The sequence below is a fragment of the Antennarius striatus genome, chromosome 8 (assembly GCF_040054535.1).
Source record: "Antennarius striatus isolate MH-2024 chromosome 8, ASM4005453v1, whole genome shotgun sequence".
Lineage (NCBI taxonomy): Eukaryota > Metazoa > Chordata > Actinopteri > Lophiiformes > Antennariidae > Antennarius > Antennarius striatus.
Genome location: NC_090783.1, coordinates 1,609,351 through 1,822,500, shown reverse-complemented (window position 1 = coordinate 1,822,500; position 213,150 = coordinate 1,609,351). Strand labels below are relative to the sequence as shown.

The following is a 213,150-nucleotide window of genomic DNA, read 5'->3' as shown; positions in this document are numbered from 1 at the left end:
TATGGTTATGGTTAAGGTAAGGGTTAGGGTCAGGGTTAGGGTTTATGGTTAGGGTTAGGGTTAGGGTTGAGGTTAGGGTTTATGGTTAGTATTAGGGTTGGGTTTAGGGTTGGGGTTAGGGTTGGGGTTAGGGTTGGGGTTGGGGTTGGGTTTAGGGTTATGGTTAAGGTTAGGGTTAGGGTCAGGGTTAGGGTTTATGGTTAGGCTTAGGGGTTAGGGTTAGGTTTAGGGTCAGGGTTAGGGTTAGGGTTGGGTTTAGGATTGGGGTTAGGGTTTATGGTTAGTATTAGGGTTGGGTTTAGGGTTAGGGTTTATGGTTAGTATTAGGGTTGGGTTTAGGGTTGGGGTTAGGGATTATGGTTATGGTTAAGGTAAGGGTTAGGGTCAGGGTTAGGGTTTATGGTTAGGGTTAGGGTTAGGGTTGGGGTTAGGGTTTATGGTTAGTATTAGGGTTGGGTTTAGGGTTGGGGTTAGGGTTGGGGTTAGGGTTGGGGTTGATGTTAGGGTTGGGTTTAGGGTTAGGGTTAGGGTTAGGGTTGGGGCTGGGGTTAGGGTTGGGGTTGGGGATTAGGGTTAATGTTAGGGTCAGGGTTAGGGTCAGGGTTAGGGTCAGTGTCAGGGTTAGGGTTAGGGTTGGGTTTAGGGTTGGGGTCTGGGTTAGGGTTAGGGTTTATGGTTAGTATTAGGGTTGGGTTTAGGGTTGGGGTTAGGGTTGGGGTTAGGGTTGGGGTTGATGTTAGGGTTGGGTTTAGGGTTAGGGTTAGGGTTAGGGTTGGGGCTGGGGTTAGGGTTGGGGTTGGGGATTAGGGTTAATGTTAGGGTCAGGGTTAGGGTCAGGGTTAGGGTCAGTGTCAGGGTTAGGGTTAGGGTTGGGTTTAGGGTTGGGGTCTGGGTTAGGGTTAGCCTTAGGGTTTATGGTTAGGGTTAGGGTTGGGGTTAGGGTTGGGGTTTGGGTTGGGGTTAGAGTTTAAGGTTTAGGGTTAGGGGGTTAGGGTTTAGGGACAATGTTAGGGTCAGGGTTAGGGTTAGGGTCAGGGTTAGGGTTGGGTTTAGGGTTGGGGTTGGGGTTAGGGTTAGGGGGATAGGGTTAGGGTTGGGTTTAGGGTTGGGGTTAGGGTTAATGTTAGGGTTAGGTTTTAGGGTTAGGGTGAAAGGTTTAGGGTTTGGGTTAGGGTTTATGGTTAGGGTTGGGGTTGACGTCCAGGTTAGGGTTAGGGTTGGGGTTGGGGTTGGGGTTAGGTTTTAGGGTTAGGATGAAAGGCTTAGGGTTAGGGTTTATGGTTAGGGTTGGGGTTAAGGTTAATGTTAGAGTTAAATTTTAGGATTGGAATTAGGATTAGGTTTTAGGGTTTCGGTTGGCGTTAGGGTTAGGGTTGGGGTTAGGTTTTAGGGTTAGGATGAAATGTTTAGGGTTTGGGTTAGGGTTATGGTTAGGGTTAGGGTTAGGGTTGGGGTTAGGGTTAGGGTTAATGTTAGGGTTAGGTTTTAGGGTTAGGATGAAAGGATTAGGGTTAGGGTTTATGGTTAGGGTTTAGGGTTGGGGTTAGGGTTTAGGGATAGGGTTGGGGTTAAGGTTAATGTTAGAGTTAAGTTTTAGGATTAGGATTAGGGTTTAGGGTTTAGGGTTTAGGGGTTGGGGTTAGGGTTGTAGTTAGGGCTTGGGTTAGGTGTTGGGTTACAGTTACAAACTGGTTGCAGTTGGGGGGTTTTCTTGACTCTTGATTCTGCTGTGTGACTTCTGTCTCCAGTTCTCTCCATGGCAACGACATCTCAGAGCTGCAGCAGGGAATTTTCAACGACGTGGCGTCTTTGTCTCACCTGTAAGCTCTCAAACATACATGTGGGCTGACAGAATGAGGTCTGTGTGTGTGTGTGTGTGTGTGTGTGTGTGTGTGTGTGTGTGTGTGTGTGTGTGTGTGTGTGTGTGTGTGTGTGTGTGTGTGTGTGTGTGTGTTAATGCATGTGTGTGTGTTAATGCATGCATGTGTGTGTATGTGGGTGACATCATCCTGAAATCAAATCATGTCCATCAGGATGCTGACTCAGCTGTAAAACAATCTCATGTCTGGTTCTGGCTGTTTGGGTTCCATGTGTGTATGGGTGTGTGTTTGCGTGTGTGTTGCTGCTGACTCTTCCTCCTCATCCTCCTCATCCTCCTCAGGGCGATCGGAGCCAACCCTCTGTACTGTGACTGTCGCCTTCTCTGGCTGTCCGACTGGGTGAAGAGCGGCTATAAGGAACCCGGCATTGCCCGCTGCACCGGCCCCCCAGGGATGGAGGGGAAGCTGCTGCTGACCACGCCTCCTGACAAGTTCCAGTGTCTGGGTACACACACACAAACCGACCGGAAGAAAAAACAAATTTCGACCGGTCAGTCGGTCTAAAAAAAATTTTCTACTGGTCGGTCAATCGGTTGGTCGGTCAGTTGGTCTTTAGGTCTATAAAAAATTTTTTTTTTTGCTCGGTCTGTTTACAAAAAAAAAAAAATTCCAGCTGGTCTGTCAGTTAGTGGGTCTACACACTTTTTTCAACCAGTCGGTCGGTTGGTTGTTCGCTCAGTCTAAAAAATAATATTTTTTTAGACCAACTAACCAACCAGAAACTTATTTTTTACCGACCAACCAAAAAAAAAATGTTTTGACCAACCAACAGAAAAAACATTTTTTAGACTGACCGACAAAAAAAACTTTGTTTGACCAACCTACTGACTGACCAAAAAAACTTTTTTTAGACCAACCAGCAGACCACAACAAAAAATTTTTGACTGACCGACTGACAGAAAAAAAAATTGTTAGAACGATCAGCCGACACCAAAAAAAAATGTTTTTTGACCGACCAACCGACGGAAAAAAAATTTTTTAGACTGACTGACCAAACCCCCAAAACTTTTTTTTGACCCACCTCCCAAAAAAAGTTTTCTAGACCAACAAGTCAACCAAAAAAAGACCTACCAACAGAAGAATCAAAAACATTTTTTTAGACCAACAGGCCAAAAAAAGAATTTTTTTTTTACCAACCGAGCGTTCGGTTAGTCGGTCGGTTCTTCTGTCGGTCAATTTTTTTTTTTAAGCCAGTCGGTCGGGTGGGTGCTTGGTTGGACTAAAAAAAAATTCTGTCAGTAGGTTGGTCGGTCGTTCATAAAATTTGGTCTAACGCCCTACCGGGTCTCTGCCCCCCAGGGCCGGTCGACCCGTCTGTCCAGGCTAAATGCAGCCCCTGTGTCGCCTCCCCCTGCCAGAACCAGGGCGTGTGCAGAGCCGACCACGCCCAGCTGTACACCTGTACCTGCAGGCCCGGCTTTACGGTGTGTGTGTGTTCGTCTTCTACTGAAGTTTAATTAAAATGTTGTAAAAACACAGCGCCTCAATCCATTTAAGCGTGTTTTAAGCCTGTCTGCGTGTTTTCTCTGATAACCCCCCCCCCCAGTGTTGTTGTCTGTGTTTGATCCGTTCTTCCTCCTTGTTTTTCTGATCTCAGGGTAAACACTGTGAGACGCCGGTTGATGCTTGTGTCAGTAATCCCTGCACCAACGGAGGAATCTGCCTGAGCGACGAGCAGACCCGAGGCTTCAGGTTTGTTTGTTTGTTTGTTTGTTTGTTGGTGTTAGCCTCTAAGCTAGTTTTGATGGCGCCGTTTCGTTCTTCCCGCCTGTGCAGCTGTGCGTGTGCGTTCGGGTTCCACGGGACGTTCTGCGAGGTGAACGTGGACGACTGTCAGGATCACGGATGCGAGAACGGCGCCACCTGTGTGGACGGAGTGGGGAACTACACCTGCTTGTGTCCTCTGAGCTACACGGGTGTGACACGGGCTGTCCTTCACGGCGCATGCAAAATACTTCACGCACACATTCATCATTATTAGCATCTTTAGCATGTAGCAGCTCTGAGCAGGACGTGTAATCCTCCTCTTCCTCCTCAGGTCTGTTCTGTGAGGAAGAGGAGGGTGTGTGTTCTCCGGGGAGGAACCCCTGTCAGCATCAGTCCACCTGCGTCGAGGCCCCGACCGGCCCCAGGTGACGACACACACTTCATCACCACCAGCGTCACGCCCCAGATGAGAATAAATGCACGTTCATGTGTGTGTGTGTGTTTCAGGTGTGTGTGTATTCCAGGCTGGGTGGGGCCAGACTGCAGCATAGATTATAATGAATGTGTCGACCACCGATGTCAGAACGGAGCGCAGTGTGTCGACCATCTGGACGGATACAGCTGCACCTGTCCCCAGGGATTCAGGTACGGGAACGCCGGGACAGCTGGGAATACTGGGAGCACCGGGGGCAATGGAGATAAAGTAGACCCTCGAGATACGAGTTGTTTGAGATACGAGTCGTCGCTCTGTCCACATTTTTGTTCAATAGACGAACAAAAATGCGAGGTACGAGTTGTGCTTCAGGAGACCTTCGCTAATTGGCGGATGGCTACAACATCAGTGAGACCGTACCTCGTTCTTTACCGCGTGTTGGCGGATGGATACGACATCAGTGAGACCGGGTCTCGTTCTCGTTGGTGGAGTACAGACGTAGCTCGTGTGTTCTCGAGATTTTAGTGTTTTTTTTCGATCTTCATCATTGTTCACGCAACTTATATATAATTAATTATACACAGGTAAAGTCTACGTGTCTATTGGTTGATACATTTTTTTTTTTTTAATTTAGGTCATTTAAAACGGATTAAACTTGCATCTCAAGGTACTTCTGTCCTGCAAGTCTGGACTATATCTCTGAAACAATCTCAACTTATCAAACTTAGCTTGGTGGGCGTGGTTCAGATTAAGTCAACCAATCAGAACGTGTTTTCACATCTGGATGACTTTGTGACATCATCATTTTCTACATTTTTAGTCACGTGTCCAGACGTTAAAATGACCGCTCTATCGTTTCCTGGCAGTGGTGGGTTTTGCGAGGTGGCCCTTCCTACCCCGTCGCCCTGCCAGCTGGCTCAGTGTCAGAACGGCGCCCCCTGTGTGGAGAAGGTGGGTACTGCAGTCTGTCAGTGTCTGCCGGGCTTCCAGGGTCAGAACTGCGAGCGGCTGGTCAGCGTCAACTTCATCGACAGAGATTCCTACGTTCAGCTGCAAGACGTCAAGAACTGGCCTCAAGCTAACATCACGCTGCAGGTGAGGACCCCAGAGACACACACACACACACACACACACACACACACATACACACACACACACACACACCGCTGTTTGTTTCAGGTTTCGACAGCAGAAGAAAACGGCATCTTGTTGTACAACGGAGACAACGAGCCAATCGCGGTGGAGCTTCATCAGGGTCACGTCAGGGTCACGTATGATCCCGGGAACCAGCCTGCCACTACGATCTACAGGTAACACACACACACACACACATACACACACGTTACAAAGGATGGGTGAAATTGTATTTTCACTTCTGTTTTCTTCAAACACATGCTAATTAAATCCTAGCGTGGAATATCTTGTATGTTTTTATAATTAGCTGCAGGAGCACAGTGGGAGGAGCTTAATTGTTCCGTACATAAATTTTTTTTTTAACAATATCATTCACAGGAAAATCCTGTTAAACATGTTCTTAGAAAACAAAGTTAAATGCAAACTAGTAGCGTCAACGGTAGCAGTGGCGTTAGCCTGTGTTAGCTCATTCCGGATCACAGGAGGTGTTTGGTTCGTCTACGTCTGACGGATGGCCATAAAATTCAAAAAGATTGAGTACCAGGGATGAAATGTGTCTGTGACGCGTTGGGAGCGTCCATCTGTCATCCGCCGGCTTCCTGCGCCGTAAATTTCACATGAGCCGTGTTCCACGCAGCGCCGAGACGGTGAATGATGGGCAGTTCCACACGGTGGAGCTGGTGACCTTTGACCGGATGCTGAACCTGTCAGTCGATGGAGGAGCGCCGACGACTCTGGACAGTCAGGGGCGGAGCCGGCTGGCGACGAGGGAGGCGCCGCTCTATGTAGGAGGTAAGAGAGACAGGAGGAACAGGAAGTCAAGAGGACGAGTGTTACGACTTGTTTCCTGTCTTCAGGTATGCCGGAGGAGGTGATGCCCTCCTCTCTGGGTCTGTCCTCCCAGAACCTGAACGCGTCCAGTTTCCACGGCTGCATCCGGAACCTGTACATCAACCACGAGCTGCAGGACTTCACCCGCAGCAACATGAAGCCGGGGGTGGTGCCGGGCTGCCGCGCCTGCCGCAAGCTCTACTGTCTGCATGGCGTCTGCCAGCCCAACGGCGCTCAGGTAGGAGGTTTCAGACGTCGACATTCTGGGTAAAAACAGGAGGCAGACTGGGACCCCACAGCACCCAACAGTACCCAACAGTACCCAAGAGTACCCAGTCCACAGACCAGGACCCAACAGTGCCCAACAGTATCCAACAGTACCCAAGAGTACCCAGTCCACAGACCAGGACCCAACAGTACCCAATGGTATCCAACAGTATCCAACAGTACCCAACACCCAGTCCAGAAACCAGCACCCAACAGCAGCCAGTCCCGAAACCAGCACCCAACAGCAGCCAGTCCCGAAACCAGCACCCAACAGCAGCCAGTCCAAAAATCAGAACCCAACAGTATCCAACCATACCCAACAGTACCCAATAGTACCCAGTCTAACAGTACCCAACACCCAGTCCAGAAACCAGCACCCAGTCCAGAAACCAGTACCCAACAGTACCTAGTCTATAGACCAGAACCCAAAAGTGGTCAACAGTACTCAACAGTACCCAGCACCCAGTCCAGAAACCAGCACCCAGTCCAGAAATCAGCACCCAAGTCCAGAAACCAGTACCCAACAGTGCCCAGTCAAGAAACCAGTACCCAACAGTACCCAGTCTAGAAACCAGCACCTAACAGTACCCAGTCTAGAAACCAGCACCCAACAGTACCCAGTCCACAAACCAATATCCAACAGCAACCAGAAGTAAAACCCAGCACCCAACAGTACCCAGTCCAACAGTACCTAGTCCAGAAACTAGTGTCCAACAGTACCCAGTCTAGAAACCAGCACCCAACAGTACCCAGTCTAACAGTACCCAGTCCAGAAACCAACACCTAACAACATCCAGTCCAAAGACGGTCAGACACGTCGTCAAACAGAACCTCCACCATAAACCTCTGACTTTTTCTGTCTCTCGGGTTTAAACTCTTCTGGTGTCGTTTTCTTCTGGCCGCTAACGGACGAGTTGAACCCTCTAACCCGCCGTCTCTCTCAGGGTCCTCAGTGTCTCTGCCAGCCGGGCTGGACGGGGCAACACTGTGACCAGCCAACGGCAGGAGGCTCCTCTGGTGCTGATGTTGTCACCGTGGCAACCGGTGTCGACCCTTGCGACGGCAACAAGTATGATTTCAAATCACGCGGCTAAAAATCGCCTCTGTTTGAGTTATCGATAAAGTTCTCCTCGCTGTTGTGTTGATGCAGGTGTGTGAAGGGTGTGTGTGTGGCGCTCAACCCTCAGACGTACCACTGCGACTGCCAGCCGGGATACCGCGGCGCCCTGTGTCACCAGCAGGAGGCGCCGGCGGAGCTGTGCCGGGGGCGACCGTGTTCGCACGGTCGGTGCGAGGAGGCCGAGGGCGGGGGGCGCTGCGTGTGCGAGGAGGGGTTCACCGGGGAGAGCTGTGATACAGGTGAGGAAGAGGAGGAGGAGGGGGATTTGAGGGAGGTTTCAGACACCGGCACTCTGGGTAAATGTCAGGAACACAGACGCCATCCTTCACTCTCTCTATAGGGGCAAACTATTTGGTAACCATGGCAACCATATGCTTATGTCAATGCAACTATTTCCTCTGACTGATGCGTTCAAAGCCGTTATAAATGTTTTAATATTAAAATTTTATGACTAAAGCAGGGAAATGTAGTTTTTGTTTGTTTTTTCATTTTAAATTTGCTGAGTTGACTCTTTCTGGCCCCGCCCACAGAGGCCCCCTGCCGAGGCGACCCGGTGAGAGACTTCCACCGGCTGCAGCGCGGCGCCACCCTGTGCCAGACGTCCAAGCCGTTCTCCTGGGTGGAGTGTCGTGGGCGGTGCCCGGGGGCGGTGCCCCAACCCGGCGCCGCCCCCGCCGTTAGCGCCTGCTGCGCGCCGCTGAGGGTCCGGCGCCGGCGGCTCACCTTCGAGTGCGACGACGGGACGTCGTTCACGCAGGACGTTGAAAAGCCTGTGGAGTGCGGCTGCAAGGAGTGTGTGTAGCGTGACACACACACACACACACACACACACACACACACACAAAAGCTAAAAGGTGCACACACACTGTAGGGATTTTCTGTTTTGTAACACAAGACGCTTCGTCCACTCAAGACGAAATCAAGGAGTACTCCTCTTCCTCTTCCTCTTCCTCTTCCTCTTCCTCCCCTGCAGCAGGTACAGCTATGCTCGTTAGCGGAAAGCTAATAAAGCTACTAATTTAAGCCCTGCAGGCTTTTAGCTCGATGCGTTCGAGCCCTCCTGTTAGCGTCAGCGGTGTAAAAACCATCAGAAGTGACGGGCAGGTGTTCCTGACGTGACAGGTGTGAACACCTGAACGCCTCCTGTCATCAGCCTCGGCTTTTAAAGGTATTAATAAACGCTAATCAGTGGAAACCGGAGCTCAAATCGGTGATGTGTGAATTTGAGGTGATATTTTTTAAAAAAAGATTCTTAACGATAGAAGGTTATAACTGTAAAAAAAAATCAACGTGTCAGTGAGTTAATTCTGGTTGTAAATATGCCTGGAGGTCAAAGGTTATCACGTTCCCTCCTCCCAGTTTAGACCTGATGGTTCGTTCTTGGAAACTTTAAAGTTAAAAAATTTAAAGTTTAAAAGTTTAAAATGTTCAGTTTTACAAGAAAAAATCAATAATAGTTGTGTTTAAGCTCCAGATTGTGGAGTTTTTCCACCACTAGGGGGCGGCAACATCATTATGTCATCAATTAGCTGTTTGTGAAGTTAGCTGAGGGCTAACGCCAATAGCCGACATGAACGTCCTCGTATAACGGTGCTCCGATTGGATGATATTTGTGGGTGGTTGAGTTAGCTGCTAAATGCTACAAGCTGCTAACTGCTAATGTCTGTCATATCCCAAGGGAGGGGCTACGGATGGGAACGTGAATCAAAAGTCCCCACAAAGCACACTAGTGTCATGTCGTGTGTGTTTGACGACCAGCTGCGTTTTTTGCGTGTTTCCTATATCAAAAGTCTCCTCTCCGATTTTTCCGATGAGCCAGTGAACGCATCGTAGAAAAACTCCTCACAGAAAATGTAGCTTTTTATATATTGATGACATGTTTATTTATATAGATGTGAACTAAAATGAAGCTGCGGAAAATTAATTTTTAACATGTTTTTACTGTTTTGTTTTTTTTTGTAGTCGAGTTCCTGAATCCGATTCAAACTGACGTCGTTTTTTAACTTTGAATCGTTATAATCGTCCACATTAACCTCCTAACAGATTGTAATATATATTCAAAGCGTCTAACTCTGGTTGATTTTGTCATAGTATTTTTTATATGTTGAGTCACTGTTTCGTGTAGATTCATGTTTTCAGTTGCCAAAAATTTTGTGGAATTTTACAACAACAAAAAAAAAAAGTTTTTTAGTGTTTTTGTTTTTTTCTCACCTCAGAACAATTAGTGCTTCTATTTCTTATTTATTTAAATAAAAATCTGTTTCTCCTCCATGGTTTTCCCTCCTTTCCTGTTCACCCTCGACACCCGGCTCTTGTTTCTCTCCTTGTTGCCGCCGTGACCTTTGACCTTACCGTGTCACGGCTGTCTCGCATCCGGGTTGAATCGATGTGCGATGACAGCTCCAGGAGAGACGGACGGTGGGGGGCGGGGGGAGCAGGGGGGGTGGTTACGAAGGGATGGAGGAAGATGGGGGACAAAGTAGGGAAGGATGGAGGGCGATGGTGGGGTGGGGGTGGGGGGGCTCTCGGAGACGGAAGCTGTTTAATGAAACGGTGATTTATGCGTCCCCCCGTAACCATAAACATAATATACACCCCCATCAGCTCTGACAGAGTCCCTCCCCCTCAACACACACACGCACACACACACACACACACACACACACACACACACACACACACACACACACACTTACAGTGCATCTCCCTACCTCCACCTCTGCCACCGGCCTCCCACCCCCGCCTTCAACCTTTCTACATCACCATCCTTACCCCCTTCCCCCTCCCTCTATCTTTAAAGGAGGATAAAATCATGGCAGCAGAACTTCCCAACCCCCCCATTCTAATAAAGCCTCTACATATTCTCACACCGACGATCAGCCGAGCACAAAGGATGAGAACACGCGAACAAAAAAAAAAAACCACCCGATGATTGTCGGCTGCTGGAGCGGAGATGATTGATCAGGGTGTTATTTTTTTTGGTACAAGAATATATGGTCAGACCCCGTGGAGAATTTAACCCGTTTACTTTGTGTCTGCGTTGTTTTGAGTCAAGGAAATAAAATCTGTCTCATCTCAGAGCGGAAATGAGAAAAGAAAAATAGACGCTAACTAGACGCGGCTCCCTGCAGATAAGTTCCGTTTGCAGACGGGCGAACGCTGGCCGTCAGTGGGCGGAGCTCAACCGGGTCCGTTTAGCCCCGCCCCCTCCATAAATAAAATAATACACACACAGACAGGAAGCAGGACGGCGTCCAACACTACTTACCGTTCTGACGTCGGTGTGGACAAAGTTGACCGTGTGAAGCGTGAAGCGTGAAGCTGCAATACTCCAGTCTGAACACAGGGGGCAGCGGCGTCCAGCCTGCAGGAAAACCACAGAAGAAGAAGAAGAAGAGTTGGATGGGTTCTAAGAGCTGCGATTGAGTCGGATCAAGTCAGCAGGAAAATGGTCAACTGGAGGAATGTTGTGAGTTGGTTTGATCAGATAAAAATAGTTTGTTTGTTTCAGTGCTTTATGCATTTGTTTATTTGATGTGTTTGTTTGCTGTTGTTTGTTAATTGTTTGTTTACCCCCGTCCCCCCCCCTCACGAACAACAGCTGAGCACACAAAGGCCTCCTGTAGGACTGGAGCGTGCAGTACCTTCGGCCACCAGCAGAGGGCAGCACATTAAAAATACCGACACACCGACCAGAAGCAGGAGGTTCAGGCGCAGCTGTCCTCTCCTCTTTTGTTCCACCTCTTCTTTCATTTCATCTCCTTTTCTTTCCTGTTATTTCTGTTATTTCTTTTCTTCTCCTCTTTCGTCATCTCCTCATCCCTCCATTCCTCCAGCTTCTCCTCTTCTCTCCTCCCTTCATTCTTCTTCACTTCCCTCTGTTTCTTCTCTCCTCCCTCAGCTTCCTTCTCTTCTTATTTCTTCATTTCTTCCTTCGTTTGTTTTCTTTTCTTCTTTCCTTTCTTTTTCCATCACTTCCTTTTGTTTCTTCTCTTCTTACATCTCCAATCATCTCTTCATCACTTCTTGTTTCATCTCCTCTACTCTTTATTCCTCCTTTCTCTCATTTCCTTTTCCTCCTCTTCTCTTCTCTTCTCATTCCTTTCTCTATTTCTCCTCTTCATCTTGTATTTTTTTGTTCCATCTCTTTTGTTATCTCTCTCTCTACCTGCTCTCATCCTTTGTTCTTTCTTTATTCTTCCTCTCTGCTCAATTTTTATTCAAACCATCTCTCTCCTCTCCTTCTTTTTTTGTCAGCTCTCTTCTCCACACCTCTTTGTTCATCATCTCCTCCCCTGTCTCCCGACTCTTCTTCAATGAACCCCCCCCCTCTCTTCGTCCTCTCTCCTCTTCCTCCCCCCACACACACACTTTCCCTCTCCTCCTCCTCACCTTTCTTTCACTTGTCTCTTGTTCTCCTTTGTTCACATTTCTCCTCCATCATCCTCCATCCTACTCCCAGGTCCTCTTCTTCTTCTTTGTTCACACCTCTCCTCCACTCCTCTATGGTCCTCCCCCCCCATCCACACACACACACACACACACACACACACACACACACACACACACACACACACACACACACACACACACACACACACACACACACACACACACACACACACACACACACACACACACACACACACACACACACACACACACACACACACACACACACACACACACACACACACTCCTCCTGTGCAGGTCTTTCTAGCCATAGAGCAGATGTCCTTTTATTGATATGATCATGCTTAGTGGTCTCCAGGTGCTCATTGGATCCACTGTGTAACCCAAACACACACACACACACACACACACACACACACACACACACACACACACACACACACGCCCTGCGGCTACTGCATCTCTTGCATACCGGGAGCTGCATGACAGGAAAGACGAGCAAAAAAGAGAAGGAATGAAAAGAGGAGGAGGAGGAAGAGGAGGAGGTCTGGATGAAGGTTAAAAAAAACTAAGAGTGATGAGGATGGAGGGAAGAAGAAGTGGAGACGAGTGACACAGATGGAGGAATGAACGGTGGGGGAGGGGGCAGGGGTTTGGAGCGCCGGAGGCAAACTGAATATTTGAGGCCGTTGCCAAAAGCAGGAGTGGAAACTACCAAGGTGACCTGGGAGGAGTCCCTGGAACGGGGGTGGGTGGGGTCGACCCCCCCATGGGGAGGGGTCTCCATCATTTTCATTTAGCGTTGACCTTGTTGAACGTTTTGCTCTGTTTCGGAGGTTTAGCATTAGCATCTGGAGAGCGTCGTATCGCTGACGACAGCCAATCAGACGTCCAATCAGACGAGGATCGATGGTCAGGGGGTCGGGTAGAAGTTTAGTCCGAACGACCAATCAGAGAAGCTGCAATCGTCGGATCCATCATCAGGATTTCCTGCTTGGAAAAGACAGAAAACGCAACGAATGTACCAGTTTTCTAAAAGTTTATTAGCTTTTATTTTTGAAAACATTTTATCTCATTTAAAAAGATAATTATTTCTTATTTAATTGTTATTCATTGTTATTGTTATTTTTTTTAAATTTTTATTCATTTGTATCTTATTTAATTATTTTTTAAAGATAATTATTTTATTTTATTGTTATTGTTATTTTGTAATTGTTATTAATTTGTATCGTATTTCATTATTATTTAATGATAAATAAATGATAAAGTTGTGTATCAGTTTAGAAATTACACCTTATTTAGCACAGAATAACAGGAAGTCATTAGTTTAAAACTAAATCAAACCACATGCGTGACATTAGTTATAAAAATTTTACTTTTTATAACAAATTGTATAACTATAAATTTTATTGATATTTCCGATGCCAAAACTCCCGGTCATGTTTGACCCCTTGACCTTTCCTCTCGGGCGTCTCATTGACCGATCGATGCCGTCGCCGACCACGTCGGATGCAGACTCTGAACCAATCTCATCCGACGGGAGATTATAAAAAACCAAAAAAAACAAAAAAACCAAAACACGTTTAAACGGTAAAACGTGACACATTTCAGAAAGTAGGTTGAGGCGAACGCCAGTCGACGGCGTGTCCGCAGCCAATCGCGGCTCAGACAGGCCTGGGGAGACGACCGCATGGGGCTGGGGCTGAGTCTTAATTGAATGGAAGCTGATGCGGTTCCATTAATCAGTAATGGGAAGCCTTGCTGGGCTCAGCCACCACACACCACAGCGGGGGGGCGGGGAGCCTCAGATGGGGGCCGCTGACATTTGCACAGCAGTCAGTATCTGAAGAACTGCCAGAGAGGAGCTGAGATGAGTTCTCGTCTCCGGAGTAAAGGCTTGGAAGAGGAGGTTTTTACTCCACTTGTTGGTTTCTTGAACGCGTCTGAGGGACACAATGAGGGCCATTAAAGCGTTTTACCACGACGAGGCTTCTCCTGCACTTTACCCCCATTATCCCACCCCGAAAGAAGAGCAGCACAGGCACTTAATACCAGGTTAAAACGCAAGAAATGAGAGATCTGCCCCTCTTAAACGTCAAATCAATCAAACCGAAAAGGGCAAAACCCAAAGTTTTTCTGGTTCCGGCATCAAAAATGACAACCCTAGTTTTTTTTATTAACTGTCTGAGATTGCTCAAGGGTAATGAGAAGGGAGTCAAACCACCAAACTTCTGATAAGCGCTCTTTCCTGGGCTGATTTTTGATGGCTAACAGACTAGCAGACGGCATTTTAACAGATAGATGTGGTCATATTCAACAGTGGCTGACTAATTATAACCAGGAGACATATATATGCTGACATCATGTCATTCTGGGTATGAGATGCCACCAAAATCCAACATGGACTTGAAATCCTGCAGCTGCTGATAAAAACATTTGTCGCTCGTGGCTATTCACACATCCTCCACAGGTTTCCAATTCATTCCCACCATTCGGAAACATCCATTCCCTACACTCTGCAAAAAAGCTCAAAATGCATGCATGCTCGCAAATACATGGATGCAGTGTTGAAAAAAAAAAAGCAATTTCAATATGTCTTTAATAAAGAAAGGATTCTGTGGAAAAAATGAGGTCAGGTCTCCTAAAAGAGAGCGGAACCTCCAAATATTCGACGTCTCCACTTCAAATTCAGTCCGACACACCGAGAGCAGCCCTGTATATATGTGCAAATGAGCAGAGCATGAAGCCACACACACACACACACACATACAGTATCTAAAGACGGAGTCCTCCAGGAGCCTTAGGCACAGTATGAGAAATAAATATTTGATAGGTGGATGACCTACTTCCTGCGCCCTGAAAAAGTTATTTGTCTTTTTCTGTCTCCATCCACTGCAGAGGCCTCTTCCCTCCAGCCCTGCAGCGGCGACTGCAAGATAGAGAGACACTCATTTAAAAAGAAAAAGACGAGAGAGAGGAGGAGGATTCAGAGAGAGTTGGCGAGCAGACTGAGAGGTGATGTGGAGCGAGGGTAAATGTCCAATTGGAGCTTCAGTTCCTCCGAGGCAGAGGCAGTCTGGAAACTTTATCTGATTGGTTGGATTCCACCTTAAAGCACCAGAAGCTGCAGGCCAAATAACGCTGACGTGCAGCGGCAGACAGTAAACTCGTGACATTAACGACTTATGCATATATTTTGTTAGGCGACAGTAAACAGAGAGCATTTATTGATCGCATATAAGGAGGGGGTGTTTGGAGCCACTCAGATGTGGAGCTGTCCTGAAGGATTACAGATCCATGTCGACGCCATCGGCATCGATTGGTTCCAATTAAACATCTCACCTGTGTTAAATTTGATCTTAATCAGTGGAGTGTCTCTAGTTACACCGATGACACACAGTTGTATATATCAGTTGAACTTGTTTGTCTTCCAGGCAATTAATGTCAACTTTGACTACATCGTATTCAGGAAGCATTAATCAAACTTTTTGGTGCAATTTAATCTGTAAAAAAAAATTACTTAAACTTTTGCCTTCAGTGTTTTTTCGACAGGAGAAACCACACATTTGTCACAAATGTGGGGTGGGGGGAGCCACAAATGACCGACTGATTTTATTTTCACAACAAAATTTATTAGAAGAATAGTGGTTTTGAAAAGAAGGTTCTAGCATCCAGTGAATACTACCTTACACAACATTACAGCTGAAATGTGTGGCAAAAATGGCAATTTTCTTTTTTTACCAAATTGAACATAACATAACCAGTAAAATATTTTACACATGCACAAAGACAGATCTAATCAGCGTCGCCTGACGTTCAATGCAAAATTAAGTTTAAAAAAAAAAAAGATTATCATCAAGTCAAATCATCATCTTTCATCTTTTGGTCAAAAAAACCCCCCAAACAAATCACAGAAATCAAACAGACAATTGATTATTCATCAGTCCAATTGGAAAAGTAGATTTTGCATTCAAGACAGGGAGTGAGAAAAAAAAATCAAATAGTGCAGTCAATCAAACTGAAAGAAATCATTGTGATCCTTGTTTAGTGCTCATTTACATGGACATCAAGAATATAAGCCTAGAAGAATAAGTCCAACTCACAAGGTACAAAATAAGAACAAAAACCAAAAAAAAAAAATTTTTTTGTACATAAATAAAACTACAATATGAGAAAAATATTTTTTAAATTATACAATTTTTTTTGTCAAACTGTAAACAGTAGGTATTGAAAAAATGAGGTCTACTGGGGTATCGGGAGAACCTGTGTAGGTTTGTGGGTGTGTTTGTGTGTTCGTGAGAGGTACAGTCCAGCAGGGACCAAATTGTGAAAGGGAGCGTGGGCGTCCTGAGCATCGGTACAGCGCCCCCTGGGGCCAGCTGGACTGAAGGAATGAGGTATATCGTCAAACCCAAAAACAAAATCTCAGCGTAAAAGAGGATAAAGCCCAGCAGGCCCTGCGGCGGGGGCCTCCCGCCACCCGCTAACGACGGAGGCCAGATTACAAAACTTTAGAAACCTCAGCAGGACAGAAATCAAGACTGAAGAAAAGATGAGGTTCCATTGTCCAAAAACCTCCGGAGAACACTTCTACCCAAATACCACAAACCGTTTCTAACCAATCCAGAGCTATGTCTACCACAACAAACTCAGATCATTACCAAAACCAACATGAGGAAAGTAGAAAGCAGTCTTAAGATTTCTTACAACATGAAATACATCTTATTTTTAAGAATCTTTATACAATCCTCAACAAAAGGTCACTGATTTGCTTCAAGAGGTACAAAATTAAGCACAATACACTCCCGTCTCTCCAGACCAGGCCAATAAATAACTGCTTTCTTAGTTCTTAGCGAAAAAAAGTCGTCTGAAATCCGCGCCATCGGCCAAGTTGTGCGCAAACCCAACGCAAACCCAATGCAACAGTACAGCAGAGGTTTTCGACCAATCACAGAAGACAAGAGCGGCTATCTAAAAAGTCAAAATGAGAAAAAACAGTTTCTGCTCGGGTTGGACTCGCCTTGTTCCTTTACAGCTCAGCTCCGCCATTTTCCTGGTTTCACTTGAGGTGAGAGAGGCTTGCTTAGTTTTCCCTGAAGTGTAAGACAAACCGAAAGGCAGATCTGTCACATTCCTCTGACGCAGAACTCCACCGGCGATGGAGAGAAGAAACGTAACACTTAAAACCAGACGTATACCTGAACATGGCGTCCTGTACCTTGGGCTTTTTTTAACCCACCCACTGGTTGTGTTGTGGAGACTTCTAAAGACATTATTTAAAAGCCCAACCACGGTTTTTGTGCACATGTACGACATATTTAAGAGGTTAGCTCGGTATTAGTCATTGTTGCTTTGTAGCCACGCGACGCCAGAGGGCTTGCGTCGACAATCGGAGTAAAAGCCATGGCAACTGACGCAAATCAGCGAACAAAAAAAAGTCCTGAACTTAGAAGGTCCAATATAAACTGGAAAGTAGGAGCTAAAGAGGTCAGCAATGTCATCGGTTAACAGAAGACAGCAAAAAAAAAAAACAACCTACGGTTGGGATGAACAGCTTCTGATCAGTTTGGATTTTTGGCAGTAAATTTTTGTACTCATTGGAACAGGATATTGAAAATCAGAGCTAAGGAAGATCACTGCTCGGCCTCCGTGTAGATTAAGTACCTGAATAAGAGTGAGAGCAGTGTTGCTGAGGGTCCCTGAGGGTATCTGGGTGAAGTCATGTGGGTCTGAAGAGGGTTGTCCTACAGACAACCAGGAAAACGTTCCGAGATGAGATTCTTCTTCAAACTACGCTGTTCCGTTGAATTAGCATAAGAGCACAGGTAGATTAGTTTCCCTACAAAATATCTCTGAGGATTAAAACACGGCCGAAGAACTGAGGAAAATCAACGAGAGTAAGCTTTTTCACAGTCGCACAGTTTTTCACACTCATACGCACTTTTTTTTTGTTTGTTACTTTACACGAGAAGAAAAATGATTGCAAAAGAGCTTTAGCCAAAAAACCACTACGAAAGCTGTTGCAGTGACAAACAAACACCTAAGGTGTTCCTTCTTCTCAGGAAAGGGAATTTTTTTTCTTGAAGGGGGGGGGGGGGGCGATATTCAAAAACATCGGAATCCGTCCTGAGGACAACATTCAAAGAAAACTGAATAAATAAAAAGAGAATTTTGGGTTCATCAGCCTCTTTAAATAAAAAGACCGATCAAAGTGGGGGGGTGGGGTATGTACACCAGCATGCAAAAATATCGAGTGGGTCAGCGTTCACGAAAACCCTTGTCGCCCCCCCCCCCCCCAGTAAAGTTGAAGCTTAGGCGCTTTCTGACGACTTCGTCACCAGGAGAACCCCTCCCTCCAGGAGAACCCCCCCCCCCAATCCCCTCCCTTCCCCGCTGCTTCCTTCATTTAAAACAGTCTGACATAAAAACAACCGTTCCTCCGCAGTGCCCTCAATGTACAGTTCCCCCCCCCCACACCTGTGAAAAAGACAGGTGGGGGGGGGCTCGTGGGTAAAGCAGTTCTATATACACAACTGTCCCAAAGACAGCTCCTACCCCCGCTCCGGGGGGGTGACTCTCACAATGAAATCACCTTCATAAATATACCGTTTTTACAGTGTCCGCTTAAGAAACAAAAAACCCCCCCAGCCCCGCCCCGCCCACGCCCCCCCCCCATCCCGCATGTTCACATAATCAGGCTCGAAAAAGACTACAACTACACTAGATCCTGGTTCCACTAGAGGTGATAACAGAAAACGCTCACGCTGCCCCCGCCCCTGCGCCCTATGCTACATCATGGGGAGATAAAAAGCAAGGACAGAGTAAGAAAACAACACCAAAAGCAATAGAGGGTGGGGGTGGGGTGGGGGGGGGTGATTTACCTAACATACTGCACTGGACCTCCGTTTAGTTTCCCTGAATCATTAACGGAAGAGGCTCATCCTCTTCCTCTTCAAGATAAAAGTATATGACATTAGAGATTTGTATATATATACATATGCATTTGTGTTGGTGTCTGTGTGGGGCTTGTATAGGTATATATATGTGCACATGTAGTATTTTTTTATTCTTAAATATGTATAGTTAAATTAGAGGTTAGTTGTGTTTGCGTTTTTTTACTGTTACATTCAGTTTTTAACAATGATATAGTCGATAAAAGAGGTACGCTAAAAAAGGAACGATGTGGTTTCATCTATTGGCTTCCTTCTTTCTGCAAACCCCGCTTTAAAAAATTACACCGGAATTGTTTTTTTTTTTTTGATGGAATTCCTTCTTTTTTTTTTCAAGGGTTTTGTTGGATTTTGACCGGAAAACGGCGTCTTTTCCGTCTTTAACTAGGCGATGTGAGATGGGTTGCGAAAGTTCAAGACCAATAATGGTCCAAAGAAAAACGTGGTAGGACCCCTGCTGGGCGCTACGCAAGAGGGCAAAACAAAGACGACGGACATACGGATGAGAGTGGATGGACGGGATCAGGAGGTTGTCAAGGTTATATGGATTTCTTTTCTGAGGTATTCTGTGTTGTAAAAAATTTTTTTTCATTATTCTTTACATTTTTGCACACCAAGAAACATCGAAATGGAAAACATTATCCAAGACCAAAAAAAAAAAAAAAAAAGAAAGAACAAACGCGTAACGCTACTTTCCCAAATGTGGATTCAGTCGAAGCGCTCCCCCCCCCCCAACTTTTCTTTTTTTTTTTTTTTAATACGAGCAGCTTTCCGAAATTTTGACATTCAGGAAGGCAACGGTCAAAGTCTTGCAAGATAAATCTCCAGAGGACCGACAAGGTGGAACGATAAGACAGCTCCAGCGCCAGCCTACCCCTGCTGAGAGATATTCATATTTACAATCCTTGCGGTTTATAAAGCACTGAAAAAGTATTTGGCTGAAAAGAATTTACAGAATCAGTCAAAAAATAATAAAAGAGGTTGTCTCAAAGACCCTATTAAGCGATGGCGTTCTGAGTTTGAGGTGTTGTGGAGAGTTTCTGTTATGGCAGTGGGAATCATCTGCATGACATTTAATCTTCTGTACCGCCAAACTTCCTGGCTTGAGGACTGAACTCCGATATCCGCTCACCAAGGGCCCGTCTGTCTGACCCGACTATCGATTATGCTCATGAAGCCAGCGTTTGCTCCTCAGCTCGACTATAAATACCACCGGCTGGTGCGGTTTATCTGCATGTCGTGTAGGATTCACTGTGCCGGCAGAGCAGATGAGGTTGAAATTCAAAAAAGACGGCAAGAAGAAGCTACAAGATTTAAAAAAAACTAAAAATTTAAACAAGCCCAGTCATGAGCCGATATTTTTCTTTTCTTGTTTTTCTGTTTTTTAAAACACAAAAGGGAAAAAGCGACGCCTGAGCCCATTACCCTGACACATCAAAACAAGAGATCAGAAACATCATACAACATTAACGGCCGAACCTTTAAAATATTGAGTCTCTTGTGTGGAGAGAGTTCATTAAGAATTCATGATGGCTGAAATATTAACTGGCTGCCAAACGGACGGTATGTCGGTAGTATGTTGTGTTTTTCCTGCAGAAGCACTTGTCGGTATTGCCGAGGTTAATGACCGGCCTTGTCGCTGAAATAGTCTCCATCGCAAGACGAGAGCAAAGCCTCTGTGAAAAGATGACAGACAAAGAAAAGGTGGAGGGTGATGGTGTACAGGGGCCCCCAGGGGGCCTCCCAGGAGGTGGCAGTGAGGTTTGTGATGGGAGGTGACAGACCTGGGGCCCCTTGGAACACCCCCATCTCTCTGGGATAAACAAGGAGACTGTCAGCCCGGCATTCCTAACGCTCCGTTGGCCAGGGATGCTGACAGGAGGGTAAATAGTTGGGGCCGGAGGTGAAGGGAGGGGTTTATGACTTCTCATCAAAGAAAGTGACAATAAAATCAGACGTTTACAAGGGTGTGGGATGGAATGCTGCGGCATCTCGGTACGTATACAACACGGCTGAGTGACAGCGCAATCAAGACCTGACATATTTCTGACAAGACCTCGCCATGATGTCTCCGCTGCTTCCAACCGCCATCAAAAACCTTCCAAACCAGCCGACCTGACCCTAAAAGTCTGTAAGCAAGGTCTTGAAAAGCTTCCAACTGACTACAGTCTTGTTGCATCAACATTGCTTGACTACTCAACGCACCTGCAAGGATTCCAACAGGAAAGACCGGGAAAGACAAGAGACGGACACTAAGCGTCTCAACATGGCGATGGGGCCTTCTAGCTACAAAATGACATCAAGTTTTCCAAACCCGACAAGCCAACATCAGCCCGGCGCTAGCACAGACACCAGCTGATCCATGCTATTGGCTCTATAGGGCCAGACACACCTGCACGTGGGAACAATGCGGCAAGATTGTCATGGCAACACACAAGGGCACCTTATGAATGCACTCCATTGCAGCGCATTGGGACCAGATCCTCGATAGAGGTTTTTATCGTCTAGTTGTCCACTTCAGTCCGGTCCGAACTGTCCCTAAGATTCCTATTATCTGTCCGCAGGTAGACCTCGGCATCTTTTTATTTTGTCATCAGTTGCAATGTGCAGAAAATCACTTGTGTAGAGCAAACATCCACATCGCCTTAACAGCTGCTGTTTAACTGCAACGTGGGGGTGGGGACACCGACCTTCAGAAACTTTTATCCTTCTGTCCTCGCACTCAAACCACTTCCTCACATCTATCTGTGCACCGCCGCCGGAAAGAAAGCTTTCCGATGAGGCGGAGGGGCGAGATGCACGGACGACAAAACCACACCGACAGACAAATCAGACGCAAAGTTCTTTAAGCAATCACTCTGTGACTTCACTCAAATGGATAAATTACACGTAAATCGTCAAATTCCTGATCCCGCTGATTAAAAACCACAAACGCAACATCGCTTATTTCTTGCAGCAACGTCAGATTGACGGTAACGAGTCAAACTCGCTGCTGCCACCACCAGGCGGCTGGTGATAGCGCCTCGTTTGAGCCTTAAATATAAATTTAAAATCTGATTCTTATCGTGAGCATTTTCTTATTTTGAAAGCATTTTGTGAAAACATCGCCAGTAAATACCGAAAGGTCAAATCGCGGCGTGCTGATCTGAGCTCTCGCCTCATCTGATGGGTATCACAACATCGTGTTTGGAGCTTTAAACAAACTTCCTGCCAAATTCCTCGTTCAGTAAACACAAAAGCAGGAAGCGAAGGTGTCTGCCGTGTTGATTGTGATGCGCCGACGTCGTTCCAGAGGCGTGTCTGGCCTTTAAGATCTGTACTCAACTCTGCTTTTAAAGCCGAGTAGCTACCGGGTGACGGCTTGTCACATCTTCACAAATGCTTTGACATTTACAACACTTGGCATCCCACGCCAACGACAAGGAGACGCACGTTTTCACTGATCTGTTAGCGGCGCCGTGACAAATATCTGGGGGAGAAAGTATGATAGAAGCAATGCAGGAAAGCAAGGAAAAGCAGTCCAGGTGGAGTAGAACTGCTGTTGGGGAAAGGGAAGTCTTTTTGAAAGACTTCTGAAAGACTATGTCGGTCCAGGATGGGGAACTCTACCCACAACTTAAAGCTAGTGGTAATCTCAACAGACTTCCTTAAAAATAACCTCATCAACTGGACGTAGCTTCCTTTTACCGTAAATCTGAGGGTTGGTAGAGGCAGAAAAAATGGACTCATTTCGTGCGTTAATGAACAGAACATGACAAGAAAAATGAAAGCTTTCCACAGAGGCAGTGCTGCGGCGTTGCCAGAATCAGGCAGCTGATGTTCCGCGTGCTTCAGACCAAACGCACCCACTTGCTTCTAAAACAGAAATGACTCCCGGCTTCATAATTATACATAAAACCAGCCCACACAAAGTGTGGCTACCTGACGACGAGGGAGAGTGTGTGTGTGTGCGTGTGTGTGTGTTGCTGGAGGTGCGTCGTGGCGGCGTTGCGGCGCGTGTGTGTGTGTGTATGTGTGTGTGTGCTTCCCGCTCTGCAACAACAGCATTGTGTAATAAGAATAAAAATGGAAAGGAGAAGAGGGCGTCATCGGCATATCGACATCAGCCACAAACTACGATTATTCAAAAAGACGACTTCAGTCGATTGGAATCGAAAAATCCTGAAACAAGCTGTACTAAAAATCCTGAAATCTCCCGCGTGTTTGTTTCTCGTGTACAATCAGCTGCTTTGGAGGTGGTCGGACCTGAGGTATAAGTGACAACCAGATATGCAGCACGACACCAGACGAAAACTGAAGACAGATATCGCTCTGCACAGAGAGGAGCATGGCAATCATATATGCATTGTGGGTTCCTTCTTTCTAATCCTGGTAGCCTGTGTCATCATCACACACCATCCTGAACACAATGGCACGTCATGTGGCATCTACTAAGTGAGGTTACAGTAGTTGCTGATCAACATTTGTTTCTTTCTCTTCCTTTTTTTTTTTGGAAAGTCTTTCACTCCAAAGAAGAAAGAGAATAATAAAAGAAAAACAACAACCTGAAAGCAAAAGAGAAATCCATCGGCTTACCTGAAGATGCAAAAAAACCAACAAAAAACAGTAAAATAAATACATATATATTCCTATGTATATAGCTTTTTCATTTTTATCATATAAAGGTACATTTTCCTGTGTGTGAGGTGTGGTGTTTTTGGAATGCAGTGTAAAAGATTTGGGATAGAATATTTTTCTTTTACAAGACAGCAGATAAAAAGAAGGTTAACTTGTCCACCTGTCCATTCTCCCCCTTTTGGGTCTCTCATTTCTCTTGAGTGTGAGAAAACAAACCCCCCCCCCCTCCCCCTGTCAAGTTTCAACCTGGAGTTGTGTTACGTCGAAAAATACGCAAAAACTAAACACGGCAAAAAAGAACAACAAAGTTCTTTCAGACCAGGGTGGGACTGACCTGACTTCTCGCCTCCAGGGTGAAACCAGACGACTGAACCCCAAAAATGTCTTTCAAAAAAGGTAAAAACGAGAGGTTTAGCATCCCCTCCTAACCCAAACCGACACCATCCAGAAAAAGCCATATTTTCACTGTTTGGGGGATGTTTTTTCTTTTTCTTTTCTATAAATCTGTTGCTTGTCAAATACCTTTAAAAGGGTTTTTTTTGTTACCTGAAAGAAGGTAGGGTGGCAAATATTGGTCAGTCAGACGCTTGAAGCATCTCCCTCCTCCCTCCCTTGTAAGACGGAGGCGACACAAAGAGAAGAAAAAAAAACAACAACAGATAATAAAAGAGGAAGAGGAATCAGCGGAGGGGGACTATATTTCCCAGAGTATCGGCTATCCTTTCGCTAGCTCCCAGGTAGAGTTTACACAAAAAGTACGAGGCACGGAAAGGAGTCATTAGTCTGAGGATGAGGTATAGCACTCACTCTTTGCTGAGCGAGTCGACATATTTCATATACTGTATATATACGTCTATAAATTACATCTATTACAGGTAGTTAAGTAAGTCTGCGCCATTTTTCCGACTGACAAATATTGCTGCCCCTCCCATTGGCTCGATCCTGAGATATTTACAGTACTGAAGGCTACTGTTAGCGCGCCGCGTCAGGAAAAACAACCGCATTCCAAAAGCAAAAGCAGCGTGAAGAGAAACGAAAAAAGGCAAAAAAGAATGGAACCAACAGTCTGTCAGAGTCAGTTTGTTTTTTTGTTTTCTGTGTGTGTGTGTCTGTGTGTGTGTGTGTGTGTGTGTGTTGGTTTTTTTTTTTTTGCAGATTTCTGTTCAGGTCGGGTTGTACGTTTTTGGGATGTTGCGTCAACTACATTCATTGTGTGTTTTGTTTTTTACGGTATGAGTTTGAGACAAGCCGTGAGACTCAGTTTGCAAGAAGGAGGACTTTTTTTCGGACAGGGGGAGCCGTTAACCACACGACTACAAACAAACAAACAAAAAAAAAAAAGAAAAATCATAAATAAATATAGCTTAAATGGCATGCACCTCAGTAGATAAGATCAGGCTGAATGAAAATGGGATGATTTTTAAATTTTTTAGCTCATTCCGGGTTCCAGGAAGTGGGCGGGGCTTTAGAAAACGCCAAATTCTGGGCGTCTGGGAGGAATTCAATCTAAGTGCTGCTGAAGGTTATCATGTAAACCTGTGCATGAAGTGCCAATTACACCATTTCTATACATACGTTCTTCTTTTTACACACAAATCCATGATTTACATGCATTACATGAAACAAGCTAACAGTGCCATATTTTCATTTTGTCGTTTTTGGGGTGTTTTTTGTTTTTTTTTGCAGATGGGTGGGGGGGGGGTCGATTAGAGCCGCTTTAGCGTATCTTGTTATCCCGTTGTTGGTGATCCTGTTTTCACTATCAGATCAGTGCATTGTCCTTCGCTGGGTCCAAACTCGACACGCTCAACAACCTTTTAGACACTTTGAATGCTCCGCATTGCCAAAGTGTTGGACGCATTTCATGCAAGATGACCCCCCCCACCCACCCCTCCGGATGTCAAATCGCTCCAAGGGGTTTCTCTAGAATTTTCCCATTGGCTAAAAAAGAGGGAAGATTCAGATTGTTGGCGACAGGTAGCGAATGATTTTAGCTCCATTGTGATTGATTCCTAACTGGGGATTAATTCATAATACGATCAATCAGCCGGATTTAAGGTGGTGCATGCCATTTTTGTAAGAATAATCAAAGGAGTAAACAAATCAAAATAAATAGAATGTACAATACATTTCAAAAAAAGGAGTGAATCATCATCATTTCATCGGAACAGAGGTACAGTTCTGTTAAAAATCTCACAAACTGGGTGAGCACCAGGCAGTGTTAGGAGCGATGAGCAACATTTACCACAGAGCCAAACCAACAAAAAACAACACCACAAAACAAAAACCTCTTCATTTTCCCGATGGAAAAACATTTTCTCCACCTGCGTCCTTCCGAAGGGTTTTTCTTTCTCCGAAAACGCGATGATAAACGTTTTCCCCAACCGACATTGGCGAGATGAAGAGAGAGAGAGAAAAAAAAACCAAAAACCAAGACAAAAATGACACAAACAAAAAAACTTGTTCAAGTTTTTCTTCTTCTTCTTCTTCTTCTTCTTCTTTTTTTTTAAAAACGGTGGAGGTAATCGAGCAGGAAAAAAAAAAAAGTCGTTTGGGTCCAAGCTGCAGCTTTTCTGAAAGTCGTCACACACTAAAGCTTTTTTTTTTTCTTGCCTCCTTCCTCGTCATCATCGCTCCATGCATAACCTCAAACAGCTTTCTTCCATTCTCTTTCTCTTATTTGTGAAAAGTGCTATTTCAGAAGTTAAGCGCCGTGAGTTCCATCCCCAAACCCAGCGTCAAGTGTTTCCTGTTCTTCATCGTGATTCGTTTCGCAGGTCTGTCCGCTGCGGCGCCGCCATAGCCATGTCACATGACCCCACTCCCCACCCCACCCCTCCCACAGACATAGCATTGGAGAGAGGCCTCCTATCCGTCTATAGGTCCAATAGGAAAAGACCGTTTTTGAAATCTGTCTCAGTCACCCTGAGTCAAAAATGAGGAGAAAAGAAATCACAGATTGGCTTTTACATCACCTGTCATAATAATTTATAATATATTAAATATGCCTTTCCCTCGCCTCTATCAACTACCCCCTCCCCACTGCATCTCACCCCACCCGCCATCCCCCATAATGGTTGCCCCTCTATAAATGCACGTCGTTGTAAATAAACTGCCTTTTAAAAAATGTCACCAAAGTATTTCATTTAAAAATCCGTCAGCTAAAAGCGGCTTCTGCTTAATTTGATTTTTAAAAAAAAGAAAAGAAATAAAATCAACAAAAATAAACAAAAACACCAGCAATGTGTTGTTGTTGTTGTTGTTGTTGTTGTTGTTGTTACCTAAGACTTGCTATAAGCCCTACATAAGAGCGAGAGGACAAACTGGATAGCAGCAGGGTTTCACATTCTGATCCTAAACGGCCTTCATCCGCTCGAGATGAGCTCGCTTCCATCGATTGGACGACGACCCTGAAGCGGGCGTGGTCAGCCCAGGATCAGCAGTGAGACACTGAATGGAGGTCCATGAGGTAGCATTCGCTGCAGGAACAGCTGATCCATAATCAGATCGCCCCCCCCTCTGGATCGTCCCTTGGCAAAAAAAAATAAAATAAAATAAAAAGTTTTTTTTTTTTTGTAGAGGTTCCTGGGTTCTGAATATGGATCAGCGTACTCAGGCGATGTGCACCTCTGACCCGATGCGAGGTTGCGACTGGGCTTCAGAGACAGACCATAATAAGTGCATGATGCGAGGGCAACAATGCCGAGGTAACCTGGTCTGTAAGCGCCAGACCCAAAGTGTAGTGCAAAAGAAAGCAAAAAAAAACCAACCAAAAAAAAAAAAAATCAAATGAAAAGATAGAGATAGAGGAAATGATGTCGATTATAGAAGTCAGTAGTGTCCACGAAACACACGAACATGCATCCCTGAATGACTTTGTGTGTCTTCTCTCATTCAAAAAGGACGGGTCAATGTTGCTTTCGTCCACACAGAGATTAGCAGAATATCTTGAGGAGGAAAGAAAAATGTTTGCAGTTTAAGCGTCGTGGCTACCTGGCGATAAGAGAACGGGCTTTTGATTCAGAATACCAACGGAACCCCAAAGAGTCGGCTTCGAATGGAATGGACAGTTCACTTACCGATTCTCAGCTAGTTCTCCGGTAAAGGGACTAATTTGTCAGGTTTAAGGAGTTAATTTTCAACCTCCCCCCCCCGCCCCCCGTTTGTTTGTTTGTTTGTTTGTTTGTTTGTTTTTCCTCCAAATTGGAATGGTCCAAAGTCCAAAACTGCGTTTATAAAGCAGCGAATGTTCAGGGTATCAAGTTCAGAGAAGAAGGGGAGTTTTGGGGGGGTTTTTTTGGGCTGAGGATTATCAGCATGCTTAAGAAAATTTCTTTAATTGTCATTTAACTCGTGTTTTTTAGCTGCATTTGTTGAGCCCCCTGTAGATAAACGCTAAACAAATGCTTAGGCAGCGTCGCTCGGACGACGCTTAAAAACCTTGTTTAGTTGATTAGATTCTTTCTCTCCGGTTTGTTTTTAAGAATCCTCCTCATGTAATCCCTGCGTTTGTGCTCACCCAGTTACTGCAAAGTAAATTGGCACAAATAAAGCCCCATCAGTTTTCAAATCACACGAGTCATTTGACTGAGGTTTACATGTGTAGGTCGTTTTTAGTCGATTGGTTTGAAATTGTCGTCAATCTCTTCTTTTACATTGTCCTTGAGCTCGGCCGCTGCCAGAGACTGGCCATCGTCTCGCGGGTTGGCGGTGGGCGTGTTCTCCGACTCGGCAGGAAACTCCTGGCCTCCTGCTTCCATCTTCATCATCAGCTTCAGCTTTTTCTTTGGGGGGTTCTTCAGGGTTCCCATGCGCTCCTTGACCTTGTACTCCAAGGTGCTGTGCGGGATGCCGTACATGTTCTGCGCCTTGGACACGCTCATCTTCCCGCTCATCACCACGGCTATGGCCTCTTCCAGGATCTCGCTGTTGTACTGGCGGTAACGGCCCCTCTTCTTCCTTGGCTGCTTGGAGTTGGGATCGCCTTCCACGTCGGAAGTAGAGAACGCCGGCCCAGAACTGGAGTGGTCCAAGTCAGAGCTCCAGTAGTCGGCTGCCCCGTCCAGCAGGCTTCCCAGACTTGCTCCACGGCGGTTCTGCTTGGGCAGGATGGCTCTCAGCTTCCGACTCAGGGTGTTCTCGCTACCCCCGACCCCCATGGCACCGTAGCTGTACAGGTCAGAAGCATGGGAGTCCCAGGACAGATCCATGCCCCTGACTTGGGGGATCTTTAGATCGACGGGAGGTGAGTGCCCCTGGTCTCTCTTGCCCTCGTTGTGGTGGTGTTGGGCCTTGGAGACCTGGTTGTGGTGGTGATGGTGGAGGGAACTCTTGAAAGAGAAGGCTCCATGGTGGTTGTGATGGTGATTCTCCAGGAATGTTGGCAGGTCTTTGAGGTCGCTGAGGGCCCCGCTCAGAGCTCCACTGGCCTGCTTGAGCTTCAGCAGGCTGTCGAGGTGGGCCTTGCTCCCCCAGAAAGAGGAAGAGCCCTTCTGGCCGAGCAAGGAGTGAGACTGCCCGTGATTGAGCAAGCCAGCCGACTCGAGATTAGCCAATGAGAGAGCAGCAGGCTGGCTCAGCAGGCGGTGCTTCTGGCTGAGGAGTTCTTCCTTGATGCGGAGCGAGCGGGCCAAGGGGGGCTTGAAGGAGTTGGAGTTGGCGAAGTTCTCCCTCAGTCCGTCCTGCAAGCTTCTCTGCAGCAGGCTGTCGTCCTCCTCCACCTCTGGCGGGGTCTGCTGCACTTTGAGGGAACGTCTGGAAGAAAGAAGAGACGACCTCGTCAAGACAATACGACTGGAGTCTAGTGACTAGATCATGCCTACATGGTCTAGTCACTAGACCATGAAGGCATCCGACAAACAGACTTCTGTCGAGGAAGACGGTATCGCTAAAATTAATCGAACAGCAGCGTCAATCATTTACGTAACCATCAGAGGCAAGAGGTGATTAAAAAGCAGGGGAACAGCCGTGGACGTACCCACACATACCTGCTTATACTTAGCTTCTCATTTCCTTATGACTAACCTGTGAATTTCACCCTTACATTCCTCGACATACACTATTCCTTCTTGCCAAGAAGCGCCGCTCGGCGAGCTCCTCGCGTTTCAGCATTTCAAATTTCTGAAAACCCATCAGTGCTGCTGAAACACATGCTTACATGCAAAGAGCCTCCACTTCAGATGCTGCAGCCAATGTTCCTGCTGCCAAGTAACTATAGCAACAGAGGAAAAGCTCTCTAAAAATGGTCCCTTAGGTTCATAATAACAGGAAATAGCTTGTCAAGTCAGCAGATTGCACTTGGGAGAAGAAAGTTCAGGGAAATACTGTGTTTCTCCACTGGAGACGTGTTTCTGGAGAGTTCCAGTGGAAGTGGCTGAGCGACGTGGGGAGTCCACAGCAGGAGCTTTAAGACAGATTACCACAGTGGGCGGTCTCGGGCAAGTTGAAAACAATACAGGGTTAATGAGAGGCTTTGGAGTCTACACTCTAATAGAGTGTTCTGTTACAGTAAGCATACAGTCATGAGGGAGAGCGAGCCAGACAATAATGGTGGATCTGAAGATTCAATGTGAGCAATTATTTGCAAGAAAAGAAAGGAGCGGAGAAATGCACCATGAGCGTTTCACAAATTGGACATATGATGTGTTCCCTGAAGACAATTTGTCTTCTTTGGCTGAACTAATTTCACAAAGACCAGTAGATCTTTCCTGCAGCTATTAATCCTTTGGTTAATGATGTAAATTTAAAATTAGGTTAAATAAATGCAGAGAAATCAATAAATAAACAACTACAGGATATCTTAATTCAAAAGTAATTCTGCTTCTTACGCTATACATCAGGGACAACCTGCTGAAGACAGAATTAAAACCTAATAGGAAAAAGAAAACCATGAAACCACAGTTTTAATGTCATGGATGAACCAATATGATTGGGTGACGTTCCATAGACTCCACCTTCTCTAAAATCAGGTCCAGTATGATTTACACAGCAAATCAGAACTAAACTGATCTAGCGGTGTTCTCCCAACAAGAAGGTCCGGCCCGTACTGGGTTCTACGGAGACTCGACAAGCACTGGTTTTGTTTTAACGTGCCAAACCCCCCCGAGGGGCCCCCTGGTTCCCGGTGGGCTCGCCCTCTGCCTTGACCGGTTGGGTCGAGACAAAGGTAAGATGAGAAAGAAAGGGAGAGGGGATATCTAGTTAATATTACATGACCTCATCATTAGAGACTCTCTCTGGGGCCCGGGGCCTCGGGGCATTTTGAACCTTGGGATCCTCGAGCATTAAGATCCTGCTGCTGACTTTTTGCTCCGAGTAGTTTTGTGGGAATATTCCTCGAAGCCTGGGTTTGGCCATTCGGTAGTTATGGGGCCTAGAAACAGATATCTAGTCTATCGATGGAAAAGGTTGCTATCACGTTGGCATGCCAAGGAAAACAGGACTATCTCTCGCTTATTCGCGCTTCAAGATGCAGGGCTTCACTACATTGCAGATTTTTAGTAGATACCGAACCTTCTTAACGGAGTTATGTTCAAGTCCACTACTAATTCTGACCCCAACAATCAGATGTAGCATGGAGGATCTGAAAGACTAACCAACCGGAGGAACTGAGCTAGGAATGTTGCTGACGAGAAAGTACAACTGGGAATCAAGAAAAATACTCCTTACGTATTCGCCCCGGTAATATTTCTCGTAGAACTTTAGTTAACCGTTATATTAAATCAGGACATGTCATTGGGCTTGACTTTCTGTCTTCCTAAGGGCCCTAGGCGTGGGTTTCTATGCCCACACTCCCTCGGCCAAACCGGCATTTGGGGCTCCTCTAGGTATCGAACTCCCACTAATCCATCGTTGACCTACAGATCAAACATATTCCTGGAAATGGCACCTGCGATTAGCGTCGATTGTTCACCCCCCCACCCCCCGCCCCCCTTGATGTCAGAATGACGGCTAATGATTCAAGCATGACTTCAAGGCAGAAAATACATTTATCAATAAACGATTGGGAAAGCTGAGGGTCGTCAATAAAGGCGCTGACACAGAGACGGAAAGGAGAAAAGTTGAAAACTCTCACTGATGCGGGGGAGGGGCACGGCGTGGGAGGAGTCTAACGTAACAACACCTGCGTGCGAACACGCGAAGCCTTTTCCGAGGGACTTGAGGTAGTTGGCGTATTGATCACGAGAAGAAAACCGATAATTAATAGAAGAAAGGTGGGAGGCGTTGGCAGAACTCGCTCCAGGACGACAACAGGAAGATCGAAGAACACGCCCCCAAAAAAAGTCTAAAGAGAGCGAATGAGGGCGGGGTCCCTCAAGGTCCGCCGGGCCCCGCTTCCAGGTCTAGTGGAGTCGATTATCTTAAGAGCGAACCTTTAAATCGTAAAGTGTTCGTAAATGAACGCTAACCTTATCTTATATCGTCTCCAGCTCGAGGGTGATGGGTTTTTACATTGGGGGGGCAATTTAATGTAATAGACGTTAAATAGTTTTAGACTTTAAAGCTGGATATCTGGAACATCTTTCAGAGGCGATCTGTGAGGTGTTTTGTTTCTGCAGCTGCTCGGCGGTGGATTCACCGTTCTGCTCATCTTTACTTCATGCATCTTTTATGAAACGGTTCAAGGATCTTCTGCTGCTTTCACCACGTTCTCCCGTTACCACGGTTTTTACAAGCTTTTACCAGCTGCTTTGCGGTTGTGCTGAAATCTGCCGTGTGCTGATGTGATGCGTTGTTCAGCAGCGGCGAGGATCAATACTGTGTTAAAGAAGAGATAATTAAAATGATCCTGAGAATTTCTGTGTATTGGCTCCTTTCATGTATGACTGTATATATGACTGTATATATGACTGTATGTATGACTGTATGTATGATAACTGTATGTATAACGACTATGTACAACGACTGTATGTATAACAACTGTATTTATAATGACAGTATGTATAATAATAGCATGTATAATGACTGTATGTATAATGACAGTATGTATAATGACAGTATGTATAATGACTGTATGTATAACAACTGTATTTATAATGACTGTATGTATAATGACAGTATAATGACGATGTATAACGATGTGTTCTGCATCCTCTTCTCTCACAGCGAATGTATAACGACTGTATGGAAATAACTATTTATAACAACTATATAACAACTGTATGTATAACGACTGTATGTATAATGACTTCATGTATAATAAGTGTATGTATATTAACTGTATGTATAATAACTGTATGTATAGTAAATGTATGTATTATAACTATGTATAATAACTTTAGGTATAATGACTGTATTTGTAACGAATGTACAACAACTGCATGGAAATAATTTTATGTATAACAACTCTATAACGACAGTATGCGTAATGTCTATGTATAACGACTGTATTGTGGCTGTATGAATAACTAACTCTAACTACCCCGCTGACCCCCCCAAACCTTCGTTTATCTAAATCTGAGCCGTCTCTCTGATTGATTAGCATGTTTTTAAGATCATACAACATGTTAGGTAGTGTGTGTGTGTGTGTGTAATTGTCTTTGTTGACACAGGTGTGATTTTATTGTGGTTGCCGTTTCCGCGGAAACAGACGGGTGTCATCAGCGTATCAACCCTCGCCTCTGTTCGCCGCCTCACCACCTCAGGCCGGATCAGTGTGAGGCTCACACACAGTCACACACACACACACAACGGCGTTGTTTTGGACACATGACTGGCCGCGGTCGCCAGCAGAGACCGCCCTACTAATCCTGTTGTCTTACCCTTTGACCCCAGGCGCGGGGGAGAAGCTGGGGTTGGTTTTGTGGTTTCCTGCGCTGTGGTTCTTCTTGGTGGAGAGGTCCAGGACGCCATCTGAGGGGAAAGCAGGAAATCACAACGTAATGCGGGGTCTTTGTTTTTTTTGTTTTTCATAAAGTCATCACAAGAACCTGGAACAACATCTACGTTCACCGACAAACACAACAGATTGTGTTTTTCTGCTGTAATCCCCCAGAATGCATCTGACCTTCTGACCCTTCTGACCCACACAACCCTATAGCGCTAATCTTCAGGATGTTTAAGCAGATGAAAAATAATACACGAGGTGATAATAATGTATGTGAGTCGTTAGCCAAAACACACTGACATCGCCCACAAATGGCTAGCTCAATGCTATTGTTAGCATCCAGCTAACAGGAAGCTGGATGCCAACAATACCATTAAGCTAGGCAATCGGGCTGCTGGTCGCCATGGTAACGGTTGATGCTGAAACGGATGCGGGTCTCACTCCAGGAGTGAGACGGGAACGAAACAAAAAGTGTGAGGCCCGTCGTGGAACACACTGTCTGGTGTGTGTGTGTGTGTGTGTGTGTAATCCAGCACGGAGGATAATCTGACCGTGTGTGTGTGTGTGTGTGTGTGTGTGTGTGTGTGTGTGTGTGTGTGTGTGAGATGTAGACGCATGGATCGTCATCACAAAAACGTCGGAGGCTTACACTCTAAGCGGATTCCAAAAGCCTGACATTAACGTTGGCGGCTGCCGGTCATCGAGGGTTGAAAAACGGCGTCGCTTCAGCCCCACGGCCTTCTGGGCGATCAAACGCCGACCCCCCCGCTGCTTCGGTTTGATTAAATGTAGATTTAGCCTGCGGCTACATTTCACAGCTCAGCACAGCGGCGGTCTCTCAGAACGCCGTTTGAGCATCGCGGACGGAAGACGGGTTTTTTGTTCTCTGATTGGTTGAAGTGGGCGTGGCTCTCACCTTGCTGGGCCGGCTCCGGGTCGTCCTGGTTCTTCTTGACAGAGAGGTCCAGCGGGCCGTCCTGGTCGGCCATGAGAAGCTTGCTGAGGACGGGGTTCTGTGCGGCGGAGGCGGCGGCCGTAGTTCCTCCTCCTCCTCCTCCTCCGCCGTTACTGGCGTCCGTCCCGTTGCTGCAGGCGGCGGCGGTGGAGGTGATGGCGGCGGAGGAGGCGGGGCTGAGGGCCGGCCCCGGGGTCGGGGACGGACAAGAGGAGGCAGATGACGGAGGGGAGCTGGGCGCGGGCGGGGGCCCGGGAGGGGAGCACGGGGCCGAGGCCAGAGACGCCGCTCTCGGCAGGCTTTGGTCCTTCATGACGCCGTTGGGCGGGGGCGAGTCGTCCTGAGTAGTTTTTGAGGTATATTCGGCAGCGAACTGGCGGATCATTCGCTGCATGATCTCACGAGCCACTAGAGGAATGTGAGGTTCTGAGAAACGTGTGAGGTCTGCAGGGGGGGGGGAGAAAAAACAGGAAGGAACGTCAGCCTCCCCGTCCTCTAGGAATCGGTTCTTTTATCCCATTTTATCCCACAAATGTAATCCTGGTGCTCTGCTGAAATAATCCAAAAATAATCCTGCCTATTGAGCATGAAAGCATCATGATATGAGCGCGTACAGCAGATTATTACCATGCTGGCCTCTGGTCCATGTCTGTAAATTGTTGATCTAGAGCGAGTGTCAAACTCAAGGCCCTGGGGCCAAATGTGGCCCTCCACATCATTTTATGTGGCCCCGCAAGAGCATAAAAGATCAGAAAGTCTAAAAATAAAGAGGTCAAAAGCAAAACTACACTGGAATTAAACCCATTTTAACTCTTGACAAAATCGTTTTGACCAAAGTTAACGTCCTAACTTGTGTCTGATGTTATTTTTCTTTATTGATTGATAGTTTGATCCTTGATTGATGGAGTTCTGTGGGTTTAATAAGCTGACGAATTAAAAGGAGTTATGTTAGAACAGAGAAACAAACAAACATGTTTTTTCTGTCTAACTGTAATGTTTGTAAGTTGAATAAGTCATAAAGTCAGTGTTTGTGATTTAGTGATTTAACATTTATTTTACAATTATTTTACATTTATGTTACATTACATTGAGTTACATTCATTAGTTATATCTGTCCCTTTAAAAACAGCCGTTATGCGGATTTTTAAAATTTCTTTAAGCAGCAACTATATAGTAATAATAATAATAATAATAATAATAATAATAATAATAATAATAATAACATGTGGCCTTCATTGGAAATGAGTTTGACCCCCCTTTTCTTTAGGTGAAGGATCGCCGATTTATCTTTAAAACGTGCTTTTTTTTTTAAAAGTCAACAACACTGTTCGTTTAAAATGATCATAAGAGAATTAACCAAAGAGAAAAATAATCGATAATTATCACTGAACCGGTTTGACACCGTATCAGCAGATTCACTGGTAGAATGAAGACCAGACTCGTCCAAATCAGTCCTTGACTTTTCTGGCGATGCTGCATTGAATTTATTCATCATTAGGTTACAAAACGTGTTTGTTGGACTGTGTTCTCGTGTCATTGGTCACCGGTTAATAAATAAAGCATAATAAAGTATGAACCAGAAGGACGTCGCAGCAATTAAATCCAGCCTGTTGACATTTTATCTGCATCCACCACAGAAACGTTTCGGTTCTGGAATCGTTTCCACGTAATTAATCTCTAAATATGAAGGGAAGTCAAAACAACATCCCAAACGTGGCGTCGTGGTTTGTTTTTTTTCCAGACACATGTCTGCCAAGATTCATGAAAATCTGTTGAGCAGTTTGAACGTAATCCTGACAGAACCACACATAAATAAACCAACAGATGCTGCGTTTTAAAACATAACCTGCTTTAAAGTCGAGACGAAAAGACGCATCCAAAGACGGTAAAATTTAAAAAAAAAACAAAAAAACAGGACGCCCCGTAAGGGGAGGAGCCAATTTTCCACCCGCCCACACCCAAATACCGGTGGCTGATCTCATTCGCCGGAGCAAAGCGGCGACGACGTCACGTTTGTTGTGAAGGCGTTAATCTGACGTTGTGCCAGATAAACCGGCGGCTCTTATCTCTTTAAGCAGCAACTATATTATTATAATTATTATTATTATAGTATAATAATATTATTATTATTATAGTATACTATAATACTATTATTATTATATATTATTATTACTATATTATAATATAATTATTATTATTATAATTATAATAATAATTTACTATAATAATAATTTATTATTATTATTATTATTATTATTATTATTATTACTTGGATATGTTCAGACCCTAAATCCTTCAAACAATACATCAGCCCCAAAATATAATCCCCCAGCTATACTGGAATAATCCAAAAATCATATACATTCTATACGCTTAATCCATCAGCAAGCAGCAGGTATGTCCAGGCAGCAGTTTTCCCAGAATGCATCATGGTTTTAGTTTTTTTTTTAAAATTTATTTCAAGTGAGTTTTGTCACTTTTTGATATTTAGCGAGCGCCGTTCCGCCAGAGGCACCGGTGATGGTTTGATCCCACCTGTGATCATTTCATTTAAAAAACAAATAAAATTAGAAATCAAAGTCTTTAAGGTGTGATTAAAGGCGGCGCGATGACGATCAAAACAGAAAACACGCGAGGAAATCAAAGAGAAGCGTCCGTCTTTGTGAAATAACGTCTCCTTTAATGGCGTTTAAATAAAAACACGAGGCGGGGCGGCGCCGAACGTGACCTCGTGACCGCTGGCGGCGACGGCCGACAAACAAACAAACCGTTTGATTCACATCTTCAAGGATTCCGGCGCGACTTTTGTGTAATTTGGTTTATTTAAAAAGAAAAAAAAATCTCCTGGGAACCCCACCCCAATCCAACCCCCCCACTTTGTTCACTCCGCTCGGAAGGAAATGCCTATTGTGTAACAGCGCCGACAGACGAGTGCCCCCCCCCCCCCACCCCCAAAACAAAGCAGAGTGATTTGGCAGCTGCGTTGTTTCCGTCAGCGAATCGGGGAATTCTGTCGGCTCCGAGAGAGGAAGTTTCACCAACCCCCCCCCCCCCCACAAGTATACACCCACCCCCCCACATTGATCGGATGCTGGTTCTGAACCGGTTCCTCCTGGAAGAGAACCGACGCTGGACTGATCCGGAAACAGCATCCAGTCGGCAGGGGGGGGTTGTGTTTGAACGCACTAACTGACAGCTAAGGGGTGTGTGTGTGTGTGTGTGTGTGTGTGTGTGTGTGTGTGTGTGTGTGTGTGTGTGTGTGTGTGTGTGTGTGTGTGTGTGTGTGTGTGTCAGCACCACTGGCGGCGGCGTTAGGGAAGCCAGATTGATCGGAACCAGGCATTGATTGGAAACACATCTGCTTCCTCCTGGAAAAAACACAAACGCCAGCGGAGCGGCGTCCGCTGTCCACCCCGCCTCCAGGCAGATTATACCCCCCCCCAGTTTGAAGGGAATTATGGGTAATATTCTGACCTTAAATGGGTGTTGATGTGAACCCTGTACCAAATTGCTCTGCCTTAAATGTACATTCGCAGCTTCTGATCAGATGCGGCGCTCGGCTCTACAACGGAACGCCACATCTACGGGGTTTCCCAAACCGCCTCTCAGGGTCATGATGGCGCCGTTAGCGTAGGTTGGAAAAAATGGGACAGCCTCTCTGACCCAGATATTATCCGATTTAGGGTCTACCTGGAGGGTAGAAACGTCTCTGTGCTAATTATAAAACTGAAAAACGTAGCGCGCGGCGTCCCTCAGGGCTCCGTCCTCGGCCCGCTTTGGAAATCCAAACTTCGCCATCCGATTCAGTGACGGCTGATAAAACGAAGGCCTAGCCCGGCGTGCTATCATTACGATGGAGAACATTTAACGTTAGCGTTAGCGCTCACCTTTTCTGTGGAACACAGCATTGAGGAAGTCTTGGGCCTGTCTCTCCAGCCGGTTGATCCGAGACTGCTCCTGCTTGAGCTCCTCCCTCTCCGACAGCACCTGGCTGCCTCCACCGTTCTCCACGCCGCGCTCCTGGAAACACACACACACACACACACACACACACACACACACACACACACACACACACAGACGACACGTTAAAGGTCCGCTCCATCGAAAAAACGACACCATCGTGTCGTTCTAGAGGTTTTATCCGCAAAGAGAATCCAGATACGGGAAAACCTCGGCTTACGTCGTTCTCGATTATACATCAGTTTTTTTTAAAATACGCGAAAAAATAAAAGTAAAGTTTGCATCACAAATACTGGAATCATTAAATTACTAATAAGCCATTAAAAACAACATGTTACCGTATAATAAATCAAAATAAAAACATATATCATATTATTATATGTTATTTTTATTATATTATAATATCATTATATTATTATAATAATAATATAATTATATTATTATTATTATTATTATTATTATTATTATATAACTATATTATTATTATTAACCCCGTGACCCACAATGAGGAAGAAGCAGCTGAAGACGGGACGTTTTTAGTTTGTTATAATAAAAAATAAAATTGAATTGTTTGTCAGCTTAAAATACATTCATCTTAACCAAATATTATTAAAATACATTCATTAATAAAGTTCAGAACAAAAGTACGTATGGTTAACCTTGAGATTAGTTAATTCAAACCAGATAATGACCCGCCCCCTCCCTAAAGGACCAAATATGATTGGTCAATCAGAAAAAGCGATTTTTTTTTTTCTTCTTCTTCTTCTGTTAAATGAAAAATGATGTTAAATAGAGTTTTTAAAACAGAGCAAACTTAAGTTTAAATGTTAAATATCTGGTTTTAGGGGCACGCCCTCCTCATCTGACAAATCAAGATGAACGCTGGGGAACAAATAAAGTGATGAAAAGAAACAGATGGAGGAGTGGAGGATGGACGACGACGTCTCCACTGGGGTGACGTGTTCAAACCGCTTCCTCAGGATATGCAAGCGATGGAGTCTGACGAGACAAAGAGAGATTATTATGAAAGAAACAACCGCTGAGAGGGTAATGAGTGTGTCGCCATTGTCTTCACAAGACTGTGTGTGTGTGTGTGTGTGTGTGTGTGTGTGTGTGTGTGTGTGTGTGTGTGCGCGCGGTGAGAAGCGAAGCCACAAACAGATGAGAGTGTGTGTTTTTAAGGCTTTCATTATCCCGTCCTCTCTTTATTCCACCACCACCACCACCCGCCCCCAACTCCCCCAGTTTGGCTCCAGATCAATGAATCAATGGTCGCCCCCTCCCCAACCCCCCCCCCCAGAAGCTCCTTTGGCATTTCAACAACAAGCCCCGGGTAATAACGGCGCCACGGCGAGCGCTTTCAAGGCCTCGCCGGCGACGGCGAGAGATGAAAACTGTTTCAGCGAGGAGACAAACGGGTGGCGACGACGGCGGATTATCCGACAAACGAATGAAATAATTAAGATACAAAAGACTCGCTTCTGCATCTACGCTTATTATATTACACGCATTACGCTGATGCTAGTCAGATATAGCGCGGCTTTATTAGCATGACAAGAAAGGGACAGATTTGGTGGCGATAGAGGGGGGGGGTGGGCGGGGGCGGAGTCAGGATGTTCTTAGGAGACAGATGGTGGACTTTGGAGGTCGGGCCGGGGTCAAGTTAAAAAACGAGCAACAGCCGAGGGAAGGATGCCCCCCCCGCCCCCCATCCCACCCCCCAGGAGCTTCCTCCCCCCTCCCACCCCCGCTCGTTAGCCCGGTCACATCCAGAAGTAAAGGATGGGCGGAAAACAAAGATTGGATTTACGATTTAAAGATAAAGTCAAGAACTGATTCTGTTTCATTCAAAAAGAATCGACCAATGAAAACACTCGCTGCAGCGTTGCCCTCGGCGACAGCGTTGCCCTCGGCGACAGCGTACTCCTGGGCCACGCCCTCCTGCGGATCCCGAGGCGTCAAAAATCCACGAGATTCCACATTTTAAGTTCCTATTCATAGACGTCGGATGCTAAGCTAACGCTGCTAACGCATGCTAACGCTGCTAGCGCAAAAGCTACTGTCCGATAGCATGAAACTGAGTGGTTTGTAATTCCTTTTTGTTTTCGGAGGACGTGTGGGGTGCAAAAGGGTCCAACCGGGGGCAGTTACCCACGAGACCCCTGCTCTTGCTGTCCCTGGTCTCTGATTGGTCGAGGCGGCCTGCGACGGGCGTGCGACCGGCATCCGATTGGCTCATTATCATTCCGCTCTGCTCACTTTTTAGCTGATGAGACCCGGAGGGGAGGCGCCGGAGTCTCGCTAATTTACACCCATGTCACCAGTCGACTCCGCCTTCACACACACACACACACACACACACACACACACACACACACACACACACACACACACACGCACACACACACACACCTCCAAATCGTTACATCCCGCTCCTTTCATAAGCTAAATTGGGTCAAGACCACAAGACGGACAACGAGCCAATCAGAGGAGGAGGAGGAGGAGATGGAAAGAAAAACACAAAAGGTGAGGACAAAAGTGATGAAATGGAGTTTATCTGGGGGGCGGGGGGGTGATGGGGGGGGGTTGGATAATTTGTGACAAAAGTAAACGGACGGAGATAAGTTTGAATTGAATCGTAGTGGAAAAAAATCTGGGCGTGTCTTTTATTTTTATCTTTTATTCTCCACATTGATTAATAAGTTATTTTGAGCCGTGGCTAAAAGGCTAAAGTTAAATATCACTAATTAACACTTTTACGTCTTTAACCTGAGTTAAATTAATCGCCGGTTTTTTCTCACATTCATCCACAAGTGTGGAGTTGTGGGTGTTTTTTTTAACTTTCTTTTCTCTGGTGAGAACGTCGACAGCAGATGTTCTGATGGCGCCTCTCCTTGGTCTTTGTCATTTATTCCGAGATGCTTGCCTCGGTCACATGACCACCTTCTTAAAGGGGCCACTCAGTCCGCAAACACAGAATACATTAGCGCTAAACTGAAACAAACATTGGTGTGACGTTACGAGGACGCTGCTAATAAAGTTGATACAAACTGGATTCACCTTCATTATTATATTTAGAATAAAACAGTTTTTTATCATTTTACTCAGGCGCACGCCGGGACGTCCTACCTTGACTTTCTCTCGTCTCAAGCAGCAGAAGAGACAGTTTTCATCGAAGGACCAGTCGGACACTTCCTCCGGCTCGCAGTCTGGAGGAGACAGAGATGGAAAAGTCAAGACTCCAATACCCACAATCCCTCAGCAACATCCCCGGAATAAAAAGCCCGGAAAGGACGGAACAATCAAAAAAGAGAACCCCTCGTTTCATTCCACGAGTCTTAAAAACCATCTTCAAACCAGCTGCTGACGAGGCGACGATGACTCAACGCATCTGCTTTTATTGAGAGCGACAGCTGACGGCCCGCGACCCCACGACCGAAACGGAAGCGATGACTAACTTCATATGTCAAAGAAAGCGGCGCAGAAAAAAAAAAAAAAAAACCCAACAACTCCTGTGACTGACAGCTGATTTTACTGCCTTATTGAACGTCTTCTTGCTTAAAGACCCCAAACGCTGCAGGAATACCTGTGTGTGAACCCGACTGCATCTGTTTGTGCCCTAAAGCTCTATTTGCAAAGAACTAATTACTCCTTTCCTGGACTGCGTTCTGTTAAACATGTTCAGCGGGATGAAGAAATTCACCGCCGTCTCCTGGTAATTCGGTTAGAGCACATCGAGAAGCATCCTGCCTTCAATCATCAGCGAGGTAAGTGGGCAAAGCCTCTGGCTCGAAAGGTATTTTTACCCCCGCCGCGGATCGGCGTCCGACACGTAGCTCCGTGTCGCGGATCTGAGCGCCGCCCGGGACTGATTTAGAAATTAATGAGTTTTATTTACTGACTTTTTCTATCAAATTTTAACCCGAGAAAAACCTTTACACGCTGTACACGCACTTCAATTCTCATGCCGATTGGTGAACCCGCCTCTTCAAATCCTGGGTCCATCAGCCACCACCACCAGTTTCTAGACATTCCAACACCTCCTGATGATCACATCTCATCTTACGCTTGTTACATATGTTCAATCCGACTCAAATGGAATTCAGGCGATCAACAATTGTTTGTCGGTATTGACATTAATCAATATGAATCCCTCACTGGCTGGATTCAGGTGATGCCAGCTGTCAGCTCAGGTTCACCGACATGAACATGGAGTCCACACAGGTTCCATGTAAATCTGACTCAAAATGAAGATGCACAATCATGAACGGACTCCCTCCTGACCCGAGAACAGCTGCCAACCAGATCAACCGTTTCCATGGTACCAAAAACCTTGGTTCAGTCTAAAATCACGTCGCCACGGCAATATAATGTACAGAGAGAAAGAGAGGGTGGGGGAGAGCGATGCAGCGGAGGAGAGGAGCGGCGTTACAGACAGGAGGAAGGGGAGAAGGTCAAGTCAGCAGTACAGAGAGAGAACTAAATCCAGACTGTCACATGGAACCAGTCGCACCAGAACCTGGTCTTTGTCCCGGGACAGAACAGAAGCCGGAGCTGACAGTGTTTCATCACGCTCCTCATCCTCATGATGGAACGTCCTGGGGCCGCCGCCGCCACCGCCGTGAACTTTAACCAGCGGCGTCATACAAACAACTGATTGATGATGTCATTGCCTCATCAGCATCACGCCCATTGAGGGTAATCAGACTAATAGTCTGACACCCTCCAGTGTGGAGGCGTCAGGAACAGCCAATCACCTTGTAGGACGTCCATCGCCGACCAGTAACTCGCCGGGGGGCCGGACCGGAGGCATGTTTTTACACTTAGCGGATTTCATCTCCACTTTCCTGCTGATCAACTCCCTCGTTTCTGAACCCTCCTCCACGATTTGGCTTCACCCCAAAACGTCTGCAGGGCGTGTCACCAAATGATGGACGGTGTTCACTTCGGAAGTAAAAGCAACTGCAGAGAGAAACTGTCAAGAGGCGCTCATTTAATTCCATGAGAGCGGCGGATAACGGCATGAACGAGCGCCGGGCAAACGAGCGCCAGGCAAACGAGCGCCAGGCAAACGAGCGCCAGGCGAACGAGCACTGGGCAACCAAGCACCGGCAAACGAGCACCAGCGAAAGAGCGCTGGGCAAACAAGTGCCAGGTGAATGAGCGCCAGGCGAACGAGCGCCGGGCGAACGAGCGCCGGGCGAATGAGCGCCGGGCGAACGTTAAACGGTGGGGAACTACTTGAAAATTAGTGAAACGGAAAAAGTTCTAGCGATGATGTCAAGTCAACTATTATTAATATAATTATACAATAATTAAAGAGGTGAGAGACAACATGAGATGAGGTAAGTTAGGATGAGAAAACAAATGAAATGAGAAACGTGATATGAGATGAGAAATCCAGCGACATAGATATTCAATGAGATAAAGATAAGGTAGAGATATGATAGACACGAGGTAGCAATGATGTAGAGATGGAATGAAATGGAGATAACGATGAGGTACAGTTGACATGGAAATGAGATAGAGACAAGGTTTAAATGAGATAGAGATGAGGTAGGGATGTGGTAGAGGTAAGATGAGACAGAGTTGAGATGGAGATGAGATAGAGTTTAAATAGAAATAAGATAGAGATAAGATAAATAGAGGTAAGATAGAGATGAGATGAGATAGAGATGAGATGAGACAACACATAAGATGAGAGATGAGATAAGAGGTGAGATATTAGATGAGATCAGGTTGAGATTAGGCAGAGGTAGAGATGAGGTAGAGATAAACATGAGGAAGAGATGAGATGAGATATAGATGAGATACAGATGATATATAGAGATCGGATTGGGTAGGATAAGGTGAAATAATATGAAATTATATTTTAAACGAGCTGGAATAATGAGATGATCTGATATGCTGCATGATAAAGTGACATATGATGAGATGAGATGAGAAAGTTAAACTAGTCAGATGAGGTAAAAGGATGTACCGAAGGATGAAATAAACTACTAAAAGAAGAAAACAGATGAAATGAGATCAAATAAATAAATAAAACTCCTTGATGAAGATGTAAAAGTGTGTAAAGCGTTTTTGTTCTCATGCAGCGTCAAATTATCTTAATTAAATTCTATTAAATTATCTTCGGCTCCATCAACATCAGAACATAAAAAATAAACAGAAATAAAAACAGAAATCAGGACGTCTTTAGGAGCGACAGGACGACTGGCGTCTGAAGCCCTTTCTCCTCCTCCAATCACATCCTGGCAACACATGCAACAGATAAACGCCAGTCTATTATCGGTTTCTGGCTCCGACAGAAAGGTCAAAGGTCGGCCGTGCCCCGGCCCTGTGGCTGTGTCACTTACGACATCCGTGTGAAGGCGCCAATTAGCTCGCGTCCCACTGCTAGCGTGACCCCCGCCCCCCCAGCGGTGGGAGTGTTTGTGGGTTTGAGACGTTGACGGCGTTCAGATGAAGCTTTGGATGTTTGTTCCGGTGTGTTTACAACACGTCTGTCCAACGGCAGCTCATTAACGTCACACTCAGAGAACCCGCTTACGTAGTGGGGCGTTGTGATCGATGGTCCGCTGCTCGTCTTCATCGGACGATGAAGAAAAACCTCAAAAAGAAGAAGAAGACCCGTCGTTGGGCGTCACCATGACGACACTTCTCGAGGACCTTCCCGCGTCCCGAGCCGTTCCCTAATGGTTGATGATGTCATAACTCGGAGACCTTTTCGTCGGGCGGCGACGGGCCGGGTTTCAAACGACTCAATCTGACGTTTGATTGGCTCACAGCTGCGGTGGGCGTAAACACACGAACACAACACGTCCAGCAGCTTTAATGAGGACTCCAGCAAAGACATGTGTTATCTTTAAACGCGTGCCACAGGGAATTCTGGGAACATACAGTGAAGCACTGATGTAGAAGGTTTCCTTTATTTGTGTCCGTGTGTGTGTGTGTGTGTGTGTGTGTGTGTGTGTGTGTTTAACCCACAGCCGCTCCGTAAACAGGAGGGAGTGAGTTTAATGCCCGAGTGGAAACGACAGCCGAGCCAGAACTATTCTAAAAATGCCTTAAGTCGGTGGGGGGAGGGGTCACATGACTCCAGGACGCCGCGGTGACCTGGTTTCTCAGAGGCGAGAGAGAGATCTGGATGTTTAGGTGAGGTCGGGCGTTCTGGTTTTATCCTCCCGCCTTCCATGTCTGAGTCCGTGTCGTTTCCTTCAAGGATGATGGAGACGACGGCCAATGAATCGCGCCATCCAGTTGGGTTTTTTTTTTTTTTTTTTAATGTAATCAAACACATTCCTCCATCAAGGCCAAACAACTTTATAATACAGCGAACACACACACACACACACACACACACACACACACACACACACACTCTCCCAGGTAGACGCTGTGTTTTCATGCCAACGTTTCCTGTTCAAAAGCGAAAAAAAAACTCCAGAAAAAAATCCACATTATCCATCCAGTTAAAACCAGTTTGGACGTTTGATCCGTGAAGTAATAATCAAATGTACGGGAATAAAAAAACCAACCAGACGGATGCTCGCCGTCGGATGAGAATCACAAACATCCAACCGGGGGAACCCCACGATGAATAAACGGCAAAAACGGGTCAAATAAAAGACGTCACGTTTTGTTCGTGTTTTCTTTATTTACTGAAAATCGACTCCGAACAAACGAGACGCGTTTGAAAAAAGCTTTATTGGTAATTGCAGACGTTGTTTACCTTGGAATAGGGTGATGTCTTTGACTAGTCCCGGCCCAAACAAGCCTTCCAAGATGCTTTCAAAGCCTAGGAGAGAAAAAAAAAAAGAAAAGACAAGAGATGCATGATTAATGCGTGATGTCATTTTTCCCACAGCAACAAACGACAGCTGAAATAATGCATGAATGGAAATAAGCCTGTGCTGTTTAAAAAAATGCAGCATTTTCACAAGGATGCGTTTTGTTGTTGTTGTTTTTGTGATGTTGAGTGGAGGCTTTGATGTCAGCGGAACAAAAAAAAAAAAAAAAAGGACAAAGACTTTTTCTTTCCGGAGGACGTATTTTGTGGTTGCACGGCCTCCAGCAGCAGGAACAAAAAAAATAAAAAACAAAACCACAAGGTGAAATGGAAAAATATCAGATAAGATTTTAACATCAATTAAAAAAAAAGGTCGAGTTGTTTGTTTGTTTGTTTATTGCAAACATAAACAAACGAGGTGAAGAGGTGAATAAACAAAAGCAAACGTAAACAATCCAGATTCTGCTTTACTGATCCCAGATCTGCTCACGCAAAAACAATCAAAGATGGCAATCAATGATTCTGATCACAATCAATGATTCTGATTGGATCTTGATTGATTGTAGCTTTAATTATTTTATAAGGTGTTTCTTTTGACATTTTGACGTAGAATTTGTTTTGGTATTTTTTAAGTTTTTTGGGTTTTTTTATGCATGAGGGGCATTCACTTCCTCCTGGACACACACACACACACACACACACACACACACACACACACACACACAAACACACACATATCTACAAAGACGAGGCTGGGCGAGCGCTTCTTCTGCTTATATAGACAATAGTGTGTCTATACAGATCGAGTGTGGAAGCATCTACAGTCACACACACACACACACACACACACACACACACACACACACACACACACACACACACGCACACGCACGGAAACCTTGCCTTTCTTTCCAGCTCTTAAAGTAAATTAGCGTTTTACCTAATACACCGAGCTTTTTTATTAACTGTAAATACCCTGGTGCTGCTGTTGCCTGGCAACCACATACAGAGAAACATAAATACATATTACATTTTTCAACCTGAGGCCCCCCCCCGCCTTACACGCACACACACACATACCAACCCCCCCCCCCCACTATCCATTAAATCAGAAACAGAGGCAGACGGAAAGAAAAAGAGACAAAGACGCGTGTGTGTGTGTGTGTGTGTGTGTGTGTGTTCAAGTGCAGCCACACACAGCTGATCTGAAGGCAGAAGCAGAGGTCAGAGGTCATACATTTAAGGTTCCTTCTGATTTTTGATAGTGGTGACATTTTTTGGAAACATGTGACCTCTTCTGATCATGGTCCTGGGTTCAGAGCCCCGCCTCCTGGAATAGGCTCCACCTCTTGCATCCCTACGGTGATTGACAGCGTTCCACATCCCAAACTCCCCGACAGCCGTTCTCTAAATCAGACGGACGCCAGCTCAAACCTGCACATGCAAAATTCATGCCGGGCTACAAAGACAGCTTTGAAAACAAAAAAAAGCTTCAAACACGTTTCAAAAGCTGCCGTTTCTTTTTCTTTTCTTTATTTTTTTTTTCTCTTCCCAGCTGCCAATAAGCTCAGAGGCGCCGCGGTGCTTTCAAGTCAGCGGGAATAATTAGCGTCCGAGAAAATCAGCTGAGAGTCAAACTCATACCGGACCCTGAAGCAGGGAGGCAGAGGATGCAATTGGACAAATGAGATCCTGGATGTGATTGGACAAACGAGATTAGAGCACGTGATTGGCTGGATGAGATAACAGTGACAAAGGCTCCGGAGCCACGGGCAAAAAAAGCTCCACGAATGTAGGTCAGTTAGCGAAAGCACTGTAGGCCCAAATGCATGACACAGTAGAGTGAACACACACACACACACACACACACACACACACACACACACACACACACACACACACACAGATCTCCCCCATCTACCAAATGACATTGTGTCGCTTTGTTTCGCTTCACAATCCAGCAGCATGATGCAAACGCTGACACACACTACTGTAAACACACACACACACACACTACTGTAAACACACACACACACGCACACACACACACACAGGAATCCCATCGAGCCCACGTCTGCAGCCAGAACACACACGTGTGGACGGAACCACAGCCCAATCACACCCCGCCATTGGATGCAGTTCAGCTAGAGGGCGCTCATGAGCAGGAGTGGGCGGAGCTAAACCACTGAATTAAATGGAATTAAAAACGTTGAAATTTTATTCCGTCTCACAAGTGAAAGAAAAAAACTTTAATATTCTTTTTGAGTTTCTTTTTAAACATCAAGAAATTAATGAAACTGGCAGACTTCCCGTCTGCTAACATGCTATCCTCTGCTAGCGCCAGTGCTAAAGCACGTGAGGAGTCGTCATCGCATTCCTCCCAGTTAAAGGAACGCTGGAGGAAGTCGTTCAATCACTGTGAGGAGGGGGGAGAGCAGAGGCCAGAACACACAGTTATATATAGTTCTGCATGAACATTAATAATTTAGCGTGACCAATGCCTTTGGAGCGGGGGCCCCCGCGCCCGACCCCGATCAAATCAATAGCTAATTAACCCCAACATGGGACTGGGATTTAGGGAAGAGGGAGAGAGACAACATGTCGGGAATGAGGAAGGACGAGTCCCGTCAGACAGGAAAACGCTTAGAAACAGCTGGGCGTCGCCGGAGCTGATGTCAGCTCATTGGATAACCAATCAGCCGCTTACTTTCTGTAAACATCCTGGGGATGCTTACAAGAAGGATGCTAACCAAGTTTAGCTTGACCAGGATGTGATAAAAGGGTTTTTCACGAGACTTGAAGACAAGAACTTCCACCCTCACTTAGCGTCGAGCTAATCTTCACCTTCATATTCTATAAATATATTAGCCACATTAGCGCTAGCCGTTCTTAAAGTGACGTTGACGATTTATTTTTTCGTTCGAGTTGCAGGAAACCCTAAAAATCGATGCCGCACCAGACCACCGCGACCTTTCCGATCTCCACGCTCCCAATTAGCTGCAATTAGCCGCAGCCATTTCTGCGGCGGCCTCTTTCCTGATTGGTTCACACTCTGACCCCGATGCTGACCAAAGTCACATGACGAATCCTCAAGCACAAACAGCTGAGCACAAATTTACTGGACGACTCATCAATTTTCTGGATTGCTGGTGCGTATTTCTGTGATTTGGAGTCTCAGTCGCTCCAGTGTTTTGCGGAACGCGGCGCTCAAACGATGTCGGCGCCGCTTAATCGTCTTGCTTTACGTCCCGGAACGTTCCGCTGCACTGTCGTTATTTTTAGGGCGCCGTTTTGACACACATGCCTACACAGGCATGTGATGTAAATACGACTTCTATAGATTTTAACTGCTTTTTTTTCTGTTAGCTAAAATTACACATTGTTGTGAATTACAACAACCCCCGTGACCCACGAGAGCAGGAAAAGTGATGAACGAATGAATAAAACAACGTCCGAAGGAGTAATTTTGTTTAAAATATAACAGCAAAATAAAGAAAAAATGTCAACAGCGTTCGTAACTCACGGCGTTTGTAACTAACTTCGTTTGTAACTAGGGGCGTTTGTAACTAAGGACGTTCGAAACTAACGGCATTTGGAGCTACCGAAATTCGTAACTAACGGAGTTCCTAACTAACGGCGTTCGTCAATAACGGCGTTCGTAACTAATGGCATTCGAAACTAACGGCATTTGGAGCTACCGAAATTCGTAACTAACGGAGTTCCTAACTAACGGCGTTCGTCAATAACGGCATTCCTAACTAATGGCGTTCTAACGTTCCGTTTTGATGGAACTCGTCTCTCCTGCCTGACGTAAAGTTGTTCCGCATTGGATTTGTGAATGCTAGGAACACAGGAGAGCTGATTGGTTCATGTCTATCTACGTGGCTTCTGATTGGTCGAGACATGGATGCTCTTAGTCGTCATTCAAAACGAGAAGATTTGGAGCTTTTCTGTTTCCATGATGGGTTTCCCGTAGCTCCAAACGACTGGAGCGACTCTGGAGGTTCACCAGCTCCTGGTTCAGGGAGAAGGCGGAGTCATGAAAGGGGAGGAGCCTAAGGGATGAAGGAGCGAGAGGAAAGACCAACAAAATCCTTTTCCCCTCCAGTCGAACCAAACTTATGTGTAAATATAAAAAGTGTTCCAGGAATCACGACCGTTGCCACGACGATGAGAACGACTAAAACAAACAGGGGCCCCGATTGGTCGAAACGCGGAGCCTCAAACGCACCTAAACGCGGCGTGTCGATTCAATCCGACAGTTTTCCCAGCACACCAAATCCCTAATCCGATCTCATCTTCCTCCGTCTGACGGATCCGGTCGGTGCTGAAAGCGGGCCGACGCGCTGGCAGCTCAACGCCGCGCGCACACACACACACACACACACACACACACACACACACACACACACACACACACGCCGTTAACGCTGCACAAACTAAGCGAAGGCGATCAAAAGCGCTTCACAAGAAGGTGAATCGATGGAATAAAACACATCAGTCACGCCTCCCAGGCGTCACGCCGTCGTTCCTCCAGCCGCACTTTTAACATTTGATCGCGGTCATGAGGCGAAAAAATAAAATAAACTAGGTCGGGGTTCCTGATTGGCTGCCGAATGGCGCCCAATCATCAACCAGCAGCGCCACAGACGGATGCACGTGTGCACCCGGTCTCCTCATCTTGGTTTTTATGATTGGTCAGGGCAAATTTGGATTCTCCCATCATGCAACTGGGATGGGCGTGGCGCCGCTGGAAATGTTCTTCCTCATCCCCGAAGCCCGGCAGATGTCTCCGCAGGAGGGAAGGAGAAAAAAAAACAATCGCTCCAATTACTCATGTAATTATCTCATTATTTCATTACGTGCTGGAGAGCAGGAAGGAGGACGAAAATGGCCCCCCCTTGTTTCCTCTTCCCGCCGCGCCCCGCCCCCGCTGACGACACCTGGGTGAAGGATTACCTTTCCACTCTTCCTGTGCGTTCAACTGCTTGACCTCTGGTGGCAAACGAGCTCCCCCCCCCCACCTCTCGTTTGCCTCCGGACCGTTTGATGGAGAGAATGATGAAAGGAGGAAGACGAGGAAGAGGAGGAGCCGGTGTATGAAAGTGTTAACGAGAAACAAATTGCAACGATTAAAGGATAGATTGGGGAGTTTGAGTGTTCAAATGAATGAGGACGTCGGGGGTGGGGGTGGGGGGGGCAGAGTAATTAGGGGGGCGTTAAGGAATGAGAACAGTAACTGCTGCGTTCTTTTATTTTCTGCCAATTAGCCTGCGTGTTGCGCTGATAAACAGCGGGGGTGTGATGAGGAGCTTGAGCAGATTGAGGAGCGCGGGATGCTGGACCGGTGCGGCGCACAGCCTGAACTGGGTCCCCACTGGGACACGCCCCCAAACGGCGCCGGAGCACCTCGGCGGCGTCTGGAGACGCTTCCTGATGGAACCGAGGAAGAAAACCAGGAGACTCTGGTTGATCCGGACCGGACAGAAGCCTGTGAAGTAGTACTGTATTAGTCTATAGTAATACTGTAGTGGTATAGTGTCGTAGTACAGTACTAGAGTAGCAGTATTGAGGTAGTAGTATAGTAATGTAGTACTGTAATTGTAGTATAGTAGTAGTGTAGTAGTTGTATAGTAGTAGTGTAGTAGTGTAATGGTAGTGTAGTAGTGTTGTAGTGTATTAGCATAGCAGTACAGTAGTGTATTAGTATAGTAGTAGTGTAGTAGTATATTGGTAATATAGTAGTAATATAGTATTGGTGTAGCAGCATAGTAGTGTAGCGGTATAGTAATGGTGTAGTAGTAAAGAAGTAGTGTAGTATAGTGTAGTATAGTACAAGTAGTAGTGGTAGTAGTATAGTAGCAGTATAATAGTAATGTAGTATAGTAATAATATAGTAGTAGTGTAGTACTAGTTTAGTAGTATAGCAGTAGTATAGTAGTAGTATAATAGTATAGTATTAGTATAGTAGTGTAGTAGTATAGTGGTAGTATAGTAGTAGTATAGTAGTAGTATAGTAGTGTAGCAGCAGTATAGTAATATAGTAATAGTCTAGTGGTATTGCAATATTGGATTAACATGTCCGAAAAAAATAAAATAAATAAATAGTAGTATAGTAGAGTGTAATATTATAGTAGCATAGTACAGTGTAGTAGTATTATAGTACTACGACCTCCTGCAGGCTGATTCTAAGGACGTGGGGGATGGAATGTCTGTAAATTTTAAAAACCAGAACCGTTGAATGTTGGGATTGGACACAAAAATGAAGCGTTAAAGTTGTTGTAATGGGATTTTCTGCGTCTCAATCGACCAATCACGTGAGGACGACTGGTTCCGGACCGGCTGTAAGTTGTTTACCGCTGGCTCCTGAAGCCCGTGAAGCGTAACGCCGCCGCCGCCACTTCACACGTCGTCCTGAGCTCATGCCTCTGAGTTAATGTGCTTTTATGGCTTCACCGTGTGAAGCACTTTGTAATAAAAATATTCAATGCTCTAAATAATTAAACATGGAGGACTTGAGGAGACCCATGGCGTAAAACGGGTCGGTGTCGGGCTTCTGCAGCGACCTTCTGATGTCGACAAAGAACATATTTTTTCAGTGGTTTTTGAAGCACTTGTACATTCTACAACCGGTCCTGACCGTTTCTTTCCATTGCATGGGTCCGTCTTTATTCTGCAAGGTCACTAAAATGAGTGGCAAGACACGACAAAGCAGAAAATCAATGCTGGAGTCAACAATAAAAGGCAACGAACTGGAAAGTCAGAGTTTTTTGTGTTGCGTTTGACGGGTTCCTAACCCATCGACCTCTTTTTTTAAACATCTTCCAGGTACATGAAATTATTAACAACGAGGATGAAAAGAATCTAAAACATTGGTTTCCAAGCCCGGTTGGAAAAAGGAGAAGTGAGCGAAGGTTTTTAAGGATGCCGCGCCGAGGCCTGGCTTTTAAAGACCGCTTTATTTCACCACTTCAAGGACTCTCAGCCGCACTCAACGCTTTATAGTTTCTGCTGCAGTTTTTTTTTTTTTTTTTTTTGCAAATAACGGGGAGCAGAATCCGACGACACGCCGCCGGCGCTCTCGCCGACTGTTCCTCAGTTTATTTTCCAGGAAAACAGATGTGAAATTTAAACTCTGAGCCCGTTCATTAACCCGCCGCAGAGACGTTAGCGCTCAGGTTTGCTCCGACAAAACGACACTTTGGCAGTTTTTTTTTTTTTTTTGTGAAGATGTAATCTCACTAATATCTCAGAGGTTGGAAGCAAAAAATTATTCCACCTACATTGAATAATAAACTGGTAATCAGATGTTTGTGATCATCGAATCAAACGGGAACAGATTTGATCTTTTTAGTTTTATTTAATATTTATTACACGCAAACATGTGGGAGATCAGATGGATTCCGTCAAGTATCAGGAGGTCCTGGAAGAAAACGCCTCCAGGTGTGAAGAAGATGAAGCTCGGATGTCATTGGTTGGAAATATTCCAGAACTAGAGGAACGGGGTAAGATTCCTCAGGAAACAGAAACTAGATCTGGTTAAAGAGTCTCTAGAAGAACCAAAGACGCTGGACCATCAGAGACCACAATGAAAACGCTTCTATTTGAATATAATAAGATAAATTCTGCTTTTTGAGCGATTTTATTCTGATTACAGTACAGGCAAACCTCGGTTTCCGACCACAATCCATTCCAGAAGGCTGTTCGAAGAGCGATTTGTTTGAATTCCAAATTATTTTTCCCATTACAAATCATGTAAATGGTCTCAATCCGTTCCGAGATGCTAGAAAACTACCTTTTTTCAACATAACATTTTAATTCATAATAAACAGACCCTTTCCAAAAAATTAGAATGTCGTGGAAAAGTTGTTTAATTTCCATAATTCCATTCAGAAAATTAAACTTTCATATATTATAGATTCATGGCCCAGAATTTAAACATCTTCAGGTATTTATTTGTTTATTTTTACATAATTTTGGCTTCCAGCTCATGAAACCCATGAAAACAGGATTTCAAAAAATTAGAATACTGTGAAGAAATCATCAGGACATGAATGTTTTAAACTGGGTGTCACACACTAACCATCTACTAAACTCAAAGCACATGCACAGGTTTCCCCAGGTGTTATTTCATTGCTTTGCTTTGGTTCAATTGTCTCAGTTCGGTTCAATATGGGGAAGACTGCAGACCATTATTGATACCCTCCATAGGATGGGTAAACCTCAAAGGTTCATAGCTGAGGAGGCTGGCTGTTCACAGAGTGCTGTGTCCAAGAATATCAATGGAAAGTCTAGTGGAAGGGGAAAATGTGGCAGGAGAAGATGATGACCGTGGGCTTCAGCTGATTCTCAAACAGAAGATTCAAGAATCTGGCAGAGATCCAGAAAGAGTGGACTGAGGCAGGAATCACAGCTTCAAAAACCACCACGTTCAGACGCATCCGGGAGATGGGCTACAACTGTGGGGTTCCTCGGGTCAAGCCACGTCTGAACCAGAGCCAACGTAGGAAGCGGCTCAACCGGGCCAAGGATAAGAAGGACTGGACTGTTGGCCAGTGGTCCAAGGTCCTCTTGTCCGATGAAAGTAAAGTGTTCTTTCATTTGGGAATCAAGGTCCAAGGGTTTGCAGCAAGAAGGGTGAGGAACAGAACCCAAGCTGCTTGAGGTCCAGTGTGAAATATCCACAGTCAGTCATGATTTGGGGTGCAATGTCCAGTGCAGGTGTTGGTAAACTCTGCTTTCTTAAATCCAAGGTCACCGAAACAGTCTACCAGTATGTTTTGGAGGACTTCATGATTCCTTCTGCTGAGGATCTGTATGGAGATGCAGATTTCATCTTCCAGCAGGACCTGGCCCCTGCCCATACTGCCAGAAGCCCCAAAACCTGGTTTGATGCTCATGCCATCACAGTGCTTGACTGGCCAGCCAACTCGCCGGACCTAAACCCCATCGAGAGTCTATGGGGTATCCTCAAGAGGACAATGAGGGGCACCAGACCCAACAACAACGAAGAGCTGACAGCAAGCATCAAAGAAATCTGGGCTTCCATAACTCCTTTGCAATGCCATAGGTCGATTGGCTCAATGCCACGGGCTGGTTGGCTCAATGCCACATCAAGGCAGTGATTAAGGCAAAGGGATTCCCAACCAAGTATTGATGATTGATATACCGTTTTGAAAGTACCATATTTTGATTGATTGATTTCTTTCTTTTCTGCAAAAACTGATAAATAAATGGTGATTTCTTCACAGTATTCTAATTTTTTGAAATCCTGTTTTCGTGGGTTTTATGAGCCGGAAGCCAAAATTATGTAAAAATAAATAAATACCTGAAATTGTTTTGCTTTGTGGGCCATAAATCAATAATATATGCAAGTTTAACTTTCTGAATGGAATTATGGAAATTAAACAACTTTTCCACGACAATTTTCTGGAAAGGGTCTGTATATATCAAATTGTGTAGTCATGAAACATATCAAAGAAATGTAAAAGAAAGAAGCAAACACGAGAAAGAAGGAAAAAAACATGGACGTAATCAGGTTAGCCTAAGGTACGAGTTACCGTCGTCTTTTGGACAGAAGTTTACGGTACCATGACTCGTACCATAGGCAATGGAACGCAGATTAAGTGAAAATTTATTGAATACAGTAAACTAAAATAAAAAGCACATTACCGTCATGTTTTCTCTCGACTTTCCCGCCTTTTCTCACGTTTGGCGGCAAGAAAAAGGCGTTTGTTTCGTGTTCGACTTCCAAATTTTGTGACTTCTAAGACAAAAAAAAATTCCGAATTTTTTGGTCGAATTCCAATTTGTACGATGTCTAAAGCGTTCGAAAACCAAGGTTTGCTTGTACTTTTTTTTTTAAATAGGCCATTCATTGAAGGTGCGCCTTATAATCCAGGCGCCTTATAGTGCGGAAACTACTGTATAGAAAAGAACCAGCGGTAGAAAATAAAAACACTCTTTTCCAGGGGGACCCTGGATGGCGACCAGTCGTTCGAGGCGCTTTCGCCTCGGAGCAGACGATCCGATCCGTTGATTCTGTACGATTTTGCGTGTCGACTGCTCATTCTGACACGTGGCGAGCGTCACCGAGGGAACGTTCTTTGGCGGCGAACACGCTAAGCGCCGCTCGTTCGCTAAATCTTCCTCGTTAGCTCCAAAGAGCTGTGAAAGTGAAGCCTCCGTCGGGTTCATTATGCCTCCCACCCCCCAAACGTCGGAGCCTCTGAGCCGCGTCTCCTGCTGGTAATTACTGTAAAGTTCTTTGCAAAGGGAGGCGGAGATCTGATGATCTGGATTTCCATTTTCATTTTAAAGGAAGTGAAGTAAAGAAAAAAAAACCCACAGCGTAAATGAGGCGGAGAGACGATCACATGAAAAACATTCGTCTGTAAAGCAAACAACACCGACGGCGAATGTCGGAGCGACGCCTTCGCTGCTGCTTCGCGCTCTCCAGTCCAGTTTGGACCTGATTAGCATACAGGAAGTAGATCGACGGCGAGGGTTTGGTAAAGAACTTGAAGGTCTAGAGAGTTAGGATTAGCTTTAGGGCCACGGGTTAATCCCTGGTTCATTTTGAGGCTACAAGATGATGGGATGCTTCTATTTTGGAACAGTCACATCAACCAACAAAGACGGTTTTACTGAAAACGGTAAACCATGTCTCGCTGGTTTTATCAGTAAAATCTCCTTTTGTACAAATAATATAAATAAGAATATAAATAACAAATTCTAAAAAGATTATTCTGACTCAAACAGAGATTCCTGATCTCCAGATGATAAACCTTTTCTCCTGCAGAAGTTTACAGAGCTTCAAAACATGTGAGGATTTTTTTTCCCCACATTTGAAAAACACAATTAAAGTTAAATTCTTGAATATATTGTGAGAAAACGGATGAATGATGAAGACTTTCCATCTTCTGACGCTCAGATTTTTCCCAGAGATTCAAAAACCTTTGATGTTCTGGTCACAAGAATGCGTCTCTGAGATTGAGGCGTGAAATCCTCATTTTCACGTCACCTTTTTGAGGAGAAATGAAAAGACGTACGAGAATTTATGAGAAATAATCTGCGATTTAATCGATAATAACCTGGAACTTGATCCTTACTGCGGAAAAATGTATGTTTCTCCTCAAAAAGTTTGAAGTCTTCCCGTTTTTGTTTTCCTGCTTCGAGCTGGATGTACTCTACAGAATCAAGTCCGTTCATCAATGTTTGCATCGTTCTGCCGGAAAACGAGCAACAAACAAACAACAGAGAACAAAAAGTCGTTTTCTAGAGGCGGAGCTTCAAAAGAGGTCGATAATGATGGAAACCGGAGGAATAACGAACTTCTTTTATCGGTTTGTTTATGCGTAAAAAAGGTTGGCTCAGCGAGAGAAATGTCCTCATTATTTAACGCCTGGGAGCAGAGGCTCCGCCCACCTGGAGGCGTGGCTCTGCTGCAGGTTTCTGCCTGTTAAAGGCAGCTGATTCTCCTCATGCAAAAACCTGAACCCCTTAGAACCAATGATATGAAATGAAATGATTTGAAATTGAATGAAAATAAATAGAATTGACTTTAAATCAGATTCAAATCAGGATCAGATAAAAAAAAACTGCTAAAAAAAACAACAAAAAACACGAGAACATTTATGAAGTTATTATTTTACAAAATAATGACATCTTGACTTGTTAAGAGCTTCAACGGACTTATAACACACACACACACACACACACACACACACGTTAATAGACACACACACACACCTAATGAGATTCAATGACTCACTGCATCATCACACACGCAACGAGTAAAGCTGCACCGCTTCAGCACACAAGCCTGACACACACACACACACACACACACACACACACACACGTGCTGTGTAAAAGCCCACTATTTGTTTTGTTTTGTAGCATCAGGCGGCGGCGCTGCGCTAACAATCATCCGCTCCACCTGACCCAGTTTTCACTTGAATTAAACTGTGTGGACGGTGGTGGGGGGGGTGAGTATGGGTGGGTGGGGGCAGATTTACGATGACATCACAGAGCGAACAGCTGAGCTACTGGACAAAATCCAATTTGTTCAGGCAGGGCTGCGGCTACCTGACACACACCGAGGGCCCGGCGGCCTCTGACCCCCCCACGACACACACACACACACACACACACACCCTCTCCAACCCTTGGTAGAGGACGAGCGCAGTGCGTTTCCTTTTTTTAAGCTTTTAATGCTGGTGATCAGAGGTGGAGGTTCTCCGCTCGCGTCCCATTGGTGGATTTTTTTCCACACAGATGCATCATGGGATTGCGTGTAATCTCCGGCACGGCTTCTCCTTCTTCTGAATGTTAAAATCTAACATCTCATACAGGGGGGGGGGGGGCATCTTTGCTCAAACAGCGATGGAGAGGAGGATGAAACAAAAAGGGGCGGGGTCAGAGCGGCCCATTCTGGAATCTGTTTGGCCTCTGAAGCCCCTCCCACTACTGGATAATCCTAATTTTTTAATTAAAAGTCGTTTCGATGAAGTTACCATTTGAGAAGCTAACTTTAGCTTGACCTTTAGCCACACCCTTTCCGGTCCAAATTTTGGCCACGCCCCCAAAACCCGATCACATGACTGCTTTTCCTGAAGCATCACCGCCTCCAGCATCACTTCCTCTATTGATTATCGCCTGATTATCTCCTGGTTTTTGATCGCTTTCTACACCCCCTCCCTGACGCCCGTCTCCCTCCTCCGGAGCCGCCGGGGCACGTGGGTAAATTCCTCAGGAGATTTAAATGTGGGAAGAGACAAAAGGAAGCACACACACACACACGCATTCAGACCGAGGCGGTGAGGGTTACACCGAGCCGAGCGCCGAGGCGGGATGGATTGAAGACGACCTTCAGCTGAGACGCCCTCCTCTTCCTCCTCCCTCACTCGCTTTTATTTTTTATTCCCTTTATATTTAGTCACTCCTCTTTAACTACTCCTCTCCTGTCCACCTCTTCAGTTTCCCAGCTCTTTATCTCCTCGTCTTTTCTTTAATTATTTGCAGCCGAATCGATTAATATCACTTCTACAACATGTCAGATGTCAAGACATTCAGTTTCGCCGCGATTGAACAAAGAAAAAGGAAGAGAATGGCGTCGGTCGGGAGGCTGGTGCACAGAAATGTTTTCAATTTACTCAAGAGTTTGCGCTTAATAGCTCATCCTTTCTCTTTTTTTTTTTTTTTTTTTTCCCACTTTAACTAAAAGATTTTTTTTCTCATCACGTCCAGTCACGCTTCAATTCAATTTCTTTTTATATTCATCATTGCACAAAAAAAATTTAAAAAAAAAAACACTTCAAAATAAAAGACCTGTGAGATCAGGTTCAGCCATTCCAAGGTAGAAGTAAAAAAAATAAATAAAATAAACTTAATGTTTATTTATTAGATAATTAGCGTCTGTGAAGCGGAGCTGCTTCGAATGATGGAGATAAATGATGTTTATTTAACGATCCTGATGTAAAGTCTTTTCAACAATGATGAATAAATTGATCTTCAAGTGTTTACAGCAAATAGTGATTTATAAGAAATATTTCTGTCTTATCATGAAGATGCAGAATATTATTACATATTTAATGTCCTGGAATTATAATTTATTGATGGTGCATGAATTAGGAGGCTTAAATTCCGATGCTGAGTGTAGATGGAGGAAACCCCGACGAGACCCGCAGAGATATCAGAGAGGAGGGGGCGGCGTTTTTAGGAGGCACAAAGCCCCCGCCGGAGCAGTGATCCTCCACTGCCCCCCCACCCCCCCGCTGAGAAGCTCCATCTATCCTCCTCCTCCTCCCCCCACCATGAACACGCGGCGCAGGCTTTTACCGGGGGCCCCACGCTGGCCGTCTGATTGGACAAGTCTATATTTATCTATGCAGGAGTGTGTGTGTGTGTGTGTGTGTGTGTGTGTGTGTGTGTGTGTGTGTGTGTGTGTGTGTGCCACGTGCCGCAATCGACAAAATGTTTAGTTGAATTTAAAAAAAATAAAATAAAAATGTGACAGCATGTTCCCGTGGAACTCATCTGCAGTACGCCAATATGCTAACATGCTACATGCTAACATGCTAACGTCGTGTGCCAAAAAAAAAAAAGTAGTATTTTAGTATTTAAGTACTAAAATTTCAGAAAATAGTTTCATGCATTTAGATGCTATTGTTGCTACTAGCCGTTAGCAGGCAGTAGCAGTTTGCAGCTAATAGCAGGTTGCAGCTAGCGGTACCAAGTAGCCGTTTACTGCTATTAGCAATTAGCACCTTGTAGCAATTTGTAGCTAACTCAAAGAAAAGAAAGAATACATATTTGAGGGGCGGGGCCCAGAGGATGATGGGATTCTGAGGCTCGGGATCGATCTAGAAGATCTTCTTTTTTTTTAATCCATACGTTTCCATGGCGACCAGAAACATCAGGCAGCTGAACGTTTTGAGTCGACGCGTAGAAACGTGTTCGGTTAGCTTTTAGCTTCAGCATGAAAGGAATTTAATGAGCTTCGCAGCACACACACACACGCACACACGCACACTCACACACACACACACACGCACGCACGCACACACACACACACACACAAACACACACACACACACACACAGGGATGGGGTAATGAGGTCAGGGGGCCCGGCTGACGGAACAAAGGACAGATTTTTTTGGATGTTTTTGGTGTGTGTGTGTGTGTGTGTGTGTGTCCTGGTTATCATATGATTTTCACATGAAGTCATTCTGCTTCAACATTAAGGGACAAAGGCAGCGATTCACAGACAGGACATGAGGAAGTGGGGGGGGGGGGGGGAGGAGTGGTTTGGGGGGGGGGTAAGAACAGAAATCCCCTAAAACGCACAGAGACATGTTATTTTTCTCGGTGATTTCCACCAAACCACAACCGGTAATAATACAGTTAATAAAATGACAGCTTGACCTATGACCCTTGGTGACCTGATTCTTTCGACCCCCCCAGGAACAAAAACACGTCGTCCTCTCAAACGCTACTCTTCTCTTGTTTGTTCTATATTCACACGTGAGATACGTCTGGTTATCACGATGATGTCATAGGTATCCGATGATGTCACATCCTGCTTGAAGTGACGTCACTGTAAACAAGTAGGTAAACAACATGTGAACACGAGTCCAAAACAAACACCTGACCTGGCTACGGAAGCTAAGCTAACGGCTAACAAAATGACAAGGAGACATTACATTACATTACATTACATTATATTACATTACACTACATTACATTACATTATATTATATTTTATTTTTAGAGGACTTTCAGAGGGTTTGGTCAGAAAAAGCACCAAAACAACAGCAAAAAACCTAAATAAATAAACAAATAAACAAACAAACAGCCACTGAGTAAACTGATCTTCCCATGAAAGCTTGAGAGAGATGAGAATTTCTCATGCACTTAAAAGACTGGCGATGAGATCTGAAGCCATTTTGGAGCCGGCGCTAAGTGCTGAAGGTTTAACAGGAGGAAACACACACACACACACACACACACACACACACACACACACACACACACACACACACACACACACATAATCGTGTGTGGTACAGACACACTGATAGAACCATATGGCTGCTTTTAAGCAGTCACACCCTTACAAACACACACACACAGCGCCAACCTGCAGGAGGTCTCAGGATGGAGTTGTCTGCACACACACACACACACACACACACACACACACACACACACACACGACGTGCGAGCAGACGGCTAACGACACTAAAATAAGTCTGTACTTCCTGACGTGACGCTCTGACCAGATGTTGTCTTCCATCATCACACCTTTAACGGAAAAGACGTTTTTAAACCGAGCTGAGCAGTTAGAACACACACACACACACACACACACACACACACACACACACACACAGATCACTTCAAATCGGATCGAGCGACGATGAGGACTGATCTAAAGATGAAGACGATGCAGGAGCGACAACAAGAGTCAAAAACACCTGAGAGGATCAGCTGATCAAACGTGAATGACGTCATCACACAACTTTAACATGTTTGGAAACAACAACAACGCATCACTTCCTGTTGGGAGGCGGGAGCTGATCTGGGGTCAGAGTTCAAAACCGCTTTGAAAGGAAGACAGAGATCAGCTGATAGCGGCTAAAATCTGAGGATGGACCCTTTAAAACACAAACCGCCAGTGCTGGTGTCTCCAATTTAAACACAGACACACAAACACACACACACTCACACACACACACACACACACACACACACACACACACACACACACACACGACTGTACCCTAGAGGGCTTTAACAACTGGTCATAAATATTTCTCTTTTTTCCAAATCAAAGGTCTCGTGCGCTCTCATCCTTCAGTGCATGTGTGTGTGTGTGTGTGTGTGTGTGTGTGTGTGTGTGTGTGTGTGTGTGTGTGTGTGTGTGTGTGTGTGTGTGTGTGTGTGTGTGTGTGTGTGTGTGTGAGGGAGGGGCGAGCAGCTTTAGAGTTCAATATTGACGCAGCAGCAGCTCAGCCTCCTCGCATTAATATCAGATGATGTTATCACTGATACGGAGGAACGCTCTCACCATTAGCTCCGCCTCCAACACACACACACACACACACACACACACACACACACACACGACACACACACACAGTCATCCATCTCTGGTCTTTACAGCTGGATCTCCTTGAACTATTCCTTAATCTGCCCATTTTGCCCTCCCAGTACAAAGGTGGCCGGTCCAAAGAGCTGCTGATAGGCTGAGACACGCCTGAGTTCACAAAAAGGTGTGACTCATTAACCAAAACCCACAAAAACACCAGGACACGGGTAAAAACACACGCGTGTTACAAGTAAAACCACACGGCTGTTCGTTTGAGTCAGAGTCTGGAGAAATTCACCAGAACACCTGCAGAAAGTCCATCAAAATGAACACTGAGGGCACCGTCGGTCGGTCGGTCGGTCGTTTTGATTGATGGTTGGTTGGTCAGTTTGTATTGTTTGGTTGGTCGGTTGGTTGTTTTGACCAGTTCACGTTGGTTGGTTGGTTGATCAGTAGGTTGATCAGTTCTTTGTTTTAATCGGTTGATCAGTTTGTTGGTTGGTTGTTTTAGTCAGTTCACGTTGGTTGATTGGTTGGTTGGTTGGTTGGTTGGTTGGTCCATTTGTATTGGTTGGCTGTTTTGGTTGGTCAGTCAGTTGGTTGGTTGGTCGTTTTAGTCAGTTTACGTTGGTTGGTTGGTTGGTTGGTTGGTCCGTTTGTATTGGTTGGCTGTTTTGGTCGGTCGTTCGGTTGGTTGTTTTAGTCAGTTGGTTGGCTGGTTGATTGGTTGGTTGATCGGTTGTTTTAGTCAGTTTACATTGATTGGTTGGTTGGTTGGTTGGTTGATCAGTATGTTGATGGTTGGTCAGTCGGTTGGTTGGTTGGTTGATTGATTTGTTAGTTGATGGTTGGTCGGTCGGTTGTATGGTCGATTGGCTGGTTGGTTTGTTGGTTAGTCGGTCGGTCTGTCGGTAGGTCGGTTGGTTGGTCATGTCTCCGGTTTAAGACTGAGCTGGACGAAAACCTGCTTCCTGCACCTCCGCCCTGATCCGACGTCGGATGGCGCTGCTCAGGAATCCGTCCGTCTGGTTGGGGGCCTCAGATTCTTCACAGCGTGTTCGTGCCCCTGGAGGTCTACTGGGCCCTCGCTGAGCACCAGCAGGACTTCTGAACCAGACCCCCCACCCATAAAGCCATCACCCGCTGGCGCTGGTCGGATGTTTCTACATCCGATATCGTACGAGTGTAGTTTATATATAGAAGAAGAAAAGCAGCAGAAAGGTCACGGGTGACATTAAAACGCCGACTGGACAAAAACCTCCAGACGGTCGGCAGGAAGCAGCTCCAGTGTGGGGGTGTGAAGGTCCACCGTAAAAAACACAAGAAGAAGAGACAAGGAGAGAGCTCCTGGCTGTAATTAAAGCAGAAATATTCATCCACATCCTTCAGAAAACATCTGACACCTTTGTTTCTGCGTTTGAAAGAAGTCGACGCAGAGAAACCCCCCAAATATCTGAAAAACGCACTCGTGATAACAACAAGAGGAGGAGGAGATAAAAATACAAGTGACATTTCTCCTGACGCTAACAGCGCGGAGCAGCGATTGTTGCTTGACCTTCAGTATTACTGGAGTGTGTGTGTGTGTGTGTGTGTGTGTGTGTGTGTGTGTGTGTGTGTGTGTGTGTGTGTGTGTGTGTGTGTGTGTGTGTGTGTGCCAGCCTTGTGGGCTTGACACCTAACTGAGGGTGACACGGTCACACACAGAGGACGGCTGAGAGCCCCGAGCTCCGCCCCCTCACACAGCTGGTTCTGTCAGCATGTACAGTAGTGTGTGTGAGTGTGTGTGTGTGTGTGTGTGTTTGTTTATTTATTTATTTATTAGTTCGGACTCCTGTTTGTTGTTTGTTGATATGATGTAAATTTAATTTTTTTCATTTTGGTTTTTTTTTTTGTCATTTCTATAATTTTCTGTCATTTTGATTGTAATTTTTTTTGTCCCCAACAATTGTGGCATTTGTTTGTTTATTTGTTTTTGTTTGTTTACTCGCTTGTTGACAAATTGAAAGACTCAAATTAATTGTTTTAAATTAAATAACATAAATTCTCCAACGACATCTACACGTCTGATAAACGTGAACCACCTGTCAAATTATCCAGATACGCAGATGATGCGTTTGTTTATTTGTTTGTTTGTTTACTAGCCCTCATTAGCGTGTCCACCAGACTTTACAAGAGGATTTATGAATCATTTCCTGCGGCAGAATATTTAAACATTCCAGATTCTTTCTCATCCTGTTATTACTAGAAATATTCATCCAATAAACTGACAAACAAACAAACAAACAAACAATCGGATGTGAATAACAACAACAGCATCGTTTCGACTAGCGATGTGAGGGAACGCGTCTCAAACTAAGGTTGGACTCTTTTGTGACAGATGCCAGATAAAGCATCCCGGGAACAAAACCGCCGCCGGGCGCCAGGTTTGCCAGGTTTTTCTTCAGCCACATGTTGATGTTTTTTCCATGACTTCATTATTTAGACAATAGAAGATCATCTTGTGAAGGGAACAATAAAAGCAACACAACAAGCTACCAACTCTCATAATGCAGGACTGGAAGCCGGAGCGACGGCGCACACCTACACGCCGCGGAACGGAGACAACGGTCCGCAGGGGCGCCAGGTTGGAAGACAAAGAAAGGCAAACAGCTGATCAGGTGGGAGGCAAGGTGGGCCGGGGGCGGCGCCGAAGAAACGCCGCCAGTCTGCGAAGGAAAATCTGTATCGCCAGTCTCCAGGAAGTCAAAAAACGTCATTTTAGCACCAAAACAGATCATTAGTCCAGTTTTGTATCGATGAGGGTATCAGAAACCGATCAGAAACCGATCAGACCACAACCCCCAATTTAAACATTCAATGCTTGAAGGATGCTAAAACACATGTAGCCTCAAACGCCTACATGATGCCAAAACACATGTAGCCTCAAACGCCGACGTGATGCTAAAACACATGTAGCCTCAAACGCCGACATGATGCTAAAACACATGTAGCCTTAAACGCCTACATGATGCCAATACATACGTAGCCTCAAACACCTTCATGATGCTAATACATATGTAGCCTCAAACACCTACATTATGCCCATACACATGTAGCCTCAAACGTCTACATGATGCTAAAATACATGTAGCCTCAAACACCTACACGATGCTAATACACATGTAGCCTCAAACGCCTACATGGTGCTAATACACATGTAGCCTCAAACGCCTACATGATGCTAATACATACGTAGCCTCAAACACCTTCATGATGCTAATACATTTGTAGCCTCAAACGCCTACATAATGCTAATACATATGTAGCCTCAAACACCTAACATATAGCTTCAAACGCCTACACGATGCTAATACACATGTAGCCTCAAACGCCTACATGATGCTAATACACAAGTAGCCTCAAACGTCTACATGATGCTAAAACACATGTAACCCCCCATAGGTTTGGGGGGGTTCCGATCGGTTTCTCATACCCTCATTGATTTCTAATCGACAGGCCCCAACGAAAATGAACGCCCACAACTTGAAGCCCCGCCCCCTTTCTCCTCGCCCATTCTCCACCTTATTATCTTGCCGTTACCGTGCCGCCGGGCTGTGAACCCAAACGCTCTCTGATTAAAAACTGTTCAATTATTTTTGACCATTACCTGTCATGAATCACCTACGGTGGCCCAAAGGGGACAAAAGCTGCATTAACGTGTGTCAGCGCCGCTAGTAAATATGAGCAAAGCAAAAAAAACAACTTTTTTTTTTAAAGCGTTGGTGGGGGAGGGTCTTTTCTGCTCCATTTATTATTTAATGGTTGTTGTTTTATGAATTTTGAAAAGGCTTTCGGCCCCTGAGCCGCAGTCCGTGTCCGACAAACGTGACCCTAATTCTGGATCGCTGATTCTTGTAAATGATTTTGTTTTTCTTTCTCTTTCCACTGCTGGGATTTCAAGAAGGTTTTATTATTAAGAGCTGAAATCTTTACTGACAGGTTAATTCCCTCCACCGCGCCGGATATGTTTGTCTTTTGTGAATACGTTTTAGGACTCGCTCTGTTTCATGACAAATAAATTATTCATCCTACCGTTCTTTTTTTATTTATTCTTTTAAACTGCTGTCTGTGATCGCTGGGCCTCAGTGGAATCAAATCAAATCAATTTTATTTGAGTCAAAACACGCCGATGATGAGAGGAGGCCGGGGCGGTGGATGGATCGAACAAACCCAAAGTTATGTGAGGAAAGTAACGATCACTCTGCCTGACGATGATACGACCGAGACCCCGCCCCCCCGCCTGTGGTTAAACGCCTACATGATGCTAAAGCCCATGTAGCCTTAAATGCATACATAATTCTAATACACAAGTAGCCTTAAATGCTTACATGATGCTAATACACAAGTAGCCTTAAACGCCGACATGATTCTAATGCACAAGTAGCCTCAAACGTGTACATGACGCTAATGCACAAGTAGCCTCAAAATGTCTCTATATGTGGTTGCTACAGCGATGGATCTGAAAACGAACGCTACCAGAGTGTTTGAAAAAGACGTCTGACCTCAGAAAGGCGACGGATGGCGCTAACTGAGGAAGAGGAGGAGGAAGAAGAGGAGGAGAAAGAGGAGGCCACGGCCACCGAGGCGAAGCTGTAACTGAGACTACAGACAGGTGTCCTTCCACCAGCACCAGGAGCTAAATGTGAATTTATGCGGTGGAGGCTGGTCGGGTTTCCTGTCCTGCTTCACAAAGTGACCACAATGACCACTGAACACGAGCAGGACCTGAAGGCCTCACGGACTAACGCAAATTGATTTGTTTCTCTGTTTTTTTACAAAGAGAAGAAGAAGAAAAAAGGAGAAGCCTCAGGCGAGGAGGATTCATCATATCATCATCATTATAGACGTCTAGTTCAAACACTCCGATTTAATTCAATCTGCGCCGGAGCTGCTTTTCTGTCATCCATGGACTGATGAATGTCTCGCTGCTTTAACTGTTCCGAGCATTTATCCCTGTTTGAATGGCAGCAGTCTTTTCTCCGTGTGCACGCCCGTGTTGAAGGCTAAACCATAATGGAGCCTCTTTCAGGCGCACAAAGTTGCTCATTGTCTCCTCGTCGATTGTTGAGCGATCCTCTGCCCTCGTCCGTCCGCACGGGGGGTGTGTCGTATGCGACCGAAAGCGCCACCATCTCGCTCAAAGTATTCCAACTTCCCCGCTCTGTCTCAAGCCATCTCTGTAAGGGACTCCGTTTCCCAGGGTGCACCTGTGAGCAGCAGCCTACTTTTCTTCTGAATCTGACGTTTCGAGATCGGCTTTAACTAAAATAAAAGTTAGGCAGACTGTTATCGGAGATTCTAACTGCATGCTAAGCGATAAAGTTTTCCACGTTTTTTAGCTAACAGTTTCCTGTCTGTCTTTGTTTATGTGGTTTGTAATCGAGTCGAGCGATTAATCGCGATTAATCGTCTTAATCGATCAGCGCCACCTATTTAGACTTCCATTTCTGCTCGAGAACACCAAACTGTTCTCTCACCCCCTAGATGTTAAAAACAACATGGCGGCTAACGCTAACACACGTCTGACGACAACGTCCACCCTTCCCAAAAATGTTCTCAAACCGTTTCTTAGAAATACAAAAGCTAAAGAACGCACACGCCCAAAGTGCTCCGAAACGCAAACGCGTCCGAAACGACCTTCCAGACAAAGGACGCCATTATTAAAGACGAAAGGAGGCGGGTCCGAGTAAACATTCCTGCTAAAGCCTCGACACATCTCACCAGCCCTGCGTGTGTGTGTGGGTGTGTGTGTGTGTGTGTGTGTGTGTGTGTGTGTGTGTGTGTGTGTGAGTGTGTGCTCAAAAAACAAACAGCCCACATGGCGTCTGTGTCCAAAGAACTCAAGGAGGTCAGGCGGCTCACAATAAAGGAGCCCACGCACACAATGGAACACTTACATAAATTTTGGGTCGTGTCACCGACGCCGTGTTCAAAGTTTATTTTAAGGAGACGACGGACTTTGGTCTCTGGAAATACAGAGAGAAGAAAGCTGAAGGGGAGATTTAAAAAGTTCCAAACGCCGACAGGTTTAGATTCATCTAACACATCAGCATAACGGCTGTCCTCAGAGGGCCACATGTAACTAATAAATGTAAGTAAATGTAACTCAATTTAATGTAAAATAAAAGTAACTAATCTGTACTGAATTTATTACTTATTCGTGTTACATTACAGTTACACAGTTAAATATGTTTGTTTGTTTGTCTGTTGTAACATAAATGCTTTAAATTTATCAATCAAGGATCAAACTATCAATGACTAAAGAAAAATAACATCAAACACAAGTTCAAAATGTTTTAGTCAGAGTTAAAATGGGCTGAACTACTGCATTGTGGGACATGTAGTTTTTGTTAAAGCACATTTTTGACCTATTTATTTTTAGACACTCTGACTTTTTACACTCTCGAGGGCCACAAAAAATGATGTGGAGGGCCACATTTGGCCCCCGGGCCTTGAGTTTGACACATGTGTTTTAGAAGGTTTTAAAATACAAAAAAACGTTCATCGCAACAACAATAAAAACACAACGAGCTAATCCGGCTAGTCCCGATTAGCGACCCTCACACATGATGATGATGATGATGGGCATCCAAAACAACAATGAAAACTTTCCCAGAGAGGAAAATCAAAGACGTTTATACCGTATCATGCATTAAAAGGAGCAACCCCCCCCCCCCCACACACACACACACACACCCTCCCCCCACCTTTAAGGCCGTCCCACTTTATTTTACATTTGCTGAAATCTCTGACGGCGTTTCTGAGCCGCGGAGATGAGATGATTTCCTCCTGTCGCTGGAAAAGAGGTGGACGATTTCTGGCTAAATAAAGGTTCACACACACACACACACACACGAACACACACACACACACACACACACACACACACACACACACACACACACACACACCATCTGTCAACATTCAGTGCCAGTGGTGTATTTTGCTTTCCCTATAGATTGCCGTCAACCCCCCACACCCCAAAGAGAGGAGCCCTCCTCCCACGGGTCTCCTGGCTGGCATGGCTCAACCCCCCCCCCCCCCCCCCCCGGTTGGCTTCACACACACACACACACACACACACACACACACACACACACACACACACACACACACACTACAGTACAGCAGGAGGTGTGTGTGCATATGTAAAGAAGAGGGAACGTGGAGATTTACAGTGCTGGCTCCGAGCCGGTGGGGCCGGTGGGGGCTGGGGGGGGGCTGATGGACCACTGCCATGCCCCCCCCCCCCCCCCCCAGCAGCTCCTGATAAATGAGCCACGTTTTGTTTCCCTTTTCAAAAAGCTGATGAAAAGAATTTACAGGATGGAGAGGAGAGAGGAACGTGTCCATCTGTCCATTAGGGAATCAGTGTGGGGGGGTCAGGATGGGGGGGGGCAACACGGAACGCCGGGATTGGACACCGGAGCAATCGAGGGATTAGATGAAGAGACGAACGGAGAGGAAACACATCCTCCAAACGTCCCGCCCCTTCCTGCCGTTAATGACCTCTCAATTGGCCCTGGTGACATTTATGCAGGTGAGGTGTGAACAGAGGCTTCAGATTCACACACCCCCAACACACACACACCCCCCAACACACACACACCCCCCAACACACACACACACACACACACACGTACCGCCTCAACCTTTCAGGAATCAAATTAACCGCCGTCTTCCCAGAACATGAACCAAAGGAGTCAACAGTCGGGCTCTAATTGCTCCCAAATAATACTGTTAACCTTTCTCAGGACCTACTTATTACCAGCGATGGCGGAAGGATACGAACACGTACGGATGTGTTCACACACACACACACACACACACACACACACGATTCTCATCCGAAAACTTCTAAGACCGACGATCCAAAGCGACTCCTTCGTTCTGATCGTCAAGAGTCGTGATTCGAGTGTAAAATGTTAGAATTGTAGGTTGTCATAGCGACAAAAGCCTTTAACTTTCTCAAAAACCCGACAGTGCGCCTTATAATCCAGTGTGTTTTATAATCCAGTGTGTTTTATAATCCAGTGCGCTTTATAGTGCAGAAAATACTATAATGATTGTGTTTGTTGCGTTGGCACTGGGATCGGCTCCAGCAACCCCCGTGACCCACGAAATCAGAATAAACGGAACGAAAAATGAATCAACGAAATCAATGTTTCGAGAAATAAATATTACATCTCAATAAAAAAATTTTTTAAAATAGCGCTGTGACGCCTCATTTCACAGGTCTGAGTTTCCTCTGGGCGTCCGGCGCCGTCGGATGCACATTTTTTTTGGCGTGTCGGTCGACAAACTCGTCCGACAGTATTTTTGGCGCCGATTTAGCCTCCAAATAAATAAACACGTCAGATTTCAATCTGAGCTCCGATCAGCGCTGCAGCGGGAAACTGGTCACGCATAGCAAATCAATGAATGTTAACAACCAGAAATGAAGAAGTATGACGAACACACACACACACACACACACACACACACACACACTACAGGATTCATTACAGGGCTCCGTGGGGCCCCGGATCCCGGCGGCGTCATCAGCACCACGCTTTGTGGGATCTCCCAGAGAATTTATCACACTCGACTTTTAAAAAATCCTGCAGGGATTCGAACCGACATCCAATCAGACGCCACCTTATCCAAAACAGGCCTCCAAAAATGTAATGAAAAGACACACACACACACACACACACACACACACACACACACACACACCTCAGCAGCTTTCAGCTCCAGCGATAAATCATTAAAAGAAGAGGCGCTTCATTATTAATACCAGATGTGAAATGATTGGAAACATTTGTTGTTATTTAAAAATAATAATAATAATAATAATAATAATAATAATAATAATAATAATAATAATAAATCCCAACAGAGGTGAAAAGGATTGTGGGAAAACTGGCGGCTTTTTATTTTGTGCTTCTTTATCGACACGGCTGCTGCTGTTTGCTCCTGGCTTTCTGCTGATCACACCAACCGGAGGTCAGAGATTACTTTAACCTTTTAATTCAACACTGCATCTCCTCATTAGGAGGGTTTTCTTTACTAAAAAGCCCCCCCACCCCCCCGCTCCGCCTCTAGGAATCAGGCCATGTGGGCTATTATCAGGCGGTCGGATGGGTAAATGGGTGACAGGTCAACGCGCCAACATCTGGACGCGCAAGTGCGTCCAAAATCAAAGTGGACGACGCATGACGCGCGTTAAAAGCCAGATTAAGGACCCCCCCCCCCTCCCGGACCGACATCCGAGGAAACCCGGGGAAGGTTAGGAGATCAGAGGCGAAGAGTGGATGATAATCTGACCATCACATCGCGGATGGGTCGGTGTAACCGGATTAAACCGGGCTAATGAAATACACCACAAAACGGACGATTGGGGGTGGGGGGTAGGGGGGTGGGGGGGAGTTGTTGATGGATGGGAGAAAGAAAAAAAAAAACCAAAATCAAAAGAAACTAATGAGGAAAAGATGAAAGACAGAGGTGGGGGGGGTCCGGATTGAGGATTTATCTGCGTGAACACGTGACCCCCCCCCCCCCCCCCGTTAAAAACACAATAATGTGCAAAAAAAACAAAAAACTGCATCCCAGAGTTTCATCCGTTTCAACAAGTACCGGGTCCGGTTCGGGGGGGCCGGCACCGACGCGTTCCTCCACCCCCCCCCACCCCCACCCCCGCCGCCCTGCCCTGCTCACACCCACCCACACAAACACACACACACACCTAAAATACAAAATTATTTCCTCGGACACCCCCCCCCCTCTCAATGCAGCAATGCGCGCTCCCAAAAGCCGATTTCTAGGGAAGTGGAGGGAGGGGTGGGGGTGGGGGGGGCGTATATGTTTGGAGACCGGGAGCGCGCATCGCCCTCCCGAACCAAAAAACTCCAAGCGGCGTCGGCAGCGCGCATGCGAGCACGGTTTTAGCCTATAGCGGGGGCTCTGATTGGCTGAGGCGCAGCTCCATCTGCACACGTGACCTGCACTGCTTACAATAAACAAACAGCTCCGGAATAATGTCTTTAAAAAAAAATCCCCCCCCCCTCCAGCACGGACGCGGTGACACCGATCACCAATATGAGTCCCCGGCGAAGCGCGTTAAAAACACCGAGTGTTTCTAGGGGGGGGCATGCGGGAACACGGTGGGGGTGAAGCTGCTAACTTCGAGTTTGAATGTTTTTGGATGTTGTCCGTTTGGTGGTGGGGGGGGGTCGATCCAACAGCCGCGCGTAACGAAAAAAAAATGACAGCTCCATGGAGCCTATGGATTTTCCAGTGGACATTACGCACACAAAAAACACACACACACACACCACCGCAACGCAAACACAGCTCCTGACATCCCGCGGCCACCTCACACACACCCGCACACACACACACACACAATGCCAAGAGAAGCTTACCTACACAGTGAATGAGTTTGTGCCTCCAAGAGTCAAGTTCCTGCCGAAAGCCGCGCCTCTCTATCGTGCATTGCTGCCTTTTGCACAGACTCGCCATTTTCTATCGGCCCCTCCCGTGGGCGCGCACATACTGCTGGGTGCTTCCCTGCGCGCACGTCACCGGTGGTTTTTTATTCTAAGGCTGGGTGGAGTGAGATATGAGGAAGAAGGGGCTGCAGCATCCCCCTTTCTATAAAGCTCATTTGTCCCACCCACCAAAAATCACCTCCTCCTTCCTCCCCCCCTCCCCTCCTCCTTCCATCCCTCCAAGCATCTCCAGCGGGAGGATGTGCTGTCATTGGTCGATTAATGGGATGTTTGTCTGTTTTAATGTTGTGAAGGGTACAGCACATGGCGCCTGTGCTCCAAATTTGCCGTGGCGCACAGCTCCAGTATGTGTGTCAAAGGGCGCAGGCGTGCCGGGGATTTAAATGCGCGTAAAAGACACCGCATTCTTTAAATTAAAGCGCATATGGTAGAGCGCCCATCTCGGTGCGGTGGTAAATAAACAAAGGCTGGAAATATATATATGTATATATAAGCAGCGAATAAAAAGTGTCTCCAAAAAGAATAACGTGACAGCGAAGCGCCACGTTACCAGGAAACCGATCCGGTGACCAATATTCTTATGCGACCAATTAAAGGATTACCGCAAGTTCTCCTTTAATGGATTACGATGTCTTTTCTTACTTAATGGTCGTAATCGAATTAATAAACGCTCGTGTATCTGCCTGTCAGAGCCAGGATTCAATACGCGTCTTTCAGGAATTCACTCGGATTTTATTTTGCATGAACCCATGAGGCAAAAAAAAATGTACTTTTTATTTATGTGATACTTCTTTATTATATTTGCATCTATAAAGCACCATAGAAAAGCAGAGAATCATAAAAGTGGGGGGGGGGGGAATGATCAGTCAAGGTTTATTTTAGCATCAAATCTCCAAATTAAAGCTTTCGCTTTGGGATTTCTTATATTTCTAATCTCTCCTGGATGAATTGAGGACTTATTGTTCCCCCTTTCTGTCAGTTTTCAAGAACCTCCGTTCTATTATTCCTAATCTCAGCGCCATAAATCATCCCGAAAGGCCCGCTTGAGGTGTGGTTGGAGCCGCTTTTTACGCACAAATGATGATTAATCCGTTTGTGCAGCGAAATGTTGGATTAGAGTGAAATATCTGTTAATCCTAATTTACCCCCCCCTCAAAGAAAACACTGGGGAATGTGTGTGTGCTTTATGTGAGTCACCTTGGTGTCCTTTTAATTTTTTTTATTCGGGCTGATTTAGAGCTTTATTGGCTTTAAATCCATCCCGGCGCGTCGGTCGGAGCGTCTCCACCTCAGTGCGGCCGTTTTAGCGCAAAACGATAAATCAAGTTCCATAAAACTGTTGAAAACGCGGGTCTAATCACCAAATTGAAGCATGAGATGACACGGAATCGTTAACGGGAGCGTCGCTGCCGCTTTATAATCCTACAGAGACGGTGGGCAGCGCGTAAAGAAGGCAAGGGCGAATGTTTTAACGGAGGAGCACTCCGGCTAATTAAGTCGTTGAACCCGCTGCCCTCGACAAAGATGTCTCCCTGCGGGTGGGCTGGGCGGGCAGGAAGCGGGGAGCCAATAGGAGTGCGGCTTGAATCGATGTGGCGGAGTGGGAACCAATCGGAACGCGTCGACTTGAAGCGACGCCGAGGCTTCCCGGAAGTGAGCAGCTAAGGGGAAATAGTCGCCGAGAGGAGCAGAAATCCTCCTCCGCCGCGGTGTTTTCCGTGATGTAGAGAAGCAGGACGGGTCCGCGGTGTGTGCAGACAGGTAAACGTTCCCTTTCTCTCTCCGCTCGGTGTGTGTGGGTGTGTGTGCGGAGCGGAACGCGGCCCCTCCGGCGCGATGAGACGGGTTTGGGCGCCGTTACTGTGGCAACATTTGATGGCGGGATCCGCTCCTCCTCCTGTGGGGGGGGGGGGGGTGATGGCATCTGAGCGAAAATCCATCCTGATGACCCCCCCCCCAAAGGATGATGGGAACTGATGATGTAACCTACATTTATCAAATAATTTAAATAAATAACTCAGTTCAGCAGATGTCTCAGGTGTTTGTTTGTTTGTTTGTTTGTTTGTTAATAATAACAAAGGAACTAGTTTAGTCACGTGACTCACATGAGCCACACACACATCCTCTTGGAGTGTGACATCATTCATGATTATTCGTCCTGCGTGAAAAGTCGACGCCCCTCTGTTGATGTCACATCTTGATGATGATGTCACATCCTGATGATGATGTCACATCCTGATGATGATGTCACATCCTGATGATGCTCTGTGTCGTTGCCCCCACAGGATCCATGACCCTGACTCGAGGTTCCTTCAGTTACTCCAACGGAGAGGAGTACCACGGCGAGTGGAAGGAAGGTAAGACACACCCCCTCCCTCACCCGTCCGCCCTCACCCGTCCGTCCTCACCTGTCCGCCCTCACCCGTCCGTCCTCACCTCCTTCCTGACTATTCCTCCGTCCAGTCGTCTTCAGGTGTTTCTTTTCTTCTTCTGGAATTTGTCGCGTCCCACACCTGATTGTCCGTCGTCATGGCGACGAGAGAACGTCTGGATATTGGAGGGGAACGAGACATCAGAACTAAATGAACCTGCACTCATCCAGATTCTATCTCCAAGGTGTGGAAGCAGACGGTGACCCAGACCAACTGGTGCCAGGATGTCACCCCCCCCCCCCCCATCCCAAACCAGTTTGACTAAAACAGTCGGACGACCTTTAGGGTACGGTTAAACAAAGAACAAAGGTTTGGCATCAAACAGGCGTGAAGCTGCGGGGAGAAAACTGCTAAACTGGTTCTGCTGTGATGCTCCGTCGGGTTTCGGTGCACAAACGTTTCTGGTCACGATCGTTGTGTTCGACCTACGGGAGAAAATACGAACCGGCGCCGGAAAAAACAACCTGAACGTCGTTTACCGAGTGTTTTTCTTCCGAACATTTGATCCAATGTGGACAAAAACGTCCGCGAGTGCAGTAAAACAAGAGAAACTGCTAAACAAAAACGATTGGAGACGCGGCAGTGTGCCTCCGGGGCAGTAGGTGGCGCTGTAAGAAGGAGACGATCACATCGTTGATGCAGCAGAGCGCCAGAAAGCTAACCTGAACCGGACGAAGAAAAAGCGGTGATGGATTGTTATTGTCAGTGTTCGAGTGTTCGTCCAAAAAGAACATTAGTCCGGCGGCAAAGGGGATCAAAATGAGATGATGACCTTGACCTTGAGAAAAGGAGGTCAAGGTCAACTTTTGTACATTTTTTTGCGTATATCTCAGGAACCGGATGAGATAGAAAGAGGAAACAAAAGGCGTTATATTCAGGGAGGCAAGGGGATGATAAATAAGCCCCACCCTGACCTTGAAAAACTAGGTCAAGGTCAAATTTTCACTTTTATTCCTTTTTAGGTACACATCTCTGAAAGCTGATGAGATAGAATCACAAAACTTAACATTTTCAGGAAGCCAGACGCACAAAAATGTGATGATGTCGCAGGATGTTGGAGTTTGTTTTGTTTCCGTGGCGACAAGGAATGGTGGCATTTTCAAAAGTTTGTGCTTTTTCAATGCAGTTGAAAGACACAAAACGTGAAACGACGTCGGTTCTGACCCGTTTCAAGATCGCTCAGGAAGAAATAAACCAAACTGTGAGCAGAGGTCACATGACCGACCACGACATCAAAGTCGCCCTTTTCACGACTGTTCCGCCTTCCAAAACGATGAAACTTAAAACGCTCCCGGGAACGTGTCCCCAAATATTTCCCAGGCTGCCCAATCCGGTTGCAGGAGCTGTTGCCATGGACACAGCCTGACGCTTGGCGTGTCTCTGCGCACGCATGCAAACTCTGTGTTTGCACACAAACACGCAGGTGTGTGTGTGTGTGTGTGCGTGTGTGTGTGTGTGTGTGTCGGACGGAGGTTCCGCGGCGCGGCGTTGAATTATTCACGTCGCGCCGGGCGGCTATCGAGTTACAGGAAGTCAGACGGCGACGTCACGCAACGCCGGAAGCCGATTTCGCCGCCGGACCAGCTTCCGTATTGATTGACATCAAAGCCGGACAAAGTTGTGCTAAACCGTAATTAGCAGGAGAGCGCGACCCCCCCCGAAGGAGGCGTCACAAAGGAGCTGAGCGACGGATTAGCCCGGAGGGATCAGATCCAACGAGACGAGGAAACGACTGTCCCTTCCAGCAGCAGCGGATAATCCCAACCCCCCCCACCCCCCCAATCCCAACCCCAACCTCAACCCCGCCCTCAGAAAAACTAAAGCATCCCTAAAGTACTTCAACGGCTTGATTTCATTTCATTCAATAAACCCATTCTTCTTCTTCTTCTCTCTGGACGCCGTAACGCTGGCGTGAAATCTCTTCCTGTCGGGATCCAAATCCCCGCCGGCCTTCGTCTTCTTCCTCTTCTTCTTCTTCATCATCAGACGGATTCGTTTGTACATCTGCACGCGTGCGGTGACGCTCGGAAACGGGAGCGCAGGGGGCGCCAGATTTAGTTTTCTGCCAAATCTCTTTTCCAAATCTCCCGTGAAAAACCCTGCTGAGATTAGAGCAGCCCTGTAAGCGTTCCTGACAGATGGAGCGCCTAATTTACTTTAGCATTAGCTTCGGCTTCAAGCTGGCCTAGCTAACCTTCTCCCTGGTGTTTAAATCCCAAACGCCTCGTTTGGGTCTCCACACCGGTGTCGTGCCACTCGGCGAGTACAGTATTTTCCGCACTATAAGGCGCACCTAAACGCCTCAACAAGAAAATATTGCCTCAAGTTACGAAAGAAATTTCGAGTTACGAAAGGTAAAAATACAGTATGGGCTGATACTCGCAGCTCCCACAGGTTCCTGAACGCAACATTCTCATAGCTGCTCTGCCATTGGCTATTACCTAGCATCCTGGCATCCCATTGGCTCAGAGGGACCTCTGTGTGGAGCTAGATCGGTGTCTATACAGCGTCCTCGTCATTCGGCCCTCGACCCATGAGGTGTTCTGATAGTTTTACGTAAATATATTAACTTTTAGAGTATTCACTATGGACCCCAAGAAAGTGACGGAGAAAAGAGGAAAAGAAAAGACGAAGAAAAGAGTTTTTTTGTCCGTACAAACAAATCAAGAGATGATAGAAAAGCCTGAAAAAGGGATGCGTTTGGTTGATCTCTCCAAAGAATATGGCCGTAATGCATCTACTATCACCACGTTATTAAAACAAAAGGAAGTTTAAGGAGTTTAAGGCGTCGCGTGGGTGGTTGGAGAAGTTCAGAAGGAGGACTGGAATTCACTCTGTTGTTCATGGGGGGGCAAGAGGGTATGAACCAAAGAGGGCAAAAAACAATGAGGACAGCAGTTAAAAGGTAAATGACCATCATTATTATTCTTTATTCTATTCTTTGTTTTTTACGTTATACACAACTCTCATTTATTGTGTAATAATCTAATCGTAACATGTATTTGTTACATGTTTTGATACATTTTTATGCTTTTTAAAACATTTATGTCTGATTTTTGGGGGGCTTGGAACAGATTAGGGCATTTGCATGGAAAACGCGTCTCTACTTATGAAATTTCTTCCAGAACCAATTAATTTCATAAGTAAAGGTACCGCTGTATATAAAAACAGTTTGCAATATGTCATTGAAGGTGCGCCTTATAGTCCAGAACATACTGTACATCCCATTCCTCGCTCACAGCCGCCACCAGAACCACCTCACCTCACGCCAGGCCATTCTCCTAAAGCCCGCTGCGCCCGCTAATAGAAGCTAGCGACGCTAAACGCTCCCTTCCTTCTCCCCCCCCACTTCCCGCTGCCGAAATTAGTCGCAGGACCCGGAGGGGGGAAGCGTTTGTCTCACCTCCGTGGGAAGCGTTTTGAGAGGCGAAAGACGGAACCGAGGCGCCGCCGTTTTGTCTGTTAGCGCCTATAATGAGTCCCAGAACCTGAAAATTAAAGTGTCAGTTTTGTGCTCGGGAGCAAATGTTCCAGAAGTGTTCCGAAAACTTTAATGTCTCGCCCCCCCACCCCACCACCCAGCTGATGTGGAGCTGCATGCTAATGAGGAGGTGACAGCAGCGTCGAGGAAGAGGAAGCCAGATGTTGCGGAAGACGACAAGATGTTAACATTTAGATTTTATTCTAGTGTTAAAAACAGTTCAGCTAGAGCTAACGGTTGCGCGGCGGTTGGCGCTCACAGCTAGAAGGTTGCTGGTTCGAGTCCCTTCTGTCCAGGTTCTCTGGCCTCCGAAAACATGAACGTCAGGTGGATTGATTGGTTGTAGATTCCCCGTAGGCGTTAGTGGTTGCTCGTCTTTCGTGTGGCTCTGCGGTGCACTGGTGTCCCATAAATCAGCTCTGATGGGCGTCAGCAACCCCCGTGACCCACAAAAGTAGAAAAGGTTGGTGGAAGCGTCTTCTGAACATCTTCTGTCTCCTCGCCGCTGGACATCTCGTTAAAACGCGCCCGTTTCCTTCCCCGTGGATCCGCCTGAAACGCCTCAAACATCTGAAACGCCTCAAACGTCTGATGTGAGGTTAAAAAAAACATCAGCTTCTCCTCCGGTGACTCGTTAAAAATATCAGCCGTGGCGCCGTAAGTCGGTCCGTTGCTTAGCACCCGCATCACCTGGCATCCACCCTCAACCATCAGCTCAGGTGTGTGTGTGTGTGTGTGTGTGTGTGCAGGTCTACATCATGGCCTGGGTCAGCTGACCTTCAGCGACGGGACGTGTTACACCGGACAGTTTGAGAATGGCCTCTTCAACGGCTGCGGCGTTCTGGTGTTCCCCGACGGCTCCAGGTGCGCATCACTTCCTGTGTCTATGACCTTATATGGAAGCGGGATTCAAACCTTTACCTGCTGTGGATGTTTACGTTTAAAAGTTAATCCCGTTAAATTCGGACTTTAACTTCTAAAAGTTTCTCATTTTGAACTGATTTTTAAGAATCTTTATGACTTAATAAAGTTTTCAAATAATATTCTATTTAATATAATTCTGTTAAATTGAAACCAGCCTTCATTTGTTTTTTCTCTTTTGTTAGCTGCAGTTAAAAACCCAAATATATTAAATTTATAGCATATTAAACACAATAAAGCAGCAAATTCTCCCATTTTTGAATCTTTTAGGTTTATTCTGCTGCTTTTATAAAAACCCTTAATATTTAAGGACATTTTTCAGATGTTAAGAAAACTATTTTGCTATTAAAATGCTGAAAATTCCAAACACAGAAGGTCAATGTTTGTGCTCACGTCACCACAGAATTTAAATTAAATTCCTGTCACTCTGAAGCGTTCTGGAGGGTTTTGTTTTCTTTTAAACGGGTTTTATCTGAATGTTTCTCAGGTATGAAGGTGAATTTGTTCAAGGCAAGTTTCAAGGGGTCGGCGTCTTCACTCGCTTCGACGGGATGAGGTTCGAAGGAGAGTTTAAAGGCGGATGCGTGGACGGCTACGGTAAGAAATCACGACTCTTATTTTGAAAAAAACTAACAATGGATTCTCTTTAATCAAAGAAATTAAACGTCTGCTCACAGAAAACGTCAAGTTATTAACTCTAATTTCGACAGCGATCACAACATCTGCTAATATTTGGAGGGAAAGTTCGTCGCAGTTGATTTCTCTCCCTCTTGTTTTTAATCTCAAACATTTTTTAAATACTTTTTTGATTATATTTCACCGTGAAACGTGTTAATTGTATGTCGGTGCTCCGATTCTCTGGAGGCAATCAACACTTTTTTTTATTTGACAACTGCTGCAGCTGAGGTGGAACAACGTGTCACAGTAACGGGGCTCATTTTTTACTTTTTTTTTTTTTTTTTTTGCTTTTAAAAATAGATGTTATAAAGGATTCCGTCGGCTGTAAATCCAGACGGAGGAATTGCTAAAGGAAGGAGGCGTCGCGCTTCCCAAATGTTTCTGCGGTTAAACATTCACTCCGGATCAGATAAGAGTCAAAGTCGAAACGGGGACTCGAGGGGATGAAGATTAACGAGACCCGCGCCGAGTCCGAGTCCCAGCTTCAAGAAAAAAAAAGAGCACATGTTTGGGGGAAAAAAAAAAATAGTTTTTTGGTTCTAACTGATCGGATCGTCTCCGGAACGTAGCGAAAATGCAAGAAAATGTTTTGTTTAGGGTAAAAATAGTTGTCGATTATGGTCGTTGTCATGGTTACAAAATCGTAGTTTGATGGTAAGAAGTTCCGTTGTGGCGTCTCGTGCTTCTAGCTAACCTTACAGAAGACTTGCGCCACCCTGATCCATAGGTAAGGCTAGCAGTTAGCTTAGCTTAGCTTAGCATAACCACTCAAATGGTTTCTCTGCTCTGTTTCCCACGAGCCCCTAATAAAGTTTTTACTCAGCTTAAAGCAGAGCTGCTGTTGTTCTGATATCGCCGGGCGTCTGTCTGCTCCAGGACTGCTGGCGTTCCCGGATGGCGGCAGCGGCGGCGGCGGCGGCCATGAAGGCGTGTTTGAGAACAACCAGCTGATGAGGAGGGAGAAGAGCCAGGGCGCCGTGATGAGAGCCAAGGCGGCCGCCGCCAAGGCCCAGACGCTGGCCATGTGAGCCGGACGTCATTTGAGAAGGACGTCATGTGACGCGCGTCCCGGCAGGAAGTCGCTGATTCTGGATCAGTCGAGTCGAACGCAGATCAATCTGACAAAACTAAACTCTGGATTCAGAATCTGAGATCGACCGTCCAAATGTTCGGTCAAATTGTGGTTCTGACCCACGTAGAAGTGAAATTAACATTGAAAAGTTCTAAAAACAAACTTTATACTTAAGTAAAATGTATTAAAACTCATTTAAGGCAGTTTTCTCGACGGGTGGGACAAGGTTGAAAGAGTTCACCTTGAATTAAATCTGTTTTTATTACTTTATTATTTATTAATTAGAATTAGAACCAAGTAAACCCTTTCATGCTTATTTATAACGAGATTTAAATTGTTTTGGTTTTTTTTGCAGAAACGTCAGGAAAACGTGCCAAAAGGAGTCGTAATAGAATAAAAACAAATCTGGCCTGTTAAATTAAAACTAATTAAATTTAAACTAATTATTACAGCCCTACTCAAAAATAACCTCCAAATGTCACCAAATCTCCTCAATTATTATTAGTATTTTTTGCCTAGTTTTACTCATAGGTAGGAGCTGATCCAGAATCGGGGGGGGGGCTGATTCCAGGGTCTGATAATGAGTGCAATTTCATCAATAGAGGTGCAATAGAGGTGCAATTTGTGCCTGGAAACAAAAATTCCCTTTTTTCTTTTTTTTTTCCCGTTCGGAGACGAGTCGAAGCGAATCTCGTCTGATGGAATATTCGACGAATATATTCGTGTCACATGACTCGGAGTCTTTTTCTTTTTCTTTTTTTTTAAGTGTTCGTGTGAAACCGATCAGGAATCCATTCAGTGCTTTAAACGTGACGTCAGGATTCCTTTCTTTGCTGATGACATCACTGTGTTGGCGTTTCGTCGCCGTCGTGAACCCGACGAACCCAACGATTCCATTGGCTTTCCGTGCCTGCGGGGAGGGATACTCGTCGCGTGGGCAGGGGGAATAAATGGGGGAAATGGAATTAATTGTGGGTTATGTGATTATCTCGGCATGCGATTAATTTGGGGAAGTGGTTTGGGGGGTGGGGTCTTCCCCAGCTGACCAATTTGACGGCGGCGCGGAAGCAGCCGGACTGACGGAAGGCATCTCGCACCTTTTAATTGGCTCTGGGATTTGAGCTGATAGACAAAGACGACTGTTGCCTTCAGCTGAGGTGGTTTCAGACCGTCAAGGGGGGGGTTATAGTGGTGGTGGAGGGGTTACCTGAACACTGTTAGCACCGTGCTAACACCCCGTGACTTTGTTGTTGGTGATTGTTTCTTTCTTTTCTGCACGGTCTCACGAGTCCCTTTAAAAACGCACCTTAAAATCTCAACTTGAAAACTCGCTGTTTGATGTTAGCAGAGAGGCGTTAGCCGCGGGGGGAATGCTAGCCACGCCGCGATCCCGCGTTTCACTGTGACGAGTCTCCCCGACGAGAAACAGGATCTCCGTCCGACCTCAGAGCAGAAACTCTCAAACTTTTTAAAGTTTAAGAAGAGGAAGTTTAGAGGAAGACTGGATTAGCTAAAAGCTGTGCTAGCGGTTTTTCTCCTGTTAGCTGAAGCTAAGATTAGCTGGACATCTGGATCCCGGTTGGATCGCAAAGAAAAGTAAAGATTTCGATTTGAAGTGATGTGCGTGGATATCCTGCTTTAGAGGAGACACCCTTAACGACGACGTCTTGGTGTTTTTCGTTTAGACGTTACGACTTTTCTTTACGCCGGGGGGGCTTCGTTAGCAAAAGAATCCTGTTTTAACCGTTTAAATCTAGGATTTCTTGGAATCTAGGATTTATGGGATGGGATAGACCCAAAATCCAACGGATACCAACGTTTTCCTCCGTTAGAATCTTTTCGCTAACAAAATCCCGCGATGAGGCCCCTGGGAGTCCGTTGTTGTCTTGGATTCTTTTGAGTTGAATGTGAACTTTATTGTTCGTTGTGATTGTGTCGTAGTAAAACGTGAGAAAACCGCGGTTCTTAGTCGGCGCGTGAGGAACGGAGCTAGGATCGCGATCCGTCGCCGTGACCCAGAGGGAGTTTAACAAGTGCCTGAAAACCTTCTCAGACTGTGCTTTGAATACTTTAAATACTGCCGGACTGTTTCTTACCTGTTCTTAGGTCTGTTTCTCTTGCCTCTGTTTGATAAAGTAGATTTTATTCAAATAACTTGGAAAATTTTTTGATTGATTTATTCAGGAAATATTTTGATTTTTAATCTAAAAGAAGGATGAAAAGAACCGGTTCAGGTCCCGCGTTATCTAGCCTCAGTTAACTACACTGCCCACTACTGGCCTGGCATGTGCACTGCAGGTTTGTGTGGAACGTTGAGATCATGTTAGCAACTGAGGGATCAAAACTGGGAAGAGGTGGCATTCCCAGGTAGGAAGATGATGCTGCATTGCATCATGGGAATTACAGAACACTAGCATGTAGCCTAGCTCATACTGGAGACATCAACATATTTACTCGTCTTTTTGCGCCACTTTGCTCACTTGTAAGTCCTCCTGCTGGGCAGACGTGAAGTCGCGGATTCTGATTGGACGACAGGAGCGGCTCTGGAAATTTAAACAAAGCAAGCCCTGCAAAGACGACTTCCTGTAGAGCATGCTAACTAAACGCTAGCTAGCGCGGGACCCGTTGAACGAACCCTCTGTGCGTTTCTCACGTCTGAACGCGGAAAACCTGCTCCCGACGAAGCCATAATAAAAAAATTTTAAAAAACGCCGTCGTTTCCGATGACGACGCCTTCGATGTTGGAAGAAAAAAAAATTAAAATTAAAAAAAAAAAAGTGTTTTGCTTTAAAAGAAAAAAAATCTGCTGAAGAAGAAGAATAAAGAATAAAGAAAATGCATGAAATCCAACCGCCTGGTGACCTTTTTTTGTTTTCCAAAGGTGTGAAGGAGGCCGCTGGGACGCGTGAAACAACCCATGAACAATAAAGACACACACACACACACACACACACACACACGGGGAGGGATTTTGAACTCTGATCACACACCTCGGCAGGTCTAGTGATTATTTGTGGAGCTCTGCTGCCAGAAACCCCCTCCCCCCCCATCCTCCATCCTCCCTCCCTTCCCCTCCCCCCACCCACCCTCGCCGCCGCTGTCACTAAAATAGCTTTAAGGTGTGTTTAGGTTGGACTTTAACCCCTCCGCCTGTTCCGTCTCCTTGGCAACTGCCCAGAGTTCTCTTAATTTGTATCATCTCAATCTCAAGTGCTGCAGCAGTTTTGCCTATTTGCCCCTAATCATGGAGCCTGTTGCCATGGCGAAGTATTTAAATATGCTCTGCAGATCATATGCACCTAACGCACCGGAGTGGCAGCTGTGTGCGTTCTTTTGTTCTGGCACTAAAAACGAATTCCTCCATATCCTCCGACTCGCGTTTCTTTAAATTAATTTCCCAAACAAGCTTTTTTTCCCCCTCCTCCTCTTATTCTCCCCATCCAACCCCCCCCCCCCTTTACACCCCCCCAGGAGGAGATCTCTTATTTTCCATCTCCAACCTTTCTTAAAAGAGGAGCCTTTGTGTGTTATCTTATCAGCGGAGCTTCACGGCTCCCAAAAGCTTTGGTCGTATTTAAAGAGGAAGTGCAACTCGGCATACAGATAAGAGCCCCCACCCACCCACCCACCCACCCCCATTGCAAAACACACCAGAAATAAAAAGTGTCACGGCAACGGAATAAAAAGAGCCGGGGAACAGAAAACACAACCTGCCTGTGTTTTTAATTGCTCTGGGTTCCCCCCGCCCTCCGCGGCACGTTTGGGAGTTTGTGTTTGAGTGTAAACATGCATGCATGAGCGCGTTGGGTTGGGTTGGGGGGGGGGGTAGATGGGGGGGTGGGGGTGGCGTAGGAAAGGTGTGTTCATCTGCGAAATAAAAATTTCAGCAGCTCGCGGTCTTCATCGTGACTCGAGGAAGAGGAAGAAGGAGGATACATCAGACAGATGCTGGAGTCTTCTTATGATCATTAAAGATCATACATCAGCTGCTAAGAGCACAAAGAAGCAGATGATTGGTGGAGCCCAGCAGCAGGAAGCCGATTGGTTGGGATGTGAACTTCAGCTTCCTGGTTTGGGGTTAAAATGATGCGTCTGGTTGGTTCTAAAATAAGATAAACGTGAGAATAAAGTAATAAATGTAACTCAATGTAATGTTAAATAAATGATGTTAGGTTTTTGGGGTTTTTTTTAAACCTCCGCACTAATTTTACGGCGAGATTTTAAAACATTCCAGCAGGCCACGCCCCCTCCCTTGCAGGCTCGGCGATGAGCGGATTGAAGGAGGGCGAGAGACGGATGGAATCGCATGTGCAAACGTTAGAGAGGGAGGCAGGACGGGGGAGGGGTGGGAGACACGATGGACATATTCAGCATTTTGAGTCCCATCAAGGACGAATCTGCGGTTTGGACGCGTCATCGGCGGCGTCGCCTTCAAGGCGCAGCAAGAGGAGGAAGAGTTGGAATCTTCATCAAGTCCCAAAAAAAGTTCCCTCTCCGGCCGTCATTGAGCGACCTTTAACCTCTGCAGGCGGTGAAAGTTTATCTTCCTCCCTCTGGAGCACCGTTACCCACAATCCTCCAGCCGAGCCAGCCGGCGCTTCTTCTTAAGGAGGGCGGCGTTTCTTCGCCGTCAGGTGAAATGAAAGCACCGCCGGTGATTCTTCATCCTGAAATGGGTCACGGAGCGTCTCAATTAAGCGTAAATTTAGATCGCCCCGTTTTTTTTTTTTACTGGCCGTTAATCAGTTTGTCGCTGCTTCCTCCGGCGGCCGACAAACACCTTCAGAAGGGACTACTTCCTGCGGTGGATTCATACAGGGCAAGTCAAAAATGAGGTGTTTGATCGTTTTTTTTGGGGGGGGGGTAGGAATAAAAAACGTCTTTTATCGAGAAAAAGTTGAACATCTGAACATCTTTTAAAAACTTCAGCTGACGTCCGAGTTAGCTTCCAAGCTAACGGCGTTAGCAGGATCTAGAAGAAACTTTGGGGACGTTTCATTTTCGTTTTTGTTCGACGCCATCTTCCGCCTCAGGAAGCTTTTGGGGGCAGAAGAAAAAACCGTTCGCCGTTCTTTCCAGGCGGCGGCGGCGGATGGATAGTTCAAAATTTAATTTTTTTTGGGCGACTTAGCTCCTGAAGCTGAGGCGTGTTTAAACGCACATACGTGATGCGTGTATTTATAGAACGAGGGAGGGAGAAGCATGAGTGTGGTGTGAGTCAGGCGGCAGCTATAGGGATGGGGGGGGCGAGGCGACGGGGGTGGGGGGGGGGAGTTTTAAAGCTTGGTTTTAATCTGGGGCGACGACAGCGAGGGACGAGGCATTACATGCTACAGCACACAGAGAGGTCACCACACCCCCGGTGGGGGTGGGGGCGGAGCCAGAGGAGGAAGACTCACTGTCAGGTGTGGAGGAATGATGGAGTGAAGGGTGAGGGTTAGTGGGGGCGTGGGGGGGGGTCATCCTCACCCTTTTACGCCTGACGCTGCAGCGCTGAGGGCAACTTCTGCTGACTCGCCATTCGCTTGCCCCCGGGAGCTGGGGTGAGATAGTTAACCCACCACACCACACACACACACACACACACACACACACACACACACACACACACACACACACACACACACACACACACACACCCCAAGTGTGCCCATTGGGAGCACGGGCATCATTCTCCCCCCACGGGTGGAAGATCTTCTAATTGAGATCAAAGGGATGCCCTTGATGCGGAGCAAGAGGCGCGTCGGGGCGGGTCGCCCCCGTGTGGCCAGTTTGAGGTACTGCAGCTCAGAAAAAAAATAAAATAATAAAAAAACGGCTCTAAAGATGATTTTTTATTTTAATTTCAGGAGGATTTTTAAGCGCTTTGAAAGGATTCTGTTTTCAAAAGGTTGGAGGATCACATAGTTCAATAAAATACTGAAAAGAAAATTAAATATTATCGAAAAATACAACAATGACTACTTTTCTTTTCTTTTTTAATCCTGTTGAAGTTAACTTGCTGCCCTTAAGGACGGGGGCCTTTTTACATTCAGACCAAATGAAAAGAATTCACCTCATGATAAAACATATCCTTGAGCAGCAGCAGCCGGAACACAAAGAAAATGTTCAAATACCTTCACGGCTCCGCAGAATCACATCTTTTTCTCTGGTTTTGTGAACAAAAAGTTTGAATTAATACGAACTCCAAACAGAAGAAGCTTGAAAAAAAAGTTAATTTAGAGAAGAAATTTCCCAAAAAATTAAAAAATGAAGTTTGCCGGAACCAATGCCACAGGTGTTAGCATCAATTTATGGATTTATTCCCTAAAATTCATCTACTTGATGGTTTCTAAAATAAAAATTTCCATGTTTCAATATGAAATTTCCCCAAACTGAACCACATTTAATTCTGTTTAATGTGAATATTTCCTCCTCAGGAGGCTTCTGGAGTTTTCTGCATCCTTTTGTTCATCAGCAAGAAAGTATTCCTGCAAACATCTGCAGATAAAAAAGGTGATAATTGGAGTCTTGGCTGGATGGAAGCAAAGAAGCTGCTGTTAAAATGCAGAAGGCTCTTATTATCGCCATGGCTACCTGCTTTACTTGGATAAAGTCGCGGTTCTATTTGCGTGAGAGCACCGCTGGCACTTTCTCTTCGTCACTTTTTGATATTTTCGGCGTGGATCTATTTCCTGGCGCGGCGGCGTTTCCCTGGGGCTGATGGGACGTCGGGCGCGGAACAGGTGTGTTTGTCAAATGAAAGGAAGACAGGAGTTTTCTGATGGGGCCGATGCTTTTATTTTGAAATCTGACCGGTATCGTCGTAAACCGGCGGCGCAACGCGTGAACGGGTCGATGGCTGATGTTTTTGTGCCGTCTGTGTCATGTGACCAACACACACACACACACACACACACACACACACCTCACAGCCAGCCGTTTGAGGCGAAGTCCCGCCTCAGCTGCTGAGTCTCCGCCTCCGTGAGGGGCTGATGGGGGGACCGGCAGGCGCCGCCGTGGAACCCGAACCACTCCATCGCCTGCTTGAGGGCGGGCACACCCAACTTTCTGGTCACCTAGCAACAGACAGGAAGAGCTTTATGGGATACAGCTTGTGTCGGCAGCATCTGATGACATCATCAAAAGTTGACTTGTTTGGGGCCCAGGAACCAAACGGGTCCTGGTCAAGTTGGGTCCTGGTCTTGTCAGGTCCTGGTTTTGTTGTTCCTGGTTTAATCGGGTCCTGGTTTAGTCGGGTCCTGGTGTCATCGGGTCCTGGTTTTGTTGGTCCTGGTTTAGTCGGGTCCTGGTTTAGTCGGGTCCTGGTGTCATCGGGTCCTGTTCTAGTCAGGTCCTGGTTTTGTTGGGTCCTGGTGTCATGGGGTCCTGGTTTTGTCGGGTCCTGTTCTAGTCGGGTCCTGGTCTTGTCGGGTCCTGGTCTTGTCAGGTTCTGTTCTAGTCGGGTCCTGGTCTTGTCGGGTCCTGGTGTCGTTGGGTCCTCGTTTTGTCAGATTCTGGTCTAGTTGGGTCCTGGTGTTGTCGGGTCCTAATCTAGTCGGGTCCTAGTCTAGTCGGGTCCTAGTGTTGTCGCATCCCAGTCTAGTCGGGTCCTGGTGTTGTCGGGTCCTGGTGTTGTCGGGTCCTGGTCTAGTCGGGTCCTTGTGTCACTGGATTCTGGTGTCATTGGGTCCTGGTCTAGTCGGGTCCTGGTGTTGTCGGGTCCTGGTCTAGTCGGGTCCTGGTGTTGTCGGGTCCTGGTGTTGTCGGGTCCTGGTGTTGTCGGGTCCTGGTGTTGTCGGGTCCTGGTGTTGTCGGGTCCTGGTGTTGTCGCATCCCGGTCTAGTCGGGTCCTGGTGTTGTCGGGTCCTAGCCTAGTCGGGTCCTAGTCTAGTCGGGTCCTTGTGTCACTGGATTCTGGTGTCATTGGGTCCTGGTCTAGTCGGGTCCTGGTCTAGTCGGGTCCTGGTGTTGTCGGGTCCTGGTCTAGTCGGGTCCTGGTGTTGTCGGGTCCTGGTGTTGTCGGGTCCTGGTGTTGTCGGGTCCTGGTGTTGTCAGGTCCTGGTGTTGTCGGGTCCTGGTGTTGTCGCATCCCGGTCTAGTCGGGTCCTGGTGTTGTCGGGTCCTAGTCTAGTCGGGTCCTTGTGTCGCTGGGTTCTGGTGTCATTGGGTCCTGGTCTAGTCGGGTCCTGGTTTTGCCGCGTCATACTCACGGCGGCGTTGGGCTCGATCAGCAGCTGCTGCAGGACTCGGGCCTCCTCCCAGCGCCCCGACACACACAGACGCTCCAGCTCACACACCTCCCGGCCCAGAATGTTCGCCAGCGCACAGACTCCGCCCACCGCACCTGGACAACCGGGTCAGAACCACAGGCAATGCATCAACGGGTGACCGTCGCCCCCCACCATTTACCCCACCCCACCCATTTAAAGGTCATGTGACACGTTCCCCTCCTGTATCAAACCTGGTCGAGCCTCGAACGTCTGAACCTGTGAAATCGTGTGCGATCGTTTCGGCGTGCGATGACTCATCGCAGCGCTTGGCATGTTTGGAATATGAAGTGTGACCCCGCCCCCTCCCACCCCGATCCCCCCACTGCCCCCCCCCCATACTCCCATCAATCATGCACAGCCAGCTAAAGCATTAGCATTCATCACGCAGGAGTCGCCCAAGAGGTCGGAGAACCTCCAGCTGACAGAAGACGAGTCTGATTGAGGATCACACACACACACACACACACACACACACACACACACACACACACACACACACACACACACACACACACACACACTTCCTCCTGGTCTGTTTCTCTCCTGATGGGTGAAACACTTCCTGTCCCCCCAGCGTCGCATCACATCCTGTTTCTGGTGGAGGAGAGAGGCGGAGCGTTGCCTTCCGTCTCTGGTCTCGGAATCGTTCTGGAAAGACGATCCATTGGCTGGATCGTCTTGTTTCGTTCCGTTGCCGTGGCTACCAGCGCCCGCGTTACACAACACCTGACAGGTGAGAAGCCCCGCCCCCTCACTTCAAATTGGATGACGGCTCTCGACGGCAACGCGATGGAGGACGAGACAGTTCCTGGACGCAACCAAATCGCTATCTGTCTGACTAGGTTATCTTAGTTTAGCTTAGCTAAGCTTATCTTAGCTTAGTTTAGTTAAGCTTAGCTTACTTTATCTTAGCTTAGTTTAGCAGGAGGCTCTTATTGGTGGCTTCTGGTAACTATGGAAACCTGGAAACTCACTGAAGTGGATGTGAGTTCGGGTCTTGGATGCTGCCAGGTTTTGATTGGCAGGTGTCCGACCCCCCCCCCAGCATCATTATGGGGTCCGTCAAGCTCATGAGTCCAACATCAAAACCCGACAGCATGAAAACACACACACACACACACACACACACACACACACACACACAGCCAATTACTCCCATATTTCACTTATGGAGATGAGAACATGTCAGGGAGCAGAGATCAGAGCGCCGGCTGGGGGGGGGTGTGTGTGTGGAGGAGGGGGGGAGATGTGGGGGGGGGTCTGTCTTTAGCAGCGTGTTAGCGCCGCTACGGACGGAGAACATGACTCATTAGGTTCCTGAGCATCGCGCTGATGCCCCTCCCCCGACGCGCTCCCTAATCCAGACCGGTGGAACGCTAAGTTAGCCGTTAGCCGGTAGCGTTAGCAGCGCTAAGTGTAATAATGCAAAATTAATGCGAAAATGAGAAAAACTAATCTAAATTTGAATATTTTATCTTTATATTTAATTTGCAGGCAGGTGGATTAGAATCCAAAACATCTTCACGGATGCAAAGGATTATGGGTATGCATCAGGGTGATAAGAAATGTTTTTTTTAAAAACATAAAAAAACGTACTAAGGAGACGTGTTTTTGCGTTTGTAACGGTGCAGAAAAAGAAAGACGCGGCGCCGGCGAGATCACAGCCGGGGCGGACGCGGGGGCGACGGCGCCATCGGTTCCCGTTTGGAGACTTCTTACCCACGCAGTAGGCGGCCATCAGGAACCCCGCCGAGCCCGCCAGCACCTGGAAATCATGCCTTTTGGTTTTGTGGACCGCCAGGCTGATGCGTGTGATCTGAACAAACAGGGGGGGGGGGGGCAGAGAAAAATCAGTTTTATGGTTCTGTCAGGACTCATATCCACACACAATCCCTTTTTTTTTTTTAATCCCCGGGAGACGCGGCGGCGGCGAACGGGTTGGGGGTGGGGGGTGGGGCGTCGCCGAATCCGAGTAAACAAATCGCTCAAATGGACGACTGGGATGATTTGGGGGAGGAGGGGAATCGATCAAGATCCCAAACAGGAGAAGAAGTAGAAGAAGAAGAAGAAGAAGGGGGGGGGGGGGACGCATCAAGTCCCAAGTGAGGAAAAAAAAAGAGGAGGGAACTTCAAAAGAGGCTCATGAATAATTAATACGGCGCTCTATTTTGTTTTCTTTTAATTCTCTATATGAAGCGCCGAATCCAAATAAACCTGAAAGGGAGAAGAAGGACGACGACTCCTGCATGCGGGAAGCTGGAAACTCCACAGGGAAAAACCTGAGGGGGGGGGGGGCGCTATTTATATCCGCCGGGTGTCAATCACATCGCGCAAATCAGTCATTTCAGACACGCGGCGCTGTAATTGATCAGTCAGTCAATCAGGGTGGAGGAGCTCCCGCTGCTCTCCTGAAAGCTCCGGCACTCTGTGGCGATTATGATCAAGCTCCCCCCCGGTGGGAAAATAACATCGCTAGTGTCGTACGGTCGCCCCGGCGACAGAAAAACACTCATTAGCTTTCATTTTTCAAGTTCCATTATCCAGATTAGGGCCACAACGTGAATGCACGCCGTCAGATCTAAACGCAGAGACGGCGAACACCCCCCCCCCCGCCTGGACGAAACGTTTTTAGTTTGTTTCGTTGGGAATCGGGGAAATTAACATGCAAAGTGTGAAGCTAATAGGTTAGCATTAGCCTAGCTAGCCTAGGTCCGATCCGTGAGGCGGGCGACAAAAAGACCTGGACGATTCGAGAGCCGTGAGAAGAAGTCGAGGTCTTCTTTAACTCCGCCCTTTTGTTTTTAGCTTGCTAGCCTGTTAGCTTCAGGCGTTACTTTTAGCACGACAAAGCCGTCTGAAGTTACGTCTGCAGATATTTTCTCGTTTCAGGTGGAATAGACGCAGATTTTCCACCTTTTTCGGTGGGAAGATGCTCCGGACTCGCCGGGGCATCGCTGAACCACACGAACACCTACGGACAATTTGGAACCGACCACTTCATGTAAATGTCATGTTTTTTGGAGGTGGGATGAAAGCGGAGAACCCCCACAGACACGGGGAGAACATCACATGCTGCTTTAAATCATTCAGCCGTGAGAGACCCGCCCACGTCTCCGCCCCTTACGTCGCCGCCGCTGTCTTTCAGCCCCACGATGTTGGGGTGCTGGGACAGGAACGCCACGGCGTCCAGCGGCAGGTCCACGCCCGTGTTGGCCGGCACGCTGTACAGAACCACCGGCACCGGGCTCCTGTCCGCCACCTGCAGGGGAACAACGGGAGACGAGTCCGTGAACACAACACCCCCTGCAGCATGCAGTTCCTACTTTGTCCTGTAGGGGGCAGACTTGATTTCATGGAGAATTTTAACCACAAACTGAAAAATTGAAACTGAATATTCATCAGTTTAAAAATAAAAATCTAGTTTAGGTCATTTCTCTGGACTTCATGTCTGTCCACCACAAATACTGGACTCTAAAAATCACTAGAAAACCATTAAAAGTTCATAATATCATGTTACTGTACAATAAATCAGAATAAAACACGTAATCATATTAAAATAAATACATATAGCTCGAATATCTACCGTTAATCGTCACACGTGATTGTTTTAATCGAGATTTGTTTATGGTAAACTTTAATCTTGATAATTTAATCCTGGAGGACATGAAGAATAAAACACTTCTCCACCAGTTCATCAACAACAGTCAAGTCAAATAAACTTTATCTATAAAGCCCTGAATCACACCAAAGAAGTTGGGTTGTGACTGACAGCAGGGTTAAATATCCAGGGGACTTATTTTTATCACTAATGGTTTTCTGTGATAAAGATAAGCTCCACGCTAACCGTAGCATGTAGCATGTAGCATACTTTTGGAGCAAAGGAAGAGGAGGAGGAGGGAGGAGTTATTGTGGGTCAGAGTCAGAGTCATCAGAGAGATGGTCACCACTACCACTTGTGGCAGGAAACGAAAATGCAGGACAATAGTCGAGTATGGTGAAGCATATTTGTTCATATCTCCGAATGTTCGTAAGTTGAGGACTATTTGTATTAGTTTAATATAAAGGATAGATAGCTGTCGTGATATCCTTATCGTTGGTTCGTCGGTGCGTCTCCTGACCGTAGCGTAGTGCTTGATCAGCGCCTGGCTGTCCATCTTGCTCTTGTAGAAGCAGGGTGTCACCACCAAGACGGCGTCGGCGCCGGCCGCCGCCATCTTCTCCGAGAGCTGAACCGTGGCCCTGGTGGCTGGAGGGGGAAGAGCGGGGGAAACAAAAAAGCCGATCAAAGTCGATGGTCTGGCGGCAAAAAACGGGTTTTTACACGTTTTCACTTTGTCGCTTTGGTTTTGATTCATCCGCACTCTCCCCGACATCCGCCTCCGGATGGTAAATAAATAGGTGAATGAAAGCAGGACCCGACGATTTATGTAACAAATATGTCCCTGGAATGTTTACTGGATGCACGTCTGTGAAATAATTGATGAAGCGAGCGTCCGTGAGGTTCTTATAGCAGCGGTGAATGCAGACAGGAAGGACCTATAGAGACACTTAATGCTCCACTCCCTCCCGGCTGAACGTTCGTTATGGGCTATAGAAGCCAACAGTCAATAAAAGCGCTGCAGACGCCACTTAACGGCGCGTGAAGATGAACGACACCATAATGAGTTGAGAATCAAGGTCGCTTGAATCCATACGCAAACGCAGCAGCCAATCAGAGAGAAGCAGAAGCGAGGACGCCAACATCTGGACACCCGAGTCGACAAGCGTTTGATTCGAGACGCTGGGAAGTTTTTACCGTCTACAGGAAGTGATGCACCTCGTCGCTCCTACCTGAGCAAGGCATTATGGGAAATGACACACACACAGACTTACATTCACAGCCTGAGCCGGCCAGCAGCAGCTTCCCGGCGGGCAGCGACTTCCTGACCGTCTTCACCACCTCCACCCGCTCCTCCTCCGTCAGGAACGGATACTCGCCGTTGGAACCCTGAACCACCAGACCTGCAGCGATTTAGAGACGGACGTGTTTCAAACTTTTTTTCAATGGTTTTATGCCCCAATATTTGGCATCCCTTCAATAAATCAACGTGTTGCTACAAAAACAAAATGTTTTTAAAAAGCAATTTTAGAAATGTTGAAGAAAGGTTAAATAAAAATGTAAGAAATTTGATTTTCCGACATAAACTTTTGTCAAAATCTTTGGACGAGTTTTGAAATATCACACAGAGACCTCAAGTCAACAACAGTTGGGTTCAGCTGAATTAAACTTTAACTTGTCTGGATATGAACCAATAACCTGCTGGGTCTGAGCGCTCTGTGTTCAAAGGGCATTTTGAATAAATTACAATCACTAAATATTCAAAAAACCTCTTTAATTAATAACTTAATCACGAGTGTCAGTATTTTTATACTAAAAACAGACGGTATTGTCGTTATTTCTTCATCTTAAGGTAAAATCATATTTTAATAGAGTGTAAAAGTCATTTTAAAACACTTTTAATGCCAGCAGCAGCAGAAACGCAGCTCTGATTCACGTGTAGTGGCGGTGAGCGGCCACTAGAGGACGCCACACCAACATCTGCTTCTGCCACTTGTTGACCTTCGTCCTGTTTGGTCACCGATCAAACACGGAACCACTGAAGCCTCCAGAAGAACACTTCCGGACCCATATCACGGTGGCTCCAGCTCAGACCGGATACTGCTCGGATTTGACCGGAAGTTCTGAATTCAGTTTAAACTTTATCACATTTTAATTTTTTTTTAAAAAAGTGGGAGCTAATTCACGGAAGACGAAATACGAAATAAATTAAGTACATTAAAACTAATTAAAACGTCTGTGATCTTCATCCTCCTGATTCGTTACGTTCATCAGGCGCCCTTTCAAAATAAACTTCCGTTTTCGCAGGAAATACCAAAACAAGAGCAAAATAAATAACTTTTTAAAAAATAAATTGTAATTGAAACTTGTGCACCAGAGTTGTGTAAAGAATAAAATGGAGTCTCATTTGACCCCCCCCCCCCCCCCTGACTCCCCCATATACCAGCCCTGGCCCGTCAGCGCAGCGCGCATGCGCACTGACCTTTGAAAGGCAGCTTGGCGTACTTGTGGAGGTTCTCCTCCAGCTTCTGGTAGTCCACGTCCTCCGTGTGGGTGAACGGCGTGGCGATGGGCGGGTAGATGCCGCTGATGTCCATCCGGGAGCCGGCTGTGTAGCTGCGGCAGTGTGTCCGCGGGGCCCCCCGCAGCAGGGCGCTCAGACCTCTCCATGCGCGGACGCACAGCATGGTGGCAGGACTCTGTCCAGGAGCCGCGGAGGGCGAGGGCAGTTAATCACTGACTGCTTTTGCAAATATTGATCGAAAAGGGGGTTTCAGCAACTTTGACTGTGCCCCGCCCCCCACGCGCGCCTCGGTTTTGGGACGCATGCGCACGCGTCTGGCGCTAAAATGCGCGTTTTTACGCAAAATTTGACTCCAGAACCGGGATGGAGCGGAATAAACAAACAACACCTGAATGGATTAAATGTTCCGGGTTCCGTTCACACCACGTGGAGTTCACGTTACACCGGATCTTAAGCTCCGCCCATCGAAACAGCTCGTGCTCAACGACTCCAATCATGTGCCGGGACGGTGAGCAGGGCACGCGAGAGGCTCACCGGTTCCGACCGGTTAATGACGTCACGATATTCAGAATGAAGAGAAATTATATTAAGATAGATAGATAGATAGATAGATAATAGATAGATAGATAATAGATAGATAAACTTACACAGAGTAGAAAACCTTCAGGAGTCAAACTGCTTGTTGTAGCTGAATTGTGAATAATAATTATTATAATTACTGTTCGAAGTGACCCGCCTGCAATGTGACGTCATAATCCACATCCTCTCATAGCCTGGGTTCTACCGCCACCGTGTGGAGAACCTTTTTAACGTCTCCAGCTGATCTCTGTGGGAACTTTCACGCAGTTTTTTTTTTGTTGTTGTTGTTATTTTTAGTTTTAATTCACGTCACTTTTTTAAATTTAAAATAAAAGGAAGATAAATATTTAAACGTGTTTCCATGTTTGTTGTTTTGTTTGTAAATACTGTTTTATTTTTGATTGAATTTTTTTCTATTATTTTAGTGGTGGTTTCTATAGAAACTTCAGTTTTACTACTGTGGGTGTGTGCGTTGGGGGGGGGTTATGTGTGTGTGGGGGGGTGGAGGCTATTATTAGGAAGTTCCATCAGGACGCAGCGGAACGGTCTCCATCCGCATCACCACCGCCGTTAACGGACAACTGCGGGTTCCTCCTTCTCCCGCATGGACCGGAGCCACGCGGCACCACGTGACCCGGGAGTCCCGGACGAACGGAGCGAATCACACCGCATCATGGCTGCGAACGATGCGGCTGCGCGGTCCCGCACCGCCGGCGGCGGCGCTGCGCTCTCTCCCCCGCGGCTGCTGCTGCTCTCCCTGCCCGCCTGCCTCCTCCTGCTGCCCGCCCCGGCGCTCGGTCTGCTCGGCTTCCGGCCGGAGGACACCGGGGCGGAGCTGTCCGTGGACGGCGGGGTGCTGAAAGCCGGGGAGGGGACTCGCTTCATGCTGCGGGTGTACTACTCCACCTCCCCGCAGAGGATGAACCGCACCGGGGGGAGCCGCGCCAACAACGCCGCGCCCTGGATCGCCTTCATCGAGGAGCCGGCGCCCGGTCGAGAGGGGCAAGTCCACCCGAAGAGGAACATGTGCGTGGACAAGACCGCCAGGACGTCCGACATCGAGGTGTTGGGGTCCTTCAGGTCTGCCTCCAGTCAGAACTCGGTCCTGGTGGAGCTTCTGGCCAAGAACCTCCGGCGAGGTGAGAAGGTCAAGTACTACTCCATGTGCGCCTTCGATGGCTCCAAGTGGGAACACTACCGCACCAGGGACTTCTGGGTAGCGGTGGTGGAGCGGCCGGCCGTCCCGGAGCTGTGGGTGCAGGTGTCGCTCTCGGTGCTGCTGTTGGGGGTGTCGGCGCTGCTCAGCGGGCTGAAGCTGAGCGTTCTGGCTCTGGACCCGGTGGAGCTCCAGGTCCTCCAGAACAGCGGCAGCGAGACGGAGCAGGTCCATGCTCGTAAGATCGAGTCGGTGCGACGCCACGGCAACTACGTCCTCTGCACCTTACTGTTGGGGACGGCGATCGCCAACGCCACCCTGGCAGTCTGGACCTACCGGATCCTGGGCACGGCCTGGCTCTCGGCCGCCGTCTGCGCCCTGGGCGTCTTCTTCATCGGGGAGATCCTTCCTCACTCGGTGGCGTCGCGTCACGGATTGGCCGTTGCGTCCAGAACCATCTGGCTGACCCGGGCACTGATGGTGATCTCCTTCCCGTTCTCCTACCCCATCAGCAAACTCCTGGACTTCGTCCTCAACCAGGAGATCTCCAACTTCTACACCCGGGAGGAGCTCCTGGAGATGCTCCGCGTCACCGACCCCTACCACGACCTGGTGAAGGAGGAGCTCAACATCATCCAGGGGGCGTTGGAGCTGAGGACCAAGACGGTGGAGGACGTCCTGACGCCGCTGAGCGACTGCTTCATGCTGGCGTCGGACGCCGTGCTGGACTTCGGAACCATGTCGGAGGTCATGCAGAGCGGCTACACGCGGATCCCCGTGTTCCAGAACGAGCGCTCCAACATCGTGGACATCCTGTTCGTCAAAGACCTCGCCTTCGTGGACCCGGACGACTGCACCCCCCTGAAGACCATCACCCAGTTCTACAAGCACCCGCTGCACCACGTGTTCAACGACACCAAGCTTGACGCCATGCTGGAGGAGTTCAAGAAAGGTGATGGGGGGGGCGGGACTTGGGGGGGTCATGACCTCATCGGGGTTGCACCATTGGAAACGAAAGATTCTACTTATGAATGTGTAGAAGGCAGGGATAGAGCCCCACTTCCTGTAGGATGGCGTGTTGATGGGTCTGGTGTTACCATGGTAACTGTTAGGCGTTATGGATCCAGGAGGTTTGGATTTCGTAGCCAGGACTGATCGGTCGTTATTGAATCAGTCGTTTCGCGGTCATTGATTGATGACATCACACGATGACCTCACATGATGACATCACATCTGAACGTCTTCGAATGGAGACATGTTTGTCTTCACGAATGGATCGAACCACAACTGTGAACCGTCATGAAGCAGCAGCGCCTCCGGGTCCGCTGAGCTGCAGCCTCGTGCTTGCAATGGGTGGGGCGCCCACCAGCCAATCAGAAGGCAGGCACGTTCTGCACGCTCAGCGTTTTCCTCAGGGTTTATGATGAGGACAGGAAGGGATGGAGGTAAACAGAGAAGGGCACCTGAAACGACGCGGCGTCGAGGGGATTCGGGAGACGTTCGGAACACGAAAACAAGCGAACCCTTTAGTGAAACACGTCTCGGGGATGGATGAGCGTGCGAGGATGAGGATGAGGATGGAGATAGGATGACATCATCGACACCGGACGGATCATCGAGGTCGCTCTCTCTCTCACGCTTTCAGGCACTGCGGCAGAAAAGCGGTTTCTCCCATAGGCTCCTGTGAGTCCGCTCTGCAGTGGACGCAACCGGCGTGAAGCGTCCCGTGTGCTTCCTGTCCCACGTGCTCTTCCTCATCCTCATCTTCATCTATACCCAAACTGTTAACAATCAGAACTGTTTGATCCAAATGTCATCAAATCCCCTCCAATGATTTCCTGAGACACAAAACTTTACATCCCAGATGAATAAACAAGAGTTAAAGGTGTGAGGAAGACGCTGACGTGATGAAGCAGCTCCAGCTTTGCATGCAGCTCAGTATTTGGCAGGAAGTCCACAAAGAGAGGCTCTGAATAGGGAAGCTGATCTGGAGCCAAACGGCACAAAAGAAAACAAACAAAAGAGGATGTGTGTGTGTGTGTGTGTGTGTGTGTGTGTGTGTGTGTGTGTGTGTGTGTGTGTGTGTGTGTGTGTGTGTGTGTTTAGCCAGTGTCATCGAGACAAACACTCTTTGAAGTAAGATCATGTCAGCGTTTATTTAACAGGTCTCATCATAATGATTCTGTTGCCTCATCATCTTCATCTTCATCTTCATCCTCATCTTCATCCTCATCTTCATCCTCATTCTCATCTTCATCCTCATTGTCATCGTCATCCTCATTTTCATACTAATCTACATCATTATCATCCCCATCTTCATCCCTATCTTCATCGTCATCTTCATCGTCATCTTCATCCTCATCTTCATCCTCATTGTCATTCTCATCTTCATCCTCATCTTCATCCTCATCTTCATCCTCATTCTCATCCCCATCTTCATCTTCATCCTCATCTTCATCCTCATCGTCATCGTCATCTTCAATCTCATCTTAATCCTCATTCTCATCATCATCCTCATTTTCATACTAATCTTAATCATCCTCATCTTCATCCTCATCTTCATCCTCGTCTGTAGTTTGCCCTTCTCCCACACCTGCTGCAGCTCGTCTTCATCACCTTCAGACCTTCTCTCCCACGATTATTTACCAGACAGAGGGAGGCGGGGCTTCACCCCCAAAAGGGGGAGGAGCTTCAGGATAATCTAATAATAACCCATGGATCCCCTCGTTCCAGGGAAGTCCCACCTGGCCATCGTTCAGGGCGTGAACAACGAGGGCGAGGGCGACCCGTTCTACGAGGTGATGGGCATCGTCACCCTGGAGGACGTCATTGAGGAGATCATCAAGTCGGAGATCCTGGACGAGACCGACCTCTACAGTACGATCGAAAACGCGTGAACACGGCGCAACGGGCGTCGTCCGGTTGCCGGTTTGACGCCGTACGTTTTGTCCTTTTAGCCGACAATCGCTCCAAGCGGCGCGTCTCGCACCACGAGAGGAAGCAGCAGGACTTCTCCGTCTTCAAGCCGTCGGACAACGAGATGAAGGTGAAGGTGTCTCCTCAGCTGCTCCTGGCCACGCACCGCTTCCTGTCCACAGGTAACGTCCAATCGGCTAGCGGTTTTGGAGCGTTTGTAGGCCGTCGTCTCCTCCTAATGAGGTTCTGCCCCCCCCCACCAGAGGTGGAGCCCTTCAAACCGGCTCACATCTCAGAGAAGATCCTGCTGAGGCTGATCAAACACCCCAGCGTGGTCCAGGAGCTGCAGTTCGACGAGAAGAACAAACGAGCGTCGCAGCACTTCCTGTTCCAGCACAGCAAGCCGGTGGACTACTTCATCCTGGTGCTGCAGGTAGGAAGACCCCCAGTCTTCATCACCATCATCATCATCATCATCATCATCATCGTCATCATCATCTAGTTTCTTGCGTTTCTTCAGGGTCGAGTCGAAGTTGAGTTCGACAAAGAGGCGCTAAAGTTTGAGAACGGTGCTTTTTCCTACTTCGGGGTACCCGCCATTATGCCAACAGGTAACACACACACAGACACACACACACATACACACACACTAGTGTAATTGTGCCCCAATGAGGACTTTCAAAGGCCAACATCCCGTGAAGTCTGTTTTTTTGTCTATTATTATTATTACTATTATTATGAAAATAATAATAATAATTTTTTTTATTATTATTATTATTATTATTATTAGTAGTATTGTGATTCGAGCTGCTGACTGAACGTTTCAGGACCGATCCATAAATCTTCGGTGATGCGTTCAGGTCCCTCAGGACAGCAGAAAACTCTTCAGCTGCTGAATGCTACATTCATGGCGCAGACGCGACCTTGCATGTTAAACAGGCCGACACAAACAAACCCCCTGAAGTGGCCCCCCCATGTTTAAAGTTTCCCTGCAGTCCACAGATCCCCCTCCCCCAGCAGTGGCTTGGCCCGCTCTGAGTCCGGGGGGAGCACCAACCAACTGAACGGAGGGGGGGGCGTCTACCTGCCAGACTACTCCGTCAGACAGCTCACCCATCTGCAGATCATCAAGGTACCGCCACCCACCAGGAAGTGAAACAGGAAGTGGGGGCTCCATAAATGGGGCGGAGCCAGATTATTTCTCTTTATAATAAAGGTTTTAACCCTTTGTGGTCCAGATCACCCGGAGCCACTACCAGAACGCCGTGACGGCCACCCGGATGGACAGCTCGCCCCTGACGCCCGACGCCGACGCCCATCTGACGGACAGCAACATGCCCACCCCGGAGCCCCACCCAGCACCCCACGCCACCACCCTACTCATGCCCCCACCCAGAGACCCGGGACGGCCCGGCTCCGCCCGAAGTCGAGGACAGCAAACCAGCATCCCGCACAGCACCTCCCTGCTGAACGAGAAGAACCGCATCGTCCGTGAGTCCCCCCCCCGCCCCCCAACCAAAAGAGGGCAGGGCTTCATGATGTCACTGAAGTTCAATGGCGTCATGTCAGACTGTATTTAAAGTTAGATTTTCTCGAGTTCACCAAAACCCAATATTTAGAATAAGGAATTCAAATTTTAAATAGTAAAAAAAGTTGTTAAAAAGTTTTTAATTATTTTTTTAAAAATGTAATATATTTTCATTTTTATTTAAATGTGATCTTTAAATTGAAAAAAATTTCTATTTAAAAAAAAAGGTTTTAATTTTTTTTAAATTAAATTTAAAAGAAATTTTACAAAAAAATTTTAAATTTAAATTCAAAAGAAAATTTGAAAATGAAATGAAATTTTCTCACCATTCTGTTTCTCGCGCAGGGAGTAAGTCCGACGGCCAGAAGAGCCCCAGCGACTCGGTGTTCCTCAGGATGGACGAGATCCCCTACATCAGGGAGGACCGACCCGAGGCCAACGCCCCCGCCGGTACGACAACCATCCATGTGGTATCCATGGTGATAACAGATCATCATCCGTGTCACCGTTAACCCGCTTTTCGTTCTGTCTCCAGACGGTGGCGCTGTCCCCGCCGAGTCGGACACGTCGGACACGCTGGGAAAGAAACTACTGCTGAAGCTCAGTCAGTGTCACACACACACACACACACACACACACACACACACACACACACACACACACACACACACACACACCTTGATCGTCACAGAAATCCATTCAAGACTGTGAATTTGGACTCTAAGGAGCCTGAACTTCCTCTTCCTCTTCCTGTCATGGGAGGAGGAAGTGAGGAAGACTCCACTTCCTGTCTTCATCGCTGGTTTCCTGTCATCTTTCCTCCCTTCAGGCCACAAGAAGAGGAAGAAATCCCGTGAAGGAGAGAAAACGCCGGAGGACATGTCAGAGCAGCCGCTGGTGAAATCCTAACAGAGAGTTTGGTACCTGAACGCATCATCACCTGGAGAGGGGGGGGTTGGGGGTGGGGGGTGGGGTCAGAGTTTTATCTGGCTGCGACCCCCCAAACAGGAAGCATTCACCACAGGTGTGTTGGATAGGAGATACCACTTTATCAGACTGGGGGGGGGGGCAGGTGTGATATGCAAATGAAGTGTCGCTTCTCATCTTCACATTAAAAGTTTTATTCTTCATGAACCTCGAGTGACGACAGGATCCAGGCTTTTATTTTGAAAGGTCGCCTCATTAATAGTCATGAGGCTCCTGCTGCATCAGCTAATGCAGGGGGGCGGGGCCTTCTCTAGCACAGCTCATTGGCTGATGGAGGAGGCGGGGAACAGGGGGGGGGGATGTGAAGCATCAAACCTGCTGAGTCACTTTACCGCATTGGAGCAGCGACAGCAGCCAATCAGCATCAAGCCCTGATCAATGACCTGATTGATCCGATCAGGTTCAAGACATTTTTATTATTTTTTTATCATAACGAAAGAGGAAATGTTTAATGAGTCTGAATGTATAAAAATAAAAAAAAATTAAAGTATTTTGTATCAAAATATAAAGAATATAAGAATAAAAACATTTAAAGTGTTTTAAAGTCGTTTTTATTCACAGCTGGGTTTTTGTTTCCAGTAACACGAGACAAAACGTTCCACATGATTTTTATGTGTTGTTGTTTTTTTTAAAGGAGGCTTAATCTGAACATCAGGGTCATTTCAAGTCGGAATTTAAGATCACATGATCACTTTAACTTAACCTTGAAGACGTCAAATCTGGTTTAAATAATCTGCATCCTGTCGCCTCCATCAGAGCGACCTCACACAGAAACCCAAACAGACGGTAACCGTGGCGATTGAAATATTGACACGTGAGAAAAGCGCTGCGACTCTCGTGGCGTCACGGTAACAAGTCGGGGGTGGGATGGGGGCGTGGCTCTGAGGAAACCGCCCATCAAGAAATATGAGGACCTTCATTTACAGCATCTTTGTGTTCCATCGCCGCGGACGACGGCGACCAGAAATGACATCAGTAGCATGAGCGAGTAACAGAAGAGGCATGGACCGACACTGGGGTTAGGGGCGGAGCCAGTGGCGGCTCCATAAAGTGCAGGGAGGAGCAGGAGGCGGAGCCTAGATCCAATTTATCCACCTAAAACCAGCTGCCAAGAACAAAACCAGACCAGACTGGTGAAGCTAATAAATTTAAACGCTAAACGCACCAGTTGCCATGGCGACGGAGTTTTTAGGACTGGGATGAACTGGATTGTGGGTCGTCGTCCCCCCCCGACTGTAATCATTCAAGCGTCTCTAGAATTGCTTCATTTCCCAAACGTAGATGCTTTCGTTGAGCCAACCAGAGGCCAGGATACGTGGATGGGTGAGGTTGAGATGGGGGGGGAGGGGGCAGGACCGCAGCGCCCCCCCCTACTGGACCTTGGTGACGGCCTCGTGGATGGACTGGGCCACGTAGTCGATGTTCTTGCTGGTCAGGCCGCACATGTTGATGCGTCCGCTCGCCATCAGGTACACGTGCTTCTCCCGGATCATGAAGGCCACCTGATTGGCTGCAGGACGGATGACATGGAGGCGGGGGGGGTTAGCGACACACGTGTACACACACACACGTACACACACACACACACAGGATGCATGCTAAAGGCTACATTGATGTAGCCATCAAGAAACGCTCATTTAATCCATTCGGATGCTCGCCGTAGCTCCGCCCCCACACGTCACATGACTGGTTCGTCCACTCACGGTTCAGGCCGGTGAAGCTGAACATGCCGATCTGCTGGGTGATGTGGTCCCAGGTCCCCGGGGTCCCCAGCGCCTGCAGCTTGGCCTTCAGCTGGTCCCTCATCAGCAGGACGCGGTCGGCCATCGTCTTCACGTTCCCCTTCCTGTTGGGGGGGGTTAAAAGGGGGGGTCAGGTGATTGTCTCTGGTCGCCTCGGCGACTTGGCGTGTGGGACGTACCATTCTGCGAACAGCTCGGGGGTGTTGAGGGTCCTGCTGACGATGCGCGCCCCCTGCGACGGCGGGTTGGACCACATCGTCCGGACGATCTTCTCCATCTGAGACTGGATGCGGGACAAGTTGTCGTTGTCGCGGGCAACAATGGTCAGGTTACCCACCCTCTCATCTGGTGACAGAGGAGGGGGGGGGGCTTGAATTAAACTGAGATTTGTGTTACCATGGTAACAGCTACACTCCCCAAAGAGGCTGAATTCCACTTTTTGACGCACATCTAGAGAACGTTCTGATCCTGATCTGATCTCTGGTTCCTAAACATGTTTTATTCGGACCCCCCCCCCCTTCTAAATCAGGACTCACTGTAGAGGCCAAAGTTCTTGGAGAAGCTCTGCGCCACGAACAGCTCGAACCCCTGCGAGACGAAGAAGCGGATGGCCCAGGCGTCCTTCTCCAGGCTGCCGGAGGCGAAGCCCTGGTAGGCGGAGTCGAAGAAGACGAACAGATTCCTCCTCTGGGGGAGGGACGAGAGCAGACGACGATGAAGAGGAGGAAGAACAAACCTAGAAAGAGCTTAGAAAGCATGATGTCGTCGTCATCGTCGCTCACCTTCATCACCTCGGCGACCTGCGTCCACTCCTCGGGCGTGGGGTCGGTGCCGGTGGGGTTGTGGGCGCAGGCGTGGAGCACGAAGACGGAACGCTCCGGAGCTTTCTGGAACCACAGGAAGAGTCTGATCATCTGGTTTCTACCCGACAACCTTTTTTTTTTTAGCTTTTTTTTTTGCTGAGTCAACAAATGAAAACGCCGAGTCGTACTTCCAGGTCATCCAGCAGCCCGGTGAGGTCCAGCCCCCGTTTGGCGGCGTCCCAGTAGTGGTACGGACGGATGTCTTTGAAGCCGGCGTCGGCGAAGACGCCGTTGTGGTTCTCTAGGAGGAAGAGGAGGAGGAAGAGGAGGAGGAAGAGGAGGATTTCAGGACCTCAGAACCGGGTTGGAACGCCCCGATGGAGGCTCAGGGTCCACTCACCCCATGTGGGCGCCGACACGTAGATGGGCGTGGCCGTGTTGTTGACGCCGTTGTACCAACGCCGCAGGAACTCCGCCCCCAACTTCAAAGCCCCCGTCCCACCCAGAGCCTGGACCCCGCCCACTCTGTTCTCCCTGATGGCGGCGCTGTCGTCTCCCAGGGCGACCTTGGCGGCGGCGGAGCGGAACTCGGGCAGACCCAGGATGGGCAGGTACTCGTGGTTCAGGGACGCGTCCTCCACGATCAGCTGCTCCACCTTCTTCACCACCGGCAGCACCCACGGCTGGCAGTCGTCGGTACGGTAAGCTGGGGGGGGGGCACAACAGATGGAAAAGGAGGTCAGACTGAAGTCATAGCAAATATCTGGAAGGTCGGATCAACAAGGACGCGATTGTTTGATGACGAGGATGAAGGAGCGTCTCACGTGCCTCACGTGCAGAAGAACCTGCCGGCGACTGCTTGTGGAGCGGCGCATGAAACGCAAATGGTTTGCAGTGCAATTTGGTCATTAATTTCAGTCTCTGTGACGACCGGAGGCTCAACATTCCATCTGTAGTTAAACTGGTTTGTAATTAAACTTAAACTCGAGCTGCAGAAAACAATGAGAGAAAGAAGGTTTGGTTCCACTCCAAACAGTCAATCAATCAGGAATATTAAGATTTGGCTGACTAGACTAATAAACTATCCTAATTTTATTTTTATTTATTTAAAATTTAAAAAAATTAAATACCAATCTTAATTCTCCTTCCGTGTAATTCCAAAGAGGAAGAATACTGATGGTTGTGAATGAATAAATAAAATCAATGTATGAATAAATAAAAAACAAAAATGAATGAATAAATAAATAAAATGAATGAATATGTATAAAAAATAAACATGATCGAATGGATTAAATAAAATGAATGGATGGATGACATTTAGATTTCCCACTTTATAAACGGATCTAGAATACATCATGTGATGCGTTCACTGACCGTGGGAACTAACAGAGCGTTCAGTTGTCACGACTAACGGTTCCTCTTTTTGGTGGTTTTGCTGACGGGACGAATGGAACCCACTCGTGACGGGACGAGAGTCCTCCAAGTGTCCACCGACGAGCACCGTCCGCCGGGTTTCCAACATGGACGGCCGCGCTAGGTCATGCGAGACGCTCTAGCTTCGCTGCTAGCTTGTCCCAAAGGTCAATCCAAGGAGCCTCTGATGCTAATTAGCGCACCGAGCTAAAACCGTGTTTAAAGCTAGTTGTCCGGCGGTGTTAGCAGGAGGCCGGAAGCAGCCCCGGTCACCGGCTGACCCCCTCCCGGCCTAGTGGACACCGAGCCCCGCGTTAGCATTAGCCGCGAAAGGGCATCTCTCTTACCTCCGACTCCCAGGTTCACCTTCTGCGGGTGGCCGTCCTCCCTGAAGTCCGCGGTCAGCTTGAAGACCGGCACCGGGGGGGCCTGCGGGACGTCGCTGAAGACGGACATGGTTCGCGAGATGGATCCGGTGCTGCGGGGGAAAGATGTGGAGATACGGTGCTTCACGGACCGGCTGACAGAAGTGGGATCACCTTCACTCCGCCGTCTATACGAGTCCGCCAGCCAGCCAATAGGAGGGCGCGCAGCCTGCAAAGCTCCCGGAAACAGCCAATCAGAGCACAGGAACTCCAAACTTCCTGATTGATGTAGTTTTTATCAGTGAGATTTTAATATTTAATATTTAATATTTAATATTTAATATTTAATATTTAATATTTAATATTTAATATTTAATATTTAATATTTAATATTTAATATTTAATATTTAATATTTAATATTTAATATTTAATATTTAATATTTAATATTTAAGCGGAATAATTTAGAGTCATGTGCAAAGTTTTGGTGATGATAGGGTTTTCGGATTGTAAGATATGACACAAAATGAAACTAGTGCACATTTTTAAGATTAAAAAAAAGATATCGATCTCCACGTCACGTATGATGATTATCTCTCCAGGCCGGTGTTGACACGTCGTGAGGAAGTCACAGTAACCCGAAATGTCCCCCTGTGTAAACATGGCTGATAAGGCAAGGCTGCATCAGATAAACGGAGTGGCCTCCAGCCCACGGAGCCTCCTGTTATCTGATGCCCCAGGATGCGCAGCAGAACCGGGATTTCACCACCAGGTGTCACTGTGACCCAACAAAACCTGCAGGGAGGAAGCCCTGGAACCAATAACCAGCTCCAAGAAGAACTAGAACTGTTCTACCGGGTTGAATCCAGACTGTTTTTTGTAGGATTTTCTTTTTTTGACCTTTAATTTGCTCGAAATGTTGAAACATGTTGTTTGAATGATAAATTTATAGAGCAACGAACATCATGGAAAAATATAACGCAACAAATATTCATTATAATAAATTAAAGTATGAAGATAAACGTTGATTTGTTGGTTAATCAATCAGCTGTTTGCAGAAACACATCATGAAAACAGCTTGAAAAGGTTTTTACTGCCGTCTTCTAGAGACCCTTTAACCTGATCCAGATTCTGGTTCCTGAGGAATCTGATCCAGTTCTGGATTATTCTTGCTTTTCATGCTTCAGATCCGCCACAGGTTTCCTCTGGGTTCCAGAGGTGACGCCTCTAGAATGATCCAGAACTTCTTCTGGAACCGGGTCTTGGTGGATTCTGAGGTCTGCTGGGGATCTTCATCGTCATCTTCCTCACAGCTGGAGGCATGTTCTTCTAGGATTTCCTGATCCTCGACGGATCCATCTGACCCGTTAGAGACTGCAGGTTTCAGAGCACCCCCCCCAATGTTTCATATAGGGAGGGGTCCTTCATCTTCATCCTTCATACTGCTGATCCAGGGGCCCCAGAAGGTCCAGCTTGGACGGCTAAAGTCACTGCCAAGTCACAGACACACACACACACACACACACACACACACACACACACACACACACACACACACTGAAGTGTGAAGTGTTTGATGAATGACTTCGGCTTCACCTCCTCTTCCAGCTAAAGTAGTGTGTTTTTGTGTCGGTGGAGTGTGACCGTCTCTCACTCAGACGTGTGTGTGTGTGTGTGTGTGTGTGTGTGTGTGTGTGTGTGTGTGTGTGTGTGTCAATGAAATGCAGGACTTTAACAAGGACAGCGACACACACACACACACACACCATCAGGATGGAGGCCTCCTCCTGTCCTCCATCGTCCCCCCCACCCTGAAACAATCCGCTGGAGCATCAACAGTGTTGGATTTCAAAGGGAGGGGGTGCGGGGAGGGGTAATGCTTCTGGACGCTGCTGATTGACTCAATTTGTCGACATGATGGACGTGTGCCCCCCCCCCCCACGCTGACCGGAGGCAACAGGAGGGACCAGCCTTCATCTGAGGAGCAGAAGCTGAACACAAAACATTAAAAAACATCAAAACACGTCTGGAATCGAGAGAAGAAAGGGTTTAAAATCAGTTTTTAGGTGTTTTTTTAGACAATATCTGAAATTATTTCCTGATTTTTCAGGTTTTAAAGATTTATTTTGAATAAAAACCAGGTTGGGATAAGAGGCTGAGTGATAAAATATGATCAAATATATTCAAAATTAAGCCCAGTGTCTTGAAGGTCATCATGATCATATTTAAATTAAACATTTTGTTTTACTGGAATATATGAAAATTGATATAATCAAGTATGAAATGTTGTCTTAAAACTTCTAAATATGACGTTAACTGGAATCCACAATTTCAAGTAGTGATTAAAATGAGAAAACAAACCAGAAATTAGTAAAAAAAAAAAAAAAAAAAACGAAATTTGTTCATTAAAAAACTGTTATTTACAAGATAAATAAGGAAATTAGTGAAAAGTGACTAAGGAGAAATAAAGTAAAGCTAATAAAGTGTTGGATCGTTCACACAGCAGCTGGACAACTGGAAATTACAGTGATTTTCTTCTGTACTTGAATGCACCTGGATGGGGGTGTGGGGGGGTTGATGATGATGATGATAATTGGTGAAGAGTGATCATCACGCTTCCTCCAGCCGGAACAAGAAAAGATGTGGAGCTGCTTCCCTTCAGTCGTCACCCGGCATCAAGGCCAGTGTGTGTGTGTGTGTGTGTGTGTGTGTGTGTGTGTGTGTGTGTGTGTGTGTGTGTGTGTGTGTGTGTGTGTAGCATCTGTGTTACAGGAGGGATCCGGTGTGTGTGTGTGTCTCACCCCGCACATCTGCGTGAACTGTAAGAGAGGTTCAGGGTCTATTGTCAGCTCACACACACACACACACACACACACACGAACACACACACACACACACACACACACACACACACACACACACACACACACACACACACACCTGCTCTGACGGCATCATTCATAAAAAACTTACAATTACAGGATGAAGACTTTTTTAATTATGTTTAGGGATTTTTAAAATGCATTTCTAATCAAAACAACATCTGAAATTAAATAAGTTAAATAAACTTTATGGATAAAGAGAATTAATACATTAACACAACAGGAAAAAACTATAATAATTTAGTAGAACTAAAGAGAAAACTAAAGGTTTAAGGATTAAACCTGAATAATTATTTTTGAAATTTAAATATTTATTTATCTCAATAAAACTATAATTCATCATCTTTAAAATTATGTCAATATTTCATGTTGTGTATTTCCCCCTCCTCCAGTGGGCCTCCTCCTCCAGTGGGCCTCCTCCAGTGGGCCTCCTCCTCCAGAGGGCCTCCTCCAGTGGGCCTCCTCCTCCAGAGGGCCTCCTCCTCCAGTGGGCCTCCTCCAGTGAGCCTCCTCCTCCAGTGGGCCTCCTCCTCCAGTGAGCCTCCTCCTCCAGTGGGCCTCCTCCTCCAGTGGGGCCTCCTCCTCCAGTGGGCCTCCTCCTCCAGCGAGCCTCCTCCTCCAGTGGGCCTCCTCCTCCAGTGGCCCCCCTCCAGTGGCCCCCCCTCCAGCCATGTTCTGCATTGACCCTTGAAGGGGCGTGGCCTGTCAGGGCCTCACTTCCTGCTCCTGAACACACCGCCTGTCAACGCGTCGTTTAAACATGGGGGGCCGGCGGCGGTGCTGCACGTCTGCGTGGAGGTGATCCGTGTCGCTGCACACGTCAACAAACAGCACCTCGTCTGGACTGGTGGGGGTCAGAGGTCACAGTGGGCGGGGCCTGTTAGCGGCGGCGTGTCTGCTGATTGTTTGACCGGAGGCCGGCGCTGTCACTGGAGAGGAGCTTGAAGGTAACAGGGGAGGGGCTGGGGGGGCGGGGCCTACAGGTAAAAGAAGTGGGACGTCCTGCCTGACAATGTGGGGGGGTGGGATCAGTCCCGGTCCTAGAGGGGGGGGCGACGGCGTCCTGCTGGTGTCAGAGGTGAGTGTTGTGTTTCTGCTCACAGGCCTTGGATCCAGCTGTGTGTGTGTGTGTGTGTGTGTGTGTGTGTGTGTGTGTGTGTGTGTGTGTGTGTGTGTGTGTGTGTGTGTGTGTGTGTGTGTGTTATATGAGGCATTAGCCCCCCACCCCTAGCCGTGTGTTTTACTGTCCGTGGGCGTGTGATGGAGGAGCCGCCGCCGCCGCCAATAGCAGGTCGTCATGGTGACGCCACCGCCACGGGTGCAGAGCAACAGCCCGAGTCCGTCCAACGGAACGCTGTTTACTCCCCGGAAGGTCAGGGGGCCCCGCCCCACCGCGTCAAAGCGCCTCCTATTGGCTGAGTCATGGCCGCGTTTGCGTCGGACGGCGGGGCGTCGGACGCCGGCGTGGAACAGGACGCCCCGGCAATCCATCACCATCCGCCTCATTACGAGAGGAAACGGGGGGAGGGGCGTTGGAGTGCGGCTGCGGCGCCATCTATCACCTGGAGGACCCGTCTATAGATAGATTTGTGTAAACCAGCGGTCGTTACGACGCGCAGATTCTCACATATACACAACAAGAACACTTCCTCCCCCATGACTGATGGCCCCTCCACAATAGCTGCTGCTGGAGGTTCCCATGTGGACGCCAGCGACAGCGGCGACCCCGCCCTGACCTTTCAGTTCTTGAGGAGGAGGGGGGTGGTGAGAGAGGGGGGGGGGGCTCGACTTCTGGATTTGTTCACGACAACGAGGCGGGAAACAGGCGGGGCGACGCGATGATGATGATGATGATGATGATGATGATGATGATGAAGATGATGATGATGATGGTGATGATGATGATGATGATGATGGTGATGATGATGATGATGATGAAGATAATGATGATGGTGATGGTGATGGTGATGATGATGATGATGATGATGGTGATGATGGTGATGATGATGATGGTGATGATGGTGATGAAAGCGTAAGGGAGAATAGTTTACCTATTTGTAACATCAGCAGGAGCTACGTCGCTAACAGGTAGCTGCTAATCCGGAATCTGTTCATTCCCGTGTTTTTTGCTCCGCCCCCCTGGTGGAAACCCTTAAATAACAGTAAATCTTAAATCTTAAATCCAATTTTTAATCGCCTGAGATTAGATCCCACTCCGAACAAGTCGGGTTCATCCCAAAGCTTTGGAAATTCCCACGGCACTTGAAGGCAGCGTTTACCAAAGCGACCCCCTGCTGCCCTCCTCCCCCCTCAAAACAGCAGCTCAGGTTCCTGTTGATGCTCCTCCAGACGGGTTTAGATTAAATCCCGGCTGAAGGAGACAAACATGAGGGATTAAATCTCTGATGAATCAGAGGCGGGGGGGAAACAAACTCATCCTCTTTAAACAGCAGCACGAACACACGAGATGTTAACCTGCAGAGGAAGACGCTCCTCCTCCTCCTCCTCCTCCTCCCCTCGCTTCAGCACCTCGTTGGCATGGAAACACCTGTGGAGTTATCCATCAACGAGGTGGAGCAAAAACACACACTCATGATTTAAATTTGATTTAACAGCTGGGAAACAATGGAATGCAAAAACTGTGTGTGTGTGTGTGTGTGTGTGTGTGTGTGTGTGTGTGTGTGTGTGTGTGTGTGTGTGTGTGTGTGTGTGTGTGTGTGTGTGTGTGTGTGTGTACATCCTGAATTCCCATACCGCACAGCAGCTGAGCACAGTATGGGAATTGAGGGACTGGGGTGGGGCAAGACGGTGTGGGAGGAGCCAACAGGCAGATGGGAGGAGCCTGACTGTGTGATATTTAACTTTACCCAAATTCATCACTTCATGAGGTTTTATTAATTCTACTTGAGAGGTCAGAGGTCAGGAGTGACAAACCTAAGAAGGTGGAAGTGGTTGACCTCGGGGCCACCTCAGGGGGGCGGGGCTCCTGTTGGCTCAGGCGTCCTCCCAGCTCACAGGAGACGTCAACGGTTTGCAGCCAAGCAAAGAAAAACACTTTTAAACCGGAACGCCAGAGCTTTCTCCTGACTGGTCGTCCCCGGCAACGCCTCCCAAACAATCCCGGGCGATCCCGAGGCGTTCCCAGATTCATGCAGGCACGTCTGGGTCTCCTACCAGCAGAACCACAGGACCTCCTAGCTCAGCGCTAACGGCGACGACAAACCAAACAAAACAACATCCTCCAGCTGAAACATCTCAGGAGGAACCGGTTCCCTCCCGTTAGAACCATCTAGTAACCGGTTCCCTCGCGTTAGAACCATCTAGTAACCGGTTCCCTCCCGTTAGAACCATCTAGTAACCGGTTCCCTCCCGTTAGAACCATCTAGTAACCGGTTCCCTCGCGTTAGAACCATCTAGTATCCGGTTCCCTCCCGTTAGAACCATCTAGTATCCGGTTCCCTCCCGTTAGAACCATCTAGTATCTGGTTCCCTTGGTGGGCGTGGCTTAGAATCCATCATCCAATCAGAAGCTGAACACATGTAGTTTCTGAGTGCTATGTTCGTCACAAGGGGACTTCCTGACGCCGACGCCGGCGGCCCCCCGGTGCAGAACCGTAACGTGACTCCGGGTTCTACATTCCGCCAACATGGCCGCCGCTTCCTGACATTCCTGCCGCCGCTCAGCTGCATCCAGAGGGAACGGCGGCGTGATCCCAGCGCGGGACAGGCCCCGACACGACGGCATTACTGAGGTGTGTGTGTGTGTGTGTGTGTGTGTGTGTGTGTGTGTGTGTGTGTGTGTGTGTGTGTGTGTGTGTGTGTGTGTTTGGGCGAGGACTATTTCAGGGTGTGCACAAAGAGCTCAGAGTGGAGAATATGTGCATTAAGCCACGCCCACTGCACGCCAACAAACATGTCAATCAACCCTTCTGTGTGTGTGTGTGTGTGTGTGTGTGTGTGTGTGTGTGTGTGTGTGTGTGTGTGTGTGTGTGTGTGTGTGTGTGTGTGTGTGTGTGCTATGATTAGACCTACAGATAAATTAGCTGCTTAATCCAGCGCAGGTCAAAGAGGTCAAACACGACACAACGGTGCCATGTGTAAACACCCACACACACACACACACACACACACACACACACACACACACACACACACAAAGGAGGAGCTGACAGACACACACACACACACACACACTCCTTCCTGTGCAAGAGAGAACATGTAAGTCGATCGCTGATCGCGTGTTCAACACGACAATTAATGAACCACACACACGTGAACATGTGAGTCTGATCAGCCATGATTCAGCAGGTTACCATGGAAACGTAAGTAATAAACAATGGTAACCCATGGCAACAGGAACCAGTGGAGCTGATTGAAAGACATGAAACAGTTTCTGCTCCTCTGTTGACCCCAAAGTTTGTTTATAAGACAAATGAAGAGGAGGAGGAGGAGGAGGAGGAGGAGGAGGAGGAGGAGGAGGAGGAGGAGGAGGAGGAAGACGAGGAGGAGGAGGAGGAGGAGGAGGAGGAGGAGGAGGAGGAAGACGAGCTGATAATGATCGGCTCCTCTTCAGCCTAATTGCGTGTCCGACAGCATCATTAGTGGATTCTCTGATGGAGATAAAGGATCAGGTTCAGCTCAGAGGAAACTGGACCCACCACACGGATCACATGATCACATGATCACATGTCCACCGACACACACCGACACACACACACCGACACACACACACAGACACACACACACACACACACAGACACACACACACACACACACACACACACACACACACACACACACACACACTCCTGTCACACAGGATGTTCAGGTGGAGACAAACAAACACATCCTGTGGAGAACATTCCAGAACCAGAGGAATGGGATTCCTCTGGAACCAGAAGCTGGATCTAGATCTAGATCTGGATCTGGATCTGGATCTGGATCTGGATCTGGATCTGGATCTGGATCTGGATCTGGTTTAAGTGTCGATAGTTTTTGAGGAGAAACTAATCACTAAGAGTTGAACTGATATTAAAAAATTAAATTAAATCGAAATTATCAGCGGGTAGAATAATGAGTGGGCGGGGCTGCAGGGATGAATAAAGTGTAAAGCACATTCACACACCCCCGCATACATACATATACACACGCACACCTTTTTGCCCTGGGGGGGCCACTCCTGTTGGCGTTGGACAAAAACAACCACACTATCGTTCCATCAGATTTTCTCACAGTAAAGATTTTCTGATCCTCACAGTCGGAGGAAGAGGAGGAGGAAGAGGAGGAGGAAGAGGAGGAGCAGCAGGAGGAAGATGAGGAAGAGGAGGAGGAAGAGGAGGTGGAGGAGGAGGAAGAGGAGGACGAGGAGGAGGAGGAAGAGGAGGAAGAGGAGGAGGAAGAGGGAAACCGAGAGCGAAGATGCTGATTTTAATCGAGTTTTTTATTATTTTTTAACTAAATAAATCATCCAGACTAAATAGAATGTAATTATTTCTTGAAGGTATTTCGTGATGTTTAATCTTCTACACCCTCCTGACTTGATCCCTTCAGGTTTTTCCTCTTAACTTCTTCCCTCTGGAAGTGAAAGTGAAAGTTAGCGGCAGGAAGACGCAGCGTAAACATCCTCCGCCCTGCTGTCATCCCAACGGGCGTAAGGATGACAAACACCCCAGCAGCGGCGGTACAGGGGGCCCTTGACCCCCTTCTCTTCCGGAGCCTTCCTAGCTATAACCCTCTGGGATGGGAGGGTGGGAGGGTGGGGGTTGATCTATTGCCGGTGTCCGTCCGGCCAGAAGCGGGCCGGACCCGCCTGAGCGCGGCGCTCCGGAGGCCCGTGTTTAGGCTGATCCAGGAAACAGGCCCTTCCTCCGGCTAAACACCCGGAGCCACCCGGGGACCCACCGCGGGCTGCGCGGGTCTCCGTCCTCCGTTACAGGGGAGGCAACGGCGGCTTAACGCAAACGTGCGCGGTTTACGCGTAAAAGTGACTTGGCGCTTCGTGCGTAAACCTGTGCGTAAAAGCGAATAACGCAGACGAACCAAAGAAGAAATAATGCAACAAATCACATTTAAATTAGCATTTTAAAGGTTTTTTTTTTATTTTAAATAAGATTAAGTGACATAAATGAGGCTTTTCCGTTCACGTGACGCGCCTGAATCTTTCCGTCTTCATTGGGGGGTTCATCCATCAAGGCCTGACAGAGGTCGTGTGAGTGGGAACTTTCTCCGCGTTTTCTGAACAAGTGAGTTCCTGCAAGACATTCATTCAGGGAGGGGGCCGCGAAGGCCGGAGCAGATACTGTATATCCTTCACCATCGAGCCTCCCTGCGTGACGGACGATTACAAATAGTGAGAACATGTGGATGAAGGAGGCTGAAGGGAAAAAACGGTTTAAAGCATTAATTCTAACTGACGAAGCATCAAAGATAAAGAAAGAAAAATGTTTAGAGAAGCATTTCTTCCTTTTTTGGAGTTAAAAATATTTTTTTTTCTTTTGATTGAGCTCACATTTTATAATTTTTATACATTTATATTGATGGAAGTGTATCCCTTTACGCATCTGTGCCTCAAAATAACCGAAACTGTAAATTATGTGAAGAGTTTCGATGAAAATGAGTGAAATAAACACCGTTTGTGTTTTTTTTCTCGCTCTGATTATGTTCTAGAAATTAAATGAAAATCCTTTTTTTTTTCACTCCATTCTGCAAAAAAAAAAAAAATGTTTAGAATTATTTTATTTTTACATAAACGCACCAGACGCTCCAGAAAACGGATCCCCACACCCGGACGGAGATGGTCCGGGCCTGGCGGAGCTCAGCCGGCGGTGATTGATGGCTGGAACCCTCGGCAGGTTGTAAAGCAGCCCCGGCTGAGCTGTTTGGGAGATAGAGAGCTGATAAAGGAGACGAAACAGAGAGGGGAAAAAAACCGGGGGCGAGGGGGCTCTAATGGCGCAGGGAGGGGGAATCCGGACTGTCTGCGCCGTGATGGAGTGGTCTGTCTCCACCCTGGAGGCACTAATGCCCCCGAGTTTATACACAGACAGACAGACGTGGGCTCTGAGTAAACGGGAGTCACATCATCATCATCACGTGGCCTGGGGGGGGGGGGTGTTAGTCATCATAATAATAACTGATCCCAGAGCGACTTTTATTCTCTTTATTTCTCATCAAATTCATCACATGGAACTTTTATTTTTTTTCTACTTGAGTCCAGAAACAACACGGTCATAAATCAGAGCTGCGCGGCCGTAACGACTTGTTTCCTCTGCGGGAATAACAATGGAAGTGGTGGTGGGGGGGCTTCGGGAGAGGGTCTCCCACCCGACGCGCGTCCAGCTCCGGTTGATTCCACCTTAAAAAAGCGCAACAATATGAGACACACACACACACACACACACACACACACACACACACACACACACACACACACACGAAAAAAAAAAAATTCCCACATAAATCATGAATTCCTCTGCCGGTAAGAGACGCTCGTTTGTCATGCGGGTTCTGGCGTTGTGCGTGACAGAGAACGAGAAACAGAAGTCCCGTTAGGTAAACCATTCACCGCGGCCCGGACGGCTGCGTAAACACACGCCGTTGCGTCATGCGTGGATCTGGGGTAGGGAGATATATAGGAGGCCCCCTCCCCGGGCTGGGAAACGACCCGGAGGGCCAGAGCTGACGTCTAAACCCGCGTTATGAAGTGTGACGTCACTGATTGGTAGGAGGAATCGATCCGCGGAGGTGCGGTGGGTGTGTGGCCGGACGTTACGGATCTCTGAGGTGACGTCTCCCCACTTGTCTTAATGGACCTATTACCGGCTCAGGCCTCCGCTATGTAAACACACGCGCGCGTGCACGCGCAACGCGCGCGAACAGGTTTTAAAACCGCGGGAGTCGAGACGCGCGAACTTTACGCGCATGTTTTTAAGACGTGGGGGATCGTTGAGCTCTGTTACGTTTATTCTGACGGGAAGGAATTAATTAGAGGAGGAATGAATTAAAGATTCCACCTTAAAGTTTAAAGTTTTCAGACGCGCGGAATAATAAAAAAGTTCAAATCTAAATAATAGTTTTAACGAATGAGCGCGCGAGCAAAGATCAATATTATAAATATCGATATTCACCCGAATCCTGATCAAATAAATTAGACAAAGAAAAAAATGGAGTGGCAGAAATAATTACTGTGAAATGATAAAAATAATTCTGTATGTCCGTAATGTGGAAAAATATCAAAATATTAATAATAATAATAATTGCAATAGTAATAATATTAATAATAGAAATAATAATAATTACAATAAACGATAATTGTAATATTAGCAATAATAATTATGATGATATTAACAATAATGATAATGAAAAAAAATAATTGAAAAAATAACGATAACGATGCTAGTGATAATTAATGATAATACTACTACAAATACTAATACTAATACTACTAATGATAATAATAATAGTAATAATAATAATAATAGTAATGACGATGATGATGATAATAATAATAATAAAAAATTATAATACAGACTCTTTTAATTGTCTCTGAGTTTAAGACACTAAAACAAATCGAACTAAACAGAAACTGAGTTTTAAAATGTTCCTGTTGCAGGATTGCTGCAGTTATAATAATATCACCGATTATTTCAATTGTCCCTTGAGGAAAAGTTCCGATTATTGTTTATTTGTTGTAGTTATTATTTATTCTCTTTGGTTTCTGTGCAGTTTAATGGAAAGAGCAAACTCGAGTTCACACACACACACACACACACACACACACACACACACACACACACACACACGCATTGCAGCGGCTGGCTGAGATTAGTTCCATCCAACCATCCAGAGCCGCCTGGCGCCTCCGCTGGGCCGCAAATGACAGCAGACAAGAGGTGTAGCATTTCCTATTGTTACCTCCATTCACACACACACACACACACACACACACACACACACACACACACACACACACACACACACACACACACACACACACGCTCATCATAATTGGAATTAATAAAAAATCCATCCATTATCTTTTTCATCCTGTTCAGGTTCTCTTTGGGGGGGCTGTAGCCTAACCCAGCTGGGAGGTGGGGGGGTCACTCCAGACATGCAGGACTACCCTGAATGGAAACACCTTCTGGTGGTGGGACGAAGAGGAGCGGAAGAGGAAGAGGAGAGAACCTGATATTTAGTGAAACGATTCTGAGACACGTTTGATTCTGATTAAACCGTCATTTTAAACCGTTTTGGAGTTAGAAACCATGTGACAGACAGCCTGATGGTCCATTAGGGGCCGTCCTGATGCGGGGCCCTTCAGACGTCTGCCAACTGTCCCCTGACTTATCTCAGAGATAAGGGGCCAAACAGGAGCTGCACAAAGGTCACGTCTTCCTTCCAGCTCCGTCAGCACCAGCCAGGCTCCAAAGACGCGCTTCCTCCTGATGTTTATCTGAGGGTCACGCCGATCCTCAGTCCTGTAGGGCTCAGACCTGACGACTAAACCTCAGGGGGGCCGAGGCGTGGCCCCCGGGGCTCACCCAAGCTGGTTAACTGCCCCTTCTGATTCCTGACAGTTTCTACATCACGTCTTTATTTGGACCCTCCGGGGATCCGTGGAGGACAGGCCGAGGTCGTTCACACGAAGCATATCAGCTTGTTTACCCTCCCTAACACTGAGTTAGCACTAGCATGTTGCTAACAAAGAGGTGTGACGTCTAACAGCTCCTTTAAATGAAGACAGACTCAGATCATAGGTTCAGGTCCTGGAAGCTGGCGGTTGACGGAGCAGTACCGGGGGAAACCACCGGGGGCAGTGTGGGTAAAACACAATGTGAGGAGGAGGAGGAGGAAGAAGAGGAAGAGCAGCTCTCAGTTTTGATCCAGGAGGCCCATCCTGAGGCTGACGCTTAAATGTGAAGTGAATTTATTTCTTCTGTGAGTCAGCCGCTAACCGCTGCTAGCTGCTAATATCTACCAACAGCTGCCAATAGCTGCTAAATGCTAACAGCTGCTAGCTGCTAGGTGTTGGTTAAATCTTTTTGTATTGCTGCATCTTGAGTAATAAGAGCCAATCACCATTGCCGACTGAATTTGTCCCTCTGGAGCTCCCTTATTGGGTCTGGACTGGGTCACATGACCACCCCAGAGGGGTTTTTTTGTGGTTATTAATTCACATGATTCTGTTCCAGGTTTCTTTCTTTGCTGGTTGAGTTCTGAACTTGATCTGTGTTGGAACTCCATCCTGGAATCCTTTCAAGGATCCATGAAGATCCATCAAGTCCGGTTTGGAAACTTTGTCCTGGAATAACTTTCCGGCCCAAAGTTTCGTCTCTGAGTCAAACTCAAACAGCTTTGATTTCCTTCGGTGCTTCAGAGCGCCGGCCCATCGGCGCCCAGCCTGGCGTCGTTGGATTTAATGCTTATTTAAAATGAATGTGTACCAGTCTAAACACTCTCGGTCCTGTTTGGCCCGTCTTTACGAGGAGGAGGAGGATGATGATGATGATGATGGAGGAAGAAAAGGTGAGTCAAAGAGGAGTCACCATAAAGAACCCTGCACATGTCTGATCCAGACTGATCAGAACCCGCTGTCTGATCTGGATCAGAATCAGAATCTGGTTTTTGGTCTGGATCAGAATCTGGTTTTCTATCCAGATTAGAATCAGAATCTGGGAATCAGAATCAGAATCTGGTTTTTGATCCAGATCAGAGGCCAGAACTCAGTCTCTGATCCGGATCAGTCTAGGGGATCACGTTTACACTTTCCTCACAGCTGATCACAACTAACACAACTTTTGTGTTTTTCCCTGGTTTTATAGAGAATTCAATATTTTTGAAAATATTTTTACATCAAATTTAATTTGTTATTTATTAAAATTCTTCTATATTTATATTGAAAACTAAATTTTTCCCAACATTTTTCTTTAAAATTCATAACAACTCATAAAACTGGAGGATCTAAAACGAAACCAAACTAAAGTAATTAAAACAGGAAATAAATAAAATAAAGGAAGTCAGAATTAGTTTTTTTTTTAACATGAAAAATGTTACATCTAAAGTTTATTATTGGAAGCTGCTATTAAATCTAACGATGGAGTTTTATGTGATTCTATTTGTGCTCTAAATCCATTTTCCCCAGGTTTTTGGTATAAAAACATATTTAAGAGGCGTAATTTCACAATAAAAGCACTGACCTTTAATCCCCACTCTCCTCATCGACCCATCAGAACCACAAACCGTTGATCTCTGTTTCTGAGATGACATTTATTGCTTGAAATAAACTTTCCCTTCAAACACTTGATCTAATTCCACGTTTAAAGGGTGGCGATTCCGAGGAAACTCAACATAAACTGTGGCAGAAGTTACCGGAAGAATCCCGGCTCATCTTCCTGGGAATGTTCCGGGTTTTACGCGTGAAGTTGGAAAAGTAATCAAGAAATAATAACTGAAAGCTGCTGGAGAGAGCAGAAATGAAATTTTAAAAAAAAAATCTTCAGTGAAAAATGAAAATATTTGCCTTTACTAGTGAAATATTCACCACTTTTAAATGTTAAAACAGCTGGAAGATTAAAATAAAGATTACACCACACATATTTCATTATTATTTCAACACTTTTTCAAACGTTTTGCGCCTGTTTGCTGTCAGAGGAGCCCGCAGGAGGCGCGGAGGTGAGGGGGTCCCGCTGGAAAACGGAAAGGGGAGCTGATAGGAGCAGATTAGGCCGGGCTAAAAACGTCACTTAGTTTTCCTGGAGGAATCTTAATTGCCCCGGGGGGCCCTGCTTATCGGCCCCAGCGCGGTTATTAATACAACAACCGCGATAAAGAGGGCAGAGAGACACCGAGACCAGCTGCTGCCGGGCGGCCGGGCTGCAGGACGCGGATCTGGGTCTAAGAAAAACATGCAGCCCCTGGATGAGCTGACAGATGACTGTGTGGAGATTAATTTAGTGAAATATAATAATTATGAATAATTATAAAGTATAGAAACCAGCAGACAGGCAGAATTTAGCGGGGGAAAAAAGCTCTTTTAGGCCAAATCGATCCCAAATCAATCAGTTTTTTTGGTTAATCAATAATAACAAACCCCCGGTTTTCATTTTCCTCCAATCACAGGCTGAACTTAAACAACGAGCCCCCCCAACCCCAGATTTAAGTCTTGACCTGACAGCTGACCTTGACGCGCCACCGTCTTGCAGGCGCGCCTCTCCAAAGGGTGCGCGCATTTACGCACGAGCAGCAGCAGGAACGCGCGCACTGATCGATACCTGAAACCCGCAAACAAACGCATCAGTGAATATCACGCGTGGATCACTCGTTTCCACCCACGCAGCTGCTCCCGCTGGTGGGTTCGTGTAGAAACGTTTGTGCGTAAAAAGGTTCCGGGGTCGGATTCAAGGTGGATAAACCCGTAACCTGTGGACAGAGGAAAACCGGGGGTGTCAGCTCCCCCATATTAAGTGCCCCCCCCCCCCCCGAAACAAACCCGGTATGCGCGCGTACGTCACACACGCCCCACCCTCTCCCCTGTTTTCCTCAAATGATTCCCTTCGAGCCCACACGGACTTTTCATTTCACACGTCCCTCCCCCAGTGACATCAGAGGAGGCAGCGGCGCTCAGTCGCCCCCCCAGGTCCGAAGCCACAAAACCCGACCTTCCATCTGTCAGAGCGGACACCCGCATGGACAAAACCGGGAGTCACACCCGCGTCTCCGTGTGTTTTCAAGGCGATGCGGGATTCCGAAGCCTCACCGCGCCCCAGCCCGCCGCGGAAGGGGCTCCTGGTTTATTAGAGGGTAGGTGGGGGGGTGTTCGCGGAGAAAGGGGGTGTGCATGTTACTCGGTGGGATTCACTTCCTCGGTGCTGTAGAGCAGGAGCTGGAGGACATGATGCTGCAGAGCCCGCTCACCTCCACGCCGTTCTCCGTCAAGGATATCCTCAAACTGGAGCAGCAGCAGCAGCAGGCCGGGGGGGGCCTGGAGCTCCAGCACCGGGCGGGGGCCCTGGAGCTCCAGCACGGGGCCCACGTCCAGCAGATCACCGGTTCTCCCTCCCAGCAGCAGAATTTCCAGTCCGCGCCGTCCTGCATGCTGGCCGGAGCCCGGGACAGCCCCCCCTTCTCGGACGGGGAGGACAACCTGGCCTACCTGAGCGCGCTGGCGGTGCGGGAGGAGGACCGCGGGGGGGACACCAGCTTGTCCCCGGACATGTACGTCCACGCCGGGCTGCAGGGAGCCAAGCTGGACGAGCAGGAGGAGCCGGAGAGCAGTAAGTGTGTCGGAGAGGCCAGACAAAGGCAGTATGGGGGGTGGAGGGGGGGTAGGAATAGAAATAACTACTTAAAAAGACTTCATAATGTTACACAGAATAAAATCAAAATATTAAAACACGGATTTTTAATATAAAATGCTTTAAATGTTTAAAAATCAGCGCTTTTACGCACATGAGGAACACCCTGACCCGGGACTTTAACGGCAGTGAATGTGTCCTTTTTTACACCAATAGCATTCGCCAAAAAGGTCAGAAGAAGAACATATCATTTAATTTCTCTTTTAAAAACTCCCTTATCCCCGAATCTGGATTATTAATCCGGTATTTATTATAACAGAATTAATTAAATCTTCCATTTTAAGTTGTTCCGGTTGTTTTAAAGCAGAAATGAATGTCGTTTTGGTGAAAAATGGACGCAGCGGGACAGGAGCGCAATAAAAACGATCAAATAATGTTCTTCAGGTGGGGGGGGGGGGGGGGGGGGGCTGAGACGGATCCGGTAGAACCCGCGGATGTCAAACACTTTCTAGTGGCTTCAGCTGTGAAGATGAGCGAACCGTAAACCGACAATTAGTTTAAAGAGGCTTGTAAAAAAAAAAATGACACCGTGAAGTAGAGCCAATAAACACTCCGCTGGGACGTCAAAACTTTACCGGTTTAAACAGTTTGATCCGTTTATTCATAAATCGGTTTGTCTGGTTTTTTATTTATTCTCCAGATTCTGCATTTCAGGGTCTTAGATTAATAATTTAAGGAGAAATATTTAATTGTTTTATTATAATTTAGATTGGATTGTAGTTGTTTTGTCTCTCCCACTAAAAATAAATGTCGTTTTCCCGAGTTTCATGAGGTTTCTGTTCCTTTCCACCACCCCCCCCCCCTCTCCAGAGAGCTGCGGGCTGGTGTCCCGGGAGGAGGCGTCGGAGGGCGGGCAGGGCGACTCGGAGCGGCCGGTGCAGAAGCAGAGGAGCCGGCGGAGGCCCCGGGTTCTCTTCTCCCAGGCGCAGGTGTTCGAGCTGGAGCGGCGCTTCAAGCAGCAGCGCTACCTGTCCGCCCCCGAGCGGGAGCACCTGGCCGCCTCCCTCAAGCTCACCTCCAACCAGGTCAAGATCTGGTTCCAGAACCGCCGCTATAAGTGCAAGCGGCAGCGGCAGGACAAGTCTCTGGAGGCGGCGGGGCAGCACCACCCTCCCCCGCCCCGGCGCGTCGCCGTGCCGGTGCTGGTCCGGGATGGGAAGCCGTGTCTGGGGGGCGCGCAGAGCTACGCCGCCGCCGCCGCTTCTCCATACGGGTCCAACCCCTACGGGTACAACGGATACCCCACCTACACCTACAACAGCCCCGCGTACAACAGCAACTACAGCTGCACGTACAGCAGCATCCCCGCCCTCCCCCCATCCGGACCCCCCAACGCCTTCATGAACGTGAACTTGGGAAACATGAGCGGCCTCGGCGGCTCCCCGCAGGGCCAGACGCACCAAGGGACAGCGGTCACTTCCTGCCAAGGGATCCGGGCCTGGTAGCCCCCCCCCCCCCACACACACACACCCCGACCCCCCAAAACCTGGACAGAACTAGCGCCTCTTTCTAAACCGGTTCCGTTTAGCCACCACCGTTTAGACGTGCGCGCTAGATTTGCTCAAACCACAGAACCAGTATTGATCCACCGGATGAGTCGTGCCCCGCAGTGGTGCGTGGACGCGCGTGCGCGTGCACGAGCCTGAAATCCCACGCTTTGCGGTCCAGGAACCCGTTAATCGGTGCCGTTTCGGCACCGACGCGCAAAAAGGCGGACCCGCTTTAGGCCTCATCTGAACTCCAAAATCCGGTTTTCAAATGTTGGTTTTTTTTAAACTTGTTCTGTTTTTAGGTTGGATTGATTTGTTTGTTTCGTCAGAGAATTGTTGTCCTTTATTTCATATCTATAACAAATAAATCAGAAAAAAATACCAACAACGAGAAACGGTGCGTTTTATTCTGAATTTGAGCCAAAATATTTTAAAAAATAAGGAAGAGAAAGATGGAAACAACCCGAGCTGAGTCACCAATGAGGCGCACGGAGCCAAATTTCTGCCCTCAGAGCTGCTGGAAGAGGCCAGGCGACAGGAACTCTTTGTTCTGGTGCCAGGCGACGTGAAAGAAGGAAGTTTTTCTCTATTTGAGATCTTTTAAGGGACGCGATTAAGCACCTAAATGCACCCGAGGAGCGAGCTGCAGCCGCGGCGCGGAGCCGGAATAATGGCTCTCATTGGATTGTCGGACAAAAGGTGTGTGGTAGGCAGAGCTGGGCACTCAGCAAAGACAAAGGTGCACAGGGGCCGTGAGATTGACGTCCTAATATTCCCATTTGAGGGACAGGCAGCGGGTTATTCTGCGCAGAGAAGGGAAAACGGAGGAAAAATGTGATCACCTTTGTTCCCCTTCTGGAGGCTTTTTTTGTTCGCGGAGAAAAGCTCTTCCAGAACCCAGCCGAGAGGCTTCAGGGGCAGCCGGGCTGAAGGTGCAAACAGCGGGGAGGCGTTTGTGTGAAAGAAGGGGGTATTATTGCTACAAGTTGCACCATTTATCCCCCCAAAAAGAGGAAATTGGACGGGAGAATTTTTTAAAGCGCAATGAGGAAAAGAGGAGCGAGCTGTTATTTCATTTTTTAGCTGTTATTTCAAGGGAGAAAAATAACATTAATATAAACATAGAGGGAAATAATAATTATAGTAATAATTATAATAATAAAAAACACAATGGAAAACCGGAGATTACTGTGTTTTTGTTCGAGGCACCTGCGGAGAAATCAAATTATTTAATTCATTAAAAACTAATGAAAACGCGTGTTTAATTAGGACTTAATTAATTTTCTTAGTAATAATTTTGTTTTTGTTTTTGTGAAAAATAAATAAAATAAATGCACAATAATAAGTGAAAATCGCTCAACAAATTGGAGTCCTTTATTCTTAAAAGAAAAATAAAAAGAATTTTCCGCCTCTAAAATTGTAAATTTTATGTTTGGAGATTCTGAATTTTTCCGAGGAATTTTAAGTCCATTATATTCAAATGTTTGTATCATGAAGACACACATAAAAAGGCTCATTAGGGTTCATAATGGGACGCGTCCCGGCGGCTTTAATTGTGTTTTATTTTAGTTTGCGCAGCCTAAGTGGCGCAAAGATCAACGCAGCCGTTACGCACAAATGCGTAAAGCAGGAACAAAATTTAAGACGTGAATAAAAAAAACCACTCGTTTTTAGGTTGTGGGAAAAAAATGTGACATTAATTTGTCTGAAATAAAAAAACCCCCAAATGAGTCGAGTTCTCCTGTGACGGTCGAGGCTCCTCAGGACAAACAACAAACAAACAAACAAACAAAGAGTTTGTTCCTGTTAATCTGGTGACAGAACAAACACCTCCAGACTCTGAGGTCCTGTCCCCTAATGGAACCCGCTGAGGGGCCGATAAACCCGGCGGCCCGAGGCGCTGCGTCCGGCCGCAGGACGGAGACCGAGGGACGCGGAGGAAGACGAGACACAGGGGCGTCAGGCAGGTAGACAGGCGCACCTGGGGGGTAAACAACAACAATAATAACAACATCCAGGTGAAATGTGAGAAATCACCCTGGTTGTTCAGTTTTATGATGCGTTAGAATCTTAGTTTAGTGGAAACATTTAACCTCAACAGAGGCGCAAAAATAGAATAAAATTTATTTAAAAATAATATATATATATACAGTATGTGTATATATATATATGTATATATACATATATATAAAAATTTTAAAAATACAAAATTAAACATTTGGGAAAAAAAGTTTTATTTAAAAAAAATCGAGTATTCAGCTGTTTGTAAAACAAATCAAGTTCAAATGATCGATAATAAAGAGTCTTCCTAAAACCCGATCCAGATCCAGATTCTGGTTCCGCAGGAATCCCATTTTATCCCTCTCCTCCAGTCCAGCTTCAGCCTCATCTTCATCCTCCTTCCTCCTCCTCACATACTGCTTATGGGATTATTTCCGTTGGGTCACGTGATGTTTAGGAGTAAATAAAAACACGTTTCAGGTCCTTATCAGAGAGTAAAGAATGCTTCATGTCTCTGCTGTGTTTCAGGAGGTAATGGCTGTAATTACACGGTGAAACATGTCAGGACGCCTGAGGGCCACACACACACACACACACACACACACACACACACACAGATTTTTAGATTTTTATCTCTCAATCGGTTTCTGTTCTGAACGACTGTCAGAAATTCAAAATATTCATATTTAAGAGATTTAAAGTTGTAAATTGTTTATTCCCCTGTATGTTTAATCAAGAGGATTAAATATAGAATAAGATGCTTTTAAATTTTTTTAAAAAACATTTAGAATTCAAAGACAACCTTAGAGAATCTTTGTTATTCGTCTGCAATGGAGAAATAAATTACGATCCTAATTATAAGAAAAATCATCAAAGCTGGATGATCTTTTTTTGGATGTAAATAATAAAACGTTAGAAACAAACAAACCAACAAATGATGCAAGAGGTAAATAACGATGACATCATAAGACATTAAAGGAGCAGCTCGTCCAATCAGGACACCCTGTTCTACCGACCCTGATGACATCATCGCTGTTGACCTCAGAGGTGACCTCTACCTGGGAGTTATTCCAGTTTTACAAAATAACACATGTTCAAACCAGTCGTCATCATCATCGTCATCATCATCATCATCATCATCATCATCATCATCCGACCACCATCGACACTGTTGTGCTGCTCTTATGATTGGTCACTGGGGACCAATCAAATGGCGTCACCGTGCTGAGTGGTGACAGGCCCAGACAGGCTGCCTTCACACACACACACACACACACACACCCACGCCACAGCACTAGGGGGCGGTATAATAAAAAAAATCAAAGCCATTTGATCACCTGGAGGGGCGGAGCCTGGAGCACAGAAAAAGAGACGTGATGGGAGCACGTACAACCCACAGGCGTCATGGAAACGATGATGATAGGAGGTCAAAGGTCATCAGACCTTAGGGGGAGGAGTCTAGAACAACTGTAGACTCACACAACCAATCAGCTGTACGCCGGACCCCCCCCCCCCCCCCAGAGGCTGGACAGCGTCCCGGTCGGACCGTCAGAGGAATGGATTTAACAAGTGGACGTGGATGTTTTGAAATGTCTCTCTAACTGGTTTCCTGATGGGGGGGCCGCCGCGGGGGGGTCGGGGTCCGGATCGTCCATCAGGCCTAAAGATCTAAATATTTATCATGTGATGAATTTTATCCTGCGTCCAGCAGCTTTCTGGGTCCAAAACCTTCTGATTCTGGGAAGATACAGGGGGGGGGGGGTGTTTACCCGACGGGACCGCAGAGTCGACCCCCCGCCCCCCCAGCTGACCCTCAGCTGTCGGCTTTATAATAACACATAAATCTGAGCTCCGAAAAACCATTAGAACCGTTCTGGACCAGCTGGGAAAACCTGGACCGGGGGGACATGGTGGGGGGGGGTAGAGATGAAACAGATTTTTTTTCTTCTGCTGTCACTTCCAGGTAGTTTGGGGGTGGGCGGGGCTCCTGCGGTCTCATTCATGGTGTTTTGTCAACACGCGCACACGCCTGATGTTGACCTTGGCTCTGACCTCCTGACCCCCCAGCGGGGCCTTCCTGTCCGACAGGTCGGATTACATTAAAGGGTTAAAGGGGGGGGGGTGACAACAAACATTGGGAGGGTGGAGTGAAACACGATCTGTGGGGGGGGGGTTCCTGTCAGTCTGTCAGCTTAGAACCAGGAAGTGGAAGACGGATGACCTACGGAGGCCGGAGGATCCTATAGGACGATCAGAGATCATGTGACCAGGTTAACAGTGGGTTCTGATCCAGACCTGTCAGTTGGGGGGGGGGGGGGGGGGGGTCCACACCTCCCTCTATCAGCTGTGGAAAAAACAAATGGTGTCAGATTGGAGCGAGGCGTTGGCAGCCGGAGCGTCTGATTGGCCGGCGTGTCGTAAACACTGGGGCGTCTGCTGTAAAGCCGCCGCTGTTTTCACTAAACACTGTTGACCTTTGACCCCTTTCACAAACCTGACTCCAAACAAGACAACCCCCCCCCCCCATCTATCCTTCCCTCCGGTGAGGCGAGAACATCGCCCTGCTTCACCACCAGAGCTGGAAAAACAATAACCACGTTTTTTTGTTATGATTATGATGCCACCAGAGGGGCGGGGCTTAGGGGTTCGGCGGCAGGAAGGAGGAGGCAGACACAGACTGACGTTTGGCGCCAAGAGGAGACCCTGCTCCTGCGAGGCGCTGCCTTCACTTTTTATTTACAGTTCACAGAAACACAAACGGCGCTCACGCGTTTCACATCAGAACCGCCTCTTTGGTTCCCTTTGACCCCGAATCGGGTCCGACGTTTGGTTTCTACACGTGTCCCGTCTGATATATAATCTACACATTTACGTGTGGCGACTCGCCCTCTGCGTGAGGATCTGTCGGTAGTTGTGCGTTGGATTCACGGCGGCGATCTGAAGGCGTCCGACTCGATTCCGCGCTGGATTCCACGGCGACGCACCGACCTCAGGACGGCGCCACAGGGAAGGCCGGGGTCGTTCTGAGGTCACACATCCAGTTGAAATCCAGAAGCAAATCAAATCAATTCGTTAATTCATCGACAAAACGTCAAATTAAATGAAACCTTTCTCCAGTTAATTTGACCTGAGCGATGTGTTAAAGTACAAACGCTTCATTTAGGATCAGAAATGACTGAAACCAGAAAATAAGTGGATTAATACCAACAGTTACATCAGACAACCGCCTGACGGTTTGTCAAACAGGAAATAAAAGGTTTCCTTATATTTATTTATATTTTGCATATTAAAATTTGTTCTCCTAAAAAGCAGCAAAAATATTCTAAGTGATCTCATTCAGCTGAATTTAACCTCCAGCCTTTTTTCCATTGACTTTAATGGAGCAATGCGCCCCCTCGTGGCCACAGGCGGCACAGCAGCGCTGTGCTGTGCGCTGGTTCCATTTTAGAACTCAAATTTATATTATTTGAGGGTAAATTTTAAATTAAATTGACAAATTAAATCAATACTTGAAAATCAGACTTTTTTTGGCCAATAAATAATTTTTATCCAGTTGAAAATAAAAATTTAGAAGGCCGAGTCTTGAGCTGTTTTCTCGCTGGACGTCAGCCCTGAACATCTCCTACTGGATCAGACGCTTCATAGGTCAATAAAAAAATAAATAAGAAGTTGACTTTGTTTTTGCCCAAACATTCTAAGACCCTGAAGCTTCTCAGAAATCAATACCAATAAACACGATTGGTACGGTGCAATCGAGTGTAGCCTCGCCGAGCTGCGTTTTTTATTTGTCTCCGTCGCCACGGAGGCGCCTCTGGCGCTGGCGCTTGGTGATGAAGTACTTGAAGAACTCGTAGACGGACCAGCTGATGGCGGTGGAGGGCATCTGGTAGATGATCCGGGCCTGGACGCCTTTGAAGAATGCGGGCACGCCCCCCATCCTGTACACGGTCCGAAAGGCCTCGCCCAGGCCGGAGATGCGGGCGCCGGCCCGCGTGGACCCCCCAACAGTCGCCGCTGCCTCGGCCCGGATTACATGTATGGCCTGAGCCTCCTGCGTGTTGAGGAGGGTCTTGCAGACGTCCAGCGGCGTGGTGGCGGCAGCGGCCACGGCGCCGGCCAGCGCGCCGGACACCACGTGGGACGAGGGGTTGTACTGTCTGTGGGGGTTGAGCAGCTCCTGGAGGTACTCGTAGGTCATGAAGTGCAGCGCCTGGAACGGCACGTTCATGGTCAGCTGGGTGGTGTAGCTGCGGTAGAAGGCGGCCGGGCCCTCGCGCCGCAGCAGCGACCCCATGCAGTCCAGGACGCCGCGGTACGGAGAGTTGAACATCTGCATCCTCTGCTTCACCACTGGAGACGCAGAAACCAGGAGTTTGTTACTCACGACTGGACGATGAGGTTAAAAGGTCATCAAATTTTTTTAAATAAATCATTAAAATAATGAATCAGCTCTCCTCCCCCACAGGATGCAGCTCAGATTGAAGCATGGATCAAAAAAAGATGATCTGCAGCTGTTCTGATACACAAATCTGAATCTATAAACCCTTTTAAAGTCATAAACATCGAAATAATAAATATAAGTCATATATATGAAAGATAAATATTTGAAAAAATACATATTTCAAAGTGTTTTTGTCTTATTTGAGCCTCCAGAGCAGCGGCTCAACAGAAGTAAATGCTGTAGCTCCACCTAGTGTTCAGTAGGTAGTATAGCACCGTGTGTGTTTGGGGCTTTACCTTCAGCTGGGTTCATGATGGCGTCATGAAGCAGTGTGGCCATACAGCCGGCGACTCCTGCAGGACGATGAGACGTTGAATCACATAAATGATATAAATTTAAGTTTAATTATAAATCTACTGACACTGGTTCTACTTTCGGTTTTCTTCTCACCGTTGGCAAAGTGACTGTTGGCGCCGGGATGGATGGCGTCGCTCAGCGAGAACTTGATCTTCTCGTAACAGGCGAAGTAGAGAGCGTGGGCTGGCCCGGCCCCAACCGCCAGGACATTCACGCCTCTGATTGGCCGCCACACGCCTTCCGTCTGCACGATGCGCCGCAGGGCGTCCATCACGTTCCGGTAGCGCGCCCCCGGCTCCGGGTGGAGGCTCTGCATACGGGTCTGACAGGAGGACATGGAGTTGTGTTAGTCGTCCGGGTGGGAATCGAACCGACAACCCGTGTTTGCAGAAGTAGCCTGACGGCGATGACGGACAGGAACGGCGTCCAATCGGGAAGATAAATGGTGGGATTTGTGGATCCTAACATGACGCAACCCTAGAATGTTTCATAACACCCCCCCAGCATTAAGTATGTGGAGTGGAGGCCCTCACCCCCCACCCCAGCTGCTTCTGGGAAATGGAAACTCACGGGAATGTGCACAGTCATCCACCCACAATGGATTCAGCTCCATCGACCCCACCCCCCCACCGCTATTCTTTCGTTTTCGCAGCCCCGGGCGACGACGACTCCTCCTCCCCCAGGAGTGAGGACAAAAACAGAACCCGTCCCAAAAATGACTTTGCGTTTACAAAGCAAAGACCAAAACGGTTGACGAATCGATCCCAGAGAAACGGGTTTGACCTCTAAAGGAGACGAGGTCAGAAACAAGACACGACGGTCGGCTGCAGAGTTCTGTTTGTGTGCCGGGATCAATAAAGTAAATATCTATCTAAAATAAGGGGGCAAAAAGGTTAATAAAGCAAAACACGACTCAAATGACAAAAATATGAGAATATTTCTTTATGTAGACGTCATCTGTTGCTTCTGGGTTCATTCTGACATGTTTGGATGAACAAATATTTGATTCTGGATATGTTGAAGCATAAAAGATGACCAAAAAGAAAAGATAAAAACATTTCATTCCACACATTCTGAGATTTGGGGAAAATAATCTGAAATAACGGAGGAAAAATCCAGGAATTGTGTTTGACCACAAATCTTGAATCATTAATTTAAATATTCTCTGAACTTTCAAAACCATCTGAAAGAACCAGTAACGGGTTCTCTGTCTTTAACCCTTCGTGGATCCCGGTTGGATGAACCCGTACCGCCGCTCGGGTTTACCCGGGAATCGACAGTAAGAACAGGAAATAGAATCGACTTCCTGCGTCAAACGCTTCCTCCTATTGTGACCACATGGAGAACCGATCCTCGTCTTTACAATGTTCCATCAGGTTTCAGCTTCACATTTGGGGAAAAGAATTAAAAATGGTTATTTTTAGCTCAAGACTTTTTCATAAGGAACTGAAGTCATTGCTTATGTTTCCCTAGGAATCCTTCTTTCAGCACACGAATCTGACAAGTCACCGTGAATTGACAAAATCTGCAAAAGAATTTTTCCTCCAAACACCTCTCAGTGAAAGCTGTGTCATCCACATACAGTGGAAACATCCAGAACCGACCCACGAGCCTCTTGATAAAGATGCGACGACCTCCGATGGAAACGGGTCACGTAAACAAGGGTTGAAGACATTCAGGAGATAGATGAGCTCATGATGGAGGAATGTTATGATGGCTCCGTCTGATTGGCCACGGCTCAGGGAAACCACACAGAACTAACTGTACAGTCACTCAAGGGTTATGTTTAGCCTTTAGTTTCCTAATTAGTTTACAAGAAACGACTGAAGCCTGTTCCTCTCATGATGTTCCTGCTCTCTGATTCATTTTCATTTCCCTCCAGTAACCTTAAGTTCTGATTTTCTGCTCTGATCGGGTGGTTAGCGTGTAGTTCTAACATAAGTGCATTCATCACACACACACACACACACACACACACAACGCTTCACACACACGAGTTCTGTGTGTGATCTGCAGCAGAAGATCACATTGAAGGACGTGATTGTGATAGATGAACAGAAACGGGGGCACAGGAAGAATCAAAATCGGATTTTTGTTTTCACACGTCCCACAAAGATATGAAGACGTCTTATCCACAATGAGGTGGAATCTGTTTTAGGTCACTTTGGCCTGGTCGTAGAAATGAAATGACTTTTATGCAACAACCTCTTTTGTTAGGAAATGTTGTGCAACGTGTGATTGAGTAAGAGATGAACACAAAAAGGTGTATTGTTAACCTCCAGACCAGGATGACTTCAAGTCCCTCCAGTCCACCTGTTCAAACCCCCACCTGTATTACAAGGATCTGATTTGACTCTGCTTAAAGTTATTTGAATATTAACATAATCCAACCAGTTATTCATATCATGTACAATCAGACTCATAGGATATACTGAGTAAAGGTGAGACCTACTTCAATGTGACCTGTGAGGTAATGAATGACCCGTGAAATCAGGGTTAATCATTCACCTCCAAGATCGACCTGAACTTTCCCTGTTTGATAAAAAACGGTGATGCAACACAACCTGACCCAGAGAACGGGAATTTTAAATTTAATTTAGTTAATATAAATAAGAAATTTAGTTATTATAAATAATAAATGTGTAATACAAATAAAAATAAATAATACATAATAGACCTAGGATAATCTTGTTAAATAAATTATGCTAAACTTTGTTTAAAATTGATTAAAAATTGCATAAAATAAAATTCCCACTAAAATTGACTAAAAAAAATTAAATTAAAAAAATGAATATAAAGTATGTGCATCTTTGGATGCACATACTTTCGCTTCACGAAACGTTTCGTAACTATAAACGAATAAAAATCACACTAATAGTGTAATAAAAACTAAAAACTACACGTACAACAAAAATATAACACATGACAACATTAAATGCCGCTAACAGTAAAGATAAGCTAACTAGCACTGCGCTAAGACCCTGTCCGATAATGGATGCATGCTAGCTCACCGGTGCTTTAGCTTGGATGCTACTTATGAAATGTGTTCGATAAGTGAAATGAGGCGATTGTCAAATCAGTTTGTTGTTGTGCTGCTATCTGTGGACGTGGGGACAACAGACGGGTCCACTCGTATTTACTTTTACCCCCCCACGTTGTCTTTTTACCCCTCCAGACAGCGCTAACTTAACTGACCTCTGCTGGCTAACCCCGTGTTAGCTGTTAGCTTAGCCTAGCCTACTCGAACTCAGGCTTCAGTAGAGGCCTACCTCAGGTTGTTTACCGAACGGATGCGGGGAGCCGCGAACGGGAACGGAAACGTTTCAAAACAAGCCGTGAGGAGTATTTGTTTGCACCGGTACCTTCACGCAGTCAATGGGATACATGAGGCAGTGCTCCATGATTCCAGCCACGGACCCTGCCAGCATGTGGGTGCTGGTGGCGACTCCCTGAGGCAGTCCTTCATAGTCCATCTCTGGCTCCGCAGAGGTCGAGGTCTCCGAGGCCGTTCGGTGTAACTCCACGGTGAATTCTGGTTCCCTTGTCATTCTAGGTGAGAAAGACCCGGCAAATCCTCCCGTGGCATCCATCACCCTGCCGCCCAGCCATCGGAGCTCTGCCCTGGCTGTAGTGCCTGTGACCCGGCTGTCAACGCCCGGCGTTTCCACGGACGTCCGCCGGGACACGAACCCGCTCGCTTCCATTCAGAGCTCAGTCCGCTGTGTGTCTTTAAAGTGTAGCGACCCGCCTGAAGGCGGTCTCTCCCGGGTGGTTCGATTACTGGAACCCCGCAGACCAGAGGGAATCTTGGCGGGTCGCTGCAGCGGAGTGGAAGGCAGCCGTGGATGGAGCTGGAACCCGGAGTCCAGGCGGGATCTTCGTGTATTTGTTGTGGAGGATCAGAAGCGGCAGCAGCTGATTTGATACTTTGACTGTCAATCAGCAGTAATCCCTCCCATTGGTCAATTTTGGAGGCGGGTAAATTTAAGGGGCGGAGACTCAACCCAAGCGTCTGTACAGTATTAGCGCGCGAGCCCGTCGTGAATTTCCCAGTGTTACGAAATAACAAACACTTCCGGCTTTTGAAGGGGGCGTGGTCGTCTGTTAACTATTAAAAAAGAAACTGGAGTCAAAATGTTAAGAAATTATTGTGTGAAAAGAATTTCACGATGTACTTTTTAGTTCTAATGAGGTTCTACGTTCAATCCTCCCACTAGAAGAATTCAAAAGGAGGGTTGTTATGAAACCCACGTGACACAAATACGGGAAATGACCCTCCGGTGATCCGTCACGCTCAAATTTTCAGATTTACGTAACATAAAGTCACGTTTTTTTTAAATTAACCCAACATTTTCACTGATGTCATAAAAACTTCCTTTTTACACTATAACATAATGTAACAGGGATACCTTTAAGACCCAGGGCGGAAGCTATTTAAGCAGCTGGTAGCAATGCTCTCGCTCTCTCTCTATCAGCATCAGACGTCACATGCTATTGGTTTGCGCGGTGGCAGACACACACCTGAGCCACACCTTAGTGTGACTAAGTCCCTGGATGAGCCAGAATTGTCCACAAGTGCGATGACTGTCACTGTTCTTTCCCTAGTCTTTTAGAGTTACTGGCCTGGGTTTCATTTCCCTTTTTATTATTTTATTTCTATTTTAACTGACACATTACAAGGGCAGGAGCGTCACCTACACCGACAGGTACAATTATTTAACAGTGGTAGGGTCGGGGGGAGACGCATGGCTCCATTCCTCTAGTGACCCTCCTTTTAATTGTTTTGAGTCATTGCTTTATTTATCCTATATTTTATTGTTTGGAGTGCCTTGCCTGTATATTGGCATCATAACGTGTGTGCTGTGTCCGCAGTGACTCCCAGTATTTTAGTGTGTGTTTTGGGCTCTAGGTGAAGCCTTTGGGTACTTGTGCATAACTACCACTGCTTACCTGTCAGGTGTTTTTATACTGTGTGGCGCTAGGCTTGTCTCATTGGCCTGCCCTGTAATTTTAGGTGTTGGATTTTTAATTGTTTTAAATAAGGTTTTAACCCAGTAACCTGTTTTAATAAATTGTAAATTCTTGTTTAATTACCAGCCTCTTGTCCCGTTTGTTCTGGACACTGACCTGTGTTTTTAGTGGGTAGATTGAATTTAGTATGTATAGTCTTAACGACCACTAATTCAATACTACAATAATGGCGTTGTCGGCAGGATCTAGAGGCTGAATTTTTAGGCTTTTATTTTTGATTATTCTTGTGGCCTTGGTGATTAGTGTGAACTGGGGAAAGAACAGTGACTGGTCTGCAGCGACGGGGGAACCTCGAGCCAGTTGACAACCGACGCTGAGCGACTGCTTCTTTCCTGTGACAAAATGGAGGACGTACAGGCCCTCATAGAACAGCTGCGACAGCTTAAGGCTGCCAATGAACAATTAAGAGAACAGCTGCATGAACAGTCACAGGTTTCGGATCCTGAACCAGGGCCGTCCAATGCCCATCCCAATGTGGTTCCAGCCGGTGGCCTAGCAAGTGAAGCTACAAACCTTCGATATGTTTTTATACCTAGGGAACGTAAATGTCCGAAGTTCACTGGCAAATTGTCTGTTGACTTGTTAACTGTTGAACAATGGGTTGAGGAGGTGCGCAGGTGTCTGGAAGTTAGGCACATGTCAGTAGCTGAACAGTTGTTGTTCATTACTGACCATCTGGATGGGGGTGCTAAAGCTGAGGTTAATTTTCACCCTGGGGTTAACAGAGATACTCCTGACAAAATTTTTGCTATTTTGACTGAAAATTATTCTTGCTCTCAATCCTACATAGCGGCCCAGTTACAGTTTTTCCAACGCACACAGCGGGAGGGGGAATCATTGCGTGATTATTCACATGCCCTTAAGTCCTTAATGGATGTTGTTATTCGTAAAACACCAGGGGGTATTCCTAACTCTGATGTACTGTTGCGTGATCAATTCATTGAGCATGTGCTTGATGACATGTTACGCAGAGAGTTAAAACAGCATGTGAGTCAAGACCCAGCCATCACTTTTGTTAATCTTAGGGGCATTGCTGTTAGATGGGCAGATATAAGCAGACAGGGGGGTAGAGTTAAACCTCGGGCCTACTCTTGTGACACATACTCTCAGGCAGTGGATGATTTTGAAGGGACTACTAATGCAGTCATGGCCAGACCAAAAGATGAGATTGCAGAAATAAAAGAGTGTCTCCGTAAGCAGCAAGCTCAATTAGATGCCATTATGAAACATGTCACTGCACCGTCACCACAGCCTACTCAGAGTGATGCAGTCCCAAACCCAGCTAAACGTTTCCGCTTCCAGGCTGACGGAAAGCCAATTTGCCACCGTTGTAGTAGACCAGGTCATATTGCCAGGTTTTGTAGGGTCAACTTGACAGCTTCTAAGACCCAAAGAGGCACTAGTTCCGACATTGAAGTCTGCACGCAAGTGGTGGAAGGAGATCCTGACTTCCAGCCGTCGGGAAACTAGACCCCTCTGGTGTAGAGAGCCAACCACCAGGAAAGGGTATTGTGGGCTCACCTGAAGATCCCTCTCGACTGATTGGAGACTGCCCAGTGGTGGAGATCTGCATGGGTGGCATTATGGTACCCTGTCTCTTGGATACCGGGTCAATGGTCACCACGATCAGAGAAAGTTTTTTTGAGAGACATTTTAAATCACAAGGTATCGGGCTGCTAAAAAGGTGTCATTGGCTACGCCTTAAAGCTGCTAATGGGCTAAAAATACCTTATAAAGGTTATTTGGAGCTCGATATCACTGTGTTGGGAAAGACTTTGACCCGAATGGGTGTTTTAGTTGTTGAGGATCCACAGGGTGAGCCCATACAACAAGGAGCCACACCAGGTCTCTTAGGGATGAACATCATTCGCCACTGCTATCACTTGCTCTTTGAACAGTTTGGCCCAAGTCTTTTTGATTCACCTGACCTCCAAGTAGCCAGTAAGGAATGGAAAGACACACTTTTTACATGCCAGCGTCTTGAGGCGTTAGATGCACAGGGGTATTTGGGTAAAGCCAAAGTTCAGGGTCGGGCCATTCGCGTTCCTGCTGGTTCTGTGAAGTGGATTCACACCACTTGCCCTGCAGCTGCGAAAATCACCCTCCCTTCTGTGCTGCTTGAACCCCTAGCGACAGGAAACACACTCCCAGCTGGCATTCTTGTGTCCTCCGCCCTTATTTCTGTCCATAACGGAAGTGTTGACATTCCAGCTGTAAATGTCGGCACTGAAGATGTGTGGCTAAGGCCTCACACACAGCTAGGTGAGCTGCATGTGGTGGACCCACTTCCAACAGGGAACACAGTTGTTGTGGAGGAAACAGAGGAGCAGAGCACTATAGCAGTGATCCAACAGGTGAATGCAGTGAAACCCTCTACTCTCGATTTGTCCAGTTTATCGTGGTCCAACCTCTCCCCTGAACAGACAGAGCAGGGGATAGCACTATTGCAGAAGCATGGCATTGTTTTCAGCCAAGGAGAAGGAGACTTGGGATGTACCACACTGGTAGAGCACGAGATTCCGTTATTGGACGAAGCCCCAGTGCGGCAGCGCTATCGCAGGCTCCCACCATCACAGTATGAGCAAGTCAAAGCACACATTCGGGAGCTCCTGGACAAAGGTATTGTGCGCCCAAGCTGTAGTCCATACTCCTCCCCCATTGTGGTAGTCTTTAAAAAAACCGGAGAGATCAGGCTGTGTGTAGACTACCGTTTGCTCAATGCCAAGACCAGGAAAGATGCTTATCCTCTGCCCAGAATTGAGGAATCTTTGGATGCTCTCTCAGGTGCCCGATACTTTTCAACGCTAGACCTTGCAAGTGGCTACAACCAAGTGCCAGTGGCAGAAAAGGATAAACCAAAGACTGCTTTTTGTACCCCCTTTGGGCTGTTTGAGTTCAATAGGATGCCATTTGGGCTTTGCAATGCACCTAGTACTTTTCAAAGATTGATGGAGCGTATTTTTGGAGACCAGAGTCTTCAGTCCTTGCTTTTATATTTAGATGACATTGTCATTTTTTCATCTTCTTTTGATAAACATCTCCAACGTCTTGATCTGGTACTGTCCCGCCTTAAAGAACACCATCTAAAATTAAAGCTACAGAAATGTCACTTCTTTCAATCAGAAGTCACATACCTGGGCCATGTAATCTCCGCATCTGGTGTTGCCACTGATCCGTCAAAGATCAGTGCAGTGATTGATTGGGCACGGCCTACCACTTGCACAGAGCTACAGTCATTCCTTGGGTTTGCCTCGTACTATCGCCGCTTTGTGGAAGGTTTTTCAAAGCATGCTGCTCCACTTCATCGGCTAGTGGCTGCAATGGAGGGAACCAAGAAGAAACGCAAAGCCTTGGGAAATGGTGCCATCGGCGATCGCTGGAATGATGAGTGTGAAACCTCATTCCAGACCCTCAAAAAGTTATTGGTGAGTGCACCAGTTCTGGGCTATGCTGATTTTACTAAACCTTTTATCCTTGAAATAGATGCCAGTCATGCTGGACTTGGAGCCGTATTATCTCAAGATCATGATGGGAAGCGACGACCAATTGCCTATGCCAGCAGGGGCCTTAGACCCACAGAAAGGAACATGTCCAACTACAGTTCTCGAAAGCTGGAATTTCTGGCGTTGAAATGGGCAGTCACACAAAAGTTTCGTGAGTATCTGTTTGGAAACAAATTTGTTGTATTCACAGATAACAACCCCCTGAGCTATTTGCAGTCCGCTAAACTTGGAGCTGTTGAGCAGCGGTGGGCATCCGAGTTAGCAGTTTTTGATTTTGAGCTGAAGTACCGACCGGGGCCTGCTAATCGTAATGCAGATGCATTATCCCGTCAGATGCATCTCCAGAGCACTTCCCCTTTGTTCCCTGGCCTGAAGGTGCCACGCGAAGTCCATGATCAAACAAACCCTGTATCTCAAACGCCTCATGCTGTCGCTGTCACCTTTCAGGTAGCTGCTTTTCCCTCTCGGCCCACCGCTGACTTAAGGGCCTTACAGGCCGCAGATCCAGTGATTGGACCCTTCCTACAGTATTGGAAGAGAAGAAAGATGCCAACAAAACAGGAACTGGCCAATGTCAGTAAAAGTGTGAAGAAGTTGGTGCAACACTGGACCAGAATTAGCTCAAGGGATGGTGTCCTATATCGCCAAATTCAGACACCAGGGAATGCAGAAATTCTACTTCAGCTTCTGTTGCCCCAGTGTTTGCAGTCTGAGGTCCTCAAAAGCCTGCATGACGACCATGGCCATCAAGGAATTGAACGCACCACCAGTCTCGCAAGGCAGAGATGCTTTTGGCCATTCATGGGACGAGACATAGAGAAGTACTGTCAGGAGTGCAACCGCTGTGTGTTGGCCAAAGCAGTACAACCAAAAGTTCGGACATTCAGAGGTGGTTTGGTGGCTTCTAAACCCCTGGAAGTAATTGCCATTGATTTTACTGTACTGGATAAGGCCAGTGATGGACGAGAAAACGTGCTGGTGGTCACTGATGTGTTTTCTAAATTTGCCCAGGCATTCCCAACAGCAGACCAGCGGGCTAGTACAGTTGCCCGAATACTGACGGAGAAATGGTTCTACATCTATGGTGTACCCAAGCGTATTCACAGTGACCAAGGTAGGAGTTTTGAAGGAGATCTGTTGAAACGATTATGCCAACTTTACGGAATAGAAAAGAGTAGAACAACACCATACCATCCGGAAGGTAATGGACAGTGTGAACGATTTAATCGAACATTGCATGACTTGTTACGTACTCTTCCTCAGGAAAAGAAAAGAAAATGGCCACAACACCTACCTCACCTGCTGTATGCCTATAACACCACAGAACATCAATCCACAGGCTACTCACCCTATGAACTTATGTTTGGTCAGAAGGCTCAATTACCTGTAGATTTTTTGTTAGGGGCACCGCAGGAGTTAACCACACCAACCTCAGCACAGGACTGGATGGATGAACACCAGCATCGTCTGCGTTCAGTCTATGGTCAGGCAAAAGAGCAGCTCCACCGGGCCGCAGAACGGAGAAATAGACATCACCAGCCAACAGAAACTTCTATTCTGTCCCCTGGAACGCTTGTTTACAGAAAGAGTCACCCTCTGGGGCGCCACAAAATCCAGGATATCTGGGACCCAGTTGTTTATGTGGTAGTCAGAAACATGGATGAAGAAGGGAGGGTCTACAAAATATGTCCCAGAGATGGTACAGGTCAGGAGAGGAATATCAACAGAGCGGAGCTCAGAGTGTTGCCGGCAACTGCCACCAATGGGCCTACTACACAAGTGCAGCCTGTACCTGACTTGGGCCTGACTGGAGACGCAACTACATATCCCAAATCCAATACGGTGGATGACGACAGCGATGTAGAGGGAGGTGTCTTCCTTTTGGAACCAGAGATACAGCCGGTTCAGGCCTTCTCCCCGAATTCCTCTGTGCCAGCTTCGCAGACAATAACTAGGCAGTCTGTCAATCACGAAATCCTTGAACAGGAAAGTAACCCCAACGTTAGCACAGCCACCTTGGCAACAGAGGAATGTCTTGATGTGCAAAAGCGGCCTACAAGAAGCAATGCAGGACAGCATTCGAATCCTTTCCACCTGCCAAGACCAGTTACTCAAACCCTTGCTACCACAGATAGGACCTCTCAGGTATCTCAGACGGTCAACAGCCAGGTGGTTCTAGACACATTCCGACCTTGGTTGTAGCATGTCACCGGGACGGCGACCTTTCAAAATAGGGGCCAGAGTGTAACAGGGATACCTTTAAGACCCAGGGCGGAAGCTATTTAAGCAGCTGGTAGCAATGCTCTCGCTCTCTCTCTATCAGCATCAGACGTCACATGCTATTGGTTTGCGCGGTGGCAGACACACACCTGAGCCACACCTTAGTGTGACTAAGTCCCTGGATGAGCCAGAATTGTCCACAAGTGCGATGACTGTCACTGTTCTTTCCCTAGTCTTTTAGAGTTACTGGCCTGGGTTTCATTTCCCTTTTTATTATTTTATTTCTATTTTAACTGACACATTACAAGGGCAGGAGCGTCACCTACACCGACAGGTACAATTATTTAACAGTGGTAGGGTCGGGGGGAGACGCATGGCTCCATTCCTCTAGTGACCCTCCTTTTAATTGTTTTGAGTCATTGCTTTATTTATCCTATATTTTATTGTTTGGAGTGCCTTGCCTGTATATTGGCATCATAACGTGTGTGCTGTGTCCGCAGTGACTCCCAGTATTTTAGTGTGTGTTTTGGGCTCTAGGTGAAGCCTTTGGGTACTTGTGCATAACTACCACTGCTTACCTGTCAGGTGTTTTTATACTGTGTGGCGCTAGGCTTGTCTCATTGGCCTGCCCTGTAATTTTAGGTGTTGGATTTTTAATTGTTTTAAATAAGGTTTTAACCCAGTAACCTGTTTTAATAAATTGTAAATTCTTGTTTAATTACCAGCCTCTTGTCCCGTTTGTTCTGGACACTGACCTGTGTTTTTAGTGGGTAGATTGAATTTAGTATGTATAGTCTTAACGACCACTAATTCAATACTACAATAAGAAGGAATAGATTATGATTACACCTCTTATACATAGCATGATATAAGAAATTATATAAATATATAAAATAATTCTTGCACACTTAAAAAACATTTTTACAGAGTGTTCCACGACGAATGATTCGACTAAGCCATTTTTATGCAATTACTGTATTATTTTGAAGCTTCAGCAACTTCCCGTGTCTCTGCGTAGTGGTAGATATGCTTTATAATAGATCAATTGATATCCCATACAGTGATTATCCTATTCAACTAGGATAAACCATAATTGCAATAATTCCTACGATTTTTACAGCCCCTAAAGTTATCTCACGGTCACAAACCTAATTGATTTAGTTGTTACTTAATGTAAACCTATACATTACATTGAATATAACAAAAAGAAAATTTTTACATCTTGAAAATAACTCTAACAAAAATAAAACTAATTATAATAATATCAATAAAACAGCCAAAGGTGCGCTGATTAGCATTTGATACGGGTGCATTTAATGCACCCGTATTAAATGTCAATGATGTTGTGCGTTATCCTTCAAAATTCCCACATTTTTAAAATAAATCACTACATCACTACAGTATTTAGTAACTTTTAAGTTTCGATTTAAAAGCATTGTGGGACATAAATTACGCATAAATACAGTATTCGCATTTTAATTGTAGATGTCGATGTGCAGCGAACTAACCATTCCGAAGTTTTGATATTCCTACAACAAGTGAAAGCAGCAGACCTATACAGCCAATGACATTTAACGGTGACGATGACGTATGCGCGCACCGGAAGTTTGTCAATAATTTTCTTTTCTTAGCTCGTCTCTGCCGTCTACAGGGATTTGTGAGCAATCTGGTGAGGAAAATACGTTTTATTTAAAATCCTTTTCGAAGAAGCGACTGATTTAATCCCCCGAATGTCCCGTCGCAGCGCCGGAAAGACGTTTCCGGGTGGGTTTTAATTCAGATCCATGATATTAGTAGTTAAATTGACGAACGCAAGGTTGCAAATAAGCCGGTTAGCAGCTAGCTGCTAACTAACATTAGCCGACACTCGTGGCAAAACACTCCTCGTTTCGTGTTTGTTTTTGTCGCCACGCTCCTTCTCCGTCCAACACATCTGTCGTGTTCCCACGTAGTCCGGTTACATAACGGACACAAGCCTCTCCTCTCTAACGGAGGCTTTAAAAATGGCTGTGAGCGACATTAAAGAGACTTTTATCCCCTCTAGGATCCTAAAAACACCGCAGGAACCATGAGGTGACGACCGGGAGACCCTCGTTCAATCGTGGACCCATGGCGAGGTAATAAATAAGTAATAATGTCTATAAAGACCATTAGACTCAAGTTCCTTCTACCCACAATGTATTCTATATTTTTATTTATTGGTAACAAAATCAATCAATAACATTTTAAATCGATCAGTCAGCTTTTCCTGGTGTTTACAGTCTCTGATGATCTTCAGTTCTTCTAGAAACCCTCTAACCAGATCCGAGTCCGAACCAGAACTTATCCCATTCCTCATTGTGAAATAGTCCAGCTTCACCTTCTGCGTCAGCTCCATCCTCCCTCCCCCAGAACATCACCGCTGATCCAGAAGCCCCAGAAGGTCCAGTTTGGTTCCATGTCTCCAAACGTTCTGAGCTGCTGGATCTTCTCTGGGCCTTGTGGGTCAGCGGTGGTGGAGGTGTTTTGTTCTGTTTGTATTGATCTATTGAATCGGTTCCAGTGTGATTTGGTGTGCCCCCCCCTCCCGACAGGATCACGTTCTCCTGCCTGCCGGCCTCCTGGCACTGCAGCGTGAATCTGCTGGGCTGCCTCCCCAGGCAGAGGCAGCTGCTCCTCGGGCTGCTGTTGGTCATCGCTTCCACCGTCGTCTTCCTCGGGGTCTACCAGAGGCAGCTGTGGGGGCCGAAGCGACGGCCCCGATCCGGATTCAACAAGTGAGCGACGACCGACGCCGATCAAACGCCTCGGTCGTAAACACACGTTCCCGTTCCTCGTGTTAGTCTCACGCTGCGCGTGATTGGACGATCCGTTTGTGCAAACGCGACAAATTGTGGAAAGATTATCGCAGCTGACGACAAGCCGTTTGTGAGAACACCTGTGACCTTTGACCTCTGTGAGACTGACTGCAGCTGCTCGCTGTTATCAGCCGGCGTTAAACAAACAGTGTAGTCGTTGTTCGTCTGTGTGGTTGTTGGTTTCAGGATTAGACTTAACCCGGTTGGTACTGACCCCGTCTCCCTGCGCCCCCCCCACTCCATCAGGTACCTCTCCATGGAGTCCATGGAGGCCACTGACGTCCTCAACCCCGCTCTGAATTATGGGATTGTGGTGGACTGTGGCAGCAGCGGCTCTCGGGTGTTCGTGTACTACTGGCCCCCCCACAACGGGAACCCCCACACCCTGCTGGACATCAGGCAGATGAAGGACCGCGACCTCAAACCGGTGGTGAAGAAGATCAAACCCGGTGAGGGAGCAGTGTCATTCATGATTGCAATGCATGATGGGAAAAGAGGACAGGTTTTTAAGAAAAGATGCTAAATGCAAAATCAGCAGGTCTGCTTTTTTCTTTTCTTTTTTAATTTTTCAAACATAAAGCATCATTTTTTCAAAGGTTTTTCTCCAAATGCAGGAAACTTCTTGAATTCCAGGTCTGACGTTTCCGGAACGATCCGTCTTTTATTTTGCGAGACGTTCCAGCGTTGTCGCAGACGGGTTCGGTCGGCGTTCGTTCCACGTGCGTTTCATTTCCCATCGCCGTCACGGATCCGTTTCAAACCAGATAAAAGAAAACGCGTTTGTTTTAACGTCTATCTCCATATCATATCTGTGAAGTCACGAGTCGCGTTTCTTCACGCCCCGGTGTCGGATCGGCTGTTTGCTCGGCGGCGGGTGACGGAGGTAAAAGCTACGGAACATTCTGACCTTTCATGAAGAAAAGACGCGACGGATTTTATCACCTCGGCTCTGGGATGATGTAGTCATTCCTGGCAGGAATTTCACAACTGATTTCTAGTTAATAATTTACTTTTGTTTTATTTCAACAGCGCAAATTCTATTTATAATAAAACAAATAAGAAGCAAAAGTAGAGAAAGTTTCTGTTTGGTTTTCTTTATATCAAATTTGATTATTTTTTAGTAATGGATCTCATCTTTCTCCCAGGCATCTCCACTCTGGCTCACGACCCCCCCCAGGCCAGCGACTACCTCCACCCCCTCCTCAGCTTCGCTGCCCGTCACGTCCCTCAGAACAAACACAAGGAGACGCCGCTCTACATCCTCTGCACCGCCGGCATGAGGCTGCTGCCCGACAGGTGGGCAGGATGGGACGCGCGTTCGTCCCGCAACGGCATCAAAATCACGTCGCTATGGCGACGACTTCATCTGCTCCCGTCATGGAAGTTAAAGAGAAAAATAATTTTTTAAAAATGTCCCCATTTCTAATTTTTTTTTTGTCTGCTGTCGTTCCTCTTGCAGCCAGCAGGCGGCGATCTTGGAGGACTTGGTGACTGACGTTCCTCTGGAGTTCGACTTCCTGTTCTCTCGCTCCCACGCTGAAGTGATCTCTGGGAAACAGGAAGGTGAGCGCTCACGTTATGATGTCACGATGACGTCAGACGGGTCGGTTCTGACCTGTTTGTTTGTGCGTGTTTCTCCTGAAGGAGTTTACGCGTGGATCGGCATTAATTTCGTCCTGGGCCGCTTCGATCACGCCGATGAAGGTGAGCGTCCCGATCGATAGGATCGCTGATCCGGGCTTTGATGCTTACAAACACGTGATGATAACAACAATTAAAAACAACAACAACGATGATAATCTGTGTTTCTTAGAGGACACCACGGTCGAAGTGACGTCAGGGTCACAGAACCAGCAGCCAATCAGCCGGCGGCGCACGGTCGGCATCATCGATATGGGTGGAGCATCGCTGCAGATAGCCTATGAGGTGCCGGGAGCCATCACCTTCAGTTCACCACAGGAAGTTAGTAGTAAATATTACTTTTTATTATAAGTCGACCTTAAAATATGGAAGGAAATTAAAGAAACTAGTCAAAGCGTTTGATCTGTGATGTCATCAGATGTAAAATATTCATAATAAAATATAAAAATATTAAAAACATTAAAAATATAAAATAAAATATTTTAAAATAAAATAATATTTTATATTATAAAAATATTCATAATAAAATAAAAATATTTTAGTGTCAAGTAAAGAAAATCTGTACATTCTATAATTTGATTATTTCTTAATTTTCCTGCAAAAATTGACGTAATCATTTAAATTTCTCTCTTCTGTGATAAACTTATTGCGTAACGTTTGGAGCGTTTTGTCGTGTCGAATTCAAACCGGATTCTGATTCTGATGTTTTTCAGGAGGAGGCGGGGAAGAGCGTCCTGGCCGAGTTTAATCTGGGCTGCGACGTCGATCACACGCAGCACGTGTACCGCGTCTACGTCACCACGTTCCTCGGCTTCGGTGGAAACATGGCCAGACAGCGTTACGAGGACCAGCTGGTCAATCACACGCTGGAGAAAAACAGGTTCGCACTCACACGTTCACACACACACACACACACACACACACACACACACACACACACACACACACACACACACACACACACACACACACACACACACACACACACACACACACACACATACTACTCGGTTCTATTCTGCTGCTGCGATCATTTAACTTCCACCGCCGATGATTAGAAGCCTCTTCAGTCTTTTGTGATGATCGTTCTTTCAAGAATCACAACATTTCTCACATCCGCCGACAGGATTTTAGTCACGGCTTCTCTCCCAGGATTTAATGGAGGCTGTGAAAATGTTTTTCCTGCTACCGACAGCTGTGGAAAACAGCAGCGGTGATACGGCCCGACTCTGAGATGAAGGCTTCTGCATTCATGAGAGAGACGCCGAATGTTCTCTTGGATGATGAAGTCACGATGTGGAGAATGAAGTGGTTTAGACGCCGACTTTAACCCTTTGAGTCCACGACCGGGAGTGTAGCGCCACCACAGTCCACCCACCGTGACGCTGTGTCGTCGTTTCCGCTCAGGTTCACTCACTTTCCCCTCTTAAACTAGTTAACGTGGAAGCACCGGAACACGAGGAGGCTTTTATTCCGAAGTAAACAAAATTGCATCGTCAGCATATCGCAGAACGCGATCCGTTTATACCGAAGTAGTTTGAGCGTGGACGATAACGGGCAGCCAATCGTCTTCCACCGTGTTACTCAAGAGGGTCCTCTCCTCCGGATGCTAGTCAGAGCGGTGAGCTGACTAGCTATCCTGTGGCTAATGCTAACTAGCCTCGAGCTGCTTTAACCTCAGTTTCGTCTTTGTTAGCCTTGTGAGGCCTGATGACCTGTTACCCCCGGACACGCCTGTAGTGTGACTGTCTCTTCATGTTCCGGGGCAGGATCCTGTCCACCCAGACGGGGCTGAGCGCCGACAGACCCTACCTGGACCCGTGTCTGCCGGCCGGCCTGTCGGACACGGTTACCAGGGACAACCGCACGCTGCACCTGAGGGGGCAGGGCGAGTGGCCGCCGTGTCGAGAGGCGGTCCGCCCCTTCCTGGGCTTACACAACGGCACCATGTCGCCGGGGGGGGTCTACCAGGTTTGTTGCTGATTGGATATCCAGGTTATTTTTTTGGTCACATGTCAGGAAGTAAAAATATAACTTCCTGGGGGGGGGGTTTTTTCAAGGCGCCGATCAACTTCAGCAACAGCGAGTTCTACAGTTTCTCTGAGTTCTTTTACTGCACGGAGGACGTGCTGAGGCTGGGGGGGCAGTACGACAGCCAGAAGTACTCCAGAGCTGCTACGGTATCTGACACCCCCCACCACCCCCCCACGCCTTTTCAAATTATATAGTTATGGTTCTTCGTGCTGTTCTTCACCGGTTGTTTGCCTGTTTTTCAGGACTACTGCGCCACCCAGTGGTCAAAGCTGAAACAACGACTCGACAACAAGCTTTTCTCTCAACAGGCCGACGTGAACCGCCTGAGGTGAGCTCACCTTCGTCTTCATCGTCATCCTTTCTGGTCGTTTGTGATTTCACTACTTTTTTCCCCTGACTGAGTTCACATCAGACTCCACAGTCTCCGGACACGTTGTGGACGATCAGCGCCGACAGCTGAACTGTTAAAAACAGGCGGCGCCAACTGTTCTGTTAACAGAGGACTTCAGTAACACCACAGTTTTGTAGCTCAAATATTGACACAGAACTCAGTCGAACTAGATGAATAATTTACTTCGGTTAAAGAAACCGACTCGTGTTTCTTGAAGGACGGTGACGATATAGTTTATATTCTACCAGTTAAAGCGGCTAAGATTGATCAGTCAACTAATAAATGAATTAGAATTGATTTTTAATCAGATTATTTTCTCTATTTGGTTTTTCTGTGTTTTTTTTAAGGAGCATAAATCTGTAAAATAACAGCTAATAATTGATGATAAATAAACTGAATAGTTGCTGCTTTATCTGAAGATATTATCGCTGATGTCCCCCCCCCCCCTGCAGGGATCAGTGCTTCAAATCAGCCTGGATGTATGAGGTGCTGCACTCTGGCTTCCGCTTCCCAATCGATTACTCTGGTCTGAAAACGGCGCAGCTGGTTTACGACAAGGAGGTCCAGTGGACTCTGGGGGCCATCCTGTTCAAGACCCGCTTCCTGCCTCTCAGGTAACCCCCGAATGACGACAGCAATACTTCACTACTAACGATTAGCTTCTCTGAGCTAACGATTAGCTTCTCTGAGCTAACGATTAGCTTCTTTGCGGTTAGAAATGTTTCCGTAAACACTCGTGGGTGTTTAGCTGCGATTAGCCGTGAAGCAGATATCTTTGAGACGTTTGACTCCTGCCCGCCCCCACCCTGCACCCCCTCCAGAGACCTTCAGCAGGAGACGCTCCGGCAGAGCCACCCCAGCTGGCTGCGCTTCTCCTTCGTCTACAACCACCACCTGTTCTCGCTCTGCCTCCTGGTGGTGGTGCTCGCCATCCTGCTCTACATCCTGCGCCTGCGGAGGATCCACCAGCGGGAGCAGCGGCAGGCCGATGCCCTCAACCTCCTCTGGAACGAGGCGGAAGAGGCCCTCCTCCCCTGAGGACCCCCCTCCCACCAAGAGACCGATAACCTGCAGGTCGGAGCCTGAGTGTGGGAACCGGTGTGTTTGTGGCCAGAAGACCGTTTGCCTCCAGGAGGGGTTCTAGAAGCGCAGAGACGCTTTAATGAGTCTGAGGTCAGACCGACGGGTGTGAGGTGTCACCTGAGCAAACGCCAGGAGCCGCACGCCATCAGGAGCCGGGCGTGGCTCAGGTGTGTCAACGTGTCCGTCATTCTGACTGCAGGCGCAGGATCGAACCACTGACCCACCCACAGGTGAACCACTGACCCTCTGATAGGCGGACAGAACAAATGAAATGTCCTGTCGTCATCTCGCCGCAGCAGAAACAAAACAAAAAAAAGACTTTTAAATAACTGTTCAAAATTAAATTCTAATTTAAAGGATAAAATCCAAAATATGAAATGATTTTTCATCCGAGGCCAAACTCGATCTTTAATATAAGAAACGTTCGTCTTGTTTGACTGGAGATCGGTTCGTTTTTCATTTCCTGAACATTCCTGGTGAAACGTGACCAATGAGCGGCGATGGATCGGACGGAGCGCTCTGATTGGTTGGACCTTTAGGTCGTGAGAGAAAGCAGAAGGAACTGAAGCCATCTTTGAGGAAGTCGAGCGTCGCGGCGGCTCGCGAGCTGACGATTCTTTCTCCTCTGGGACCCCCGGGGGTCCAACCCTGGGAAATGTGCAATGTTGATGGTGATCCACTGGACTCAACAATGTGATTCCAATCCAATAAACAACGCTGGTTTAAACCCAACCCCTTCCTGTTGTGTGTTTGTGGGATAAAGGAACATCTAAGCCCTCGGTACCGTCTTCCAGGCGTGATTGATTTAGCGGCTCTTGAGCTCATGTCTCAGTTCCTTCGCCAACAAATGAGACACACTGAATGTTTACGCCTCCATACACCTTCATCTCCAAACACTTCAACTGGAGCCAGAAGCGTTTCACCTCCTTCCAACAAAAACCTGTTCAGTCAGCTTCAGGTGGATCAGAACTCACCTGTCCAGGCTTCCACCCAGAGCTCTTTCCTTTACTTCCTTTGTCTGATCTCTGCTGGTTCCCCTTGACTTGACTCATCTGTTGTTCCTTTCCTCTTCTTGACTTTGGCGTTTTTACCTTTTATTTATCACTTATAACTTCTACTCAGCTACATCTGCCTTTTACGAGACAAACTCCAAGCCTCCCTGGCACCTGTTCAGAATCCACAAAAGATTTTTTTGCTTCTCTTAGAAATAGTTGAGTCACGGTCATCTCTGGCCCTCAAGAGATGAGTCAGAACCATCTGGGTTTCAAGATGCTGGCATTAAAACCACTACACACACACACACCAGGAGTCCAAAACATCACGCTATCTTTCACAAAATAATGGCTTGTGTCGCATTTGTACCGCTGGGTTTCCACCAGAGAAAGTTTTGAACATGTCATATATTTTTGTGACTTCTAGACCAGTAACAATCCCAAAAATAGTAAATAAATACCAATTATAAAATCTGGTCATTTAAAACCTGATCACTGTCAATACTTGAGGATTGTGGGATTGAGCAGAGTAAACACCCCAACAAACACTCCAACACAACGCCTAGCCTGGGAGAAAGTGACGTCTATGTTGGTATGTTATGACAGGGATAAAATAAGTATTTAGTACCCATAATGCACCTGTACACACCAAAAAGACTCATCTCACCTTTAAATGTGTTGTTTTTTAAAAAGTCTGCAGTACCCAAGAGTGACCTGCTGGCGGTGCTGTTCAGTATCCACCCAGTCAGCTTTAAATTATACAAAACACCATTTTTATTTTAAAAATATACTTTAATACAACAGCTGCATATAAATATTAAAATATACATTATACAGGTGTACAGTACACTCACACAAAACAAAAAATATTAGGCTTCTATTTGTACGGCACTTCTTATATTTTTTTGATTTTCTTAAAGGTTACTTACTGACGAAGGAGTTGTACATAAAGATGTGTTAATGTGTTAACAGGTCCGTGGATCACTGTAGTATTGCGATCACTGGGAAAGACAGATGAAGAGCGGGGGAAGTGAAGAAGAGGAGTCGGGGTCGCTGTACAGTATATGACATGAATCGTGGAATGTTTGCTAGTCCCTCCAGCTTCTTTTCCACCCATCGTTTCCGGCAGGAACAAGTGCGTTCGGTTTATCTAGACATTAGCTTTCCCTCCACTTGGTCCGTCTCCATGGAAACGTCCTGATTGGACGTCGTGGTTATGTATGAGACGCCGAGCGAAGAAGCCGCCGCGTCGCTAATCTGGTGACATTTTAAAACATCTGCTCAACTGGGATTCCTGGTTCTGGGCTATAAACTAAGCTAAGCTTAGCTAACTGTATGTGTCCACTTCAGTAAACAGTCGGATATGGATTTCGCAAATGATAAATCACATGTTTTGCCTCATGTACAATAAAGTTTCAACAATTTCTAAAAATTCAAGTAACTTTTTGTCCCGGTTCTGATTCCCCAACCCAGGAAACCGATGGGACGCTAACGATACCGCTGATGGTCCTTCAAGAGATCTTTCATATTTTGAAGCATCATAACATATTTTTCTTGTTAAAGTTAAACATGTTAGCTGGAATTACCGTTTGTATTCTGAAAATGTTGGAAAATATTTTTGGGCATTCAGAAAGAATTCTGAAAAACGCCGTAGAAACAACATCCTCTCCTCGTGCGAATGTCACACCAACATCCACTACCGTCCTCTGACAAACGCCTGTCCTACCGATGACTCGACGTGCGATTTGGCTCTCGTGATGCGGTAGATTTGTGAATCGCGCGTCACTCGCTCGCGCCACAATCGCATCTGCTCTTGGCTTTGCGATGACTTCACAAATAAGCTAGCAGCGAAAAACATTAGCATCGCATTCGGTGTGACGAACAGTTTCACACCAGTTTGGGTTTTGTTTATTCCCTGATTGGTGCTGGAGTAAGCCCCGCCCACTTTACATCAGAGGAAAAAACAACAAGTCTTGGCAGCTAACCCAAACGGTTGTAACGCTGGTGACGGATGTCGGATTCTGTCGCTCGTGTTAGCGGCTGATTAGCTAAACGGGATTCTCGGTGTCGTTAAACCGTGGATTTGCATCAGAACTTCCTCTTCGGGTTTTTTGGAATCGTCTCTAGAGGATTCATCTCTGCAGCTTCTCTGCACCGTGAACTAATAGGAGCTACGAGCCACAAACCAGAGCGACTTCCTGCCAGCTTCCGACACCTCGGCTCCGGCTGACGAACTGTCAGCGAACGACGCCGTTTCCTCCAGACAGAGGAAGGCGAGTAACAAGGAGGCATCAAGAAGCAGGCCACCGCCGCACTTCTTCCTCCTCCTTTGCAGCTGTCAGAGCGAGAGAGGGGGCGGAGGTGGTGGAAAAGTTTGGGACAAGCTAATCCGAGCCCCCGGCTGAGTGCTTCTGCCCCAGCCTCCTCCTCCTCCTCTTCGTCGTCTTTGAAAGCAGAGAATCCAAAGCGTCTGCAGCAGCGAGGGGACGGGTACCCACGGGTCAGCAGCATCCCACCAGTGTCAGCTTACTGATGGCTCTATTCAGCCCACCGCCAACAGTCTGTTCTCCTCTCTTTTCACGGCAGCCATGATTTTCGAGATTGGTTATTTTATCCAGAAGCACAGCTGCATTGGCACCGACGCCTCTAACGCAGGCAACCGTTCAACGAGCACACCTTTCCAGCCAAAAAAAGGTGCAACTCACAATCAATCCATGCCATAATTGAGCCAATAAAATGTCAGGAGAGAATGAAGACTACCCAGGTGGACATTCTCAAACGGATTCTCTGGTCCAAAGAGAAGAGATTAGTTTTTAGGATGATGCTGCAAGTTGTTTTGGTTTGAGATGTCTAAACCGCTCACCGGAAGGGCAGTCTTGTAGATGACGGACGCGCTAGTGACGCTAGGTAGAACCAATGTGCTACCTTTTGAACGTATTTCCCTTCCTGTCTTTACGAGTCTCGTTAGCGTCGGACTCGAACCGCCGTTGTAAGAGGAAGAGCTTACAACCTCCTGAAGACAAGACTCAGAGACTATAGACCTGGTATGTTACCTCACCCCCAACAGGTTTCAAGTCTTTCTGCTGCGCTAAGCTACGCCAAGCACAACTTCCATTTCTCAAACATCACACAACGGCTTTAAATATTCGATTGACGCCAGCTGACGGTGAGAATCTGCCTTTAATTTTAGATCTGAGGCGTTGGACGCGATATGTCTCAGATATGATTCATCTCCAGCTACAACATTAAACAGCTGTTTGGTGGACAGGTGGAGAATCCAGCTCCTTTTTTTCAGCCCTGCCGCCAAATATAGAAGAAGTATGTCGACCACGCGAGGCAGTAGCCGACAGGAGAACACGGTAAAAACATGCTTCTCCATTGGAAGCCTTTTCTCCAAGCCGTGAGTCTCCTGGTGGGTTGAAACTGTCCCGGCGGCGAGCGGGTCAACACTGACTGTTTACATCTGCCCTCGCAGGAAGTCACCCGGAAAGGAAGCGTCCAAATTTATGCAAAGTCATTGCCTATATTTGGTCATTTGGAAGGATGGCCCGGGCAGACGTCTTTGGGTCGTCTTCATCCAAACGTCTGCCTCCTGGCTCCAGGTTTGCATAAACACGAGCTTTCTGGGAAACAGAGTCAGGAATGTGAGCGGAGACAAAAAAAGTGACCACGCCCAATTAAAGCCCGGCCATTAAAGGGATATTCCATCGCAGAAAATGTCACCTAATGCTACAGCGACAAGTCGAGCCCTGAAACGAGCTCACTTGTTGCGCAAACAATTCGCCGTCCTTGTCTCGTTTGTTTGCTGTTCGAATCTGTGGCGGCAAAGTGAACAGTTTTTCTCTCCGGTTGGGTTTTTTTTTTGGCTTACAGATGAACGTACACAACAGATGGCGTTTCGTGTTACATAACACCACTTTGGAAGAAGGAAAACATCAGGACGACTCCGAGCGAATCTGTTAAACTCAAAGACCTGGTTCTCCTCTGACGTGACAGATGGTCCGGTTCAGACCGGAGGGATGTGTACAGTTGCGTTCAGCAGTTTCGTCTTTTGTTTGCCGTGTGAAGGAAGTCGCTGCCAGCACGGGATCACGTGGATCCGCCGCCCGGCGTACGTCAAGCCTCGGGAGAAAGTGCAAAGAGGGGAGGGGACTTCTTCTCTGACATGTTTTATTCCACTGGCCTCCAAAGCCTTTCTTTTCTCACTGTGAAACCATCACATGACTACCGGACCGGGTTTCCGTGGCGATGTTTAATGTGACACCCGAGCCTCTGGCTGCTGCTTCTTTTTCTCGCAAAGCCACAGACTGTTGAACGGTGGTGGAGCCGAACAACAGGAACCCTCTGTTTGCAGAACCATCCTATACTCGAACGCCTCGGGCGGCTTCACCCTGGACTGACGAGGAAACAGAAACGCGACGCGTTCGTTCTCTAAAAATGACCACCAGCAACACGTCGAACGGCCGCTGGTTTGAAGGTTAACGGCTTGTCTCCTCGCTCCAGTCAGGAAATGGACTTTCCGTTAGCGCGGGACCTGCAGGTTCTAGCGCGGCGGCGTTGGAACCGAGCCCAGACAGGAGCCTGTCAAGGCTGAAAAAACAAAAGCTGCACTGACAGCCACACCCCCGCTAACATTTCCCAGAGATAATGTTCACAGAAACGATGCCAGCTTTTGTTTCCAGTCTGAAAGCACAAATGGTTGGGTTCGACTTCCCCTCTTCTTATAAACAGTGAGACGGACCTTTTTTTTTTGAAAGAGTCGTGCTGGGTTGGATTTTAGCTTGTAATCGGGGTAAAGATCACACATAATAACACGGGTCCCTGTGGCTTTCAGCTCCAGGCACTTCAGAAAGGTGTCATTATGCAAACAGACTCGCTATTACACCAGAACATGCTAACAAGCCCAAACCGACATACCGCTCCGTTGCATTTCTTTCTTTCTTCTTTTTTTTTTTTACATCAAACAGTAGCACCATTACAAAAAAAAAATCCCAACCAGAAATTGGTCACAAAGCGCTAAAAGCGCCCACAACAAGTCTCTCCATCAATACCTCAGACAAAAGGTGCCGAAGGGTTTTTCTTTTTGAGGCTCTAAAGCCTCTTCAAAAGGTCCTTCATTGCTTTTTTTTTTTCCACAGTGCAATTCAAAGGGTCATCGACGTTTTAATGTCCAACAACATTTAGAGACCTTTGGACAGGCTGGTCTTCAGTTTCAAGCAAAGACCCCCAGAAGAAAAGGCAGATTTCTGACGTCTGACGCCCCGCCCACTCCGCCTCCCAGTGGGCGGCGGCATTGCCAACTAAATCATAATGAAAACAATTCTTTGTGATCTATGTCTACGAGATTTTCCTCTACTTCTCTTTGCAATTTTGGGGAAGGTGCGCTACATTATCAGGTCAGGGGTTGAGGGGAGGGCTCAGGGAAGGCTTTGAGGACATGCCCCATTTTGTGGGCAGAGCTAAACCCCCTGCTGGAGGAACATCAGATCTCTGCACTACCTGGATGCCCAAATAGAACACTGAAACGACTACAGCGACGCACGTAGGAAACAATCATCCAACGGGCGGCGTTTGGCAGTGGAGACGGGTTGGGGGGGGGGGGGGTTCTCTTTGGTCAAGTCTGAATTAAGGTGCGGTCGTCTCTTTTGTTTCTGACTTTTTTGATTGGGGGAAGGGTTCTTAAGGCTCTGCTGATTGTTCCACAACAAACAGGCCGTTATTTTCGTCCACAGCCGCCATCGGGACGCCGCCGCTTGTTTAGCGTCGCAACATTCGCTGACATTTCAGACGCCTATTGCAAATCCAAAAATGGTGCACGGCAAACACACACAAGTTTCTTTGTCTTCCAGGCCTGGGCTCCTCCCACTTCCTCCTTTTAAAACTCGGTCGATCCTCAAACGCCCCCCCGCCCGCCCTCGCCTCACTACCGGTCCCCTGCCGGCAACTACGACCATCTACCAAACAGTGCAATGTCTATTCATAGGCACACTGGGATACAGATACAGCACTCATAGGGAGAAAGGAACATAGTATGTTACACACACACACACACGCGCATACACACACACACGCGCATATACACACACACACAGAACATAGATGTCAGCAGCAGCAGCAGCAGCTCTGGCCTGGCGCCGGGTTCAGGGTCCGGCCTGCAGGGTCGGAGCGAAGATGACGGCAGCTGTTAGGAGGGCCGAGAGGGAGCGGGGGCGACGGATCACTCGCGTTCTGTTCGGGCTTCCGCCTCCTCTTCTTCCTCTTTTCCAGCTCCTCAAGCTAGGGGGGGCAGATTCGTGGGTCGGTGGTGGTGGTGGGGGTATGGAAGAGCGAGGACGACGGAGGCACCCTGGTGGGTCTATTCCACCGCTCCTTTGTCCCCCCGTGGGGGCTCTTTGGGTTGATTCTGGCCACCCGCACTGGCCGCCAAAATCCTCTGCACAAAGTCTTTGGTCCGCCCGGCAACTAGAGGACCTGCAGTTGTCATGGAAATAGATTTGTGTAACTATGTGCTTATTCTGGCATGTTTCAGTGCAGAAACATCCGTTTTGTCCATTCCGCAGGTACAGAGGCTTATGGGTAATGGGACGGCATCATCAATAAGTCACGAGCAAACAACACGACGGCACAAAGGATGATGAATGATCGCCGTCCGTCTGCTGTTCAACGTCCTCTTAGAAGACAATAAATAAAATGTTTTTGTCTTAAACGAGTTAAAGTGAGCATCAGGATAAAATAAGATGAAGAAAACTTGTTTTCAGTGTGAAATAGAAGAAATTACATTTCAAATCCTAAATAGTTGCTTCAAATTGGAGCGTCAGGGATTCCTTGATGTGTATGTATCTTTTTACTCCCGTTAGCATTTAGCTGAGACAAGCTACAACCTTCAGTATGTTAGCTTAACCTTCCACATGCATTGTTCTACCAGTGATGCATTCAGGGATATCAGGATATGCCAGAACTGATGATTAGTAGGGTAAGAAAACCTATCGTCTTCCTTCTGTTTGGTTCTCACCGCTGGACTCCCGGAGGATGTCTTCCAGGCGTTGGGTCATCCCTCGCTCGTCTGTGTCCTCGTCCTCGCTGCTCTCTACCCGCAGCCGGATCACCTCCTTGATCTGCAGCAGTGCCCCCAACAGGTTCTCTGTGCAATGGAACGAACCCAACAAACGTTGGTCACCAGTCTTTACAGGAGCCTAAAACATCCAGACTGTGGTGGACGTTTCTCAACCTTCATTGATAATGGAAATAACTGTTAATATGTCTCGGTTGTGGGCCTAGAAGGAAGTGGAACATTTAGCAAACACTTCTTGTGGCAACAGAAAGCGTTTGCGCAAGAAGCGTTTGCGCAGGAAGTGTTTGCGAGTCTTCGGTTGGGTCGTTTGAGAGTCTTCGGTTGTGTCGTTTGCGAGTCTTCGGTTGTGTCGTTTGCGAGTCTTCGGTTGTGTCGTTTGAGAGTCTTCGGTTGTGTCGTTTGAGAGTCTTCGGTTGTGTCGTTTGAGAGTCTTCGGTTGTGTCGTTTGAGAGTCTTCGGTTGTGTCGTTTGAGAGTCTTCGGTTGTGTCGTTTGAGAGTCTTCGGTTGTGTCGTTTGAGAGTCTTCGGTTGTGTCGTTTGAGAGTCTTCGGTTGTGTCGTTTGAGAGTCTTCGGTTGTGTCGTTTGAGAGTCTTCGGTTGTGTCGTTTGAGAGTCTTCGGTTGTGTCGTTTGAGAGTCTTCGGTTGTGTCGTTTGAGAGTCTTCGGTTGGGTCGTTTGAGAGTCTTCGGTTGGGTCAGCTTTGCACAAAAACTACTGAACAGATTTTGAAAAAGTTTTTTGGACGGAAGGAGACCATTAAACATTTTGGTGCAAATCAATAGATTTCTTTCTCGTTTCAGCACTTTTATTATTTCCCATTATACTTAGAGGACGGATGAGGAACGAGTTGTTCAGGCTAGCTAGACGGGTACGACTGCTGGTCTCGGTGGAGGTCTGCATTTGCTTTGTTTCTTCCCGGTGCTGCATTGATGTTTCCCGTTGAATCGGCTGCATTATGTGGAGCAGGAGAGCAAATAATGAGAGAATAAGAAAAACGAGATGAAAGAGTCACGGGAGAGAAAAGGAAGCGAGATTTGTGAGGTTAAGTCCTGCGTATTTTGGACTTCATCCAATGGGAACAAAAAAATTGTGGGCGCCACAACTAAACCCAGTGAAATGCCAGTTCAGCATCAGGAATGACTGGAATGTTTTTAAAAAAAAATGGGTGTACGGGAAAAAGGACAAAGGAAGCTGGACGCTGGCAGGGGTTGAATTCAAAGGAGTCAAAGCGAAACAGATGGAGGAGGAGGAGCAGGAGGAGGAGGCTGGACGGCGCTCAGATGTGTTGATTCTCCTCCGGTTCCTCCCGATCCAGTGTGTTTTCTAGCTTCCTGAGACCTTCAGGGATCAGTTGAAGATCTGCATTTGAGTCTTCGGCTCCAGGTCCTCACGAAGGTTTGATTTATCCTCGGTAGTTGCCTCCAGGAGTCGTCCATCGGTTGGTTGGTCAACAGGAAAAAGCTTAAGCTACTAATAGACCCCGTTTAGCCCTTCTGAGTTACGAGTGTCTGAAACACTATCTGGGTTTGTTAGCATCACCCCTCAACAGGTGAACCACAGCTGATCAAACATAAAGACAGTCTATTTTAGCCCAGACAGTGGACTAATCAACCTTCCAGACCAGTACCCCACTGGAAATGTGTGCAGGATAATGAATCTCCATCATTCAAGATCTTGTCTTTGTACCAAAACCAACGCAATTAGTAGAAAACCAACAAAAAATTTGCGTTTTGGTGTCTTATTGGATCAGGTTTCTACCAAACTAGCTTCTACCAGCTAATAAAGGAGCATCAACACCTTCAAACAAGATGGAGGTAGACTGACCGTACTCCTGGTTGAGCCCCCATAGCTTGATCTTGTTGGCTTCATGCTGGGCCTTCTTCTTCAGCCTGCAGGCCCTGGAAGCAGAGCAGAAAACAGCACAATCAAGAAACGCTCTTGTTCCGTTCCTGATCTCCACATGACCCCATTTCCGCATCCTCTGCTTCATGCCGACAGGAGCTGGACCGCGATTGGTGGAAGACTCCAAACTGTGAAGGAGATTGACCAGAAACCTCCTCTCTCTGCTCCCACCATGAACAATTTGACACCGGGACTCAAAAAGCGGAACGTCCACTTTGGTTTCACGCAGGTTGAGGTTGAGTAACGACGGCGACGGATGAATCAAAGCATGTTCAGCATTAATGCGCCTCATGGGGGGGAATAAAATAACGTCAGGATTGAAAGGCTCTGGTTTTCATTTGTTCTCTTCCATGTTAACAGTTTGCACTCGAGTTCCTGCTGGTTTGGGACGAACCGTCACATAAATTCAGCTGTTATGAATCATCGAGCGTTTATTCATACATTTATACCAAAGATCCCCAACAGTTTCATGTGAACAGCTAGTAATAAAAAGGATGAAGCAATGTGGCCACGCCCACCGATGAGACAGGAAGTCTTTCTGATGCGCTTCCTTTCAGTGCCTGCAGACACTCCTGCGCTAGCTTCCCAGAAAGCATCTGGAACTTTGGTTTTATCACCTTCACTCCTTATAGCATGAAAGAGGCCTTTTTAGAATGATGCGTTCAAGTACACGACGTAAATCCCAACCATACAAAGCATTTCCTGCACATTTAAAACAAAACAGGAAATTTATAATAAATCGCGATTAAAAAGAAGTTACAAAGTCCAACCCTTGTAGCCGACTTCAATATTTCACCATGAAACAGGAAGTTATTCTCTAATCACTATACCGATACTTCCCGTCGCCAAGAGATGGCGCTGTAAGTGTTGTGTGACACACATTTATCAAAGCTTTATATTTAAAACCAAATAAATTGACGATAGCTATTCCCAGTTTACTCTACTTTATCTAAGAATGCATTTTCAACAAAAAAAGGTTAATAGGCATCTATTTTAAGCTGACAAACAAGTAAATTGGGTCACGGGGGTTGCTACAGGCTAATAATATTAACATTGATATTATATGTTTGTTTTTATTCTGATTTATTGTACAGTCACACAATTTTATGTGCTTTTAATGGTTTACTAGTGATTTTCCGGTTCCAATATTTGCGGCAGACAGACAAAAATTGGAATAAAATAACGCAAACTTGATTTCTATTTTTCCGTGGTTTTTTTTGTAAACCAACGTAAAATCAAGAACGATGGAACCCGAAACGACTTAATCCGAGGTCCACCTGCACACAGCACGACATTAGCATTAGCGGGTGCTCTCTAGTGCCACATAGTGGGTATGGGTGGTATTGCAGCCAGTCAGGCGCCTGTTATGAATCCAGTCGAGTTTTTATCGGGGCATCCGATCAGTGTGATTGCAAGTATTGGGGGGGTGAGGGGGTTCAGTATCATCTAAAGGTGAATTATATACATGAACTCAGTCACTCTACATCTGAGAACACAAATACGTCTCGACTTTCCTCTTTTACAGCGACTGTTTGGAATAAAAGATATTCCCAGAGCCCCCATCCTCTTTAAAGTGCCTATAATAATATAATAACGTCCTTTCCTTCAACGCCCCCCCCCCTTTCCTCTCCACAGATGAACTCTCTATAACCCTCCTCCTCCTCCTCTTCATCTAACTCTTCGTCTGCTTCCAAAATCCTGGCCTGATTTCCTCCCATTCAGCCTTTCATCCTTCCTCCCTCCTTCTCATTGGCTCCGTTGTTTTCCTCTGACATTCCTTAATTTATTCCATCACCATCGGCTCAAACACACACTCCTGACCTATATTTCCTGAATCGTTTTGTGCTGCTCCTCTTCCTCGGAGGCTGCGTTTTTAAAAAGGTCGTCTCCAGTGTGGTGCACTATATTCCACTGGGCAGCCGTTCACATGCTTCCGGACGCTAGAAATAAAACGCTGGACAATGGAGACCGTTTTGCATCAAGCGAAGTCAAAAGAGCCTTCAATTCCAGATTAAAATCACAACTGGAGGGTCAACGCTATGGACGCATCACGCCGTCTCAAATAGCGCCGGCGGTCGTCGACGGATCGATATGCTGCAGACGACGTGGGCGTCCGGCGTGCGGTTACCTGGAGGCCAGCTTGTTCTTCTCTTTACGGGAACGGGCGCGGGCCACGGCGGGCAGCTCGTTGACCGGGCCCATGCCGTCGATGGCGGCGTTCAGCTTCTGCAGCTGTTCCCCGATGTTGTGGAGCTTCTGGGGGTTCGGGGTCAGGTCGCTGGCGTCCGTCTTGCGAGCTTTACGCCGGCCTTTCTTGCCTGGAGGAAAGAACGTAGCGTTAAATCAGCGCCGGGCTAATCATTTGTTAGCGATTGTCTGTTAGCGATCATCTGTTAGAGATGGTGCGTTCGCAATAGTCTGTTAGCGATCGTATGTTCGCCATCGTCTGCTCGCCATCGTCTGCTCGCCATCGTCTGCTCGCCATCCTCTGTTCGCGATCTTCTGCTCGCGATCGTCTGATCGCAATTGTCTGCTCACTATTGTCTGTTCACTATCGTCTGTAAGCGATCGTCTGTTAGGGATCGTCTGTTAGCGATCGTCGCTAACAGACGATCATATTTGGACGTGAAACTCGTATGTAGGCCACGACGCGCCTGAGGGCGCCGCCGCGTGTCACGTGACAGGAGGGAAATGGGGACAACTCTGAGCTGCAGAGCGAATGTGTTGCCTGCTGTTTGGTGAGGTGGGGGTCTCGGGGGGGTATTTGATTCTGATCAGACACGCCCTTAATAGGAACGAATGAGTATATGACGCGGCGCCCCGCCCTCACCCTCTCGGCGGTACAGCGTGCTGGGCAGCGTGCTGGAGCTCCAGGACAGCGACCACTGGACCTCCCCACCCACTTTCTTCTTGGTGGGGGCCTCCCGGGCGCGGCGGTACTCCCAGAAGCAGCGACGTTTGGACGGGCGCTCCCCCGGCTGACGGACCACAGGCTCCGCCTCCACCTCTGAGGAAAACAACAATCACACGCAGAGTTTAGAATCTGTGCATCCTGGTCATGCTAATGCTAACATCATGCTAACAAAAAAAAAAACATGTCTGGAAAGGTAACGGCTAAAATGCTGATTCATGAAAACACCTGAGGTTCTAATTGTTATAATTAGTGACCAGACCGATTAGCGCTAACGAGCTGGAACCGATCATTATGTACAGGGTGTGTGTGTGTGTGTGTGTGTGTGTGTGTGTGTGTGTGTTTGTGTGTGTGGCAAAACACAAAACCACAAACAAGACCGTCCAGAATAAAACCTGACGATGACAGTAATTATAAAAATACACAGAATAACGGGAGTCGAGTCCAACGGGGCGTGACCCCCCCCCACCCCCACCGTCTGATTGGATGGATCGCCAGAGAACACCCCTATCGACTATCTGACACCGTTGACCAATCGCAGCGGAGCGCGTCGCCGGCCTGTGATCTACGGTGACGAACCGGCGATGCCTCCGGCTCCGGTTGCCGTGGCAACAGCGGAGCTGCGACGGTCCTCCAGCTTTTTAGGTTGAGGGCAAGAAGGCAGAAACCAGATGTGACTGGAGCATCTTCATGTTAATCAGCTAACGGGGGAACAACAACAACAAGACGGACTGACGCTATTGGTCAGGGGGCGGGGCCAGAGTCGACTCACCACATTCAGTTTCTGAGGAGCTGGACAGCTCAGCATCCACCGCCGTCTCCTCCTCCTCCTCCTCCTCCTCTTCCTCCTCCTCCTCCCGCTCCTCCTCCTCCGCCTCGCTCTCGGCTCCGTCCTCCTCCCCGTCCCGCACCTCCTGCTGCGTCTCCCCCGCCCCCTCCGTCTGGGAGGCGTGAGCGGGCGCCGCCCCCAGTCCCTCCTCCTGGCTCAGGGAGTAGTTGTGCTCCTCGCTGCAGTGTTCGAGCGCCACACCGGCCGCCGTCACCACCTCCTCTTCCTCGTCCTCCTCCTGCGCCACCTGGTACACCTCCACGGTGCGCCCCCCGTCCCGTCCTCCCCCCTCCGTCGTCGTCACGGCGGCGCATCCCTTCTCCTCCCTCCCTGAAGCGTTGGCCTGGACTTGCTGGTTGACGCTCCTCAACCCCTCTTCTTCCTCCTGCTCCTCCCCCTCCTCCTCGCGGCTCCTCCCCCAGCGGCCCATCAGGAAGGCCTCCTCGGAGCAGGCCAGCAGCTCCCCCCCCACCCCGAGGCCCGCCCTGGTGTAGCGGGCCATCTCGTCCAAGGCGGACACGTCCCAACGCTCCGGGTGCAGGTCCTCGCCGAAGCCGCCGTCGTCCACCAGGTCGCTTAGCAACTCGAAGGGCCGCTTCCGTGGCGACGCTGGGGAGCCCAGCATGAGCAGCACGCTCTGGAAGGAGGAAGGGGACACTCTTACGACGACGCCATCACCGATTCATGAATAGTTAAATCCATTTCGCCTCCTCTTCCTCACCTGGTCGTGCTCGGTCCTGCCCCCTTGTGGCGACATGGCCAAAGGGCAGGGGCTCAGCAGGCCCCTGTGGCCCCCGTAGGCCTCGCCAAATGCAGGCTCCATCCCGTTCATACCCGGCTAGGAGGGTGGGGGGGAGGGGGAGAGAACACACACACAAGGTGAGTGAGGAAGACCATGAAGAGCATCGTCCAATCAGGACGGCCCGTTTTACCTGAGGCATGCCCGAGGCGGGAGGGTGTCAGGTCGCGTCCACAAACGTCACGTCGGGGCGATTTCTCCTGCAACAACACGACCGGGTTGAGGAAGAGGAGGCGTGGGGGTGGGGGGCGGTTCGGGATGCCGTTTACCTAAAGGTTGAGAGTTCAGGAGGTCAAGGGGCGGAGCTCTTCTCACATCTCGCAGCTCTCAGCCTCCCAGCCTGGATGGAGAACAGGAAGAGGAAGTGAGCGGAGGCCACGCTGCAATAAAAGAGTGAAAGTCAACGCGGCTAAAAACCTCAGACGAGGAAGAGGATTCGAGTCGAGGCGTTGGAAGATAAAAACGTTTTAAGTGACTCTTTTTCCAATAATGCAGGAAACGTAAATCTCTGGATCCTCTTTGTTTCCTCTGATGTGGATTTTTTTTTTGTTTGTTTGATCAGCCGCTTCTCGCATTTACCGTTTTATTTTTTTCTATTAATACACCGATTTATTTAACATGAAAAACCAAAAAAAACCAAAAAAAAAAACCACGCTGCTCTGCAAGAAATGTAGGACAAAACACACCGCCAGCATTTAAAATAGAAAACACATAAGCTTTTATGCTCCGGATAAAAGGATGGATTTTGGCTGCAAAGCGTAGAAAAAGTATTCATGTCACACCGGAGATGAACATGAGGACAATTACCGGCGGTCGGGTTGTTAAATCAGAGAAAGCGTGGAGGAAACAAGACGGACAGAGATGAAAAGAGACGAAACGGCGTTCGAACCAGCGGAAAAGAAAGTCGGGATCGAGTTTAGATGGAGGACAGAAGCTGCGTTCGAGGCGACGCGGTAATCCCAGAAGCTCGAGAACGATATGGATGGATGATAATCATGTAGAAGCTGAATTAAACTCAAGAGAATGTCACGAATAAAAACAAGTTGGGATGTGTTAGTAATAATCCAACCCCATGTGAGTCCAAATCTGAGTCACAGATTCAAGTTTTATAATTTACGATGTGTTTTGAACACAGCATATTCATAAACCTTCTGAAATACCATGACCTGAGCGTAAAAGTCAAACTTGTTGAAATATGACCCTCTTTTTTTTTTAAATGAACGCTTCAAGAGAAAAATTCTGACTTATTTCTGAATTTATTTTAATGACATGAAAACATTTTGCACTCAAATTCTGGTTAATTCTAGTTTTTCTACCCTGAATGTGGATCTTCAGCTCAGGATTACGTTACTCTCTCTCTCTCTCTCTCTCTCGACTTTCACAGCGTCTCAAAATGTTCAATCCGGAAATGCACTCCATCCGACACATTGCATTCTGGGACGTGCCGGTTTCCAACTGCAGCTCTGTTCTAATTTCATTTGCATCTTTCTGAATCCTTTCTAGCCTTGCTAGCTTATCCTCAGAAGCCCCGCCCCCTCCCAGTTCTCCCAGTCTGGCTAAAACCGAAGCAGTGAGATCGGCTCTGCAGCTCTGCATCAGTTTGAACGGATCGAGCTCATTCTGCAAAAACAGACCTGATGAAACCCTAAGCAATACTCACACACACACACACACACACACACACACACAGGGCGATACACACAACGAACAAAACAGGCCTACCGTTCACCACCTGCGTAAAAACCAGCAGAGAGAAACTGACCCCGGATCAGCGATTCACAAAACAATACCGAAGGACGCTGGGTGACCTCAGACGCGCAGGAATGAGGAAGTGAAGATCGGCTGGGTGGCGGTGACACTATCTTGGCACGCCTTGTGGAAAACTGGTATTTGGCACACGGGAATCAACTGCTGCAAACACGCGGCGTACACAAACACTAATCACACAACACGCAGGCGTTTGGAGCAGATAACAAACGGGTGGAAGGAGAGCAATAATCCCAGCGAGCGGCGGAAGATCCAGAGACGCGAAGGAGCTGGGAGTTTGTACGATGATTCAGACCTCGGAGCAACGAAAAACGAGTTTTAATTTCCTTATTATGCCTGATAAACCATCTACAAACACACAAACTGGTCCGGCCTACCCTCCCTCCTGGGGGTGGGGGCGGGGGCTGTTATGGTTCCAAACAGCCAGCTAACAATCATTTATTGCGCGTTGGTTCAACACGGGTTGGTCTGAAGGTAAACGTGGCGTCGAGTTCACGGCGGGGCAACCGGGAACCAGAAGGAAATTGCTTCACCTCCCCAACGGCTTTGGGTCAATAAGCGCTGAAACGTTCAGCCGAGCACCCGTCGGGCCGCTCGGCAAACAAACGGGATGCCGACACGCACACAACCAACGCCAAACATTTGGTTGCGGAGTTCGGAGGACGATGTTAGTCATCGGGAGACATATGTAGGGGCAGCTGCCGAGCGCTTCCAGAACGCCGTGTGGGCAAAGAAAGGAAAGCCGACCTCGTGTCTGTGCTTTGGCTGTTATGTAAGATGAAGAACTGAAGGAAATCTGCATCGTTTTTAACCAAAAACATCTCTGCAGCCGGAAGCAACGCGACTCAGCTCGCATTTAAATGAGCTTCAGGTTAACGTCGACCATAAATCAGCTGTTCGCAATAAACAAATCAGTCAACAACGGTTGTTTCTACCGCCGTCTCTGACGGGACAGAGTCTAGAGAGCCGTTGGCTTCTATGGCGACGCTAACCTCATCCAGATCCAGCTTCCTGAGGAATCTTATCCCATTCCTCCAGGATATTTGTCCCGCTACATCCGCCTCCTTCAGATCCACCAGATGGTTCCTCTGGATTCCAGTCAGATGACTCTAGCACCATCCAGGACTTCTTCTCCTGGGGTCTCCTTCCTGTTGGAAGACTATCAGGCGTTTGCTCGATAATAAGAAGGCTCCAGATTGGACTTGTTCCTGTTAGAACGTCCAATGAGCTTCGTCTGCCTCGCAGATGGAGACTATCAGGTGGTTCTGAGAAAACAAGACGACTCCAGGTTGACTGGACTCCTTCCTGGACGGAAACTTCTCCAATCACAAAAAAGAACGGCAACCCGATCGTTCTCGAGGCACAAAGTTTCATTCAAGTCTGTTCAATCAAGGAAAAACTTCCCAAAACAGCTCTTTCTATCATCTGAACGCCAACGGAAAAGATTCCAGACGGAGTTCTGGACAGGGCTCTGGACCGGTCCGGGTCACATTGTTCCACAAAGTTTGAGGGAAATCTGCGTGGTTAATTTTGTGTTATTCTGCTAACAAACCAAAGAAACACGAGCAGAAGGCAGCAGCTCCTCCAGCTGTTAATATAAAGTCAAATTATAAAGAGTTTGTGGGAGAAAACACAACTCAATATTTAAAAAGTCACAAAGTGTCCTCCCACAAACAAAAACCCGGTTCTGTTTCCGCGTCTGAAGTCTAAACTCTGGTTTTATCTCCAGGACAAACGAGCTCAGCTGTTTTTAACCTCTATTGTTGGCATTTTTGGTGATTTCCATGGATACTGGTTGAATTCCGGCTCCGGAGGGGGAAAAAGCTTCTGAGAACATGGACCCAGTGTGGAAGTTTAGGACATTTTATTCCTTCTGATTTAGAATTAAACTTTTCCTCAGACTTTTGTCGCTTCCATAAAACCCACCCGGAGAACTATTTTACATCCCATCACAAGGAGGAATTCCTTTCATCCCAACATGCGCCAGACGTCTGACAGCGGAAGCGCCTCACCCCGGCCGGGGGTGAGCCGACTCTGACCAGCCGGTGAACCCGCTCCGCCGGCGGCCTCGGATCCGGGTTACGCACGGAGAGACGCGCCCACCGGGGAGGAAAGTGAATTAAAACAGTCCGTAAAGGAGGCCGCGATGGCGGAGAGTGTGCCCGAACAGAGGGGAGGCGCTGGGGGGGGGGTGAGACTGTCTGGACGTCGGTCTGTCTGGGAGGACAGGCTGCCGAATGAGCGCGTCCGAATGACGGACAACAAGCCCCGCTTCGCTCCGGGGATTAGAAATAAATGATCAAACACCCTGATCGAACGGGATGCGACCCCCCCACCCACCCCCCTCCCTAGTCTCTCCTCTCCGTGTCCTTGGAGCTCCGATTCCCGTGACGATGGAGAGCCAAAGTGGCCCCCGTCCGCCGCCCCTCGCCTCTCCTCTCCTCTCCCCGCCTCGCCTCGCCTCTCCCGGCGGTCCATCCGGAGCGCGTCCCGGTTCTCTCTTTCCCCTGTCCCCCCCCCCCAACCAACCAACCAACCACCCCCACCAGATGAACCGACCAGCGCGGCTTCCATTGTCGGTGCGTGACGGCACCGAGTGTCCGCACAGCTGGAGAGAACAACAGGAGCTGGAGTGGGGGGGTTGGGGGTGTGGGGGGGGTAGAAGGAGAAGGTGCCATGGTGGTGGCAGCCAGCAGCGCGTCCCGCATGGCACCGCACTTCCACGGGGAGAAAGCTTCCTATTTCACCCCGCACATCCACGATGAACGCGTTTCTTTCCTGGGGAGGGATAAAAGAGAAGAAGTCCTACCAGAAGCAGCCCCCGCGCCGCCGGTTTCCAGCCGAGACAACAGGGATCCTCTCCGCGCAAGACAACAATAAAAATGGGGCGCAGCTGGCAGTGCCACCGGATGTCCAACATTAATAGTTAATCCGGTAGATTAGGGAGCGCGTGGGTCCGCTTCGGTTTCCACGATTCCTCATCCGCGGCCGCTCCGCACTTTTTTTTTTTTTTTTTTTTAAGTTAAAGATTAAAGTTGAGGATAAATCCGCGGAACAACTTTCAGTCCACCTGCCGGTGGGGGTAACGTCACCCCACTTGTGTGTGTGTGTGTGTGTGGGGGGGAGTTATTCCCCGTTTTTATTCCAATAAAAACTGAAGTTTAACAGGAAGAAGAAAAAAAATAAAAATAAAATAAAATAAAATAACTAAAAAAAAAGCAGCGGGTTCGGACGGATGGGGGCACAACCTGGAATAAAATGCGCAGAGATGGAAATACTGGAGGAAATCAAGAGAATATTCAGTTTGAAGTAATACGAGACACACACACACACACACACACACACACACACACACACACACACACACACACACACACACACACACGGATGTGTGTGACAGTAGCCATGTTCTATCCCCGTTCACGGACTAAAATGTTTGTTCCAAATATTTGTCAACAACTTCCCGGTAACGGTGGAACAACAAAAGCCGCTCCGCCGCTGGGGAGGGACGGGCAGAGGGGTAGAGGTGGTGGTGGTGGTGGTGGGGGGGTTTACCGTGTCCTCGGATGTCCCCTCCGAGTTCAGGCTCCTCCGGACCGGGGGGCTAAAATGTCGGCCTGGGCCTCTCCGGGATGAAAACGCACCTTCAAACCGGGGGGAGAACCCCGCGCCGCGCGCGCGCGCACCGGTTGACGGTAAACCACCGGACGCACGCGGGAACTCCGGTAAACGCGCGGGTCTGCATGGCGGAGGAGCGGGACCCGGAATGCGGCTGTGGGAGTGTTAGAGTGGCCCCCTCCCCTCCACACCCACCGCCTCCTCCTCCCCTCCTCTCAGATGGCGGAGCAACACCCCCCCCCCCCCGGAGGACATTTATTAATAAAGTTTTAACGCACTTTTAAATGTGCGCGTGGACACTTTGCGCCACTTTTTCTTTCTCTTTTACGCACAAACGCACCGACAGCTGGATGATGGACCCCCCCCCCCCTTGTTGTTGTTGTTGTTGTTTGTGTTTACAGAACGTGTTTAGCTGCGCGCGCCAGGCTTCACCGGACCCGGTAACGGAGACGGACGCGCGCGGAGAGACTGACCTGTTGGCGTTCAGGAGGGGGTCACCGGGAAGAACCGTCAGAGGCCTCATCGGTGGCAGGGGGGGGGGGTAACTGAGTTCACCAGTGATCCCGCAGGAAGAACGTCAAGCGTCAAGGTGAGCGCGGCTCGCGCCGGGACGGGGTTTCAAAATAAAAGTCCTCCAGAGTCACGTGTGAGTTATCAGGGATCGATTGATAATAATCAGACAGGAGTACAAAGAATAGATTCTGTTCTTTTTTAATTAACATTTAAGACTATTATTGGAAGTTATTGAAATTAATAAATGGGAAATTAAAAAAAATCTTTTTATTTTCTTTCTTCTTTTATTTTTTATTCAAATATCAAGAGTCAATAAATCAGTAAATAAATAAATAAAGATTTCTCATAGGGACTTTTTTTTTTTACAATTTCTGTTTATATTTTAGTGTTTTATTATTTTATTTTTTATACGAAAATAAAGAATAGATAAATAAATAATTCCCATGGGGAAAGTTTTTAAAATTTCTTTTTATTTTAGTTCATTTTTCTATTCTTTTTTTTTTTTTAATGCAAAATAAAGATAAATACTGTATATATTTTTATGTATACAGTATATATAAATAAATAAAAAATAAACAAATAATCCCATTAATAATCCCCATTGAACATAATAGTTTAACAACTGTTTCATCCTCCTGATTATGGACATCACTAACAGATTAGGTGAAGTTCAAACACCGAGCCCCCCTTCAAAGTCTTACTTCTCCAGTAGAGCCACAAATGTTTCCCAGTTCAGGCCTAATTTTATATCCCAGAAGAAAGCATCTCCATCTGTGAGAAAGATGTATGTCAGACATAGTTGGACATTCCGATCCCAAGCTGAGCTCAGAATCCACCAAGACCTGGTTCCAGATGTGATTCTGGATCAGTCTTGTTAGCCAAACCCTCTGCTGGATCTGAAGGATGCAGCTGCAGCAGAAAAACCAGGAATGTTCCAGAACTAGTTTATTCATGAGAAATGGGATTACATCTGGTAAATAGTGGATTCAATAGTGGTTTGTAACTGTAACTGATGATAATCCCTTTCCCCATACGCTGTCCATTAGTTTGAACGTCCATCCTGATGAAGTCATCATCAATGATCTGCTTTCAAACTCACGCCTTTGGGCCTTTTGTTCCACAGCTCTTCCTCCCACATCCCATACACATATATTATAGATGACTTGGTGATTGTGACGTGTCAGCAGATGTATGTGATCATGAATGGTTGTTTGTCTCTCTGGGTGTCCAGGGTTTAGCTGGGCCCGGCACCAGAACCTCCTCCAGGACCACATACGTTCAATCTACTCCACAAGGAACGGTGAGCATCTGAAATGTATTTGAATAATTGATATTAAATTTGATCTCAATGTGTTTTTTTTCTCCTTTTTACTTAATTTCTTACAGAACATACAGTACATGTCATATTCCAACAGGCATTTCTCCACCAGCACAAACATCATGACAAAAACTGTAGAAAACACATTAATACATCTCACACCAAAAAAAGAACACGCACATTCTATAATATCACACATATTTATTATATATTTTTTCACATTTGACAGGAGTCAGAAATAATTAGTAAAAAAATTTTCAAATTAAAACCCGACTTTACAAGTAAATGAGGCGAACATTAAAAACGGCTAACGGATAAATAAATGAACAAATTAATATAATAAAATATTGTAGTGTATTATAATATTTATATTAAATATGATAAACTTATTTCACGCTGTTGACAGTTAAGAAGTTTGTTTACGTACATTTTGAAAAAAGTTTTTTTGCTCCATAAATCTTTCGTTTTGACATTTATTTTGAAGTGGAGACTACACCGCTTCCGGTTCAACGCTAGTTGTTGTTAGCCAGGTTGGGTGAAAGCGGATATGGTTGTACAACACCGTGACGTCAGAGGGGCGGGGTCACACGACCTGTCTTTCAGGACACGGGGAGGACCGGGCTGTGAACCCGCTAACCCCACCGGTCCTCCGGGTTTGTTGGAGTGCAGAGACCCGCCGGAAATGCTTCCTCGCCGGCGTGAACCGAGCAGCGGAGCCCGGCGGGCCTTCTGCGCCTCCGCGGCTCACCGCAACCCGGAAACAAGTCCGCAGGGCTCCGACTCAGATGTTAGACCAATGAAAGCATACAAAATAAAAAACCTTTATTGACCCAACACACGTCACGTGATCTGTTACAGGGAATGTGTCAGCACATCCAATCAGGTGACAGCGTCTCTAAAGGTTGTTTACAAACACATTCAGTCAACAGGAAGTTGTTCTTTATGGAAGAAACAAAGAAGAAAAGGATCAAATCAGAAAAATCTCAGTTTGTTCTTAGGATTCTGAATTTAATCTGAATAAATAAATAAATCACATTTTGCTGGTGATCCGGACCACAAACCACAGGAAGGATTTTCATTGGACCCAGTGGAGGAGTGGGCGTGGCCTAAAAGAGGACGATTAATTCTGTGGTTGATGCGGACAAAGGGGTGGAGCCACGATGTCCAGAGAGAATTTAATTTAACCACAACTAAGATTAGCTGTATCTCTGTCAATAATCAGTTTAAGTGTTTTTATTTTTAATAAATAAATAAATTATATTAATTACTATGAATGGAACAATTTTGGATTTTAAATTTTCAAATGTTTAATTTGCCTTTTAATAAACGTTACTCCAGTCTGACTTTTATTTTGACACAACTTTTATCAAACACATTTTGTGCTCATTTGTAAAGATCTATCTCGTATTAGCTAAAAGGTCAATTAGCATCCTGTTGTCTGCCTCTGACAAGGTGTGTGTGTGTGTGTGTGTGTGTGTGTGTGTGTGTGTGTGTGTGTGTGTGTCCTACAGTAATGTGCATTAATGTGGATTCAATCATCACATGTAATCAATGCTGCTGCTCTTTGAGGCTGTGGGGGCCCACCAGGTTTCATCTGAGAACCCAATCAATACATCATCTTTACTTCTCATTGGCGACATGGATCAGCTGATTGACCGATCGATCGATTGACCGCACGAACACGGGCTTTTTCAAAATGTCATGTTGCTGTAGTTTCCTCTATAATGAGACAGCAGATCATTAATTTAATTTATTAATTGAAATAAATGAACTATCTGAAGTTAGCCGCCAAATTTATTAAAATAAAAATTTACAACCAAAATGTTATTTTGATGTTTCATCATAACCCACTAAGAAAAGAGCTTTGGTTGATGGTGAGAAATATTCAGCGATTGATTTATTAACTTATTACGTTAATTATATCTATATTATATAATGGTGTTGTAATGGCGTAATAATGGTGTTATAATCGTGTATAAAGAGTAGTAACGGAGTAATATGTACAATAATGGTGTTATAACAGTGTAATGATATTTAATAATGATGTTATGTGTAATAACACCTTCAATACATGATAATAATGGTGCAGTAATGGTGTAATAATGGTGTAGTAACAGCAGCAGTCCCTGTAAATTTTACGTTCAGTCTAATATTTCACAAAATCTTGTTTTGTCATGGCAACAGTCAAATGTACTGATGGGTATTGAATCAACCGATCGATTATTGGAAGCATCTTCCTCCACTAGAGTTCTGGGTTTGGTGGCAAATAGAAGCAACACTAAAGGGAACTAAACAACTACGTGTGAATCTGGAACTGACCTTACCCTTCAACCCCCCCATCACTCCTGCCCCCCCCATGGTGAGCGTGTCCTTGTGAGATAAGACGGGGCGTTAGGAAGAAGGTCACCAGGATCTGGGGTTCCAGTCCGCACACATTTTATTGAGCTTAACAGACGACATCAGTCACGTAGGAGCGTTTAGCAGGAAAAACAAGGTCACACACAGGAGCGCCACTCCACAACAATCAGAGCTGTGGTTCGCTGGATTTCTGTAACCATGGCGACTCCCTCACACTCACAATCCACCCGTGTAGCAGGAATAATCTCCAGAGCGACGGCGGAAGAACACAATCAGATCGACGAGGGGTGACCCTGAACCCCGATCGTTCTGCGGGACGGTTCGGCGAGACGAGACGCGAGCGACGCCCCCCTGCCCCGCCCCCACACCGCCGACAGGAAATGTGATTTCTGTAGGATCCTGTGAAAGGGTTAAGGAACGCAATCCAAACCGACCGGAAGTCGATGTTCGGGAAAAGACCCCCAAACATTTCCTACCCACGATACCCGAGCGCTGGAGCGGCCGGGGTTTTTTTTTTTTGCCAAATCTGAATTTCTGGTGCTTTTATTTTTTTAGTTTCCATGGTAACAAGTAGAATTTAGAAATTCAGTCTCAAAATGAACGTTTTTAAAAATGTTCCACCTCCCGTCTACTGGACAGAAGCTTTGAAACGAAATACCTTCTGTCAGGGAAAATGTTTCAGTTTTGAAATAGCTCCTATTTCGATTTTTGATCGATAATATCGGGAAAACAAATTTCTAAGGAAGGACTGACGTCAGAGCAGAGGGAAAAGCGGCGAATTCAGGAGAAAAAAACAAAAAACATTTAACGTGTTTTTGGGAAGAAAAGTTTAATATTGTGGAGAAAATAAAGGAAATAAAAACGATATTTGGATCGGATGGAACGGTTGGATCCCATCCCAGCATCCCGTCGAGGGAAAGCCTCGTGGCGGCGTGTGATCGCACTCGGCGTGACGCCGCCACCCCCCATCCCACCCCCCCACGACACATTGGTTTCGCCGACTCAGCGCGCCACCACGACGAGGACCAGAAGGGACGGAGGAGGAGATACGACGCAATTTGGTCTTTCTAAAAAGTAGCTGTATATTGATTGGAATTCTTTTTGGCTGAAGCAAAGTGGTTTTAGAGGAGGGGGGGGGGGAGTCGGGGGCGGGGCGTCGTCGTGGTAGCGGCTCTGAAGCCGACTGATCAGGAAGCGGGGCGTGACCCAGATCGCAAAAAAAAACAAAAAAACCCCCGATTTATCCCAACAGAGAGACCGAAAACGCAGCCGGAGGAGAACGGAGAGATCTCAACGGGAGGGGTCGAGTGAAACGGAATGGGGGGGGTGGGGGATGCGATCGCCATGGCAACCAGGACCTCCGGTACGGAGCAAAAAAAGAGGTGAGTGTGTGGGAGGGAGTTGTATGTGGAGGTGGGAGGGATGGCGCTTCGCTGGAGCGGGTTTGGGAGATTCTCGTCACACACACACACACACACACACACACACACACACACACACACACACAATTACATCACAGATAATAACAGTTATATAACGTTGAGGTAAACACACTTCGCTTCCATCGGCGCCCGCAGGCCGAATAAATACAAACACTCTCAGTTCTCGGTCTCCGACGGCGACGGCAGGAATGTAAACGACCTCATAGGAAACCAAGAGCGTCTGGAACGCGACACCCGCGTCACGATGACATCATGACCCACTTCCAACCAATGACGCGGCAGTTCAGCTCACATCAAACCACGAAGAACAAAAAAAAAACAACAAAAAAAGGGTTGTTGTGTCGTCCATTCTGCAGCCGGTGTGTGTGTGTGAGTGTGTGTGTGTGTGTGTGTGATGAAGATGATGATGACGAGGCATCAGGTCACCTGGAGCAGAAAGAACAGGATTCAGCTCACATCTACGGCAGCCAGCGAGGGACAAAACCCCTGAAGGCATCGCCAGAGTCGGCTCCGGTGATGCCTTCAGGGGCGGCGCGGTCGACTCACCCCGGTTACTCCCAGAAGTAGCGCAGGTACCAGATGGTCTCGTTCTTCAGCTGAGGGCCGAACAGCGGGTTGGTCTGGGCCAGGATGGCGATCAGCCAGCTGGGTAGAGAGGAAGAGGAAGCGTCTTTAGGTCCTGGGGGGCTGCTTTACCAGTCAGATGCTCTGGATGTGTAGATGAAGCAGCCCCTCCTGGTCCTAGAACCATTTCCAGCAACATGTCTGAAGGTAATATAAAAAATTATAAATATATAAAAAGAAAAAAGAAAAGAAAGTAATATAAAACAAAATAAAATAAAACCAATAAAAAAAAAAAAAATAAAACCAATAAAATGAAATTAAAAAAAGAACAGAAGCTAGTAATAGAAAACAAAATAAAATGAAAACACTAAAATAAAATGAAAAAAATAAAACCAATAAAATAAAATGAAATAAAAAAACGAAAACGAGAAAGAAATTAATATAAAACAAAATAAAATGAAAACAATGAAATAAAATGAAATAAAAAATAAAAACAATAAAATAAAATGAAATTTAAAAAAAGAAAAAGAAAAGCTCGTAATATAAAACAAAAAACAATAAAAGGGCTATGACTCCCCCCAGTGGCCAAACATATAGCACCTTTAACATCCATCCATCCATCCATCCATTCTTGTCGTCAGCTGTTGATTGGCTGGAGTCTATCCCAGCTGGCTACGGGTGAGATGCGGGGTACACCCCGGATGAGACGCCGGCTCATTACGAGACCACACTGGGCCAACACATTTACGCCACACATGGGCCAACTACGGCCCGCGGGCCACAAACGGCTCGTTTGTCATCCGGCCCCCAAAAACTTGTTTAAACTACACAATTAATTAAATAAATGTGGTCGTAAAGGAATGTTTACGTTAGATTTTGCTTTACAGTCCACTTTATCGCTGTGACAAACATCCCTGAGGGATTTTTCTCCGCATTTAAATCGTTTGCGAGCTGCGTCTCCAGTCCATGGGCGCTGAGCGCTGCGTTTTTAATTCCACTGTTTGGATCTTTTGCTCGGGCGTCCTTGAGCTTTGTAAACCTCTGAATACCGAGTCGTTTCAGGGCGTTTAGAGTCTTCTTCACGGCTCTTGTTCGCTGGCGTGAACGCCGCGTTTGAATTCCTGCGATGCTAATTCCTCACCTGTCCTCCTCACCCAGCAGCTCGTTCTCTTTGTAGGCAGACATTGTGAGCGCCGGAGTCTTTTCACGCGTTCTCCATCGCTGCGTCTTTTTTTTTTCCCCAACTAAACCTGACATTTAATTCACCGAGCAGAGATTCTGAGATCATCAACGGGAACGTCTGTCCTCAGGCTCGCACGAGGCGTTCCATTAAAGTCCGTGTTCTCCAGCGGCGCCGCTCAAATCTGACACGTTTGGAAATCACGTTTGAAGCTGACCGTATAGAACAGAGAGGTAAAGTCCGTAATAAAGCATCCGGTTCCCTCCTGTTAGAACCATCTAGAACCCGGTTCCTCTGGAGGTTCTTCAGGATCTCTGCTCTCAAGAGTCTTGGCTCTCAAACCGTCTCAACCTTTCGTCAGACTATCAACGGGTCAGACGCTAACTGGCTTTGTGGGCGTGGTTCAGAATCATCCAATCAGAGCGTGTTCCTTAAACTGACGTCATCTGACCAGACAGAGCTGCTTCTGAACCGTCTGATTGGATGTTGATCGATCGTTGATCACAATCAGGGAGAAATGTTAGGAATTAGATGCATTAATGTCACAGAACCATCTTCAGGGTTACCTGGACCAGCAGGTCAGTACAACAACAACAACACAACAACAACACAACAACAGGAGAGGGGGGGGTGTTACTCACAACAGGTAGCAGCAGACGGCTGTGAGGATCAGACTGGTGACGATGACCCTGGAAGGGAACAAACGGGTCAGAGTTCAGCTCCAACAACCAGCATCAGGTCCAAACCGACGACCCGCTTCCGCACGACCTTCAGCACGACCTTCAGCACGACTTTCAGCACGACAAAGTATGTGTGTGTGTGTGTGTGTGTGTGTGTGTGTGTCTGGTCCAAAGCAAGAGCCGGGTCTGAGACCGGTTCCGACCCGTTGTGGTTTTTAAGTCCACCTGAGATCCTCATCTAAATGGCTGTGTTTGAATCCCATCGTCATGGTAACCTCTGACCTCCTGGTCCTGGACCAGAACCAGGACTCTTTTGACCTCATGAAATAAATCAGGTTTGATCCGAATCAAAATCTAAACTCCATATATTAAAATCTAGTTTACATCATCACAAGGGACTAATCCAGATGAATCTACTCTGGTCTCAGAAGGTGGGACGTCAGGACTGTTTGGATTCCAACAAGGAAATCATTTTTTATTTTATTAATTATTATATTGTGTGATTTTATAAAAGAACGTCTGACAAAATAAAAAGAAATAAATCCCCTCCTGACCTGAATCCACCTCCACTGGATGGATGGATGGATGGATGGATGAGGGAGGGATGGATGAGGGATGAGGGAGGGAGGGATGGATGGATGGATGAGGGAGGGATGGATGAGGGATGAGGGAGGGAGGGATGGATAGATGGATGAGGGATGGATGGATGGATGGATGGATGATGGATGGATGGATGATGGATGGATGACACATAACACACCACGCATCCATCTATCCATCCATCCATCCATCCATCCCTCCAACCATCCAACCATCCATCCATCCATCCATCCATCCAACCATCCATCCATCCATCCATCCACCGTCGTCCTTCATTCAGGCGGCGGCCGCGGCACCTACCCCCGGTTGGGCCCTTTGGGGACCAGGAACGGGGCCACGACCCCCACCAGCCCCCACAGGGTGGTGAAGCAGATCATCGGCAGCGCCAGCGAGTGAGACACCATCGTTTCCGTCCCGCAAAACCCGCACGAACGACGACACAACCTCGGTTTGTCCTCCCGGAGACCAGAGCATCAATGGCCGCTAAGCCAGCCGTCGCTTCCGCAGTGGTCCCGCCCACTTGGACAGTACGACATGTCATTGGGCCAGACACTGGCTCTGCCTGCCTCTGATTGGCTGGGGGGGGCTGTCCATCAGGATTAAATCGACAGGGATTGGACAGATGCCAGCAGACTCCAGACTGTTTTTTCCATCTTGTAGGGATTTGGAAAAAATAGATGAAAATATGGAAAAATAATAAAAATAATTGTATAATTTTATACAATACACAATTTTATAATATAATAATAACAATAAAATTATAATATAACATTTTTCATATTTGCATATAAGTTTCTCATCAGTTCTTACATCAGATCAGTTTTATTTTTTATTATCACCCAATTCAATTTTTATCCATTATATAATTTAAAGTAAAACAAACGTTAAATTAGTCCGTTTTTTTCTGCGCTACATACATGATTCATATATCCATGTTTATTGTCGTAGAGTCATTGACATGTTGGATGCAATATATATTTTAATAGAATTTATAAGTAAATGAATTCATGTTGGATATAAATTGTCTTAAATATTTAACAGGTTTAGATTTTGATATCTGTATTTAATGCAGATATAACAGGTTTACGTCATCACTGTGTGACAAACAAACATTCTGAAGGGACCTTCTCCTGGAGCAGATGGCGCGGCACTGCCCTCTAGTGGACATAAATGGGAACTGCACCAGCGGCGTTTACACCCAAAACACTCCCTGTTCTCACTAACCGGACCAGAACAAACCCCTGAAAGGAGGTCAGCCGGTCAGGAGGAGCCAGATGGGGGCAACCAAAATGTTTGTGGGGGGGTTGTGAAAGAATTTCCTCTAAAACAAATATTGTTATTCTTCTGTTGAACCAGAAATGTTCTCGAACAGTGTGTGTGTGTGTGTGTGTGACTGGAATGAGTGGCATGCAGGAAAGGGAAGCTGATTAGAGGTGTGTGTGTGTGTGTGTGTGTGTGTGTGTGTGTGTGTGTGTGTGTGTGTGTGTGTGTGTGTGTGTGTGTGTGTGTGTGTGTGTGTGTGTGTGTGTGTGTGTGTGTGTGTGTGTGTGTGTGTGTGTTGATCGTCACTCAGTCCTCTGCAGGTTCTTTGGATCAACATGGCGGAAGCGCACGGAGCGGCGGCGCGCGGCAGGAAGGTGAGTTTCCGCTCGCGAGCCGCAGGTAACAGGTGACAGGTGAGGAAGAGGAGCGACGAGGAAGAGCGGCAAACACGTCAGCACGTGACCTGCGCTTTTATTCTGTTTCTTAGGTGAAAGTTTGAGTTGAAAATGAGTTGGATTAGTTTTAAAAACAGCCTCCTGGCGTCACTGCTGACGTCACACTCAGCCGAATGTAAGAACTTCCTGTCAGAGTTAACAAAATAAAAGCTCTCACTCCTCATTTTCGGACCTAAACGCCAATAAATAAAGTTACATAAAGTTACATAAATAAGTTGGTTGTGATTGTGCATGAAATATTTAATGAAAGACAACAAACGAATGCGCCCCCCCCCAACAGAAATGGGTGTTTCCAGACAAAAATTCTCCTGAGGGAAATAAACCAGTTGGAACCAGTGAAAAAGATGCCAAGAAAAAACAGGTAATATAAAATTAAAAAAACAAAACATCACAAGGATTAGAAAATAGAGAGATTTGTGTAATTCATGTCATCAGAAGAAAACTATAAAGACACAAAACTGCTGTAATTTTCACAGGAAAAGTCAGAGATGAACAAGAAAACCATCAAATTTCATAAGAATGATTAGAAATATAACAAATATTCACAACTTTTTTATATATTAGTTCAGAATTAATTGAAATTTGTCGTATTTTTAATAATAAATTACAAATGTGATGGTTTTTTCTCTTATTTCTAACATGTGACGTGGATCTTTTTTGACTTCACACGTCCCAACTCTTTTCCCCACTGGTCACCGGGTGGTCACGTCTCCCAGGCGGCTCCGTTCAGAGGTCACATCACAGGAGGGATGCATCCGGGGAAGAGGGTGGTCGTGTTCGGCATTGTGGACTCGCACCCGGACAGGTGACCCCATGGTCTTTTTTGCCCCGACCTGAAGTCGTCAGGTAAACCACCCCCTCATGCTCGTCTCTCTCAGGTTCTACTTGGGTCTGACTTGCGGGTGTGGAACATCTCGGGGGGGCCGGCCCGACGTTGCTCTGGAGATCTGCGTTCAGTTCAAGGACCGGCAGGTCCTGCGGCGAGCCTACGTGACCGGATCCTGGGACGATCCGGTGGGGGACATCCCGTTCTTCCCCTTCATCAGAGGCCAGCCGTTCAAGGTGCCCCCCCCCTGTCCATCTGGTGGTGTCACCTTATTGAGGAGGTCTGGAGGTTCACCTTAACACTCTGGTCCCGTCTCCCCCCACCCCCCAGATGGAGATCTTCTGTGAACACAGCCGGTACCTGGTGCTGGTGGACGGCCAGCAGCTGTTCGGGTTCGGCCACAGGGTGACCCCCCTCAGAGACGTGGACACGCTGTGGATCAAAGGAAGCGTCGCCGTCACCAAGCTGGCCTGAAGCGGCGCGGCCGGCTCCGTCTGACGGAAGAATAAATGATTAAAGCTGCTCTGAATGCAGTCAGACTCGTTTCACTGCAGGAGGATGAAGAAATATTGAGAAACTTTAAACGCTCTCCGTGTCTTTGAGAAAAGACTCTAAAGTTCTTTTTACTTTTATAAAGTTTTGAATGAATGTTTGTGTTCCAGATGCTCCTAAATGTTCCTCATGCATCACATACACCACAGAATGCCTGTTTTTATTTTTATTATCTATTGTTTGATTCTTTATCAGCTTATTGCTATTGTTTTATTTTGCGTATAATTTTATTGTCAATTTTTACGTTTGATTTTGCTACAATTAAAGTATCAGGACTTCACTGTGTCGACATTTGAACTGGCGGACACTTTGACTTCATAACTTTTCTAATATTTTATTATAGAAGCAACGACATTATAGAAATTTATTCATTAATAGTCCACAAAGTCATTGTGAGGTTATAACGTGCAATAAACTCCTACAGAACACCCCTTCATTGTGATTTAATGCTTTGTTTATGACTGATTCATGGTTTATCTGCCATAGATCAGTCAGTATAATTTTTTTTAAAATTTTATTTTATTTTCCCTGGATTTTGAACTTTTAATTTTATGAGTATAACTTTATCCCTTAAGGGAGGTTACATCAGGGAAATTTATTTTATTATATTATTTAATTCATTTATTTAGTTATTTATTTTAATTTATTTTGTTTTATTAATTTTATTATAAGTTTTGTATTTTCTCTGTTATATTAGCAATTTTTTTTACATTTTAATATCACTTTGTTATATGTAACTTGTATATATTAAAATAGTACTTTACAAAGGAGAGTAAAGTATACAATCAATTTTACAGTATACGGTCTTATAGTGATATTAAATTAAGCATTAAAATAATTTATTATTCATTCTTTCATTTTCTTGACAGGCTTCTTACGCATTCACGGATTGCTGGAGTTGATCCCAGCCAACTGGCGGTAGGAGGCAGGGTACACTCCAGGCATGACGCCAGTGTAGTGCTTTATTATTAATTTCTTTATTCATAATTGTGTAGAATGAAAGTCAGGGGATTCTGGTACAAACTGTCCTGGCATTAGACCAAAAGGACTTTCAAAGGGCTTTAATGTCTTCATGTACTGGACGTCAAAGCTCACTGGAAGACATAAAAACAGAGCCTGGTTTAATTCAGACGCTGACGGCTCCAAACAGCAGGACTGAACCAACAAGACAGGAAACAGGAAGTGAGACGACATGACCCACAGGAACCAGCTCAACTACCAGGACATGCAGGAGCAGCTGAGGGGCGATCTGACCGGCAGCTCCGTCCGGCTCTCCGAGGGAAAGCTGGAAGGCAGGATCCATGTGGAGATCGAGGTGGACATGCTGAACGCCTTTTTCCAAAAGGTGGAAGAGCAGAAAGCCGGCATCGCCTGGCTGCTGGAGAAGGAGCAGATGGAGAAGGAGATCCGAGACCTGAAGGCCCAGCTGCCTCCACAAAAAAAGGCCACCTACTTAGAGGCCCTGAAAGGCCTGAAACCCACCACCAACCTGGACTCAGAGGTGGGAGAGATGGAGAAGACAGAAGCTCTTATGGCTCAGATCAAACAGGAGCATGCAGAGAAGGTGAAGGCTCTGAGGAACCAGCTGGGAACCCTTACTGAAGCGCAGCTGGACATCCAGACAAGGCTGGAGCAGAAGACTTCCTACAATGATGACCTGCGACGAGAGCTGGACAGGCTGAAAGACCTGAATGAAGGTCTGGATGCGTCTCTGCAGCAGGAGAAGGCCTTCAAGTTCCAGCTGCTCAATTCCAGATGAAGAGGAAGAAGAAGAGGTGGAACAGGAAGCTGTTCTGATCTGATATTATCTGGATCTGAAGGACTGGGCAAACCTTCAACCACAAAAATGTCCCAAATGTCTGATTAATGCTTGAACTCTGAATAAAACATATTAAAAAGTCCTGTTTGTGGTTGTATTGTCTTGAATGCAGGAGCTTCTATAAGGAAAACTGGAGCAACCAAGGTAAACCCTTCCTAATTGTTAGTCATCTGGAACAACAACTTTAGGTGACTTTTTGATCATTTTTATGAGGATATTTTAACATTTTTATCACATTTTTTTCCATATTTCTGACATTCTACTTTAAATCTTTGTCATTCTTTTCTTTCTTTTCTGATTAATTATTATTTCATTAGATAAATACTGAACAGATTAATTTTTCAAATTTGTACCATATTCTCATGTGGGTCAAATATTTTTTTAAATCCTACTATGGTGAGGTTAAGTCCCGCCCTCTAAAGCCTCTGATTGGCTTAGAAGAGATAAACGTCACACATACCACACGGAAGCAGATATGGGAGTGGCTACACGGAAACATCTTCGCTCTCGCCAGCCAATCACAGGCGGATTTCTGTGGGTCCTGGCGTCACCATAGTAGATATGCTAAAGTCGCTGTGAGTAGCGGTGTCGGTGCTCTACCTGTTAAACACGGAAAGTTTTGGAAGAACCAGCAGCGTCAACCTTCCACAGCGGTGCATGCCGGGAGATCGGGAGGCAGGCTCGCGGTAGCAGCAGCAGCAGCCGGCGGACTCAACCTTCAGTCTGTGCCGTCCTGCTCCGCTCCGGCGGCCGCGAACGGACCGCGTATGGACGCCACCGTCTCCGCCTGAGTGATGGAAGCCAGCGGACAGCGTCTCACGGTCAGCCCGCTCTCCTGTGCGCCTTCTCCCGCTGACAGGAGACACCTGCTGTCATCGAAGCTAGCCGCCGAGCGGAAGCTAACGCTAGCGGGGGAAGGCGTTAGTAACCGCTAGCGTTAGCTTAGCCAAGCTGCGCAGTTAGCTTCAGCTAGCTGCGTGTCACGGTGCCGGTGCACTAGTGTTTACACACCCCGACACGGAACGCCTGTTGTTGGTGTCAACAACACAACCGACCCGGTAAACTTTAACAACAACAAACAGCCTCGTTATTCCCGCCTCGGTTCATGTTAGCCCGGCTTGTGTTCACCGACTAAGCTAAGCTAACTTAGCTTCCCTGACAGCCCGTCTGAGGGGACCGCGTCGGCCTGGAGTTCCCACCGGGAAGCACCGACCGAGTTGTCCGCCTCCTGTCGGGACAAACCGGTCCGGCTGTTCCTACAGCGCTAGCATAGCGCTAGCCCAGCTGTTAGCATGCTAAGCTACATACTTAATAATGTTGCTGGGCCTGCTAGCTTCAGTGACGCGCCAGGTGAGGCGCAGGTGAGTTGGAGCTTTTATCAAACAGTTAATTAACATATTTTAAGACATTTTAATTAGCTTTAATTCAACCACATCTGCTTCAACTGGACCTCAGCCCGTCCATCCCATCCGGGTTCGACCCTCAGAGGAGCGGGTCCGACCCAGAAGGGAACCCCGTCCTCCAGTGGGACGCGTCCCGCCTGTTTCCCCTCTGCTAACAGGTCTGTCCGGAGCTGCTTTCTGCTCCACCTGCGCCCAGGTGTTCCGTCAGATAAGACCAACAAAAGCAAACATGGTGACGTCACCGCCCAGGTGGGAACGCAAACAAACCGGGGCGAAGTGACTTTAAGGCTCCTCAGGGGTTAAATTATTGCTCAATGTCCGGACTGATTCAATTAATCGATTGATTTCTGCCCACGTGTTTGACGGCAGGTCACCTGATCTCATGGGGTTGTGATCAGCTGACACCCTGTTGGGTTTTATTTTTGTTAAACAGTTAAAAGTTTGAAACTGTTTGGTTTAAATTCACCTGAAAATCCTCACATATAAGAAACTGAAACCATCATTACGGTATGCTCGGATAATTTCATAATAATTAAATTTTTCTGGATATGCCGTTAAAATAACTCAATATTAATTAAAATATTTCACTTTCCATTTGTTTTAATCTTAAATGTTGTTTATTTTTGGCAGATTTTTCTCACATGTAAATAACCAGAACCAGAAAGTTTCCAACAAACTCATAGATTCAAGTTTCCAACATTTTCTTTAAACTGTTGTTTTAAGAAAGTTCAGGTCTGAACACATTGAGGCTCATTGTTTTAGTTGAATTTTGAAAGCCTTCAGGTCCCATTTATTAAACATCAGCTTGCTTTGGGATGATGGCACCTCAATCCCCTTTTTATCCTGTTCAAACATAAGCGCTGGAGGTAAGATATTTCACGCCGTGTGCACGTCTCCGATGTAAAATGACGCTCGAATGAGGAAACTGGAGGCTGTGGGGACGGATCACACTCGATGATTGAAGTCTGGAACACGTCCAGCTACGAAAACGTCTGCAGGGACGCGTTTCCTTGAAGAGCTGCATCGTCTAGAGTCTGTCTCTTCAAGGAAATGATGAAAAGGAGATTTTGACATCGAAGTGTGGAGGATCCGTGTGGAGGATCCGTGTCGGGGGACACGGGACTGATGTGACGTTCTCACATCAGCTCCTCATTACGGCTCTATTACCGTCAGCTGGACGCCCATCTGTCCCGTTTTAGTGTCGGATTGATTCAATTTCTGCCTGGTATCGAATGAATCGTCGAGCTAATTGGTCGCTGAGAGGTGTGTGTGTGTGTGAGTGTGTGTGTGTGTGTGTGTGTGTGAGTGTGTGTGTGATGCTTGGACCTGTGTTTTCATCGCCGCGTCTCCCGTCCCGTCTGACTTCCTGTCTCACCGCCTGCAGGTGTAGCCAGGAGAGGAGGGTTTTTGGTCGCCATGGAGCCCGACGTCGTCCGCATGTACTCCTCTTCCCCCCCCCCGATGGACGACGGCGCGGAGGAAGACGAGAGCGAGTTCGGGGATTTCGGCACCTTCTCCTCCTCTGGCGTCCCGAACAGCATCAGCTTCACCGAATTCGACACGCCGACCACTTTTAACCAGAGCCAGGCTCTTACCGCCACCTCGCCGCCGGAGCTGCTGCATGGCAGAGGGGGGGCAGGGTTCGGCTCTTCCAACGGTGCCCACAGACCTGGTCAGGAGCTCCCCAAGGCGAACGGCGTGGCGCCGGAGAAGCACCCGGGCGGCGGCGGTCCCTCGGAGAGAACTGAAGCGAGAAAGGCCTTCGGTGCGTCTCTGGGCGTTGCCCTGGGCAACACTGGCGTTGCCGAGACGGGCGACTGCAACGGGGGCGGGGCGGAGGTGCTGACCAATGGGTTCGCACCATTCGGCGATCAGGGAAGCCCTTTGCAGAATTCCGTCCAATCACATCCGAGGAGAGCGCCGGCCGAGGACGCGGGCGCCGCCGCTGCCCCCCAGGACGACTTTGCGGACTTTGCCGCTTTTTCAAACACTGAAGGACAGGGGGCACCCTCAGTCGACGCCGACCGTCACGCAGCACAGGGGACACCCTTAGAGGACGCCGTCAGGGACGCGAGTGGAACCGGAGCCGACACTCCCCCCGGCGCCGGTTCCACGCCGGTTTCCTCTGAGGCCCCAGACGAGTCGTGCGACACGGACTGGGGCCCCCCATCTCCACAAGGGGGTGTCACCTTCGCACAGGAACGCTTGGCCCCAGTTTGCACTGACGCCCCCGTCTGTCTGAACGGGGGGGGCGCGGCCGACGAGGCGGCGGGCGGCAGCGACACGGAGACGGAGACGTCGTTCGGCCGCGTGCTGTCGACCGACGCCCTGGAAGAGTACGGCGACATGAGCACCACGGGCTCGGCGCCCTCCCCCTCGCCGCTGGGGGAGCCCCCCCTCCCCCCTGACCTCAGCCAGCCCCCGGACGACGATGATGACTTTGGCAGGCGGGGCTTCGCCGACTTCGATCATCCGCCGGCGACACAGGAAGCTGTAACCGCGGACGACAGCGACGACTTCGGTGACTTCAACGCCCCCCAGCTCCAGAGCGACAGGCGGGACGGCGAAGGCGGGGGGGCGTTTGCAGAGTTCCCCCCCAGCGACAGTTTTGGGAATTTCAGCGCGGCCGCCGAGGGCGAGGCGGACGCCGGGTGGAGGGCCTTCGGGGAGCAGCAGGTGGGGGGGGAGTCGTGGGCGGCGTTCAGCACGGAAACGATGGTCCTTCCTCCTGGGGGGGGCGAGGAGGAAGAGGGGGAGGAGGAGGAGGAGGAAGAGGAGGAGTGGCATGAAAGCGAACCTCCTGCAGTCAGCGAGGAAACCAGCCGGACAGACAGGCAGCCGGTGAGGGGCAGAGCCACGCCCTAACACGTGACCTCTGGGGGGGTCAGATGGTTATATCAGAGTGTGTCGTCACCCCCCCCCCCCCAGGTGTTTCCGTGGTAACGGTGGTCGATTGTTTCTGCGTTCTCTGCAGGCGTCTCTGTCCGGCCGTCTGGAGAAGCTGTTCCAGTCCAGCTTCCCTCAGGGCGCCGTCGCGTCGGTGGGGGGCGGGGTCACGCCCCTGGAGGTCCTGTTGGGTCGCCATGACGACGCCCCCGCGCCGAGAGTTGACGACGAGAAGAAAGAGGAGGAGGGGGCGTGGTCGCGCAGGTGTCCGGGCCGCAGCGTGTGGACGCAGCTCCGGGACGTGAACGAGGCGGTGGGGCTCCGGTACCAGTGGGGGGGCTCCCACTGCAACAAGACGCTGCTGTGCTGCCTCGGCATCGACACGCGCAACATCGTGAGTCCGCCGGCGACCAGGTGAGACGTCAGGCGCCGCGTCAGCATCACTAACGTACCCCTCCCCCCCCACAGCTGTTCACGGGACAGAAGAAGCAGCCAGTCATCGTGCCCATGTACGCCGCCAGCCTGGTGAGCCCCCTCCCCATTTACGCGTCCTGTCGGAGGAGGGGCTAGAGGCTCACGTGTGTGTGTGTGTGTGTGTGTGTCCCCTCAGGGGATGCTGGAACCAACCAAAGAGCCTGTGAAGCCCATCTCTGCAGCGGAGATGATCGCCTCCATCGGCCAGGCCCCCCCACTGGACCCCGAGGGCGGCTCCTGTCCCTCAGACTCAGTCCAGGTGGGGGCTCAGGATTTACACACTTCTAGTTTAGTTTATAATCCACAGGGACTACTTTCAGCTGCGGATTAATCTGCGTGTGTGTAGCGGCGTTCAGAGCGTCAGCCAGCAGGGGGCGACGTCACACCGGTGGTTATGGTCATTAGGGAACATTAACACTTCCTGGACCAACAGAAGGACCGCCCACTCAAGCCACGCCCTCTGAAACAACACTCGTGTTACACACACACTCGTGTTACACATTCGTGTTACACACACTCGTGTTACACATTCGTGTTACACACACACTCGTGTTACACACACACTCGTGTTACACTGGTGAAGTGATGTGTGACCCGTCTCTGCCCCCCCCACAGGAGGCGCTCCCCCCCGTCCAGTTCGACTGGAGCAGCAGTGGCCTTACCAACCCTCTGGATGGTAGGTGACCCCTCCCTCGCCCAAACCCCGCCCCCCTCCCCCTGTTTCTCTTATCTGCCTAACACTCAGTGCTTCCTGAACGCGGCCGACGCCCCCATCCGACTGTCGGCCAATCAGACGTGAGGGGATGGGGGCGTGTCAGCGGCCGCTGGTTTTTACATCCTGAGCATGTGGAGGATTAACAAACACTTCTGAACGCAGGAAAAATCCACTTTATGGAGCCACAGGCCACGCCCACATTCACCACCAATCAGGGCCCGGTGGGCGTGGCCCTGACCCTGATGGTTCTGGTTAACGTGGATCTTTCCTCGAGTCCATCTGAACATGAAGTTCTAACATGTCGTAGTGGATTCTGACACGGCTGCATGTTTCTGCCTGTCTCTGTCTCACCCCCCCCTCTCTCTCTCTGGTTGTTAACCTCGGTCGCCCCCCCCCCCCCCTTCCGGGTCTCACAGCGAGTGGCGGCTCGTCTCTCTTAAACCTGGACTTCTTTGGTCCTGTGGAGGATTCTGGCTCCACCAGCTCCGCCTCCATCCCAGGTCAGCAGCCGTCTTCCTCTTCATCTTCCTCTTCCTCATATCTAATGCAACCCCCCCTTTCCTCTTACTAACCCCCCCCATCACTTCTCACACACAACCCTCCTCTGAGACGAATCAAACTCAAACGTCCGGTCTGCTGGACGATGTCGTTGGAGACGGTTAGCATTACGTGGCTAATTAGCGGGAGTTCTGGGACAGCCAATCAGATCAGAGCAATGAAGTTAAGTGTGAAAACAATCCACCACCCTCTAGTGTGTCGGACCGGACCCGTCTGGGACCCCTCCCAGGGGGGACACGGGTTCAGGTAAACCGAGGGATTCAGTTATCCTGGTTTAAGTAATTCAGACTTGTTCTATAGCATGTTGTAATTAACCCGATAACCCCCCCTCCACCACCCTCGAATGATGATTCATTCCTCCGTCCCACCTCCTCTAACTCCCCCCTCAGGCGTCGACCCCGAGCTGTTCGAGCTGACCACGTCCAAACTGGATTCGGGCGGCGCCGGCAGCCGGGTGGCGGACGCCTTCGCCCGGCTGATGTCCACCATGGAGAAGACCAGCACCTCCACCAGGTGAGGGCGCCGTCGCGTTTGTGTACAGTTAGCTACGCTCACAGTTAGCTTCTTTTGGCGGCGGGGCTGCGCCCGTCTCACGCCCGTCTCATGCCTCTGTCACCCCCATCCGACAGGAAACCGAGGAAGGAGGAGAACCTGAGCGAGGAGGCGGCCAAAGTGATCGCCGCTCTGCCCGACCTCTCCTTCATGCAGGCCAAGGTGCTGATGTTCCCCGCCACGCTGACGCCGATAGGCTCTCAGGCCACGCCCGACTGAAGCCCCGCCCCCACATGCCGTCATCGCCCCGCCCACTGCTGAGTGACACTGTTTTTTTTTTAAATGAAGTCGTCATTCCACTCATTTTTAAGTTTAAAAATATTTTGCGCTTGTTTCAAATTTTTACCAAAATAAAAGCATTTATCACAAACAGGAAACGGCTCAGATGTGGAGGCGGAGCGTTGCCTCCCCCCCCCGGCGACCCGCTTTTTTTTTTTTTAACCGAATAGGAGGATTAATTTATAGATTAATTTATAGAGGGAGGTGTAGGCGTGAGAATCGTGTATATATCAGGGATTCAAACCTTATTTTCTTTTTAATCATTTTGAGGGGTTTTGGCGTCGGAGGGGGAGGGGTGTTCGCGTCCCCAGGAAACACTGAGTCAAACTGAAGTGGAATTCATGTCTGACATTAAAGTACATTTATATACGTATATAAAATATCTATCGACTTGAAACCACACTGCCTGCAAAATCCCGCTGAATGTTTCCTGTTTTTTACCTGATTTTTACCTGATTTGAGTTTTTGTTTGTCGTCGCTTTTATCAGATTCAACCACCGCTGTTCCAGTCCATCCCTCGTCTCCATGACGACTCGTTTACTGTCCTTTTTTTGGTTTGGACGTCTATGAAGTTCATTTCCTGCTAAAACTTAACAAAGAACTTGCGGTTTTCTTTTTATCGCGAACCAGGGATGCGTTTCGTCGTTTTGTAGAGGCGTAAATAGAAACTGAAGGCTAGACTTGGAATTGTTGCTGTGGAAACGATGTTGGTTTTGCAGATGCATGACGGGAATTCGACCAAACTTTGATCGTGATGTTTTTATCTGGCTCCTCTGGCGATCTTTAGAGAACCGTCACGCGTTTTTAGCAGGAAATAAACACCCGAGTCGTCACTTCCTCGTTCGTCTCTCGGATGTTTTTAACATTTTACAGACGACGGATGAAACGTTTCCTTCCTTCCGTGTTCATGTCCGTTTTGTTGTTTTTCGTCGCTAAAAACGGGACATCTGTCGTTACAAACCACTAAATCTGGAACGTTTCTCAGCAGTGAAGACCGACTCGCATCAGAAGGGAATTAAGGGACCAATTTCTGCTTCCATGTGTTGGTTTTCTGTTTTTTTTTTGTGCACTGTTCCTGATATGAAGTGCTTTTTGTTGTTGCAGCTCTTATTTGCTCATGTTGGTTTCGTTTTTTGCTCATACTACTGTCGGCACCATCTCCCAGGAGGATTTTTGCACATTGTAAAGATGAAATGGATGTAATCACAGTTCACTGTGGCTTTAGACTGTGTACAGTTAAACTAAAGACTGTAAAATGTATGGGAAAATTCCTATGGAAAAAAGCTGAATCACTTGAAGAGCCTGTCAAAAGGTTATCGTGCATGCCCAGGTTCTTTTTGAGACTATAAGTGTGTAAATTTTACTTTTAGTGTACACAAGAAATTAAAATAGTTATCTTCTCCGCTGCCGTCTGTTTCTTTGAGCGTCTGCAGAATTAAATATGAAAAGTTTTCAAGTAATTCATCGACCTGAAGTTGTGATGTCTTCAATGTTGCCTCAGATAAAATGATGTAAGGACCTGCAGTTACGTCAAGAATCCAACAGGTGGCGACATTCACATTTTGAACACTGGAGACGTTCAACTCTGACTCAAACTGAAAAGGAAATAGTAGTTTCATTGATCAAATTTTGACGTCTTATTACAAATCTTTACCCACAATGCTTTTGAGTCACCCTTCACCCTTTTAACACCCAAACTTCGTTATTTGTCATCACTTTTATTTGATGTAACAAATTACTCGCGTTCACCCGACATGGAATTTACGCTCCTGTTATCAGATACAAGCAGATAGAAATGAAGCTTTTTGGTAAAAAATAAGTTCAAATTTAAAAAAAGGCTGATTTTAGCCACTAAAAAAAGTTCACATGCATCAGAGCCAGGGAGCAGCTAAGGCGTTAGCATTAGCATCACTGAAGAAAAGCTATAAAACTCAAAGATTTCCACCAAACTTCTCTGTGGTCTTAAGATTCTGTCCTTAAAAAAATTTATTTCCTCTACATGAAATTATTAATGTCCAATATTTGCATAAAGAGTTTAGAGACAATAAATGAACAAACGAGCTTCTGTTTTGATATGTTTACCTGTAGTTTGAAATCAAGTCCCTCCATTACTGCAAATTACTGCTTTAATTTAGTTTTCTTCCATTTGAAGTTGAATATTTTACAGCAAAATTTCATTGGTTGAGTTAAAAATTAACAGAAAAAGACTTCTTTAATCTGATTAAAGCTAAACTGATAACCAGAGTTTAAACAGATGGAACATAAAAAAACATTTAACCCGGTCAAAATCATCCTTTCATTTTTCTTAAAAAGGACGTGAAGCTGCCAGCAGACGAACAACAAACAGCAGAATGTAGGAAAATATCATGTGGGCGGGGCTTCAGTGACGTCCTGACATCAACTTCCTGTTGTGATTTCCACAAGAAACAGTAAGCTAGCTATCTAAAATGCTAATGCTAGTAACATTAAAAACTAAAGGGATTTTATCATTATTAACAATTGAGTTCACTATTCTATATTTCCATTTTAGCTAATCTAAAAATAATCCTCTCATTTTAGATATATACTTAATTAATCCCGAAGGAAATTCAGTAATTTTAGTTGACGATAATTCTTTAATCTGATTGGAGGTTTGACTCAACCAATGAGATTTTGGCTCCATTATGCTGCTAAAGCTGTCAGGTGATTTCCGCCCGGCAACAGGCTCCAGACGTCTGTTATTCCTCCACAGATTAAAATTTCATTTGAAATAAGAAATTTAAAGTGTTGACGGCGGAGGCGTTGAAGGCACTGACGTGTTGTTGTTTTTTTTTTAAATAAATGCTTCTGAAATGTCTTTTTTGCAAAGTAAAAAATACAAACAAAACAAGCAAACATGCAGACGGAAACAGAAGTCTGGACAGAATTCTTCTTACAATTCCTGGACGGCGGTAGAAAACGGGACCCGGCTTGTGTTTGTGCTTCTGGTGCATCCAGAGTAATCCCATTACTTCCACGAGTAAAGTTACTGTCTGCATGTGAAGTGAAACCAGTTCCTTCCTTGATGATAAATAAATAAGTAAAAATAAAACGGCGTCGTAACGGCGTCCGGATTAAGGCCAGTGTGAAAGAGTCGTCGTCACCGTGGCGACGAAGCTCCTCCCCTCAGCTCCCCACCAGCACCTCCATGATGTGGTCCAGCTCGGCCAGGTCCATCTTAAAGGGGGGGCTCTGAGCCCCGGCCCCCGCCGGGCCATACCGGACCGGTCCGTCCGCCACGGCGACCGGCGTCCCTTTGGTAGGCGGGGCTCCCGACGGGGGCGGGCAGGGCGCGAGGTCGTACATGGAGGTGTCGATGTCCGTGAAGAGAACGTCGTCCAGCGTGAAGTCCGTCAGGAAGGAGGAAGAGGGCGGAGCGATAGGGGGCGGAGTCGGTCTCTCCAATCGGCTCTCCGCCTCCTGGAAGCTCCGCCCCTCCTCCTTCATCACGACGTCGAATAGGAGCCGAGGGGGAGGAGGAAGGGGCGGAGCCGGCGAGGAAGACGAAGGTCCGAGCTCCTCGATCTCCTCCAGGGCGGAGGAGAAGTTGTCCCCGGGGGGCGGCGGCGGGGGCGAGGGTGGGGGCGGCGGCCTCAGGTGCAGGAGGTGCTGATTGGAGGAGGTGGGGGAGGGCGGCAGCGTGAAGAACACGGGCAGGTCCTCCTCCAGCAGCGAGGCGGGGGTGAGGCAGGGGGAGTCCAGCGCCGTCAAGACGCCAAAGGGGGCCGGGGGGGGCGGGGCTTGCGGTGCGGCGGAGAAGAAGCTGACGCCCCGTTCCCGCCGGTAGTCGTCGTGGATACGGCGGATGATGTTGTTGATGAGGACGCGGCGCCGGAGGCCCGGGGGGGCGCCGCCACCGCCGATGCGGGGGCCGTAGAGCTTCATCAGCGACATCCTCAGGACGGCCTGGCGCTGCCCCCCCAGGGGACGCCCCCCGCCCTCCGGACCGTCCTCACCCGCCTCCAGCTTCCTCTTCACCCCGACACCCGACATGAATCTGTGGAGGACAGGAACGGGTCTGTTTGTTTGTTTGTTTGTTTGTTTACACAACAAACAGCCAGATTTATAAGGAAGAAACAACGGGTCACATGACTGATGACACGCCTGCTGACTGGGCGGAGTCACATGATTCCTGGGAGCCTGGAGAAATGTTGGTGCATCAACCGTCAGCTGATCCGCCCCCAGGTCAGCTGACCAGGGGGGGGGGTTCACGCCATCTGACGCCCCCCACAACAAAACAAAGACACACACACACACCTACACACACACACACACACACACACACACCTACATACACACACACACACACACCTACATACACACACACACACAATTTTTTTAATATGATTTTTATTTTATTAACATTTAATTAAACAATTCTATTTATTTTTAAACTTTTATCGGGACCTGGTCTGGGATGTGTTTCCATGACAACGGCGTACTTTTTTTCCCCCAACAGCAGCATAAACTCAGTTTAAAAAAAAAGGTCAGAAAATCTTTTAGATCCTAATTAAATAATAATTTTAAAATAATTTTAAACATTTGGTTTAAAGCTGTCGATGAAATGAACACATTTTCTTTTCATTTTTTCTTTGAATTTCATGAAGCAGCTGCCTGGGGGCGTGGCCTGCAGCAGCTGCTGATGGTGTTGGTGGGATCTGAACCTGTGACCCCTCCATAACCCCCCCCACACACACACACACACACACACACACACACACACACACACACACACGCTGTCCTTATACGTGATTATGCCCCAACCCTCCCCCCCTCTTCCCATGCGGGGCCCCTCAGAGGGGCCATCTGCTCCGACACCCAGACGAGCGGAGGGGGGAGGGGGGTCAAGATTTTTTTTTAAACTTCTGGTTTATAAAATAAAATGTCAGTATTTAAAAATCAAAACTTCTAGAATCTGGAGAACAACCCCCCCCCACCCCATACCCTCTGCACCCCCGTGAGTCTGATGAAGCAAACGTCCAAAGATAGTTTCAAAGTCGCCGCATTTGTTTGAAGTATTTGCGATCTGTCACTAAAAGTGTGTGTGTGTGTGTGTGTGTGTGTGTGTGTGTGCATACCTTTAACCTGACTCAGTTTTTCATGCTGCCTGCTGAAGTCAACGTTCAGTTTAAATGTTCTGAAGGTGTGTGTGTGTGTGTGTGTGTGTGTGTGTGTGTGTGTGTGTGTGTGTGTGTGTGGAGGGGGGAGGGGTAAGTTTTGCTCCGCCTCCCAGTCGCAAAGGAATTAGAGCGACTGGGAGGTCGGACAGGTGGTAGCAGTTAGCGGCTAACTCAAAGAAAACGCAATGAAAATGTCTTTGCATGGGGGGTGGGGTGGGGCAACATGGGGTGGGGGGGTGAACCGGTGTGTTCATACTGAACCGGAGTATCTCCACAGAACCCGAACGAGTCGCGAGTAAAAACACATTTTCACTACTTTCCCAGCTGACTTTTGGACACGCCCACTTGCTCTTTTCGTCCAATCGGTGTCCTTCGGCTGTGTTGGTGCTTTTGTGGCAGCGTCGGCGTAAACAAACAGAAGGAAACCTGTGATCACATGACCCCCACAGACCAATGAGCAGCTGAGCTGATGACCATGTGACCTCGGCTACCCTCACACATGATTCCGGGTCGGGGTCACCTCAGGGGTCACAATGACATCCTCGCACGCGACGGCTACTTCAGCCAATCGCGGTGACCTAAAGCGACTTCCTAACGGGTCGATGACGTCATCTGGACCCGATTATTCCGATTATTATTTAGCACCGCCCACTTCCAGACGAGGCGTCATTCCAACAGGAAGCACGCCGCTGGTGGGAGGGGCTTCATCATCAGAAACACATCTGCTCTTCATCGTTCCTGGCTTCACGCTGCGTTTGTGAGTCCGACGCCGGAGCCTTACGTAACACAAAGTCCTGATTGTGCTGAGAGCAGAGTGAACGCCTGTCCGCCGCCGCCGCTGGGGCTTCTGGGACGCTGCCTGTTCCGCCACATTCTTCCCTTCAAACCTCGACTGAAAAGGAAACAGGGCACGTTGACCTTTGAGCCCCTCCGCTACCAAATCCGTGTCACCGAAAGCAGCGTGAACGGCGACTTCCTGTCCCCGCTGCAGATCCGTGTTTGGAGCTTTTATTGATTTAAGCTTTAAAAAAGTGGAAAAAAGTCCAAAAGTCACTTTTGATCGTCGTCAAACGGAACGAACACCAAACGCTGCTGCTCAAAGTTGAGTTTTCACAAAACCAGAGGCGCATTTATCACTTTATAAACACACAAACGATCAATAACGGAGCAGATAATCAACCGATACCGATACGAATCAATAGTTGAAACGGCGAAAACGCAATCACCTGATTGGTCGTTCCACGCGCACAGAGGATCATGGGAAACGGGTGATGTCATGAAGGATTTCGCCTGCACGCAGCAGATCGGAGCATCTCTGCATATGGAGGAGCGTCGACACCGGATGACCTCTGACCCCTTCACCTCACCTCTAGTCCATGACGTTACAGCACAGTGACGTCACGTGTTACGTTCGATTCCAAGGGGGGGGGTGTAAATCACTGGTGTCCCAGTGAAACCAGTACAAAGCTGTCAGAGGAGCAGCTGGTTTCCAGACGCTCCTGAAACCCCCCCTCAGGCCACCGGCTGCTGCCGCCACCTGCCCCCCGCCACCAGGGACTCGCCCCCCGGTCAGAGCCTCCACGCATGACCGGGGAGAATTAAAAGCTCCGTTTTTAATCACAAATCACTCAATAAGTTCAGGAGAGGATCGATAGTAAACAACCCGGTAAACAACCCGCAGCGGCTCCCTTTGTTGCCCCCCCCCCTCATCGGCTCTCCGGACTCGCGGCTGCCCGGGGAGGAGGCGTGAAGTCCGGCTGCGCTCGAGGTGTCGCTCGGCGCCGGCGGGTCACTCACCACATGTAGCGAGTCCCGTCCAGGCTGCCCTCCGCCGGGGGGACTAGTCCGGGAGGCCGGGAGCGGAGCGGCGGTCGGTCGGGCAGCAGCAGCAGCAGAGCCCGGAGGAGGAGAACCGTCAGTCCGTTCGGTCGTCGGTTCCTACTCCGCCATCGTCCCGGCGGCTCCGTCCGGTTCCACACCCGCCGAGCTCCGCTCACAATGGCGAAGAGCAGCGACGGAGGGGAACGAGGCGGAGGGGGAGATATATCACTGAGGCGGGATCAATGCGGCGAGAACAGCCACACATCACTTCCGGTACGTGGATTCAAAATAAAAGTCATTTCCGGTGTAGTTAAACCGAGGCGGTGTTTACAGCTTTGAACAAGCAGAGGTTTATTAATGGTATTATCAGATTTATTGTTGAATCTGAATTAAAATGAAACAATAATTTTAATAAATGCGAATTGTTAAATTTAAATCCAACTAAAAAAAGTTGGGAATTATATAAAATTTGGATTAAAAATAAAATCAATGATTTGCAGCTAAACTAAATGTCACTAAAACAGTACAAATTAATAACATGTTATGTTAAAAATTAATGAACTTTGTTGTGTTTTTTGTAAATAAAAACTCAAAAGTTATAAATTTAAGGTGTACGTAGGACATGTTTGTGTTTACCACTGTTTACATCATCATCAGCGATAAAACCAACTTGTCAAGTGTAAAAGTGAATTATGGCCATCATCTTCTTCAGTTTCTCCACAGGTTTAATATTTCTGGACCTCGTAATGCATCCCAACTTTTGAATAAAGGGCAGTTCTGGACCGCAGGAGGTCAGTCTGGAGGAAAACGTCTGGATGGCAGCGAATGTTTGTGCTTCACATGATATTGACTTAATTTTAGACTGTAAATGCAGAGATTAAATGTGTTAACTGGCAGATCTACACAAAGAAGCTGTTATTTTGAAGGCCAGCTGCTCTTTTGACTTCCTCTGAATGTGATGCTTTTAATTGGACAAGGCAGCAGAATCATAGACTTTGAACCTTCTTGGAGAGACCTAAGAAGATGTGCAGCCACTGAGGCTTCCATTCAGTGATAATTTCATGCATCACCCTCCAAAATAAAACTCCAATCAGGCGGTTCCGTCTGGAACCAAACTATTTTCTGTTTGGAACGTTGTTCTCTGGTGATCCAAACTGGGATTTCTCTGCAGGCATTCAATCATATCCTGGTGATTCTGGGATTTAGCCCACTGCTGCTATTTATTACCAAAATAAAAGTACTCTGCTGCGTCCCATGACTGTACTTTCATTACTGGGTGAACTGATCCTTTAATTTTTCAGCCAATGGAATCAGTTTTAATTACAAGCAACTGTTTGATGTGGAAAATTGATTAATATATCAATTCTGAATATTCCCTCTGGATTAGACCGAAATAAAAGTCATAAACTGCAGCCTGCTTTTATTTTTGTGAACCTGCAGATATTTGTTCATGAAGTCGCGTCTTGGTGTCGAGGTCACGTGACGGAGGAGGTACGAGCAGTGGTCCGATGTGTCGGTCCGTCCGTCGCTGTCGGTCTGATGCAGGTTTTGGGAGCATCCGACTGTTCATCCGTCTGTTCCCTGGCCCCTCCTGCTGAGTAAACCGACCACAACTATGTGGAGAACGAGAAGCACTCGCCCCAACATCTCAGCCGCATGCAAGCAGCGCCGGAGTTCACTGTCGGCTCACAGGGAAGGAATTCCATCAATCTGAGCAGCTTTCTGTCCACCAAAGATGGTTTTTCTATTCGAATATATTCACGAAGGCCGGGTTTTTACATCTGGATGACGTCTAATTCTTCTCCGTCAGTCGGTTGGATGTGCGGTGTACCTCTGGGGTCCAAACTCGGCCCGTTTTTCTTTAAATTTACCACCGACGATTTAAAAAAAAAGCCAAACTGGTTGAGGTTCAAACATGAAAGCGCCTCAGACTTAGTGAAATGTGACGTTAGCAGTCAGGCCCTCTCAGCGTCTCCCAACAATATTTATTTACTTGTTTATCGTTGCCATGGTGCCCCACTGGAAACTTCATGACAGGGTATCGAGTCCTGACAGGTTGAGTTATTGGGGCTAAAAATAAAGTCAGAATGACTTTTTTCTTTCTCATAAAGGGACATTTTATTCGGAGCTTGACCCACATGGTTCCATATATTCACGACCCGGAGCCATTCTGGCTTTCTGCTGGCGTTAAAGAAATCGGATTCCTGCCAGCGGCTCCTGCTGACGTCGGGAGGTGTGCCGGCGGACGACGAAAGTTAAACCGGTCAGACAAGTTCAGGCAAACAAGGAGTTCTCCTTCAGCAGAGAACTTCACCTTCCAGTAACCCCCCACCCCCCTTCAACTATTATACATATAAGATCAAGTCCTGCAGCGGGGGGCCGCTACCCTCCGTCCTGCTGCTTCCAGGCAGCTGTTGGTTGATGTGCTGCTGGGGCCCGACTGAAGCAGAGCGTCACATAATTACAGCCAGATGGTCAGAATCTAAAAAAAAAAAACGCCCCTTGCAGCTGATCACACCCCCACACCCCCCACACCCTCCTCAGACCAACATGTGACCCACGAGATGGAACCCATCATATATCTGGCGCCTTCACGTCAGTGACGGTAGAGGCTCTACATCTACTGAAGATACGAAATTATACAACATAAAATACAGTGACTCAAATTATATCATTGTTCCGGTCAGTCGAGTCGATCAACGTGGTCGCCTGTAGGGATTTTTAATGTCCAGCAGGTGTCAGTACTCAGTAAAACACCATCAATGCAGTATCAATATAGGATCCATACAGGATCAATACAGTATCAATACAGGATCAACACAGTTTAGCGTGAGTGGGTCATTCTGACCACCAGGGGGCGTCAGACACCAGCAGACTGTTCTCTGGACATGATCAACATCAGGAGCTGATCCCCTACGGACAGGCAGTGTGGCTTTGTATGTTTGCGTCTCACACACACACACACTCGTCACACACACACACACACACGCACATACATACACACACACACGTCACACACATTGGCAGGTTCTGGCTGCAGGCAGTAGAACCTGCTTTCTGCAAAGGCATCAATGAGCAATCGTGTCTCTGGGTTTTCAGGAGTACCTGTATATCCAGAAGCTGATCGATTGATTGATCGATCGATCAATTACCCAACAAACCAACCAACCAACCAATCAACTGTTCAATCAATCAATCAATCAACAAATCAATCGATCAACCAACCAACCAATCAATCAATGAATTTTTATTTATAAAACGGTTAATCACATTAGCAGACATTTCAAAGTACTTTGACAGAAACCCCGGGGGGAAAATTCCCTCATTGAGGAAGAAACTCCGGGCAGGACCCAAACTCTGAAGGGTGGAGCCAGACTCCAGAGGGCCGCCATCCTCCTTGACGGGTTGGGTGGGAAAGAAATACAATGGGGACGGGGCATCAGACAGCTCAGCCAGTGGGACTGAACTTCACACATGGACACACAATACCCCCCCCCCACACACACACATCCTCCTCCTCCAGCAGCAATGGGTTACAAAGCTGTGGCCTCTGCAGCTGTCACAGATGCCACCCCCCCATCACCCAGCAACCAAACGAACACAGACACCCCCCCCCCCCATTACACCACAGTAGCTCACACCAAAACATCTCTCTCTCTCCTCCGTCAGCCGTAGGCTCGCTCGCCCACTGCTGTTTTGAAAGAAAACTTGGTGGGGGGGGGGGGGTGTCTGCAGCCTCAGGAATGAAAATTAATTAGAAATCCAACAGGAATATTTGTAAATTAAGTAAACTAAAGTAAATTAAGTTTATTTATTTAGAATAAATTAATATTTGACTCACAGATTGAATGGTATTTGTGATATTTAAATATTAAATATTTGTAATAAAAAGTCTTTGACCAACATTTTTGAGAATATACTATCAGTTTTAATAAGTGCAAGTCAGCTTGATTTTATTGGAGACGTAACTATCAACTAAAGAACGTCTAGTAAACAGAGCGGAACTGACGTCGTTCTCTATGAACATCCGGTCTTTTTAGGATTTTGGCTTTACTTTTATATTTACTTTATTCTAATTATTATTTACTCAAATAGTTACAGATTTGGGCTAAATTAGTTATCCACCAGGGTGTGCTAGATTGTTAATGCTACTGATTGAAGTCGGTCGGACTTTGGTTCAGTTAAGGGGCTTGTGTGTGTGTGTGTGTGTGTATGTGTGTGTGTTGGGGGGGGGCGCTCATTTGACATGAACAATGACTTTAAAAACGACTGTCTTTATAGCTGCTGTTCATAATGCACGCAGACGTTTTATGCCGTGGTGATGCTGTTTCGTCAGACATTCATGCAGCAGGGAACATATTATTACAACTATATTTAAAAAAAGGTTCAATGATACAATCAATTTTAGTAGAAATTGCAATGATTACCCGTTGCTTCACTAAATTTTGTCTCGTTTTGGCAGTGTAGTCATATTCATAACAGTGAAATTCCCGTTGAGAAAACTGGAGAAGTTGTGATGTCTCGCTGATCACCTTGGAGAAGATGTGGGGGCAATAATCAAGGCGTTAGAGGCGAGTGAAATTTTAAAAAGCTGGAAATTGCTGTTCTCTGTACATTAATTTGTAAATTTGAAGGCATTTCCATTTAGCAAATCCAATACACAAATATTATCTAAATCTAAAATAATTCCATACTGGCATGCCATTCAATTGAAATCTATTTTATTTATATTGTGCCACTTAACTGATGTAATCTCAAGGCAAATAAAAACTTTAAAAGAATAAAGAGTGAAGGAGAGAGAACTAAACAGTCCAATACACCGAGTATGATGACCCATTTATTTTCACATTAGCACAAGTAAAACACATTTCAGTCTACATATCTTCAGATAAAGTATCTATGACGTGGATTAATGACAATATGCACTGATACCTTCATTGGTGTTGAAGCCATTATCATTGTTGTTATTTGCATGTGACTTTTTTCTTGGCTCTTTTCTTTTGTTTAAAGTTGCGTTATAGATTGTTTACAAATATGTAGTAAATGTATATATAATTTATATAATGGTTGTTTTACGTTAATCAAAGTTGTTAAATAAAAATGTTGAAGGCACATGAATTGGCGGGCTTTATCCAAATAACAACAACCACCATAGGACAGGAAAGGGAAGAAGAAGACCAAGAACTGCTGAAGCGCTCTTAAGCAAGGCGCCCCCTTACTTCACCAAGATCCAACAGGAATACCAAGCTGTTGTGACTCGAACACAACCTGTTGTTTCAGCCCCATGATCCTATACACAAACTGCTGTGGACTCTTGTTGCTTAGCATTTCTTAACTTGAAAAAGTTCTGTACAGTTTTTCTCTGATATGCGCACGGAGAAAACGCTTTAGCTCATTAAGAGTTAAATCATCCTTATCATTTAGCATTTCTCTGAATGTACCAGGTCCTGAGACTTCAATCACCGCACAAACCTCTGATCCAGTAAAACCTTCTTGCAACCCTTCATCTATTTGACTACAAAGGTGACTGTAAGATGTCAGAACCAACACCAGTGATTTGTCCACCATGTAACTTGAACTCTGTGTGGGAGCAGAGCAGCATTAAACCTCAATACCTGGTCTCGGACACTGGAAGACGGACTCCCTCTGCCACGGGGAGCACCACCAGCACCTGCTGTGAGCGACTTGTTTGATGCTGTCGAGAAAGGGTTCCTGGGTGACTTGCTGCCGTTTCTTCCTGCAGGGGATGGAAGCGAGTGTCTCTGTCCTCTGCAGCTGGATGGACACCTGTGCCAATGTCTGTGGGTGTAGTGGGAAGTGGATCTGGAGGGTTTTACTCAGGAGGTGGAGTGGAAAATCGCTGTTGACTGCATGTGGTCTGGCTACCTCCAACTTCACCGGCGTCGATGGTTAGCATGTCACTCAGCAAGTCATCAAGGAGAAGGAGCTGGGCCACGCCTTCATCCTTCAGGTTTCTCAACTCTTCACTTCTTATGTAGTCGACAATCAGGTCCTACAGCTCTGGTTCACTCAGGTTACGCCGTCATCTTCAATAGAACTTGCAACTGTCACTAACTGACTCAACTCAGGAAGTCTCTTTTGGATCTGGTGGATCAGCATTCGCCGGACGTGATGTGGTTATGGACATGATGACGTTTCTCAGGTGGCCTCAGTTCTCTGGATGACGTACTGGAATACAGCCTTCTCTGAAGCTTTGGACAGGAGCGTCATGTTGTCTCGGCCCTCACTTCACCAGATAGTGATTCTAGAACATCCCGGTTGAGCCCCCAAATGTAACCGGCGCCAGACCGAGGGGAGTCTGGACCGACTCATGTGATGCACAGGCTAAAAGCACTGTGAATAGGTGGCGGTGCACCGGCTGTGGATCAATAAGGAGGCACACAGGATTAGCGTCTCAACCGTTTTATGACTCACATAACATCTAAAATATTTAGTCACCAATTTAAAAAACCAAACTATTGAGTTTTGCTCAATGCACACTTTTGACCCATTTATTTTCAGACAGTGACCTTTACTGCTCGGGCGGGCCACATAAAATGATGTGGCGGGCCACATTTGGCCCCCGGGCCTTGAGCTACGTTATATCTAGGACAGAGGCTAATATCTGGAGTTGCACAAAATTGTTGTAAGATGTTGTGACTACACTGATTAGGGAATGGACGATTGAAAAAACGATGTTACAATATGTCAAAAATACATTGTGATGAGAGAAGAGTTTAAATTGGATTCTGGCGACGGCTTCTACTCGTCGGCCATTTTTTTTCGGATGTTGTTGATGTTGCAAAAGAGATGGTGGTGAAGACAGCATGTCAAATGAAAATAAATACAGGAAACATAAAAACAGGGACCGACCTGCTTTCTGGAGGTGGACCTGAGGACTGAAAACAGCGTCCAGGAGCTTCTGCCGTCCACTACGTTGCTCCTCATTGTTGGCTAACGTTCTTTCAAGCTGCTCCATGGTGCTCCGGGTCAACATCGTTTGCGGCTAACAGGCTAAGCTAGCTGCGTTAGCTTCACGGGCCTAGATAAGTCACGAATTAATGATTTAAAGGCAAAGACAGACCGCAAAGAATCTATGGAAACAGCTCGAACTCCACATTTAGTTCAGGGAAAACTTCAACTCGGTCTTTTTTGAAGCTACAACCATTAGCTACGTAACAACTTCCAGCTGCTTCCCGCTCTAAACTCGTTTTCTTCTTCTACTTCCGGTGAGGAGGGGCTGCCGCCTACGGAGGGCGGGGCTAAATGGCCAACCCGGATGGTCCGTCCTCCAAACACATCCGACTGTCGTAGATTGGTCGTAAAGACAGGAAGTGACCGTCAGCTGGACTTGGAGGTTTACGTTAGAAATCATGTTTCAAGTGATTAATGAGGCAAATCTGGTTTGTATTCAAAAACTGTTTAAGCTAAAGCTGAACTCCACTGTGTTCCTGCAGATGTTTCTTGTCACCAGAGCTTGACACACGTTCAGAAGAACTCCCTCATTGAGGAAGAAACCCCAGGCAGGACCCAGACTCTGGAGGGCGGTCAGCCGCCTTGACTGGTTGGGTGGAAAAAGGCCTGCGTGATTTACATGGGGCCATTTGTTAGTTCATTGATTTGTATTTCATATTATTCTGTATATTGTGGTACCTTCTTCTCTAAAAAGGCAACCCAACGCCTGACAGCTTCCCCACGGCATCAATATCACCCATCACTTCCTGTTTGCACTGTTGCCATGGATACCAAACCTCTCTCTTTCCGGGAACTTAACCACGAAATTTTTTTTTAAAAATCCTCAGCTGGTCGTTTAAGGACGTCACGGAATTTCACTCTATGAAGAACGTGACTGTCAGCTGATCCTCCGCCTCCAGTCTACAGGAGGCCAACGTCGCCCCCTGCTGGCGTGGAGCGGTCACCTCAGAATCCATCGGCCAGCACAGAAACCTGTTTTAGTTCTTAAATATCTCCATAAAAACCCACAATCCTTCAAGATAAATGCTGAAACCTTCAAATCTGAAGTCCAGTTTTGATGTTGATCCATTTACCGGAACAAAAAGCTCAATTTATAGAACACAAAAGTAAAAATTATTCAAGTGTCAAAAAGCTCTTCCTGTTTTCTGCAGGTTTTGTGTTTCTTTCAAACTGTCACCATGGAAACAAAGAAAATAAACACAAAACAATTCCTAAATTGCAAAAGATATCACTTCAGTACTTTTTATTGTTTGTTGGGATTAAACCTCGAGAACTTTGAGTAGAAACAGAGCTGCTGTTAAGTCAAAATTATAAAAGTGAATTTAAATGTGTGAAATACGAGATGTTCAATCAGACAGAAGTCTCACTGGAGCAGGAAAAACCTAGGCTGTCTTGTTTGTGCTTGAGCCGGCGCTGAGATGAGGGTGAAGTCAGTCCACGAGAGAGAAAGAAGAGCATCAGGACCAGCGGTTATCAAAGATCTCCTTCATTGTTTTAATAGTAGACATTGTGCCACAAAAATGTCACGTCTGCAGCCACAAATCACGTGCCGAGATTATTTTTTTTAAATTCCAGCTATCTGTCATGTCATTCGCTTCACTTCTCTACACAAATCACCGCTTACATTTATGTATAAATATATACAGTTTCATAGATCACTCTCGGGCGGGGGATGGGGGGGTACATTTGATTTTCTTTGTGGTTGTGCTATGAGCGGAGAAAGCGACGGCCCGTCTTCCAAATGCAGCACATGCTTATCGGATCACAGCCCAATGAGGAGCTACAGGAATGTTAGCGGTTAGCGTACAAAGTTTTGAAGAGGACATGACCTGGGGTGTGGGTGTGTGTGTGTGTGTAAGGGGGGGGGGTAGAACACCAAGCGCCAAAGGCATTAATTTGAGTCTCCCGCCACAAAGGCACGGGAACCGGTAAGGAGCGCCTTGGTGTCGTAGGAACGCCGCCGTCGTTGGGAGCAATTCCTCGCGAGGGTGGGGGGTTGCGTGTTCCGATCACGTCTGGCGACGCCTGGCGACGCTTTAAGCATGTGCTTCATTCGAAGTCACGGGGGTCGGGGGGGGGGTCGATGTCACCATCAAGACAACCTTGACGTTACAGTTTTAGAAAAGCGACGTATCGGACAGAGGAGGGAGGAAACGACCAGAGAACAAAAAAAAAAGAAAGAAGAAGAGCCAGGCGGGTGTTCAAGGGTTAACCGACTGTTAAAATCAAAAAGGGGGTTCCAGTACGACCGTGTGTTGGGTGGGGATGGATGGATGAGCCTACCGCCCTACTGCTGACTTTGAAATGGTGTGGTGTTGTAGCTGCACACACAAACACAAACTGGTCCGCTCAAAGTCCCCCCTCCCCCCTGCCCCCTCCCTCACCCACCCACCCGCCCGACCCCCTCTCTCTCTTTCTTTCCCTGTGGAGCTCGGTAACAATGAGACTGGTCGTGGGCTCGGGGTGGGTTCAGCTGGCAGCCCCCCCGTCGGCTCTCAGCAGCAGCCTCCGGACGAAGTGTTGACCGGCTTGCTCTGGATCTTGACGTTGGACTTCTCCGAGGCGCCGGCCGTGGCCCCGGGGCCCATCCTCTTCTTGATCTCGGCCGCCATGGTCATGAAGGCTTGCTCCACGTTGGTGGCGCTCTTGGCGCTGGTCTCCAAGAAGGGGATCCCCAAGTTGTCAGCGAATTCCTGGCGAAGGAAGCGGGGGAAGAGATGGGTCAGAACGGATCCGGAAAGATAGGTTCGAATTTCAACTGAAGGGACAAACGGAGCAGGAAACACCCAGGTGGGGGGGTTCAGGTGGACATTTGCACATCCAGCCTTTAACCACACGTGCAGCTTTTCGTTCAGGCTCCGTCATCGGCTTCTAAAACAGTCGTCCGGCGGGTGAACGAGCTGAAACTTACAGCCTGACGTTTGCTGTCAGACCTAAAGAGACCTCAGCGAGACGTTCACTGACCTTAGCCGTCGTGTAGTCCACCACCTTCTTCGTTGTGAGGTCACACTTGTTGCCGACTAGCAGCTTGTTGACGTTCTCGCTGGCGTAGCGGTCGATCTCCTGCAGCCACTGTTTGACGTTATTGAAGGACTCCTTCAGAAGGGGAAGAGAGACGTCAGGAAAACCGACCGCCTCGGTCTCACAACGTCACGGAGGAGCTGCATTTCCTCGACTAATGTGATTTAACGTTAAAAAGAACCCGATTCGCCTCATTTTAAGTCATATAAAAGTTTTATGCATCCTCTGTAACGTCAGTCGACACTCTGCAAAAAGTTGTTTTTTTTAATTTAGCCTCTAAATTTCTTAATCTACAAACATTTCTGGAGCTCTACGGCAAAAGAAAGTAAAACCTGAATCTGGAGACTTTAAGCTGGTTTCTGGAACCACACGCTGCTCCACCTGCTGGACTTACTGGTGGAAAAACAAATCCAGAAGCTGAGCTGTGTGGATTTTTATTTTTGTGTGTGTGTGTGTGTGTGTGTGTGTGTGTGTGTGGACAGAAAACATCCTGCTGATGTAGAAAGTCAACAGAGGAGACAGGGACAGAGGTGGGGCAGGAAGGTTTGTGTGTATTTAGAGATCAGAGGTGTGTGTGTGTGTGTGTGTGTGTGTGTTTGAGTGTGAAAGGACCAAACCCATTCCTGCCTCCCCTCCTCCACTGATTCACAATGAGGTATAATAAATAAACTTAAATAATCTGGTGACTGACCTGATCTGTGACATCATAAACTACGATGATGCCGTGCGCTCCTCTGTAGTAACTGGACGTGATGGTGCGGAACCTCTCCTGACCGGCCGTGTCCCACTGCAAACATAAAGCACAACCCGTCAGTCCAGAGTCCCCCCCACACACACACACACACGGATCCATCGGGGGGTCATCCTTACGATCTGAAGCTTTATGGTCTTCCCGTCCAGCTCGATGGTTCTGATCTTGAAATCCACCCCTATGGTGCTGATGTAGCTCTCTGTGTACGTGTCGTCCTAGGAAGGAGACACAGGTGAGTCTGGGAGGCAGAGGCGACACCGGCTGGGGGGGTGGGGGGTGGTTCCACCCTCACACAGATAAAACAAAGACAGACACTCACTGCAAACCGGAGGAGGAGACAAGACTTGCCGACACCAGAATCACCGATGAGGAGGAGTTTGAATAAATAGTCGCTGTGAAGAGAGGAGAGAAATGATTGTCACGACGACCAGGTCCTGATCCACGTCTCAGTGGGTTTATTACACTCATAATCTGAGTCTTAATCCGGTTTACTTCTCCTGTCATTTAAACAGTTTATTCAAAACTTTACAGAACAGATGTTAAAATCAGTTTACATTATTTTCTGTATAAAAATATTTCCATGTTTCAGCGCAAAAATTCACTCATCGGTCACATCCATGTGAAATTTTTTTAAAATTTTCTATCCCAGTTTGTGATCATTTCGATCTAAATGGAGAAATATGTCGACAGATTTCTCACTGCCCCGAAGAAAAAGAAGGAAATTCCAATTAATGAGAAATTCATGATCGTCCTATTAAATTATTAAACGTTTCTCATCCACTCAAAATCAGGATTAACTGTTTCAGCACTGAAATGAATGAATAATCAATGAACTCCAAGCACAACAGTCATCAATAAATCAGTTACAACCCTATTACAACCAGCTCATTGATGGCTGTTTTTGATGTTATATAATGCAATTACAGTGAATTTAATATTTAAAAAAATAATCAAAGGAAAATTACCAACAAAGCATTTTTTAAAATTTTGTTGGATTTGAAAAAAAGAAGTTTTCATTTTATTTGTTGATAATAACCTGATTGTGCTTTTCTTACAATTGAATTAATTTCATTCACGTAAAATTACGATATTCTTGTAATATCTTGCCCATATTATCATCATGTTCCAACCTGAAAAATAAATTACGTATTGATTCGTGTGACTTTGGGGAATATTTGGGCCTCTGAATTTTTTTTTACACATTATTCCCATTGACATTCCCATTAAATTCCCATTACCATTTCATTTTTTTATTGGACGACTTATGTCATAATTACAGCCATCGGTGGATTGATCTATGACGTAATGATTCATTAGTTTCGCCCTTCCAGTGACGCAACAGACTTATTACCTAACTGACTCCACAGGAGCAAATTGAACAACTTCCTGTTTGGGGTAGAATTTTTTCCCCCCTAAAAAAACTACAATTTTATCGACGACAAATGAGATGTAAATAAAGTCCGTGTTTGTTAACGTGACTCTATTCTAAATTGACAAACTGTCACTATGACTCTGCTACGGAGTAACTCTGTGAATAACAAAATCTGGAGTGTCCGGTGACGCTACGTATTCAACTAGCCTGTTAGCAACCGAAGCTACTTCCATCCAGCTTAAGTGAGTCAAGCTAACAAGCATCACAGAAGAAAAAGCAATAATTAATCGATGTAATCCGTGTTATATCGATCAGAAAATGTTAGCTAACGTGACAAATATAACTGTCATTTGACGGGACGTGGCCCGAACCACAGCCCGCAGCTCGCTAATTTAGCACCGAAGACAAAGCAGCTGACGTTCATTTTGTAGTCTATAGATCCGCCTAGCTAGCAGTTAGCTTAGCTTCCGTGGCTAGCCTGACAGCTCAACCGGACCTGTCATAAAAGACATCAAAGACTCCACTTACTATTCGGGATTCATCGTTGACTACGGATTATAAACTGTTGTTAGTGTGGATTGAGCGGGATTCTGTCGCAGATTAAACCTGAAGCTGGTTTCGCTGTGAAGAAACACCGTATTTCTGTCAGGAACTGGCTAAACTTGTTGTCGCAGGCAGAGCAGCATAATCGAATCAAATATGGCTGCCAGCGATACCTACACGGAAATACCAGAGCATGAGAATCATGGGTAATGGAGTTTTGTGGCAATGGGCGTTTACGGCGTATACTGTACTGTAATGTTATCAAAGATGGCGATTATAAGGAAGAATTCAGTCCGTTTACTTTAGGAAAAAAATACTTTAATCTAATTACAATTAACTGAATAAAAATGTATTTAAATTATAATTATAAATGACAATAAATAAATTATAAATTATAATAATATCTGATATCCTGACCTGATCCACGAGTTTAATGTAATAGGAGCTGCCCTCCTGCCTAATCTTATTTATATTCGTTAATAACCTGTAACACAGATAAAAACAAACAATTTCCTTTTTGTCTTCTTCTTCTTCTTGGCCCACCAGAGGGGAGGGCAGGAGAAAAAAAGTCATGTTGTTTTTTAAATTATTATTTAATTGATGTGAAAGAAATGATGATTTTTTAAAAAAAAGAAATAGTTTTTCTTCTTCAAACAAATGCAGCCATATTCACTGAGAAAAAAAGAAATTGATTAAGAAAATAAATTCATTACATAGTGTAAAATGTTCTGTTACAATAAAACATGTTATTTGGAATTCTGTCAGACCTGAATACATCTGGAGGCTTTGCAGTTGATTCTTTCTTGACAAAGTCCCTGTTGAGTCCGTATTCAAGGCATTAAAGTATTTCAAATCAGTAATACAGTAACACTATAAACTGTATTACTGATATATAGCTCCATCCAACAGGCCTGAGTCCTGATTTTCTGTCTGAACTGAACTGAGATCAGAAACTTTTCTCACAAAATAACATCTAATTGTTGATACAGTGTGAAAACATGAGATTTTAATCCATATCTAATCTCATTTATTCAAATTCTTATAGTATTTATAATGATTTGTAGTCTGAATGATGCTTAGATCAAACACACAGACTCTTTTGAAGTCTTTCATGATGTCCAAAAATAAGACTTCATTATAAAAAGGGTTTATAACATTAAACCCATCCGGTCCTCTAGAGACCTGGATCTTGATCAAATCCCTCTGTCGGGTCATTTTAGGTTTCTTCTTTTGACAAACTTGTTCAAATCTCCTGGATCTGGACACGATGCTCCAACACGGGAGTCAAACATCCCTCTGAACTGACTCTGGGAGAAAAAAATCAATCAAGAAGAAGCAAGCGACTGTTTTTAAATGCATCGTTTATTGACTGTGTCCCACATTAAAGACAGAAGGAAAAACCAGCTCGTGGGTCTCATCAGGTTGGACCGGATCCACCTAGAAGGACAGAACCGTTAGATCAGAGGTGATGTAGGAAAAGTAAGACATCGTTTTTCATTAGTTTTCAAATGGAAAATGTGTTATTTTAAAATATAAATTAGTGTTCACTACAAACCTGAAGATCTCAATGACTGTACTTATAAACTGAGCATTTCATAAATAAATAACCTGGTTCTTTTATCTTTTAAAAATTCCTACATTAAGCTCCATTTCCATCTGTTTTTCTTTTAATGCTTCGCCTTCAGACATGGGCTCCAGGATCGTCAGTGCTTGTGCTCTGGTTGTGTTGATGTGCCATCACTCCATTGTGACTAAAACAAAGAACAACATTCGCGTTTTGTGTTGGTGAGTGAATGAATGAAAAGGATCTGGATTAATACATTTATCATTTATATACAATAAATTTATAATAAATTTACAATTTATTTATATTAAATTTATAATATCAAATTTTTAATAATGCATTTATAATAATACATTTATAATAATACATTTATAATAATAAATTAATGCATTTGGATTTGAAAAGTAACAACATCAAGAACCTAAAATCAAACCAAGACAAATGTTTGAGTTCTGTATGAAGCTGAGCTTTAACAACAATCACTGAATGAACGTCTAAGATGGGTGAAAGGTCAGAGGTCACCGCTGCTTCGTCTGTGTGTCTGCTTACAGCTTTATCTAAATGCACAAGCTAACAGGCTAACCACACAGTAAACAGCAGTAAAAACAAAATAATTTAAAGACTCAGGAAGAACGACGTCCTCAGGGGTCGACTCACAGGGCCGTCATGTATTTGATCCTCTCTGCTTGAAGCTCCGCTTCGGTCTTGTTAGCCTCGCTTTGAGCCGAGAGGAGCAGCAGCACCACCAGAGTCGTCCACCACAGTCCAGCCATCTTGTCCAGCCTGCTAGCGTTCGCTAAAGCAGAATAAGCCGTTTACAAGTGAAGCTCGAGTCTCGACCGTCTTCGATGAGTCTCTTCTTCTTTATAGCGGCTCCGTTCTGCCTGAACATTCAAATTCCTTCAGTTGAACTT

At 47.0% G+C, this 213,150-nt stretch overlaps 15 protein-coding genes and 2 long non-coding RNA genes across 29 annotated transcripts in view; 8 read left to right on the top strand and 9 right to left on the bottom strand.

The window, feature by feature from the left end:
• The window catches only part of LOC137600256 (slit homolog 1 protein-like), a 35,524-nt gene extending 25,959 nt beyond the window's left edge, over positions 1-9,565 (top strand). Inside the window, exons 25-38 of one of the 2 annotated variants that reach the window (XM_068321776.1) lie at positions 1,749-1,820; positions 2,162-2,325; positions 3,180-3,304; positions 3,478-3,572; positions 3,657-3,796; positions 3,919-4,012; positions 4,095-4,232; positions 4,887-5,115; positions 5,200-5,330; positions 5,792-5,946; positions 6,012-6,223; positions 7,197-7,321; positions 7,403-7,611; positions 7,903-9,565. In XM_068321776.1, the coding sequence (XP_068177877.1) occupies positions 1,749-1,820; positions 2,162-2,325; positions 3,180-3,304; positions 3,478-3,572; positions 3,657-3,796; positions 3,919-4,012; positions 4,095-4,232; positions 4,887-5,115; positions 5,200-5,330; positions 5,792-5,946; positions 6,012-6,223; positions 7,197-7,321; positions 7,403-7,611; positions 7,903-8,174 (2,161 nt within the window). In that variant the 3' untranslated portion in view covers positions 8,175-9,565. Of the gene's footprint in view, positions 1-1,748; positions 1,821-2,161; positions 2,326-3,179; positions 3,305-3,477; positions 3,573-3,656; positions 3,797-3,918; positions 4,013-4,094; positions 4,233-4,886; positions 5,331-5,791; positions 5,947-6,011; positions 6,224-7,196; positions 7,322-7,402; positions 7,612-7,902 lie in introns of both variants that reach the window. The other variant, XM_068321775.1, reaches the window with a different exon arrangement.
• A 17,374-nt stretch (positions 9,566-26,939) lies between these two features.
• lcor (ligand dependent nuclear receptor corepressor) lies at positions 26,940-73,038 on the bottom strand. 2 transcript variants are annotated; one of them, XM_068321819.1, is made up of 7 exons: positions 72,930-73,038; positions 45,829-45,894; positions 41,226-41,305; positions 38,021-38,153; positions 34,095-34,577; positions 33,114-33,204; positions 26,940-29,106 (listed from the first exon to the last, which is right to left on the bottom strand). In XM_068321819.1, the coding sequence occupies exons 5-7, from the start codon at positions 34,525-34,527 to the stop codon at positions 27,966-27,968; spliced, it is 1,665 nt and encodes a 554-aa protein (XP_068177920.1). In that variant the 5' UTR covers positions 34,528-34,577; positions 38,021-38,153; positions 41,226-41,305; positions 45,829-45,894; positions 72,930-73,038; the 3' UTR covers positions 26,940-27,965. The 2 variants fall into 2 exon arrangements, with proteins under 2 accessions (XP_068177920.1, XP_068177921.1); XM_068321820.1 differs by lacking the exons at positions 45,829-45,894; positions 72,930-73,038 and having other exon boundaries at positions 41,226-41,715.
• A 918-nt stretch (positions 73,039-73,956) lies between these two features.
• LOC137600296 (MORN repeat-containing protein 4-like) lies at positions 73,957-84,672 on the top strand. The gene is made up of 5 exons (XM_068321855.1): positions 73,957-74,773; positions 75,298-75,369; positions 79,675-79,789; positions 80,334-80,443; positions 81,401-84,672. Exons 2-5 carry the CDS (start codon positions 75,303-75,305, stop codon positions 81,550-81,552), a joined length of 444 nt encoding a protein of 147 aa, XP_068177956.1. The 5' UTR covers positions 73,957-74,773; positions 75,298-75,302; the 3' UTR covers positions 81,553-84,672.
• A 3,689-nt stretch (positions 84,673-88,361) lies between these two features.
• hoga1 (4-hydroxy-2-oxoglutarate aldolase 1) lies at positions 88,362-96,328 on the bottom strand. The gene is made up of 7 exons (XM_068321844.1): positions 95,929-96,328; positions 94,721-94,849; positions 93,967-94,094; positions 92,973-93,107; positions 91,568-91,664; positions 89,789-89,922; positions 88,362-88,654 (listed from the first exon to the last, which is right to left on the bottom strand). Exons 1-7 carry the CDS (start codon positions 96,131-96,133, stop codon positions 88,505-88,507), a joined length of 978 nt encoding a protein of 325 aa, XP_068177945.1. The 5' UTR covers positions 96,134-96,328; the 3' UTR covers positions 88,362-88,504.
• Positions 96,329-97,222: 894 nt separating this feature from the next.
• On the top strand, positions 97,223-103,058 carry LOC137600263 (metal transporter CNNM1-like). Its single transcript, XM_068321797.1, has 10 exons — positions 97,223-98,657; positions 100,439-100,582; positions 100,663-100,803; positions 100,885-101,054; positions 101,142-101,232; positions 101,617-101,753; positions 101,860-102,112; positions 102,495-102,599; positions 102,685-102,753; positions 102,979-103,058. The coding sequence occupies exons 1-10, from the start codon at positions 97,223-97,225 to the stop codon at positions 103,056-103,058; spliced, it is 2,625 nt and encodes an 874-aa protein (XP_068177898.1).
• A 613-nt stretch (positions 103,059-103,671) lies between these two features.
• On the bottom strand, positions 103,672-107,671 carry LOC137600290 (aspartate aminotransferase, cytoplasmic-like). Its single transcript, XM_068321849.1, has 8 exons — positions 107,442-107,671; positions 106,082-106,387; positions 105,870-105,982; positions 105,661-105,765; positions 105,415-105,565; positions 105,058-105,223; positions 104,840-104,982; positions 103,672-104,646 (listed from the first exon to the last, which is right to left on the bottom strand). The coding sequence occupies exons 1-8, from the start codon at positions 107,548-107,550 to the stop codon at positions 104,507-104,509; spliced, it is 1,233 nt and encodes a 410-aa protein (XP_068177950.1). The 5' UTR covers positions 107,551-107,671; the 3' UTR covers positions 103,672-104,506.
• A 15,261-nt stretch (positions 107,672-122,932) lies between these two features.
• Positions 122,933-125,165, top strand: LOC137600284 (homeobox protein Nkx-2.5-like). The gene is made up of 2 exons (XM_068321842.1): positions 122,933-123,614; positions 124,506-125,165. The coding sequence occupies exons 1-2, from the start codon at positions 123,179-123,181 to the stop codon at positions 125,138-125,140; spliced, it is 1,071 nt and encodes a 356-aa protein (XP_068177943.1). The 5' UTR covers positions 122,933-123,178; the 3' UTR covers positions 125,141-125,165.
• Positions 125,166-129,864: 4,699 nt separating this feature from the next.
• On the bottom strand, positions 129,865-135,851 carry LOC137600281 (mitoferrin-2-like). Its single transcript, XM_068321837.1, has 4 exons — positions 135,347-135,851; positions 132,078-132,306; positions 131,924-131,980; positions 129,865-131,536 (listed from the first exon to the last, which is right to left on the bottom strand). Exons 1-4 carry the CDS (start codon positions 135,686-135,688, stop codon positions 130,968-130,970), a joined length of 1,197 nt encoding a protein of 398 aa, XP_068177938.1. The 5' UTR covers positions 135,689-135,851; the 3' UTR covers positions 129,865-130,967.
• An 8,492-nt stretch (positions 135,852-144,343) lies between these two features.
• LOC137600271 (ectonucleoside triphosphate diphosphohydrolase 7-like) lies at positions 144,344-151,456 on the top strand. Of its 2 annotated transcripts, none has more exons than XM_068321815.1 (14): positions 144,344-144,407; positions 144,783-144,855; positions 145,312-145,494; positions 145,822-146,024; positions 146,721-146,871; positions 147,035-147,138; positions 147,220-147,279; positions 147,389-147,537; positions 147,930-148,096; positions 148,986-149,187; positions 149,277-149,396; positions 149,493-149,578; positions 150,094-150,255; positions 150,463-151,456. In XM_068321815.1, the coding sequence occupies exons 2-14, from the start codon at positions 144,848-144,850 to the stop codon at positions 150,677-150,679; spliced, it is 1,812 nt and encodes a 603-aa protein (XP_068177916.1). In that variant the 5' UTR covers positions 144,344-144,407; positions 144,783-144,847; the 3' UTR covers positions 150,680-151,456. The 2 variants fall into 2 exon arrangements, with proteins under 2 accessions (XP_068177916.1, XP_068177917.1); XM_068321816.1 differs by having other exon boundaries at positions 144,375-144,502.
• Positions 151,457-156,688: 5,232 nt separating this feature from the next.
• LOC137600276 (CREB3 regulatory factor-like) lies at positions 156,689-171,169 on the bottom strand. Of its 7 annotated transcripts, none has more exons than XM_068321824.1 (10): positions 171,088-171,169; positions 165,499-165,569; positions 165,363-165,429; positions 165,152-165,268; positions 164,374-165,067; positions 163,521-163,697; positions 162,819-163,008; positions 160,613-160,686; positions 158,729-158,857; positions 156,689-158,187 (listed from the first exon to the last, which is right to left on the bottom strand). In XM_068321824.1, exons 3-10 carry the CDS (start codon positions 165,369-165,371, stop codon positions 158,072-158,074), a joined length of 1,506 nt encoding a protein of 501 aa, XP_068177925.1. In that variant the 5' UTR covers positions 165,372-165,429; positions 165,499-165,569; positions 171,088-171,169; the 3' UTR covers positions 156,689-158,071. The 7 variants fall into 7 exon arrangements, with proteins under 7 accessions (XP_068177925.1, XP_068177929.1, XP_068177928.1 ...); XM_068321828.1 differs by having other exon boundaries at positions 165,499-165,609; positions 171,088-171,144; XM_068321827.1 differs by lacking the exon at positions 171,088-171,169 and adding an exon at positions 170,552-170,796 and having other exon boundaries at positions 165,499-165,609.
• Positions 171,066-172,651, top strand: LOC137600300 (uncharacterized). Its single transcript, XR_011036921.1, has 3 exons — positions 171,066-171,203; positions 172,359-172,427; positions 172,514-172,651. It is a non-coding gene; the product is annotated as an uncharacterized lncRNA (long non-coding RNA).
• Positions 172,652-175,970: 3,319 nt separating this feature from the next.
• atpv0e2 (ATPase H+ transporting V0 subunit e2) lies at positions 175,971-179,895 on the bottom strand. The gene is made up of 4 exons (XM_068321856.1): positions 179,570-179,895; positions 178,631-178,678; positions 176,792-176,890; positions 175,971-176,671 (listed from the first exon to the last, which is right to left on the bottom strand). The coding sequence occupies exons 1-3, from the start codon at positions 179,671-179,673 to the stop codon at positions 176,797-176,799; spliced, it is 246 nt and encodes an 81-aa protein (XP_068177957.1). The 5' UTR covers positions 179,674-179,895; the 3' UTR covers positions 175,971-176,671; positions 176,792-176,796.
• A 630-nt stretch (positions 179,896-180,525) lies between these two features.
• LOC137600293 (galectin-related protein-like) lies at positions 180,526-182,786 on the top strand. 2 transcript variants are annotated; one of them, XM_068321853.1, is made up of 6 exons: positions 180,526-180,560; positions 180,853-180,906; positions 181,268-181,348; positions 181,704-181,792; positions 181,866-182,049; positions 182,144-182,786. In XM_068321853.1, exons 2-6 carry the CDS (start codon positions 180,868-180,870, stop codon positions 182,285-182,287), a joined length of 537 nt encoding a protein of 178 aa, XP_068177954.1. In that variant the 5' UTR covers positions 180,526-180,560; positions 180,853-180,867; the 3' UTR covers positions 182,288-182,786. The 2 variants fall into 2 exon arrangements, with proteins under 2 accessions (XP_068177954.1, XP_068177953.1); XM_068321852.1 differs by lacking the exon at positions 180,526-180,560 and having other exon boundaries at positions 180,812-180,906.
• Positions 182,787-184,728: 1,942 nt separating this feature from the next.
• aftpha (aftiphilin a) lies at positions 184,729-192,454 on the top strand. Of its 3 annotated transcripts, none has more exons than XM_068321800.1 (9): positions 184,729-185,005; positions 186,972-188,428; positions 188,562-188,867; positions 188,942-188,998; positions 189,084-189,206; positions 189,563-189,623; positions 190,079-190,162; positions 190,610-190,733; positions 190,850-192,454. In XM_068321800.1, exons 2-9 carry the CDS (start codon positions 187,004-187,006, stop codon positions 190,989-190,991), a joined length of 2,322 nt encoding a protein of 773 aa, XP_068177901.1. In that variant the 5' UTR covers positions 184,729-185,005; positions 186,972-187,003; the 3' UTR covers positions 190,992-192,454. The 3 variants fall into 3 exon arrangements, with proteins under 3 accessions (XP_068177901.1, XP_068177903.1, XP_068177902.1); XM_068321801.1 differs by lacking the exon at positions 184,729-185,005 and adding an exon at positions 185,019-185,242; XM_068321802.1 differs by lacking the exon at positions 190,079-190,162 and having other exon boundaries at positions 184,730-185,005.
• A 295-nt stretch (positions 192,455-192,749) lies between these two features.
• Positions 192,750-198,260, bottom strand: LOC137600287 (SERTA domain-containing protein 2-like). The gene is made up of 2 exons (XM_068321845.1): positions 197,987-198,260; positions 192,750-195,066 (listed from the first exon to the last, which is right to left on the bottom strand). Exon 2 carries the CDS (start codon positions 195,060-195,062, stop codon positions 194,196-194,198), a length of 867 nt encoding a protein of 288 aa, XP_068177946.1. The 5' UTR covers positions 195,063-195,066; positions 197,987-198,260; the 3' UTR covers positions 192,750-194,195.
• A 4,576-nt stretch (positions 198,261-202,836) lies between these two features.
• On the bottom strand, positions 202,837-205,025 carry LOC137600302 (uncharacterized). Its single transcript, XR_011036923.1, has 2 exons — positions 204,884-205,025; positions 202,837-204,389 (listed from the first exon to the last, which is right to left on the bottom strand). It is a non-coding gene; the product is annotated as an uncharacterized lncRNA (long non-coding RNA).
• Positions 205,026-207,383: 2,358 nt separating this feature from the next.
• LOC137600291 (ras-related protein ORAB-1) lies at positions 207,384-210,833 on the bottom strand. Its single transcript, XM_068321850.1, has 6 exons — positions 210,658-210,833; positions 209,077-209,149; positions 208,877-208,972; positions 208,698-208,793; positions 207,950-208,081; positions 207,384-207,678 (listed from the first exon to the last, which is right to left on the bottom strand). The coding sequence occupies exons 1-6, from the start codon at positions 210,669-210,671 to the stop codon at positions 207,481-207,483; spliced, it is 609 nt and encodes a 202-aa protein (XP_068177951.1). The 5' UTR covers positions 210,672-210,833; the 3' UTR covers positions 207,384-207,480.
• Between the last annotated feature and the right edge of the window lie 2,317 nt (positions 210,834-213,150).

Excerpts from the sequence above, each read along its gene's own strand:
- lcor (XM_068321819.1), bottom strand. The coding sequence starts at position 34,527 with ATGCAGCGAATGATCCGCCAGTTCGCTGCCGAATATACCTCAAAAACT. Across the intron at positions 33,205-34,094 it reads CCCGGAGCCGGCCCAGCAAG|ATGGCGTCCTGGACCTCTCC; the intron begins GTGAGAGCCACG and ends CTTTCCCCTCAG. Across the intron at positions 29,107-33,113 it reads CCCGCGCCTGGGGTCAAAGG|ACGTTCCCTCAAAGTGCAGC; the intron begins GTAAGACAACAG and ends TCTTTCTTCCAG.
- LOC137600296 (XM_068321855.1), top strand. The coding sequence starts at position 75,303 with ATGACCCTGACTCGAGGTTCCTTCAGTTACTCCAACGGAGAGGAGTAC. Across the intron at positions 79,790-80,333 it reads GTGTTCCCCGACGGCTCCAG|GTATGAAGGTGAATTTGTTC; the intron begins GTGCGCATCACT and ends AATGTTTCTCAG. Across the intron at positions 80,444-81,400 it reads CGGATGCGTGGACGGCTACG|GACTGCTGGCGTTCCCGGAT; the intron begins GTAAGAAATCAC and ends TGTCTGCTCCAG.
- hoga1 (XM_068321844.1), bottom strand. The coding sequence starts at position 96,133 with ATGCTGTGCGTCCGCGCATGGAGAGGTCTGAGCGCCCTGCTGCGGGGG. Across the intron at positions 94,850-95,928 it reads CGCCAAGCTGCCTTTCAAAG|GTCTGGTGGTTCAGGGTTCC; the intron begins GTCAGTGCGCAT and ends AAATCGCTGCAG. Across the intron at positions 91,665-92,972 it reads TGAAAGACAGCGGCGGCGAC|ATCACACGCATCAGCCTGGC; the intron begins GTAAGGGGCGGA and ends CTGTTTGTTCAG.
- LOC137600263 (XM_068321797.1), top strand. The coding sequence starts at position 97,223 with ATGGCTGCGAACGATGCGGCTGCGCGGTCCCGCACCGCCGGCGGCGGC. Across the intron at positions 98,658-100,438 it reads GCTGGAGGAGTTCAAGAAAG|GGAAGTCCCACCTGGCCATC; the intron begins GTGATGGGGGGG and ends CCCTCGTTCCAG. Across the intron at positions 102,600-102,684 it reads CGAGGCCAACGCCCCCGCCG|ACGGTGGCGCTGTCCCCGCC; the intron begins GTACGACAACCA and ends TTCTGTCTCCAG.
- LOC137600290 (XM_068321849.1), bottom strand. The coding sequence starts at position 107,550 with ATGTCCGTCTTCAGCGACGTCCCGCAGGCCCCCCCGGTGCCGGTCTTC. Across the intron at positions 105,766-105,869 it reads GGCTGCTGGATGACCTGGAA|AAAGCTCCGGAGCGTTCCGT; the intron begins GTACGACTCGGC and ends CTGTGGTTCCAG. Across the intron at positions 104,647-104,839 it reads CAGCTTCACCGGCCTGAACC|CCAATCAGGTGGCCTTCATG; the intron begins GTGAGTGGACGA and ends TCCGTCCTGCAG.
- LOC137600284 (XM_068321842.1), top strand. The coding sequence starts at position 123,179 with ATGTTACTCGGTGGGATTCACTTCCTCGGTGCTGTAGAGCAGGAGCTG. Across the intron at positions 123,615-124,505 it reads GCAGGAGGAGCCGGAGAGCA|AGAGCTGCGGGCTGGTGTCC; the intron begins GTAAGTGTGTCG and ends CCCCCTCTCCAG.
- LOC137600281 (XM_068321837.1), bottom strand. The coding sequence starts at position 135,688 with ATGGAAGCGAGCGGGTTCGTGTCCCGGCGGACGTCCGTGGAAACGCCG. Across the intron at positions 132,307-135,346 it reads ATCCCATTGACTGCGTGAAG|ACCCGTATGCAGAGCCTCCA; the intron begins GTACCGGTGCAA and ends TCCTCCTGTCAG. Across the intron at positions 131,537-131,923 it reads CATCATGAACCCAGCTGAAG|TGGTGAAGCAGAGGATGCAG; the intron begins GTAAAGCCCCAA and ends CTGCGTCTCCAG.
- LOC137600271 (XM_068321815.1), top strand. Across the intron at positions 146,025-146,720 it reads GGTGAAGAAGATCAAACCCG|GCATCTCCACTCTGGCTCAC; the intron begins GTGAGGGAGCAG and ends TCTTTCTCCCAG. Across the intron at positions 147,139-147,219 it reads GATCTCTGGGAAACAGGAAG|GAGTTTACGCGTGGATCGGC; the intron begins GTGAGCGCTCAC and ends TTTCTCCTGAAG.
- LOC137600276 (XM_068321824.1), bottom strand. Across the intron at positions 163,698-164,373 it reads CTCCTCAGAAACTGAATGTG|AGGTGGAGGCGGAGCCTGTG; the intron begins GTGAGTCGACTC and ends TGTTTTCCTCAG. Across the intron at positions 163,009-163,520 it reads CACGCTGTACCGCCGAGAGG|GCAAGAAAGGCCGGCGTAAA; the intron begins GTGAGGGCGGGG and ends TCTTTCCTCCAG.
- atpv0e2 (XM_068321856.1), bottom strand. The coding sequence starts at position 179,673 with ATGGTGTCTCACTCGCTGGCGCTGCCGATGATCTGCTTCACCACCCTG. Across the intron at positions 178,679-179,569 it reads CCCAAAGGGCCCAACCGGGG|GGTCATCGTCACCAGTCTGA; the intron begins GTAGGTGCCGCG and ends GTTCCCTTCCAG. Across the intron at positions 176,891-178,630 it reads GCCGTCTGCTGCTACCTGTT|CTGGCTGATCGCCATCCTGG; the intron begins GTGAGTAACACC and ends CTCTCTACCCAG.
- LOC137600293 (XM_068321853.1), top strand. The coding sequence starts at position 180,868 with ATGGCGGAAGCGCACGGAGCGGCGGCGCGCGGCAGGAAG. Across the intron at positions 180,907-181,267 it reads CGGCGGCGCGCGGCAGGAAG|AAATGGGTGTTTCCAGACAA; the intron begins GTGAGTTTCCGC and ends CCCCCCCAACAG. Across the intron at positions 181,349-181,703 it reads AAGATGCCAAGAAAAAACAG|GCGGCTCCGTTCAGAGGTCA; the intron begins GTAATATAAAAT and ends CACGTCTCCCAG.
- aftpha (XM_068321800.1), top strand. The coding sequence starts at position 187,004 with ATGGAGCCCGACGTCGTCCGCATGTACTCCTCTTCCCCCCCCCCGATG. Across the intron at positions 188,429-188,561 it reads GCCGGACAGACAGGCAGCCG|GCGTCTCTGTCCGGCCGTCT; the intron begins GTGAGGGGCAGA and ends CGTTCTCTGCAG. Across the intron at positions 188,999-189,083 it reads CCATGTACGCCGCCAGCCTG|GGGATGCTGGAACCAACCAA; the intron begins GTGAGCCCCCTC and ends GTGTCCCCTCAG.
- LOC137600287 (XM_068321845.1), bottom strand. The coding sequence starts at position 195,062 with ATGTCGGGTGTCGGGGTGAAGAGGAAGCTGGAGGCGGGTGAGGACGGT.
- LOC137600291 (XM_068321850.1), bottom strand. Across the intron at positions 208,973-209,076 it reads GTCTCCTCCTCCGGTTTGCA|GACGACACGTACACAGAGAG; the intron begins GTGAGTGTCTGT and ends TCTCCTTCCTAG. Across the intron at positions 207,679-207,949 it reads TGGACTACACGACGGCTAAG|GAATTCGCTGACAACTTGGG; the intron begins GTCAGTGAACGT and ends TTCCTTCGCCAG.